Source organism: Silurus aristotelis (assembly GCF_946808225.1).
Source record: "Silurus aristotelis genome assembly, chromosome: 3".
NCBI classification, from domain to species: domain Eukaryota; kingdom Metazoa; phylum Chordata; class Actinopteri; order Siluriformes; family Siluridae; genus Silurus; species Silurus aristotelis.
The window spans coordinates 20818488-21080772 of NC_139576.1; the positions used below are offsets into that span (position 1 = coordinate 20818488).

The 262285-nt window shown below is 37.3% G+C and overlaps 10 protein-coding genes and 3 long non-coding RNA genes across 23 annotated transcripts; 8 read left to right on the top strand and 5 right to left on the bottom strand.

The window, feature by feature from the left end:
• The first annotated feature begins 44380 nt into the window (after positions 1-44380).
• On the top strand, positions 44381-49570 carry hnrnpa3 (heterogeneous nuclear ribonucleoprotein A3). 2 transcript variants are annotated; one of them, XM_083536760.1, is made up of 11 exons: positions 44381-44674; positions 45685-45807; positions 45905-46051; positions 46144-46354; positions 46435-46524; positions 46636-46704; positions 46807-46866; positions 48162-48293; positions 48529-48654; positions 48732-48804; positions 48892-49570. In XM_083536760.1, exons 1-10 carry the CDS (start codon positions 44669-44671, stop codon positions 48788-48790), a joined length of 1023 nt encoding a protein of 340 aa, XP_083392886.1. In that variant the 5' UTR covers positions 44381-44668; the 3' UTR covers positions 48791-48804; positions 48892-49570. The 2 variants fall into 2 exon arrangements, with proteins under 2 accessions (XP_083392886.1, XP_083392887.1); XM_083536761.1 differs by having other exon boundaries at positions 44553-44674; positions 48732-48808; positions 48892-49018.
• Positions 49571-49880: 310 nt separating this feature from the next.
• LOC310723551 lies at positions 49881-50572 on the top strand. The gene is made up of 2 exons (XR_014532717.1): positions 49881-50019; positions 50121-50572. It is a non-coding gene; the product is annotated as an uncharacterized lncRNA (long non-coding RNA).
• Positions 50573-51581: 1009 nt separating this feature from the next.
• LOC310723550 lies at positions 51582-55727 on the top strand. Its single transcript, XR_014532716.1, has 3 exons — positions 51582-51937; positions 52008-53570; positions 53672-55727. It is a non-coding gene; the product is annotated as an uncharacterized lncRNA (long non-coding RNA).
• A 1056-nt stretch (positions 55728-56783) lies between these two features.
• nfe2l2a (nfe2 like bZIP transcription factor 2a) lies at positions 56784-66509 on the bottom strand. Its single transcript, XM_083536733.1, has 5 exons — positions 66296-66509; positions 60872-61144; positions 59633-59728; positions 59353-59490; positions 56784-58431 (listed from the first exon to the last, which is right to left on the bottom strand). The coding sequence occupies exons 1-5, from the start codon at positions 66335-66337 to the stop codon at positions 57220-57222; spliced, it is 1761 nt and encodes a 586-aa protein (XP_083392859.1). The 5' UTR covers positions 66338-66509; the 3' UTR covers positions 56784-57219.
• On the top strand, positions 61144-66399 carry LOC310723552. The gene is made up of 4 exons (XR_014532718.1): positions 61144-63699; positions 63752-64595; positions 64845-65279; positions 65328-66399. It is a non-coding gene; the product is annotated as an uncharacterized lncRNA (long non-coding RNA).
• Positions 66510-71237: 4728 nt separating the features above from the next.
• On the top strand, positions 71238-107835 carry agps (alkylglycerone phosphate synthase). Its single transcript, XM_083536730.1, has 20 exons — positions 71238-71496; positions 78022-78111; positions 80049-80139; positions 80213-80333; positions 80523-80597; positions 82988-83059; positions 83197-83276; positions 84430-84510; positions 84897-85022; positions 85209-85317; positions 88808-88935; positions 89878-89929; positions 92871-92947; positions 93033-93145; positions 96259-96328; positions 96417-96478; positions 97223-97312; positions 99650-99749; positions 99962-100019; positions 104422-107835. Exons 1-20 carry the CDS (start codon positions 71318-71320, stop codon positions 104541-104543), a joined length of 1896 nt encoding a protein of 631 aa, XP_083392856.1. The 5' UTR covers positions 71238-71317; the 3' UTR covers positions 104544-107835.
• Positions 107836-108329: 494 nt separating this feature from the next.
• pde11a (phosphodiesterase 11a) lies at positions 108330-167648 on the bottom strand. 3 transcript variants are annotated; one of them, XM_083536708.1, is made up of 21 exons: positions 164230-164476; positions 163277-164076; positions 161634-161792; positions 145630-145719; positions 141987-142127; positions 141678-141742; positions 139177-139309; positions 138198-138273; positions 135329-135396; positions 135034-135126; positions 134370-134420; positions 127017-127163; positions 126375-126482; positions 122929-123038; positions 121427-121517; positions 119789-119889; positions 119049-119126; positions 118847-118910; positions 118654-118728; positions 116958-117041; positions 108330-110774 (listed from the first exon to the last, which is right to left on the bottom strand). In XM_083536708.1, exons 1-21 carry the CDS (start codon positions 164375-164377, stop codon positions 110598-110600), a joined length of 2859 nt encoding a protein of 952 aa, XP_083392834.1. In that variant the 5' UTR covers positions 164378-164476; the 3' UTR covers positions 108330-110597. The 3 variants fall into 3 exon arrangements, with proteins under 3 accessions (XP_083392834.1, XP_083392835.1, XP_083392836.1); XM_083536709.1 differs by having other exon boundaries at positions 163277-164078; positions 164161-164451; XM_083536710.1 differs by lacking the exons at positions 163277-164076; positions 164230-164476 and adding an exon at positions 167559-167648.
• An 899-nt stretch (positions 167649-168547) lies between these two features.
• rbm45 (RNA binding motif protein 45) lies at positions 168548-177217 on the top strand. Its single transcript, XM_083536746.1, has 10 exons — positions 168548-169092; positions 169610-169732; positions 170882-171008; positions 171119-171238; positions 172860-173036; positions 174156-174285; positions 174400-174496; positions 174820-174983; positions 175951-176165; positions 176890-177217. Exons 1-9 carry the CDS (start codon positions 168823-168825, stop codon positions 176141-176143), a joined length of 1401 nt encoding a protein of 466 aa, XP_083392872.1. The 5' UTR covers positions 168548-168822; the 3' UTR covers positions 176144-176165; positions 176890-177217.
• A 1593-nt stretch (positions 177218-178810) lies between these two features.
• On the top strand, positions 178811-221310 carry osbpl6 (oxysterol binding protein-like 6). Of its 5 annotated transcripts, none has more exons than XM_083536712.1 (23): positions 178811-179150; positions 194174-194444; positions 201408-201530; positions 203162-203215; positions 203311-203424; positions 203564-203734; positions 204486-204621; positions 205567-205670; positions 207832-207924; positions 208456-208624; positions 208856-208986; positions 209601-209708; positions 209903-210040; positions 211168-211255; positions 212707-212960; positions 214644-214781; positions 216151-216214; positions 216786-216864; positions 217031-217175; positions 217274-217418; positions 217526-217652; positions 219255-219377; positions 220461-221310. In XM_083536712.1, exons 2-23 carry the CDS (start codon positions 194304-194306, stop codon positions 220567-220569), a joined length of 2754 nt encoding a protein of 917 aa, XP_083392838.1. In that variant the 5' UTR covers positions 178811-179150; positions 194174-194303; the 3' UTR covers positions 220570-221310. The 5 variants fall into 5 exon arrangements, with proteins under 5 accessions (XP_083392838.1, XP_083392837.1, XP_083392839.1 ...); XM_083536711.1 differs by having other exon boundaries at positions 178838-179150; positions 204483-204621; XM_083536713.1 differs by having other exon boundaries at positions 178839-179150; positions 204483-204621; positions 208856-208956.
• Positions 221311-225642: 4332 nt separating this feature from the next.
• prkra (protein kinase, interferon-inducible double stranded RNA dependent activator) lies at positions 225643-235936 on the bottom strand. Its single transcript, XM_083536804.1, has 9 exons — positions 235792-235936; positions 234783-234955; positions 233522-233603; positions 229882-229957; positions 229581-229698; positions 228513-228607; positions 228231-228393; positions 226622-227269; positions 225643-226415 (listed from the first exon to the last, which is right to left on the bottom strand). Exons 1-8 carry the CDS (start codon positions 235803-235805, stop codon positions 227115-227117), a joined length of 876 nt encoding a protein of 291 aa, XP_083392930.1. The 5' UTR covers positions 235806-235936; the 3' UTR covers positions 225643-226415; positions 226622-227114.
• On the top strand, positions 233375-244070 carry LOC310723566 (uncharacterized protein). 3 transcript variants are annotated; one of them, XM_083536806.1, is made up of 9 exons: positions 233375-233499; positions 236316-236412; positions 236675-236736; positions 242313-242410; positions 242515-242567; positions 242652-242730; positions 242881-242984; positions 243196-243285; positions 243446-244070. In XM_083536806.1, the coding sequence occupies exons 1-9, from the start codon at positions 233486-233488 to the stop codon at positions 243503-243505; spliced, it is 657 nt and encodes a 218-aa protein (XP_083392932.1). In that variant the 5' UTR covers positions 233375-233485; the 3' UTR covers positions 243506-244070. The 3 variants fall into 3 exon arrangements, with proteins under 3 accessions (XP_083392932.1, XP_083392933.1, XP_083392931.1); XM_083536807.1 differs by lacking the exon at positions 233375-233499 and adding an exon at positions 236027-236093 and having other exon boundaries at positions 236323-236412; XM_083536805.1 differs by lacking the exon at positions 233375-233499 and adding an exon at positions 236058-236093.
• On the bottom strand, positions 243923-251192 carry casp10 (caspase 10, apoptosis-related cysteine peptidase). 2 transcript variants are annotated; one of them, XM_083536786.1, is made up of 12 exons: positions 250969-251192; positions 249107-249390; positions 248782-248887; positions 248536-248659; positions 247120-247193; positions 246909-246942; positions 246767-246810; positions 246647-246674; positions 246353-246462; positions 246155-246263; positions 245396-245906; positions 243923-245076 (listed from the first exon to the last, which is right to left on the bottom strand). In XM_083536786.1, exons 1-12 carry the CDS (start codon positions 250978-250980, stop codon positions 244920-244922), a joined length of 1593 nt encoding a protein of 530 aa, XP_083392912.1. In that variant the 5' UTR covers positions 250981-251192; the 3' UTR covers positions 243923-244919. The 2 variants fall into 2 exon arrangements, with proteins under 2 accessions (XP_083392912.1, XP_083392913.1); XM_083536787.1 differs by having other exon boundaries at positions 249107-249366; positions 250951-251129.
• Positions 251193-253944: 2752 nt separating this feature from the next.
• Positions 253945-256195, bottom strand: LOC310723568 (protein FAM237A-like). The gene is made up of 3 exons (XM_083536813.1): positions 256142-256195; positions 255343-255730; positions 253945-254176 (listed from the first exon to the last, which is right to left on the bottom strand). Exons 2-3 carry the CDS (start codon positions 255725-255727, stop codon positions 254016-254018), a joined length of 546 nt encoding a protein of 181 aa, XP_083392939.1. The 5' UTR covers positions 255728-255730; positions 256142-256195; the 3' UTR covers positions 253945-254015.
• Between the last annotated feature and the right edge of the window lie 6090 nt (positions 256196-262285).

Below are 262285 nucleotides of genomic sequence, written 5' to 3' on the forward strand. Positions count from 1 at the left end.
TTATTTTTTGTGTTTTTTAGCCTCTGGTAAGTAAAGGCATCTGTAAAATATAGTTTTAATCCTGATTGTAAGAAATTACCCCAAACTTTAAAATATTTGCCAAAAGTAAAGACTGATGCCTCCTCATGCAAACAAAGTTGTTTCCCAAATGTGGTGTTTCAACATCACAAAGAATGAGAAAACTGATGTGTATTCAGTTGCTCTTGATGTGTTGTTAATGTTAATAAGCTGCTTGTCTTATTCAGTGAGTTATAGCCTCAGCATGCTTTTCCTCTAAACCATAAATTCACAAATGTTAAGCATGGCTGGGTGACAAGACAACAAGTGGCAAAAAAACAAAGCAATACATAAAAGATAATTAGAATGTGAACATTTGTACCTTATCCACATTTGAGTCTTCACTTTACTTGGCACTTATTGTACCCAATGGTTTATGCATCAATATAACAAGTATACAGAATAGGAAAGTTCCTGAAACAAACCATGTGCATAACAAACTGCAAATCAGATGGGATTTGTAGCACATCCTAGCTTATTGAACTTGGAATTTCTGTCACATTTGTTGAGCAAAGTGATTAAATATGATCCAGAAAGAGAGAAGGGTAGGGAGACAGATGCCAATAGAAAGAGATAGACTTTAAGGAAATTAAAAATGTAAGATATTGAATAGATTGTAAATTGTTGGCTGCTAGTATAGGCCACAAATAAACCAACCTATACCTACAGTATAACGCACATCTAACATGCATATCTTTCAATAAAATGTTGCATTTAGAACACACACTTCATTGGTACAAGATCAGGGGAACAGTGGAAAAGAAAAACCTGAAAGGGATTCAAGAAATCAACAGAGGGCTGAGAAAGGAATGAGCACGCTGTCCTTCGGAAAATGTTGTGGACTCCTGTTACTAGGATGATCTCATCCTTTTTTTCTTATTTTCTGATCTCACCACAGCGATTCAGCACCTTGTATGGCGCAGATAAAAAACTGATGTTTCAAATTTTTAGGCTGGCCATTTATTCATTTGTTTATTTAACTTCTCTTAATCCATATAATTTCTGGGGTTGGTCCAGCTAGCTCTTTTAAAATTCAAATATTTAATATTACTCTATAGTATAACAGTCCCCCTAACCATATGCCTACCAGAGGTGGCAAAAAGTACACACATACTTCACTTAAGTAGAAGTACAGATACTTCTCAGTCATGTTTACATCGCTGACTCCCTCGGTCTCATCCACGTAAACCCCATACTTCGTGTTGCCTTCTGCCCTGCTCATTGTTAGCTTCATAAACTAACCTACATCTGTGGTGTGTGAGAGCCAGGAAATGATACACCAATGGTACATTGAAAAAGCCGCGCAATGACAAGAAATCGGATGATTGGCTAAAAATGGCACACAACGAGAAGAAAAAATATTGAAATTTCACTAAATAGATTAAAACTAAAGTAATGAGCCTGTTTTAAAAATGTAAGAAGTAGAAAGTACAGATTTGTGTAAAAATTGATGTAATGAGTAAATGTTAAAAGTTGTCTGAAAAATAAATAGTGAAATAAAGTACTTATACCAGAAAAATTTACTTAAATACAGTAACAAAACATTTGTACTTGGTTACTTCCCACCTCTGATGCCTACTGGTGAACAGTGGTGTGTAGAAGTATGCTGAATATGCTACAGGACTGACAGGAAAATAGAGGCACATCCTGCTCCTGATCGGTCAGATGACGTTTTTGCACATATTTTCTAAAAAGTATGCATCGCCATGGAAACTAGTAGTATATTATGTAAAAAGATTTTAATGTAATATTGAACATAATATTCAAATATATATTACAAAATGTGACTATACTATAATGAATGAATGTGTCTATATGTATCTTTTTTGTTATTTCGGGGACATTAGAGTGGTGAATAATGTATGCTTTTCTGCTAAAAATATGTGTATGCCTGACCATGATCCCATTTCAGTGCTGTCCCTAATTTATATAAACAACTTAAGGCACATGAGAGTGTCTTTTTATGCTGCAGCAATAAGATTTTCCTTCACTGGGACCAAGTAACCCAAACCTGTTCCAACATAACAATATGCTCCTGAGCCCAAAGTGAGGTCTATGAATACATAGTTTGCCAGTGTTGGTGTGGAAAAACTCACATTGCCTGCACAGAGCTTTGAACTCAACCCCAATTTTTCCTCAACCCGACTTAACCTTTTTTGGCTAATTTGCCACCAGATGTGCCACTTGGACACAGTATGTCACAATACATCTGTGTATACCGGATGTACTAATTATATACACTAAACATTTTTAAGGGGCAAGGCCAATCTTTCCAGTTTACTTATATGAGCATATTGAAATGATTAGGGTGATTGTGTTTTTCTAATCTTAATGTCATTTTCGCTGCAGTAGTGAAACAGCTGTTTTGAGTGCTGTGAGCTAAATCTCAATCCACTAATAATGCCTACTTAAACCCTTTTTCATAATATTAGACAATTTTACAGCATGAGCATCCAAGCATATAGCATTTGCCTTTATTATTGTTTTTCCTGTCATAATATTATGAAAACACTGTCAAACTTTTGGCAGTTTCATCTGTTCTGAAGGATTACTTTCCCACAACCATTGGCAGAACTTAATGGTGAAAAATGAGAGATTTATAGTGATCAGTTCAAATGAACACTGTATATTTGTGCCATGTGAGCATATCAGGTTTTTTGTGGACAAAGAACAACTCTGCAATGAAGCAACAAATACCCCAACACACACTATCCCTCTTCCTCCATCCTGACAAGCATTTGTCTTGAACTGAATTAGCACTATTAGGAAGTATATGGAGGGAGCTCTTATCAAATTGGTGAGGTCTTTAAAATAACATTCAATATCCTCAATGAATTATTTTAATAGAATAAGTCATATTTCAGGTAGCCTAGCTTTCAGATGCTATCACGCCTCGACATTTGTCACCTGTCAAATTATTTTCCTTTGTCTGTCATGTTCATTTGTCAAAACGGAGCTGCTCGCCGACACTGGCTGCTTTAAACCCAACAAAATTAGATTTAAATTTAGATTTAGATTTGGACCTCATATTTATAGTACTGTAAACTAATAAAATGCTGCACTTGTGATGGCCATTCATTAAAGTCCCAGTGTGTATTGGCCATGCATGTGTGAGTATCAGTTTGCTATCTTAAGAGAGACGGTGTTTTGCAGTAGCTGGGAAGACGAATGGGCTGCACTGATCCAATAGGCATTTCTCATTGAATTTCATTACACTTAATTAATATGACTGTTAAACTCACAGCCAGGGAGCTGATTACTGTCACATACACTGTACATTTGCCTCTGTATTCCCTTTATTATCATCATAAGCTCATCCCCAAGAAACTCTTCGTAAGAGACAATCAAAGTAAGCAATAGTGGCCCTTAAATGCAGAAAGAGACAGAGCAGGAGGAAGGAAAGTAAGATTCATGTTGTGAGAAGCATGTTACATCAATTTTTAAAAAGGATTTAACTCGCCTCGTAAACCAAGCAGACATTGGCTAGCTTCCAGCTGGAGCAAGCTAGAAGGAGAAAGGATGTGAAAAAAAAGAAGAGAGGGTGAAAAGATGTGAAAGACTGAGAAAATAATGAAGGTGAAACAGATATAGAGAGGAAAGGGCTACAGACATTTACTGGGTTTTTAAAGCATTAATATTTTTATACTGCACTCTGATCAATGCTGATTTCTTATAATTCTTCATGCTACTTAGAGGCATGCAGTGTGAGTTATAGTAGGCTAATGCAGCTCACATTTATTCTTAGAGTCTGAAGGCTTTATGGGGCTCATTATCTGTGTGAGACTGAGGCTAGATGCCTGGGATCTAGACTTTAGGTGTAGCCAACAACCAACACACTGAGCATTCATAATTTATGTTTTGTGTGTGTGTGTGCGTGTGTGTGTGTGTGTGTGTGTGTGTGTGTGTGTGTGTGTGTGTGTGTGTGTGTGTGTGTGTGTGCGTGCATGTGTGTTTGTGCATCTGGGGGCAGAGATAAGGCCTCTGAACCTGTGTAAGCTTATTATGCTCGAGAGTTGACATCACTTTGCACTGCATTATGGGATTATTCCGCCATTTTGGTATGGTTGGTTCTTTCTTTACATGCTACACAGACACAGATAAATGAGAGTTCAAAGAGATAAAGGCGGTTTTATTGAGGCTTAAAATGAAGAAGAAGGAGTTGTATTCAGCATCAACAATAATACATTTGTCCTTTAAAACATAAGGATCCATATAAACTCCCAGATAGAGTGCATATGTTACTTCCTTTTACATCTCAGTTTCCTTTTTTTAATGTTGTGTATTATTTTGAGCTATCTGCAAATTGTATGTAAGTCAAATTTCATGTATATGACAGGTAACTTACCTGCAGATTTATAAGGAGACACATGATATGATTTTCCTAATGTTTGTTTTACAATTAAATATATATTATATTTTAAATCATATATTAAGCATTTAATACACATATATAAATCAAAGACCACAGTATAATTTATACTTAATTTTTTGGAATTTTTACTTCTAATTAAATTAAATGACCTGTTATGTATTAAATATACTATTGGTAAGGTATCTTTTATCAAAATTATTTATGCAAACATGCAATTGAGTGCAATTTGTTAATGGTACTAATGTTATACAAGTAGAGAAAACATACTGCTTTGGGTATATCATGTCTTCCATAACTTCAAATTTAAGGAAATGTACTGTACTTTTAAGTTTACTTTTTTACATAAAGAACAGAACAGAACAGAACAGAATATTGTTAAATATATTGTATTCAAATTGAATTTTTGCATTTTTCTTGCATAAATTCAAAAAAAGCATTTTGATTGGTGCAAAGACTTTGCTTAGTCCATTCAATGCATTGAAATCAGTTACAAATCAATTACAAAATTATATACTCAAAGGTAGAAAATGATGTCAGTTACCTCTTTAACTGCTTATCTTTTACAAATTATTACAGAATATTTTACTATGCCTGTTATGAGTTATGCTCTAGTAGAACAGTAGCTTCCAAACAAAATGACTGAAACAATTAGAAAACACAATCTTTAAGAAAACATTTTTAATAAATTCATGTTCTGTGTGACCAATACAATGATACACTTATAAAACCCACACTCACATTCTATTTATGCTGTGTTATGTTCACAGGGTTGTTTGGGTCATGTTTTTAGCACATGTACTTTTGTAGATGTCGTGTACCCACATTGTGGCTCGAGCCTCAGGACCCTCAGGTGGGTCTGCTCATTATATCCATGATAATGAGATACAGATGCAGTTCTGTGAGTGTGTGCTTTTCTGTAAACCGTTATGTTACTGAGGCCTGCGCAGGATAAGAGGTGCATCTTGGGGGAGGGGTGAATATAAGGCGGGTGTGACGGCTGGCCAGTTCTCCACAGTGATTGGTAGGTAGACTGAGTCTGTAGGGAGTACAGCAGGCAATTTACGATGCTGCAGCAGCAGCACTTCCCGAGCCCTGAGGCTGCCCTGCACACTCAGCAAGCACTATTACACCGCTCTCACTGGGAACACCGGAGAAGCACCGTTCAGTATCAGTCAACGCACACACACAAACACACACACACACACACACACACACACACACACCCTGGACACACACAGCTCGAATTGAACCTCCATTACACAAAATACCCTAGCCACAACTATCGTAATGGGGTACTAGTCCCATAACACAAACTGAATCTCATACACACACAATGATACACTTTTACACACATCAAACTAGACACCAACAAGGCTAGAATGTAACCCCTCTTAATTACGCACTTCACAATAAACACCCACAGCACAAGTGGAAATTGGATGTTGGCAACAATATCAGTTTCGTTAGGCTTCATAAAGAGAACTAAACCTTAAATAATGATTCATTGATTTAATGTAAGCTGAGCAGGTTTTATGTCAACAGCAGTATTAGGTGGTAATCTTAGTCAATAGATCGAATAGTTTATGAAGAAAGCTTCATTTTATTTTAATATTATAGTACACATGCTGCTTGGACTAATGAGGATTGTTAGGTACACCATTATTATGATAACTTTAATTCCTGTTTTTAATTTTAGCCATCCTTTAAACAGTTCTTGCAGTAGTCAATTACAATTAAAAAGAACTAGAAGTAACTTATCAACTGCACACAATTGATTTTCCTGTAGATTAGTGAAAATCTCTTTTTAAACCACTAAAGACCTAACAGCTTGGCTCCTGAAACAACAACTTTAAACAACTGAATTGGATCTGTCAGTTTGATTTTGCATAATTTTTCACAAAAATGTCAAATTTCCAAAAAGTGTTATACTTCAATATAGTAAAAGAAGGGACACATCTGATTTAAGATGCTAAGATTTTCAGTTAATGGGTTGCATTTAATCGTGTGTAGTTTATGACTATCAATAACTATTGAGCTCATTAATCACAACTCTCTGAAGTCATTAAAATGCTGGTCTCTGGTGCTTTTATGCTCCCTGTAGTTTAATTGCCTGTGCCAGGCACTGTGTGGCCCCACAGGGAGGAGCATCTAGGTTCAAAACCCCAAGTCACAGTGATCATCACTGTCATGGTTCACGCTTTACTAATAACTGAAGCAATGATATTCTAAAACTGATACTTTGAAGCAGTGCTCTCCGTAAGACAGGATGTCAATGTGTAATTGCATGTTTGATTACAATATCCATTTATATTGGTTATAATAACCTTTGTTTAACTGTGAATCTTAGAAAGATTAGATAACATTTTTAAAGATTATATATATATATATATATATATATATATATATATATATATATATATATATATATATATATATATATATATATATATATATATATATATATAAGTTGCATCCAGTCACTGTTCTGTTTGTTTTAGTTACATTGTAAATTAATGCTTACTAAATTTATCTGCTTATTAAAATCTTGCATTTCACAGTTTGGTGGAATCACTGGATTTTCCCAGACGAATTTTAGGACATTTCGTAATTCTGCCATTGTTTAAAGGATACAAAGCATCCATAAATCAAGTTTTATTTACCCTAAAGTTGACATAATTCATTTTAAATTGTGTCACCTCTTATTTTTCATACTTTTTCCTTTCATATTTACACATTATGTCACCCAAGTAAAAATGTATTTGTTTTATCATGTATGCACTTCAATTAACTTTAATCTATAAAATGCAGGAAATACTCCCTAGGTCCCCACAAGGCTCAGTCTCCAAGTCAGAGAAAACCTTATGAATAGTTCAGATAGCCATGTTTGAGACACTGCTGAAGCAAAAGTTTTACTAAAAGCAATTATGCTAATTCATGAAGTTGCTTTAGGTAATTATAAATATCCCAATGGTCCGTTCAAGTATATTTGAATTGTATTGTATTGTTGATACCTGACTCATTTGCATCTGTATTGCTGTATCATAAAAAAAAGAAAAGACACACAATTCAGCAGTTTAAGCTCTTTATTCTCACAGATATGTAGGTCCCCTGGTGGTCTAGTGGTTAAGATGCAGCGCTCCCACCGCTGCGACCCGGGTTCGATTCCCGGTCAGGGAACCATCCCCAGCCACTCTTAGTGCCGGTCCCAAGCCCGGATAAATTGGGGAGGGTTGCGTTAGGAAGGGCATCCAGCGTAAAACATGTGCCAAATCAAACGTGCGGAGGATCCGCTGTGGCGACCCCTAACGGGAGAAGCCGAAAAGAAACTTTATTCTCACAGATATGTGCTTGGCTGATAGACGTCTAGTTTGCCTTGTATCCACTATTAGAAGGATATTCTTTTCAGGCAACATGCAAATTGTTAGCTTTCACAACAGTTCAGCGAACCCAGTCCACGGTCACCGGTTCTCCCTTTTATGGTTTAATGAGGCTGGCCTTCCCCCTGCTATTGAGGCAAATGTAGGCCATCAAACAAAACAATTTACGAGTCAAACTAAATTTGACCTTGGGCCTGGTGAAATAGCAGACAATCACTTTCTCAGAGTAGAGAACCAATGCAGGGGGTAGGGGTACTCACTGTGTACTCACAAAAGCCATAGATAATCTTATACATGGTAAACAATCTATTAATGCTCTCTGAAACTATCTGAAACTTATAACATCTATTTATAAAAAAAGATTATGAATATAAAAACTTTAGATGCAATTCTTAAACATAGCAAATAATAATAGATTTCAAAGTGTTTCAGATCACACGGCACTGAAAAAAATCAGTAAATAAAACTGGCCGCCTGTGCAAACATATTAACTTGAGTTAATTTGTTATAATAAATGAACAATTGTAAAACATCATTAAGAAAGAGAACAATAAGTGAAGCATGAAAGAAGGAGAAGGAGGGAAGAAGATCCATGTGGGAGCGAGACACAAAGCATGAGAGGAAAAGAGAGAGTGAGAATTGCTTACAGTTTGTAGCAGAGCTTAGCTTGGTTCTGAGGCTTGGAGAGTCCTTTTAATGTGAGTGTATCAGAGGAGTATTTGGCTTTTTTCTTGACCTCATACTCACCCACCTGCATACAACTAGGCTTTTATGCCTCCACCCTTTTCCCAAGTTGGGTAGAGAATTTAAAATATGCAGTAGCTTTCCTTAGTATTTCCTCTGTAGTCTATGTAAAATTCACTGAAATCTCTGTGTTGGAGTCTTCAGTAATCTATTTCCTTTAGAGGGAACCCCACTGAGATGCATTAAAGAGATAAATTGGCAATGTCTTTGTGGTGACAGAGTCCTCATCTGTCTCTGCTTGCCTCCATTGATCACAATTTTTATTTCGGGTTGCTGGATTATTAGGCGGAAGAGAAGTGTTGCATTAATAAAGAGCCTGTTCATGAAGTTAAAAAGGAAATGCAACACTGTGTTACATGAAACATGCTTCCACCTCCCATTATTGTCTTAATGACATTAAGACCACCTTCTGATCCATCTGCCCAAAAAGCAAAATGTCAATCAGTATAGTCTAATTTTTAATCTATGTAGTTTTGTATAAGGCTGGCGTTTTTTCAATTATAGCAATCCAGCCTGATTTATGCAGCTATCAATGCCAATGAAAAACTAATCATTAGTTTTGATGAGGCACTACAACAAGAATGTTGCTAGCAAATAAATCTAATATCGATAGTGCTGAATTATTATATGATTAATTTATCCTCAATTACCTAATAAAACACTTAATTACTATTTAATCCTAAAATTACACTTATTACAATTATTGATCGGATGCTTCAGTACTAGTAGTAAGGCTTGTAGTGTACATTTTCAAGTATTAGTTTTTAAATCAAGTAATTTTGTAAGTAGTTAATAAATAAATCAATTTTGCAGCTGGAAGTTTGAACAAAATACAATATTACACACATTAATAATATATAAGTATGTAAGTAATTTCTCAGATATTATGTTTATGTAAAGTTCTGCATTTTTCCATATAAGCAGTATATTTTTGCTCCAAGGTTAGTGCTAAACATATAAATAGACCAGTATATGAATGGTTGTGTGTTGGTGTGTGTAAAGGGGTGGTATGGGATGATACTGGATGGAAGTTACTGGCTGCTAATGAGTCAGCTCTTTCTGACACTATCTATAGTACGCCTAATCTCTTATTGATTTTATAGAGTGGAATTCAATTGTTTAACAGCACAAAATCTCAACAGTTAAAACTTATTTTAAATGCCTGGAAAAATTTAACTGCTATCATCTCTATCTGCTCTATCACTTATCACTGACTAATCATTGGACCACCTCTGAGATAAGCAGGAAGAAACTGAACTATGAATAGTTAGGTTTGATATTGACAAGGGTTTTCTTTTCTATAAATTTTAATTACGGGAGTATTTAACAATGCAAAGCAAGACTTATGCCAATCTGTGACAAAAACTAGCTAAATTACTCATGGTTAACAAGCCAGATTGTAGTTCATTTTAGCTAATGCTATTTGGAAAAGCAGTAAGACATGTCTGAATTGTCTACTGATGTATATTCATGGATCTGGGTATTTTTATGAGAGTTCAAATGATTTTTCCTAGAGTACATAAGGAAATGTTTTACTTAATTATTTTATTTATTATTTGGACTATTTTTTAATTATTGCTAATAAATAAGATTGCTTATTTGATTTCAATATTGTGCAATGTGTTAGGTGAGTATTAAAAATGTAGCATTATCTATTTGCCATTTAAGAATAAATTAAAATCTAAACGAACTTTTTTATCTTGTTAGTTCATTTCACTAAAGATTTTGGTTTGTCACTGTATGCCACCAACTATTTTCAAGTATGTATAAAATGTGTGATCCTCCGAAGAAGGTAGACTATATAAAGGTAACTTCATGGAGTATTGGCTTGGTTTCTTATGAGAAGGCAGATTCACAGTAGTGAAACCAAGTCAGTTCCCAGGGACTATTGGTTAATTTTTACTATAATGAAAAAAATGGAAAAGTGATTAACAGCTTTTGATTATTGTTTGTAATTACTAGAAGAAATGCCCTCAAAAACATTTATCTGTAATTAGGCTACTTTGCATGTAGCTTCTAGTGTAGTTTTAAATCTATTGATGAATAGCCTTAAGGTAACTGAGTAAATATTTTTTTCTGTCTAAATGCATAAAAATTTTTTTAAATCTTTCTTAAAGTGGATGGATTTTCATTATATTAGGAATAATTAGAGTAGGATAATTAACTATGTATTAGATCATTATCTTAAGAAATGACAACTGACATGATTTACTACATACAATAAAGGAACAATGCAAACAAATGTTAGGTATTGCTTGTGAGGTATGTAGTTCATACCTGCCCACTGTCATAATTCATAGTGGTGCAGTGTGTTGGAGCTTTCAGATGAGCAGTTGATCACAGGTGCAGCCATGCGGTGTGTCCCTGCAGCTAAAACACTTTACCTAACTGACCCCAAAAGCACAGCTGTTTCAGTACACACACACACAAACACACACACACACACACACACACACACACACACACACACACACACACACACACACACACACACACACACACACACACACACACATACAAACACATGCTCTATTTTAGGACTTTTTTAAACATGCATCTAAACTAGCCCAATAAATACAACATGTAGATATAAGCAATTACATCTATCAGCACGATGTTCAGTCTAAATAAATTAAATAAACTCAAAGCCTAATAGCTATCTCTGTGTATTGTATGTTTATATTTCGATTACATATTTATTTATTTATTGATTGATTGATTGATTGATATTTGTTTAAAAAGGAAAAGGAAAAGTACACTGGTTAGAGAAAAAATGTTATATTATATAACTGCATTTTGTATGGACAAACATACAAATAACCAAAGTAAGGAAAGGTAAGTAGAACCCCTGAGGCAGTTTAATGGCATGTAATTAAATTAATTGCATGGGTTTTACTTTTTATTGGCTCATTCTTTTCCAGGTTCTTTTTTTACAAAAGATCAATATTATCTGAAATCTCTGGCAATTACGTGTTCAAACTCAAGGTAAGGTTTCGATTTGGAGAACATTTCCTCCATGGAGAGCAGCCAAGCACTCCTGCAGAGAGCTGCTCTCCAAACAGGAAGTGGCACAAACATTATACATTTCCACAGGCTGCAGTGCAATGTCTATAGCACAGGGGAAAGCAAAGCATGCTTCAGCACATCTCCAACATATCAATAATATTCATCTCCACAAAACCGAGTTTCTTATGATGCTTTTGTATAAGTCCTTCGTAATCTTTGCCATACTTTACTCATGCAGAGAGGCAATTTTCTCCCGTGGGGACCAGTTGGGCCATTTGCAGTACATAAATTTGAACCTATTGGCTAATAAATAGTCAGCTTTTCTCTGCTCAGTATTCTGCAGGGATTATCACAGAAACAGAGTGCCCAGCAAATATATCTCAAATCAATGTGTTCTCTGTTTAGTTCAAGGGAATATTTCTTATTATGCTCTTTAGAGTGCACCATTACATTTCAAATGGTATTTAAAGTTCACAGTTAATATTATTAGCACAGTAAGAATTAAATCTAAATCTCAGATTGCTTTTTTACAATTTCCTAGAGCAGTCTCTTTCTGTGGTCCACATACAAAGTCATTTTAATGCTAATAGGATTCAGAGCTAAGTGTGAATTACCATACTATTACACAAATATATTCTTTGAGCACACACTTGAAGGTGACATTGGCTTCTCCACATAACAGTATTACACTATGCTGAATAAGATTTAATAGAATTTATTCAACTTGCCATTTATCACAAGGGTTAAATAAACATACTGGGCTTCAAACGTGGCACATGTTCGAAATGAAAACAAAGGACTTTTTCTTAGGTCTTGACTTATTTTCTGGGCATAAGGATTTGACATTATTTAGGTGTCCCATTCACAACAAGCTTGTGTAAATATTATTTATGATTCAACATTTAATTCCAGATGTATTTTCAGGGAAATCCAAAAGTCATTCTAATGCAGTGCGCAACCCTAGGGCCATTTTTCACATGCATGATGAATATTCAAAAGACGTGCTTTAGAAAAAAACGGGTTAAAAAAGTGTAAAAGTGAAAGAGAGAAGAGGGGGGTGTATGAGAGAGAGAGAGAGAGAGAGAGAGAGAGAGAGAGAGAGAGAGAGAGAGAGAGAGAGAGCGAGAGAGAGGGAAAAAGAGAGTTAACTTTAATTAATATTCGTAGCAATAAAATTGTAAGCGAGACTGAGGCTAATTTTATGGGACAATTGATCATAGGTCTCCATAATTACACAGGGGAGTTTACAAATGATTTTGTTTAAGGGCCATGGTAAAAAGATCAAGATAATCCCACCTCCATCCAGAAGCCAAGGCCTCCCCAAACTCACCCTGTTCCAATGTGATTTAATTGAGCACCAGGAGAGAAACTGAGAGCGAGCGAGTGAATAATTTTGATATGGTACAATCAGAATCTTAATTGCGGGACAGAAGACGCTTGTGTGTGCAGGAACAAACACCTGACAGTGCTTAGGGAGGGCGAAGCAGGCTGCAGCCGGTCTAGAGGCACATCCAGGTGCAGTCTGGGTAAAAATAACATGCCTCATAGCACTTTAATGAGACTGTGTCACATGACAGCAAGGCATCTAGGACCTGCAGTGGCAAGATACAAGAATCTCTTGTCTCCTTTTTACTCTCTCTGAGGAACACAAAAACACACATACTGTACACCAACTAAAGTAAGATGATCAGAGATCGCTCCAGGAAGAAAATTTATAGTCTCAGTCTTGGCAGTCGTATTCTTAACAAGAAAAACTACTTAATATTCACTGTTTTAATAAAGACAATAGTCACGTAATGTTGTGCCTCTGATACATATGTCTTGAAAATTATTGTCATGCCACATTGCATAGTGGGAATTATTTTCCACCACATTTTCAGCCTGTCATAATCCTATTATCTGCTCCATGCAAATGGTGAACATTTAATTGTGACAGCTCAACACAGTACCTATTCACAGGCAAGAAGGATGTGTCTCTCACAGTAGTAGAAGAGCTCCATCATGCATACTGTACAGATACAATTTCACAGTATGACATTCTGCAAAAAAAAGTCAGTAAAGCTCATTATGAACTTCCAAACAATCAGAAGACTAATGAAAAAGTGATTTGATTTACATTTATATTTAAAATTTTCATTTTATGCACTGCTTATGTAATTGTTTAGCATTAAAGCATGGGGAGTCACTAAAATCTCTAAATGTTTACATTACACACACATTGTAGGAATTATAGATTTTTTTTTTTTTCTGAGACAGAACAATTATTCTAATCAAGTTAATTGTGGGATGTTTTTCTTAGGTCATCAATCCATCATCCAACAGTCCCACAGCAATGATCTTAGCATAGCTGTTAATGATTTTATCACTTTCTCTCAAATATACGTATATACCTGTAATTATGTTACCAGGTAAAATAAATGGAAGAGAAATAATAGAGTTCGAAGGAGACAGAAGGTTGCACATTTACATTGAGACAAGGATGAAAAGTCTGACAAGCTTGCTAATGTAATTTGCAGAGTTTACATTTAAGTACATGTCAATAGGACCAAGGAATGAAAATTCTTAGAGAACATTCATAACTCTCAATATATTTAATATGTTACTGTTGAAATATGAGATACGCACACACATTATTACATGATTCCTTTTTGTAAAAATCTTGTTTTAATACCTAATTCATAACCCAACTGTATGCTAGATTGCCAATTTTGATTATGAGAAGAAAAGAACATTAAGTCACGAAAAATTAAGCATTTTAGTAAGACATGAATCTAGGCCTAGAAGCTACATCATAACCTTTGTAGCAGAGCTGCCAAAAGGTGGTCTGGAATGCTCCCTTATTTGATGTGACACATAATAAAAGTTGCTGTGCAGACCATACTGGCAGCAGAGGGCTGTTAAACTAGGCTATAAGTTAAGCCAGCGCATCACACTAGGGGATAATTCAGCACACACTACAGCAACACATCCTCTATAAAGGGAGAGAGCATTTACTGGCCATGCAGCTCCCAAGCAGCCATGGCAGATCAGATATTTTCCTCACGCTGGCCACTCAACAAGCATGCTGTTGTTCAAGCAGATATTCATTCATCTCATATGGTTAGAGCTACAAGAAGGAATAAAACATGTGTTGTAAATGAATCAGGGTTGCTTATGCTTAAGAGCATGTCTTCACAATGTTAACCTTGAAGCATTTAAAAAATATTACTTGATAATGATATTGCTAGTGTTACAGGAAGAGACCAATAACACTTAAAAATGTGTGAAAAGAAATCACATGTATTAATATGATTCCAGTAATTTCAGCAAAATTGTAAAGCCAGATTATTATTTCCTTTCCTTCTCTTTTTCCTAAATGAAAATTCAGAAAATTAAAACATTATTTATTGTTAAATTACAGAATAGGGTAAAAGACTAGACTAGTTATAGAATTTTCTTCTTCATTCCCCAATGCGCTACAATCCCCAGTGCAGCACAAGAAAGGTGCAGAGTGAGTAAGTGACAGACAGCAATGATGTAGTGATGATCTTTTACTGTCGTTTTCCCTTGCGGGTTGTTAGAATACTCATTAGGAAACCACTGGAACAAGGACACAGGGTGCACTGACCTTTCTCATAGTCACTGTTCAAAAACACTTGTCACCCAGTGCTATGTCAATTATTCTATTTTTACACCGATAATTACATCTGTGAAGATTACAATGCTGTGCTACACACAGAGTTAGCTTGAATTACTTTTATTTAGACATTAACGTCTGCACAAGTGTTATATTGTACCTTAAATACCTACAGAAATTTGTTCACCAAAACCACCAGCCACAGAAACAGTTTCTTTCCTCAGGTAACTGCATTATAAGAACAGTCACTTATCACTTTATCCCCATATGTTACACACACTATTTCTGCTGTATATTGTAAAAAAAAAAAAAAAGTCCTATAATAACCTCTTTATCTTATGTGATGCACAATACTGTATTGCTATTTGCACTACTATGCACTCTCACACTTTGTGTACCTCACTGATATTATACTCTGTATATTGTGTTCTTATTTAATCTGTATTGTCTGTTTTGTCTCGTATTGCCTGTGTAGTCTGTATAGTCTGTATTGTCTTGTATATTCTAAGCTAAATGTATAGTGTTATTTATGTCTGTACTTTTGAGAGTCACCAACAGCTGGAAACAAATTACTTGTGTGTGTCAACACACTTGGACAATAAAAATTATTCTGATTCAGATTCTGAAATCGCCCACTGTTCTGAAAACACCATGTTTGTGGTGGGTTTTTGGTTTATTTGATTTTTTGTGTGTTTTGTGAGGGTTTTTTTTTTCATCTTTCAGATTTTTTCAGTTTTTCTTAAGTTTCTAAAGGTTACCAACATTCCCTTTGCTAGAGTCAGCATGAGTTTGTCTTGCTAAAACAATCAGTCTGCTTGACCTTCCTTCTGTCCTGTTAAGTGCTACACTGATAAAACTAGGAGACTGGCAGGCGAAACTAATGCTATGGCATTGCACAGCACAGACTGACCGCTGGGTAAATACACAGCGACGGCTCTGACATAACCTAATCCTGGCCTGACAGTACACACGCACAGTCATATATCAGTGTCAGACAGCTGCCAGACCTGCATACATCTCTGCACAGATTTGATGAGGGAATTTACACATAACATGGCTCAGTCCATTTAAGGCTTTTATCTGACAAAAAACATATAAAGCACAGAAATGCTTGCAAAATATATAAAAAGAGAAAAGCTTTGCAAAACTCATAGCATACCAGGAACAATTAATTATATTTATTACCAGTATTATTCATTTATTAGTGAGCTGCATTAAGAACCTTCCCAAAAAAAAAACTTATTGATTTGGGTAATCTGCATGCATAACTGAGTAAAGTTGAACAGTCCTATGTAGAAAGATTTTACTCAGTATCATGACTGCATCATTTCAGCATGCAAGCATTCCCTTTATTTGCAACACACATGGCCTACTGGTGAAGAACGGTACAATAAATTAATGGGGCAAAAACTAATGTAATAAACAGAATTATAACACAATCATCACTCTTTCACTTTAAACACCACTCGCTCTTAGAGCAGCAAGGCTATGTCTATAAAAAATAAGCGACTGTGCAGAGAAGGATATATGGCCAATCACTTTGATTCATTGCATTGTAATAGCTTTAAAGATAGTAAAAATAAGATTGGTCAGATTTCACCACAGGATTTTCCAATATTAACGATGAAAAATTACAGTGCTGTCTGATAATAGAATTGGCTGATGAAGATACGAAGACTTTTCAATCCTGAAACTAATGAAGTCTACAATCATCTGAATGGAATGGTGCAATAATTTTAGAACAATCAGACGAATCGTTTGTCATTCCTCTACAATACAAAGCAAGTAGCAATGAAAAGCAAATTGTTTTGCATCTGCACGTCTGTATTCAGATGATGGCAACAAGTTTCAAAAGAAAAAATCAGCATACAATCAATTACAATAACACTTTTAGAGGTCAGATAAAATTGTTTTTCGAGCCAAGGAATAAATATCTTTTTTGTATATTGTTTGCATAGTACAGACAAGATTCTGACATATATATATATGTGTCACTCATGGCTTTGACCTTACTTGTAAAATGCTGCTACCACAAGAAGAGTCATATGTATTACATCACTATAGGAGAACATAAATTGTATAAATTCATAACAATTATATATTTATTTTATGTCAAATACCATGTAGCAGAATGAAATGCATTTTTTCTGTTGAGATCCAATATTTTACTTCATAGCATCATAAACTATAGCAAACATAACTGAATTAAACTGAAGAGCCTTGTCTTTGAAAGAGTAACAATCTGTTGTAGAGTGTGTAGCTGGTGATCAGTCATACATGAGAAAAAGATGCATGAACTTGAGCTTGTGTAAATGACATATTTATAGTAAACAATTACATTGCGACTTCATAATCCATACTGATGTTCTATTTGTTTTAATCCTGAGTTGGGCTGTAATCCGATTAAGTTAATTGTTAATTTTCTGCTTTATTTTATTATGCAGGAAGGCATTACAATCTCAGACCAGTAACACATAAATCTGAAAGTATAATAAGTCATTAAAGGCTTCCCTTAATATGCTAATATTTAAAATTAAACTACTGTCCCCGTTTCTGAAGCTGCAACAATAAAGAAAATTGATATAGAGGCATTTTATCTAATCAGGAAAATTAACTATCATGGTGACTGTATTTGAGTCTTGTTCTTCACCTAGCCGGAGGACTGGAGTAAAAAAGGACACCCGGGTAAGTGGCATTTTAAAAGAGCTGAAAGGTCAGGCATACAGTAAGCGAAGAAAGTGCTCACTCAATCTACCCTCAGCCTGATCAATGTTACTGTAGGCAACTGTTTATTTACATGTACATCAATATAAACCATGCAATGCCACTTCTTTTGCCATGTCCATTGGATAGATGTTAGGTTAAACAAAACATTGCATACAGCATAGGGCATTTTAACCTCTACATGCCACCACTTCTCCACCACTGCATTCTCTAACCTTGTTCTGCATGCACACCAAAACACACACCTGGCCTGGCCACACTCTGAACCAAACCCACATTGCCATGGTAACCTTTGTCCTATTCAGAGAGGTCAGCAGACTCTTCTCATTTTGAAAAAAAAATAGATAGTCCTCTCTGAAAAAAAAAAAAACAGAGACACAAAGCAAAAGAAAAGGCAGAAAGACACAGTGAAGTAATATAATGAATGTCTCCAGGAGAAAGCCCCACTGTACTCGATTACACCACACTTTGCTTAAAGGAAATGATTTGTGGTAGCAGCCAGGACTCAACCATGCCTGACATCACTGTTGCCATGGAGATGCAGAATTAGGTATTGATCGTCCAAGAGCAAGAGAGAGAGAGCAAGAGAGAGAGAGAGAGAGAGAGAGAGAGAGAGAGAGAGAGAGAGAGAGAGAGAGAGAGAGAGAGAAAGAGGGAGAAATAAAGGCTGGCGCCAGTGAGAGGACACCGTTCCAGCATTGCAATTTACAGCACAGAGATTTCAACGAACAGCAAACCTCACAGGAACTAATTTTCACACAAACAAACGCACACACACACACACACACACACACACACACACACACACACACACACACACACACACACACACACACACACACACACACACACACACACACCAAGACTGGGTCATTACATAGTCAAATATCTGCAACAGTCAATTTTGAAAACTGGTTGCACCTCTACAGTTTAATGACAGCAGCCTAACCAGCAAAATTAAACAGCTTGAAAAGTTTGATCCATTCTGTAGGTCTGAGTTCTCCAAAGATGCTTTATGAATAGCGTGGTGCTTTCCTTAACTCACCATCAAGAGAAAAAGACTAAACTTCACATTCATTATGTTTTTACATGTAAGTAATAGTTTACAGAGCACTTTTAATTATAATTATAGTAATAATAATAGCTTTGGTTAATTACTTCTGAGTTAGCACAACATACCTTAAGTATATATATATATATATATATATATATATATATATATATATATATATATATATATATATATATATATATATATATATATATACACAATTTCTCATACACTGATACAGACTATCCAAACTGCAACAGGCTGACCTTAGCAGCTGTTTGCTGCTCAAGCTTAAACACACACTTGCACATATTGACTCACACATATCTGTCTACAGAAGAATTCCAACAGCATACCACGACTCAGAGCTCATGGAAAAAAAAAACTGTCTGGTTTCATTAAACTCCACAGAGCTCCACTCTACATCTCCTTGAGCTGAAGTACAAAGAGGACTTGAGCAGCAGGTTAGCAGTGGCATTCCTGAGGGCACATTCACTATATCCCGCTGTTTTGACTTGGATACAGTACTTCTATAAACACACTGACAGTTCAGTGACAGCAAAGTAGCTGATCTCAGCTCAGCAAAGTCTGCCCTGAGACACAATTCTTATCCTACCCAGCTGATGTCACCAAATGTGGGCATTACTGTTAAATTATGGCACCATCATGGGCAAGGCAATGACAGCTTCATAAACTTTGATTTAATCAGACGGGGAAAATTGAAGCATTATATGAGATAACGTACGGCCAAGTGGTGATATATCTGCAGTCAGATGCACCAGTGACTCCCATCAGCATTCATCTCACCATTCTCTTACTGGCCATGATGCCATCACAGTTCAACTGCTCAGCCAACAGCATCCAACAAATCCTATAAGGTAAGACAGTGAGAGCAAAAGAGAAACGAGATGCAGATATTGTATGCAATGTATACAAATTATTGAGCATTAATTAATCAAAGGTCCATAAAAATTGGACTTTTATAGTTGCTTTGTCCTTTGTGCCACCAGGGTCAATGTCATTGCTTTGTTTCTGTCTTCTAATGCAATCAATGGGCTTCTTCTACTAACTATTGAAAGTCAAAGTGGACGTACAGTATCTGTGGTGGCACTGAGAGACTCTGTCAGATAGTGGATTCAAACCCATATTTCTTACAGTCATGTTGTGCTAGTACTCATTCCTGTCAATGGCACATGCACTCCTCCTAATATACAGAATATATACTGAAATATGCATGAGGGCCATGATGGCAGGTCTAAAAATACACTCAAATAGGGAATACATTGACAGCCCTGTCATTGGGCTCTCCTTGAGACATGCCATCAGCCTCACTGATCACACTCTCTTTTCTCTCTATCTTTTTCTTTTTTCTTCACCAGCCTCTCTAATCAAAAGCACACACTATTTAACATGCCCATACACTTACAAATCTATGACATATTTTAGACAGAGGGATAAAACAAAAACAGAAATAGCTGTGAGGTGATTATAAAGCGGTTATATGGAACGCTTACTTCAAAAATCAATGTTGGTATCATCTGGAGGTTGCTATGAGAACTGGAAAAATAAAGCATTCCTAGAGCCAACATTCTTAAAGCTTCCCTTAAATGTTGTACATAATATTGCATTTTATATTTATTGTTATTTATGGCCTATTAAATGTACAGTAGAGTAAAAAGAAAAAAAATGTTTTATATATATATATATATATATTGCATACTTTTGATGCATATGATATATAAGGGACATTTCAGTTTTTATTTTAGTTTTTTAAAATATTTTTATAATATTTAAAACATAATTAGACCATTTAATTACATTTGTTGTATTGATAATTTAAGTATTTTTACTGTCTGCTTAGTCCTAGGTAATGCCACAGTACACACTGTTCAACCATGAGCAATAAATACCTTGTAATGTGACAAAAAAGTTAAAAGAACAGATGACATATGGCCCATCATTACATACAGAGAATGTCAGAACATGTGGCCATGACCCCAACATTTATGACTACAGAGAAACATGCATTTAAATAAATATATATATATATATTTAAATCATAAATCAGCATAATCATAAAGCGTAAATCAGAAGTGTGCTTAACATGCATGACTGCTTGATCACTTGTGCAAAATCAGCTTTTAATAGCACAGAATAAAAAATTAGATGCACATAACAATTATATATAGAATTATGCTCTAAAAGACTTTCCATGTTCTTGTGTATGAAGTACATAGTGTATGGAAAAAAGCTCTACCACGGAGCCTGCATGCATGTTGATTTGGTGGACTCCAGCACCACTATCACCTCTATAATTGGGTGGATTTTTCTAAGGCTGGTGTGAAATATGCCTGTGTGAGTTTAATAAGTTCCAGAGTGTCGCCTGTGTGCCACTACTCCCCAGGTGATGCTGAGAGTTCACAAACATTTATCACCTAAAGATCCAGCAGCACTCAGACTAAAGCAGACTAATGCCTTCCTGCTCTTGCCCTCCTGCCACCGCCCGCACATCCAGGCAACAAATACACCTTTAATAGTTATCTATGGAGCCCCTCGCATGCAATGAACAGCCACATTCATTTCACTGCTCTGCAGTTCAGGATAAGTGGATCATTTAAGTCAGACTACATGTTCAGCAGCTTTACACATTATATCAGTTGTAAAGCTGAACTCAAGCAGAGAGACCTATTATTTGTGATGCAACATGTCTTTGCAGCCCCCAGTTTCTACTCCAGGTTCATTATTGTATCTTTACCAAAAAGATACCTACCTTGGGCACATGCCTGTATAAGCTAATGGCTCTCCGATTGTTTTTTAATTAGTAACATATTTGAATCAGGGCCAGTCATACCACCCTTTCCTCGTCTTTCAGATACTACAAAGTGATTTCAATAGATCACATCTTTCTTAGGCAAAATGACCAAAGTTAATTTCAGCAAAATTTGTATATAACAAAAAGAATCACTTATATATTAAATGGACTTCCATAATTTCTAAGTCAACATTCTACCATGTTATTAATAAACTATACATAAACACAAATAAATAAAAAGTACATAAAAGTGTCTTACTAAAGTGAAAATTGTGGTACCTAGAAATAGTTTCTCAAATGTGCCAATTTTATTTCAAATGGCAAAGTCTGTCAAATACTTGTTATCTGGAAACTAAGCTTAGCTGGATTTAGCCTCACCAGCTGCACTGATATAATTTAAAACAAAAGATATTTGTTTATACTCACAGCTTGTATTATGTTCATGGCAACTAGTAGTTGTGTGACTATGATGTTACACACTATGAGTGTATGCATAGGGACACTGAATAAAACAGTGATGAGAATTCCCAATCCAGAAAAAAAAAATGTCATCACTCATACATTCATTCATCTTCTGCTTTATGCTTTATGAAGCGAGAACACAAACACGTCCATAGTATGAGCAATTTAGCATAGTCAATCCACCTACAAGCATGTTTCTGTGTGGTGTGAGCAAACCTACATGAGCACAGAGAAAACAAACAGAAAACATTAAACAGTAACCCCAGCTCAGGCTCAAACCGAAAACCCAAGCCGGGACTGTCAGGCCGCAGCACACCTGCTTGTTTTTTTTTTGTGTTTTTTTTTACATACATCTTAAAAGTCTCATGTGCCTGTTTTCTTAGCCTAGTTTTACTCAGTGTACCAACTGTGAGCATCTGTAGCAAATTTCCTGTTGTTAATCAAGCAATAGCCTACTTATATAAACAAGATCATATTAATTATACTGTGTTAATATGCATCCTATTTCCTCAAAGATGTGGAAGTTGTATTTCTATCCAATGCCATGCATTATTAGGTAGACAATTAAGTATACGGATGCAGCTTAGTGCATGCATTTTGATTTTGAATTTCAAGCTGGTCCTCTCCTGCTGTGTCTCATGATGGCAGAGACACTGATGATTTTTTTAAACTAGCTGTAATACTTATGTAGTATATATAAAACTTACATAGAGACCAAATGTCTAGAACAAAATACCAACCTCTGAATTGGATAAACATCAGTTATTTCATAACAATACAGCTTAGTTTACATAAAATTTCTCACTACATCGCAAATAATTTTAGTCAGCTCAATTACAGTTCATGAAAAAATCACTTTAAGTAACTCTACTGTGTTATTACTGTCCTTAAATACAGTATATTTTGTTGCATATGGTTTGAGCCACTGTGTTGATGCTCTTTAAAAAGGCCATTCAGCTCATTTATCCAGCAACCTTCAATATAAATTATATTAATTTAAAGATGATTCATGGCATCACCAGTCAGCTTGAGGCAGTAAACAAACACTCAGTGTCAAATACTGTTCTATGTTCACAAAGCTGTGGTGATTTCAGGAACACACAGCTGTTAGTCATTGACCTTTTAACAGCTTAATTAAAACATTTACAAACATGTGTATATGGGAATGATTATGCAGATTAGAAAATATCAACATAATTAGTAATAGTTGAGCCCCAGTCCTGTATTTGGTGTTTGATGTAAGGCCTCATTACATCTCAGTTATCCTAAACCTGGTGAATACTGGACAAGTAACTGTAATGTGACTGTGAGTGAAAATTATTATAGTGGATACTAGCAAGAAGGTTTAAGAATTATGTTTTTCCATTACAAAAGAATCACTGGTTGCTGGACTTGTTTTGCCATCTGATGACTGCAAGCACTTACAGTACAGTAGCCACTTTTACTATAAAAGCCAGTTCACACTCTCACATACTGCATTCTTGCTCCGTATGTAACATTTACATGTTCTAATCTAGACACTCATTTAAATAATTGAATGATGAAAGTTGAGATCACAATCCCAAACCAAGTCAAGGGTCATTAAAAACTTCATCAAGAAACATAAACTTGTGTGATACTGGGATCTGAAGTATTTATGGCAGCAGCTACACTAACATATCCTGTTCCAATAAAATCAATGTAATTCTTCCCAGAAAGGATTGTTTAACTTTTTCCTTTATTCAATTGATTAACTGTATTTAGTCTTTTCATTAAATGTATAATTTGAATCAACCCACAAGGCCAGCGGGGCTTCGGAGAGCGAGTATGGGAAATGTTCTTAAGCAAAATGAATAGTGCTATATTTTGTTATTGTTTCTCTTTTGGACATGATGTAAATTTAGACTGAACATGTAAGCCTGCGGATCAACAATGTATCAAGTAATATTCAAATTGACATGAAGACAAAGGTCAACACTAACCAGGGGGTCATGATCCAGTGCTAGAAAGGTGAGAGGGTACATGCAGGCTGTTTGAATGAAATGAATCAAACTCTGTAGACAGGCCGCTTGCAAGCCAACGCTCAGTATCTACAGCAGTCCAGTGAGATTAGAGATGTTATGCATTGCATCATCACCTGTTAAGAACAGACATAGCACACATACTTCTCTTTTAGTGAGCAGGGTTAGATGGCTAACACAGAGAAGTTAGAAATGCTAACACCAAGATCTAATCTGTAACTTATACACCTTGCCTGGAAATAAGGCGACTCATAGATTGGTGTCTGTGGTGTCATAAGATTCTTTAAATTGAAAGTCAGAAATAGTTCCAAGCAAAATTTTTTTTGAACCTAATAATAAGAAAACACTAAAGATTAAGCAGATTCCCATACATTTGCACTTATTTAAGCCCCAAATCATCTAGAGCATCTAGAGCTATACCAAACTAGTGTATTCACTTTTATAATATACATTAGTTTTTTTGTTTGTTTGTTTTGTTTGGCTAAAACTTACTTTAAATGTCATATTCATTTTCTTATTCTTAGTTAACTATAGTTTCCATCAAATATTATAATTTTTGCACCAGAATAAGATAAGCTTACCATTACAAAATTTAAGCATGATATGCATCAAGACTCTTCTCTGCACTCAAGTGGTTCAATGAACCCTGGCTGGTCAAACAGCTGAGTCACTGCATGTCTTTAGAATGAAATTGAAGACCTTCCACTTCACCACGCACGTACTGTTAATGAGCACTAATGTATACTTGTTTTGTTGCTGTTCCAATCAATTGGTTTAACTTTTCTATTTCTATTTCTATTTATATTTCATGAGATATCTTAATCGTATTACAGCAAGCATGAACAACTGATATATGCTGCTACAACAAGTGTGTAAAAAAGTAAAACTCCAGAATGTCCTCACTAGAATGTATAACAGGACTTTCATGAGAAAATGGTAATCATATTATGGCAAATGTGAACAACTGATATACACAGAACTTAACCAAAATTTCATTGGCATTATCTCACATTGTGACACACAAAAATCCTATAAGGCCACTGTTATAACACAGGGAAAAGCAGCCATAACATTGTTATTAAAGTAGTGTAACCAGAGGTTACATACATTGCTTTCACTTTGCAGATTATTATAAAAAAAAAAAACGTTCAACACAAACAATCCTATGTCCTATATGGCATTGCTTTAATAATACATTGAAAGCTGTGTTATTTTATATGCCACCTTTGCATTCCATATGTACTGTGAATTAAAAAATAATTTTATACAGCTTTGTGTTTTCTAGCAGTTGGTCTGAATCTCTGGAGCCTGAAGCTCAGTAGACGCTCAGTGATTAAGAATGGCAAATGTTTTTACTAATGTCTTATTTCTTCTCTGCATTTCACCTGATATTGTACAACATAAAAGCTATGCAGTTAGAGGCCCATAAGCATAGCGGATTAATGTCACTAAGGATTCAAACCTGGAACAAGCTCCATGAAAATCCGTGCCCAGCTCTGTGAGTGAGCCCAGTGTTTATTTGGGTAACAAATTGCCGTAATTAATGCAGTCATCGATTCTTCTTCAATGTGCCCAACAAAGGCTAGTCCAATTTTTTATTTAGAGTGAGTTGCAGGACAGAGTGTTTAAGGCGACGGGTGGGGGGGTGGTGAGCACGGAGGATGAAGAGTGCTCAATATATTTAATATAATTGCAGTGCATGCATAGGAAGCAAGTGTAATTGTTCTATGAATCACATTTAAATACATTCAATTAACTCAGCCTAGATGTAGCAGCTTTTGGATCTTCTCATGATTCTTTATCCCACCTCTCACTCTTATGCTCACCAACTCTAATAAAAATGCAAATATGGTGAGGGTAGCCGGGAGTAGGAGGAAAGGGGGACATTTTCAAAACCTCTGTGTCACACTGCTAACTGATTATTTTGTGAAATAAGTGCTCCTAAATAATGTGCTAATCAAAGTTAGCATACCAGTAAGGAACCATTCATGGAGAACTTCTCGTTAGACTTAAACTACCCTAATTGAAGGTGTTCAGCTTTATTGAAAAGGATATGTGGTCCCAAAATAAATATCTTCTTTTTACACATAAGGTGCAATCTACGTATGTTATAAAGCTGCTTTTAAGCAGTAAAGGAATTTATAGAATGTCTATTTTAATGTCTAGTTATATTTTTAGTGGATGCTTTGTTTTTTTCTTTACTGTGTCTGGGGTAGATCTAGTAGTTGTAGTGCCTCAGTCATGGAACACCTGGATTGGGGTCATGGGACTGTGGTAGCAGGGCAAAAAAGAACAATACGTGTTGTTCTTCACCTCATTTATTATTATAGGTTGATTTTCACCTATAGAGCTGCACATCTCCCCCGAGTGTCATTAGCAGTAAAAGAGCTGTTGACCCCTCATGACTATTGGAAAAACTTGGTCTTGGGTGAAGTAATCAAGCCATTGACTGACCCCATACTCAGAGCGAGTACCTGGCCATGAGACGTGCAATTATTCAACTTATTGAATGTTTTCTGTACGCAAGGCACAGACAAGACATAGGTCACTCATTGATCGGTTATCTGTTTTAAACCGTATAGTGCTATAAGTTGCCTTTGTATTTTAGTAGGAACCATTAGGAACAAGTGGCAGCTGAGAGGTTTAAAAGAAATATATTTTATATGAAGCCCATGGCTGAAAGAAAAATATAAAATCAAATATTTGTTTCAATCACTTTTGCTTTACCCTGGAGGTATTATTTTCTGCATAACTGATTTTCTGAATTGGTGCATGCAATCAATTCCGGTGCTTGCCTTTTTTTGATGATGAAATAACCTTTTCCACCTTTCTTGATTGCATGCAGTTATTGGAAGTTGAAAATATAGCACAAGTAATTATAAACCTCATCCATAACATAGTTAAGCTACATTGTGGTTGGCAGAGAGCTGAGTCTATTGTTGAGTTTCCCAGTGCTTTAGAACAATGATTATGATGAATCGCCTTAACCCTCCAAATTTCAGAGGCGGCTGTGGCATGCCTTATTAAAGAGAGAATAGGTGAGAGCGTAATTAAGGCCAGCAAACAGCAGTGACAGTGAGCTGAGCTGCCTGACCGAGGCCACAGCATGAAAAATGGCTCCTTCACGATTCCAATTAATCAGCTGTATTTGGTGTAATGTTGTTTGACGTTGGCAGGGAAGATGTCCTCTGGGTGGGTCTGTCCTCTGACTAACCATGCCTCTTTTATTCCCCCATCAGTGTTTGTGACTGCACCAATCACACACATCTGAGTGAAAGTGTATGTGTGCATGGTGAGATAGAGTAAGAGAGATAGAGAGTATACTCTCTCTCTCTCTCTCGCTCTCTCTCTCTCTCTCTCTCTCTCTCTCTCTCTCTCTCTCTCTCTCTCTCTCTCTTCCTCTCCCTCTCTCTTCCTCTCCTTCTCTCGACCGTTATCAGTTGTTGGTTTCTCTTTTCTGCTGCTGATTGGGAGTTGATTGTGCAGGCCACACAGACCAGCAGCAGAACCTGATTAACCTTTCAGTGACACTGCTGCATGTGACCATGGCACTTCCACTCTTCCCTATCCAATATCCACCACCTCACCTCTCTTCCTGTGATAAATTAACAAGGGAGGAATCCAATGGCCCATAATTACCAAACACTTCGGACACACTAACATTTTTCAGCACTGTCAAGGGCCTGTCTTGTGCAACGGGCTTTCACCCATTCTCCGGCAGCTCCTCGCTCTTCCTAACTTTGTTTTCTCTGACGTAGATTAGATCTGCCACCCCATTACAGATTCATTTTCCTAATTTTTCATGTCTGCTCGGCGGCCCATCTGCGGCAGGCTGATAATTGTGGGGACCAGCCCTGGTGATTAACATCAGCAGAATTAATTACGGCCGCCATTAAGGCTGCAGGTTGCACACAGTGATCAAGAGAAATTAACTTTCTCCCAGGCCTCTACATCATCTCACCTTCAGTAACATGGATGGCTCACAGACAGGCAAAGGCCTGGCCTTGTGTGTCACACTGCACAAACAAATGCACACCAGGACACACGTGTAAACACACACACCAGGGACCCCATGCTCTGTGGTTAAATTCCCATTAGCGTTTCTAAGCACTGGGTGAATGGTGTAATGTGTATGTGTGTCTTATTATGCATTGTGAAGCAATCTAAATACTTAACATATATGGAGCAGGCTTATATTGGATTGGCATACCATTCAGGATGTATTCCTGCCTAAAATTGGCTTCAGATCCACCATAATCCTGTTAGTGAATGAATGAATGATTGAATGAATGAATAAATGAATGAACACAATACTAGGAGCAACTGATCCACTGTTAGTGCTTGCATACTAGCATGGGTATCATGATGATTTAACAGGATAAAAAAAAAAAAAAAAAAAAGGAGTTAAAGGAGCTGACTGAAATGTTTTACTTTTTTGCATTTTATATCAGTGCAGCTTCAGTGAGTCTTCAGGTTCTAAATGGTGTTTCTGAGCAAGAGAAAGAGTGGGTGGACGATGCGTTTGTGAGCGATGTTAATGGTGTATTCACTCTGCCCTGCTGTGAGCTTTACAGTGCTGGTGTCACGAGCAGATAAGCAAATTGTGTCTGTATCATATTGACTTGTGAAGGTTAAACACAGAGCTACAAAAGCAACAGTCTGTGCAGCCTCCTTCCTCTGTGGCATTGTTAGATTACTGAATTAAGCAGAGCGCGCATAAGAACAGAGAGCCAGCCTTGGCTTTTTCTTTCATAGAAATGAATTTGATTTAGTTCTTTGAGATCTAATTACAACTTACCCTAAGCCCCTTGTAGTTTTTAATGCACACAGTGTGAGGGTCATGCAGGGAAAAAAAGGCTGTGGGGGACATTCAGCACAGCGCAAGTGAGTTACAAAGCAACATCACACAGAGCAGTGATGAGATACACCATATTTTGCAGTGAATGGCATTCAAATATTTGTATGCGAGATGAGCCAAGATGCCTATGAGAAAACTATGCTAATGCAATAATTAAGAATGAATTATTTTCATGGTTGCAATGTGCAGCACAAGAGAATAATTGGAACTATAATAAAAAATCCATTCAATGCAACCCCAATTGAATTTTGGATGTAACTAATGTAAACTATACAATCTTTAATTAACAAAAAAAAAAATATATCCTAGCCATGATTACTGTACTTTTAAAGTGGGTGGTCAAATTGATAAATTAGAAGGGTTAAATAATTTAGGTTTTGGATTGCTAATATATCTTCTTAAGTACGTTCAATTAAACAAAAATTCTGGTTACTTTTATCATGTGTAAGAATATATAACTACTGGTAAGAGTACTGGGCATTTTTGCCTCATGCACTTAAGTGTGTGTGTGTGTGTGTGTGTGTGTGTGTGTGTGTGTGTGTGTGTGTGTGTGTGTGTGTGTGTGTGTGTGTGTGTGTGTGTGGGGTGTGGGCTTCTTCACTATCAGTCTCATCTCCAGAAGCACAGCTGTGCTGATTTGAAAGGTTAACAGACTAGTCAGCAATTACACAGCACTGTGCAGTAAAGCACAATCACATTACAGCTAAGGACAAATGCCAGCCTGAGGCTCCATCTAGAGAGATAGACACACTCTATTGTTTTACTGCAAGGGCTTAAAGGGCACAGTGTGTGTAGGTGGATGTAAAGATCTAAAAGCATTTTGTTCCACAAAACCAAATACTTCAAACATACATATAAAAATAACTAACAAAATATGGCAACCTAATAATATATTGAAATTGCAAAATGACTGGTCTACTTATTGAAATTAAAAGTTAATCAATTATTTAAAAATAAAATAAAAAGATGGATGATAACTAAAGCTAATGCAAGCAATGATTCAGAAATCACACTAGTAATCACACTGCACTAAAACATGGCTTAAATGTATTTTCTATACTTTTACTGAACTTATAATTAAACAATTCTGTTAGATTTTCCACTATTATTTTGAAACAAGAGCTAAACAAAATGATAAGGCAATAGCATTGTGGTTTGCTTGTATTCCGCTCAGTGTCTTTCAATGAAATGGCAGACAATTTTTGCGTTAAAGCAGCTCTGGTGCAATTGCAGTTCTGAAATCGACCTTAATGAATATGCATACTTTACTTCATGCCCCAGAGCATAGGATAAAAAAAATAGTAGATAATGAAGCCAAAAAAGCAGAAATTGTAGTTAATGTCAAGCAGATGGGGCTGAGACAGAGGAGCACTTATTTCCAAAAACTTTGGCGAAATATCTCAAATATTTTGTATACTTCTGAAATTTCAGCAGATGGATAATGTCAGTTGGCACAAGTTCAGACAAACTCCTCAAATATGTGCACTGCGCAATTGGCAGTGGCACTTCTCAAATATGTCTGTGTGTGTGTCTGTGTCTCTGTGTTTGTGTGTGTGTTTATGAAACAGCAGCATGAGGAAAATGTGTACTGGTCGAGTGTTCATCTGCAGGGCCAATGAAACCCTGTCTGGGTTTAAAGGCCACTTTTTAAGGGGAGATGAACTACAAACACACACACACACTGCTCCATTACCAGAGGCCATTTACATTTACTCATTACATAATCTTTCCTGTGTGAGTGCCCTGGTGATGGCGGGCTGATTTACAGATCTGTGCAGCTCTGATACAGTCATGTTAACTTTGCTCATTAAAGGAAGGATGTCATCACTCTGTGACACCAAGGGAGCGCTACATGTCACATGTATCCGCAATACGGTCAACTGCTGTCCGGCACAGTTTGCAACATCCCCTAAATCTGTCAACACCACTGTGGACCAGGAACCCGCACCCCATTCTGTCGAATGCACATGCATACATGCACACACACACCTTGCTCCAGTACCATTGCCAGACCACATAAATGAAACACACATCACATTGTGATACATATGCATTTCGCTCGAAAGCAAAGGAAAGAAAACAAACCCATCTTTTCGCACACAGGCACATGGTTGGAGGTGTGGGCACTGAGATCCCAGCAGACTTAATGGTGTACACTAAGCAGATAAGCAGCATGGGTCAAGATAATAACTACCAACCTGTTACTGCTGCGTACACACACACACACACACACACACACACACACACACACACACAAATACACATACATTACTTTCCAAAGCTGTAACCTTTTCCCCCACAGCATTTTGCACTTTATTATGTATCCTCTGCTCTGAGATTTGTATTAGCAACTGCAAAGCAAGGGTCATCATCAGTGACCTGTTTAACCAATCTGGACTGCATCAGCCTCACTCTGGCACTCTCAGCTAAGTGCACAGGAGCAAAGGATTCTGGGATGCCAGAAAGGACCAACTCTGCACACAGTTACTCAACATTGTGCATCAGCTGAACAAGCCAGATCCAAACTTTGAAACTATGAGCTGGTAAAGAAAACAACACAAGCAAAAAACATAGAACAATAAGGATAATAAATGAGAAAGTCACCCATTTGTTTTTATTGCTACAATACAGCATTTGCATCCCAATGATATTATACAGTTTCATATTCATTGGTTTTCTTTAAGTATGTCCCCTTTGTCTTTTTTTTGCTTTTTGTTTTTTTCTCTTATGCTTATGAGACACACATGTAGTGTGTGTGGTGTGAATTAAGAAGATATCAATTCACATGCTAATGAGAGTAGCTCTAATTTATTAGCTGCAGAGGAATGTGTATTACATTAATTTCAGCTGTAAACAATTATTCCAGGGTAAGATTTATTGCCATACAGAGGAGAGACAACAGAGACACAAAGCGCTTTTATCACACTTTCAAAACGTGCTACTTTTAGATAAGATTCTACTTTCAATTTTAAATATGCCTCAGAGCTTTTCGAACATTATACTGAAATTCATCTATAACTGTCAAAACACTTGTATTTTGTAAGCCTGTTCGGTTTGGTTTGCATTACCTCATATTCCTGATTGTAGCCTTAGTATTCACTGTAGACTTTGCATAATAAGGCTGTATAATAAGGCTTTCATGGGTGAAAAATAGTCATGAAATGTACCTGCTGTATGCAAATAATAGAGATACTCTGTTTTCATACCTCCCTGTAGCACAGTTCACCCCCAACCCCCAATCCTATTTAAAGGTGGAAAGAGAATAACATCCTGGCTTGTACCACCATTATGGACAAGGTGCCCTCTATTGACTGTATTAAGAACTGCACCAATCTTTCAACGTTATGAACTAAGGTCAATGATTAAGGCACTTCGGTTAACACATAAGGTTACACAAACAAGGCTTATTTATTTTTGGCCAAAATCATAGTATAAACTAACTTATTGCATCACAGTGACCAACAAGGCTTGACCCAGAAAGACTTTACCCTGCTTCTACCAAATGGCTGACCCAGGCAGAGTCTCTACCTGGTATGACCCAATCATCATCAATTTCCTTATAGTGGCTTAATAACTTTCTTGATTTATATAATAGTGCATCATCTTCATGATTTATTATTTATGGTTTTATCTGCTTTTGACCTTGATCCCTTGTTGTTCGGTGAATGTGTGGTAGCTTTGTGCAAAAAACCTGGCTAGTGTTGTATCACTCAACCCATGCTCCCATACTTTAAGGCACTTTTAATTGTTGCTATTCTATAAGCAAATGATCTACAATAAGTTATTCAAGGATACAATCCATCACATGAGTGAAGCTTAATAATATATAAGATTAGTGGGCTGGCAAGGTTTATCCACTTCCTAAACCAATAATGCTGCTTTTCCTTAATTCCACTACAGTCTCACACACAGTCTCTCCAGTGGTGAGCTTCAATCTCCACTATGGCCTGCTAAAAGATGGCCTGTTATTGTTTCTGTGATGACAGCGTGTTTCAATCTGGTCCAGAGCGGCACAGCCCCAGGTAGTGTTGCTTCTTCGCTGAGTCAGTTCCTCTTCCATCGATCCATCATGTGCTCTGTCCACGGCGGGCAGGTGTAGTTACAGTTTCCCTGGGGATGCAGGAAACACCTGCCCTGCTCTTCTCTCCTCTCCTCACGACTTCATCAGCATGCTGCAGTGCCTAAAAAACTGTCACAGCAGCACTTTCCTGCTCGTTTGTCGTGTGCAAGGGTGTTAGGGGAGAGAGGCTGGCTCGAGCAATGCATGGTCCAGGTGGAGGCTAATGCACTGATAAGACCCCACACACACCTAGGACCTGGCTCTCTTTTCCAGCCACAAAGTGCAGCAAATAAGCACAAGCTATAATATGCATGTTACTGCATTAATCAATTCTTTTGGAGTTTAGCACATATGACCCTGCTCGTTTTTCAGAAATAGGAATATATTTACTAGACAAAAAAAATCCTAAATGAATAGCTAGCAAGGTAATTCTTTTTGAACATTAAAAAACAGGCTGGATAAAGGTGTGTGTAGTGGAGGGGTGGCTGGGGGCAAGAGGTTACATCTTGGTAAAGATATATGTTATTACATTTGAAAAAAAGTTCCATTTAAGCATAGCTTTAACACACAATATAATTTAATACTAACAAATATTTAAATGAAGGGGCCTCATATGTAGAGTACGACATTTGTGTCTGTGTGTGTTTGTGTGTGTGTGTGTGTGTGTGTGTGTGTGTGTGTGTGTGTGTGTGTGTGTGTGTGTGTGTGTGTGTGTGTGTGTTTGTGTGTGTACGCACACCATGCAGTCAATTGACAGAAGGTGAACACCACAGGACATTTTTAAAGAGCTCCAGTAAATTAGGCTATATGCCCTCCCTCATGCATCAATACAGTAAAAACAATTTTCTCATGCATTTTACATTTTTTTGTAAGCAATGTGACATAACTACATAGCAATGCACTTATACTGTAAACGGAGAAGCTACCATTCAAATACAATACATATAATATTAAAATAAATGTTAATACCCTTTCATTGCCTTAAGAATACAATGTGCTTACATATGTTTTGATATGAGCTACACACATTTGAGCTCATAATTATCAAATTCATTTTTCAGGAACTGATTTAATGGTCACATTTTATATATTTTTTATATATAGATCAATAAAAAAAACAACTTGCTAAAAACACAGTAACATGTATCAATATCAAACATATACTATGTTCTATGTACATATACTATACAAACACCTTTTTCACATGCACTCTTCTCACACCAGGTCGACTCACCTCTACCGCTCACTGCTCTATCAAAAAGCAGAACCAGTAGATTTATATAATTTATTTGCTATTCATATAGTCTTAGGTAGTAAGAATTATCTTAAATATCTAAATTAAACTAGAATATCTTAGTGGTAATTTAAATAAAAAAAATATTTATTAAAAAAAAATGTATATATAGATAGATAGATAGATAGATAGATAGATAGATAGATAGATAGATAGATAGATAGATAGATAGATAGATAGATAGATAGAGAGAGAGAGAGAGAGAGAGAGAGAGAGAGAGAGAGAAAGAGAGAGAGAGAGAGATTATAATGCATAGTTAAGTTTTTTGTTTTTATTTAAATTGTTTTTTTGCATTTCAAAAAAATTTAAGTGAATCGTGGTGCACTTTACCACCCTAAAGTGCAATAAATAAGTATGGATGGATCTTAAAGTATTTTCAGTTTTTTTGTTTTTGTTTTTCCTCGGACAGCAATACCACTTCTGCAGAGCCACACCAATAAAACATGATTCGTTTAAAGTTCAGGAAAAGAGCATACAGTAGTTTTAAATCTAAACCTATTTATACTGTGCATTTCACACACAGGCTCTTTTTGCATGTACTGTAAAGGGTAAATCAGAGGGGTATGAAAGTGAGCACATATGCAGTACAGGACCTGGCAAGAGGCCCAGAACTCAGCTAGAGATCTGTCTGATCCACAGAGCTGACATGCAGAGATTTGGAGAACTGCAGCTCGCTTGTAGCATTTGATAGGAGCACATCTCTGTGGTGTTTGGCTGTGCACCATGCAGAGACGTTTACGAGTCTCATGAAGAAACAAATGTTCAGTTTCCATAAACATTCAGAGCAGAGATTTTTTTTATTTAGCATCCAGATTTTGGCCAGACAGAGCAGGCTATATTTCACTGCATAACTCTTGTTCTCACGTTAAAGTAACTATATGTTAGCTCATGCATTAGTTGTAGGGCCTCGATTATGGAGGTATTTTTCACGTCGTCAATCATTATAAATGTTAGCTTTTATAATTGCAGTTAATCCTTGTTTATAGCCTAATTATAACCAGTCGGGAATTTTTGCCCAGTAAATATGTGGAAAAAAAGGAATGTCTGCGTTTGTCTCTATTTTCCAACCAAAAGCCTCTTGGTCGGTTGTGAGAAGGCCAGTTGAACTCTATTTTTATTCGGCGCGATTTACGTGCCGTTTCCGTCGCGCGCTCGCAAGTGAGGAAACAGATGCGCGCGGATTGTTCTGCAGCTCAATTCCTGGGAGAGCCGCCGATCCGCGCGCACCGCGTTCTCCATCACACACTGTGCACAGCCATGTGCGCTCCTCTCGCACGCGAGCGCCAGCTTACACACCACCGACGGTCACTGTCTGTTTCCGCGTCTGCCCCTCTGCGTTTCCTGTGCGTTTCCACTTGCGTATGTCCGTGTCGGTGGTTTGGCGCGGGTTTCCCTTTCCCAGGATGTGCATATGGGGCTACGAACAAAGCGGGTTGGTTTATTGTAGTCTACCCGCCAGTAATCTCCAGCCGCTGAACTAAAGTAACCTTTCATTGCATGGTTTATCATTTTCACAGCACTAACACGCCTGATATCCACACATAGCTCATGGTAGAGTATTAGAGCAGGATATGGACGCTCCACTGACCTGGGTGAAAGCAGTGCGCCACCTTAGGGTTCTACATGGGAGCTCTCGGCCTGTAAAAATGATGCACAGCTCATAGTTGCATCTTTATGCGAACTTATTTCTTACATTAATTCGAAATGAAATGAAAAAGCATTTATACAAAAGTTAATGCAACCTTTTTTTAAATCTTGCTGCCCTTTTTTAAGGTTAATTCTATCCAAAATTAAGGATCTACTATCATACTAAATAGTTGAATGACCTCAGGTAGACTATTACTGGCAGTGTTGGATTGTGCAATATTTTCTGTCATCAGGTTCCCAACCCTGGTCCTGGAGCACCCCCTGTCCTGCTCATTTTATTGTTTTTTTCCTGCTCTAACACTCCTATCCAGGAAAGGTTGTTAATTAACTGATGAGTAAAATGAGCTGAATTAGAGCAAGGAAAAACACTAATATGTTTAGGATCAGTGGTAGTAATCTTTGCTTTACAATGACACATTAGGGGTTTTCTGAAATTCCCAAGTTGTTCTCTAATCATATGAGAAAGGAAATTAATATTGTTCTCACAGGAAACATGGCCAACTATTAATCTTTTTATTCTTTTTTTTCTTTCTTTTTTTTTCTCCAAAAAAAAAATTTTTCTGCCCACATGTGGAAATCTGGGACTCTCATTTAAGTTTAGCAAATCAGACTAATTTCTGCAGGCCAAGATCTTTTTTTTTTCTAAAAATCTTTTTTCATGCAAAAACCATATTCTGCATTCTACATGCTGCTGCCATGTTTGTTTTAATGTTTTCTTTTGTCTTAGTATTTTAATTTTCCATAGATCATAAGTTTCAAATTCCATCTTTAAGTTTGGAACATTCCAGACGCCCCCTTCCTCAGACATTTCTAATGATTTGATTTCCTGCTTCTTTCTTTCTTCTTTTCCAGTAACTCTCCAGGTTGATTTAACACTATTGTGCTCATAAAACTGCACCTAATGCATGTCTACAAGCTAATAATATATATTTAATTTGGTTTTTGATCATCATGCATGTAAGCACAAAAAGACATTATGCATATTTCATTTAAAGATTTTACATGTTATAACTATTATCATAATCCATAACAATGCAAAATTAATACAAACTCATTCAGTTTTTCTTATAATACTAGACATCATGCAGATTGTTTCATTACAATTTATTAAATCCTTTGCATGTTCCTTTATATGCAACAAACTAGGTAAAACAGACAAGAATTGAACAGTGAAAGACTGAAAGAAGGTTCTGTAGATGAGTCCAGTTTGGAAAATGATTTTGAGAAGATGTTACCAGACTCTTACACCCACAGTTAAACATGGAGGAGTAAGCCTAATGGTTTGGGGTTGTTTTGGAGCAAGAATGGTGGGAGACTTTTTCCAAGTGAAAGAAATACTGAACCAAAATGGCTACCATTTCAAACTTCAGCATCATACAATTTCATCGTGACTGGCACTAATTGCAGCTAATTTTTTGTTAGCTAACTAACTACCATCACCATACAAGACAATGGGCCAAAGTCAAAGCTCTGTAAGCATTAATTAGACAGCAAAACGTCAGCTAGAGTGTTATCTATCCTGGAATCACCTGTCCTGCACTGCACCAAAATCCTTTTAAACAGCTCTGAACTGGATCACAAGGTCAGAAAGGAATATTCAATTAGTGAAGAACACCTTTGGCCAGTTTTACAAGAGGCATGGCAAAGTATTTCAGTTAAACGTTTGGAAAAACTACCGGTCCAGATGCCAAAACTGTATAAAGATGTAATCCATGTTAATAAAGGATTTTAGAAATAAAATAAGGTTTAACATCTGTATATTTATATTTGTTTGGTCAAAGTAAATATACATACCATTAAATGAGTTTGCTGCATATTAACAAAAGGAATATGTATGTGTGTCTCAAAAACAATAAAACTCCAAACTTTTCCAAAAAAAGGTTTCCAAACTTTTGACAGGCACTGTGTGTGTTTCTCTAACTGAAATCGCTTATGCCACATTTTTTTTACTTTAATTGGACAGGTTTTTTGTTTGTTTGTTTGCCAAATTAAGAACGTAAAATGAATTTTGAGTCTTGAATTCTCTTAGGATTTGAAAATATAACTAAAAATGAGTTATAACATAGTGGCCATGGTCATGCAAAGTTTTTCCAAGACGGGTTCCAAAAGGAACAGGTTGTCCCAGAAGGAAGCCTCTTCTGAAGATGGCTCACAAGAAAGCCAGCAAACATTTTGCTGAAGACAATTTGTCCAAGAGCATGAATTACTGGAACCAAGATTGTGTCTTGCCTACAGTCATGCATTGTGGTGGTAGCATCATGGTCTGGGGCTGCATGAGTGCTGCAGGTACTCTGGAGCTGCAGTTTATTGAGGGAAACATGAATTCCAACATGTACTGTGACATTTTGATGCAGAACCTGGTGCCCTCCCTTCAGAAACTGGGCTGAACAACATGTAAACGACCCCAAACACATCGCCAAGATGACAACTGCCTTGCTGAAGGTCAAATATGTCTCCAGACCTGAACCCTATTAAGCACCTGTGGGGCATCCTTAAGCAGAAGGTGGAGAAGCACCATGTGTCTAACATACAGCAGCTCTGTGATGTCATCATAGAGGAGTGAAAGAGGATCCATGCCACAACCTGTGCAACTCTGGTGAATTCCATAATGCCCTGAAAGATTAAGGCAGGGTAAGATAACAATGGGGCTCACACAAAATATTGGGGTGTAGTTCACTACAGGGTGTAGTCACTCTTGTTGGCAGCTGTTTTGACAATAATGGCTGTATGTTGAGTTATTTTTAGAGGACAGTAAATCTGTAATGCTATACAAGCTCCACATTGACTACTTTGCACATTAAATCTTTGGGAGATTTTCCTTGCCACAGTCACCACCAGCTTGCTCATCAGGGACAAACTTATACACTTATAAATAACATCTAACTCATTTTTATCACCACATTATCTGTATAAAGCTGCTTTGAGACAATGTTTATTGTTAAAAGCTCTATACAAATAAAAACAATTGAAATTTAATTACTTTAAAATATATCCAAGTTTCATTTCTATAGTATTATCCCTTGAGAAGATATACTAAAATGGTTGCCGAAATGAGAAGGGTGTACTCACTTTTGTGACATACTGTATATAGTCACTGTGCACCCCTCCATTTCTGTTTAATATTGGAGTTAAACGTAACTTTTGGTGAGTTTACACTTTTATCTGTTAGAGCAGGAATTTTGCACTTTTTAATCTTCAGTATGGTTTTAGTTTGTCCGGTGTTAGATCTTTGTGAGTTGGCACTCTGGCCGATGTTTTGGGCTGCAGAGAGGATTTTGATGCCAGAGCTGTAGCTATGTGTTTAGAGCCACTCTAAATGCTAATCATTCACCATGCTAATGAGGTGTGGGAGGATGGGCAAGCAGAACATGTGCCTTCTTCAAGGTTAAATTAAGCACAGAACTTATCATCCTGAATAAAAAATGCTTTGATCTATTAACTAATGATCATGTAGCCAAACGTATATTCATTTTGTTTGTTGATATTTGCTAATGCTACGCTAGTAACAGAGTGAATGGGTTGGCAGCTAAGGATTTATTGCTAGATATAAAGTGCACATGCAGTTTCCCATTGCAATATAAAATTAGTGAAATGTTTTGTGGATAGCAGCGCCATCTAAGGGTCACAGCAAACACGCAGAAAGGCTGATTATTACAGTTATAATAATAATAATAATAATAATAATAATAATAATTATTATTATTATTATTATTATTATTATTATTATTATTATTATATAATATAATTATAAATTATATAATTATAATAATAATAATTATTATTATTATTATTATTATTATTATTATTATTATTATTATTATTAGTGGTAGTGGTAGTAGTAGTAGTAGTAGTAGTAGTAGTGGTATTAACCCTCATTATTATGGTAATAATAATAATAATAATAATAATAATAATAATAATAATACTGAATGCTATTGTTCTATCTTATTTTAATATTGACACATATAAAAGATTTTTAAATATTCCGTGATTAATGTAAGCATAAAGCTTTATCATAGAGACTATTACAGGTTTTTTAAACGCACTGTAAACATTTAGCAAAATGTATAATAATTGTTAAATTAAAGAATGGGGTGTTTATATAATATATAATAGTGTTTTGTTAGAAAATTGCTACTGTGTAGTTTTTTTTTTTTTTTTTTTTTTTTACATAGCTCTTAAAAATCAGCACAGAAGTGCTTTTTGGAGTAAATCTCTTCAAGAGCGTCTCAGTGTGCCATCTACTGGTGACGCAAATACACATACAGTAATCTGTTACCTTTCATTCTTCATTTCGAGCTGCTTTGTTTGCAGCTTTTGTTGCAAAAATGTTGTAGTGGACTGCAACAAATGCAGTGTGTGAGTTGCATCAGTACTAAAGTAATAAAGTAATGGCAGTAGTAGAAGTAGTAGTAGTAGTAGTAGTAGTAATAATAATAATAATAATAATAATAATAATAATAATAATAATAATAAAAATATAACTCTTCTATAACATCATTTGATTGGATGAAGAGCACATTGGCTGCTTGATCCTCTTAAGTAAGATTTATGTAAGCATGCAGCTGACAGGCTCTGGTAAAGCATACTGAATGCAAAATATCATTTGGTTTTCTGGGAGAGGTATAAAACTTGGGTTAATTATTGTCTTAAGTGCTGTCTTAAAATGCAGGAAAGATGACACTTTGCCCACCATTTGATCAGTGGGTTACGTCATACATTTTTCTGCCAAAAAGTGACATCTACATATAAATTCTCTTTACAAGGGAAAGGGTAAATCAGGAGAATGATGTAGGCCAATTAAAGCTGGGCGAGCCCGTTAAATAATTATAGCCTATTTTTCCACCAAGTATTTATTGTTTCCTTGTATAATTTCCCATATACACACATTAATGTATTTAATTTAGAAATAAATTTGTCTTGTAATAAGTGAAACTCCATCAGTCATCATATGTAAATTAATGTGAAATTAGAAATTATCTGTAAAAAGAAAGAAAGAAAGAAAGAAAGAAAGAAAGAAAGAAAGAAAGAAAGAAAGAAAGAAAGAAAGAAAGAAAGAAAGAAAGAAATCTTGTGATACAGTGGTCAGGTATCTGTTGAGATATTTAACATTTTTATTTAACATAATTGAGATTTTTTTTATTTTTTTTTACACACAGCTATGTGTGTGTGTGTGTGTGTGTGTGTGTGTGTGTGTGTGTGTGTGTGTGTGTGTGTGTATATATATATATATATATATATATATATATATATATATATATATATATATATATATATATATATATATATATATATATATATATATATATATATATATATATATATATATATGTATGTAGTGATATATCTCTGTGTCACCTCTGAGCAATAAGTGTAAAGGTGCGTGACAAACAACTGCACTGCAGCCATTGCAGTTAGGAGAACTTCTCAACAAATCACTCAGTGTACACTTCAGATACACCACCCTATGCACCAAACACCTACACAACCACACAGTCCCAAAACACACACTGTCCCTCGAACAAACTAAATGACAGCTGGATAAAGGCATCAGCAAATGTGTGAGTGGGGAAGGGATATGGGGATAACCAAAAGAAGATTAATATATCTAAGTGTATATATAAATAAGTGTACGCTGCAACGGGAGTGAAAAACATGAAAGGTCTTTGTCTTGCAAGTAAATATATTTGAAAAAAATGACGACACTTTTTAAGGCTTGAAAATTTACCAAAATATTGCAGCATTTAAGACAGAAATAAACTGAAGTATATGCTTGTGTTTTATGGAATATTTTCTTGTTTCGGGCAGTATCATGCAAAGAAAAGCAAATATTTAGTAATATTAAAGCCTATGAGTTTGAGTGCGCAAGATAAGGAATAGACACCCGCTGAATTGTTGGCATACCTTCACCTGGTCTGGTTTTAAACACATCCTCATGCTGAGTATTACAAGTTTCCTTTCCAGACAACTGTGCCTCACTGTTAGTTTTGAATCTCCTCAACTCAGTGCTGTCTTCATTTTATTTTACTGGTCATTTTGTGCAATGTTAAGCATTATCACTGTATCATGTTGTAAAACACAGTTGGCAAGCATTTTAACACCTCTTACACCACACTGGAAACCACTTTAAAAAAAAACTCTTATTATGGTCATGTCTTATTAATAAAAAAAAAAAGATAAAAAGCAGCTGTGACTAGATGGCACAGAAGTGCAAGTGCATAATTAAGGGTGAAAGTGTTTTAAAGCTCTACAGCAAACTGAGTCATTAAATAGTATGTTTAATTAAGAAGTAAATGTGCTGGAACAAACATGTTTGGAAGATCTTATGCATTACATCTATTAAACCCAATTTAACATTGCAGGAATTATTTATTTACTTATCTCATTATATACTTTGCTGATTTACCCCAGCAAAAATGTGACTACTGAAATTCATGTGTTATCTAAAATGTTATGTATGCTTAGTGATTTATTTATTTGATTCCTGCTCTCCAAACTACAATGCACAAATTCACTAAATGGTAAGATTTTTTAAAGATAATGTTCACAGATCAAACTACTGCACTCCTGGGTCAGATCAATCTATTTTTATTATTTTTGTATATAGATTATGATAATGATACTAGTATATAGGCTTCTATTCATGACCTAGTAAACAGAATTTTTAAAAAATGCATTAATTTACCCATTTTACACAGAGTTATAGCACCATCTGCAGGAAAACATTTATGTTCGGCTGCTTTTAAGGAATAATATTTGAGATTATTGGAGTCTGTGGATAATCTCTTAACAAAGTTTGGGACAAAATCAGGGATACCTACCCCAAACTCGGGAAATATAAAATCATGTCATAACCGACAGAAGTCCTGAATTTCAAGGAGCTTGCTATGACTTGAATTGACTAACAATACAAACACATGACGGAAAAATTTTGAAAAGCAGCAAGCTAAGTGTCATAAAAAACGCTATTATTAATTACCAAATTACTAGTTATCTAAAGCTTAAAATGTAATTAGTACCTTAGCTATGAAATAATTTTTAACATATGAGAATGAGAACATTTTAAGAAAATATGAAATTATAAATGTACAAGAAACACCATTTGCATTGTTACAATAATCAGCCCAAAATCAGTACATGGTTTTATTGTGTCTAAATTTAAGAACGTTAAGGTGATTTAAAATCCTATATGTAGCCTATATGTCCAGCAGGGGGCGCAAGAAACCTTTGCTTATGTAAAACTGATGCGACCACAGTTTGCAAATACTGAATACGAGTTTACTTACACGTTTTGGGTTGCTTATACATGTACATCAGTGGGTCGGTTCTACGGTTTTACAAAGAAATACAAGAATGTGGACATATGTAAATCTATGAAAAAAATACAAATATCAATGAAATATTTATTAAGGAGGTCAAAAACAGAAATAATGAATATTAAATGTATTCAATTAAAGTGCAAAATAAACACATAAAATCTAATGTATAAGAATTTATAATCCAAATAAATAAATGTATATGTAAAATGTAAATAAAACCAGAATGCAATGATTTGCAAATCTTATAAAACCGTATTTTATTCACAATATAACATAAAAAACTGTTCAAACTAAGGAACTGTGCCATTTTAAGGGAAAAATGTAAATTTAAAATTTGATGGCTGTGACACATCTCTAAGAAATTGGGACAATGCCATATTTCTTAATGATTCCCATTACAAAAACATGCCAGTTTGTATTGCAGTGACATCTGAGGGTCTGGAAATCAGAGTTTTTTCCAGATTCTCGTAATCTTTCGATGATATTATGTACTGTAGATGTTAAGATATTCAAAATATCTAAATTATAAGGTTGAAGAACATTATTGTGAAAATGTTCCACAATTTATAGATGCTGTTTTTTGCAGATTGAACCTCTGCTCAGAAGATTACTTCTGAGAGACTCCGCCTCTCTAAAATAATATTTTTTATAACCAGTCATGTTAATGACCTGTTTCCATTTAAGCTAAATAGACATCCAGCTGTTTCTTTTTAGTAATGCTTACTTTTCAGCCTTTTGCTGGTCTTATCCCACCTTTTTTTTAAATGATCTCCTCAGTTTTAACATTAGATGATGTTTTCTTTGTCCTACTGAAAATAAAATTTCTTATATTTTCTATAATGAAAGATTTGCAAATCATTGCATCTCGTTTTTATATACATAACATCAGCTTTATTTAAAGTTGATGTTGTAATGTAAATAAAAACTAGATAGAGCATTCTTGTGTGTCACATAGCTGGAGGTCCTGACATTCATTCATTCATTCATTCATTTGGAAAGTTGTAACAAGCACCTTGCACAAGTCTCTCGAGTAAACGACTCAACTGCTATGTCCCAAATTCTCCGATTTTAAAACCTAAATCCTCAAAAACTTGACTATTGAGTGAGCACTGAATTGGCCTGACGTCACTGAAGTGCGGATACGCAAGGGCTCAGAGCGCCGTTTGGGACACAGGGACAGCTGTGTGTAGTGGAAGTTGCAAGCGCCGGCAGCGCCATTTTTCCCCCGACTTGTTTGTGTCAATATAGGTTGGGTGGCGACACTGCGACATGGAGGTAACGTCAACTCACTCAGGTTAACTGTCATTGCGCTGTTGCTTTATGCATATAAAAAAATCTTAAGGAGAAACCGAATGAATTGCATAAGAAATGTGTTTCAGCTGCGCATATCCGTGCATTTTTGACTCACACGTTGACAGCTAGCTAACTGTCAAACAGCAGCTAATTGTGTCTCTTAAGGTGCGTCTTTTTCTTAACTATATGTTTAATATATCTTGATGATGAGTAAGGTATAAGGTAACCGGTTGTGTGCGTGTGTTTTTATTTTATTTTACTAAACACGGGATTAATATGGCGCAGGCATGTATATAATGCAGGATATGTTTTACTTGAGCGACCAGCGAGTTGTTTAGCAAACAACGTTAATATTTGTATCATTTTCTAGTTATTTATTTTCTAACCTCAGTCAGGTGGCATGTTATAGTTTATGAAATGTAATATGGATTTATTTTTTTTTAATTTTGGTGCAAGACGCCAAGAATGTCTGGGAGAAATTAGCTAACAACATGGAGGAAACCGAGTAAAAGCAGTAAAATGGCGTTTGACAGAGAAGGCGCTTGGAACATTCCAGACCTCAGGGAGGCTGAGATGCTGTAATCTTTGTTGTGTTGTTGTTGTTGTTGTTGTTGTTGTTGTTGTTGTTGTTTTCTCAACAAAAAGCTCAATTTAACAACGCTTTCGATTCATCTGCCATTAAATTAAAGTGTAAAGTACATTTTGTTTTCATTCCACTGCATACGGAATATGCAACCTGTGCAGGGAACAGCTGACTGAGCATCTCGAGCTGCAGCGTGTATTACAGGTGTTGATGATGTTTGTTATTCTGTGCTGCTAGTCCCCACTAATTCAGGGAAAATAAACCATCTCACAAAAATATCAACTAACTGAAATCTACGCCCTTGGTATTAAAAACTCAATACTAAATGTAATTATTTGCATAACAAAATCGTTGTTGTATTGCATGATTGATCAACTGATGATGTTTCCATTTGCATTAACTTTAACAGGGTAAAGAGAGTAAAGAGCCAGAACAGCTGAGGAAGCTGTTTATTGGTGGTCTAAGCTTTGAGACAACAGAGGACAGCTTACGTGCTCATTTTGAGCAATGGGGAAAGCTCACAGACTGTGTGGTTAGTGACATGAATGTACTATTTTAATATCTTTTTTTGTATAGTATTAACACAATTCTGCAATACTTAAATGGAACACTCTTACGGCTCTGTCAAGGTGATGCGGGATCCCGGGAACAAGCGCTCACGGGGCTTTGGCTTTGTAACATACTCCTGTGTAGGTGAGGTGGATGCAGCAATGGCTGCCCGCCCCCATAAAGTGGACGGTCGTGTTGTCGAGCCTAAACGAGCAGTTTCCCGTGAGGTATGACCATTTGCCTTTGCTCATAAAATAGCTAATCTGCAGTAATTGCATAATTAGCAGTGCATTATTGTAATGTTTCTTCCATTATCTAGGATTCTAATAAACCAGGGGCCCACTTGACAGTAAAAAAGATCTTTGTTGGTGGGATAAAGGAGGACACTGAAGAATATCACATACGTGAATACTTTGAGCGGTATGGGAAGATTGAAAGCATTGACATTATGGAGGAGCGATCAACCGGGAAAAAGAGAGGGTTCTGCTTTGTTACGTTTGATGATCATGACACTGTGGATAAAATTGTTGGTAAGGGAATATGCAATTGTTTATTTTGTATTTTGCTCACATGTATCAATGTAAAAATTCCAGTTTGTGTTTCATTCTAGCTCAGAAATACCACACCATAAACTCCCATAACTGTGAAGTCAGGAAAGCACTACCTAAACAGGAAATGCAGGCAGTTTCTAACCAGAGGTGTAAGTACCATATAAAACAGAAATAGTTTGTTAGTGTGTTCAAGTCCAACCAAACTACTACTGTTTTTATTGTTTGGATTCTTTTTCATATTTTTTTCCCCTTTCTTTTAGATCGTGGTGGTGGAGGAGGTAATTTTATGGGCAGAGGTGGCAATTTTGGAGGTGGCAACTTTGGCAGAGGTAACAAAATATAAAAATAAATAGGCTTTAAAGACATAGGCAGCATTTTGAGTTGAATAATCTGGGGGAAAGGTGCACAAACTTCTATGTTGTTATGCACAGGTGGTTATGGAGGAGGTCGAGGAGGCTATGGGGATGGCTATGACGGATTTGGTGGAGATGGTAAGATCAGTGGAGGAAAGCTGTTTAAAGTATTGCTGTTCATTAGAAAATGTATAACTTTGCACACGTAGCATAAACCGATTGTCCATTTAAACACTAACATGCAGTACTTAAGTCTAGTTAGTACTAGGGCTGCAACAAACGATTATTTTGATAATCAATTAATCTGACGATGAATTCTTTCTTTGATTAATTGGATAAAAATTATGTAGAAAATTAAAATAAGCTGTTTTGCTTATTACAATTATAAGAACCCTAATTCCGAGTATTTATGTTTTAAACTGTACTTTAAAATGCAAAAGCCAGATATTGAGTTTACCGCAGGTAGACATTTTAAAGCTTATAGTGGCTGCTTGTTGAGGAGTGCATGGGGGATTTCTCCTTTGAACAAATTTATGCATGCTGGGTTGTTGTTTTTTTTTCTGTAAAATAATACATTAAATAAAGCTTTTGAGTATGCAAGGTATAAATTGTTAAATCAACATTTGTATTGTTTTTAATAATAATTGCAGATGGCAAGTTGACAACCATGCTTAAAAAAATACACAGGCATTTTGTTGTGAAGATAGAAGCATCTAGAATATAATTAATTTAATTTTGTATAATAATTAAATTATATATATACATAAATTAAATACAAAAACATTGAAAAAAAAGGATTTGAACGTAGTAAAGCCGCAGTAAATCACGTTTGAAAACAGAAGTAACTGTTGTAGCAGACAAATGCTATAAAAAGTGAATGGAACGGAGAAACGCAGCAAGCTAACAGGCTTAAAAATATACATTGGTGTACAAATGCATAATCATTCGCTGAAAACCACAACAGTGACAAAAGATTTAATTATTTACTGCTGCTGTTTTTAGATTTAGTGTTTGTTTGCACCTTTTTAATTGAATCCATCACTATTTCACGAGTGAGCTGATTGCGCAACCTGATACTCGCGAGTCACGACAGAACAGATCCAGTGCGACTGTCCAGAAGTTACAAATAGTTCACACAATAGCACTTCATAAAACTACACCATTTTCACATGATGAGGATTAAACAGTTTTTAACTTACCGTGCTGATGTTTCACCTTCATCCCTGACACCAGTGTATTTTCTTTTTCCTTTTCGCTAGTGGCTGTGTTATCTTGCCGTAACCTCAGCAGCCCAACTAATTGATGTCAACAAATTTCAGTATCCATTTTACCGATTCGTTGTTGCAGCCCCAGTTAGTACAATATATTTAATTATAATTTGATAGGTTTATTATGAGGTATCTAACTGCAATGTGTGTTGATTGTGTGTTCAGGTGGGAACTATGGCGGTGGACCAGGTTATGGCGGTGGACGTGGAGGATTTGGCGGTGGTCCTGGTTACGGTCACCATGGGGGAGGAGGAGGGAGTTATGGAGACAACTACAATGATGGACGCAACTTTGGTGGTAAGACATTATACAGCAGAGGCAATTCAGTACTGAGGTCAGTTATTCCGACTCATGGAATATCCTGTAATGGATTATTGTTCAGCAAGAAACATTCATTCTTATTTGGAACCATTTTATAGTAGAGCCTATGTTTTGCATATACCTTTGCTTTTTACATTTGCTTTGTAAATTCACATGGTTCAGTTGTCATCTTTACGAGATTGCCTAAGCCTGTTTTATGCTGATTTTTTAGGGAACTTTGGTGGCGGTGGAGGTGGAAACTACAATGATTTTGGGAATTATGGGGGACAGCAGTCAAACTATGGCCCTATGAAGGGAAATAACTATGGAGGGAGGAATTCAGGTGGTCCATATGGAGGTAAAAGATTTAAATCTGACTCCAGTTTACAGTTACAGTATAGGAAATGGGCAAGATTTATTTTTAAATGTTCCCAGGTGGCTATGGTTCAGGCAGTGGTGGTGGTGGCAACAGCTATGGTTCAAGGCGATATTAATGTGTATATATATGGTAAGTTCTCTTTATCAGTCCAATTAAAGAATCGTTGATTTGTTGACATAGAATAACTATTTGTTTTATCCTGTATCTATTCAACAGGCTTCAGTTGGACAGTTAGCAGGAGATGAGATGAGTGGAGAGGAGATGAGAGGAGAGGTCAGGAAAGCAGCAGGTTACTATGAGAAAGCCAGGACCTGCTAGTCAGAGCACTAAAAATGGAGACATAAAGAAGGACTGTTTCCACTAGCTACAATGAGCAAGGGTGTAGCCAGATACACATGACCTAGTATGTGTCAGTATATGTACATTCCTTTAATATTTTTTGCTAGATTTTTACCCCCTTCGTATATAAATTTCCGAAAAATTTCGTTTTATTTTTCCAGCGTTATATACCAAGTGTCGTAGATGTTGCGTAAGCTTTTGAATAATATGGTCTTAAATGATTTTCTCTTTAGTCTATTAGATTTATAACTTCGATTTATAGCGATTTTGTTATTTAAAAAGTCACAAACTAGCTGCCAACTATGGTATAATTTTTGGTTACCGTAATGTTTTGGTTTCATGGCAGTGATTCTTATCAGTGTCAAGTGTAAATTTCTGTTAGTGTGTTTGTTTTGTCTTGCGTTGTGTAAAAAAAATTTATAAGCAGTATAGATTTGTCAGATTGGGGGGCATGTAACAGATCCATTTGTACAAATAGAAGTCTAGATTGTTAAATTCTATTGAAAAGTGAAAAAGAAACCAGATTAAATAAAATGTAGAAAATTCCCTAATCAAAGTTAAGTGCATCATTGAGTCTGGAAGAAAGTGCAGTTTTGAGTGTTTGTTGAATGTGTTTTAATGGAAGTGTAGCCAATGAACCCAGACACTTCAACACATTATGAGGTTAATATACATGTTGCTCACACATATATATGAGCAAAGGGGTATCGAGATCTAGCCAAAGGCCACCAAGCAGGTCTCAGTTGCCCAGTGTGGATGTAAAACAGAGCCTCAACTGGACCAGACAGCAAGTTGTGTCAGAAAAGAGGAGGGAGAAAAAACAAGGGAGCATCGAGAGTCAAGTCTGTGGAGCAAAGTCATCAGGTGTCACACCAGAAAGCTAGCATCTGTTTTTTTCCAATACTAGCCTAAGCGCCAAAAGCAGCTGACGCTAGTGAAGAAAGGCTAGCGAGTACCCGGACCCAAGAAGCGTGAAAGCCAATGCTAGCCAGCAAAGGAAGGGAAGTGAGTATGAGGGGTTTGAGACACAAGTGAAAGAGACCACAAAAGAAGAAACTTGCATGTCTTAGGACCAGGTAAGAGTAACTATTCTGCTTGATTTACAGATTGAAACTGAAGTGGCTGCTCAACAAATCTTGTATGACACGTTTTCAGCGAAAGGTCTGGATGGGTAAGATTAATTCCTCAAAATATGTGTGGACAATTTTGCAGTATCCTCCCATAGTCTCAGACACCACTGAAGTTTCTAGACTTGTGGTACTTTATAGCTCAATCTGTTGATGCATTGTTGACTTCACAAAAAAAGTTTTCCTTTTCACTTGAATTACATAATATCATGCGTTTTAATTAAGAAGTAACACAAACTTTCCATTTGAAATTTAAACCTTTATTTTTTCCCCACAAAGATTGTTTTAAATTTCAGAACTATTTGTTATAAGAATTATGATACTTTTGCAACATTGTTTTAAAACATTCTGTATGTTAAGTTATTTTACATTTATACAGTACTTGCCAGGCGAGGCCTATATGCATATAAAAACTGAATTTTTCTCAAGTATTTCATTGCAGTGATGTTTTCTGCTTTCATATACTTTAGATAATTTACCAACTAATTAATAATGCAGTAGTGCCCTATGACAGTGATAAAATTGGAACAGTAAACTGAGTAGAAACAAGTGTGCAATAGGACTGCATTTTTTAAAAACAGTTAGCTAGTAATACTTTATTTAATTTCTTCAAGTTAACTCCGTATCAGGCATCGTACTATGGCTATTAATTCGGAAAAGGATTGTTGATCACAGAGAGATGCACTATATGTTAGAAATTTGTGGAAACCTGTCCCCATCACACTCATGTTCTTCTTGAACATTCTATTCCACATTTACGGTTACGGCATGGGACCCAGTTTTATGATGGTAGTCCATGAAAGGAACAGTGGCACGCTCCTTCCGTAGTGCTAGGGTCTTCTCCATGGGCAAGAGAGAATAACCCTTAAGCCTTCCTTGCTAGGGTTACAGTAATATACAAGTGTTGGTACATTCCTGTCTCCCTTGGTAGAACCTTTTTTTCTTATCACTCCTTTGGAACCCAGAGTAAAATAGATCCTTGTTATCCAAATATTGCTATAAGAAAAAAGAAAAGGGACGAGTTGTTTGCTCTGAGTTGCGACCCGTGTCACTGAAGGAAGAGACCACGGTCCCAAAGAAATATGGTTTGCTGCAGCTTTCATTATTTCAATGCGGTACTTTGGCTCCTACTTCCCCTTTACATAAGGTTGGTATGGCTCGATCTGATCAATCGGCTGGTCAAAGCATTCCATGGGAATACTCTGAGATAACTGAATATCAGGTGTCTATGATTTAGAATTCTAGATTGTTAAACTATTGACAAGTTAAAAAAGAAACTAGATTAAGGGTATGGCATGGGACCCAACTTTTATATAAGTAGAGGTCAGGAAAGCAGCAGGTTACTTTGGGAAAGCCGGGACCTGCTAGTCAGAACATTAAAACTGATGACATAAAGAAAGACTGTTTACCACTAGCTACAAATGAAATTTATATCATTTTGTATGATATGGTTTTCAGTGATCTGTAGTCTGTTAGAATTAAACCTTCGATTTATAGCAATTTTATTATTAAAAAGTCAAAAATTAGCTGCCAACTATGGTATTCTTGTTGGTTACTGTAATGTTTTGGTTTCACAGCAAGTGATGCTTATCAGTTTCAAATGTAAATTTCTGTTAGTGGGTTTGTTCTGTCTTGCATTGTATTGGTGAAAAAAAAAGTTATAAGCAGTATAGATTTGTCAGATTGGAGGGCATGTAACATCCATTTGTACAAACAGAAGTCTAGATTGTTAAACTCTATTGGAAAGTGAAAAGAAACCAGATTAAGGGTACGGCATGGGACCCAGATTTATGATGGTAGCCCATAAAAGGAACAGTGGCAGGCTCTTCCCTCCGTAGTGCTAAGCCCAAGCACTACGGAGGGAAGGAGCCTGCCACTGTTCCTAGCAGTTAGGGTCTTCTCCATGGGCAAGACAGAACAACCCTTAAGCATCCCTTGCTAGGGTTAGTCCTATTCAAGTATTAATACATTCCTGTCTTCCTTTGGTAGAACCCTATTTCTTATCACTCAGTTGGGACCCGGAGTATAATAGATCCTTGTTATCCCAATATTGCTATACGAAACAAGAAAGGGGACGAGTTGCATGTTGTAAGTTGCGACCCTTGTCAGTGGAGAAAGAGACCCTGATCCAAAAGAAATAGGCTTTGTTGCAGTTTCCATTATTTAAACGCAGTACTTTAGCTCCTACTTCACCTATACAGAAAGTTGGTATGGCTCGAGTCAATCACTCGGCTGGTCAAAGCATGCCATGGGAATACTCTGAGATAACTGAATATCTAGCAGGTTACTGTGAGAAAGCAGGACCTGCTAGTTAAAGCCCTAAAAATGGAGACACAAAGAACTATTTCCACTAGTTACAATGAGCAAGGGTGTATCCAGATATTCATGTTAGTTTATGTACATTTAAAGGAATGTTCTTTGCTAGATTTTAACCCCTTCGTATTTTATTTTGTCTGTATATGGGAGAAAAAAGTGAAGGTGCTATAAAAAAATAATAATAATTTGAAATACCAAGTCATAGATCTTCTGTAAGCTTTTGAATTTAAAGTTCTTAAATTATTTTCTCTTTAGTCTATTAGATTTATAACTTCTATTTATAGCAATTTTGTTATTAAAAAGTCACAAACTAGTTGCCAACTATAGTATAATTTTTGGTTACTGTATTCTTGTGTTTGTTCTGTCGTGCATTGTATGAAAAATAAAGTTATAAGCAGTGTAGAATTGTCAGATTGAAGGGCATATAACAGATCCATTTGTACAAACAGAAGTCTAGTACTAAAGTGCTAAGAGGGCATGCATTATACTTTTTTCCTTTATTTGTAATTACGAGAAAACAACTCTCATAAGATCACAATAAAAGAAGAAGAAAAAGATTATAATGCATGACCATTTAGGACTTCCATAGTCTAGACGGTTGAACACTAGTGGAAGTGAAAAAGAAACCAGATTTAAATAAAATGTAGAAAATTCCCTAATCAAAGTTAAGTGCATCATTGAGTCTGGAAGAAAGTGCAGTTGTAAGTGTTTGTTGAATGTGTTCTAATGGAAGTGTAGCCAATGAACCCAGACACTTCAACACATTATGAGGTTAATATACATGTTGCTCACACATATATATGAGCAAAGGGGTATCGAGATCTAGCCAAAGGCCACCAAGCAGGTCTCAGTTGCCCAGTGTGGATGTAAGACAGAGCCTCAACTGGACCAGACAGCAAGTTGTGTCAGAAAAGAGGAGGAAGAAAAAACAAGGGAGCATCGAGAGCAAAGTCTGTGGAGCAAAGTCATCAGGTGTCACACCAGAAAGCTAGCATCTGTTTTTTTCCAATACTAGCCTAAGCGCCAAAAGCAGCTGACGCTAGTGAAGAAAGGCTAGCGAGTACCCGGACCCAAGAAGCGTGAAAGCCAATGCTAGCCAGCAAAGGAAGGGAAGTGAGTATGAGGGGTTTGAGACACAAGTGAAAGAGACCACAAAAGAAGAAACTTGCATGTCTTAGGACCAGGTAAGAGTAACCATTCTGCTTGATTTACAGATTGAAACTGAAGTGGCTGCTCAACAAATCTTGTATGACACGTTTTCAGCGAAAGGTCTGGATGGGTAAGATTAATTCCTCAAAATATGTGTGGACAATTTTGCAGTATCCTCCCATAGTCTCAGACAGACACCACTGAAGTTTCTAGACTTGTGGTACTTTATAGCTCAATCTGTTGATGCATATTTTTTTTCTCTTTTCACAAAGTTTCTTCACTTTTACTACATATCACAGAATGCATATACACACATATATTGATAGGGATTTAAATTGCACAAAGTTACACAATCTTTCCATTTAAAAATGTAATTTTTTTTTTCTTTGAAAAATTTTCTAATTTCAAACTTCATAGAAACTATTTATGAGAACAAGAATCATTGTATTTCATGTCCATACAGTACTTGCCAGGGAAGTTATTAATTTTACCCACAAAAGTAACAGAGCACTTCAACATTCAGGCCTATATGCATATAGAAGCTGAATTTTTACCTCAAATTTTTCAGATGAAGTATTTCATTGCAGCGTTGTTAAATGCTTTCTTGCTTTAACATACATTAGCTATTTTTCCAACTTACAAATAATGCAGTAGTGCCCTAAGATCATGACAGTGGAAAAAAAATAATAAGAACAGTAAATTGAGTGGAAAAAAGTTTGCAATAGCTGCATTTTATAACGGTTAGCTAGTAGCAGCCAAATAGCCACATTCTCTTCAAGTCCCAAACACTTAAATTTCTTTAAGGTAACTCAGTATCAGGCATCTTACTATTGCTATTAATTCTGAAGAAGGGATTGTTGATCATAGAGAATCGAACTTCATGGTTAGAGGTTTGTGGACACGTGTCCCTATCACACCCATATGTTCTTGTTGAACATTTTAGTTCACAATTTTTTTTTCTGGGAAGACTTTCTCTAGATTTTGGAGCATCCCTGTGGGCATAAATGAGGTCAGCCGTTATTGAGATCAGGCACAGATGTCAAGAGATGAGATCTGGAGCTCAGTCAGTGTTCTAGATTATTATGCCAAAAGACTCGAGTTCAGTGTGCTCCATGCAGAAGTTCGTTCACAAGTTGGCACAACATGTCTTTGTGCTGCATGCTATGCGCATTGTCACGATAGAACAGGTTTGGGCTTCTCAATTCCATTCAGTGGAAATTTTAATGTGATAGTATACAAGAATATTTTGCACAGTCCTATGCGTCGACTTTGTGGAAATAGAGTGGTAACTTTGTGGTAATCTATATCCAAATGGCAGTGGTGTACAGTAATAAAATGAATGGAATTGGTTACTGTACTTCATTAGCTTTTTCACTTCTCTGTACTTTACGGAATTATTTCAATTTGGGGAGACTTTTACTTTAACATTTCACGGTCAAATATCTTACTTTTTACTCAACAAGGTTTTGCGAAATTAGTCATTCCTTTTCATTTGAGTGGATAAAAACTTAGCTGGTCACGCATGCAGCACTCCAACGATCATGGTAGAATGAGCGCTCTGTATTGAACATGTTTTTATTACTGCTTAGTGGTATCTACTTAGCACAAACATACAGTTTAACAGCAAGCAGAACATTTTGAGAAAAAAGAAATGATTGAAGATACTCCTGACTCAAATCCGCTTTTTTTAATAAAGGTTTTGGGGGTTTATATTTTGAACAGATCTCAATCAGTGTGCTAACAGTAACATCTTTTTCACATAAATAAAGTCTTGTAATAAAAATGATAATAGGAACATTATAGCTAAAATAAATCATAGTACTTTGGATACTTGAGTGCATTTGAAGGCTAATACTTTTGTACTTTTTCTCAAGTGAAGGTTTAAAGGGAGCACTTTTATTGGAGTAATATCTCATTTATTTGGTTATGGGAGGATGTTTATTTGTTATTCAGGAGTAAATGTTTTTATAGATTTACATTTCAAGTTCAATTTTGCTCACATAATTCTGCAACACATACATACAACACCTACTACAAAGAGTACATTTTCTTTCTGCTACATTATTTAGATTTGAATGAATGTGAGTTGAAACTTTATTTTTAATAAAGATCTTTTATAAATATCTGAGTCCTTCTTTTGATAATGTTATGTCATGTACAACATGTTCCGTTCAAGTCTTTACCAATTATAGTTCTATGGTACTATTCTATGCAGCGTTGGAGTCAGAGTTTTGTGTCGTTGTTTCCAAAGCTAATGTTCCTAGCAGGTAATGTCCTTCTTAATGTCCTTCACAAACATAACTTTTACACAATATATTAGTATAGCATTCAACTACATTTTTGTATTATCTGGGTGAAGGTGTGTTCATTTTTAATTTGACACTGTGTCCTACATTTAACTGCAAAAGCGACTTGTGTGACATTCCTTAAGGAGTGAAAACATTCAGTCTGTGTTTGTGTATATAGTTCAAAAGAATTCCATTGTGACACTTTCATTAATTCTATGTTGCATAATCCTCAGTTTCATTGAAGAGCTATATAACCAACCAAAACCGAAATGTAAATTGTGTATTGTTTTTGGCTACAAATTTCCTTCGATTTCTTAAATTACAAGAGTTTAACTTGAACCAGAATAAACAAGATGTTACAAGCTCAAATAATCAAGTCATTATAAATCGGTTGTATTTGCATAACTCAAATTGTAATTAATCGCACGCAACAGTACATTAGCAAAAATTAATCAGTCAAGCATTAACACACTATTCTTTGTGTTAACACAAGTGATGTCCAAAGCACGTTCTTGAAGCAGCCACTCCTGTTTGTTCAGTTTCAGCTAATGACTTCTGAAGGGCTACTGTGGGCTGGACTTGAATCTTAAAGGCAGTGTTTGTAGGTGAAAGAGCCTGGTGGTGCAAACACTACAGATTGCAAGGTTCTGTGTTTATCCAACACATCTTAGAGCTCTCTTATTGTAGGTTTGAGTCTAACAATAGAAACCTGACAGATAAGGTGTTCTTTAGGCTGCCGGTTTAGGGCAGTTTGAACTTGTAGGTCTGGTTGTCATTTTACAGCCATGGTACACGCAAGGCATTGTTCTTAATGGTGTATTAATAACACTGTCACACTGTAAAAAATTTTTTGGTTTACTCACCCATAGTAAGGCACACAAAATAAAAATTCAAGTAAAACGAATGGTTTATTTTTTTCTTTTCTTTTTTTTATAAAGCTCTAAGAGATAACATTGCAAGAGAATTTTAAATTAAGATATAAAAACAGACTTTTCTGAGTGCCAGTGATCACAACACAATTAGTAGCATTCTAAAACGGTACAATACAGTATGTTGTTTGATATTCCAATAGCAAATAAAAGTATAAATGTATTTACAAACCATTAAGATAAAACATTCTCAGATAAAATATAAAGAAGTACAAAATATAGGAGATATTAAGAATATTAAGAAAGTAGAATAAAGCAAAAACTATATAATAGTTCTGCCGTCTTTGCTGCTAAAGATTAAGCAAAATATGCCTATAAAGTTTTTTTTTCTTCTTTTGCATAGTACTTAGCTAGAGAATTATGTAGTACCAAGAAAGAGAAGAAGCAGAAAAAGTGCTAGTTGCTCTTAACAAGAGTCTTTTTAATGCGAGGGACAAGGAAGACACTGCCGTCTGATGTCTGCTGTAGGGAGTAGTCGTTAGGGGAATAGGGCTTTCCTTGCTCATCTTTTAACATGCTAAACACCTCCAGGTACAGCGAACTGAGCTGCTGCTTCATCTCCTTTAGACTGCTGCTGTTTTTGCTCTTTTCCTTCTTTAGACGCTCCTTCTCCTCCTTTAGCGAGTCCAGTTCGTACTCCAGGCCCATGATATTCTCCATTTTGCGCTTGCGGCAGTTTTGCGCTGCCACTTTGTTCTTGCCGCGCCGGCGAATGTCACGCACGAGTGCGAGCTGTGCCTCGTTTAACTGGTGCTTGGCCATCATCTCGTTAAAGTCATCCACTGGCAGGTTGATGATCAGGTCCACAGTGAATGGGATCTGCAAGGCTCTTGCTCTCTCCTCGTCACGCGAGAGCCGTGCCTCTAAGCGCTTTCTCTGCTTGTCTTTGGTGAAGGGTGCCTTGGAATGCCCACTTGCCTCTGCCTCCTCCATCTTTGGTTGTTTAACATTCTTTTCTTGTGTCGCAGTAAAGCTGGATTGCTCTAGAAAAGACTGTTGATTGCCATCACTCTGGAAAAGCAGGGGAAACATCTCAGCGTAATCAGAATCCATGCTACCAGGACCACTCTCCATCTCGTCCATGTCTGAGTCACTGAATCCAGCAGAGCCGTCACCATGCAGGGACTTTCCAGGAGAGCTCATTTTCGGACTGGCATCAAGGGATAAACCGGAATCCGAATCTGGAAATTCAGCAATGTCTTCAGCTTTTTCTGTGCTAAAGTCTCCAGGAGACAGGCTATGCAGGTCCATGGGTTTTAGCAAAGGAACATCTGGGAGCTCATCCAGCTGCCCATCTGTCTTTCCTCCTTCACAAGGAAGCGATGCACTGTTCACTTTGGCCTCCAAATCTGGGTAGAATATGTTGCAGAATTCGTCTGGTTCAAAGCTTTTGTTTATTTCTGGGGTTTTCAGGCTCATCTGATTAACATTGCTGTAAGCCCCATCGTACGTGTTCATGAACTCGGGAGGGCACATGTCTTCAGTGCCAGTGGTGACATCACTTAATTTAGGCAGATACTGGCTGTAGTTGGACTCCGAGACATTGGCAGGCTGGGGTGTGTTTACGTATCCTGACATATCCAGGATCTCCTGAATGTTCAGGCAGTGCTAAAAAAAAAATTATATAAGGGACACAGTGTTACTTATATAAACTAAATCTAGCATTCTATCTGTGAGAACAAAGACAAACTGTTAAACTCCTAACAAACATTTCCAAAGGCTTCGTCCATGCGGTTCTGGGAACATAACACCAACATTATTACAGGATAAAGCAACAATTTAACCATGCTAAATGAAATAATTATGTCAAAAATAGGAAGCAAAACAACAAGTGAAGTAAACATTCTTGCAGCAGCCAGTCAACAGTATGAGGATAAAGGTGGGGTCATGTGGTTGCTCACTACAGTAACAGGCAGGTTGAGACCTCTTTAGTCCACATGAGGTGGAAACTAGATCACACAAGGATCTGCTAAATAGCAGACCTATAGCTGTTTTACTACATCTAACCAGAACAATAAGCTAAACACTTAGTGCCTAAACCGAACTGCTACCACTTGGGTCTTTAGCTCAATTCAGACAATTAACATGAGGATCTGCAGTAATATGGGTCTTTAAAGGTGCTACTCATTCATTTTATTTCTGCCCAGATCAGTAAGGTCAAGAGTTTTAGTCCACATTCTGTTTATTAGTGCTTTCAGACTGGACAAGCTAATGCTACATTGTGTACTGGAAAATGGTATTAGACCAATAAATACCATCTTCTTTGTTTTAGTTTTTTCATCTAGAAAAGGATTTAATACTTTGGCCACTAAATTGCTACTTTGGAAACATTTTAAACAGTTTGCTAGGAAATTAACCTGCTAAAGACTTGTTTATTAATAGCCATTTAATAGCCATAGACAATAATTTTCATAATCAATATGTCTAAGTATTTTATCTTTCATCACTTTGTAAAACGAATACTGCTTAATTATGACTTTTATCTCCGTCTCTAAAAAGAAATTCCAAAAAAAATATTTTGAGCCATACTTGGAGATCCATCCAGGTTTGGTCCATGGGTCCTGGCATCAAGGGATTCTGGGTAAGCATGGGTATTTCTCCAGGCATCATGAGCTGGCTGTTATCTGTGCAGGGAGGAATGGAGGGATCCAGACAAGGAGGAGCATGCTGAAAAGAAGAATCCATGAAGAGAGGCCATAAAGTCAGACATGTTCATAACGTGTTCATTTTTAAGTATGAAGTGACATCGAATGGCAACGTGGCTTTGTGGTGAGCATATGTGATATCAGGCTTTTAATCCTGTTTTTACCTCTGCTGGCTCCACTAGAGGAAACGTCTCTGCCAGCAGTTGCATGCACTCGTCAAATGACATGGCATCTCCATTCTCTTCCGTGAAATCAACATTCTGTATGCATAAAGCAGAAGATGTCTATATCAGACAGCTTTCACACCCATAGTATGAAACACATCACTAACTGCTGATATCTCACACTCTTGTCTCTGCTCAATTTCCTGATCAATAATTCAGCACTGAAACACTGTAGCATTAACACAGACCTAAATAAATATTATAGTAGGAAAGCTGTTATACAGAGGTGTTTCTCTGAAGCTGGAAACCATCTAATCTGAAACCTGAACCACCTGAGTTCCAGTAATTACACTATGGCAGCAGTAACCCAGCAACCAGGCAGCTGCCCCCGACTGGGTTAACAGGAGGGTGGGGTTTTCCTAGAACCAAATCATGGGGTGATTCGACGTGTATGTGTATCAGTAATATATCAGTGTGAACTTACTGTATGTTTGAAGGAATTACAAAATGATATATATTATGGTTTGTATTCAACTTTATGAGACGGATAAGCGCTTTGTGTAAAACACACACACATAAGACATACAATTATAGGTTTTGGTACCTATAAAAATTTATGAGACTGCTTTGAGACTGCTTTAATGAAGTGTTTTGTATTTTAAAATAAAAGGTTCAGGCCATTTTTCTTTTCCTTTTTCTATGGAAGTGTGTGTGTTTATTTTAGGTAAATTACATTTTAATTGAAATGTTTTTATTGATCAGCCACTAAAGAAGGAAAGAAAAAAAGACATTCTTTCAAATAAATCTGCAAATCAAATATATCTTCGGAATATATTTACAACTAAAAATATTTTGGGGACAAATGTATGCTATATTTTTCTTATTAGATGAATTTACATCAAATATTAGATCTGTATAAGAATTCTGGTTTAGGAAAAGAAAGGTTGAAATTGGTAGAAAATGTAGAGATTGGTAAAACAATTAATTAAAAATATTTGATTTATTGTTTATTTCATAATAGGAACCACTTGTCAGTAATATTTTTTACGCATGTCTTATAGAAGCACTGACACTGATATTTCAGAGAAGTATAGCCATATACTTTTTCACCATATTGATACTTTATCCTTACCTTGCCCAACCCTAATCTTAGTGATAAAACCATGGCTTTGTTAGCTTGCATCATAGGGTTATCTAAGTTTGTTGTGTGTGCGTGCGAGTGCAAATGTGTGTGTGTACCTGCGTGATCTCAGCAGGCACAGTGTTAGCCTGCGTCAACGTGTTGTTGGTAGGCGTGAGCCGAGGCACAAACTCTCCAGTCTCCTCGTCAAGCTGTAGCTGGGCAAGAAGTGCCTTCTCCTGCTCCCTCACTATCTGCTGCCTCTTTTCCTCCTCCAGCTCCTTCTGCCGCTGCAGCTGCACCTTCTTCTGCCTGTAGCTTAAGTCGAACACCTCTCTGCCTGCTCCTAGGTCAATATCCTGCCTCCACAGGATATCAATCAGATCCATATCCTACAGAGAAAGAGGGGGGAGAGAAACAACACCATTCAGCACCTTTCCACCACGCCCTGAAACACTCTGGGGATTTACGCTCAGTGTGTTCTTTTTTTTTTTTTTTTTTTTGCTTTGCAGTGAGCACGTAGCATGGCCAAACCCGCCTCACAACTCTGTTATCATGAATGCAATGGAGAGGACACAACCATGAATAATAGATGCTTGTCTCCTCTTTTCTCAGATCGTAGTTAACCCACCCACAACTCAAAAAAGTCTTAAAAAAAAAAAAAGTGAGTTTATCCTGTTCTGGTACCACATTTATGCAACTTGTGTTTATCTTGCCTGATCAACACTATATATACACAACACATTTAGCTGAGGGAGTATGTACTTATCTTTGATAGTAAAAAAAAAAACCCTGTAAAACATGCTGGCATTATGTTCCTCAACGTGTTTAACTTATGCATGAGCTGTATCTGTACGCTAAGCCAGCAGCGAGCCAAGTTAATCTGTATGTCATGTTATATTGTCGTGTACATGAACACAGTGTTAAAAGGGCAAAGACAGAAGGCCACTTGTGTGTCTTTCCTATCTAAGTTTGTTGAGGAAACCTTGATATATCAATATAACTAATGATCATGTCTTTCTCTGGTTTAAACTTGCCAAGGACCGGCCTGGAGTGGAAAGAAAAATCCCTACCAGCATATACAACAACATTTTAAAAGGCTGCATGCTAAAATGTATTTCTATTCTACGGTTCATATACAGTAAATCAAAGATGCATGCAATGGTTAAAGCTAAATGGCTAAACTTTGTTATGCTTAGGCAACTGAAATAAAATCTCATAGTTGGATTAAATAATTAGCCAAAGCAAGGCATTAAAAACCACATGTCCTTCTTTCAAAAACTGACGTGCACAATAGAAATACATGAGTGAAAAGTAAGCAGATGAGAGATAAGTCATCATATCATGATTGAATTCAGACAGCTCTTATCAGCCCTAAATTCAAGAATGTCCAAGAGATAAACATTTAGAAATTCTCTTTTCCTCCCCACCATTTTTTCAGTCCATTTATCTACAGAAAGGAAGCAGTGTAATCACTAGAGTATTGTGTAAAATCTGTGTAGGTCAGAGAATGATGCAGTAGCATGTGACTCTGCTTTCTGTTAAGGCTGTAACAAAATTTTACTTCCTTTATTTTTTGAACATTGATCACAAGGCCTGCCACCAGAGAAAAAAAAATAACAGGGACTATACAAAGAAGAAGTGAGTATGATTGGTGGGTTCTGGCCTACTTATAAAGAAACATGCTCGAAGGTAGAAGTGAAAACATAAAAAGCTTCAAGGAATGTATACAATTTACATAAAATTGGTTGATTTGAAAATACAAAAACAGAAAAAAAAAAAAAGAATGCAGTACTACTTCAAACCAAGCTTGAGAGTTAAACCAGGTGAATATGGATGTTAGATTTTTAATAATAGTTTTGGTCTGCAATGTTCATGTTTGTCTCTTAGCATGTTTTTATATTTTGGTCCCAACAAGATCAAAACTATCATATCTTTATGAAAACATTTGGCCTCTGCGAACTAAACAATTTTAGGACACATCCATGGGAACAGCTTTTTGTCTGTTTTTAATAAATTAACCAATGTGTTTGTGTGTGTTGTCAGCCGAGTCTGAACTCAGTGACCTCTGGATTATATTAAAGCCATCCCTGCACCTTTTACCCCAGAGACATAAACTAGCAGCAACAACCAGTGCTGTGAGTCTTCAATATATCATTAATCTGCTCAGGGCAGATACAATTTCCAGGCCCAGATTATAGCCATGGCAGGGTGGAGAGAGGATGGGCGTGATGAAATATCTAAACCTGAACTTAACAGTTACCTCTAACACACATACAAATTTCAATATCTCTCTCTCTCTCTCTGTCTTGGTATAACTGACACAATGGATGGAAGTATTAGTTTGTTTGACTTGGATGTTTCTATAGGTGGGAGTGTTTCTGTGGGAGGCTTTAATACTTTCATACCTTGCCACGGTGTCAAAGGGAAATGGCAATCCTTTGGAATAAAGGGTTATTATGTCATTAAAATGTAGGGTAAGGGTGGTTAAATGCCAAGCTTATTTATCTACTCAGCTGCCAATTTTCCATTCAACAATATTCTTTGGATTATACAAAGCCTAGAGATAATTGCTGGAACTTGATAACTTTACATAATCAAAACCTTGAAAGGTAAAATGAGGTTTGTAGAAGATAAAATTACTGTTACAACAAGTTTGTTTGTAAAAGATGCGCTCATGTCTATGTACAGTTTGTTAATAGTCCAGATGAGTTTACCTATTGAGAGTGTGTGCTAAAGTTCACAGATCATCAGGGGACACATTTTTCCTAATTAATGTTCAGTCTAAAATTTAACTGCTGAAAAGCATTGAAAATTATGAACATGCATCTTATAGCCAAAAATATTTTCTATTAAAAACATTAGCAGCATTGCCTTTTGAAGAAAATGGCCTAGAGGTTACTCACACAGGTCAGATGTTCACTGTGCATATTTGGTCATCTACAATGTATATACTAAATGCACTTTTTTTAGGGAATAAGTATGTAAAGAGAAAAGAGTCTTACTAACCCCAATACTAAAATATAGATTATGTTTAAGTTACTAAACTTTTTTTGTGTCTAGGTTGCAACTATAATTATATATTTCAGCCACAACATTCTTCTGAAGTTTTCTCAGTTTTTTAAACATTTGGAGATTTACTATAAATAGTTTATTTGAATATTTGTCTTTATAAATGGACTTTTTGTAGATTAGTTGGTTCATTTACGTGTAAATAGTATTTATTCTGAAAACTTACTCTGACAACAACAAACAGTAGCTGTCTAATTTCACATTCTATATGTCTACTTTCAACGACTACTACAGTATATTAAAAACCCTTGTACTGGACATGTAATAACAAAATCCTAAAAAATAAATGATGTGCATCCTCTTCTACCTAAGATAAAGTAAACATTCTGTGGTTGATGTAGTTAATAATTTAATTAGTGACTTATCTAGCTATGAAATTTATGTTCAGGTGTTTATGTCTCTGTCATATTTGACTAACGCAGGCTATTTGTTTTCACCAGATCCATCATAATTTTTTGGATTTCAGAGCTCCATATCATCTCCAAGTCAACCGTTAATAACCAGATTTTATAAGTGTATAAAAGCACAGAAAATAAAAACTCCAGCTCATGTGTTCATTCCCATATTCTTTTTAAGACTTAAAAAAAGGGAAGTGGTATTGCAGAAACAAGCAGGTTTCCAGGTAAAGGAAAGTGATTAGATATAATTTCCTCATTCGGTCATTTATTCGTTCAGAAGAACCGGTTTATCCTAGTGAAGGTCAAGTTGGATCCAGAGTCTCTGGTGGGAACATTGGTCCAAGACGTAATAAAAACTTGAAATAGGTTACAAGTCAAGTCAAGTCAAGTCAAGTTTATTTGTATAGCGCTTTTCACAACAGACATTGTCTCAAAGCAGCTTTACAGAAAACAACAGTGAAGGTGAATGGTGTGCGTTTGTCCCTGATGAGCAGCCGTGGCGACAGTGGCAAGGAAAAACTCCCTTAGATGATATGAGGAAAAAACCTTGAGAGGAACCAGACTCAAAGGGGAACCCATCCTCATATGGGTGACATCAAAAGTTTGGTCATAAATCTACAAGATAACAGACTGTCCTCTTCCTGGTCACAAGGTTGCCGCCATTTAGGGTAGATCTTTTATAACTTTACTGTACCTTTACTTAGGAATTCTATTCACATTTTCAGGTAAATTGTACATCCTAAAGGTACAAAAGATACCATGGGGTTACAACCTTAGAAACAAGGAAGAAGTCCCTTTATTTCTCAGTTTTCCCACACATCCATTCATTCTCAGGCGATTTCATTGCAGTTAATCCACCCACTGACATGGTTGTCAGGAGGCAGATGGAAACTTGCACAAACACAGGGAGAACATTTACTGAAACACAATCAGTAACCCGAGCTCACGAACATATCACTTCCTTTTTTTACCCCGATAATAAGGGAATTGAAAGACCAGTTGTTTTACTGTCTAAAACATTTTTTTTTCTATTAAAGCACAGAAAACAGATCTGCTTGCTGAACCTGTTCAGCACTTGTTTAATAATAGGTGTTTATTAAACAAGTGCTGAACCTGTTCAGCACTTGTTTAATAAACACCTATTATCCCACAATAAAAAGGCAGAACAGACACTATAGAAAGGTGGAGAGTCCTTATCACAGACTAACCTCACATTATTAGCATTATTCAAATAGTATGGTGACATGCTGGTTTAACAAAGATATGATAATGCGTTATATTGATTATTATTTTTTTTTTTACTCGAATATGGATGCCACCTTGTTGTGTGTGTGTGTGTGTGTGTGTGTATTGCACCTGGAGTACGTCAGAGCAAAGTGCCCCGGAACGACGAGAGGGGGGGTGAAGAACAGCGCCGCCGCAGATTGTGTAACACCAAGTGTAGAGCAAAGGCGAAGCTGCTGATAGGGGCAACTCGCACGCGATGGGGCTGAGAGAAGCGACACGACACCGATTTCTTCTCAAGTCGTAGACTCATGCGACATAAAGGAGCGATCGTTTAATGAAAGCTGTCCTTTTATAATGCTGGGACACACGGTGTGTATATGTGTGTGTGTGTGTGTGTTTGGCTCTACGGCCCGGCTTCCATGACTTGGCAGAATTTTCTTCAAGAGCGCAGAGACGCGCAGTATCAGAGACAACACAGGAAACGCCCCCCGATAGCGACTAAGAAAAAAAAAACAACGATCATATTTTAACCGTGAAGTCGATTATACAACTTTGACGCGTTCATTCATTTGCGTCTGTGGTTAGGCTAATTACGTAAACACGATGACACGTGAGCCGAGACTGATATTATCAATAAACCACAAAGAAGCCTGGCGGTGTCCAACTCGAGCCAGACAGCAAAAGTTCCCAACATTACACACTTCATACATACACCACCACCACCATCAGTTACCCGAAAGAGCACTGGTATCCTGACACATTTACCTCATTCGTAAGAAAATACAGAATACACGAATCAGATATTCTCTAATTCAGATGACAAAATAATGATGAAAAGATATTTACCTGTTGACTCGGGGGCACTTTAGGCAGCTCAAGCTCCATCATTTTAAATCGGATGTCTGCTTTTTACAGAGTAAATCCAGGTGGGCTATGAAAAAATTTTATTTCTTTCACTTAAAAAAAAATCAAAATAAAAAAAAACCCTTATTTAATGGTCGATGCGCTCTCAGCAAATAATGACGGAAGTACTGTCTGTGAAGTTATGAAAATTTACGGGAAGCCCCAGGCATTTGCTGGACCTGCCCCCAACCACCAGCAGCCAATCAGAATCGCTGCTTGGACTAAGGCGGTATCCGCCCCTTTTCCTACCTCCATACGCAACCAAAAGCAATCAGACTCGTTTCTACTGGGGCTTTTCGCCTTGTTGGACGTGTGGAAGCTATTATCTGAAGTGCACAATCGCTACAGTGTAAATGTGAAATGTAAAAAAAGTCAAAACTGATTTGGATAATTTGGGATCCTTTTTTTTTTGCAAATGCTTTTAAATCCCCAAGTCTGTTCTGTGCCTGACATTGACGTGTAAAGATTATTTATTCGTTTACATTGCTTCTACATTTACTTAAACATATAATATTATGTAACAGGAAATATCCAGTAATAGGGAAGCTGTTTTGGAATTAGAGGAACCGCTGAAATGTAAGAACAAGAAGTCGTCTAGCATTTCTGCCTGCATTGTTTGGGTCATAAAAACCCCCAGAAATATCGGATAAAAAAAAGTTGAATCAGACTTGTTCGTGCATTTGTATACTAAACTGCATTTTAAATTATTAAATATATATGATTGATTGGGATTCAACTGAGCTGTGAAGACGCAATGATAGCAAATATTTGCCATGAGGGCCTTGAAAATGATGTCCTAACCTGTGTGCTGATGAAACTCTGTCTATCAGCTTGCGCCCTCTACTGGCCACCTGCTCATTTGTCAAATTCAAATTGGGCTTAAAGTGCCACATATTGAATTTTGAGTTCCCTTTTCTTTATAAATAAGCCAAGACCTTAGTTTTAGGAACTATGAAAAACACTTTTGTTGCTGTTTGTCTGTTTTTTCCTAAGGGCTCTGCAGCGAGTGTATATTTTTTTTCCCTAATCTTCGAAAGTCCATCCATTTTACCATTAGTGAATATTATAACCTGCAATGGTGTATGCTCAACAAGTTTTAACATAACAATCCAATGAAAGGAAATGTCGCCCCTTAAGGTGCAGTTATTCTGTAGTCGTTTTAAAGATACACTACATTCATTGAATTATGTAAAAAAAAAAAAAAAAATCTCTCTCTCTCTCTCTCTCTCTCTCTCTCTCTCTCTCTCTCTCTCTCTCTCTCTCTCTCTCTCTATATATATATATATATATATATATATATATATATATATATATATATAAAATGGTAGTCTATACCAAATGTCTGAAAGTGTACTCCAAAGACTGCTGCAGCTCAATGCGTCTATTTTAATAGTTTCTCCAGGCTCACTGACACGTATCTGTGAAGAGCCTCACACTCTACCTACAGTCTACCCACTTCAGCCCAGTGTCTGACTGAAACCTACACCAAAAGCGAAACTTTTTTCCTTTCCCCCCCCTCTGCCTGAAGCGCGTTCGTGATTGCGCGCTCACGATTGGCAGCTCCACGTCGACATTCTTCCAGCTGTGTGCGCGACGCGGAAAGACACAGCGGCGGCGAGGCGCCCGAGCTTGAGCACTCGATCCGGATAAAGAAAAAGAAAAAGAATCAACGAATAAAAACCTCTGCGTCGGAGATGTACCCTAGTCATGCTTGTCATATCTAAAAAATTGTGTTTTCCCACCTTTTTTTGTTTTTGCATGCTTTGCATTTAGGCTCGTGCACAAAGTGCTGAGTTGCAGCTGTGAACTCCAGCAGGTACAGTATGTTCAACATTTTTCTCTCGTTTGATAAAAGTGAGGTACCTTGCACACACTATCTTCTCTTTTGTGCACACAACGGGGAGAAACCAACAATCCATAGTTTGAGCTTTATTTCGGTTGAAAGAAATCACTTCTTGCATGCAGATGTCATTCTCGTCAACTGCACTTCTTTAGTTGCTGCTTTCTCTCTCTCGCTCTCTTTCTCTCTCTAGGGGTTAATGTTTAGTTTTATACCAGTTACGCATTGTTTTTATATCAGTTAAGCGTAACTGTGTTTAGTAAACCAGTCCAGGATTAACCAGTTATTTGATTTTCATCACACAGTGATCTTATCCACAGCTCCAAATAGACACGTCAGCTGTTTTACCTTTCCCCCGCTATGACTGTTCACTTCACAACCTTGAAGCAAGCCTTGAAAGTAAACCTGGACCTTTCTCATGTCAAGCCACACTTTCATTCCCAAAAACTGCTTATTTTTATTTACATATAAAGACATTGTTTTCATGTACACTTATATAAATCCATATGGATCCATTGTGAACTTAACATGTGAGTGGGTAAAGAAAAAATTAATCTGTCAACTTTGTGCATTTCATCGTCTTTTCAATTCTGTAGAATTCTGTACAATTCTACATAATTCTTAAAATTCTGTACAGCCCCTTACCATCATGATAGGCCCTTCTCAACTCCGGTGCAGCCACATTATATGTACTAGCTTTGTTTTATCCTATTGATTATGAGAAGAACGGTTATTACAATGTAATAAAGGTGCTTATTTACTTTCTAGGACTGTGTTGAATAAAAGTGATCAATACTAGGTAAAAAGGAAAATAATGTTGCATGCAGTCTAAATGAGTTAAAGGACACTTGCATGGGCTTTACCCTCTCCGAGTCTGACAGTGGGAACAAAAGAAGTCCTATAGGAGAAGAGGATTAGCGAGCTCTTCTGTGGCTTTCCAAGTAAAGTTCTGTGATACACTTTGGCTCTAATTGTTTGCAGTCAGTGCATTACAGAACTTTGTTTTGGGAGTTTAACGCTCTGTCCTGGAGGAAACAAATATTACATCTGGAAGGGAGGAATAACAACCACACAAGCCCCCCTGATGGCGCTTGGCTCTGTCTGTTCGTCAATGACCATCCACAAATGAAGTTGACTCAATTAGTTATTATTATCTGTAACATATATATTGTAGTATTAACTAAAATAAAGCACTGATGTTTAAACACACATGAGCCTTGTAGTTTTTTTTATATTACACATATTAATTTTCTTCTTGTGTAGCCTTTGAGGTGAGTTGTTGCATACATCCAGACCCACAGGAGGCAGACTACAATGATGACTGTTTATACTGTTTTCAGAGTAAAATATTTAGGGTTAGAGGGGTTGGGATAGTAAAGCATATCTGGATTCTGTGTAAAACAGCAGCATCCGCTCAGACCTGCACAAGCCTGGCTTTGTGTCAAGGTTGCACGGCCCTCCAGAAAGGCCTGGGTAACAAGAGTAGATGGAGCTTGCCACACCTGCAAGGCTTAACATCCCCAACCCAAATAGCACTTCCTGCCTCATACCCTTACGGAAATGTAATATAATTGAAAGCATTCGAATTACAACTAGAAGACAGTGGCCATTCGTGTTTGACACCTGTAGTTATTAAGCCCATTTGTTAGCCATTAGATGTACAAAGTGGCTATGAGCCAAAATGTTGATCATTCCCTATTGCAATGAAAAATCATTCAGTCATTATGTACATACAGGCGTTACTCATTCTGCAAGTATTTTTCCAGATCATAATGGGTAATTTGGTATACTTCATATGGGAAAGCTTATATATGTGTTTAGCAACAGACCACGTCTGCAGCACATATGGGAATTTAATGTCATGTGTCTTGTGCCGAGTTAAAAGGTTCTGCCGTATTAAACGCCAAATGAACAGATTAATTATTTTACAACAGGCCTGCTGCTTTAGTTTTTGCCCAAATCTCTGACAGCAGCTCCAAATAAAAAAAATAATGCTTAGTTTTAAAATATTTATGATTCTTCATATAGCCTGTGATGTCCCAGGGTTTTATTCTTCCCTCACGCACAGTGTTCTTGGGACTGGCTCCAGATCCAGTGCAATCCAGACCAAGATAAAGGAGTGACTGAAAATGAATCATAGACGATGATTGATTGTTATGATTGATAGATTGTTTTGTAATTGATTTATCTAAAAGATCTGAGAGGGGCAAAATAACTGAAACAAACTGCACGTCGCTATGGATTAACGGCGTTCTGGAATTTCCATATGTTCCCAGTGTTTCTGACAATTCTGCAGTAATTCATATTCAAGAAGAAAACATCAAGCTCATGTTTCTGGACTGCCTTACAAAATACAAACTGCACAGGAAACTGTACCGAGCTCCCTGCACCGATGTCTGTTTCGCCAATACCTGCAAGGAAATCCAGCTATACAAATTAATAATCCCAATATATGAATGAAACCAAAATTTTCCCAGTGCATAAAAAGCAAAGTGCCAATGTGAGCAACTGTAGACAGACCCTTGGTGAAGTTCACTCATTTAATAATCATAACATAAATGTAAAAATAAATAAATGAATAAAAAAGACAGCTTTCTATTACAATGTATATGACTTCAATCCACAGGAGTCTGCTGGAAAGGATTCAGCCCAAACCAGTACAACAAAATGACACAACACTCCATCAAGGAGCCTCCAAGAGTCTCATAGTGGGCCTGTAATTTCCAAAGTAACGTGCCAATAAACACTTACCTCTTTTTTTTTGGTTGTTGTTGTTTCTGTGGTCTATTCTTTGTACTAATCCAGGACAATTTCTGTTTCAAATAGAGGTCACACTCTGTTTTATATCGCTTGATAATACATTATAACCTTACAAGAAGATTTACTCATATGCATGCTCAAATGGGTGGGCTTGGTACCACGGTGGCTGTGTACCAAACAGCGTAGTGATCGATCTGTAGTGCACTCGGTTTCGTTTAAGAGTTGTTCATTTCATACCCTACGTAGTGCCCTTGAATAGGGAGTAGTCACGTAATTGAGATTCCACGCTCTCCCTCCTCCCCGTCTAGGAGCGGGCCTGACCTCTGACAGAGCGCCGCTTTCCGGCTCGCGAACACGGAAGCAGCATGGCGTCAAACACCGACATCTCCGAGCACCAGAGAAGCGCGCGGCGAAGACTCCGAATTATAGCCGGTCATCTGCAGAGAAGCGAGCAAGATGGAGCCGCGGCGCTTTCGGCGCAAGAGTGTAAAGCCGAGACGCCCCGGTCGAGCGCTGCTAAAGGGGCCGCTGTGCCGAAGCGGAGGTAAGCGGGAGAGGATGCGGGGCAGAGTGGGGCGCTCCTGGTACACTTAGCCCTAGCTGCTGTAGCTAGCGTCTGCTGCAGCGCTCATGTGCACGTTACACAGCCGTCCAGTATCAACACTATTGCGCGTCTACGGGGTGGAGCTCTGCCGAATCAAACAGCGATGGGTAGAAGTGTTAGGACCTCATTACGTCCATGTTAGAAGTTCAGACGTGTGCTGATTTGGGGACAGTGGTTTGTATTGGGGACAGTAATAGTAGCAGCTGTGTTCAGGGAGAAGAATACTGAGCTGCTGTCTCTAAACAACGTGTTCATTCATGCTGGAGGTGGGTGCGGTGGAGAAACAGCTCTCTGTCTCTGTCTGTCAGCCACGGAGGGATCTGAAAGAATGAGCCAACACTGATCCACATACTCATTCACTGAGCTGTAGGAAAGTGGGAGCAGACCTCCAACTCCACACCCTTCCTATAAACCTGTTGCACTATAAACCACAGTGTACTGGTGCTGAAATCTGATTGGTCAACAGTTCAGACTCTACATATGAGGTTTATATGAGTGTACTCCTTTTAATAGGTTGTGGATTTCAAAGTGGCACCTTGATGTATGTTTACACATACAGAGACTCCCGGTGAACAGAGTGCATTCATTTCAAGGTGAGCTGGTGACGTGGGTGACTGTGACCGTTATGGACAAGGTGTAAGCGTGTTCTGCAACACGTCCAACCTGAGACAAGTGGAGCAAATGCGGAGCGATTAAGTGCGATTACCGGGTTGGACCGAAGTTTAAAGCACGAGATCCTGTATGGTGGTCAAAACTACAAGTTACTGTGGAAAATAGTTTTAAATCAATGGTTAAAACGCTTCATTTGTCAATTCAATTCAGCATTATTTTTGCATTTTAAGATAGATATTGTCCCAAAGCAGCTTAACAGAGATAAAGCGGTTATAAAGTTGGAATGTATAAGCTTGTCCCTAATAAGTGCGGCTGTAGCACATAAAAACTCCCTGAGATTGTATGAGGAAGAAACTCTAAAAGGAACCAGACTCAAAATCCATCTTCATCATGATGGAGCCCAATGGTGATGATGTAGGCGTGAACGTGGCCTTACGCAGTAGTTTGCATGTTTGCTTAACATGATCTGAGCCTGCCATTGTTGATGTGGTGAGGTTTTCTGTAAGGAAATTATTAGCTTTTTATTTTTTTGGGAGTCTCCAGCACCAGTGCTTTCTAACAGGAGTTTTCTGCCAATTACAAGAAAGCATTTTGAACAGCACACTTGATGCCTTGTGCCGTTTTCGTGACATTACACAGTGTTTTGTTTTCTAATTAATTTAAGAGTAAAATGAAAGAAACAAAATAAGATTGGTGAGGGTATGACTGGTTATAGCTGTTATAGTGTAATTGACACATTGCAAACTAATCAACACTAACACACTTAATTAATTTACCTATAACATCACTCTGCCATAGTGGTTTAAGTGTTTAAGTGTTTTTTGTTTTGTACAACTAATGGGCCACATTATTGTGTTTCTTGAACTTTTCTGGAGGTTGAATCTCTCCAAGGTTCTCAATAATCCCTATTGTCTTGGGGTGTTTCATTCAATTGTAGTGTTGCTATGATGCAAAGACATGAATGAACACAGCAATTGACCGATCCTGGATTGTCCAGTTTGTTATAACGTATATATCCCTGAGGAATTTTGCAGTCACTGTAGCTCTTAATCAGCAGTTAGGACATGATTGTGGGAGAGCTATTGTTTCTTTAGGCAGAATAAAGGCTGTAAAAACGGTGCTGTTCAAATCACGTGCAATTATACGGAGGGGGAAAATGTGACGGAAACAAGTTTTTAATGTAACAGTTTTTGTCCTACAGGCTTAATTTTAACAACTGCTTAGAGTTCAGGTATTAAATTTAGCTTTGCATTTAGATGTCTTCAGTCTATCAGTCTAGTTTTAGTGTCAGCAGTCCATGAATACTATATAAACTAAAACTTCATATTAGCCACTCAGATTTGTCCTTTATCTTCATAATCTGTGTAAGCAGTACGTGACTTACAATTTTGTCAGCAGAAGTTTCAACACCTCTGATTGGCTAAAGGTTGTGGTGGTCTGACTTCAGCTTCCACAAAAGGCATGTTTCCTTCTGCTGCTTTAAATCAGTAGTGACATCTAGTGTCAGCCACTTATAATCAGACTTCATTCCTACTGTGTTTTATCTGGATTCTTTCTTTTTGTGGAAAACAAGCTGGTTCAGCAAGCACGCTGCTTGCTTTCAGCATACGGAAAGCTCTTCTGATTTATTTTTAGAATACTAATCAATCGTGTTTAAGTCTGATGCCTCTTTTTTATGACTAAAAAGTACTTCTGAGAGCTAATGAAACCGTTATAATATGTGCATTTCCTTTCCGGTCGAAAATAGAGCAGAAGCTTTAATAACTGAATCCAAAATAATGGCGTGGCTAATGGGTAGCTGAAGAAAGTCACATTCATTTCATTCCAGTTAGAGATGTCTAAATTTACTCATTAGTTTTATGGTTTTACTTCGAGAAAGTTTGCATTCTTGACATAGCTAAAAAACCACCTGCAAGTCTGGATGCTATGTATGCCCAGAGAAACAGGTTACTATGCTGGAGTGTTACTGCAAAGTGAGAGTTAATAATGGCACTTGGCTTAAGAGCCTTGAGAGACACGTTTCTTGGCTTAGAAATATGTCACTGATAAAATCTAGGTCAGCGTTTCATCATCTTTTGTGTTAAATAGAGCATGCAGGGGATGTGTGTGTGTGTGTGTGTGTGTGTGTGTGTGTGTGTGTGTGTGTGTGTGTGTGTGTGTGTGTGTGTCTGAATCGTGTAAATTATTGTCCATACCTTCAGGAATAAATTTCAGAAGTAGGGTTTGTGGATGGTTAAACTATTGGAGTTTTGATTGTTATTGGTCAAATCTATTAGATCATTTTATATTTAAAACCTAATGTTTTTTTAGTGTGGCATTTAAAATGTAGGTGAATTTGTTTATAAAATGTTGCTAATGTTTGTTTATTAATAAAGTGAATGTTTTTAGTGAATTATAATCCAGATCAGTCCATATATTTCAGTAGCATGATTAGGTCAAAATGTCATTCACTGCAAGAAATTGCTTCTGTGTGACTTACTTTAATAGAAGATTAGATTATTATGAATGTTTTGCATTTATTTGTTTTTGCATGTCTATAAATACTGAACTATGAATTAAAACTTTTTAATACATTTGATCTAAATTAAAATCTTAATATAAAAAACTAGCATTTCTTAAGCAAATATACACTATGGTGCCCAAGTTAAGGCCTACAGAGGCGTTCAATGGCTGTGATAGTCCTGGGTTTTGCACATGAGATTAAAAGTACTCCATTGTCTACAAAGGGGACTTTTGTTTCTAGGTGTCACCTGCTTGTCATTTATTTTCTTAAAGCCAGAACAATTATTATCTATATATGATTTTTTTCCATTTTCACTACTTGTGTTAAAATCCTCATGTAGTTGAAGTGCATAATGTAAGGGTTTCAGATCTTTTTTCTGAATCATTGGTTTTGGTGTTTTTATCCTGGTGCTTTGTACAAGCCAGTCTGAAGTCGATTATAGAAACAGCTCATGGAATCCTTCCTGAAATACAAGATTTGCTAAATTCCTTAAACACATACAGTCCTCTCCAAAAGCTTTGGAATGTCTGGGAATTTCCATTGCTTTAGCTAGACAATAGAATCATTTGGGCTCAAGGACAAAAGATACGATTAAGGATATGATATAATCAGTCAGAATTTTGATATCCTGATAGTTTACATGTAGGTGTTAAGAGTTGGAACATATTAATTTTGTTCGAGCCCAGCTGTTTTTAAGCGATTCAAAAATATAAAGTGATGCAGTTAATAGCTCTGAATGTTTTCTTGGTTTAAGATTTGGGTTTCACTTAATGAAGCTTTTTTTTTTATTTTTTTATTTTTTATTATTTTTTTTTTATTTTAAGAAAACCAAGCCATTTTTTTTTATTTAAGAAAAGGCTACAAGACTAGTGCTGTACTAACAACTAGACATTGAACTTGTTTCCCAGGAACTGCTCATAAGCAGGAAGAATCAGTTGGCCAAATTGGGCTTGCAGAGAAATGGCCACAAAGGAACTGTTACTAATATTAGACTCAATCAAAGTGTGGAGAAAGAAAGGATTTGCTCATGGGTCAGTTTTTGCTATTAAACACAGTAAAGGTGTTGTCATGGCTTGAGCTTGTCTGACTGCTAATGGAACAGGTTCACTTATCATTATTGATGATGTAACTCATTGTGGTAGCAGCAGAAAGAATTGTTCTGTCATTTTGTCATTCAGCAAGACAATGACTGAAAACATCAGTGGAAAAACCCAATCATCAGGATTAACCCAATCAGGCATGCATTCTGACCGCTTCAGGAGACAGAGACTGAGGGGACAAACTGCCTAAAGAAGCAAGCTGCAGTACAAGGCTGGAAAGGCAACAATAAAAGAGAATTCACTTTCATTGAATTATTTAGATTCTTTAACGTTGAGTCTCCAAAAATTTACAAAGTGGTGGCGTGTTTTAAGTTGTAACACCTCTAGATGTAATCATCACGAAACAAATTTGACATTATGATCTATCGTCTCATATCCATTTTTTTATTTCAAAGATAAAACCTCTTGGCCTTACTGTTCTAATACCTTTTAAATCATCTGCAGGATGAGAGTAACATTTAATGTGTGACTTTTCCTGATTGAAGACTTTTAAGACATTATCTTTTAGAATTATGTTTATGGATTCCACAGTAATTTGTTGAAAAGTACCACCACGTTTACACCTGAGCTAACAATAAAGGGTGGAAACATACTTTCCAAAATACCATTAACTTCAATATTGACTGCAAGATAAATGAGGTACAGGACTTGAGTCAGCATTTTGTTTCTATGCTATTTCCCATTCTTCTGTTATTTGGAACAAAAATCTATGTTTGTTGCCAGTGTTTATTAGCGGAACCAATAGATTGTTCTGCTGCTTCCCAAAACTGTTACACGCAGTTATTTTGTAACTAACCGAACATGGGCTACTGGAGTACAGGCAACAACATGCATCTGTGATCCTCAATTACACTGTAAAAAACAATTATATACATTTTACTTGTATGCAAATTTTAAATAATAATACATATTATTCCAATATGTTTCTATGTAAGTTTATTGATTTTCTTCAAGGTACTAAGTGCTATAATTAACCATATTTAAACCACTTTGGAAGACGAGCAACAATCAGTGTTGTTTTATTTGTTTGTTGAATAGATTATGACGAGTTTCTCATTCCCAAAAGTAATATGAGATTAAACATTTAGATTTTGGTGATAATCAAGGACACCTCTGAGTAATTGTGTGCTGCCAGTAGAGTGTCAGCGCTGTGCTGTTAATCCAGTGTTTGTTAGGCTGTCTGTGTACTGTAGGCTGTTGAGGCCTGATACAGACAGGGCCAATGGGCGTTAGTGCTTCATCTCTGTCACTCCCCTCAGTTATTTACCTTCATCCAGCATGGCTTGTGTTCATCACTATTCATATGCCTGTCACCCCACATGCAGCGTATGACTTATGGCACAGAAGTGCAGATAAAATCATGAGTTATGCTGGTTATTTATTTTGCTCTCTGACTCGTGTCCATGCTGACTGAACTGATTTAAAGTGTGCAGACACGTGCGCACACACACCCACACACAACCTTTCGGTTTCTCCGTCTCATTCTTTCTGTACAGAATCACTCTTGAGACTAGGTATAGCTACATTAAAACATTAGTATATCGGGACCTGGCAGGTGAAAATGTAATCTTTTATCTGTAATTGAAATATTTTTGAGAATCATATGGTGGCCCTGCAAGGCTAAATATATACAGAGTGTTAACTTTCTTTAAAGTTTCGTCTCGGTCTCGGGATCGTTTTATTTGTCGTATTCTAGCGTATCACAGCTGATGTGTTTTGACCAGACAAGAGGAAGAAATTAGAACATGAATTTTATGTTAACAGCTGACTAAGAAAAGTCCCCTTGTTCAGGGTATCCCTGATTCTTCTACCTGCCATGTGACTGTTTAATAGGATTAGTCAGTAAAAAAATGGTTTGTTTGCACCACTTTAACAGCAGGTTTATGTTAACATTTCTCCTGAATAGCTGAATTGTCGTTTCGATTGTGTGTACAGCTAAACTCAGCAAGGAAACGTTTTCAAAATGAGATCAGCATTGCATTTAGAGTTGGACTTATCTGAAGCCTGGGTCACTTGTGTGGATTTGTTCGCTAAATATAATTGTGTCACATGTTCTGAATGTTGAGTTAAGGTCAGTGTTTTCAAGAATGCCACGTGATCTCAGAAATCAGTTACTATCGACTGATTAACTCTAGTTATGCTATGCACACCTGTCAGCTCAGCTAAAATTATGAAATAGGGCAACTATGTGATTATGAATCGTTAAACTATCCCTTTCAGCTTTCCCTTCTCTGTCTCTCCTTTTCTCAGGCAAGAAATAATGAAGTGGAATGGTTGGGGTTACAGTGATTCCCGGTTTCTCTTTAACAAGAAAGGACAGGCGGAGTTTACCGGCAGAAGGTATGTCAACCAATCAGTAAAGGTCACATAAAGCTTGCACATTCTGAATTAAAAAAAGGCTAACCAACTCCTGTATAATTACTAAAGTTTTATTTATTTATTTTTTTTAATGAATCTCAGCCTGTAGTTTTAAACTGGCCTGCCCAAGTCAAACCAAGCAGCATCTCTTCACTGTTTCACAAAGAAAAGCACAATATTTTTTGATAATTTTATATTTATTGTTTAAAATTGTTTTTTGTTTTGTTGTTTTTTATTGTTAGTAGTGATTTTTTTTTATGTATTTTGTAACAAATACATTCTTTATTTTTAAGAATACAAAATTCTTTATTTTTAACTTATTTGCACATGAGTACTTCATACATAATCCTAAATCCTATAACCTAGACAGGCATGTTCACTTAGAATGTAAATAATGATGTCTGTGGATTGCAATGTATGCAAAACTAAACGCCATTGAACTTTATAGGTCTCTAAAAGATTTTTGAGGAATTATGAGGTCTCTAAAGATTTCCATCCCTAGTACATGTAATAAGTCTGTTGGTAGTACATGTACTAAGATGGAGTAGTGGTAAAAACTAATTTAAAATGACACTGTGGAAAACATAACAGTATCTGTACATTTTAATAAATGTAGCACCAACCACGAAAACACTTGCTATAATGTGCAGCTCCGGGCAGAGTGGTGTGATACCGCCATCTAGTGTCTAAGTGTTTTGCTCAGTGATTTTTGGAGACAGAATAGAGCGCATGAGGGAAAGAGGTGTAATTTTGGTTATGGATGCCCTATTCTGTGGAGTCACAGTATTCATTCTTTTTATATAGCACAGAATGTAGTTGTACTAATTAGATTTTTTTTTGTTGCTATTAATCATATTTTAATGCCAGCTAGTGACTGGCAATGTTTAAACAATAATATATATTTTTTTTCTTTTCTAATCTTTTTATTTATTTATTTTTTATTTTTTATTTTTATAAATGGATTTGGGCCACTTGTATTGTAGCTGTGGTCTGCCATTTATTTAAAATGCTCACAACTGTAAAATGACTTCCTTTTATTTGTTTCATGAGTAAAACACATAACTGTGTATGTATTTACGCAAAAAAAAAGCTTAAAAGGCAGGGATCATTGGTGCTTCTTGCAATTTAAACATCTGCCAAAAGATGTATTATGAAGCCTGGCGAATAACATTTCTATTAAATGTAAATCTGGGTTTCTACAATTTATTCTGGCTGGTGTAAACACAAGCAACAGTTTACACCATAAGCAACAGTTGTTGTTTTTTTTGTTTTATTTTCCTGGTTAAGTGATGAAACCTCTTTAAAGGACAGTCCCACAAAAACTGAAGTAATAAGTACAGGTTTTGGATAACTATGCTGCAGGGTGACTGAGTGGAAGAGATTCTCACACAGGCAGTGGGATCGATGACTGGTCTCAATTCCACTTAGTGTTCTGCTACTTTAATCTGCCCACAGAAACAAAGCTACACACACACACACACACACACACACACACACACACACACAGCCTGGTTTTATTTCTCTTGATACTGACTTAAGGGAGATGGAAGAAGGGATTTCAATAAGCCTTGTCCCCTTTCTCTCTTTCTTTGTCCATCCTGCCCTCTCTGACAGCAGCCTTTTTATTAGGCTGTGTGTGAGTTTACGCTCTGGGACAAAAGCTCTGGTCAGTGGTTAGAAGTGACTCCGTCTCAATCTTGACTTTGGCTGTCAGAGACAGAAGCCATATCAAATCATGTACCTAATTGCCTGATGTAATTTTTGTATTATTTATTCATCATCCTACCAGTATACCTCCTTTAGTGTCAGACATGTTTATATTTTGTTATATAATAATTTTTTATAACCTTGTATATGCTATGTCGTTAGCTGTGATGTTGCAAAACCGTGAACTGAAAGACATGCCCTGCTCATTGCAGGTATCGGCTGAGTGGTCTGATTCTTCCCAGTCTTAAGGACTGGTTTGAGAGTACATTTGGTGCCAACCTACAACATAAAACCCTAGCTACAGTAAGTCTGCACCTTCCTGACATGGTAAGAAATGTGCATGTGTGGGCACACATAACTTTTTCCCCTGTACCAGGCCAGTTTGAGCGTAAGCGCGGTTCCGCCCCCGAACCTGAACGAACTGTTTGTGGAGGAGCTGAAGGCTGCCGGCGTGGCCCTGTCATCTAACCCAGAGGACAGAGTGTTCCGCTCTCATGGTAATGAATGAACATGTCTTGCACGGTTGTTTTGCACAGCACCCACCTGACACAGAAATGTTTTAGTAAAAGTTGAGGGAAAGAGATGTTTGTTTCTGTTTTAGTGTGCCCTGGGTTGAATTGCGTTTAACTGGCAGTGGTTCTTTTTTGTTCTGCAGTGATATAACAGGGCTTTACTTTTCCACACAGGTCACTGCCTACATGAGATCTTTGCCCTGAGGGAGGGAAGGATTGGAAGAATACCAGACATGGTGGTTTGGCCAAGTGAGTACTTTGAAAATTGTGTGTGTTTGAATGCACTCTTGAATGTACACTCATTGCTGAGATCTTTGATCAGGTAGGGCCGGAATAAACTAGATCAACATTTTGCTAAACATTAAAAGGGACTAATTTTTATCCTGAGCTCAGTTACTGTGTGTGCACAGTATTCCCAGTATCCAGGTAGGTTCCCTACAGGTTCTCTGGTTTTCTCTCACCTTCAGAATCATGCTGGCAGATAGACTGGCTCCAGTACAGAAAAAAGCGTGAATATGTCTGTGTAGCTGCTTCCATACAGGATGTGTTTCAGCCATACAACCAGTATCTCCTTGATTTGCTACAGATCCACTAGGACCCTGACCAGGATAAAATGGGTGCTGAAAATAAACAAGTATATCCAAAACCAAAACAACTATCCCTTTTAAAATGCAGACCCATCTGTTCCTAGCAAACATGCCCTCATTGACCCAGTATGACTTCAGTAGATTAAAGATAGTAGATTTACTATCTCATAAACAAGGGCCTTGCATTTGCTCTGCAACATCTGGAAATAATATATACTTTGATTGTAAATATCCAGAAATGGAGACATTTATTTTTCTTAATGTTTGAAAATATTATGAACAATTTAGTTGGTAGCTAGAAATTAGCTTTCCTCAAACTTCCCAAGACTTAATGACTCTTACCTCCGATTATCCGCTCCCATTTCCTTCTGTTTAATTAGAACATTATAATTTGAATTTTGCTATAACTTAAAATGAGGACTATCTTTCACAGGCATTTCTCCAGGACACAATCTATAGCACTATTATCATGAGATAATAATTCCCATAATGAAGAAAGCACAGTAATGCACACTGCTGACGAATGACAGATTTGTGCCAACTCAGCAATTTTAATATAGCCTATAAAGTCCATGATTTTGGAGGTCATCACATCTTTTCTTAATGTGTGCTTCTGCTAAGTTACTGTCGAAAATTACTAGTGGATGCCAAAACTGAAAACCCTACAAAAAGGTGCTAGAACAGCTTGTTTTTAGGTTTTCAATATAGTTTTTTTTTTCTGGAATACGAAGTTTTATGCTGCCTAGAATAGTTTGCTCCTGTGGTATGAGCTCAGCTTATTCACAATTGATTAAAATACCTTCAAAATTCACAAGTGTTTGTTTTTATTTCTCTCTTTACAGGCCATAAGGTGTCCTGAGCAATTATGCTCGGCATGTATTGCGTATAAGGCATTTGTATAGTAATTTCTTTACAGTTTTATGGCTGCTTTGCTCTAATACTATTCTCTCTTTATTGCATTGTGGCGTTGTATACTTTTAATCACAAGAGCAGCACTAAATATACCAAGAAAGAAAATATGTGTTTGTTGCATGTCTTTGCGCCCTGTGTATGGAGTCCCTGTATTCAATGAGAAAGCTGCAGGCATGTCGTAAAGGGTTAATCTCCAGCTAGCTGCATCAGCAGGTATGCTGCTTGTTAATATTCATGAGTGCATGCTGTAATGAGACGTGTAAGAAGGAAGTTTGACATCGAATAAAATCCTGGCGGTTTGAATTACAGCTCTCAGATTGGTGGATCTATTTCACCATGGAAATGAGCTCTGAGCGCTAGATCAGACTTGATTAGTTGAGTCCCACATGACCAAGAAACAACTCAGCCCTCATCACTCTATGCTTATGCAGGAAAAGATGTGCCTCTAAGCACTTGAAGTAAAGCAGAAGGGTGAGCAATGCAGCTGCTGATCTTCAATCTTTTGCACTTCTTTTTTATTTTCTCTTCAAATCCCAGAATACACAAGAAAAAAAAAAGATGCACTATATAGCTACGTATATCCCCTGCAGTTTTCAGTTTTTCATTTGAGGTAGACTTGTATCTCATTAGAGCTAAAGAGCAAGTCCTTCATTAGGCAGAGTTCTGTAATCTGTAAGCATGCAGAAAAGCCGAGTTGACTTTTCTGCGTTTGTTTAATAATTGGCCATACCTTTTTGAGTTTTTGATGTCCAGCAATCTTAAAGTTCACTCCTTTCCCCTTTATATGGATGGGGTACATGTTATAAAAAAAAACTTGTCATTGCAGGCTAGTGGATGAGCAACAGTAATGCAGGAGGGGAAAAAGAGGTGTGCTCATGCTGTTGAGGCTGTGTGGGATGTTCCCTTCTTTAACGTATATTCAAGGTTGGCAGGGAGAGGCGCTCTTATTGGCTGCAGATGGAAAACATTGGTCCTTCCCACAGAGAAGGAGGACTCCTCCTTTTTCTTTGTCCTCCCATTTTGGCTCCAACTTCTCACAAAATCATAAAAAAAATGTCTTATTGTGTCCTATTCATCGATAAAGTCTGGACATGGCTGTGCTTTTGTAATGGGTTATCATGTGCATTGTCTCTCGTACAGGCTGTCACGATGATGTAGTGAAGATTGTGGAGCTGGCCTCCAAGCACAATGTGTGTTTGATACCGTATGGAGGTGAGCACTTAACCCAGAACACAAAAGTAAACATCTCTTTTACCTTGAACTGCTGAACTTTACCTATTTTTATTAAATGTATTGGCCAAATATGGGTGAATAAACCTAATTTTTTTTCCTATTTCTCTCTTCATTAGGTGGGACGAGTGTGTCCAGCGCTCTAGAGTGCCCTCCAGAGGAAACACGATCCATTGTCTCTATAGACACTTCTCAGATGGTGGGCACAAACAAACATAGTGACTATTCATATACAATTAATGGCAAATGAGTTTGGTTTATAAAGCTCATATGAAGCCGTGCATGTTGACTGTGAGAACTGTGCGCTAACACTGATTTATGTGGCACTTTGGGGCCTGCACTCAGCTCTCTCTTGCTCCATCGCCACCCCCAGCACACCTCCTCTCTTTCTCTCTCTTGCTCTCGGCGCTGCCGACCTATGTCAGAGGTCATGAGTTCGGGAGGGTGGGACATGAAAGGCAGCGGATGCCAGGAGTGGCTGGTTTATGATCCCAGTCAGATGATTGATGGCTGAGAGTGGAGCTCATGCTGAGAGTATTCCATATCGTGAGCAACATTTGACCCTGGCAGGGAATTGTGGGATTGGACCATAAAACAGAGTTAACTTTTTAACCCTGTGACGGGTGCCATCGTAGCGTGATTAGAAAGTCAAGAGACCTCTGTTTTATAAAACAACAATGGCTCCTGTTCATTTTATTTTTAAAACAGCTAATATTGAGATCAGCAAGTTCCAGACGCTCATGCAACACAATCCTAAATCGATCTCATTTTTGATCGAGTGCGCAGACATGTAAGAAAAATACCGCATGCAATGTATCTTCATTCCATTCTGTCCAGGTTTGGCTTGTAGTGCAGGACACATGGTCGGTCTGTCCTTTAGCTTCTATTGAAAAATCTTGCCACAGGACTGGCGTGCTTTGTTTTTCCTTATCAAAAAGCAAACTCTTTACCTCCCTTAAAGGGTCATATCTTGGTTTAAGCTTTTGTCCTGTGTGTTGTGCATCACACATACACACAATGTCTTTTAAAGTGCACTAAGCCCAAACAACTGGACTGAATTTAAGGTCTGTAATTCAGCCAGATTGACAACTTTATGGAGTAGTGCAGACAGACACTGATATACACTGTCAACACAAGCACATTTTAATCAAAATCTTACTCTGCCTTTTTTTTGACCCTCTCCCTCTCTATCCTCCTTTGTCTCCCTCCTTCCCTCACTCTTTTTCCCTTTCACTCTGTTTTTTCTCCCTTTCACATGACTGTACTATAAGTCTGCTTTTAATTTCTTGGCAACACAGTCGAACAATTTTATGACTTTAGCTTCCCCCAACCCCCGCTCTTTTTCCCCCCAGAACCGAATATTGTGGATTGATGAGAAAAACCTAACAGCCCATGTAGAGGCTGGCATCATTGGCCAGGACCTGGAAAGGCAGGTTAGTGGCCAGTGTGAATGTGTTCTCCCTGAGCATCTGAGTGTGCAGCTATCACTCTGAATTTACTTTCAACATGTGGATTGAGATGCAGAGAATGGCACAGAGTTTGTGGGTTTTTTTTATTATTCAAACTATTGCCCACACACACTGAGCAGATGGCACCATCAAACTAATGCAGAAAAATGGCCTGTAGTATAATATAGGAGTGTGTGATGCATGTTAACAAGCCAATCACACACTCGTGTGTGGGTGTTTTTGCAGCATTTTGAGTACACAGATGGTATGCTGTTAAGGAATGGGTTTCTGGGGGTTTGGTAATAAAAGTGGGGTTGTGTGTTTTCATGTCACCTGCCTATACGTGTGTGTGCGGATTTTTTCCCCCTCAGCTGAATGAGAGTGGCTATTGCACTGGACATGAGCCAGACTCTATGGAATTCAGTACTCTCGGTGGCTGGGTGGCTACACGTGCATCAGGCATGAAGAAAAACATCTATGGCAACATTGAAGACCTGGTATGCAGTCGTTATCTTCTACCCTCAAAATTGACATAAATCATACACATCGCATAAACACAAACTACCTTTAGACAAAAATTTTGCATCTTGTGCTTCGCATTCTTAAGTGACTCGAATTAACACACGCTTTCTGTGGTTTGTTTTAATACTTTATTGAGGCTGAAATTAACTGTTAATTGTTAGGTGGTACATATAAAGATGGCGACCCCTAGAGGTGTGATTGAGAAGAGCTGCCAGGGTCCACGAATGTCTACAGGACCAGACATCCACCATTTCATCCTCGGCTCTGAAGGTAGCAACGCTGTGTACGTGTGTGTGTGCGTGATTGAGTCAGTGGGCATGAATTTTTATTAATTTTATTTTTATTTTATCCAAATTGTATAAGAATGAAACGATTACATTTTAGTTACAAAGATTAAGGGAGTGTTTTTTTTAATACTTCACTTGAATATGACCTGTGTGTGTATGCATGTGTTTATGTTAAACCTCCGTATACACTTGTGATGGATCTACTAGCCATCATCCTGGGAAAATTCAGTTCACGCATACTGTGAGCAGGAACACTGCTTCACTACACAATAATTAGAAGCGAAAAAGTTTGTTAAAATACTGTGTTCGTATCAGGCGTGAAGGAGTGCTGATCAAACGTTTCAGAAAAGCATCAAGCCACATCAAATCCTTTTTTTTTTTTTTTTTTTTTTTTTTTTAAAGCAATCAGGTACTCAAATCAGGGACAAAACACCTAAAAGTTGGAAATTATTTTGCAAAAGCACACACTATCTCCAAAGCTAATGTAGACATCTCACTGTAGTTGATGTTAATAAATTAATAATATTAATTTTAGCAATAACGAAATACCAAAGTCATTTTTTTGTGCATTAGCATAGTGCAAAAGTTTGATATTCCGTGCAAAAAGCGTACTGTTCTACAAAACCGACATACTAGATTGTCTAGATCAAAGTGATTTCATTTGAGGCAGAGGCAGCAGACAAACTCCTTCATTCCTTAGGGTCTTTGTCCTTTTACATGTCCACTAATAACACAACCATACGGCAGTGCTTATTAACAAATACAGGGATTGTTGGCATTACAACTGAGACCATCTGCTAGTGTGTCGTGTATACACACACACACAAACACACGCACACACAGGCACACAGCAAAAGAGCACATTTCCCCAGCAGTCTGCAGGGAAATGGAATGATGAGTTGGCGTGTGTGCGTTTGTGCTCATTATAAATCCTGTAAGACTATAAATGAGAGCTGTACATCTGTAAATCTGACCTTTTCCCCAAGTAAACTTCCACATTCCGCTTATCCTGAAATTCAGCAGTTAGGTATACAGATTATATACGAACTTTAGTGGATGTTGGATGCTGTACACAATTAAACAATAAATCATGATTAAACTTCTAATGCCTAGCATTCAAAAACTTCCGTTTCATGTTTTAACAACATTTTCCAAACACATACATTTGGACAGTGTTTTGGAAGGTCAGAATGTGAGTGTGTTTGTGTGCAGCTCTGGCAGTGTGGGTGGTCTGGTGGCCTCTGCACATTGTAACGCTCCGTTCTACCTGACATTGGCAGTCACCTTCTGCTTAAAATCCACAAGCAGCCCAAACTCTGTGTTCTGCATAACAACACAGCCCTTTTCCTGTTCTGCTGTTATTATATTACTTTAGCTACCATGATTTAGTCTTGTCAGTTTCCAGGCAGCAAAACATGAGTCTGGGCAGCATTTTGTAGCTTTAACTCGCATAGAGGGCTAGCTGATTAAATTTGTTTTGCCCACCCCTGATTTACTTTTGGGGCCGTTCAATTCAGACTTTAAGACTCAGATGGTCCTAATTAAATTCTTTTTAGATGTGGTTGGATTTATTAAAAAAGCAATAGTAATTTCATTTATCTTTACTTGTACTTGAAAGATGTGCAGAAAACAATTTAAAAACATGCATTATACTATAACCTTAGTCGGTGAGAAAACCCTTTTACAAAAGTGGAAGCCATATGGTTTGGTATGTTTGCGTTTTTTGGTATCTCCTCTGACACCCTACTCAACTGGTCACTGTAGATTCTGAAGGATTGACTTAGCTTGCCTAATGCATGTTTAAATGTGAGAAATTGCATATAAGATCGAGAATCTTAGACCACTTGTAGTATTGGACCACTAGAGGGCAGCATGCTATGTTTAAATGTCCATATTAAACATGCAAAATTGTTTAGAAAATGGTCAATTCAAAGATGTTTTTCATTAGAACCTTACTGCTACCTTCATACTTAAGCATATTTATTGCATGTTTGATTCTCTACCTGTGTTTTGATGTCTTTTGTTTTGCATGGAAATAAAACAAAATCCAACAGAAGTGTTAAAATAGTTTTCTAGAGAAGGACTCAATATGCCGTAACAGAATTTGGGAAAATATCTGAAGAAACAAGCATCTACAGCTGGCGTACTTTAGCTGTTACTTGCTTTACCCAAATTAATAGGGTTTTTTTTTTGTTAATTGTGTAAACGTTTATACTCCCATTAAGAAGACATCTGGATTTTTAAATTGTTTTTAAAATGACAGGGGCATTAAGATGCTAACAAATGAGTCTGTTTCCCTTTCCTCTCACAGAAGCGACACAGTAATGACAGAATTATAGTGGGGTTTTATGATGGCGCTTATGAGTATTTACTGTCAACTGGTTAAGATGAAAGTGCTGTAAATGTCCACCCAGTGACTGAGTGTTTATAGAGGAGGCTATTACGGTCATGTGTACTGTATGCATGTAATAGTAAACAGCCTTATTGGTATCTTTACTGTGTGCTTGAGCCCATTTGTTGGTTTTTAGGATATGCTTGCTTCCACAGTTCAGCTTTAAGCATTAAACACCCCCCCCCCCCAACACACACACACACACACACACACACACAGAGCCTTGAGTACATTTTAAATGCAGTACTTTTACAAGTTAATTGATCATGTTAAAATCCACAATTGTCCATTCATTCTAATCCCATATACTTATTTATTTTTGTTTAATTGCTTTATGTTAGAGTTGGCATTTAATTATTTACTTTCTAACGCAGTTTGTAGTGTAGATGTTTCTACATGTTTCTGGTCCTCTTTCATTCAGAAGTTCATTTATAACACCTCTCCTGGTATTCATCACTGCTACTTTTTGCAGTCATGCCTCCTATGGGCAGAGCACCGGTCTTCTTGACTAAATGAACTGGCAACATGAGCCTCAAAGCAGCAGCAGTAGTTGAGTTATCGGGGGTCATGGAGCATGCTGGGATCTGGGCTTTAAGATGAACAGTGTCTCCGGTGTTGGCTGGACATTTCCTTTGATACAGACCTGTTTTATTTCAACCAAGCCTGAGCTGGTAAGTCTCACACAGCTCCCCCCTGTGTTGGATGAAACCAGAGGACCGTAGTGCAAATGAACATACAAACCCCCTGTTGATGGACAGAGGGCTGGGCTTGGGTGTGTTTGAGAGGGTGGGTGGGTGTTTTTGTCTGAGAGAGAGAGAGAGAGAGAGAGAGAGAGAGAGAGAGAGAGAGAGAGAGAGAGAGAGAGAGAGAGAGAGAGAGAGAGAGAGAGAGAGAGAGAGAGAGATGTGAATGCAAGCTCTACCAGTGTTAGACTGTGTCTGAGCAAAAAAGAAATGTTATATAGATATATAGTGGAAACGTGTATATTGTGCACAAGTCTCGTGTTTTCTGTGGTGCTGTAGAAATACAACACGTTTGGGTTGATCTTGCACTTACACTTGTTTTGTGTGATGTCATTTAGGCACACTGGGTGTGGTCACTGAGGTTACGATGAAGATCCGTCCAATCCCTGAGTATCAGAAATACGGCTCTATCGTCTTCCCAAACTTCCAGCAGGGCGTGGCCTGTCTGCGAGAGGTTGCTAAACAGGTAACATCTAATAGAAATAAGTCTAATTCAACCTCCTGCTGTTATGTGATCATATACTGTGACTTAATAAAAATTTATATAAAACCTGAGATGTTGGGTCCAATTTACAAGATATCTTTTACTTGGTTGTGCAAAATGTAAGAAATAGTAGACAATGTACACTTTCTTTACCGGATATATGTCTCTTTATCATGTTCTCAATTACAAATAAAGTTATTGTTTTCTATAACTGCTAGCAAATGCTAGCACATGGTGGTTGACTGTACAGAAGAATGAAGGCCAGCTTGAAAGCCTTTGACACATTCGTAACACATAGCCTCTGATTGAAAGGAGAGAATGACAATCCAAATATCATTATATTCTAGTTTATCCAAACTACTGAGGAATTCACCCAAATTGCTAATAAATATAAAACTGAATTAAGAAAGTTTTCTTTATTCTCTGAGCTGTTGGAGCAGCAGTAGGAGCTTTGCTTTGGCCCTGAGAGTTTGCCAGTGATGGTACTGTAATTGATGGCTATGTTCTAGCTCTGTGCAGCTCTGCTCATTATGAGAGCATAAATTAACTCTGAGCACAGAAGACGATGAAGATATTGATCACACTGTTTAAGATGTGCGAGGTACTGATCCTTTTCCAAACTTTTCCCCCAGGACTCTCACTATCCTGGAAGGCTAAGGCCCGGCTTTTAGCATGCCATTCGGGCAATGCACAGTCTTGTTTTTTCTTCATTGATTTAAACATTTAAAAAGGCAGATTTAATGACAAAAGAATTGTAAGCCTCCTTCTGCAAATTTCCTGGAGATCCACTTTGAGTGGGTTTCATTAATTGCAGGATGAAGTGGTTTACATCTCTTAAGTGTTTGAATGACTTTATAGTACAATGTTTAAAACTAGTTGGTGAAAAATGGCCTCAAATACTAAGATAGTGTTTCTGTGTTTTAGAGATGTGCTCCAGCTTCTATTCGACTAATGGACAACGAGCAGTTCCAGTTTGGTATGTTGCTTTTTGCCAGTCAGTAAAGATGAATGAAATGTTGTTAAAAGGTTTTAAGAAAGCTTTAAATTCGGGGTGGGACATAATCATACATGAAGTTCAATGTTAGACAATCTGCAAATGTTTTGATTAAAAGTAACTGGGGGAAGTGATTCAGTTTTGAGAGGAAACAACTGTGCGAAATTGTGACAACTTTTTCGACGTTACATAAAAAAGGAATTCAGTATCTTAAAAATATGATACTCTAAAATAGATCTACATTTTAATGTCTGCTGCTTCCAATCAATTTCAATCAGTATTTGAATTGTTTGGGGGGGAAAATCTAAAGATATCTCAGTAAGTTTATTATGTTCTAGCAATAGATGTAATAGATGTTACATCCTTATATTTACTAACCCTATCTTTAAAGTTCAAGTTGAAACCTTGAAAATAAATAATAGCATGTGTTGATATTCAATTTCCCACTTTATAATAGCTTACTTTTATGGTAACAAAATGATTTTCTGTGACTGTGTTTTGTGACAGACCCCATTACATTCGTGAACTTTGATTTATAAATCTTTATTATGGAAATGGCTGTAACACTGAAGTGCTGAGTTAAAAAATCTGAGGAAATATCATGAGTGAAAGTCATTGGAAATCACTGCTGCGTCCAGCAGCCCTTCTGCATTAGCCTTTTCATTCGATGCTTGACGAAGCTGTTATTGATGGTTTGGATGTTGCAGCGGAGCCCATTATTAATGAGGCTTTAGTTTCGGCTTGGCATCCTGACTAAAATCAAAGGAAATGAAATAAAAACAAATCAGTTTTCACAGCAGGGAGGCATAATCTTCTTTTGGCTTGAACATCTATTGCAACATACTGTATCTGCAGTTTTGTTTGTTGTTGTGTCATTAGTCAAGAAACAAGGCGAAATACAAGCGCATATGCAAGTGTGCAAATGTGTGTAGATCTGTTGCCATGGTTCTAGTGGTAATTGGAAAGCTGACGGAGAAATATTATCCCTACAGGCTATCCGATGATCAGTCACAGAAATACCGCATGATTATATTTACAAAGACACAGTATGCTAAATGCCAATAGTCTATGAGAACTATTTTGTGAATGTTGTCTAGAGAAGATATAATAAAATAATAAACACTGCTCTCCTGTTATTTAAGCCTTTAAATCCGCGTTCATCTTAACGATTCGAATGCTCAGTATATTTTGCTGGATCGGTGTTAGAGCCCTCATTTCACCTCAGCTCCGTCTATGAAAACAAACTGGTGTTGTATGTGCAAGATGCTTTGTTTAATTGCCTGTAGCTGATGGATTCTGTGTTTCCTCGTGCATCAAGCAGTTTAATTTCGCATGATATAATTCATCTACAGAGGCCGCCTCAATTCGCTGTCTTGTCTAAAGTTAAATCGATCATTATCTTGCCAGCTGAACAGCCGAACAAGCCGCCACACGATCCAGGAACAAAGAAAAATGGCCCCGACAACAATTAAGCTTCCAGCATATCGACGTCTTAGAGTATAGTCTGTGGATATATGAAGGAATCTAAAGGGTTAGGAGATATCACAGGAAAAGTTCCTCAGTCTCTAGGGACCTCATTAACTCTCCTGCAGTCTCACATTTTCACCAGCAGTGCATTTCTCCATCTCCTCCGAAGAGAGAGAGAGAGAGTAGCAGCGCAGAGAAAGATTCAAACCCTCATTAATAAAAGCTTCTGGTTTCCTAATTATGAGACCATATAGAAATGGAGGCTGACAGACTTTATTACTGAAATTACACACAAACCTCCTTCCATTTCTTTCCTTCATTTTCTCGTTTTTTTGCTCTTTCAGTAATAAAGTTTAATTATATTCACATTATAAAACCAAAAATTTTTTTGTAGACTTTCTTTAAAATTTGTCACATTGTTAAATTGAAGTGAAATCTTTTACGTTTAGTAGGCTACACCCTTCACCATTATCTTATGTGGGGAAATTTGTTTGATAATTTTTATTTTTATTATTATTATTATTATTATTGTAGGTTTTTTTTTTGCCTTTATCTTTTTTTTTTTTTTTTATACGGGAGTTTTGCGTTTTATAATTGCACGCAGACTTTTGGCGAGCACTTTAGAGATTAGAGATCCAATTAAAACCTTTGCTTGTGTATTTGAATGTAATCTTTCTTACTCTTAAACCTATTATTATTATTTTTTTTTTGTATTTTGACAAAATCCAATTAGAACACTTGCAATTGTTCTTTTATGTCCTGGCTGGTGAGTAATTAAGTAAGTTACATTTCAAAGAGAAAGAGACTAAAAAGGGTCAAAGGAGATCAAGTGTTTGAGAGCTGCTTCTCTGCTCCTCGTGTGTGTGTGTGTGTGTGTGTGTGTGTGAGGATGGATGGATGGATGGATGGATGGATGGAATGATGAAAGAAATGGAGGGAAAGTGGAATGTACAGAAGTGAAATGACAAGTGAACTCTCTGTAGACTGTTCCCTGACATTTTTTCCTCTCCTCTGTGTGGGAGTATGAGAGATTGATAGCCTTCCTCTCGGCTGTGGCCACTCACTTTTGTTTGTCCGCGGTGCTTTGTGCATCATTCAGAAATAAATCAGCGTATGTAAGGGAGACTTACATAGCAGTGTGGAAAGCATTTCCTCTCAGTCAGATGCTGATATATGGCCCTTAGGCCTCGGAGTCTCTGCTGCTGTAGTCTTGCTCACTCTACCCCATTCGTTACGCTGCTATTGTTCAAACCGCAGATCAATCTGACCTCTTAAGCCTGTGCGGATAAAAGTGGGCCGCAAATGGGTGGCAAAAATACGACCTTCATTTATCTTTTGCTTTTAATGAGTCAAAAGCTGATGTGAGAGGTGTTAGACTGCTGGAATGAAATTTTATTATTATAGTGCTTGGCTGATGGTATGTTGATGATTTGTGAGTGTGTTTATGGCCTTCCAGGTCACGCTCTCAAGCCTCAAGTATCCTCCATCTTCACCTCGTTTTTGGATGGGCTGAAAAAATTTTACATCACAAAGGTAAAAGATACACAAGTGTCCTCAGCCTTTCACTGTTTTTGTTGCTTTAGACAGTGGAACTCATTTTAATCACCTTATTTCACAGTTTAAAGGCTTTGATCCCCATCACCTGTGTGTGGCCACTCTGCTGTTTGAAGGAGATCGGGAGAAGGTGTTGCAGCATGAGAAACAGGTTTACGACATTGCCGCTAAATTTGGGTAAGATATTATTTTCTTTGTATATCTAAAGTCTCTAGACTGATACATTAGGCAATTATGTGATTGCTAATAGGATTTTTTTGATGTAGCTGGAGTGGCACTGCGGGGGTGCAGTATAACATCAGTAATGTGCCTCAAGTCCCCTATTGGTGCAAAAAAAAAATCTCCCAATTGACAATGTTTGCATCAATATAAATAGTCAGACTTACACTAATTTATCTATACACGACTGAGTAAATTATTTCTTTCATATAAAATAAAAGAAAGACAATTCTCTTGTTACCACTTTATATGAAGCAGACATTTGAGACAGAAAATTCACTGAATGAAATAACCTCAAAATATCATAAAACTCAAATAATAATTAGAACTTATACAGGACTAACCAAATTTACTGCCAGATTTAAAGGCCAATATAAACACTTTGGACATGCGCATGAGTAGACGGACATACAGACCTAAAAGCTTGATTCTATTTAATCATGTTGCTGGATTAATCCTGTATCTGTTTTGTTAATAACAAGTACATATTATCGTCACACCAAAAACACACACCTTTAATGCAAGATATATGTTCTGACCTTTACTATTGCCACTTAAACTGCTAAAACACCAGAGATCACCCTGGTGATAATTGCATTGCCCTACCTTCCCACATGAAGCTAATCTAGTCAAAGTAGCACTTAGTTCAAGGACTAAGCCCCTGTTATAGCCCAAGATACTACACAGAGCAACTTTTAGCGGGTCAGTAATAGTGCTCGTTTCATTTTTGCATACTATGCTAGAAACTAAATTAAACTTAAGTCTTTAAAAATTGTATTCTAGTGTATATCTGCATTTAAGATTATCACACTTACTGTACAAATTAGCATTTCTAATCTAGTCAGTTATTTAATATTTAAATTCCTAAAAAGAGTCCTTCAGTTTCCTGATTATGCATTGCTTATGTGTTCATATGCAAAAGCTGCTGTGCCTTATGTCCTTGTATATGTGCAAGAATTGACTTTTTTTCTGACATGACCTTATTTGGTCTTGATCCTTGACAAGTTTAAGACCGAGTTCTTCTGAGGCTGACAGAGTTCGGTCTCTGAAAACATCTGAAAACGACCCAAATGGAGTATGGAGTTTTCACTCTTCTGAATATGAATATTGAATGAATGTAATATTTGCATGCCATAGCTAAAATGCTCTCATAAAAATCATCCCCAAAAAAAAAAAAATCAGTAATTGAAAACTGAACGATGTGGACAATATGGATTGATGAGTAATTAATTGTGATCAGAAACAATAATAATTCTAAAGACATTAATGTGTAGTAATAGTGTTTGTATGGTACACAGCCATAGATCTCCACATTTATAATGCTGTAGTAACCAAGACACATTTCATGGTTCTGCACAGGAGCACATGTCCCTTACATCAAGCCTTCACTCTGTGTCCACTATTGTTTATCTGTACAGAAACCTTCATCTGCGTGTGTCCTTTGTCGATCAGTTTGGTTGCAATATTGCCTGCTGTTTCCATAGAGTAAATATTTAACCAGCACCAATCACTAAGGGTCATTAGAGTTATAACCTTTAACCCTTATTGTGACCTTTCTAATTCATTCCGTCATATCTATGCCAGACACAAGCTGTTGTCTTTTCACATTCATCATGGCCTTTTCATGAACAAGTGATAGGTTTGATTGATACTTGAGTAGAATGTATGTCAGTGCGCTACGGAGGGGAAGATGGTGAAATTGATTCATGGATTCAGTCATAATGAGGTTGATGAGTTTGGGTCACAGATTAAAGAATGTTTTTGACTGATACTGTTGAACATATCGAGGACTACTGGTTGGTTCGTGTAAGTGTGGTGCAGGTGCGAGTAAGAATGAGATACAAGATCTCTCCAAGTTATTATTATTTTTTTTTTGTTTAGGTCCATTTTATTTATTTATCATGTTGAACAGACAAATGTCTATTTGGTAGGGGTGTAACGGTACACAAAATTCACTGTTCGGAACGTACCTCGTTTTTTCAAGTCACTGTTCGGTTCATTTTGGGTACGGTTAGGGGGAAGAAATGCAAAATACAAAATTCTTGTAATTTTTTTTATTAACGCAGTTTTTTTATTATTATTAATATTTGTGATCATCAGCATTTAAACAGTTTACATTTTTAAAACAATTTAAAATAAAATGCCTGCTTGGTTAAATAATATATAAAATAATATTTTATAAAAATAGAATAAATCCGATTAATGAAATACACTTTTTTATTATAATGATTAAATTGGCACAAATTAAATTTATTAAATAACATTTAAAAAATGGAAACAAATTTTATTAAATAGTTTACATTTGTTAGAGCCCATTTGGGAAATACAGACGTATATGTAAGTGTGTGTGTGTGTTTTATTATATGTTCTGTTTTACTGTTATACTTATTTCAGCATACTTTAACAAACGTTTTAATTACTTCCATTCTTCATTCATTCACATGTGAAAACTAAAACCATTCAGTGCATTTAATAGCCATGTTACATCAAAATACAACACGTTCAAAAAGTACCTCCACAGTGGGCACGTAGAGTAAGTTATGGGAAAATATTCATTTAATAAAACTTTGTATTATTCTTACTCTTATTTATTTATTAAATCTTGCACTATTGCGATGTGGTTTTCTTTTCTTCAGCTGCTTGAAATTTTCCATGAACTAAATCTGTATATTTATTTAAAAACTTTAACCAGCTTTTAAAACATGCTCCACTCCCTGCTCTACGTGGCCATTATTCTGCAGCATCTTCTGTGTTACCTGTCCAGCACACTCCAGCACAGTTTTATGGAATGGTGTTTTGGCAATAATGGTCCGTGGGGAAACACAGTGCTTCTTGAAAAGAAGAAAAAAAGTCAGCAAAAAGTGCAAGCCCACTATTAAAACTTGTAGTCCGCCACTTTATACGTTCCTGAGGAAATTCAGATTTTAACTATGTTCCGCACGTAAAAAGAATTGAATTCGGTACACATGTATACTGAACTGAAACCCCATACCGAGAATTTCGGTACGAATACGTGTGCAGCTTAATATTTGGTGTAGTGTGTATTTGAATGTTGTGTCTGTGTTTTATAGGGGCCTGGCAGCAGGTGAGGATAATGGACAGAGAGGATACATGCTCACCTTTGTCATCGCTTACCTTCGGGTTCGTTTAATTCACTCTCTGCTTTAAGCTTTTGTTAAAATTGCAGAATGTAAGTCGAGTGTGTTGACAGATGTCTTGCTTCGTGTAGGATTTGGGGATGGATTACTATGTGATAGGCGAGTCGTTTGAGACGTCAGTGCCTTGGGACAGGTAAAAGCTGCTTTTCCCCACACTCTATTATAACTGTTCTTGTTCAAGTGATGCTTATGTTTCTCAACCGTTGTACATTTCTTTCTCACAATTGTCAATATTAGCAAACTCAGAACTCTTGTATCTCCTACAGCTGTGGTACTTCTTGCCATCCACATCTGCCAGATTTTTCCTAATACTTGTTGTAGTTACAGCTTTTGCATTTGTTTCTCACCTTTTGCTGCTCTTTAGATGGTAGTCTCACTATCTGGTGTCACCCAGACTGTGATGAAGACTGGTTCCTCAGAATTCCTTTTTTCTCATGTCATTTCTTTTGCCTGTGTCTTGCCCTTTGGGGATGCAAATTCATATTGGGTTTTTCTAAAATTTCTGTAGGTTTTTTGTTGTTGTATACCAATAAAATTTAAATGCTAGATACAAAACCACTGCTCCAATGTTGCATACACTCGTACACGTCTGCTCACTAAAATTTAAGTAAGTCTGAACTTGCACTATATCCGTGTATATTTAGCTTGAATGATTTAGAGTAACAGACGATAACTTACAGGCATTACCATTATTGTTGTGTCTTCAGTTGGGACATTTCTACAAAAGAAATGGCACTACATTTACATAATGTCTGCACTGCTTGGGACTGCATTTATATTTCATTCATAACCTACCTACCATTTTATACTGCAGAGAGCAAACATCATTTTACCAGCCAAGTTTTAAGTCTTGCATGCGTGTTTGTGTTTGTTGCAGAGTTCTGGACTTGTGCAGAAATGTAAAGGAGAGAATAGTGCGGGAGTGTAAAGACAGAGGAGTGCAGTTTCCACCGCTGTCTACATGCAGGTACAATTCACTCACCCTCTCTGTCACTCCATGATACTGATCTCCACTCTCGGGCATTCCAATCCCTGCTCACTACACTCAAGGCTTACCTTACCTACAAGGCTTTTTTTTTTTGACCAGTCAGTATATATACTAGGACATTGTTAAAAAAAAGTTTTTTTGTGGAATACAGTTTATTATAATAACAGTTGAGCTAATATAGAAAAGATAGTTTAGCAAATATGTGAAATCAAAACTTGTTGTAATGGAACTCCACCAATAAATATTGAAAAAGCATGACCTTTTTGCCACAAATTCATTGCTATTGCACTCTAGAAGTAAAGGACTTAAAGCAAAGCTGGGATTATGCTGCATGATTTTGCTTTCACAGAGTAATCTCACATCATAAAATACTTCTTTGGTCCCAAAGTGAGATCACATGGGTCAGTTTAAAGGCATTGTAACAAAAGAAGGCCTGCAACAGTAGTCTGGGGGTGTCTGGAATTGTTCATTGAAATCTTAATGTTTAACCACTGCTATAGTACTCATCTAACAATAGCCATCATAGCAGGTTTATTTGATGATCTTCAACATGTAAATCTGATATGGAGAACCTGGCCAAGATGTTATGTTCATCTCATACAGTGTGTCAAATAATACTTAAGACAAACAAGATAGCTGTAATCACACAGATTTAGTGAAGCTCTTCTTCACCAGAGCAACACAGTAGATTTTCTTTTCTGCTGTGGAAATTTTTTTGAAGATTTTTTTAGTCCATCAGTGATCAGTTACACAAATGCAATATAAATATAATACTTATTTTCCTTTGTGATGGAGTCATGCAAACTCAATATAAACGTGGGGTGCAATTTATAAATTTCTACGCTGAAGAATTTATGACTGTGTAATACAACCTTAAATGCTTAGTGACAGTATTAGAAGCTAGAGATATGCTGTGGTGTTTTTAAGAGGAAATAGTACCATATTTCATTGGGTGCTTGTTTGGCTACAAGACCACAAGCTTTGAACCCAGCTCTGTTCACCTTCACAATGACCCTGTGAAACAGAGAGCAAGAATAAAGAGAACTAAGGGGAGAGATTGGAGTGAGAGACATAAAGGAAGGGCAAAGAGAAACAGAGAGAGAATGAAGGAGGGGGATTGGGTTTGAAACTTGATTATGCCTCGGCCATTCATTTCCTGTCGGTTGCTGTGCAGCTGTTTGTGACGTGATTGATGTGGCCATTTAACCTCTGGAAAGGGCAATGCCCTGACTGACAACAAGCACACACACATGGACGCTCACAGAGGTCTAAACCACGCTTTAAACGTGAGACATGTATCACATTCATAGCACAATTTTCTTACACGTTGATTGAGTAGACGTGTCAGAGCCTCCTACACAGGAAAGAGCACAGCATGTACGAGTTTCAGAACTGAGAGAGGATGAGAGTCATATCCGGTTATAAATTTAAATCCAAATGTCCACAGTACACTATAATATAGTCCCTACGACACGGTCTGTCATCACACACTGCGTGGTAATTCCGCAAAAGCTGCAATAGAAACAGTGGAAATGCAATTAGCAGCGCAGAAAGTGTTTGAAGATCAATGATAATCACATTAACAGATTATTCTTTCATAGTCTGACATTATGTGTCTGCAGTCTGCGCTCCAGATGGCCGCAAGGTGGGAGGCCGAATGTGTATTGCTGGACTGATAGTGTTGCGTTAATGTGTCTGATGGGTATTTAATATCAGATGAATGGGATGAAATTGAAAGTGACAAGGACCACCCTTTCCTAGACACACACACACACACACACACACACACACACACACACAAACACACACACACGTAAACCCAGAGCTGCAAGATGAATCAGAATGGATTCTGTGACTCATGATTTTAAAATCTAAAAATGTTACAAGAATGCTATTATATAGCTGTTCACTCAAACAAAAAGCTTAAGGAGCAGTGTGTTTATGGTGAGCGTGCCATTTAGCATAAGTGTAATTGATTTTATTGGTCATTGTGTGCTTATTAAATCACTGAGCTTCTCACAATCTAACAAAATGTAATTGTTAATATTGAATCATTTTAAAAATTCGATTTAGTTTGTATTGAATAACTTAACTCAATGAAACTGACTCGTCCTCTCTTTCTTTGTTCCTTTATTACTTTTATATACATTTTTCTTTTGATTTTTCTCCTATTTTCTTCTTGTCCATTTTCTTTTTATTTCTTATTTATCCTTTTCCTTTTTTTCTTTTCTTCTTCTTCTTTTTTTTTTTTTTGTACTTCCTTTCCTGTCTCTAATTTTTTCCCCCCATTTTTTTTTTTTTTACCCATACCCTCAGAGTAACACAGACGTATGATGCTGGTGCCTGTGTGTATTTCTACTTTGCCTTCAACTATAGAGGTCTCAGCGAGCCAATCCATGTCTATGAGCAAGTGGAGGTAAGACACCAGTGAACATTATTCACAGCTTTTTAGTTTCTTTTATGTTGGCGAATATTTCAGTATTTTTCAATGGTAATATGCTTTGAATGTAACATTGTACCAAGTTCAGACTAGTGATTTGGTATAGTCCTTGATGGCAGGATGGAAAACTCTGCTCCACTGGTCCAGAACAGAAATGAACCGTGAACTTTTATGTCTCTTTTGTGCAGCATGCAGCCCGAGAGGAAATTCTAGCCAATGGAGGAAGCCTGAGTCACCATCATGGAGGTAATATTTACACTCGCATTCAGTCAAATCTCTCATACCTTTCTGAACGTAGTTCTGTTATCAAGCAGTTTAGTAAACACGTGAAATGTTATGGACAATATAATGCTCTTAACAAGAGTAAAAATATATATATTTTTTTCAATTTTAGTTTATTCACTTTTAATGTGGGATGTATGTTCAAATCGATTGAAAACTGAAAATAACACACAGTGGGTACTGTTGTGGTCTCGTAAAGCTCTGGGTTGTAGCTGAAACTGCAACTTTATCAACATTACAATCTACCTGCTGTTAGCCATACATCACTAAACACATTAATCACGGCCATCACACACATACACAACACACTCCCAGTCATCCTGCCTCCCTGATATCAAACTCATGCCCCTACCCTACCCCCCATTGGCATTATAGGGATGAGGAAGGGGGAGTGGAGGTTGTGGCTGGGTGACAAATGAAAATATGGCTAATAAAAAGCTTCTGGTGATGTCAGGGAAATGAGTCTGACCCACAGAGGAGAAGAGGATGAGGGGAATGAAACTGCTGAAGCAGGAAAAGGAGCTATGAAGAGAGGAGAAGTGTGTGTGTGTGTGTGTGTGTGTGTGTGTGTGTGTGTGTGTGTGTGTGTGTGTGTGTGTGTGTGTGTGTGTGTGTGTGTGTGTGTGTGTGTGTGTGTGTGTGTGTGTGTGTGTGTGTACGTGTGTGTGTGTGTGTGTGTACGTGTGTGTGTGTGTGCGTGTGTACGTGTGTGCGTGTGTACGTGTGTGCGTGTGTACGTGTGTGTGTGTGTACGTGTGCGTGTGTACGTGTGCGTGTGCGTGTGCGCGTGTGCGTGTGAACTGTTCTGTGTAATTGTGATTAATAGCAGTAGCATAGTGCTATCTGGCTGCCGACAGCCTGCTTTGTCTGGCCGCAATCACAGCATGACAAATGTTGAGTGTGAGAGAGAGAGAGAGAGAGAGAGAGAAGAGAGAGAGAGAGAGAGAGAGAGAGAGAGAGAGAGAGAGAGAGAGAGAGAGAGAGAGAGAGAGAGAGAGAGAGAGAGAGAGAGAGAGAGAGAGAGAAAGGAAGAGACAGTGATAGAGGTAAAGAAAACAGATGTAGTCTGGACCAGCTAGGTGGGAGGGCACATAGTAGAAATACACACGTTACCAGCCTGTGTTTACTGCGGGTCAGACCAATGAATATAAAAACATATTTGTAAACTGCATCCCATGCAAACTCACTCAACAGCAACCAGAGACACTCTCATCTAAGATTCAGGGCCTACTCTGTATTTGGATTATTATTTAATAACTATAACTACTTATAATAACCATTTATTAAAAATGTTTAAACTAGGGGTTCCTTAATTTTTTTTTTAACCCACAGATGTTTGTTTTTTATTATCAAAAACTTAAATTATTGAGAACACTGTGCTTAGCATAAAATTTTAACAAAAGAATGTAATGCAAATTTGAGCCGTCACTTACCTAACTATATTTTATTGTATTCTCCTGCTGGCTTTCACTGAACCCAGGCATTTGTATTTTCAGTCTCTCAGGCAGAAACTGTTTGTTCGTTATTAGTAGTGTGACAATGACTTGAGACTGGCATTTCCCCGCCAAGGCCAGATATAAACTGACCTCCACTGACTTGGAGGACCAACCCAGTACTGAGTATAACATTTTAAATATATAGCCATATCTTACCTAATATTGACTTTGCAATGCCATTTTCTGTCACAATGATATCCTGTCTCATTTAGAACCCCTAGTATTCTGGTACATAATTTTTTTTGTAAATCAGCTTAACATAAATTACTGACACAAAACAGTTTGGCTGTGATTATTAAATAGGAATGGAACAGTTAACTGTAATTATGCAAAAGAGCTCATATAATTAACTGAATCAATACAGATTCTTACAAAAACTATTTAGCACTCACCAGATTTATTGTGAACTTTAGTGAGGCAACAAATTAGCTACAATAATTTCCAAGGGGTTGACACAGTTGAATGCACAAAAACACGTGCTAAAACCATCAGCTGGTTATTTGTACTACTTACATGTAAAATGTCCAGAATTGTGCATCACTGTTAAAATGCTGTGCGGTGAGAAGAGGTTTCTACCTGCATCAGTGTCCAAATTGCAACCATAAGTGTGTTTTGTATTATGAGGGTACATTATTTGCAGACTTACTAAATGCAGTGCATCGTGGGAGTTAAGGAGTGCACTCACCTGTCCACACTATGCACTATGTGCATTATATAACGATTAGGGTGAGGTTTTAGGCAGAGATTTTGGTTGTTTAGACATTTAGTGTGTTTTTTTTATTGTATTTTTTATTATTATTAATAAAAAAATATAGATGAAGTGAGAGCAGATTGCGTTGTAGTGTGCGTATAATACAACAACTAAAATTACTTTTTTTCTTACACACACGAACAGATTTCAGAGTTCTTATTCTTAGCACATTGTGATTTTTCAGCCTGAGGGAATGCACACTGTTCAGTGCCTCCCTCTCTCGCTCTCTTTCTCGCTCTCTCTCACTCTCTCTCTCGCTCTCTCTGACGTTGCAGTTTTGTTCGTCCCAGCTGTGTGGTCATAGCTGTGCGAGATAGATAGTGATGAGAGAGAGAGAGAATGGGGAGAAATTGACATGATAGATGTGTAAATTATCTCTGTGATGGAGGCAATGATGCAGCCCCACCACCTTCTGTTTCTCCTTCTCTCCCTGAGGAACGCAGGATAGTGACGATAAGTCGAGGACGGCAAAGGAGGGGTTTCTGAGAGAGATGGACCGAGGGAGAGAGAAAGTAGTAGATAACCCAGGTTACTTTGTTTCTTGTTGAAAGCTACAGATTGGTTGGCACAGAGAGCAGGATGTACTATTGTACACAGCGCCTTTTTGCATTTGCATGTGTATGAGGGTCTGGTGTTGCCAGCAGCATTGTTCTCAACTGCTCTTCTACCAAATATGGGCAGATGAAATCATGCTATGCTGGCCGTGTGAATAGTGTAGATGTGGAATTGTTAATGTGCTAGCTGTGTAACTGGTGGGAAATGATAGCAATCACACTGCCACTACAAAAAAATTTGAGTGCTGTTTTTTTTTTTTTGCATATTAAACACTTAATGTGTACGGCAGCTAAAATCATATTGAGTGCAAACATGTAATGTAACTTTAACTAAACAGAACTAATAAATCTAAAATAAAAATAAACAACATAAAACCATTTCTATTATAGTGTGAATAACTGGTTGACTATGTCTGTGTGTGTCTTTGTTATAGGGATGTTTCTTGATATGAAGCAGGCAGTTATCCTATTTTTTCCTTTAGACTCAAAAAAATACTTGCACAAACTCCAGAATGTCCCCAAAACCCCAGTCTGATGACAATGCTTCAGCTTAAAAATTGTGTGCACACAAACATTTAGAAATATTATATTATTTATTTAATTATGTATTTAAATAATTTTTTTACAGAACAATAATAAAAAAAAAATTTATTCAATAATATAGATAAGATATAAATAACTGTAATCAAACTTGCAAAAAATAAAAAATACACGCAGAACAACAGGCAGAACAATACCCTTAAAAAGTGAAAAGTAAAATGTTATTTTGCTTCTAGTGTCTGTGGAATATATGTATCTAATTCTTTTATTTTTTCTTTACTTTTTTGTTTTTTTCTTTTTGTTATCCAACCCTCTCAGTATGTCTAATAAGATAACAGTGTGTGTACTCACTAGCTTTCCTGTTCATAAAAACTAACAAATGAATATTCAACTTTAAGGTGTTCTGCTGGTGTTAACAACTGCATTAATTCCTGATTCTCAGACCACCATGATCCATGCAATCTGTGCTGTGATAAACTCATAGCAGGAGGTAACTGGATTGTTTGGGTCCTGTGAGTGTCAGGGTGTGTGCTAGATGACCTCCACAAAAATGACTGTTACTATACCAGGAATATAAAAAAAGAGATTTAGGCAGAAAAGGATTCTTTTTTTCCTTTTTCTTCAAGAAAGAGTAAATGATACTGATAGGAGAGGCATGAATGAAAACGAGGGAGAAACTGACAGGCTTCACGAAAGCAGACAGACATGAGGAGACATGGAGGAGAGAGAAAGGGAGTGAGGGAGGTAGGCAGAGCGTAGCGAGCTCCCCTCCATAGGGAACACCGGCAGCTTAATGAGTTTGATAGTCTGCTGCTCTCCATAAATCACACCATGCAAAACATCTCCCAGTGTTTCAGGAGAGTTCCACCAGCGTTCCAACCCCCCATAAACACATCCATCACCCCCTGCTTACTTTCTCACTCTCACAAGATTGATGTGCTCGCATCCGTCTGCCACATGCACCCTGACTCTCTCTCTCTCTCTCTCTCTCTCTCTCTCTCTCTCTCTCTCTCTCTCTCTCTCAGTGGGCAAGCTGCGGAAGGAGTGGATGAGAGAGTCTGTATCGAGTGTGGGTCTGGGTATGCTGAAGGCCGTAAAGGACTATGTCGACCCCAACAACATATTTGGCAACAGAAACCTTCTGTAACACAACGTTAATCAACCTACTCCCTTTTTTTCTAATCACATATAGTTCTTTTGAAATTAAAGCATAATACATGCTAATTTTTATGTATGCAAAACAAGCAGTGATTTATTTTCAGCTTTTGATCAATATCTAATTCTTATTCCGAAAACTTACCACACAACTCGGCACAAGTCTACACACTTCCCACCCTCTGTGTTTTTCCCTCCTCACTTTCCGCCCCCTTCTTCACGTTCCATGTATACTGGTGGTGAGAAAGTTGAAAGTTCACACATGATGCCTGATGAGTTCAGTTCTTTGATCGAGTTTCACAAATCCATCGACTGCCAATGAGAAGTTGTCTTTCACGGAAAGATAGGTCAAAGAAATTGACTATGACACACTCATTATGTAAACAAGAAGTTTGTTTACCCGCTTCCCTGTTGAACTCATTTTTCATTTCTCGCTAAAGTTGCCAACTTTGGCTTGATCTAACTTTTGATATATTAAATGAAATTATGTTCCTGTGTAGTTACTGTGCATGACACTACTTTAGTGTTGACTGCATTGTGCTTTTTAAAGCAGTGTGCCTTCTTTCTCTGTCTCTGTGTGAGTGTTGGCCTTGCCTTCCTTAACCTCACGAATTTTTTTTTTTTTTTTTTTTTTTTTTTTTTTTTCTTTTTTCTTTTTTCTTTTAAAGAGTGACTCTAAATGTCTACGATCTCTACACAGCTCTTTTGTAGCTCCACAGTTTGGTACATCTCACTTTTGCCTTTTCTAAAAGTCCATTTCATCTATTTTGCCAGGGTCTTTCTGTGTACACTTGGATGTTTTATCTACGGCCCCCTTTGAAATTGTGAAATGTTTGTATAAAGCGTCTCTGTTCAATGTGAACTGTAGGAAACACATTCATGGGAGCTCCAGCTTGCTCCTCAGGCAAAGAGAACTTGCTATAGCATGGTGAATGTGTTTAAGCTTCTGATATTTTCCTCTCTATCATGGTGTGCTTGGAGAAAGCAGTTTAGTTTGGTTTGTTAGTGTTTAATATTGAAGGTGTGAGACCCCTGTCCTCCTACCAAAGACTTTCAGCCTTTCAGTCCTTTGGCTATATGCATTCATGTAACTGTAAATTATGCATAAATCAAATCACCACATGCATATATTTGTTTATAAAATGACCATCGAAGAGTCACCGTGATAATTTGTAATATTTAAGTCTTGTTTTCAACACAGCATATGCAAAAATTAGGAGATCTGTAAATATTAGAGATGTTATCACTTCATCTAGTACCAATGTTTATCCAAGCTCACAAAGAAGCCTGATTATGGATGTTAAGGGTAAAAAAAAAACTTGTGGGATTTCAGATCCAGTGTGAAATAGTTCGTCTGTTTTTGTCTGTCTGAATGGGTCAAAAATTCCTAATTATTTGTAAGGATTAATCTTGTGTTCTTGTTGCTTATGAGTTACTTATGGTTTGCCTTCTCAATCGAAATCTATTTTTGCACTGATTTGGGTTTTGCTCTATTTTTTTTTCTCAACCTTTCTCACCCTTAAAGGAAAAATCCAGTTTTTTTTTTTTCAGGGTCTTTTTTTTCTCAATCTAAAATCTGTCCATCAAATGTGTATCATATTTACCACAAACAGGACATTTCAACACACTTGTATAGAGAAAAGTAAAAAAAAAAAACCCATTCAATTGAAAAGTCACCTTCCAAATTTTAAGGGCAGGTGTGCAAATTATGGTTGTCCATACACTCTGTGCGTTTGTGTGTGTGTGTGTGTGTGTGTGTGTGTGTGTGTGTGTGTGTGTGTGGCCCAATGTTCTTTTCAAAACCTTGCACTTTACAAAATGTTTTCATACCCATGTAAACTTAGACTGTTATATAAGTTTTTAAACAATAGTCCTATCGCTGGAACAATAATGATAAGGATACAGAGTGTAGTATTTAAATACTTGTGACAGAACTTTATTTTTATTATAACTACAAAGACTTAAAAAAATATATCCAATTTATAACAATGCTGAATCAGCATTTGAGGCCAATATCTTTATCAGAACCGATTGAGAAGTTCAGCATCGGTACATCTCCACACCTAATGCTTCAGAAAGTATTACCCCTTCGTTCTTTCACATTTTATATGCTGCAGCCTTTTCTTAATACTTTAAAGTACTATTTTTCCACATCAGTCTACATTCCATTACCTATAATGGCAAAGCAAAACTAGATTTGTGATAGCTTTATTAAAAAAGAAGACTGAAAAAATCACATTGCTATAAGTATTACCTCCCTTTGATATATTTGAAATTACCTCAGGTGCATCCCATTCGGTGGATCATCTTTGAGATGTTTTTTGAGTGAAGCCTTTTCCAAACCTGAAGCCATTTTTAACACCCCCCATCCAACCTGACGGATTCTGAAGAGACGAAAAGCAGAAAATCCACAAATTCATGTGTGTGAAGCTTGTCGCATCCTTACCAAAAAGACTTGAGGTTGTTATCCCTGCCAAAGGTGCTTTATTTAAGTACTGAGTTAAAGGTCTGAATACGTGACACTTTAGTTTTTTTCTTTCTAGACAAATCAAGAAGTGTAGATTAATGTGGGGCTAAAATATTCAAGCATTTTAACATAAGGCTCCAACATAAAATGTGAAAAATAAGGGTCTTAATGTGCTGCAAGTGAGATTTGAGTAATGAGGTATTCAGTTCTGTTCTCAATGCATGGGAAATTCTTATCTGTGGTAATCACTACACTACAAATGTGGACGTAAGACATTTAGATTGAAAGATTAAAACGCTTGAGTATTGCTTTAAGCTGGACCTAAGCCTTCCTAGTATTCTGCTGTATGGTGCTAAAGTAAAATGCAAAGTTACTGATGTCAAATTCCTTATTTTATTTTTAGTTTATTGTTTGTTTTTTTGCTGTTTTTAATAATCTCTGCCTTTGTACCATTCTACTGGTCCAACCAGCCATCCTGTAATAATTTCTATGCATCGTTTTCCCCATATCGATATTAACAAAACTATTTACAACATGTGAATGCGTACTCCCTTGTTCACTGCACGGTGAATAAAGTCTAACAAACTCTGTTGTAAATACTTACTGAAACCAGTCTGGTGTTTGCGTGTGAAATATGGAATGAAGGAATTCATGAACATTTTCTAAACATTCATAGCAGCCTGATCCCTGCCATTTCACAACCTGCAAATGTCCTGGATGCTACTTGGGTCATTCTCTAGTTTTCTTGATAATCTGTTTAACCTTTGCGGTAATTTTGTCAGTGCTGTTTGTGCAATAAATGAACACATTTAAAACATGTTTGACACCGTTATTAATTTTTTTCTCGTTTTTTTTTTTTATTTTTTTTTTTATGAATATGTTGCATAAAACAGAGGCAACAGTTAATTCCGGGGTTTGTGACTGACTAGTTTAGTTTGTCCCTTGATTTGGAGATGTTTGCATTCCTGACCTTCCAACATGTTTTAATGAAGATTTATGAAGGAACTCCTAAAACTTTATGCAGCTTTCATTTTTAAATCATTCACCAAAAAGTCGATATATTTGGCCTACGCATCATAGCTGCAGGTATAAGAATCCATTTCCTGTGCATCATCTATCTTCATTTCCAACAACCACAACCCTCATAAATGCTTATACGTACTTTCATATACTGTACCTTTGGCCTATTCTGCATTGCAATTAAATATTTGTCCACATGGGGTCAGTGTAGACAGTTTATTTCTCCCTCGCTGTGGGGCATCAAATCAAAAGCCATTCACAAGTGGTTACTCATTTAACCAATGCAAGGACTTTTTACTAGCAGCACGTTTATTTGAATCAAACAGTACACATTTCCAAATAACATGCTTTAAAGACACCTCAGTTTTTTTTTTTTTTATTGTCCCTTAAAAAGAAAAAAATTCTGAAATGTGGATGTGATGACTAATTATTTATAACAGTAATAATAGTAATAATACCCCCAAAAAACAGGCCACGTGGAAATAAAAAAAACTAGAATTGACACTATTTTCCCCCACTATGGTGCAATAATCATTATTCATGCACGCACATTAAAAACGTTGATGGAAATCTCAGTGAAGGTCATTAATTTGTCACTTCAGTCCCTAAATCTAGAGCAGTTATTTCCTCATGCAGTTAAATTTGTCCCATTGTCAGTTAGCATGTTATTTCAGTTGATTTCCCAAGAGCAGGAAGATCCATGCCACAGAGCACTTGCAATGTCTCAGTCTACACTTTCACAATGCCACAACACAAATTTAAACTGTGACCAGATAATCACAGGAAAACTACAGTTAAATATTTCAGAGCAATGACATTCAAAATAAACGAGGAGATTTAGTGGTTGTAAAAAAAAAAAAAAATGTATAAAATAAAATAAAAAAAGCAAACACTGAAACACTGTCAATCTTCAGGGTCAACGAATGTGTGTGACTGAAGGATGCTCTTTGAGTGGTGTTTCTATAGCGATGTAAACCAGACAGAAATGTGATTTTCATGGATTCTTTTTATGTGCATATTCACATTTATATAGTTCTACAGCCATCCAGAACAACTGCTTGTGAAAAACACAAAAGTTGTATAAAGTCCTGTAATGTCAGTCATGATCAGCTCACTGGATGTCCAGCTGTGTTAGCAAATAACAGTCTAATAGGTGATTAAACACAGCTGCAGCTGATGTGGAATGACATTACCTGCACCTCGGTGTCAGTGGAACCTGTAAGCGGGTAATAATTGTGTGGCCATGTGGTAGCAGGCACAATGGGTTCAACAACAGAGTTCATTAAACTCAGTTATTGGATCTGTATTATTTTTTTTGGTTAGGCTGATCCAGTATTTTGCTTGTGCTTAGTCTATTTGCATTTACCTTGAGCTAAACTGTAGTAGTAATAGTTGTTGTGTCCCTCTCCGGCTTATTAGTCCAATAGAAAAGACTATAAAACTATTTTTGGAAAATCTGCCATAAGGAGTGAAAGCAGTTTTAAACCAAATCGACAAAAATATTTTCAATGATGCTGATGTTCACGATGTCTTCGGCCATAAAACGTGGTTATCGTGAAGACAACGTGCTTTAGTAATATTTATAAAGGCACATGTTCTTTCTGTATTGTCTTGGGCTCAGGATAGTAATATGACTGCCGTTTAGTCGACTACTTCACAACCGCAGTACACAAAGTAATATGGCTAATGCTTGGATCAGCTCTAATAAGATAAATTGTGAATATAGATGAGTGTGTTAATGTAAATGTTCTATGGTAATGCATGGACCTCTCACATCACGCCTGAGTTAATTAATAGAACCAAAATAGGCGCAAGCAGCAACAACACAATTCCAAAGGGAGTTTTACGACATCATACCGGCTGCACAATTCTTAATGATATAAAACCTAGTCCCTAGATAATTATGAAGCTGGAAGAAGACTGCATGCATCTTTCATAAAGAATTTTAACCAAGGCACAAATAGCAGCACTCTGTTGTATTTGCGTTGCAAGCATGGCCATGAGCCTTTAAGCCCAGCAAACCTCTGATCTAATAATAATTACATCAGGTGAAAAAAAAACAGACAAACAATAACCTTAAATTAAATATGTACAATACAAAATAGAGAGCGCTGCACTCCTGAAAGATTTACATTCAGAATAATCAAACACTCAGTGATTACACTTTAGTAATACAACTGTGGAAACAGTGGCAATGATCAGTCCTAGCCATCCCTATCAACACAGCCGGCCAGGTCCTACAATACAGCATCTACATTAGAGTTCTAGGTCTAAAGACACTGCCTCTTCCTGAGTCTAGAAGTATTCTCAGACTTTTCTGGGTAAGAAAAACATCAATGCCAAACAGAAACATTCAAGTCACACAGCTGCCTGGTTCTCTCGCACCGCGGTGGTGAGAGCTAATACATGCAGCCTGCAGGGGCACTGTAAGATCAGATTGCGATCATCGTTCCAGCAGACGGAAGCTCGCAGCAGAGCCAAAACTCCCCACATGCACAGCACTGCGGTTGGGTTGCAGATAAGAGGTCAGAGGTCATGATGAGGTGTGGTGAGCAGGAGCTAACTCGCAGCTTTGAGCACATCGTTGTCACCCAGGTCACCATCACAGGTAGTGCTGGGGTGATTCACAAGTTCTTGGATGCGCTGCCGCTTCTGGTGCTGCTCATCCCACATGGCACGATTGGCCTGGATCATATCAACCATCGGCTGCAGCTTAGGGTTCAGTTTCACAAAAGCCTAAATGGGAAGAATAAGACACACATTCAAAATAATAATAATAATCATCATCATCATCATCAGGGGTCGCCACAGCGGATCATCCGCATGTTTTGATTTGGCACGTTTTTACGCTGGATGCCCTTCCTAATGCAACCCTCCCTATTTATTCGGGCTTGGGACGAAAGAAAGTTTATCATTATCATCATCATAATAATTTGCCTCCTAAGAAAAATGGCATTGTAATAACACTTTTGAATGTCACCCAGAACAGAATGTGTTCTCTTTTGTCATCCCAGGGACTTTTTTTTTCTTGCAAATCTCCTCAGGCTTGCTTGCTATGGATCTAAACCTCTATCAACATTTCTGTACAGCTGCATTGTGACAAGACCTACGCAAATAAAATGTAACTGGATTAAAGTCATGCAAGGAAACAGTATCTACATGTTTGCTTCTCAAACCCCACCAGGATCAGAATTAACTGCGCTAAATGTGTCTACACATATAGTATAACATGTAAAATGATAAGAAATCATTTAATTAACTTAAGGAACTATATAGGAGCAACTGAAAACTCCATAATAAAAACCATAATCACACAGAGACTGAAACCTAGGATGAATGTCTGAGTAGTAAGTTAGAAGGCCATGACACTGTATAATCTTCATGATACACTAGACATACACCTTATCCAGTATTTTAATAAATGCTTTTAAATCAAGTTGGCAGATGTATTATTTCTTTTGCAGCAGTGATTATATCGCCAAAATGTACTTATTCATAATTAATATTTATTCTATGAATTTATAATACAATGTGGTGTAATTTCTCTGTCATTTAGGATTAATGTCCTCACTGACAGATGGGAAGCATTAAACGTGTATCTTCCTGGTTTCTCACAGTGCATTAATTAACTCGCAACTTTCATCCCTGCGTCCCTGACACACTACACAGCTTTCACACACTTATTCACATATGCTTAAGCACAGATGTGTTTTCTTTTTTTTTTTCTTTTTTTTTTTATGTGTTCTAAAAAGCATGTCAAAAAGTGATGACAGAACACAGGGTTGGTAAGGGTTTTCTGTTTTGTCCATTAGTGGGATTATTAAGCATCCTAAGAACCCCTGAGAATCTTTCAGCTGCACAGAAAGCAAAAGAAAAAAAAAAAAGAAAGATTTATTGTAAGCCAGTAGGCTGTTTGTTGTTTTTTTTGTTCAGGCCTCAATTCCAAGAGAAAGAACCTAAAACAATCTTGCATTTGCTAATGCACTGCCACTTGTTAGAAACAACAGTGTATAATGTCATTACTGAAGTAAAGCATTGGAGACACTTTTATGGCTAATCTCTTTAGCTACCTGGCTCGGATCCACCAGCAACCCCCCTCAGTAAACACCACTACAATATTGTAATAACAAATTTACTCAGGGTTTTGCTGGCAGCTATGCTAATTTGTGTTGTTTTTCTGTTCAGTGGGTTTGTTCCCATCTGTAAAGAACTGGTTAAGGCAAGACACAAATGCACACATACTTTGACTTAATGAGATACTAACTGAAAGTAGATGTGTCCAGTGACAAATCAGCATGTAAAAATATAAAAATATACTTGTTTTTTTAAATGACTGGTATTGAAAACAAACTTGAAATGTCTCAAAAACTAAAACCATATAATTGTACTGTGACAGGTATTGCATGGTATAAGATGAATAGATCATTTTATTCATCCTAGGGGGAAATTCTCAAACACACACATCACCATTCAAGTCAATCCAATCAATAAGCCAAATTCTGTCGAAGCGATGAAGAACATAAAATCGTTAAGATGATCTCAGAGACTCTGGCTGTGGCATGGTTGTTGTTGCCAGATGGGCTGCTTTGAATATTTCAGTAACTGTCTATGTTCTGAGATTTTCACACAACAAAAGAGTGGTTTGAGCCAAATAACTACTCTTTACTGTAGTAAAAGAGGGTAACTGGGGTAAAATACTGCAGCAGATCACATCAGGTTTCACTACTGACTGAAATGAAACCAAGGCAACAGCGGTAAGATAAAAAAATGTGTAAAAGACTTTGCATTCTTTTAGTCTTGTACATTCTTTTGATAAGCTTTTAACCTGTATCTTCGGGGGGGGGGGGGGGGGGTAATGGTTTGTTACCATTATTGTTTAATGACACACAGACACACCACAAGATATCAGGAGCATCTATATAGAACACAGTGTACTAATGCAGCTCAATGCAATCACACATGTTGCCTATGCCATGGTTCGCTAGTACCTGCAGATATGGCAGCTGTTTGTCAGGATTCCAACCAACAAGATCAGTATGGGTTTATTACCAAGTTTGTTCTCACACACACGCACACACACACACACACACGCACACACACACACATACACACACACACACACACACACACACACACACACACACACACACACACACACACACACAAAGTATTTCTCTTGATGACAGAAGCTTCTACATAAAATATATTAATTAAAAAAAAACCTAGATTTATACAGAAGGTATAGTCATGGTGATGTGGAATTGACTATATATATTAGGTGGAAAGTCTTGGCAGTGAATGTAATAAATAATAATAGATAATAGATAAGAAAAATAATACATACTGTACTGCATGTGTTTGCATATTGACATCAGTGTTTAGCATAGTGTACCACAACAAACAGAGAGAGGAAGAGGAAGACAGGAATATATGGACTTTGAAGTGAGATTAGATTATGTAAAAAAATGGGATTTTCTTCCTCTCATACACTGTATCCCTATTTTGTGTATGAAATCATTCTGTTGCAAACTAGTTCACATTTTACAATATAGGCTGTTTTACTATTTATAGTGCAATATATACTGTACAGGGACAGCAGTGTGGGAGACAGAAAACTGAATTTTCACAAAACCTATAAGCAAATGCACAGAAATATCATTGTTTCCTCCTTGTGCACATTCTCAGTACTCTGGATTTATGATGCACTTATAAGTAATATAAATGTGAACTAACTAGGGAAAATAATTTGTCTACTGAGAAACTGGACCACACTGCAAATTGATGCATTATGTAGATTGTTGACTGAAATCAGATGCCCATAACTCCATTCACCTTATATAGTCAAACTCTTCTTTCAGATTTTCAGAGGTTCTGTGTAACCAAATCTGAAGCAAAATACATATGCAATGGATTACTTTTACCTTAAAATACCTTTCTTTACATTACCAGTGCATCTAGTGAGGCTGGGCCTCCTACAGACCCTAAGGAATGAGAACAGCGAACATGGATGCATGGTCTGCACTGTGTCAGCAGAGTCAGCAGAAAAACAATAGTTCTGACCTTTCTATTTCTGTTCAGTATTGAATATTCATTAACATCTATAAAGCACTCAGAAAACCATTAGGCAGCTTCATAGAAATGTAAAAATAATGCATATAAACATATAACATTTTTTTATTTAACCCTAATGAGCAAGCCAGAGGTGACTATAGTAAGAAAGAATTCCCTGAGATGATATGAGGAAGAAACCTCCAAACTCCAGACTCCAAAGAAAACCCATTCTCTTCTTGTTGACACCAGACAGTACCAGACAGTTTAGAGGAAACTATAATAACCAAAGTAATTTCTGAATTATTTACAGCATTAACATAAGGTCTATTTTCTTGATCGATTAACAATGATGGAGGTTTAAGGGGCAAAACGTCTTGTAGCAACAGCAGTTCTAAGCTAGAAATAATTTCTCTTTCCTACTGTGAACACAAATCATATGGGTATTTAGGAATGTCTAACCATAAACAGGACACTGCTTTAGTGGAACTCCTATATGAATCAGAACATTAGCATTCCTGACATACCCACTCTTTTTAGTAAGTGTATTATCCGGGTCCAGATCTCACTGTATCCAGAGAATAAAGGGGGTCGTGAGGGGAATATAACTTGGCTTGGATATCTGTCTATCTGTCCATCGTGCACTATGCACACATATTCAAACCACAGGGTTGTTTATCTTATCTAGAGACACAGGTTCAACATGCACAGAAACTCTGTACAAACTGTAACTTGAGCTCAGAATTTAACTAAAATATTTTTCCAATTTTATTTTTGGCTCATATATAATGTGATGTAATGTAATGTACATGTTCACTGAAATTATTCACCAAGTCTAATCTAATTAGATTCATTACATTAGCATTCTGATGAATTCAGAATGAAATCTGCTATACACAAAGACAGCTATAATGACTTGAATAATAAACTTCATTACTTATATGTCATGTCTATTGGGAATGAAGAAACCTTTACTATGTTTACACATTTAATATAGTAGTTTTATGTATATTTTAAAATATACATTATATTTTAATGCAAATTAAAGCCAGGGTGTGAATTACATTTAGCATATTTGAAAAGCAGATACATGCTTTTTGTTATACATTTAACATGTAGGATTTTTGTAGCTATATTAAAATGTAAATTTCCAAATATTTCATGTCAGTTTTACTACACCACTTAAAAATCCCTACTGTGATAAATGTATAAGACTATCAAAGCAATCTAAAGCTTTAAAGCATCTTTAGTATCACTAATGATTAAGCTTCTATTTTTGCCAGCCAGAATTTTTTTTTCCTCACAAAAAAAAATGAAAAGTAACTTTTAATCGTTAGGAAGCTAAACCTAATTTACACAAATGCATTATTATTATTATTATTATTATTATTATTATTATTATTATTATTATTTATTATTATTATTATTATTATTATTATTATTTATTATTATTATTATTGTTATTATTATTATTATTATTATTATTATTATTATTCAAACTCTAAAAGACCATGGACTATTTTATGCTTGTGGCTGGTTATTGGTCTTCTCTGTTCTTTTGTTTTGTTTCTGCTTCTGCTGAACTGCCTGATGATTTATTGTGAACCAGGCCATGTCTCCCCCTCTATATGAGAGGGGGCCATTGTTTTTGAGCAGGCCATTATTTTTCTTCTAATTTCCCATGTTGCACTTAACCTGCAGTGAAGAAGGTCATTTGTGGTAATGGAGCATTTGTGTCTGTATTAAAAATGGCAGACACAATTCACTGTTTAAATCATGTTTAATAATAAAAGATTGATGTGTTATATAGAAAAGGTATTAGTCATGTTACACTTTCTTATATCAGAAACTAGATCTGAATTAATGTTTGTCATTTCTGACACTTTACTTTTGTACATATGTTTAATTACATTTGAGAGTTCTAATTAAATTCTAATGTATAAAAGCTTTGCGATTTGAAAATAACAATCCGATTAGTTCTTTTGACAAATTTCCCAAATTCCCTCATTTCTATGTAAAAAAAATAAGTGCATGAAGATGGATTTTTCTTACAGATTCAGGTTAGAATAATAATTTAAAAAAAGTTAATCATCACTGTCAAAAAGAGTGTTATAAAAAACTATTTTTTGTAGAATTATGTTTGGGCTTCTATTGATTGCATTGCAAAAGTTTATGTTTTGATATCACAAATATATTGTATATGTTCACTTTGTTTTTGATAGTAGATCATTTTGTATATCTATTAAATCCTTTGAAAAAAATGTAAATGCAATTTTTTGTATTAAGATTTCACAGCACTAATCTATACTGAGTGAATCTGAGAATAGAAATGGTGCTGACCGCATGAAAACTGCACAATACACTCTGTATCTAACAGACTAATGATCCTTAATAATACAGTTACACTGTTACTAGGTCACCAACATGTTCCTCTCCCCTAATGCAGCATCTGATCACATGACTACCTGAACCCATTGTTAAACTAAAGAGACATGATGACAGTATCATAATGTCCCACAGAGGATATACACTGTGTTTATTCACCTGGCTATCATGAAATTTCTTTTTTCAGATAATGCCTTAGATAATGTCCAAACTTGCTGGTATAGGGTGTTTCTATGTATGTGGGTAGTGGTAGCTAAGACATTAAGAAGACAATGGACTTCTAATTGAAAAGTCATAAATTCAATCCCAGCATTGAATGCTGACCACTCCTGGGCTTTATTCACCCTTAACTGCTCAATTGTATAAATACAATTCTGGATTTCACATCTGCCAAATGTAATGTAATGTAAATGGTCATGGCCAAATAAAAGTTTGCCACCTATAAAGCCTGCATAACTGTTTTGGTGGCTTCTTGACCATGATTACCTCATACAGTGGGGCACAGATACCATCGATCCATTCCAACTGTAAACTCGGCAATTCGTCCTTTCGGTTCCGGTCAAAGATTGCCTAGAAAAAAATGCAAAAAGGAAATTTGTATGTAAAAAATATAATTTTACCCGCATTACCTAGCAATACAATGCACTGTATAGAGATGTGTCTGTGTGAAAATTTGAAAACCGTGGTACAGGCAGAAATACTATGAAGTGAAAATGAGTAACTGCTTTATTGGTACAACAGTACAAACATTTACTTTACCATCAGAAGATCACAAAAGAGGCAGAGAGGCATGATTGAGAATGGTTCTGCTGGAAGTACTATAAGTGTGTGTGTGTGTGTGTGTGTGTGTGTGTGTGTGTGTGTGTGTGTGTGTGTGTGTGTGTGTGTGTTATAATATTGCATTACTACCAAAAGCAGACTGAGGTGGAGAGATAGTTTCCAGGCTGAAGCACAGTGTCTGAATGTATAATGGCGAACGCCCACACACTTGCTGCTAAACACTTTGACTGAGTGCTAAACCTGAGGCTAGCGATACTTCAGAGGAGAAAGGCAATGTGTCCGGCCAGGATTACACACCAGGCCATAATTACTGTCATAGTACACAAAAGCGCCTAAGCATCAAAGCTCTGAAAAGCTACCCCTTTTTACTAATGTACCCCCCTCCCCCGCCTCCATGCTTTACAATTATCAGGGGCCATAAACACAAGAAAAAGCTTTTGAATTTTTGCTTTGTTCAATTTTGTGTGGGTGTGCGAGTGTGTCTGTATGTTTGATCTTTGAATTTAAGTGAAAGTAAATGGTCTTTAGGTCAGACAGTATGTTTATAATCAAGCCAAGGAATTAAATCTGCAGTGAATGAATGAATGCTGTTCGGATGGCTTTAAAATAGTTGTTGAGAGTTTTTCTAAACAATGTATAGTAATAATAGAAATAATAGCAATAATAAAACATTAACATTAAATAAACCAACTACAATTTAGAAGCTGAAATTCAGTTCAGCAAATAATCCGGAATAGCACATACTAGCTTCATTAACAAAGTATGTGGCTTTGAGAAAGAAGGACACACATTAAAATACAATTCAAAAATGTATTAAAATGTAATCCTTCATCCTTTTTCATCCTTCATTCATTTTCTCCCGCTTATCCGTAATTCGGGAGGCTTATCCGCCTCCGACTGCTGCCCAATCCTCATAGCACCGTCCCTTACGGTCCCTCCTGCAGGTGGTGAGCCCACGGGAAGGCGGCCCCACGTCACTCCAACGTCACGGACCTTGATATTTCCCTCGTAAGGGACCCCCGGAGCATAGAGGGTTAAGGGCCTTGCTCAAGGGCCCAAGAGTGGCAGCTTGGAGATACCGGGGCTTGAACCCCAGACTTTCCGATCGGCAACCCAGCGCCTTAACCGCTGGAGCCACCACTCCCCTCTACCACACACCACTCTAAAATGTAATCATATTTTAAAATCTTAATATATTTAAATAATTAATTGGTCTTTAAATATGCTTTGCGTTTAACAGTTTTAATAGTTTTTATATATAACATTTAGATTATTTTATGCTATAAATCACAGTGGATTTTTTATTTTGATTTTGCCCCAACAGCAGTCTAATCAGTAAAAAGTGTGAATGTAAAAAAAAACAAAAAAAACAAACAAGAAAAGCTAATTAAAGGAGACTTACAGAAGGAGTTAGCTTCAGTTCAGATCTCTCTCTGTCTCCCTGCTCAAAAAACTCACTTGTGACCAGCTCTGCTACCTTTATTGACACAAAGAATATATGAAATTACAAATATTTAAGCATTTATGTATACACACATGCTGTAAGCAACATTACAGTAAAATAGTGGTGTAATTAAGTGGGAAATAGTGCTTGCCTTGCGAGAGATTTCCCATGGCTTGGTCACAGCTCCCAAATCACATGCAGTCATTAACATTGATCTGAGATAGAGAGGGAATTATGTTAAACACAAGATGTACAACTAGTATGGATTTTATGCCTATATGAATTAATTAAGGGTGTTTAGGCTATGAATCATACTGATGTCAGTAAGGCATAATTGGATGTAAATGACTGACCTGAACATATCTCTGTGTTCTTTAACATTCCAGTTATATTCCCCTTTATTTACCAGCTCAAAGAAACGGTTTCGGTTCCTGTGGAAAATTAATATTAATGATGGCACCATTCACCATGCAGAACTGCAAAGTGAAATAGACAATCCCACAGATCAATTAGAGATGCATTAGAGATGCAATCATGTAATCTATTTTTTATATAGCTTGGGACTGGAGTATTTCCCTTAGATATTTTATTGACAGCTGAAAAAAGCCTCACCCAAAAGATAACTGCACATTCTTTAATAATCTTCTAATGTAAACGTCCATTTCACATTCTTTGATTTAGCACCTGGCAATGCTTTCAGTCTTAAAAAATGGTTTTCTGTGTTTCAACCTCTAACCACACGGGTGCAGTAGAGGCTAAGTAAACATCACCTCATACCCATTCACATAGTTTCATCATACACACATTTAAACAACATATGCAATGGATTGGAGCCATTACAAAAGATCGGAATTTTCTTATTAGTTACATGATGTCACACATTTTCTCTTTTTGAAGTAAGTTAAATACTTTTGCAGGTCTAAAATACTGGCCTTGGCATTCGAAATAACCTCTAACAATTTGTTTTTCTTGCTTTTCCCAGCTTTATGTATTTTCTGTAATTTATATATTTATATATTCCCTACTCTCTTAACTCTTCAGTGGTGTTTGGAGCACTCAGTGAGAGTTTTGTAGGTGGTTTTGCAGCACTTACTCAAAGTACAATGTGAGATCTGTAGCCAGGATGGACTGTTTCAGCAGCTGCATAAGGTCGCCATAATCCCGGGATGACAAATTGGAGAATATATTATGGCCCTGGAAAAGAGTAAAGATATGTGTCTTTGGAGCTGAAAATGTCTGATAAATCAGTACATTTATATTTTGTTACTTTTATACTTTTTAATTAAAAAGCCTCTTGCTGATTAGAAAAGTTTGAAGCTTATTTTAATAGTTTATCAAGCCTGTCAATAAATCTATAGCATCTTAATGTAATACATTACTAGTGTAGTTAAAGCAAATAAGAACAACAGCAGTTACCTCATCTATTTATACCTCTACACACCCCAGCTCATGGAGACCTTACGAGTTTATCAAACCCCCACTATATGGCAGCATGACACACTTGGAATGGGCCCTCTTCCACACTGATAAACACCTTTGACTGAATAGTGTCTCTCTAACTGACAGTGGTGAGAGACCTCCCACATACAGAGTACAGCCAATATTGCTTTCGGTGACTTCCTTCGATCAGTGTGATTTGAACGAGTGATATTCCAAACATATTTCTGTTATGCCACACTTGAGTCAAGATCCCATTTTCAATGCCAGCCTATTTTTGTCCTTTCAATCCTCCACACCTGCTCTGTGCGCACACACGAGGTCTCATTTGGTCCAATATTTTGTCTATAGTGTGCTTTATAACAGTAAACACTGTCATGTTTCTCTGTTACCACGATTATTCATGTTGATTAAAATTAAAAACCAAACTGAATGTGTTTTGGTAGCTTTATTTTAAAAAATTGGGCATACTACAGGGTTTCTTATACAGTAATCCCCGCTATAGCATGGTTCGAATCTTGCACCCCCGGTTTATTGCGGAATTGTATTTGCCACATAACTAATTTGTTTAGCTGATTTTCCCGGTCTCTTGCAGATAGCAAGATAGATCAAAAAACCTCTGTTTTTATGGAGTTTTATGTTGAAATATCGAAATGTAATAATAAAAATATAATTATTAATTATAAAATGAAGTAAAATATTACAATACAGTACTGAATACGTATAATAGCATTTTTGGGGTGGCGTCCGTTTATCGTGGTCTTTCTTTTATCGCTTGCAGTTTTGAAACGTAACCACCACGATAAATGGGGGATTACTGCAATACTAAAAATACTTAAGACCCGAATCACATTTATAATAGTAGCAGTAGGGGCTCAATCTGAGAAAGATAACATTCCCATTTAGTCTAAGGGCATTTGTTAAGGAGCTTTCCTCCATATTCTCCTTCTGCAGTGTGCAAGTAGAGGATCAACAGTGATAGAAGCTGCCAAATAAAAGGTTGCATTCTGCTTATTCCTTTTAAGTATCCGGTAAACCTGGTCTTTTCATATGTGCTGCTTGAAGTTGTAATGTGAAAAGCATATGCTGTAAATCTATGTACTGTATCTAAAACCTCTTTAATTCTTATCATCCCATGAATTCAAAAGCATGTTTGATAGACATTACGGTCATGGTAGCTGTCAGTACCGTTATTAAAGTAAGTAAGCTGTAATCGTTTTTGGTCTGCTCTTCTGTAATGATGGTGAATGAATATAATGTGCGCGCGTGTGTGTGTGTGTGTGAGGGATCTTACTTCACTCTGCAGGATCATGACAGCATGATTGAAGTGATGATGCTCCATTGTAGCTGAGGTCCCATAGAGGAGCGATAGAGCAGAACCTGTCCTGAGGGCAATATGATGAGAATGTGATGAGAGAGAGACACATGATATCTTGCTCACAACTCTGGAAAGGACATGCTTTATGCTCTGCCAAATAAGAGGTAATATAGATAGCAGTGCACTGGCAGGTGAAAGAGTGTGTTTACTGTTTATCCATCACACACTCACTCTCTCAACACAAGTTTATATATTTGCCAAATCTAGACCGCTCTGTCACACACACTGCTCCAGTTCATAGCAGGTGACTACTAATCCAATCACAACCTTTAAAATTTCTAAATCATTCTTCAAACAGGTTTTCTAAAAAATAAAATTCTAAATCTTAAGTCCATTCTATTTCTAGGGTGTAACATGATAACATAAGGGCAAAGTTCCAGTAGAATGAATGCTGATGCAATTTCACTGTACACAGTGGATGGTACAGAAAACACATATGCGCTCGGAGAGTGTACCGTATTTTCTGGACTATAAGCCGCTACTTTTTTCCTTTTTTCAACGAAGCGGCTAATTTATGGATTTTTCCTGGGTTTTTCGCGGTTTCACAAACTTCAAGCCAAAAAACTGAACCCCATAACATTAGACCAATGAAATTGCTGAACGGGTTCAGGTGAACCAATGAAACTCTTTATATTAAATCAGATGCGCTCCCACTGAATCGGGCCGCACCACATCATAAATATAGATGATGTTCCTCTGACGTTTGACCTGCCGCTCACTCAACAACAGGAAATGCGAATCATTCGTCACGCTGAAAACAACCGGGCATGAAAAAACGCACTTCACCTGTGTTCGAGCTGCAAGGCATCGGGTGAAAAGATAGGCTACTGTTTAGATACAATTCGTTGTAATGCATTGAGTCTGGGTTAAGGGAGAGCTTGCTAACTCCAGTTATAACAGAAATCATATAAGCACAGACAGGTTTCCAAAACTCGTGCTTTTTTATTTTTCTTGGCAACAGCGTTACGGGTTAGTCAAAGAAACTGAGAAATGAGCATCAGAAAATAATAAGGACATATTCCTCGGTCTTGCACACATGCAGTAATACCGGACAAATGCGGCGCCAGGCTATTCCCAAAATGCCGCTCTGCTCTTAAAGGAGCCACAACATATTTCACCCTTTACACCGTTGAACAGACACTGTCTTTCGTTAAAGCCTGTGCAAAGTTTATTAGTTTCAATGTAGACACCAGTTAATTCAGTGGGTGCGGCTTGTATTTGGGTGCGCTTAATAGTCCGGAAATTACGGTACAGTTTTTTTATTTCTAATGTTATGTACTTTTACTTTGGGCAAGTTACATCTATCAACCAATCAACCTAGAATTGTGATGCTTATCATTCAGCTGGTTTGTTACAGCTGAAAAGGTTGGTGATTGTGGCTATGCATAATCAATGTTTATACTGTCTGTCTGTCATACTTGGCTTGGAAGGCATTGTTGGTTCCACGGTGGTCCAAATCATGACACACACAGCCCACAATGAGTGCTAAGATCTCCAACTCTGAGAGGGTCTCTTGAAAGCCTGCAGTCTGAGACACACACATACACACACAAATATGCATAAATGATTTCATAAACAGGGTTCTCCATAGAGGCTATATAGCCATATAACCAAAATATAATTGTTCTGTACATTTTAGCTGACAAATTGTATTTCCAATGTAAATAATTTAATAATTATGTTAATTTTGCTCGATTTTATCACTTTTGTTTAATTTACGTTTATTTATACCACTAATTTCTTGATTTTGATTAGTCAGATGAATTTATTATCTACACTGAACAAAATTATTAATGCAACACTTTTGTATTTGCCCCCTATTTTTCATGAGCTGAACTCAAATATTTAAGACTTTTTCTATGTACAAAAAAGGCCTATTTCTCTCAAATATTGTTAACAAATCTGTGTAAATCTGTGTTAGTGAGCAAGTCTCCATTGCTGAGATAACCCATCCACCTCACAGGTGTGGCATATCAAGAGGCTGATTAGACAGCATGATTGTTGCACATGTGTGCCTTAGGCTGGCTACGATTAAAGGCCACTCTAAAATGTGCAGTTTTACTGTATTGGGGGTCCGGGGGAGGTCAGAAAACCAGTCAATATCTGGTATGACCACCATTTGCCTTAAGCAGTTCAACACATCTCCTTCACATAGAGTTGATAAGGTTGTTGATTGTGGCCTGTGGCATGTTGGTCCCTTCCCTTCAATGGCTGTGCAAAGTTGGATATTGGCAGGAACTGGAACACGCTGTCGTATATGCCAATCCAGAGCATCCCAAACATGCTCAATGGGTGACATGTCAGGCAAAAATGCTGCCCATGCAAGATCTGGGATGTTTTCAGCTTCCAGGATTTGTGTACAGATCCTTGCAACATGGGGCCGTGCATTATCATGCTGCAACATGAGGTGATGGTTCTGGATGAATGGCACAACAATGGGCCTCAGGATCTCGTCACTGTATCTCTGTGCAATTAAAATGCCAACAATATAATGCACCGCAATAAAAGTGCTCGTTGTCCATAACATACGCCTGGCAATACCATAACCCCACCGCCACCATGAGCCACTCGATCCACAACGATATCAGCAAACCGCTCACCCACACGACGCCATACACACTGTCTGCCATCTGCCCTGTAAAACTGGGATTCATCCGTAAAGAGAACACCTCTCCAAAGTGCCAGACGCCATCGAATGTAAGTATTTGCCCACTCAAGTCGGTTACGACGCCGAACTGCAGTCAGGTCAAGACCCCGTTGAGGACGACGAGCATGCAGATGAGCTTCCCTGAGACGGTTTCTGACAGTTTGAGCAGAAATTATTTGGTTATGCAAACCGATTATTGCAGCAGAAGTCTGGGTGGCTGGTCTCAGATAATCTTGGAGGTGAAGGGGCTGGATGTGGAGGTCCTGGGCTGGTGTGGTTACATGTGGTCTGCAGTTGCGAGGCCGTTTGGATGTATTGCCAAATTCTCTGAAATGCCTTTGGAGACGGCTTATGGGAGAGAAATAAACATTCAATTTACAGGCAACAGCTCTGGTGGACATTCCTGCAGTCATCATGCCAATTGCACACTCCCTCTAAACTTGCGACATCTGTGGCATTGTGCTGTGTGATAAAACTGCACATTTTAGAGTGGCCTTGTATTGTAGCCAGCCTGAGGCACACATGTGCAATAATCATGCTGTTTATTCAGCATCTTGATATGCCACACCTGTAAGGTGGATGGATTATCTCAGCAAAGAAGTACTCACTAACACAGATTTAGACAGATTTATGAACAATATTTGAGAGAAATAGGCCTTTTGTGTACATAGAAAAAGTCATGATCTTTGAGTTCAGCTCATGAAAAATGGGGGCAAAAACAAAAATGTTGCGTTTATAATTTTGTTCAGTGTATAATAGGATCGCTTCAGCAGTAGTGCAAGCTGCAAGGCAAAAAACAGGTTTATATGGATGTTCTGATATATATTACCATTTCTCGAATAGCAGCTAATGCAGGGGAAATTGTTTAGCAAAAACTCTCTTAATTGTTATGTAAATACGTTTTATGTAAGGAGACATTTATTTAGCCTCTTTGAAAGGAGTCTGTGGTGTCAGCAACTTTTCTAATAATTAGAGATATATTTATTTACTATTATATAGTATTTTTCAGGAATTTGCAGCAACTCGGTAACATGACATTCTCCAACTTCAAGAGAAAATAGAAAATGGTAAGGAATCCACTGTTTACATTTATATATAATATAAGGGGTGCTTCCAACATTAAATGTAACTCTAAATGGATAAAAAAAATTATGAAATGTCATTAGATATTCTGCCACTCATCTTTAGTAAGCACTTTTTCTGGGTCAGGGTCGCAGTGCATTTTGAAACTATACAGATATCACAAAATACAAGGTGAAATAATTCACCGTGGATGGAATGCCAGTCCATCACAATGTACCATTCACACAAAAATTCACACACACATTTACACGTTCATTCACACGCTTATTCACACCTACAGGCAGTTTAGTTTTGCCAATCTGCCTATCTGTATGTTGTCATGCACATGGACAGTGCATGCACAGAAACTCCACACAGACAATAACCTGAGCTCAGGATTGGACCTAGGTTAAGATCTCAAGTTATAAATAGAGTAGTAGATTTCAGGATTGACAGGATAAGCCAAAATCTTTTCTAAATGTCTTAACACAATGAATGAAATAAAACAAAAAAAAGGTCCATGTGGTCCTAATGCACTAGTGCTGTTCCTGCCTACGACACAAACTGCAGAGAACACTGAAAGCATTTTACTTCCATTTAATGTGATATATTCTGGCTTTTACAATGTATATTTCAGGGCCATTTTCACACTGTACTTTTGGAGGTTTTTCAAAAAAAAGTAGAAAAATGCAACACAAACACAATCAGGGATATAGGGAACAGTTCCAGCATGAAGCACAGCAGACCAAGTACAAAGTGCTGCAATTGCTAGTAAAGCAACACTGAGGTGCTTTCTCCTGTACTCCTGATAAGCAAAAGAAACACTTTACACTGACCATATCTAAATAGAGGCTGCATAGTGTTTCGGCTTTTCATAGTATTATTATTAATTTCTACCTTTGTTTTAGATTTTGTGTTGAAGTGGCTTATATAAAAAAAAAGATATGATGTAATGTTATGTAAAACATTCTAGTATGCCTAATGTCTTCCTTCTTCCCTGAATTAAACACAAATAAACTTACCATGCATGCACACACTCACACATACACACACACACGAGCACACGCACACACACACACACACACACACACAAACAATTAAACACATGGAGAAACATCAAAAGGAGTATTGTAACTTTGTATATGTGTGACTTACAGTAAGCATGGAGAACATGCACTGGCAAACATTGAACGCATGTCTCCAGTTGTGGTACAGAACCATACGATAGTTCTTTCTTACAGTCAACAGCCACCTACACAATGTCTAAAGAAATAGAGTGCAATTGAGAAACAGAAAAAATAAACAAAAAACAGAATCATGTGATAGTAGTAAATGTTTATATAGTATAGTCGAATGAAGATAGGAGAGCAGGAGAGGGTTTTATTCCTTGACTTTTGTATTTTTATATAAAATAACAATTTTAAATGATGCAGAAAAGCAACATATGACAGACAGAAAAGAACGAGAAAGATTTAAGGCCATAAGTATATGATATAGAGCAACATGACCTCATCTTGAAAAAAGACATAGAAGAGAGCCCAAAAATTTCAGTGGATGAAGAAACTGGTAGAGTCTATGCATAGAGAGTGTGTATGTCTGTGTGTTAAAGAGAGAGAGAGAGAGAGAGAGAGAGAGAGAGAGAGAGAGAGAGAGAGAGAGAGAGAGAGAGAGAGAGAGAGAGAATGAGAGAGAGAGAGAGAGAGAGAGAGAGAAAGAGAGACAGCAAGAGAGAGAGAGAAAGAGAGAGAGAGAGAGAGAGAGAGAGAGAGAGAGAGAGAGAGAGAGAGAGAGAGAGACCTCATAGTCTATCTTGAATTTCTGCACCATGCCGAGTTCCATGAACATGCGCAAGGCTGCAGTTATCATGGCATCCTGGTCCAGAGAAAAGTCATCAAAGGAGAGCTTATCAATGCCCAACTCACACACCAGAGGGATGTTCGCTGCCTGAAAGAGAAGAGACAGGGAGACAGAGAGGTTTTTTTTTAAACCTTTTTGGGCTTTATTTCTGGGTCAAAACAAGGCGATGGGTTACTTAATATAATCCCGGGTTCTTTGAGTGAGGTGTTACACAATGGGAATCAATTTGGCCGTGAACAACTACGGAAGCTTCTATGACACCACGTCTGTATTTGACAGACAGGTCGTCAAGTGACTTGGCTCCACCCCTCCTATATCACCCAGTTCAACCCCTTACAACATCATTGGAGCGAGATTTCTTCCCATTCCTGTGCAAGGAGGAAAGTGTTGGTAAAACACCTCACTCTGTTATCAAAGAATCTTGGATTATGTTAAGTACCCCATCGTTTTTTTTTTCTTTCGAACTTCACACAGTGTTTCACAATGAAGATGTAGAATACTCCTGGTTTGCACAACATGCTCCCGCTATACATAATAACATAGGCTCAGACATTTTGGCTCCTAGCACTGCATGTGCTAAGGATGGCTCAGACACATTCAGTCTATGAAATGTACAAAAGTGTGTAGCCCAACTTGCTGCCACACAAATATCCTGAACAGAAACTCCCCTAAGTAAGGCCTATGATGTCCACCATGCCCCTTGTAGAGTGGACCCTTAAACCTCGAGGTGCTTAAGAACCTCTGCATTTATATGCTAGAAATATGGCATCTACAATCTAGTGGGACAGCCGCTGACATTACAACAGCTTCCCCTTGTGAGGGTGGCCCAATACACAAAGAGCTGGTTATTCTTTCTGAAGCCAGCTGTTCTCTCCACATACATAAGAAGGGCACACACTGGACATAACAAATTCAACCACTGATCCTCCAAGGAGAATGGAGGAGGGTGGAAAGCTGTAAGTTCTGTAATGGGACATCTATAAGAAGAGTCTACCACTTTAGGTATAAAAGCCAAGTTAGGTAGAAAGCAAACTTTTGTGAGCCCTAGAGCACACTGCAAACAAGCTGGAATGACAGACAACAGCTTGTATCTTGCTCACACGCTTAGCTGTCACCAGAGCTATAAGCAGCACCATTTTAAGAGAAATACACTTTAACCCCATGCCATTCAATGGCTCGAAAGGGTGTTGAGAAAGGGCCTATAAGACCATAGACAGATCCCACAGTGCGACATCTGCCTGGACATCTGCCTTTTATGGCATGCTACCTTAATAAAAGGACTGCCAGGGTGCCGACCTGCGGACTCAGAAAATGTTTCAGTGCTAAAAACACTGCCAACAACTCCAGGTAGTTTATATGCATGCGAATCAGCTGTGGAGGCCAAACACTGTTCACAGCTCTTCCCATTAGAGTCACTCCCCAGCCTTTTAAGGACACGTCCGTCGTCATAGTAACTCTCGATGACACCGTCCCCAAGGGAATCCTTTGAGAGTCGTGGGGCTTTTTCAATGTCGGAGCGCTTTGACGCATGCATACTTTATTCTCACCGGTCAAGTGAGATGCCACCGGGAACACAGCTGTAGATGCGCAACCCATCACTGAAAATCCCTCATCATGAGACGTCCCAGATGTACTACCGAAATTACTGAAGCCATTAAACCCAGCATTTGTAAGCATGCCCTAAATAGGACCACTATTCCTATCTGAAAACGGGAGAGTGACTATGTTAAAAAAAAATAAAAATAAAATGTGATTCTCCTCTCTGTCAGCATAGATATTCTGTGCATTTAAAGGGCTCCAAGCAGCTCTTTTCCATATTTATTCTAAACCCCAAGTTGCAGAGATGCATTACCACACTGTGCATCTCTGATTGCTTGCTCTCTCAATAAAGAGCGTGTCAGACAATTGTCTATGTAAGAAAATATTCATATTATGTTCTTTCTCAACAGGAACAGAGCAGCTTCTACATATTTGCTGAAAACCCTCAGAGCTAGAGGCAGCCCGAACTAAATGGTTTGAAACTCTTAAGCAGTCCCTCAGCATGCTATTCTTAGAGACGGGTAAATGCTTATGTGAAAAAACGCATCTGACAAAGCGATCATTACAAACCAAACGTTTGGACTGATCGATAGACAAAGCACTTTGTGTGTCAACATTTTGAATGAGTATTTCCTTGTGTTAGTTTAATACACTCAGGTCTAGAATCAGATGAAGAGATGTGTTCCCTCTTTTTGGAATCACAAAATAATGGGAATGAAAGTTCTGACAGATTTCCTCCTTTGGCACAACTCTGATCGCTTGTTTGTTTAAAAGAGAGTCGATCTCGGCCACCAGGATGCAAGCCGACTCTTCCTCAGCCATAGAGACTAACACCCTGTTGAAACCGAGTGGTTTCATGACAAATTTAAGTCTGTACCCCTGCATATGGTGCTTAACACCCACAGAGGACCCCTGTACTCTTTTATTACCTTGTGGTTGCACATTTATGACGTCATGACCATCGCCATGCTGGGTTCCACTGGAAGAGCGATCGCTCCCTCCAGCGATAAGATTAGGGGTGCAGCTACTATTTCTTTAAAATTTTCAGAAACCGTGGCCCTCAGCTGTCTGCCTGGCTTCAACAGTGGAACATTTATTATGTTTTTTTAACTTACTCTTAGCCTGTGGCTCAGATGTGATACTGTACTTTTTTTTGGTGTACAGTATAAACCCCTGAACTGAAATGTGTCTGAACACATTATGTGAGTGCTTGGTGATTTCTCAAACTTGAGGAGAACTTGAAGGTCTTATTAAACTCAAAATTGGGCTGGATTCCCCCCCTACTTCTTGTCGCAGGCGGAGAGAGGAGGATAGGGTAACGTTCACGTGTCAGGTAGAGCGCTTCTTCTTTCATTGCTCAGGGTAGGGCAGACGGTTTCTATCTGCTGCGGCCCATCCGATCTCGGACGCTGGTCAGCTTGCTGCCTGCTGGAAACAGGTCTTTTACTGCTCACCCTCATCTGTGTCCCTCTCACTGCCACCCCTGCACCAAAGCCCTCTCGCGCTGTCTGAGAGGGTGGTCGGGGTGTTTGCTTACAAGGTAAACAGAGGCTAAAAGCTTCATCCACTTGTTTCCCTATGGTGCTGGTTTTTCTCATCTTCTTGAGAGCTGGACCAAACTGACCTTCAGCGGGATCTTAAGCTGTATTCATCACCTTCCATTTCTGCGCACCCCCCAAGCCTGACAGGTTTAGCCATAATGCTCTCTCACCTAACAAAGCCAAGCCCGTCACCCGGCCGCAGCCCTAAACTGCACCACACGAAAAACGCAGAATAAAATAATTTACAACACATATTTCAAAATTTGAGAGGAGGCAGAAATATAGCACCGATTTGGATAGAGATGATAGGAAACTACTATTATATAAACAATTATAAGATATATAACATATATAACAATATAACATCTGATCTAGGTTCCCTGGTGGTCTAATGGTTAGGATGCGGCGCTCTCACCACTGCGGACCGGGTTCGACCCCCCCCGGTCAGGGAACCAACCCCAGCCACTCTAAGTCCCAAGTCCGGATAAATGGGGAGGGTTGCGTTAGGAAGGGCATTCAGCGTAAAAACCTGCCAAATCAAACAGGCGGATGGTCCGCTGTGACGACCCCTAACAGGAGAAGACTTTTCGAAAACACTTAAAGGTACCACATTTGTTTAGTTAATGTAAAGACATCTACAAATTCTGTCAACTGACCTTATCTTGCAATTTTATATCATAAAATATATTAAGAACATGAACTGAATTAGAAATTGTGCTACAACTTAAGACTGAAGTTAGGTCTATAGTGTGTAGATTATCGAATAAACTAAATTAATAATGTAATTATCTTCCAATTAAAAATAAAAACCTAACAGTATCTACTAAACAAAAACAAACTAAACTATTTATATATTAGAATTAGTCAATAGAGATTGATGACAGTCAACTTAGAGGGTGTTAATTGTCTTTAAATGTTTGCTGACTCTTTGTAGTATATGTCCTATGGTCTATCCAAATAAAGTGTAACTAGTGTGGAAAATGAGACAGGGCTAAAACCAACATTAAAAAATATCAAAAACTATCAGTTTCTATGACTAAAATAATCATATTTTGTTTATTAATCATATTAAGTATTAATATTAGGCATAATAAGCAGTTGAGAATTGAGAACATTTAGGTAGACACCCTTAAGAAGTAATGGATAATTCAACACAATATTTTACACATATGCTATTGTTAGCTACTGTAATAATGATTGTCACTGGTAGTATGATAAAGAGATGGGTGCATCATTTCAAATCTATAAGTTTCACATTTTTTTTTCCTGTCAAAGTCATCTACTCTGTTGAAAAAAGTTTGTAAAATCATTATTGATGGTACAGACATCTGACCTTGATATGGCCTCTATTTGTATGATATGTAAGCTTGTGACTCTAAAGCTTTTTGTACACATAGCAAAAGCCATTTACCCTGTCCACTACTATGTACTAAGCATGTCCATTTTGTTCATTATTTTAAAGATAGATATAGCCATGCTAGTAGATAGAACAATTAGAGGATTTATCATTGAATTCATCGCTTTCAGATTAATCAACAGTGTGTTGACTGGGATGACTTGATTTTTCAGCTGTTGACCAACCGATACAATATCCTAATTATGTTCTCTGCCTATTTGATATTGTTCTGTGCTAGGTATTAGGCATATTTTCAGAAAAAGACAAAGAAGGTAACTGCAGGACGCCACAGTCATTCTTGTCTTCTGCCCAAATTGAATGATGTTGCAACATCTGTAGCCAGGTGATCTTGACACCACACACACTGAGTATGACGGTGCTGTGTAATTATTCACACCTGACCTTGATTTAATCCAAAGGTCTTCACAAAGTACAGGGAGCTGGGCACCAGTAGATTGCTAGCAATACCATGATATTAACTAAATAGGGCTGCAGGATAAGATTAAGAAACACACTGTATGTCAGTAATTACAGCATTCTTGGCACATATTAATACTTGAGTACTGTATATTCAAATTTTCTTTCATTGTTGTATGCTTTATTATGATTGTTCCGACTCATGAATAAAAAAAGCATAAATAAAAAACCTGGAATACCTAACAAATTAAACAGAATATAATGCACTAGCAGGACACAGCAAAACCACTCAGGCAAATATATTTGTGGCTTTAATTCAACTCTCTAACCTAAATTTAGTCATCTTTTTTCAGTGTGCACTGTAGTCACCAAGAATGGTGTGTCTTATTAAGTCAAAGACCAAAGAATATAAAAAAGTTCATGTAGAAAATGACAAGATGGAGAGGAGGGATGCAGTGGATGACTGCAGTATATGGCCCTGTGTCTCACCCCTGTTCATTCAGGGGCTTCATGAATGGAGGAGCAATTTGCAGGTTGTTCCTAATGCTACGGATATCACAGCGTCTGCTTATCCAATTTAAACTGAGCTGAGAATCTCAACAGTACAGAGATAAACTGCTAATGAGGGGTCTATAGATAGAGCTTACACAGCGTAACAGAGAAAAGTGTGAGAACGAAAATGAGAGAGGTAGGGGGCCATTGGCAAGGGAATTTATGTGTTTTAGTGACGTCATTCACAGATACTAATTATAGAAACCTGTGAATTTTATTACTAATAATATCAAGAGGTGGTAAACATGCAAAACAAGCTAAATCATTTGTCTCTTTATTTGTTTCCTTATCTCAAATCGAGCACAGTTTTTCTTATATTCATAAGAACATTTTAATTTAGTCTGTTTTACTATATATACAAATATATATTTTAAGGCTCTCCGTGTTAATTTCAGTATGTCTGTGATGTCCTGTATCCTGTCCTGTATTTCATGGTGTCATTGCGTTACTGCCTTCTGGAGAACAGTCCCTTTGGAGCTTAGCCTGAATAAGAATGGAAATTAATAACGTCCTCACAATCTTTCTTTGTCTTTCTTCTTACTTCTCCTAATGTATCTACTGTAGAGGTATTGCATTGTATGAACACTGTACATTATATATAACTTTGTATTTGCACATTTATAGGTGAGATATTAAAAAAGTGCTGTAGTGGGGCTACAGCACTATATTTATGAATGACTGTTGAACTTGCGTTTTAGTGACATTTAAAATGAACCACAGTGTGTGTGTGTGTGTGTGTGTGTGTGTGTGTGTGTGTGTGTGTGTGTGTGTGTGTGTGTGTGTGTGTGTGTGTGTGTTTGTGTTTGTGTGTGTGTGTTTGTGTGCATGTGAGTATGTGTGTGAGCCTATGTGTGAAAGAGAGAGAGAGAAAGAGAGAGAAAGAGAGAGAGAGAGAGAGAGAGAGAGAGAGAGAGAGAGAGAGAGAGAGAGAGAGAGAGAGAGAGAGAGAGTGTACAGGAAAGAGAGAGTGGGTGTCTGACAAAGAGTGTAAGAAGGAAAGGCAAACAGATAAAGAGACAGAGCTCAAGGCTGCATTATTTGAGCAGTACTGGTCTCCACTGTGCACATTACTGAAAGCCTACATGTTTTAAAGAATCCAGCAAATATTCTGTGCCCAAGATGGCATTTAAAGCAAAAATCATTGTAGAAAAGCCTAATATGATGGATGTGCCATCACTAATGAGGGAAATCTCACTCCACTGAGATGCTATGAGTAATGTAGGGCTACTGATGAACTTATTAACCTGCATCATTATTAATAAATGTATGTTACACATACAATTAATGTGTATATGCATGACATTTTATGTTATGTATTATTAATTTCACATTTTAAACAGAAACAAATGCATGATTTTAATGAAGTTTCCTACTTTTGTGGTAAATGTGCTATAGTTCAATCCCATGTTTACTGATAAAATATGTCTCATTTATTTATTCTTTTGTTATTGTTTTATCCTGGTCAAAGCCATGAAAGCCAAAGGAAAAATCCAGAATTGCAGGAACACTGAGCATGAGGCAAATTGGGAATGGGGCACCATACACACACACATTCATACCTAGAACAATTAAGTTCGGAAAGTCCAATTATTGGCATGTTTTGGCTGGTGGAAGGAAACCAGAGAACCTAGAGGAAACCTAAACAGGCATGGGAAAACAGGCAAACCCACACCCATACAGTAACCCAAGAACAGTAAGGCTATATATGTTTTTATCCATTTTATAATTATTCTACAGACTCTAATGCAGACTCTAATGTTACTAATTCATTTGTATATAAATGACATGTAATAAGAAGTCATTAAGCATATAGTAGTAAAAAATGAGCTGCTTCACTTTTAGCTTTACCTTAAACTTGTCCACTTCTGTCTTAGAGCAAGTGGCATGATATGACAGCACCTTCAGAGAGAGAGAGAGAGAGAGAGAGAGAGAGAGAGAGAGAGAGAGAGAGAGAGAGAGAGAGAGAGAGAGAGAGAGAGAGAGAGAGAGAGAGAGAGAGAGAGAGAGAGAGAGAGAGAGAGAGAGAGAGAGAGAGAGAGAGAGAGACAGACAGACAGACAGACAGACAGACAGACAGACAGACAGACAGATAGACAGACAGACAGAAAGAGAGACTATTTACTAGATACTATGATGTCAATTTCATGTCATACAAATTTAAAAATTCAACAGGAATAACAGGAGTAATATAACAGGAGTAATATGTGGTAACGGCTTGACCACTTGTGCCAAATAACACAATAAACTATTGTGTTAAATCAAGTATAAGAATCAGTGAAAGTGATGGGTTCTAGTATTAAAAATGTGCATGGCTACAGAAAGGGATCTCAACTTTCTTAAGCACTAGGGGTGATGGAACAGCTTCTGCACGGCAACTAGGATACATCAAAGAAAGAGGCTATTACAGTTTATATAGGACGACAACATATGTGTGTGTGTGTGTCTGTGTGTGTGTGTGTGTGTGTGTGTGTGTGTGTGTGTGTGTGTGTGGCATCTGTATGAAGAGACTTACGTCCAGAGCCACAGACTGTTTGGCCCAAGACTTCTTCACCTGATCGTACATTATTGTGTTATTGATCCCCAACCCACAAAATATCACAAATGCCTGAAGAATAAACAGAGAGAATAAAGTTAGTGAGCGAGTATGAGATTGAGAGAGAAAGAGAGAGAGAGAGAGAGAGAGAGAGAGAGAGAGAGAGAGAGAGAGAGAGAGAGAGAGAGAGAGAGAGAGAGAAGACAGGACTACACAGAATGATTACAGAAGCAACAGACAAGACTAATAGTTTTGCTGACTGCATAACTTATACCTCAAACAATCTCTGGTCTGCATCATCAAAAGGCTTCCCATCCAACCTGTTTAAAACCTGTGCGACACCTGCAACACACACACAGCACAAAGCACAGATCGTCATTTGTTGCTAGAATGGGATTAGGGTTATTATTTAATTATGGCAGTGCATTTATGAAAAATCAAACTACTGCTTTATAAATGCAGTCCTGAAGCTATTCTCTATTCCAAAGGTGCCCAAACTTTATCCTATGAAGGGCCAAAAATTAAACTTGATTGAGAGCCATACATTATATTATATTTATAAATTAAAAAATAAATTGGAAATCATTACTTTGTAATTTGCATAATTAATGCAATTTTACATTCAAAGATTTCTAGTTCAATAAAACATATAAATAGTACAATATTTAACACAGAAATCCTAATTATAGAATATAGAGTTTTTCAAAATTAGACTTCTTATGAATTTACTTATATACGTTTTGATGAATGTTTTTTTGCAGCTTAAAAATACAACTAAATATGTTATATTAAGCATTAAATTATAAATAAAGATCTTTATAAGTTGCTTTACAGGCCAACCTTGGCCTGCAGGCCCCAGTTTGGGGATTTCTGTTCTATACAGTCCTGAAACTACTGTTTTATAGATAATGTCCTAAAGCTACTACTCTTTGGACACAATCCGAAGCGTCTGAACTAGAAAGACAGCATTGAAGCTGTTGTTCTATACACTCTTGAATCTGCTGCTTTATGCATGTAGCTGTTTAGCTACTTTTCTGTAGATTCAGTCCTGAAGCTACTGCTCTAAAGACACATTTGTAGAACTACTGCTTTATAAATACAATGCTTGAGCTATTTCTCTATACAGTCCTGAAGCTAGAGATCTAGAGTTACAGTTTTCAAGCTACTGCTTTATAGATACAATTCAGAAACTACAGCACTATACAGTCTTTAAACTATTGATAGAGAAACAAAGTCCTGAAGCTACTGCTCTAGAGATACATTCTTGAAGGACTTCTTTAGAGATGCAGCCTAATAAAAGAAACATAGATAAAGATTTAGATCTATATTTGATGAATTAAAGATGCATCTCTACATCCCAAAAGCTACTCCACTACATATACAGCCATACAGCTACACTTTTCAAAAGGCATAACCCAATAGAGGTACCTCTCTAGAATAATAAATTAATCGATATAACTGTACATGTACAGCTGTACAGCTAATGCTCTATGGACACAGGCCACAGCTACTGCTCTAGAGGCTCAGTACCTCCATATACAGATCCAGACCCTATACTCTAAGGATAAAAATATAGAGTTATTGCTCTAAAGGCCAAACCCTACAACTACTGCTCAAATGATATAGGAGTATACACACTGCCCTTAAAAAATCAGCCATGCACCACTATTATATTCTCTATTCACCCTATATGCTCCATTCCTTTTTGCTCAGATCCAATTTAGTTGCTGTGATGGTTCATTTTAATGTTTGTAGGTGACCCAAATGTATAATTAGTGTTGACAGAGTGCTGTTGTGCCTGTACCTGCCCTTTTTTAATCACTAATGTCCTCACATAACCCACATCGCAGACAACAAAAAAAAAACATTCAATCAATCATATTTGCATTATGGCCATGGTTATTCTGCCATTCATGTTATTATATTATGATCGTTATTGTGTAAGATGTGTAGAATAATAAGATTGTTTCACCTGTAGTTTGACCATTAATTACATAACCTTCTCAGAAACAACACAGTGGTGTCTCTGTCTCAACTGCAAATTGCAAGGTTAAGGTTAACCATAAAAGGTTAAATTAATTATGTAGTTGTCTTAAAGTAATTGTAAATACAAAAAGAATAAAATCACATAACATGTAGAAGCTTCAACCCAAATTAGAATTTAGAACAAATATGAATTGAAGAGTAATTAACTTTGGCAGTAAAGGTAAAATATTTCATAAAATACAATCCTTCATAAAATACAATCCTAATTACTAAAAACCTAATCCTGTCCTGATGTCTGCTCTCTGCCTGGTTTGAATGGTGTCAAAATATCTGGGACATGAAGAGATAAATGATAAGTGCTTTACAGTTGTATATCTGGAGGGATGAAAGACAGTGGTGTGTGTGTGTGTGTGTGTGTGTGTGTGTGTGTGTGTGTGTGTGTGTGTGTGTGTGTGTGTGTGTGTGTGTGTGTGTGTGTGTGTGTGTGTGTGTGTGTGTATGGCAACGATTATGACGTGGTACAAGATGTCATATGAGTATCCTTGGCTTCCTTAATGTTCGAGTCCTCAGGTCTGGCAGGATGCCTCACAAAAAAAAGGCCTCATTTACTTCTCTTGCCTTTTTTAGGCACTCATTGATGAAATCAAAGGCTAAGTTAAAGAGTCTAATTGATAGTAAATCTAGAATTCCGTTTTTATAGACCAGGGGGATTAAGGGATTAAACATATTAAACCGTTGATGCAAATGTGATTCTTAGGAATAACAAGAGGTTGATTTTTTTTTTCCAGAAATTTTAAATCATTTTCAGAACAGCCGCATAATAAGAAGAATTAAACCCTCAGGTCCTCAAAGATGATTTGTGTGTGAGAAAAAAAAACATCTATGTGAATGAACACATCTTTGACTCAGTACTACACCTCTACATGTCACTGTATGGTTATAATGTTTTTTAATCTGTTTCCTGATAAGAACCCTCAGACGTGCTGCATAATTTGCTCATAACTCACACATTTTTTTGATCTCTACTGCTTACATTCATACATATGAACAGACTTAGCCAACTTTCATTCACAAACACATAACCCTTACGTATATACATGAATAGTGTGACACATAGCAAGGGTAGAAATTGACACTGTATGTATTTATGAACTTACCAATTATTTGGTGGTTGCTGTTCCAAATAGGCACACACAGAACAGAGCGGATGTGGAAGCCAGAAAACTGATCAGCCTAATGCAAACATAGGCAACACATACAATTCACTACATTTGTGTCATGCTGCAGTACAGTCCAAACATACCTCACTTACTGTAATGCCTGCGGCACAACTCAGCAAAAGATAGGTTGCCTGAATCCCATAGGAGATGGGTACGCAGTGTAGCACATTGTTGTAAAGAACATAATAAAACTGCATGGGTGCCAGCATTTCAGAGCAAAAACAGGAGAGAATCTAAAAGAATCTTAGCCAAAGATACATCAAAGCCATATTATATAATTCATCAGTGTGCGACAGCAGCCAAAGATCAAAGCTGGACTGGTGCAGAGCAGCACATCACTCTGGTCTGTTGCTTCATTTACACTGTACAATGCTCACTACCTGGAAACAGTTCAGACCCAGGCAAATAGCACACTTCCCTACATGACAACATTGAGTCACTCCTGTACCTTTAGGTATTCAAATTTACGTCTTAAGTAGCCCAAAGCTTAAATCTACTCGAAATTATTTTTATGTGTATGTGCATTTTATGGTGAAAAATATTTACCAGAGTAAACCATTATATCAAATATACCACTGATATACTGACAATGCTGAGGTGGGCATACATTAATCAAATTATCTCTTGGAAAAGTCCTTTCAGCAAGACATTTGATTCATATTGATTAGATCCTTCAGTGTACTGTTTAAATAACGCTGCTTGTATTTCTTGGTGGGCAAAGTAATATGGTATGTTGTACCAGCCATTATACCCACTGCTCAGAAAGCACTATTTTATACAGTGTCTAACTAGTAATTACAGATCAAAGTGGCATTTCTAAATGTTTTCTCGGTTGGAAGCTGATGATTACAGTAGTAGTTAATGTAATCTGAGGGGAATGTGCCAGCCGGGCTGCTGAGTGAGCAAGCATATCTACCTCGGCATCAAAGCGGGGGTCCTGGTAGGCGTCGCTAATGTTGACCGGCAGACCAGTGGAGGCCACCAGCTCGGCTATGCTGTTGTTGATCAACCAGTCTGAATACGATGACTTTTCCATACTGTCTTTAAAACTGAAATAAAAATTAATAAAAGAAAAAGAATGATTAGAAATGAACAGCTCCGTGTTTTAGACAAGGGAATTGAGAAGGGATTTGGAACTGAACCACTGACCAAGTAAGTTATATGCCAATAGATGTACTGGATTAGAGATTCTGTTAGCTAGCAATTAAAGGTGAAGGATGCACATTGATAAATACAATTTGTATAACTTAAAATCTTAGGAGTTGTTGTTGTTTATGGTGCCTCTTCCCAGGTTGCAGTTCATATCTAATAAGCCCTTTATGCATTTTAATAAGCTTCTTTTAAGCCTTAAAAAAAAATGAAAAGTTACCGCTCTCATTGTCATATTCGCCCACGTACCCCAGAAAAACACACAACTGCCTCCTTCTTTACACTTGCTCATTCTGTATTATTATTCTAATGTCTCATGTTTGTAACATAGCCCTCTCATGTTTTCACATCACACCCAAGTGACTGTAACACAGTTAATAGCACTTTTGCATGTGAGCTGCTGGCAAAATCCTGGACTGCTTTAGTCAGAGAGTGTGAGATATGTGTGTGTTAGAGAGGCGCAGTGAGACCCTTCTCTCGAGAGATGTACGTCGGGCAGATAAAATCTATGGGGGTAGCAAGAAATAAGTAACATGCGTACACGTGGATAATGGACATAACAGCTCCTGCTGTGGAAGTATTCTCGAAATTAAACACATAAGTTCTGTATGCTGCACTTATTGCCCAACCGAAGCAGTAAAAACTTCAGATGCACAATTTGGGATTTCACAGTGAACCAAACCTCACATATAATTCCCATTTTAAAGCTTAACATTTCATGTATTTTTTAGAAGAATTGGACTTAATAGGCTGGACATAAAATCAGAAATTATACTTGTCCATTAGGTGATGTTTATTTGTCCTTTGCACATAGAAAGCATGCCTACTGGGATAGCGGCACAATCACTCCCACAAATTTTTATGTGCTCTGGTGTGTGGTATGGATCTTTAAACTGTGAAGTAAAATGTTTATTGCACTTTGTTTTGTTCCTTTGATAGTGTCATCAAGCTTAAAAAACATTGTTTTAATAGACACAGCCATCAGTGTATGTGATTTCGCAGCTTGGCACGCAGCATTAGCCAGGTGTTGTAGTGGGAAGAAAGAGGGATGAGTGGAGTACAGCCCTTTGATAGCACTGTGGTGTGTGTGTCCTCTCTGCTGCCATAATGATTCCACTTGCATTTAGCATTACCATGCCAGAAACAAGCAACCATGTTGCACAATCACGCATGTCTCCCACAAAACTCAGATAGCACTCAGACGCATTTCTCCTCTGCAATTAGGCGAGAGCAATCAGCACCATTCTCTGAAACAACTTTAGTATGATGTTCACACTCTCAAAACCACCTGGTTCTCACCTTTATTGGCTAATGCTTGTATGTGCTGGCAGGTGGGCCGGTATCTTGTGTGTTTGCAGGAAGATAGTGGTGGCTGATCAGGGAGCTGAGCTATGGGGTTTGGGTTGTCCTAAGTGCTGAATAGATAGAGTCCGAAGATTCGGTGCAGTGCAGAATTTCACGTGTGAGCAGCAGCTGACATGGGGAGAAACCCCAAGCCGCTGGTGCAGAAGCACTGGAGAATCATCAATCAAACGTGCATAGTGCAGTACACATTGACGCAGCTCAGCATAACACAACACACCGCTAAGCAGTTAATGAGTCTGCTAAGAAATATTTAACAGCCTTTTAATGTGCAGTTTTAAAAATTCATCAGCAAGCAACAGAGTGCAGGACATAGTGCTCAATTCTTTTTGCACTTTCCTAATACAAAGTGGGCCTGAACACTTTTAGTATCAGTTGAGCTGAACATAATCTTTATTTAGTGGTGAGACTTTTCTGTGTTTTAAAATATTGTGACAAGAAAATAACTGCAGTACAACAGGACTGTAAAAAAGCCTATTTAAATTTATAGATAATAATGTTTTAATCTTTGATTTCAGCTTGTTCTCCCTTTCTTCTTGTACTGTCCTTTAAGCTTTGTAAAAAGTAATAAAAGTAAAAAAAAAAAAAAAAAAAAAAGAGCATTAATTTAAATTACTGCTAGAAAACAACATCAAATCTATGAACCACAACCTATGACTATTACTAACAATATGACTTTTTCCTATCAGCCAGAACACATTAGAAGACATTTCCTGCTGAGCTGAAAACTGAGTCTGAGAGAGTTTAAATAAATGGATACAGACATTCATGTGCTGCTGGACTCTGCTTAGTTATTAAGTCAAATCAAAATATTTTTGTATAGTTTAAGGCACCCATGTGAAGCAGAGAAAAAGAGAGAGAGAGATAGTGTGAGAGTGTGTGTGTGTGTTTAACAAAGGATCTTACCTGTTCTCTGTGTCTGCACTACACTTTGGTGACAGTAGTTCAAAGGACTTAGTAAACTTCACCACCTGCAATAGATTTAATAGTTTCAGCATTCTACATGAGCTTTATGTTAAATATGAGTGAGATCAAAAAAGGAAGGAAAGGAAAGGAAAGGAAAGGAAAGGAAAGGAAAGGAAAGGAAAGGAAAGGAAAGGAAAGGAAAGGAAAGGAAAGGAAATACAAAAAGGTGCCAAAAGGCCACAAAAAAAGAAGAACTAGAAAGAAACATGCTGGATAAGGGGAAAGCTGAGGGGGAAGGAGGATGATCACCGGAGACTCGATGTCCTCAAGTAGCTGTACAGAGCAGCGTTCACACTTGAGTAGTGTTTGAGCACGATGCATAATCTTCCTCACAATCTTTTCCAAGTCTGTCTGTTCCTCAAACAAATCATTCACTACCTCCAATAAAGCCTGCACACACACACACACACACACACACACACACACACACACACACACACACACACACACAAACACATACACAAAGAGTTAAACAGTGCTTTTATGAACTAATAGCTGTTTGTCTATACAAAGATTTGAGGCTTCTTTACTTCCTTAAGAAATGGACACAGTATATATATATATTTATATTTTCTAAATGTACCTTAAATTAATACTTTTCAAGCTTTTAATACTCTGAACAAAAATATGCTTTAAGCCAATGTATATTTATTATTAGTAAACATCAACTCAACATACAACATGAAGACAAAATATTCTTGTAAATGTTTAAAGTAATTATGCTATTAAATTACATAAATCATCACTTTTGCTATGTTTCCATACAGACCGTTTAATTGCCAGATGTGCTCATCATGGTGGGTTTTGGTGCTTAATTTGAGACTTAGTTAATTAGTTAAACAAATGTTAAGTGAATAAAAAATATTTATTTATTAATTGTTTATATCTGAGTAAAGAAAGAACATTGTGAATAAATGCATTGAACGTTTCAATTTTGCCTCGTTCATATTTATTGATTTAAGTTTGTAATAAAATGGTCAAACAGAAATGCACACTGCATTTATCGCGCATTAATACAATTTGTGCCATTAAAATTCATTTTCGCTACCGTGTACATGTACAGTGAGGAAAATAAGTATTTGAACACCCTGCTATTTTGCAAGTTCTCCCACTAAGAAATCATGGAGGGGTCTGAAATTGTCATCGTAGGTGCATGTCCACTGTGAGAGACATAATCTAAAAAAAAATCCAGAAATCACAATGTATGATTTTTTAACTATTTATTTGTATGATAAAGCTGCAAATAAGTATTTGAACACCTGAGAAAGTCAATGTTAATATTTGGTACAGTAGCCTTTGTTTGCAATTGCAGAGGTCAAACGTTTTCTGTAGTTTTTCACCAGGTTTGCACACACTGCAGAAGGGATTTTGGCCCACTTCTCCACACAGATCTTCTTAGATCAGTCAGGTTTCTGGCCTGTTGCTGAGAAACACAGAGTTTGAGCTCCCTCCAAAGATTCTCTATTGGGTTTAGGTCTGGAGACTGGCTAGGCCACGGCAGAACCTTGATATGCTTCTTACAGAGCCACTCCTTGGTTATCCTGGCTGTGTGCTTCAGGTCATTGTCATGTTGGAAGACCCAGCCTCGACCCATCTTCAATGCTCTAACTTTGGGAAGGAGGTTGTTCCCCAAAATCTCGCAATACATGGCCCTGGTCATCCTCTCCTTAATACAGTGCAGTCGCCCTGTCCCATGTGCAGAAAAACACTCCCAAAGCATGATGCTACCACCCCTATGCTTCACAGTAGGGATGGTGTTCTTGGGATGGTACTCATCATTCTTCTTCCTCCTAACACGTTTAGTGGAATTATAACCCAAAAGTTCTATTTTGGTCTCATCTGATCACATGACTTTCTCCCATGACTGCTCTGGATCATCCAAATGGTCATTGGCAAACTTAAGACGTGCCTGGACATGTGCTGGTTTAAGCAGGGGAACCTTCCGTGCCATGCATGATTTCAAACCATGACGTCTTAGTGTATTACCAACAGTAACCTTGGAAGCGGTGGTTCCAGCTCTTTTCAGGTCATTGACCAGCTCCTCCCGTGTAGTTCTGGGCTGATTTCTCACCTTCCTTAGGATCATTGAGACCCCACGAGGTGAGATCTTGCATGGAGCCCCAGTCCGAGGATGATTGACAGTCATGTTTAGCTTCTTCCATTTTCTAATGATTGCTCCAACAGTGGACCTTTTTTCACCAAGCTGCTTGGCAATTTCCCCGTAGCCCTTTCCAGCCTTGTGGAGGTGTACAATTTTGTCTCTAGTGTCTTTGGACAGCGCTTTGGTCTTGGCCATGTTAGTAGTTGGATTCTTACTGATTGTATGGGGTGGACAGGTGTCTTTATGCAGCTAACGACCTCAAACAGGTGCATCTAATTTAGGATAATAAATGTAGTGGAGGTCGACATTTTAAAGGCAGACTAACAGGTCTTTGAGGGTCAGAATTCTAGCTGATAGACAGGTGTTCAAATACTTATTTGCAGCTGTATCATACAAATAAATAGTTTAAAAATCATATATTGTGATTTCTGGATTTTTTTTTTTTTAGATTATGTTTCTCACAGTGGACATGCACCTACGATGACAATTTCAGACCCCTCCATGATTTCTAAGTGGGAGAACTTGCAAAATAGCAGGGTGTTCAAATACTTATTTTCCTATGTCTTTACCAACCAGTCATTACATTATGACATTATAACATTATAACAGGTAATGTGAATAACACTGATTATCTTCATTATGGCACTTGTTAGTAGGTGGGATTTATTGGGCAGCAAGTGAACAGAAGCAGGAAAAATAGGCAAGCGTAAGGATTTGAGCGAGTTTGACAAGGGATCAGGATCAGATCATCTCCAAAACTGCAGCTCTTGTGGAATGTTCCCAGTCTGCAGTGGTCAGTATCAAAAGTGGTAGTAGAAAAGAACAGTGGTGAGCCGGCGACAGGGTCATGGGCAACCAAGGCTCATTGATGCATGTGGGGAGCGAAGGCTGGCTCGTCTGGTCCGATCCAACAGACGGGCTCCTGTAGCTCAAACTGCTGAAGAAGTTCATGCCCGTAATGCTCGTCGGGTCACGACTGTTTTGGCAGCAAAAGGGGGACCAACAGAATATTAGGCAGGCGGTCATTATGCTATGCTTGATCAGTGTATTTTTTCAAACAACCTATTATCTATGACAATGTTTGCAATACAGGTCTGCAATATATTTGCAAATATTTCCATTTATTGCTTCAACATGAGCATTTCCATAAAAATAATAAAAAATTTTGTTCATAACAATTGTAGGTCATGCAGTTGGTATTAGTCTCACAGACATGAATGGAAACTCTCTTCGCAAAAAGATTGTATCTGACCAAAATTTTGGAAATGAACAATAAGCCTTTGCCATGTTATTGCAACCTATCACAAAAGTCTGTTTTTCATAATCGACTCACTCTGGTATGTACACTATATAGTGTGGGGGGCTGAGCTATGATCAATAATCCCTGTCCTCTCTTATTTTCTCTCATCATCATCATTCACACTTTCATCTGGGATAAATTTAATACACAGTAGACCAGCATTTAGATTTAAAGCCATAGCTTAAGGCAGCACACACACTGATTCTTACCCCAACCCTGTTTTGAAAAAGCAGTTTAGCAGAAGAGTATGTGGGCAGCAATGCATACATCCGCACACTGAGCTACCAATACAGGGTTGTATCATGAGATGTGAAGTTCAGACCAGCTATTCCTCCAGCTGTCATTTAGGCTACATTGCTTGCACTGTGGAGTTACTACATGGGTTAACACTGCTCCTTTATTCTTTAACTGAAAGTACATGGCTCTGTAGTAAACACTCTGTTTGGCAGCAAAGCACTGAGCTGTTCAAACAACAACTGTAGAGCGCTTACCCTGCTCCTATCATACTCCTTTCTGGATGCAGCAAAGAGCTGAGCATTGGAGATAGCAATTCCACAGAAAGGCAGGTACATCTGCAGCACCTGCGAAGAGAGAAATAATCAGCACATGCCAAACACACAGTCAGGGATTTGATTGTCCCTCCATGCCTACTGTTTATTTCATGCCTATAAATTTTACAATGTCCGATATGTATTGAAAATATTTGTGTGTATACTGGAAAGCCAATCATATTTTTACAGTGGAATAGCCCCTACAATGAGTTATTGATCGAACATTATAAAGCAAGGCCTTTTCTACACAGCTTCAATAGCCAAGGACTGATTCATCAATACACCAAGCAGTACTCCCTTTTCTGAATGCCTCTATTAGTACAGCGCACTGGCTCATTTACTGATACAGTTTATTCACTTGTTTGTATGAAATATTCAAAATCTACATTTTACTGTCTAACATTCTTTGTGTTTTTTGTGCGTTCGAGTGAAGAGATTGGACGGAGGAGTGTGCGGTTAAGAAAAAGAAAAAGAAATATTGAGCATAAACAGAGGTAAAAGGTTGTCATGCTAGGGGCATGCTGACTTCAACCAGCTGATATTAACCTGTCATTGTTTGACTGAATGTTAGATTCACACACACACAACAATCACAGTCACAGAAGGCCTATACTGCTATACAATAAATAGCCATTCACAAGCAATGTCAATAGTAATCAAACTGATATATGTGCACCCAGCCGCATAATACCCCCCCCCACACACACACACACACACACATACATTCCACCACCACACACACAGAAACACATCCATCCATTTCCCCTTATTATTTATGTACATTTCACTTTGTACCAGTATAAATCCTAAAGTTTTATAATTTTAAAAGCAATAACCCAGATTAAACCACCTCATTTAAAGTGCCAAGAACATCATCGCACATTCTTGGATTTTCCCTGACATCTGAACTACCATTCAAACACTTTCAAAGGCATTTATGCAGTATTTAAGTTTGTTTTGCAACAAGTGTAAAAACTGAGCTTCATTTTTCTGCACTATGTTGATTTTATAAAACTACATTTCAACAAACAAACAAACAAATAAGCATAGTCTTTGTCAAATACTCTTCGGTGAGTAGGGCACCAGACATGCTCTAAAGCTAACAAAAAGGTCCGAGAATGATTCAAATCCTTTTTAACAATAATGTTCAATTTATGAAGACTTTATTTGGTCATTTTGAGGTATTACCTTTACAGTTTACCTTTCTTGTTTGACAGTACAGAGCTTTATTTTACTGCATTTTGCTACGATTAGCCAATTATTTGTTACACAAAAACATGTATTTTACTTTTCTTAATCAAATTCTTTGTTAGGCTAAAACATTAGCTAATAGCCATCTGAACAAAAAGCACAAAAACAAATAATAAAAATAAAAAAACGGCACAACATAATTTCTGTTGTTAGCCATGTTTTTTGCAATGTCAGTAAATTTACTCATGTTACTATATTTAATGGTCAACTCTATTATTGAGGATTTACAAACTGTATTTCTCCTTTTGGACACAATTACAACTCTTTAAAATCATCTTAAAATGAACTGTCAGAGACAGCACTTTTGTTGTGTTTTGGCTGACTGACTGTATTAAGTCAACACACAATGAGAAAGACAGGTATTCACTACTGAGTTCCTTCACAAGCCTCTTGGGATGCACCGGTAATGTGGGAATCTCTAAGCACCTCATGAATTGATTCAGTTTTGATTTTGGGTACCAGAATTAAAAAATATCTCTGTATATATCTGTATTTTTTATTGCAAGAAAAAAAGAATGTTTCTGCATCCTGATGCATCACTTGTCTTGATTTCTGTAGTCTCATATAGTTGTTCTGTCATCCTTATTCCTAAGTGTGAGCAGTACAGAATTTATATGGGTATTTAATCAGTTTGATCCATTGTTCATAATATAAGTTTGATATGCATATGCCTGTGTACAAGGTTATAATTATTATTTGGATTATTCTGGACAGAGAATCAAAAATAGTATGAGAATCGATTGTTTTTCTATTCCCTGATAGACTGAGAGGTTTTTAAGATGGGTTTACTATTCCTTCCGTTCCCCTGAGAGCCAGGTATGAAATCCTGCTTCGATATGCAAGGATTCAAGGAAAAGCCTGACTTGGTTTAATTGGATTATGTTGGCTCACCCATTAGCCTGGGCTGTGTCACGGAAGCGGCTGTATGCCAGGAGAAAACTGTATTGACACTGGACTAAAGGATGGGTTAATAAAGTACTGAAGTGACCCTGGCCAAAGGAGCATTATCGACAGATTCCCTCAGCGACGCTTTGTTGTCATTCCCTCAGCGGTGCTTTGTTGTCAGCCACGCGCCTAATGAAATGTGAGAGCAGCACTTCATCATGCTTCGGTGTGAACAGGCACATGATTTTCACTAAAATGCACATCTGGAGTGATAAGTCCAGTGCCGACAATGAGAAGCTTAACGAAAAAGTCTGGTTGTGTATGTGACATTGTTCATATAACCATTGTGTTTTAGAGACTTATACTATGCCTATGCACACCAACAACTGTTATATTTATTTAACAAGCATTCTAAGCCCTCAATTCATGTATTATAAACATGGTCAGAATGAGCCCACGTCTGCTCTTACTAATGCTTTTCATTAGCAAGTCTCAATAGACAGCATCATTTAGCCTACACTTAATCAGTGTCCAGTGAACAAGCAGTAAACCGTTTCAGTCTCATTAACTGTCTGTGGCTGTGTTCACCCAAATGTCCATTGCCACCCAACCTGAGATCAGCAAAAGCAAATAATCTGTAAAAAAAAAAAAAAAAAGTCAGGCAATATAATTTAAACATTGTAGCACAAAAGACGTGAACTGATTTCAATTTCCAATTATCCAAGCTGATACATTTTGCTACACACTGAAATTGCTATAACTTTCAATCAACTTTAGAAATTATAGCATTTTACTACAAAATGTAAAGCACTCCAGGATATTTTGCTGGAACAACATAAGAAAAAAATGTTCACTGTTCACTGTTAAAAACTTGTATTTAATATGTGACTTTTGAGATGCAATTTTATTTAAAGGTTTGCATTTAAAGGTTTGCACATCACTGGTGGAACAATCAGGGCCCTGCCACACTGTATACACCACCCCTAAAATAAGCAGTGGTGCTTTATTTCCAAAACATGGATAAATTGCACTGGCAAAAGAAGCAGGTATTACAATCAAACACTTTAATGGGGACCAAGTCAAACCACAGTACAACTGATGATGGCACTATAAATTCTTTGTGTGTGAGAATCAATGCAGGCCATAGATTTATCTTAAATTTTTATATTCAGAATAAGAAAAGCCCACATGCTCTTTGGCCCCCATGAGCAGCTGTGTTATTAGATAAGATATAAACACAGATGAAGCTGCAGCTGCAGAGGAGAGCACTTCTATCTTCCTCAATAGCATCTTTTATCAGTCTGAATCGTTAGTGTGGAGTTCTGTATAAATAAATATATAATAGGGTGGGGTTACCTTTCAGTGTGGTCATTGGACATAGATGGCTTAAAACCCCTGGTGTATTTAAATAGATTAGACATTGTGTCTCACAATACTGACTGAATATACTTTTATATTATGTAATATATAGAACATTGTGTCATTTTCTCAAAGAAACTTTATTAGAGAGCCTCAGCATAAGCTTGAAACTGGAGGATATATCAGATAAAATTCTAGCAGGCATGTTCCAGGGACATCTGGACAGCTGGATTCCACAATTTGGTAAAGCAATGCTTTTAATACAACAGTCTCTTGAAGGCTGTCTTTGGGATACTAACACAGATTATGACCATAGATAAGGACAGAAATATACACTGACCAGTAAACAGAAGTCCCAGAAGACTAAACTTCACTACCATGGATCAGAAGAATAAGCCCCATTTATTTAACTTTAAGTAAAGTGGTGTTTATATGTTTAAATAATCCAAAGCAAATTAAATGTACAACAGGATTTACAAAGGTTTTGGGTACGACTAAGTCTCTACATACTTATGTGCATATGTAACGCCTGTAAAGAGTAAAACGCATCCTTAACACACATTTTCTGAATATAGGGAGGACTGGGAACAAAACCAGAGCCAAATAAAATTTTAAGTAATCTTAATTGCATCTTAATATCCTGGTTATGAAAACCATGGAAACAGTAGAGGAAATATGTGACACACCCTTGACTCTGACATCCATGTAAATGCTTTTGACTATACTTTATGAATGTGGACACAACTTTCACTTCACTTATACTCAGACTTCCCTTGTAGGTCTTTTTTTCACCTCCTAAAGTGCCAAATATTTTGCCAGAAAACCTTTGATGCCACCTAAGTCTTTACCCATGACCTCTCCAAACTCTACCCATGCCTTAGAGTTCACTTCTTCAAGTTGTTTTGTTTCAGTCTTTTTTATTTTGTTGTATAAAATAGAATATACACCACACAATTGCTTTCATTTGCTTAAAGAGATGGTGGATGTGGGAGAATGTGGACCTTTGGACATCAGACATCAGACAGACCATCACAGCATTCACACTGTACATAATTGTATGGTGCTGTCAGCACCAGAGAGAGAAATAAATCCAAGAGCAATCATAGAATCTGAGATGATCGCAATGCTGAAAAGGGAGCCAGCAATAAATGCTGAAGAATTGGACATAATGAGTCAGCAATAAACATTGTTGCATCAGTTTGTGAAGAAAAGCTGTCAGAGAGACAAGAAGGAATGGTTGCAGTGGAAGGGAAAAGAAGCACAAGGAGCAGTCAACTGAAATGACAAGTGGATCCTACTGCACAGTCAAAGTGCTGACCAGCCTGGGATGCACCTCAAATATCCTAATCATATACATGAACTCTTGAGGTTTATCATCACACAATATGAACAAAACTGGTGGATTGAACCATTCTGGCAACTTTTAATCAACCAGACCTGATTACCACTTACAACTTCAAGGGGGATAAAAGACTATAAGCTCAGAGTCGATATCAACAAAATCCCATTGTGCAGGTAAACATCATGAACAAAAACCTTAAGAACAACGCGGCAGTCAGCTTGAATGAAATACCTGCAACGTTTCTAATGCATGGAAGCCAGGCCATATCTGAAAAGCTGACAATGCTGTTTAACAAATGCTGGCAAATCAAAGTGGTCCCAGAAGACTTGTGAAGGGAAGTGATAGTCAAGATCCAAAAGAAACAATACACTAGAATCTCTGAATGCACTAACTGCAGTGGCATCACCCTCCTTTCCATGCCGGTGAAGGCTTTCTACTCAAAGAAGGTAAAAAGAAATTGTAAATTGCAACAACTTGCTTGGAAACAGAAGCGAGCAGAGTTAACTTCCAGATAAGCACCAAAAAAGTCAAAGGTTGTGTGAACGGGGATTGTAAAGTACCCACAACCAAAATATTTTTGGAGGTAATTTACTGCCAGTTATATTATAAAGCATGGGAATCTAATGTTAAAAAAATATAATCTATTTGACTGCGATGAACTAGAGACCAATCCAGGGTTAAACATGGTTACTAACTAAATGAATGAGTGAATCAATGAATCAATGATTAGAGGAATGAGTATTATTGGAAATGTATGTTATTCAGTATGGGTAATTATTTAAATAATAGAAAATCAACAAACGGAAAAGAAAACAATTTTCTTTTATGCATTCTCATATTTATTAAACTGTTAACCAATACTGAATAATTTAGATCTGATTACACATACCAGCATATAAGATGCATGTGTCTTACAGCTATTTAGACCTCAAAGCATAAGGGAATGACTTACACATCTATTAATAGAATAACTGTGAGAACGTGACTGTATGCATTTGCTGAACAAAAAACCCTTCATAATGCCAATCCTATTATCCCCACAATCCAGAATGTAATTTATCTAATGCAAGCAGAAGTATACTGTCAGCTAAGAATAAAACTTATGAAGGAAAAAAATTCTGTTGCATCCATTGTGGGGGTATATACAGTAGTTCAAGTGATTCCTTCTATAAATACAGTACTGACACAGCTAAATGTTAGTCAATGACTGCTGACACAAATGCACATTAAGCCTACACTACATATTGCTCATATGGCATTTCAAAGCAAAGCCTTATTCAAAACAATATCTACACACTATTCTAGGCCCGTCTCTATCTTGCACTCTTAATCACCCACAGTTTGTTGTTTCTAGCTCTCTAACCCTGCCTCTTTTTTATTTCTCTTTTGCATGCACACACACACACACACACACACACACACACACACACAGACACACACACACACACACACAGACACACACACACACACATATACACACACACACACACAAACACACACACACACATATATATATATATATATATATATATATATATATATATATATATATATATATATATATATACATACATACATACATACATACATACATACATACATACATACATACATACATACATACACACAGGTTCATAATTAATTCAGTGGTGAGCAGTACAAGCATTAATTTGTTGCTAATGCACACTGAAAAGCACAAAGGAGCAGTGCATCAGCAGTGTCACTGAGCTCTGCCTGCTGTAGGACTGAGCTCAACACACATGCATATACTGTTAAATACAGGCTCTGTTAAATACAGAGACACAGATTTGCAGCCTGGCCTGGATTATTCTCTTTATGTAAATAAACTACAGTTTGTCATTCATAATATTCCTGCTCAGGTGCATTCACAGATTCACATTATTATCTTCTAAAAAGCTTTAAATGTTGTATATAGCAGTTAGTGCAAGTGTTTATGTATGTGTCTATGTTTTCATGATGGTGATTCACAGTTTGTTAATTAATTGACCTTCTAGCTCATTAAACATTAGCATCTTATGACAAGGCGATTGATGCAATACCCCACAAACACAAACACAGTTGCACTCAGGAGAATATGCACACTAATATGCCTGTGATTCTCTTTTTTCATTGTTTTTCAGGCTACATTCACTCACACTGTCTGGCATGTTCAGCCACTCTTTGGTGTTTCTTATACATTCTTATACATAATATTGAGTATCTGATGACCAGTTAAGTTTTATGTTCTGATATTGAGAACCGTATTATAGTTTGTGCACTGCGTTACAGAAATATGCTGTAATCTTTGTCAATAGATAAAAAGCTCATCAACAGTTATTCATCAGGGCTTTCATGCTGGCTTTTATACACCAGTTATTTGAACTATTATCAGTTTATTATCAGCTTGTTTATCTGTGATAAACTGGCCTGGGTCTGTTTTGTTTGCCGGGCGGGGTGGTCTCACACTTATCACTGCTACCCCCATAGCGCTTTCACTTTGCACCCTTTTAAATCTTAACTACAATTATTTCTTTGCTTGGTCCAGAAGACCTATCAAACTTTTACTTTAGTTTGATAAGTTTTGACAGATGTTTTACCCTTATTTGCACCTTATAGCTAAATCTTGGTTCAAAATACTGTTGATTCGCATCCAGGTAAAACGTAGTTCAGTTTAATACTAAAAACAGAAGTTTGTGTTTCTATTGCCACAATGAATTCATAATGTTTTACATTTGCATGCCTTTGTAAAAATGCTACAGGGTTTGATGGATTCTAGCATCCAGTTGGCTTCTTTCAGTATTAATATTAATTTCAGTCAGAGTTCGTGCAAACCATATGTGCACACACCTTTCATTTTCCCACTGGGATTGGTTCTCCCACAGCACCATATCTTCCTGCCATCAATCTGACTAGCAGGCCTGTCCTAAAGTTGCATTAGTATGGCTTGTCATCACCATGCTTTGTACTTTCTCCCCAAGCTTTACATTTCTTGACTGGATCCTGATAAAAGGTAAACTAGGGCTTGCATCAGTTTCCCTCTATTCTCCTCTTTTACTTTGCAGCTCCACATGGTTCGTTTCCTCAGTGCACCTATGGTGTGTTATTCCCTACTAAGCCTGCTACGTGGGCAAGGATGTTGACAGTAACGTGTTAGTCAATATCCCTACTTTTCACACCTCATTCTCCTATTGAGTCAGTTTCTTCCTGCACTTTTTTACATTTTGAGTTTTCCGCATTCCTTACTGTCCAACCACTAGGCCTGTGGGTACAAACTGTTGGCATTCATGGACATCCTTAAACTCATTATAAAACCTACTATTCTTGGCTTGGCCATGTAATTAACACATTTTGCTGAAAGAATCACACACTCACAGCTAGGGTTTGTGTCCTCTGGAAGCTGAAAAAAAAAAACCCAACAATGTGCTCTCTGCCTCAACATTGACCATTATAGTTTGTTTGTTCAGGCCCCCTAGTGGTACATTTGCTGGCAAATGTCTGACTGCAAAAATGTATGGTACAATATCAACAAAAGCTGCATGTTATCTTTCAATGTAATATGTTGCCTGTCCTCTTATAAAATTTGAGCTTTCTTTGTCTCTTTGCTGTGGAATATTTAATAATTAAACATATGTATTGTCTCAGAATTTCATTCTTTCTATTTTTTTTTTATACATTTATTTCAGTTTTGTTGTTGGTATTGTTGACAGTAGCTATAACAATAGTAAACCCCCTGGGCTTGTCAGAACTACAAACTGTTCAGAATTAAACATAAATAAACAAAGCTATGTTATTATCCCAATGACTGAGTAACAACCTTATAATAAAAATGCAGATCTTTTGTAATAACAGGGGTCTTTCTAGGAGTGAAGACCTATTATAGAGAAACAGTTACCGCCACTGCTTTTCTCACTTGCTTGAGAAAAATGTCAATGGACAGAAAGTTAGCTCAGGGAAGTGCCATCGATGCCCATAAATGGTGTCCTAGATCAAGAAAATGCTTGGCAGAGTGCAAATAGATGGCAAACCAGAACACTGGCACTTGTTGCTCTTGCTGGGAATCTAGACAGCCTGCTGAGACAGGACTCACCGGTTCATGTCTGATCTCACTATCTACCATTCTCCTTCCTTTCTGAACAGATTTTTTCTATGTCTAAAAATTTTAGAATTTGTACAGATTCTTGCCCATGACCCAGAAATGTTACTTTCTGTAGTGCCAAATGTTGTGCCACATGGATTAAGACATTAATTAGTCGTACACTGTGTTGTTTTCTTTTGACATTAAGGCATTTTCCAGGTGATTCTCACCTCCTCTGTTCATAGGTTTCTATGAACCCTAGATAACCATCAGGATCTTTTATGCCCTGATCTTTATGCTTACTCTTATATCAACTCTGTAATTCTGCATTTTCTCAGTCATTTTCTCTACTGTCCATAGTTGTCCTTAACAATTTCTTTGTTCACTACTTATTTTACAAAATTTCTTCTTATTCCTAATCTCCATTCATAATTGTCTCCTTACTATTCCTAGGAATAATCTGCCTCTAGTGGTATTTCAGACAATTAGAGTCAAGACAACAGAGTATTTTAAAATGATGGGGTAGATTTTGATTATTAACCCTGTGTGTATCAGAGAGCAAGAGAGAGAGAGAGAGAGAGAGAGAGAGAGAGAGAGAGAGAGAGAGAGAGAGAGAGAGAGAGAGAGAGAGAGAGAGAGAGAACGCGGTAACAGAACGTTGACCTAATTTTTATAATGTTTGACCAGTTATTTAAACTCCACATGTCAGACAGTATAAAGTATACATAAGATTATATAACTATAACCATGATATTCAATATATATTTTTACTTGCCCTCTCTTACCCTCTGCCTTTGACATTCTTGTCTTTTTTCCCCTGTAACTTAATAAGATCAATCTGTCTGGCTAAGCATCTTTGAGCTTGTTAGAATTACAGTCCTTGTCCATTCAAAGTGCCTACAGTACAATTAATATCTAATTACCTCACAGGTCTTTTTGCAGCAACAACAGCATGGGCCTTCTTATTTTGCTTACCACTGCCTTAAGTGTCTATTTGATTTAATGCATTCAATAGCTAGTATTGGCAAACATAGAGCAAGACATTGTTCTGCAATAGTAGGTTATGAATCATACTAATCGAGCATAGGACTGAATAATTCATAAAAAAATAATTTTTAATCATAAAATTTTTGTTGCTTCGTTTATCTTCTCTTCATTGTGATAGATTTACTTCAGTGCTTGTAGTAAATCACTGTAGTCTTGTACTGCTACACTGCACATAATAGATTATTTAATTCTGTCATGTCTTTGATATTGGCATAGAACTACAACTCCAAGAATCCAAAATGGCCTACAAACAAGGCCACCAAGGACGACATCATGCTGCCATTTAAAATACTCTTTCATTACTAAACACATATAATTGTGCATAATTACTTCCTTACACTATGTAAAGACCTTGTTCATATTCTTTTTGCATAGTGTATGCACTGACATAGTGTATGCACTGACATAGTGTATGCACTGGAATCTTGAAAATAGTGCCTTTTCAAAGATGCTCCATTACCCCAAATAAAGTATAAACATATTTTATTGAATCATAGAAAGACTTATTTTTCTCGTTTCATTTCATTTTATTTTTGCATAGAACTAATACCAATAATTACAAGGTAGCTTTATGGTATTTCAAATGTCAAAGCTGATTCCTAAGGAACAAACCAAATGCCACAGTGGTAAGGAAAACTACAAAGATAGAGGAAGGAAAAAGAGGATAAGTCAGGAACAAAACTGTAAAAGGGAACCTGCCCTCTAATTTGTGACAACAGATAGTAGTATTATAAATCATTACAGTAGAAAAGAATCTAAAAACTTTGTTTAGTATGAGTATATTTTAAATAAAATCAGCACAGGACAGTCTCTTTATATTGTATCGATAGCTCACTGGTGACAGTGGTGGTTCTTTGGTTAAGGCTTACTGATCAGGAGGTGAGGGATTTAAACGCCAGCACTGGCAAGCTGCCATTGAGCAACTGAGCATTAACCCTACCTTCTCCAGAGCCATCAAATTGAATGAATTAATAACTGAATAATTAAAACGTATTTTCATGTATACTGTAAATACGTTTTAATTATTCAGTTATTCATTCATTTAAGGCCCACTTTTTCAAACCAAAGAGTAAACCTATTCTTTATAAAACATTTTCAATAAATAAGAAATCTCCACTAATCATTCAATATATAATTAAATAGGTTTGACATTTGTCCTGAAAACACAGTCCTGAGCATTTATCCTTAGCAATAAAAACCAGGGCCTTGGTGCTGTATGGTTCTGCTCTCTGGAACACAGAGATCCTCTTTTCCCCCACACATTCCTGTCAGAGTAATATGTGTACAAACACAGCGCCATGCTCATCTACATATAATAGTCTTAGGGGATTTAACACAAGTTAAATAAAAATCTGATCAGTCTCTCCACAGTATAAATGTTCCTCCTGTTTTTACAAAGATGTGCATTTCTTAATAAAACACTATTTTCCTTCATTTTAATGAAAGGGTAGCAGGTGGAATGCCGATGTTTCTGCATATATATCATTTAAAAAATAAATCGTATGGATAGCAATTAGACAGTAAGTCTAAGATAATTATATATTGCATAGACAAGCTGCCTTTTTACAGACTTTAATTTATGCAGTAATGTTTTTGAAGCCTTGGCATTCTTCTTTCGAGTTATACAAGCACAGAGCTCAAATAGGCACAGTAGATGATAGATTCACATGGATAATGTTAACATTTGTAAATGGTTTAAAGCGTGTGGAGTTATGGGGGTACTTCACTGTTGCTGTCTGTGAATTTGTGTTCCATGTTTGAGCTTATGAATTACTTTTATTTAATTGGTAAAAGATTGACTTGTTAGATTTCCTTTATGAGCAACACAAATGACTTCCACTGGCATCAACAAACATGCCTGCCAGCATGCTTAATTCTTATTTATGAACTTGACCATGGTATTTATTGACCCTTCAAAATTCTTGCTATTTATTTCCCTTTGGTACTGTAATGCTTTTTAATTTCAAATTAAATTCTTTCATATTACCTTCGATGGCTCTAACAGTTAAAGGGTATAATTAGCACTGATAATGACTATAACAATTAACATTTAGTATGAATATTGTTATACAAACCAGCATAGTTTTGCTTGTTTATATAACAGTAAATAGATTAGTAATGTAAAATAGATAAAGAAATTGGAATTTGAAATAAATGTACTGTAGATGACAATGAAACATAATTGATAGGTATTGGTGTGGATTCCAATTGCTGTGAATCTTTAGATAAACTTTACCATGTGAACACCAGACAACCACCATTCAGTGAGAATTTGATATCTGTTTCACACAATTTTATGTAAATAAGACTTTCATAAGGATATTGTTAGATCATCTAGATATTGTTAGATCATTTAGATATCGCTAGATCATCTATATATTGTTAGATCATCTGGATCAGCAGTGGTTCAAAATGGCTAAAAATGCCATCATGGTTATAACTGTTTCATAGAACCAGTAAAAAAATGTGTAGCAAGGCCAGAGAAGGTTAGAAAGGGATAACTTACATCACATGGAACTAAAACAAGACTAATTGTAAAGGTTGACAGTCCTCAGAGACAGGTGAGAGTGGATTGGGGTATTCTGTTTACCTGTAGGCAATGATGATGACATGCACCCCATAGTCTCCTGTTCTATGTTTAAACAATACACCTTTCTGTCTCTTTTTTCTGACATATACGGTTGATCTAAATAGTAACAGACCAAATACACACTGGACACAACACGGAACATTCTGTAGGTTCAGAGGCGATACGGCTGATACTTCTTGCACTTGAGAATATCCCTGGGGCTAGTATAACACCAATAGTAAAAACTTTGTATTGAATTTGTCCTTAAAGGGAAAACCACAAAAAATTCCACGCCTGTATACAGTCAACTCCCGATAATTTGCGGTTCGAAACACACGGCTCGGAAAATTCGTGGGTTCTCATTTGAAACCTAACTAAATCTTAAAATTTGCCGGAATCCTTAGCGAATCCCGGGATGTTCAGGAACGTTAGGCATAACATTTTAAGATGTGTTTTCACAAATGTAAAAAAAAAAAAAAAAAAAAAAAAAGGAAAACACATTATTGTATTAAAGTGACATAATGTCTACATGAATTTACTAAGATACCATAGGGGCAGCGGGGGGGGGGGGGGTGTTCAAAATTTGCAGATTTTCGGAACTCAAAAGTCTTGAACGTAACCCCCGAGAGTTCCAGGGGACCACGGTATACTAACTACAACCACAATTCTAAAAAAGTTGGAACGCTGTGTAAAATGCTAAATTCAATGGGTTGCAAATCTCATAAACCCATATATTATTCGCAATAGAACACAATAGAAAACAGACCAAATATTTAAACTGTGGTAATTCAAGATGCAAAAGGTAAGGTGATTTTAAATTTGATGGCTGCAACATGCCTTAAATGTTGAGATGGGGACAACAAAAGGCTAAAGGTGAGTGTTACTGAAAATAACTGGGGTAGAATTTTGCAAATGGGCAAGTTTCATCAATGTATATACACATAATATCAAAATACATGTCATCGAAAGATTCAGAAAATCTGGAGGAATCTCTGCCTACTAAGGACAACTGCAAAAATCAATATTGGATGCCTCTGATCTTCAGGCCCTTAGGTGGTACTGCATTAAAAACAGAGATGATTCTGTAATGCAAATTATTGCATGGGTTTAAAAACACCTCCAGAAATCAATGTCTGTGAACACAGTTCACCCTGTCATACACAAATGCAGGTTGAAGCTCTATCATTGAAATAATAAGCTATATGTGAACATGATCCAGGAATGTAGCCATCTTCCCTTGTGCAAAGCTCATGGAGCTCTTGAAAACTGATGAAATTCTTTTTTTTTAAACCACAGATGCAGCGTCTTAAATGAGAGGAACCACTAGAGGATGGGGGCTATCTGGCTTCTTATCAGTGCTCACATCAAAAGCCTGGATCTCTAATAATATGGAGGTGCATTATTTCCTATGGATTAGGCAGCTTGCACATCTGGAAAAGCACCATCAATGATGAAAGGTATATTGAGGTTTAAGAGCAACATATGCGTCCATCTAGATGACATCTTTTTCACTGAAGGCTTTGCATATTTCAGCTAGATAATGCTAAACCACATACTCCAAAGCATGGCTTTGTAGTTGCCTTCCTAAAATCCAGACCTTTCACCAATTTTCTTTTTTTTATAATAATAATTTGGTGAATCCTGAAAAGAAAAATATGACAAGATAAACCCAGTCCTGTTGAGCAGCAAGAATCCTGTATGACCATGAATGGGACAACATTCCTCTTCCAAAACTCAAGCAAATGGTCTCCACTGTTCCCAAATGTACATGGACTGTTCCTAGATGTATAGAGAATGCTGCACAGTGAGACGTGTAACCATCAATTTCAGAATTAACCTATTTTCCCTTAAAATGGTACATTTTCTCAATTTAAACATTTGCTACATATTCTATGTGAATTGTGAATAAAATGTATGTTAATTATTATATGATTATTAATGTGAAAAAAACTCTGGAAGCAGGTGATCCTCTTGCTTGTCATTTTATTTTTTTTGCATGTTAGACAAAGAAGACATCAGGTGTCTGCAATATCAAGCTGTAAATGTCCTTTGCTGGAAAGCTGCTTACAAGAGCACTGCCGTGAGTGCAGACATTTGATATAACACATCTAGCTAATTCAACATTCAAGATTGAGTTTCTTAGAGATGCTTTGTAAAGCTGTTTGAAGTGAAATTGAAGGGAGAGTTAAACTGTGGCTGTGAAAGTTAGTGGTACCACTCAGTAGATCCTGGATCTTAGGATGGGGATGCACATGGGGAGGAATAACATGCATAAATCCCCTCATTTTAATTGGTGGATTTTTCTAAAGTATTTTTATTTATATAACAATCATGTAACAAGATAACATTTAGCAATATAGCAGTTTTGCATATTGATAGCAAAATATTTTGTTTATCATTTCTTATAGCAAAACACATTATGAACTCGATCTGCAGTGAGTATTGTGTAATCAATTTATTTATTTGTTTTACTTGGTATTTTATTCAATGTGACCTTATCAAAATCATTACTGAGGCATTTTTAATGGTATTAAATTATTTGTAAAGTTTGTGTACAGTACTTTTTACTAAAGGAAGAACGCTGATAGTTCACCAATCTTGGAAGACTAAGGCAGCCTGGTGATTTTGCAATTCAAAGTGTCAACCTTTTCTGGTTTTGCTGCTAATTCCTAACAACACCCATTTTTTTTGTTCAAATGAAAAATGCTAGTTGATTTATGACAAATGTTTGCCTCGCTTCTTTTCCAAAGCTTTCTTCCTGTCGAACTTTGGCAAACAATATAAACACAACAAGTAAACTCAGTGGGGATTGGTAATGAATGAAGCTATTAAAGAAGAAAAAAAACAATCCCAGTGAGTCACTTTGTACAACTTCATCAGCCATTATACTGTATATAATCTGCTAATCTGTGTTCATGTGGTTCCTTGTTACGCCCCTAGACATGTTAGGTCATGCACAGGTTAGCACTTGCATCCACTGCAATGCAAACAGCCTTTCGAGACTGCATGCTTCATAGCCAGAGCTCAATATTAAGGGCAGGTAATGGGACCGCAAGAAGACAACAGTACCAAAATCAGCCCTTCACAGGCCATGCCATGAAATCCTACTTCAACACCACAGGAATCACAATAAGAGTTAAACCAAAAACCAAGAACAGTGCTGGACCCCTGGCCTCTGTTTACCACCTACAGCAAGCTTCCTTAAAGACAGTGTCAGAGTATGTGTTTTGAGTATGATAGTATGATACAAATAGTATGAGATTCCTTTGAAACAATTTTCATAAATCCTAATAAACTTTTACATTTAGTCATATTAGTCATAATCATAGTCAAATTCAACCATTGCTTTTTAACATGAATGTAACATTATCAATAGGGCTAGTAAATATGACCAATAGCAGGTGAAAAAACATTACCTTCTCATCGTCCTCAGTGAACAGTGCGCCGCTAGGGCTTTTGTTGATGGCCTGTGCCACTCCTATGATCTCTCCATCACTGTTCTGGATCGGCATGCACAGAAGGGACTTGGTCTTATAACCTGTCAACTTATCAATCTCATCGCTGAAACGATGGTCCTATGGAGGGAGAAAATATTATAGCAAAGCACTTTGTGACACAATTATTAGACTTTTATTAAATTATACTATAAAACTAGTATTCAGCAGCCCCAATAAACAACTCAGTGAGTTCAGACCCAGCAAATAGATCCTGGATTGTTCAGGATATAAATGATTTTGCGGCTTAAGGTTTAGCAAAATAAGGTGAATTCAAGTATATTAGGTACATTAGGTAATGTAGGATGGTGGAACTTCACAGGATTTTTTTGACCTGATGATTGAAAGTTACAATTTAACAATTTTAACAATTTTATCTAATTTAAGCCCTTGGGGAAATGTCTCATAAAACTAACATGATTTGAATCATGTGACTTAAAAAGGCATTTATTCCTTCTATCAAATGTGAAAAAATCTTAAAGCAGAAAAAAAGCAATATAAACCCTTTTTTCATAAAGTAAATTGTTATGAGTCAAATATTTCTAGTGCATATACTCCGATAATACAGACAAATGGAGCACAAAGATAGTTAAATACAGATTTTTATCATTTCATTTATTTCACGATTCCCCCAAATTACAACACAACATTAAAAATGTTTTTTTACTCAGTCTTGACAAAGCCACATTTCTTTAGATTAGGATATACACATGTTCCCTTCACTGGTTGTTTATTGATAATGAAAAAGCCTAGAAATGTGAAAAATTAAAAACTTAAATTGACAATCACCACTCTGTGGTATTACGTTTTCATTTGTGAGCTTTTGTGCATTTCCACCAGATTCGAATGAACTTGGACTCAATGTATCAAAACGTGTATATTATGTATGTATATATTTTATATCTGAATATAAAAATGCATATTCAAATCCAGTAATCCTGTGAATATAATGCTCATTTAACAGAGCGCAACTTTCCAGGTACATACACATTTCTGAAGTTATTCAATTCCCATCTGATATGTCGGATTGCGAAGTGTTGCTTTGTTCTGAAATGAAAGTTGTCCTTAAATCTGTCTTGTAAATATCTTGCAATTCTCTACATCTAAATGCTTTTCCAACTTCTACTGACGTGTGAGTTGACCATCTGTTGCCTGTGGCATAAAGAAGACCTTTTTGTCTGGTTTTACCTAAAGATTTAAGAACCAGCGTTTCAGGAAAACTCTTTTATAATGTATTATATTTGTAAAGTGTGGAAAAAACTCGCTTGTTAGTGAGCGTCAGTGGAGATTGACAGACCAATTAACTGGAGTCAAAGTGCATGAAAGATCATAGGAGGGAGAAATGGAGAGAGTGCATTTTTTTAGGGAAGTTAATCAATTCAGGAATCGATGGCCTCTGCCAGCTCATTATTTTTACAGATCTCATGAAGGTAGTTAATGATCAGCTTCTGGTAATGGTACATGACTGAAAAAAAAAACCTTCAGATGTTTTGCCGAGGAAATTAATGGCCTAATATGGAGAAAGGAAAAGGATGCATTTTTCATGAGCTGTCACTCTTTCGCACCTGATACGCGTCGGGGATGTTAACAGTCTCCCCATGCTCGGCCACATAACCTATAATCCCTTTCCCCCAAGGAACCTGGACTTCATCTGAGTTGCTGAGAGATGGCAAGACAGTGGTCCCGGCATGGACGTCAAAAAATTTGGACACCAGGGTCTTTTTGTTCGCAGTGCCCTCCACGAGGAACAACGAGCAGCGATCCGCATCGACCATGATGCAAACAAACACCAAAATCTTGTAGCTCAGGCTGGTCAAATCCAGGTCGTTGGAGATGTCTTTCACCAGCTCCAGGAAGAACTCGCGCTCGTTGTTCTGTTTGAGGTAATACTTAAAGTCCACGGCGGTGGACGGGTACTGAGGGATGTTGACGCGCGACTCCAGCAGCGCGGAGAGGATGTGCGCCGTGGTCGGGGGCAGCGAGCTGGCTTTCCTCAGCAGCGCGCGCCGCCGCATGCTGGTCAGCGGCTCCTGCGCGCGCGAACTCACGTGCTCGTCGTACGTCCGGTTCGCGTTGACCGCTTTGGAGCGGGCGAAAGTTTTGCGCAGCTCCTTCTGCGAGGCGCGCCGCTGCAGCCCGTCCCCTTTACTCGCCCAGCTGTCCTTACACACCTGCGATTTATCCGCGTCAGTGCCGGAATTCGCTGGATACTTATTTGCTTGGTGGGTTTTGAGCCATTTCTCTACCATGCTGTATTTCCCCTTTCTGTTCAGGTAGTCCTCAAACAATTCGGGATGGTTATCCAGGAAAGTTTCCACATCTGAAAATACCATATTAGGCACTGCCATGTTGAGCACGATGGTTTCTCTGGATGGATTTAGAAATCGCCAAATCTTAGGAAGTATTCGATCATAGGGAAAAAAACCATAATATGAAAAATACTGAATACCCCGGTTTGAAGCAAGTCCATAGAAACCCATGCAACTTCAGCATCCGTTTAGGTCCAATAGATTCTGACTTGCTCCGAAGTCCGCTTTCACTCCACGCCTCCCCAACATCTCCACACAGTGTGGGACACGCCGAGGTTCCTGCTGCTCGTTGCTGTTATATGTAAGCGGAGGCACTGGAGAGATCATGCTCTCAAATAACTTGAGCTTCCGCCTCATTGTGAATCGGCGCGCCGCATCAGCAACAGCGCAGTGGAGGAGCACAGGGCACAGCAGCGTGTCGTAGATCCGCCAGTGACGTCAGATGATGCTCTCCTTTATGTCCAACCCACGTCACAAACACGTAGTTCATGTCAGAGATGCTCTCAGCAATGTTAATCAGAATGATGTGTCTCCGTACAGTTGTATGCTACACTGCAGAGCACGTAACAGGACATTTAGAGGTTTTCTTTCTGATGAAGCGTAGTGTCCTCAAATCAGATTTGAGTTCCTTCCAACATGTGGCCCTGAGTTTTTAATAATCAGCTCTTATCAGGGTGTAGGGATGTGCATTTTGGTAAAACCTCTGTCAAGAACAAAACATGCATTAGCTAGCATGGTGGCCTTCTAGGCATGTTAAGACATTTTTTTAATAGTGAGTTTTAATATGCCCCCTGTTTTTATACTAAAATCTTTCTCAAACCCTAGAACAGAAATACTAGGTGAAACGAGAGTTTCAAGAGATCGCGGCCTCCAGTGGTCGTGGTAGATATTGCAGTTTAGTGAAAGGATACAGGAGTCAAATAAATAAACGAATGGGTGGCTGTATCAGGGACTGCATGTTTTAGGTATAAAAAAAAAATACAGAAACAGATTATCTTAAAGTAAATAGCACTTAAAAAAAGTTTGCCACTGGTTTGCAATGACTGCATCAAGCTAGTAACCCACTGACATTAATTAACAATGATTTTTCAATGATTTTCCAGAATTTTACCATAGCTTTTAGTCATTGTTTGTTTTGGGGGTTTCTTTGTTCAGTCTCCTGTTCAGAACGTTGAATGCAGACGAATGCAGTATATCTAAAACATACTGTCTTTCCTTCCAATTAGACCTGATCCATTTCTCTGTAACTATTTAGACAGAATGCTTCTCTGCACATTCTGCTGCTACCATCATGAATTCCTTTACTCATAAAGATTAGTGAGCCTATCCCAGAAGCAGCTATGCATATTAAAGCAATGACACTATGTCCACTGTATCTGACACTTGAGATTGTATGTTTCCGAACATGAGCAGATCATTTTTTCTTAACACTTGGGCCTTTCCATCAGTTTGGTAGAGGTTTGCCTTCAAGTTTGCTTCCAGAATTTCTGTATTTCTTTTCCAGTTCCAATTTAGCCTTCTGATTCTTATTGCTGATGAGTAAGTTTCATCTTATGGTATGTCCTTCATATTTCTGCTCTCCAAGTCTTTTCTTTTTATCTTTTATTGTGATTTGTGATAACTTTATCGCTTCAGTCTTTCTTTCCCTGTTACTTGTAAAATGTCCAATATATAGGGCACAGTTTATAAGCTCACTTAAGTGATTAAATGTAGTGTGTAGTGGGTTACATATATCCTACTTATGCTCAATGTCCACATTATTTGCACTTCATGTAGCTGTCTGTTTAACTGTTTAACCTCCTTTCATCAAGAAGGAGATACAGGAACTTACGCACCAGAACCAGCAGGTTCAGGGACAGCTTTTTTCCATCCACCATCACACTACTGAACTCTACACTACACCACTAAATCACTACAAAACAAAACACAATACAAAACACTGTATATAACCTCTGTACTATACATGTACATATTACATATTTTTTTATTACTCATTAGATCTGCACTACTTTTATCTATGTATCTTTATATCCCTACTGTACATTCTGCCCAACATTTCATTCATTTGTGTATATATATATATATATATATATATATATATATATATATATATATATATATATATATATATATATACACAATATATATATATATATATATATATATATATATATATATATATATATATATATATATATATATATATATATACACAATATATATATATATATATATATATATATATATATATATATATATATATATATATATATATATATATATATCTCCCGTGGGCTCACCACCTGCAGGAGGGACCGTAAGGGACGGTGCTGTGAGGATTGGGCAGCAGTCGAAGGCGGGGGCCTGCTTAGACTGCTGCCCCCGCAACCCGAATTACGGATAAGCGGGAGAAAATAAATGAATGAATGAATATATATATATATATATATATATATATATATAGTAGACTGTTTATTCGACTTGCTAACTTCTAAAATGCCATAATCTTGTAACCTTTTACTTCTGCACATTCCTCTTCAATGCCATAGCCTTAGAACCATTCTGTACTTCTTAATGATTTCCACACATCTCTGCACTGTTACTGCCTTTATATTTATTCACTGTACATATGTTTACATATTTATCACTTTATCACTTGCTGTAAATATGCCACATATTTATCTGCACTTTTGCACGATAGCTACATTTTGCACTTTTGGTAGATGCCAAACTGCATTTCATTGCTGTGTACCTGCTATGTTATATGGTTTAGAGACAATGGCATTGACAAAAAGACAGGAGGCAAAGCTGGAGGTGGAAGAGCTAAAGATGCTGCAGTGTTCATTTCTAATGACAAAGACGTACAGGACTAAGAATGAGTTTATTAGAAGGAATGCGCAGGTAGGATGTTTTGGAGACAAGGTAAAAGAAGCATGATTGAGAACTTTGCTTGGTCAGGTGCAGAGGAGGGTTTATCGGTGGGGTATATTGGTAGAAAAATGCTGAGAATTAAATCCCAGGAAGGAGGAAAAGCGGAAGGCCAAGGAGAAGGTTTATGGATGTGGTGAGGGATGACATGCAGGTGATTGTTTTGAAAGAGGCAAATGGACAGAGTAATATAGTTATGGATGATCCAATGTGGCAACGCTTAATTTGTGCAACTGAAAGAAAAAGAAGAAGAAGAAAAAGAAGAAGATATATATATATATATATATATATATATATATATATATATATATATATATATATATATATATATATATATATATATACACACACACATACAGGTACGCCTTTTCAAGTGTTAAATTTGATCATTTCTTGCCTTTTTAAGGTGATTTTGACCATCAGTTATCTTCTGCAGAGGTGAGTACACAGTCAATAGCCCTATTAACACTACTGCAACTATTGTACAAATACATATTATAGCAAGAAACAGCTATGTAAAGAAAAAAGAAAGTCTATCATTACTTTTAGAATTAAAGGTAACAAAAAGCAGCAAATAAGCATTCACCAACTCTGGGAATAGTTGGAAAACCATTCCAGGTGACTACCTCATGAGACTGACTACGGTGGAAGGTGGTAGTTCAGTGGCATTGGACTCTGGATTGGAAGGTTCAAATCCCAGCTCCACCAAGCTGCTGCTACTACTGAGTCCATGAGCAAGGCTCTTAATCCTCAAGTGCTCAGGTGTAAGTCACTCTGGATAAGGGTGTCTGCTAAATGCCGTAAGAGAATGCAAGATTGTGTAAAGCTGTTATCAAAGCAAAAGTTAGCTACTTTGAAGACTGGAAAATATGAAACACATGTTGGGTTATTTAACACGTTTTTGTTTATTACATTAATCCATGTTTCATTAATCATCGTTCATAGTTTGGATCTCTTTCGTATTAATGTACAATGTTGAAAAGAAGAAGAAGTACAATGTTAAAAATATGCAAAATAAAGTAAAACCGCTGAAGGAGAAGTTTTGACTGGTATTGAGAGTTATGTGGGTATAAAAAACAGCATTTATAAGATGTGAAACATATATAGCCCGTTCTGTGGTGAAAAGCATCTCAGCATACGCAAAACATTGAAACTTAAGTTAGACCACATCACTTCTAAGACTAACATAAGCACAGACTCTCAGGTTCCTCTAGCCTTTTTTTTCCAGGTCTCAACAGGGACTGCATTCTGATGTCTGGTGTAAACGTTATCTAAAGCTTTTGGGCCTGTAGCTCTATGATTTTCTACATTGTACTGCTGCAACACGTTTCATTGAGTGAGTGAGTGGAGAACTGCATAAACGAGCAGGCCTACCAGTGTTCCTATTAAATTGATCAGTTAGTGTAGGTATTCACGAGTTATGTCTGATAAAGTTTGCTAGATTTTTTGAATCCTAGCAAACTATCAGTATAGCCATCGTTTTTAACTGTTTTATCCTGAGTCATCCAAGTCTAATGTTAAAATGTTTTTATGTGGTATGCTTTACGGAAGATTTTAATTGTCTCTAATGCTGGTTTTTTTTGTTTTTGTTTGCAGGAAGACCTTTATTTTGAAGTGTTGATATTTGAGGAAAGAAACTGTTTAACATGGGTTTTCTTAGTTCTTTTCCGGTTACCGAGTAGATTGAACATCAAATAGTCCGGTAAAGAATATATATATATATATATATATATATATATATATATATGTTTTTATATATTTTTGCTTTCCGGTTTGAGGTGATTTATTTCTTGAGTTAAAGAAACAAATAAAAATTCCTGCCAGGCTCTCTGTAAGTTTGCTAGCAGGGTTCGCAGCTAATCAGTTCAGTAAAAATGGAGGAATATAACAGGCCATCGTCTTATCTCGATGATCCCCCGAACAGCCGCCTGTTTCTGGTCACCAGTAAGTCCATCACCGAGGACATAATCCGGGAGCGTTTCTGTCCTTTCGGTGAAATCCAGGACATCTGGGTGGTGAAGGACAAACAGACGAAAGAGTCGAAAGGAGTCTCTTTTGTGAAATTTGCTAAATCCTCCCAGGCCTGTAACGCCATGGAGGAAATGCACGGAAAATGCGTGGCAGAAGGAACCAAACCTATTAAGGTGCTTACTCTTTACCTTGATTTTTTTATTTTTTTTATTCAATGTGGTATTGCATTTTGTTGGTTTACTAAGTCTTATTCATTGTAACGTGAATAGTTTGTTGATGTAGCTTTGCATCCACACGCAGATTCTAACAGCATAAAGATACGTGAAGTTTCTGAGTTATGAGGATGGATTTAGTCTGGAAATAATATAAAGTCTGCTACAATTCTGCATTTAAGGACTCCGTCATTATCTCTCAACAACGATAAAACTATAATAAATGGACATTCGGTGCCACCCTGGTGAGGATTGGTTCCCTTTTGAGTCTGGTTCCTCTCAAGGTTTCTTTATCATACCATCTCATGGAGTCTTGGCACTGACCTGTTAATTAGAGATAAGCTAATAGGCAGTAACATGTACATTCAAATTGTATAATGTCTTCATCGCTGCTTTGAGACACTGCTCATTGTTAAAAAGGGCTATGCAAATAAAACCGAATTAAATTGTTCTCATCAGCCTTGTTTTCCTTCTCCAGGTGTTCATCGCCCAGTCCAGATCTTCTGGTAGCCACAGAGACGTAGAGGATGAGGAACTGACCCGAATCTTTGTAATGATCCCCAAAACATTTACTGAAGATGACTTGAAAGAGACATTCAAGGTATAACTGGAACATCATGATGATGATGTAAAAAACTTTTACACAGTTTGACAGATTACACTTCGGAAACTCCAAAACAATAACATTTTATTAGTGTTCCAGAGGATAAAAATACAGTACAGTGGATCCTAAAAGTAACTCGCGGAAAATCTGATAGTTTGCGAGAAGCCGCGAGTGACTCGAAAGTTCGGAGTAACATTTCAAAACAGAGTTTGTACTAATAAATGACATAAAAATGTCTAAAAAGCTTTTACCGTATTATTCATTTAAAGTATTAAAATAAAAAACATGACAAGTAATTCACAATTGTTAAGTTTACAGTACATGTACAATTCCCTTTGAAAAAGGAGCCGTCAAAACCTTGCAATTTTTTGTTACTCGCGAGGGGTCATAGAACGTAACCCCCATGTGTGTCGAGGTTGCACTGTACATACAATTCAGAATTTCCCAGTGTCTGATAACTAAGCCCCTTTTAATGCAATAAAAGCAATAGTTTTAATTACAGCTATTTGAAAAAAAAGGCAGGCAGTGATTCAAGTCAAATTTTTATTGTTCAATTGTTAGTCAAAGAAACAAAACATCCCTTTATGCCTACAGAAGAAAGTCCACAATTTGTCACAGTCATATTCAAATTTCAAACGCCACCCCTGTGAGACGTTAATGATCATTCCATTTGTTTTATGTTTTTCCATTGGTCAGATTAAACTAATAAAAATAAGTCAGTTTATTTTTCAATACATATTTCACTATTGAGATGAATCAGGTGCTTTAAACATAAATAACCAATTTGACTGATTGGAATTTGGTTGATTTCACCGGATGTTTAGATATTATTGTTTTCTAACTGATCTCTGAGAAACAGTATTTCTTAATAAAGATTTCAATTTTTCATTAAAGATTTTCTAACTATTATAATCCTAATCCGAGCTGCTGCTGTATTGTTACTAAAAACTACTATGAATGTATACTTGTGATCTGATATATACCTGATAGTTCATGAGATACCCTTGCTGAAAGGGTATTAAAAGCCTGATGGCACTACATAACTTGATATATACAGGTTAAGTAGTCATTTTGCTGAATCTCAGCAAACCTTTCATGCTGTCGCTAATTCCTCTAATTATTGTTTCTCTTGTTCACTAATGACAGACCTATGGTGATATTGAGTATGCTATCATCATAAAAAATAAATCCACAGGAGAGAGTAAGGGTTTGGGCTACGTTCGATACCACAAACCCTCTCAGGCTGCCAAAGCTATAGAGAACTGTGACAAAAGTAAGTGGCATGTTTTGGCTCTTTAATTGCATGTTAATGTGTTTTGAGAAATCTGAACATGAGAAATGTATAAGGCATTTTTGTTTTATATTATCTGTTTGTCTGACTAGCATTCAGAGCCATCCTCGCTGAACCAAGGACGAAAAACGCATCAGTCGACAATGACTATTTCGGCAACCAAAGATCAGATCATGCAGGAAATGAGCCAGGCTTAAGTGTCTACCCATTTGGTATGTACTTTTTCTACTATTTATAACTGGGGAGTTACAAGTTTCACGATGACTAGATAGGTAATAGAGCCAACTTATGCATTTTCTGTCTCTCATAGAAAAGGCTTTGCATTAAAACAAACACTTGTATGCCTTTTTTTAAGAAAGTCTAGATCAGGGGTGGCCAACCCGCGGTTCTTTGGCTGGTTCCATGCGGCTCTTGCGTTCATATCGAAGTTTGTGTTTGTGTTTTTTTAATGTGTGTGTTCGCTTCGCTTGAGTTTAATACGGTATTTTTAGAACTTACATGATCTTGCCCCTACTGGGAAACTTCATCTCACGGACATGCGAATTTGACGAAAATACCGTATTGAACTCAAACGAAGTGAACACGCACATTTAGAAAAAAACACAAACAAAGTCTGTGTTTTCTACCCTGAAACACATGAAATCAAAGCCTCGACCTGTTCTGACTGACACCCATGTGAAAGAATTGCTTCGAGTGGCAACAACGGAATACGAGGCAGATTTGAAGGGGATTGTTCAAGGCAAGGAATGCCAGAAGTCCCACTAAGTAACATGCATAGTAAAAGAAAAAAGGTTTTGTAAATTATTCTATTTTTCTTTGTGGACTTGGTTAAACTAAGAGTTTGTGTGTGAAAGACATGCACACAATGTTCATTGTTAAAAATGACTGGCCTGTGGTCTTATTATATGGAGTCAATTTCTGTCATTATGTTGGTGTGTGACATTTACAATAAATCTGGCTGAGCAGAGGTGTGTGTGTGTGTGTGTGTGTGTGTGTGTGTGTGTGTGTGTGTGTGTGTGTGTGTGTGTGTGTGTGTGTGTGTGTGTGTGTGTGTGTAAGAGGAAGGGATGGGTGATGTTCATGTGTGCCCATGTGTATGATGTGGCTCTTTGCGGAAACACAGAGACCGAGAGCCACATTTTTTTTTTTTTACTGACTGGTTGACCACCCCTAGTCTAGGATATACATTTCTTTTTTTACAGAAAATGTAGAAAATAATAAGTGGCACATTAGTGTGTTGTTGCCAACCTGAATTTGATTTTCTCTAAATAGCCATCTCATGTTTTAGTCCCCATACACTTCCAGAAGTTGTTAATAGTAACATTTGTGGAACTGTTGTGGAACCTGTGTGAAATGTTTCTGTGTAACTTTTACTTTTGACTGTTTTTACCTTTTACCTTTGACTGTTTTACAGGTTATTTCTTTTACTAAAAGCGTTTACAACAACCTTTAAAATGTTTCTTAAAAAAAAATGGTTAAACTTGATTCGTAAAATAGATAATGTATTTTAGTGCATTAATAAACCTGTGATTTGCTTTGCAGCTATCACTACTGTCACAGCTGTGCTAGTATAAAGAAAAAAACTCCTGACACAGTATTGAGGATGCAACAGTGCTGTTATACACTATAATATTCATACACACACACACACACACACACACACACACACACACACACACACACACCAATTAGTTCCTGTCTGCTTATTTGATTGGACAAGGGATGTTCATACAGTGCTGAGATACAGTATTACAGAACTAAGACATTTTATTGTAAATGTTTCAGCAAAGTATTGTATATATTTAGTACTAAAGTGTGTATGTTGTCTCGCAGGTGCAGAGTCTAGTAGTTACACCCCCGGGGAAGGATGGAACTCTGAAATGATAACTAGGTGCCTGATGGTGTCATCACGTATGCCAGTTGTACAGGAGCAGATTTATAGCCTCTTTGATTTGATCCCAGGAATGGAATACTGTGAAATGCAGCGAGATCAATATGGTTTCAGTAAAGGTGATGTAGAACTATAGCATTAATTGTCATCAATATAAAATGTAAATGCTCTGCCTTGGGATGTAGTCGAGCAGTTTTTAATTTACTGTCAGCTTCAGAATTATTGGCAACCTTGGAAAAACGTGTTTGAATGTGTCTTTGGTTAATTACTTAATGGCAGTCTGAAATATGACAGAAATGTATATGTATTTAAAGGCAATTTTAAAAGACCTTATTAAAAGTGCATTCAAAAAATGTTGACAGCTCTGCATTTAGTACTTTTGGCAAATGTTGAAAAAAGTGAAGTGATTTGAGGCTACAGATTAAAGTTATTTTTGTTGTATGTGTATCTGATTCAAGAACCTTGTTCCATATTCACAGTCCAGAGAACTGTGTACTGTTTTCAAACAGTAATTACCGTATATTCCGGACTATAAGCCGGTACTTTTTTCCCACGCTTTAAACCTTTTCCCGGCTTCACATGTTTTAAGCCAAAAAACTGAGCTCCATAACATTAGACCAATGAAATTGCTGAACGGGTTCAGGTGAACCAATGAAATTCTTTATATTAAATCAGATGCGCTCCCACTGAATCAGGCCGCACCACATCATAAATATGGATGATGTTCCTCTGACGTTTGACCTGCCTCTCACTCGGACTGTCAACAGGAAATGCGAATCATTCGTCACGCTGAAAACAACCGGGCATGAAAAACCGCACTTCACCTGTGTTCTGAGCTGCACGGCATCGGGAAAAAAACTTCACCAGTGGTGATTTTTAAACGCACAACGATACCAAAAGATAAACTCCCGAGAGAAATAGTTGTGAATGGAAGGAGGAAGACTGAACAATGACTTTCTTGGTAGGCTACTGTTTAGATACAAGCCGTGTAACAGACACTGTCTTTCGTTAAAGCCTGTGTAAAGTTCATTAGTTTCAATGTAGACACTTATAGACAGGTGCGGCATATTTATGTTCAAAATAAAAATCTTCGTAAAATTCAGTGGGTGCGGCTTATATTTGGGTGCGCTTAATTGTCCGGAAATTACGGTACTGTAGTTGGCAGTGATTCCTCACAGATTTTGCTTTATTTTGTAATATTGTTTTGTGGGAATTCTAATACTCCTCATTGTCCACAGGCCAGGCCATGATTCGGTACAGTAATCTGGGTTCAGCAGTGTATGCTAGAGAAAAACTGAATGGCTTTGAGTATCCACCTGGAAACAGACTTTCTGTGACTTTCATTGATGATGGAGAGGACAGGACCAGGTAGAGGCCAGCTTTGAGATTTTATTATTTTAATGTTTATTATTCCTCTCATGTAAGAAAAATCTCCACATCTATAAGCACTTTTCTCCTGCTGTTTTTTTTCTTTCTCAACAGCCCTGTGGGGAAAATGGCCATGCAATTGGTTGCAGCCCAGATGATGTCTATGGTGTGGAACGGCCCCTCTGGAGCTCAACTAATGAAGACCGCTGCAGTACGCAACACTCTTAAATACCTCACTTGGAGAAGTTATGCATGATGGATCAGCTAGTATAATTGTGTCATTGCAATATCTCTGTAATCAAACTTAAGTTTGATTAAGTAAGTAATTTCAAAAGCCAAATTAGGAACTGCAGCAGCAGGCAGCTTATTATGAGACAGTACATTCACAATAAAAAATAGTAGCATTTTCAGTGCTCTGTTCAATATATTTTAGTTTAGAGAGCATTTTAGGCACAAAATTAGGTATAAACTAGCTTTTCTTTATATAGCTGTATTCTGTAATGACCTCTAAAGCTAAATGAAATTTGTCTGCAGGGTTATGCAACGCCGTCAATGCCCCAGAAGCCTCGTGTTCAAACAGATGTTGTTCTCCCCTCTCACAAGAAGCTAGCTTCTTCTGACAGTGTGGTCAAAGAGAGGCTTTTTGTCATCTTTAACCCAACACCACTGCCAGTGGACATACTGGAAGATGTGTTTTGGTGAGTGCAAAAGGCTGTTTACTTATTATGAAAAACCACTAATGTTCATGTCCCACATGTTCCTCAAGTACACTAGTACTATATTACTTGGTTAAAAAAAAAAAAAACCCTGCACTTACAAGCAGCCTTTTTATTACTCTTTCAGTCCATTAATGTACAATTTGAAAAAGCTCATATGAGCATCCCAGCCTATGTTGTTAATTGTTATATTGCTCAGATGCAATGGTTAAGTGTTGGAGAGAAATGAAAGAAAAGCCCAAAAATGCAAAACTGTGAAACAAAAATTGCAAATCACAATGATTCATTAGTGTGGACTGACAATGAGGTGGAACCTAGTGCATGGGGTTTTACCTTAATGCAAAATGTTCTTGCACAGACATTATCCAGAACCTCAATTCACATCATCACAGATCACATAGTAAGATCTTTGAGATGCAGCACATTTAAAACATGAAAAACTGTAATGGACATGCTCAGGGTGATGATGTGATGATGTGATGATGCACCTTGAAAGATGCTTTCATTTCTGTGACCAAAGAATGTCACTATGTATGAAAAAAGTGCAAGAAATTTTTTATTTTCTATAAATGTGTGCTTTTGGACTTAAATTTAAGGCATGTTGAGTATAGAGTTCTAGCATAATCAGCAAATAATATCTGCATATATTAAAGGAACCTATTGATGGATCAAGATTTCCTTCTGCTTTTTAGCCCTTAACGATTCTGATTGGTCTTTATAGCTGTCGGTCATTATGTTGGATGAAGGCATTGCAGTGAGATATATGGTTTGTTGCTTATTTATGGACAGTATCTTTGTATGTGCTGCTTAGGTACAGCTATTTAATAACCTCAGTCTTGCAAATGATGAGTCAAATTGACTCTTAGTTCAGTATGTCTCTTTATTAGACGATCATTTTGCCTCCCATTTACTGTAAATAAACATGTAGGTTTCTATTTTCTTGCTGCAGTCGTTTCGGCTCTCTAGTGGAGGTGTATCTGGTGCCAGGCCGGAACGTCGGCTACATTAAGTACGCAGACCGAAAGCATGCGAATGACGCCATGGCAGCACTTCATGGCAAAGTGGTCAACGGTGTGAAAATGAAGGTCATGCTCGCCGATCCACCTAAAGAGGAGTCTCACAAGAGGCAGAGAACTTACTAATGCATCCCCCAGACTGGTTAAGGTAAGTCACAACTCGTGGTAAGGCATCACCATTTAGCCCCATCCAATTATTCGGCTAACTGAGGAACCTCATCAGGTGTCGATCAGTATTGAGTTACACGAATAAGATCTAGTTACTCTCACACCAACACATTAACGCTGTCATCCTTTTATCAAAGCCATGCAAAAGAAGACGCGTGTACACGATTTAAATAATTCTTTAGCTTAATTATAATGGCTCATCGTTAACTATTTGGGTATGAATTTAAATTTTGAGTTGTACATTGTTTGTGCTTGTAATTAAGGAACATGCTCTCTAACCAATGCCTTTATTCTTTTTGAGACCAGGAAAAAAGAAAAACCTATTTATCTATTGCAGGTCAGATAAGCAGATTACCTGTTTTGTGTTAATGATTTTTATCTTCTGACATATTTGCTCAATGTAAGATTAAATTTTCTAAATAGAGGAGGACATTTTTTTTTTTTGGAGATAGATGATAATCCTTTTAAAACATTTTTGCTTGTTTCTTCACAAGGATTTCACCTTTAAATTCAAGGACCATTGTCATAATGACATTCACTCACCTTTACAAGCCTTTAAGGCACAATTTCGCCTGATGGATGAAGCGTGACAAACACAAGTGCATGTCTATATTCATACACACACACACACACACACACACAGGAAGCAGGTCTCACAGCAGGGTGTTCTTGTGTAACTGGTTATACTGTCTTTGTTCCTACAGAGATTAAGTGACATGACGCATTGACCTCGACATGACTGGACGGATTTTTACGATTACACGACCTCATAGCTACGGACAGTGACTACTGTACATATTTTGTGATCCTGTTGTGAGGCTATGAGGATGAACGCAACGTCTTCTGTTAATAATGTGTTCTTTTCCCTTTTGTCATTTTAATAAAACACCTTTAAACGGTGTAAACGTCTAAAGACTGTGAAGACGAGGCTTAAATTGACAGAACATACACAGACACCAGACAATTAATTTCTGTATGCGGGTTTCTGCTTTATGTAAATGGTCTTGCTACTAATAAAAGAATTCACCCGAACTGTTGGGTTTTTTTTGTTTGTTTTTTTCTTTGATATTTCCTTAATAATGAAATGTGTGACCAATGTTAATCCATAACATGGCAAAGATACTGGAGTGATACAACAGAATTGGATCATCTCAGTTTGCTTAAAGGGGTAAAGCGATGCATATCTATATTTTTTTTGTTATTTATATGACTGGATGTGTGTTACTAATTTGTAATTTCTTAGTGATTGTTCTGATTGAGAGGTGCCCCAAAAATCTAACATGAATGAGGCATGAATGACTAATATTTCGAAATAAATAGATGACATTTCTCTGTAATCTGCTAATGCAGTTTTATTTTTAAGTACCACATGGCCTAGTTTTGAAATCTCTTTTACAAGATTTCAACATTTCAAAACATTTGTGACCACAATCTGCACATTGAATTTGCACTCTGAGTCAGTCTGAAATAGATATAACTGACTCGAGATGAAACTTGTTTCTGATCTGTGCACTAATGTATGAATGTTAATGATGTTAGGCCTCCGATATTACAGAAATGAACAGCACATGTAATCAGTAGTATAGCAGCTGGTGTAGTGTAGTGCTTTATATTGAATACCTGTTGCACTCCACCAGGTGGCAGATATTTTACCCTGAGCATCATTAAAGCTGTCATGTGACGCTTGATAGATGGATGTTTGTGCAGCTGTAATGAGGCAGAGCCCTGAATATGCCAACCAACACCTCTTGAATTAACCATGATGAGTTAGTAAATCTAATGTCATCTGATATTTTAAAGTTCATTATTATTTTTTTTTAAAGACGAGTGAGAGTAATCACCCTATGACTAGCAGAGTAAATGTGAACACAGGATTCTGCTTGTCTGTAATATAAACTTGCACAAGAATGATGTTTACCTGTAAATGTACTTGAGTGCTAATTTAATTTGAGTACATTTGTATTCCTGAATTTATAAATAAATACAAATCCAAACAGGAGAAGAATACAGTGGAAATAAAGATACTGCAAGCTTTGAATTGTGTGTACACACCTGAGCACAAACTATGGGCCAAATAAAAAAAAGTCATATTAAGATTTTAATAGTGTTAACAGCAAATAGTTGGAGATTGTAATTTGAGAGCTCCTTTGCCACAATTTGTTGTATTTCTTTGCTACACTGAACTGTTTATTGGAGGGGGGAAGCAACAGTGAAATTCACTTTAATACACTTCTACACAAAGAAAAATCATGATGTTAATGATATAATATATGGGGGGGAAAAATTACAACACAAAACTTTCCCAAAACCATTTCGTGTGCAGTTTTATTAAATAAAAAACTATGTTTAAAGGATGTTAGGTTATGATGCATGACCTGCAGCCCACCTTTTTCCCCTTCTACAAGTTTCCAGAGCTGACATCTTGTTTTGCGCAGTCGTGAGCCACTCCGTCTTTTGCGCATAACCAGCTGTGCATTCCAGCGGTCCTTCGAATTCCGCTTGCTGTGCTCTGATTGGCTATTGCAAAGCGAGCTGCCCCCGGATTGGTTGGTTATAAATGAGCGGTCGTAGGTGTAACTCTGAATTAAAAATGAGCCAATCCCAGGTTTAGGGGCGGGATATTTCAGAATACGGATGGGAAGAAAACAAAGCAGTCCAGCCCAGCTCTTAGTTGAAGCTCGGCCTCTGAAGTCATCATCTCATCTTTACTGCAGGGAGGAGCGTGTAGGAGCATCTGTCTCCGGTGCGTTCAAATTCACCCGTACACAGCACTTTGCTGACTTTTAACCAGGCGATTGTTGGCGGAGAGCCATGCAAAATAACAATGCAGCTCAGAGGAGATCGTCAAGAAAGCAGTGATATTTGTTGACGGAGAAAAAAAACAACACCGAGTCTTCGTGATTACAGCATCCGGAACTGGCCGCATCGGGTTCATGCGCCAAGAAGATGGTCAATTCAGCTAACGGTTAGTAGGCAGCTCTTCACACATGCTTTACACCATTCTTTTCTTTTCTAGATGTTTTCTCTCTTGCAAACCATTCCCAGTTTTTGCTATTGCGTTATATACAGTGTTTTGGCATTCATTCTAAAACCAATAGAATTAAAATACATTTGCTAATGATAATTGGGACGTTATGGTACATTACTGAAAACATGTTGTTCCTTATAAACCATTACTTAATCAGTACTATCGATTTACATTAGTGATCAGAAATTTGTAGGTTTTTCTGATGGCTTTGCCCTGCACCGGATAGCATCAGATGAGGACATTAATGAGTGTCCTGCATCCTGATACCTGCCCATCTGCTCATCTAATCTCTGTGTACCTGCGGTTTACTGGTACTTGATTACTCCAGTGTAGTGACATGTCTATAGCTGATAGTTACCTACAATCAGTTTCATTCAGGTGCCCAGATGGGCTACAGACACACACTACCTGTCATGAGAACCTCAATGAATTATACACATCTATACAATTAGATCTTATTATCTATATAAGTGGACATCTTACCTTTTTAAGGCACCAAGGTCAAGCAGTGACATTGCAGCGTGGACTTAATATAGACTCTCAGCTTCCTGTAACACTGCACTTCAAATATACAGGATTTTTAGGCCTCTGCTTTTTCAGCCTTGACCTAAAATCGTGAGAAAGTTGACAGGAAATGGAAAACCTTCTGTCTTGTGTGTTTTCCAATACATCATGTCATATGACAAGCCAATAATAGCACTGTTTAAGTACAAAAAAACGCTTACTCATCTACGGATTTACTGAAATAGTAATGTCCAATTTAACTCTGTTCGCTGACTTCTAAAAGAATGTCATGTCCCAATCTGACCTATTTTAGGAATCGGTATACTTCAATTGTATTAAATAACAAACTGGAGGGTGTTTGAGAAATCACAAACCAATGCGCTGTGACCCCTAGCAAACCGGGATATGCGAAGAGAGCAATGTCATTCACTGTGTTGTAATGTAAGACTTAGCAATGGGAATATGTTGAAAAAAATCTGCAATAAACATATCATGTTGGCTGAGAAAGTGGGTAGAGCTTATGGGTAAACATCTAGAGCATATGCTGTAAATAAAAATACTGTCCTCTTGTTGATTTTGACTTTTCAGACGCCTTGCCGATTCCTCCTTGGCACTGGCTACTGTGTTAAACCTGTATTAAATACTTAGCGGTCGTATTTGAAGCTAAGCTCATTATGTCCATGAAAATGGTTTCTTATTAAAAAACATTATGCCCTCCACATTACACCAGGTGTAGGGATGATCTTCAGTTCTAGAGTTGCACTAGAGTTGTAAACTCAACCAGACAAATGTGTGTGACAGTCAGAGTCTCTTTTAATTATGCAGTAGTAAGGACACTATTGCTGTCACCATGGACACACTTTGCCTTCTAATCATATCGCAGGTGGACTGAGTCAGCAGAACCTATTTTGATTTACACAACAAAGAGTTTTGTGTAAATTCTCAGTGTGCTCTTTTGTGTGTTGTACACGTGTACATAGATTTTTTTTTTCTGTATTCTTTGACCTCGAGTATTTCCTGGAACACTGTGTGTCCAGTGGGACTGCTCTCTTAATGTACAAATAGCACCTTTCGTTATGTATAGATTTGTGAACAATCCTTTTGTTGTGAAAATCTTTTGAAAGGCAGCAGGCCGTGGTAGTTCAGGGTCATTATGAAATCCCTGACTCATTTGGCTGGGTGTATAAGCTGCTTATTGCTCTTAGTCACTTCCTTTTTTTTCAATTGAGCCAATCGGTACCTGTGAGGCGGCCGTTACAATGCGCTTTAAATCAAGAATTTCTACACTAAGCAACAAACTTGTACAAAACATCACTTCTAAATACAAGGTTGAAAGGTTGCTATTCATGACGTCACTCATTATTATCAAGCAAATACTTTGGTAATACATATTTAAGCTAATGCTAATGATTGTTCGCCAGTTTTTTCACACTCCACGTGATCTGACTCCGCAAGCATGGCTTTTGTTTTACAGAGACTAATCTTTGGAGTGTTTATTTATAAATACGTTCACACAAAAATCTAGAGACATGGATGACCTGAATGATACAAAATGTTATAAGAGTCATTATTAAAAATTTGTTGAATTTTGCCAGTCACAAAGCAGAACCTTGCTTTGGAGAAAAATCTAAACATAATGACTTTTACACACTAATGTTTTCTCCTGCTCATCAAATGAAATTTCCCTACTGTTTGTCTTTCAATGTAATAAATCAAAGCTGCTTGTTGGAATATTCTTACCTGTAAAATAAGTTGCTCTGGACAGAGCATCCATTTCGAATGTTGCCTTTAAAATGGCACTACATACATGATCTATAATCATGCGGTATCGTTCAGCTGGTGTTGCAGTGGTTCAGCATTATGAAGTAAAACCCTGTCCTTAATTCCTCTGTATATATAATTTGTACATACACACAGGCAGTGATCCTTATTATCAATCCTGTGTGTAAATATTATAATAAACCAAACCGAATTAAGAATTTATGTTAGATTTACTAAAGTTTTGTAAACACTAATATTCTCTGTGCTTACGACAGTCACTAGTGAAGTGGAAACATTGGCCATGACGCAGCTCAAATGCAGTTAGTGACACCCACAGTACTCTATAAAAGGTCATGTGCACACTCATTAGGGAGCACAAAATGACTTCTAAACACTGGAGGAAAAGGCATGATTTTAAAATCACTCGTATGCCATTGAAGAAATTTAGCAATTAGGTGTGAATTAAATAAGGTGAAGAGAAAATGGTGTGACATGAAAACTGAGCACATCATACAATGAAACTCACCAATCACCAATCTGTTTTTAAATCATGTTTCTCAGGCTTCAAAATTTTGTATAGCGTTAAAAGGGAATGCAATGGCAAAAGGGCTGATTTATACCAGTCAATCATCGGTAGGAATAGTGATGTTGCATATTACATGTTTTATTTGTCTTAATTTAAATGTCTGTGGTATATTTCTTTCTTTATCTTTCCCTTTTTCAATTATACCAATTATATAAAGCATGAAGTTACTCTATATTCTTAGTTCATACAATTTAAGTCAAGTCAGTCAAGGTCTGCATTAGTCAGTCTTCTTATGTGTAAATGTATACACACTCAGGAGCATGAATATTAAATTAACATCTTTTTTCAGAAATTATGGAAATTTCATCAATTTTCTATATAAAATGTATTGTATAAATTATGCTAATTTCTTCCATTGCACATGGTTTCTCACACTTGGTCACCCCTGTATTTATTATTTAATCACAAAAGTTGTAGAGGTTTGTTAGGCATTCACTTAGATCTGTAACAGCATTAGCCTATTTTTCAGTCAGTCTAAAGTGAAGTATGACATAAGCGAACTATTTTGTACTGTAAAAACTTGAAAGCAAAATAACACACCCCTCACTCAAGTAGAAGTACAGATACTCATGTTTTTAAAGTTGAAGTACTGACTACACTATTTCACTCAAGTTAAAGTAAAGAAGTTTGGGCTCTGACATGTACTTAAGTAAAAAGTAGCCATTATTATTACCTGTTTTAATGTCACACTGGTAACTGGACCTCACATCATATTACTATATTAATACAAAAGAATTTCAAATGTTGTTACATAATGAATGCATTCAGGCTGCACATCCACCATATAGAACACAAGCAGAGAAAAGATGATGATCAGGTGATCAGGAATGTCTCTGTTCTCAGCCATGTTTATATCCCTGAATCCCTCTGTCTCATCCACGTTAACCCCAGACTTCTTGCTGCCTTTTGCCGTGTTAGTTGTTAGCTTTGTTGGCTGGTCTACGTCTGTGGGGTGTGATGGCTAGGAAATGATTCACCAATTGTAGGTTGAAAAAGCTGCGCAATGACAAGAAATAGGATGATGGGCTGAAAACGGAGCAGTTGAATAAAACATTTTGATTGTCACCAAATAGATTAAAACTAAAGTAATGGGTCTGGTTTGAAAATGTAAGAAGTAGAAAGTACAGATATGTAAAAAATGTAATGAGTGAAAGTAAAAAGTTGTCTGAAAAATAAATTGTGAAGTACTGATTGGCATGCAATATCTGGCACAATAAAATAACATAAAAGTCTTTTTTTGTTTGTCATTGTATTAGTACAGTGTATAAAATGCTTATTACTGTCTATATTCATTTATCGTATTTTAAAGATTTTGCTTTCTTTTTTAGACAAAGCATCTAACTTACTCTACGTACTTGGCAGGTTTTATTAACTCGTCTTTTAATCATAATGAAGTTTTTTGTTTTAGAATGTTTTGTTTGTTTTTAATTTTTCTTTTTGGTCAAAAACTTGACAGTAGTCTGTAGTCTATAAACAACAAATCAGTTAATCCTAATGAGACATTTTATAAGCATGTGCTAAATGACATGTCTTATGCAACGACTCTAAGAATGCATTGCATTTTCATCTGAGCTGTCAGTTCTCACCACATATTTATTATAAGGAAAAATGTATCAACTTTTCCAGCCATATGTGGCTTGAGACCACAAAGTTACAGGCACCCAATCATGTAGGATGCTTTTAGATTCAACTAGGATATCCAAAACTGTTCCAGCATGATAAGCATATTTTTAAAGAGCCTAATAAAGATATACTTTACATGGGAGTGGAAGAGCTTGAGTGACCTGCTACTGAGCTCCGAACTCAACCCTATTAAACACCTTTAGGATATATTGTAATGCTGACTGCATCCCAGGCCTCCTAAACATACACCAGTATGCGACTTTACTACTGGCCTTGTGGTTGAATGAGCAAAAATCTCCACAAGCACACTTCAAGATCTAGTAGAACATCTTGCCAAAAGAACTGAGGTTATATGAACCACAAATGGGGACTATATGTGGAATGGGATGTTTATAAAGCACTTAATGAATATCATAGTCAAGTGTCCCCAAATATATTTTATGAACTGTCTGAAGAAATGTAGGAAAGGCTACTGATCAGAAGTTAGTGTGTTCACATACCATCACTGCCAACATGCTCGTCATTAAGGCCTTTATTCCTAAACTGCTCAATTGTATAAGAAAGACAATCAGGCATTTTTACCCACAAAACTGTCTGGATGTTTTTAAAATGATTTTTTACACAATTATGTGTAAACTCTGTCTTAAACTGTTTTTTTAAGGAAACTCTGAAATACTTTAACCAGACAGTGTGGCACAAGCATAGGGAATTTCACTGAGTTTCAAGAATGTTTATCTGTAAAATATTTTAGCTAAATCTGTTTTTGTCCAAGGTCAAGGACAGGGCTATACTGCCAATTTCATGTTGGATTATCCCAAGCCTCCTTTTGAAGTACTGTTAGCAGTGAATTTTGCAAGACAGCAGCTAGATGGCCAATCATTGTATTGCCCTTGTATTATATTTAATAACTTGTCCTTTATGAATTCTTCTGTAGACATCGTATGAAAATCCATGTTATTTTCCTTTTTTTAATTAACCTATTTTAATGGAAGAGTGAAGCCACTTGATACCCAATTAAAAAGATTAAAGAGAGGTACATGAGAAAAGGCTTAAATTACAACTTGCCAAAATTAAAGTACACAGCAATGTAGACAGTCTGTCCCTGTGGTATTTGTCCCTAAAACGTTATAGTTGCCGCTATGTTAATTTTGATGATATTGTGAGTGGCAGTATCAGAAAAGCAACTATCTGACCAACTGAAGTAGCAGCAAGAACAGCTCTGAGTTTTTGTAGTCTTGTAGGCAAACGCACATGTAAATGATTTTGGCTATAGTCACTTGTGACAGATTATAGCTACACATCTCACTTGCCTCAACTGCTGTTTGACTTGCACTTGTTCAAGCACAATAGACTCCATCTTTATCCCTTAGTGGGAGAACTTATAACACAGCTGTTTTCCCAGTTCCCAAATGTCTGAAAGATTTTTTTTAACTACAGGGGACGCAGTATCAAAGCATTGATGTTTAAAATCGTTTACATTTTTTTTTTTATTTGTAAAAACAAACATACACAAAGTCTCATTGCCTAACAGAAGTGGCTGAAGCCTGGAGTAGCACTCACTTCAATAATTTTCTTTATGCTTATTTGAAACTTGTGCTCGATTACAAAAAAAGTGTTATTCTATTAAAACTATTAAAAAAACAGCTTCAATATAAGCAAAGGAGAATTTTAACATGTACTCATACCATGACAAAGTGGTGTCTATATTTGTAAAGGATTCCAAAGACCATAAGCTCTACATTTAAGTGTACGGGCAACAGTCCAAAACATTTATGTGTAATTTGAATGATATTTAGACAAATCTAAAGAATAATTCCATGTCAAGTTTCTATTACATTTATATGCAATGCTTTGACTTGTTAAGATGTATAGACAATGTAGTTTGCTGATTTTTGCTTTTCAAAGGCTCAGTTAGATATACTACATCAGTCTGTCTATTTTTTTATGAATATGGTTAAAGCAGTTAAAAGGACAAACACTCAGCTCTATTTCTACAATCAGCTTTAACTTTAGACCAATACGGTACATTAGTGGATTTACTTTACACAGCTTATGGCTGAAGAGAAAAGATAAATTAGCTTCACCGCCTGGATGTGAACTGGTGCAGAAAGATCCTTTTTTATTTTTTATTTTTTTTGGTGTTTTTGTGCATTTACTGCTTAGGGCAGTGTAGGTGTCAGCAGTGACCTTTGAGGTGAAGAGGTAGGATCTGGCTTCCTGTGAACAGGAGCTATGAGTCGGCAAGGAGAGGATTTTCCTGTTACTCCAAAGGCCTTGATGAAAGCAATATAGATTTTGCTGAGTCATGGGAAAGGTTTATTGTTTTGTGTTTTAATGTTGCTATAATTTCCAGTGAAAGGGAACTCCAGTTGTCCATTGTGCATCATTAAGCAGTGAAATGAACATGATGGCAGCTTTTAATATTTCGTCTGTAATGATAGATATTTTTTATGTACCCAGAGTAAAGTATTTAAACAAATCGCATGACACAACCTGGTTACATTGTCAGTCCGTCTGTAACCATATTTGAGCTGAAAAAATGCACATAAATGACCTGAAACTATTCTAAAAATTCACGCACTGGAAAAAGGAGTCACAGTTCCCCTGTTCTTGGTTAAGCCTTTTTGCGTTGGAGACAAGGTCATTGTCACACTTGATGAAGTTTAGAAATTAATCCAACCCTAAAAAACCTGCTAGTGTCAACCTCAAGAGATACATGTCTAAAGCACAGGGCACTGTATATCACATACAGCTGTTAGCTAGTTGTGCAGTGACTATCAAACAGCACTCTGTACTTAAACATATTTTGAAACCTGTGCTTTATAACTAAATATACAAACTTCTAGTCCTCACTGTAATTTCTTTAACCCACCTTAAATTTGCACTTTGTGTGCATGTGTGTGTGTGTGTGTGTGTGTGCTTGCATGCATGTTATTAACTCCAGTGAGTATGCTAATGTACTAACTTGTAAAAAAAAAAAAAAAAAAACAGCCTGCTTGGGGAAATGTGGTTTTTTTTTTTTTTAGACCTTCTTTCCTGATTCGAAATTAAAGCGGAAGTTACCAAAGAGGGAGTGTGAGCCTGATGTATTATGAGTATAATTATTTATGACGAATTGCCCGCATTATTTTGCAGTCTGTTCAATGTGTTGATTGTTACGGCAGACGTTTTCAATCTCTGAAAGCCTCGTATCAAGTGAAAGGATATGATAACGCTTCATAATCATTACAGACCAAATTGCCAACATCTTATTAAATTGTTATAAACTGAAAGGGACAGAGGCTCAAAGAATGGTGGCTCACGCAGAGAGAAAACATCCAACCAGTACAACAGTGAGCAGCGCTGCTTAGCCAAAAAAAAAGGTAAATAATAGATGGAACTGCATTTATAAAAATTCAGCAGAGAGATTAGTCTAACTGTGTAAGCATGACACCATAAATACCCTCCACAGTAATTATAGTGACAACTAAAATGACTAGTTAAAACTTCCAATGCTACTGAGATATATGGCATAGAATTATTTTATAGTTTGTGGGTGGCGGGTAACCTTACTCTCTCTTGAAATCTAAATTCAGGCAAGAGAAAAATAATCGTTTTTTTCTTTCTGTATCTATCAAATCTGATGTACTATATCTATTGCAATCTCATGTCTGTGTGTGTGGATGCTTTAGGAGGAGGAAAATAGTATTGATTCTATTGTCCTGGGCTTAGTTACAGTGAAACAGCATGTACTGATAAGAAATTTTCCCAGTCCTGGTCACCAAACAATCCTGTTTTATTAAACTCTTTTGTAAGTCATTCATCATATTATATTTCGCACTCAGGCTTGCCACCCATTTGCTGATCAGAGCATTGGTGCCACTGAATTTGTCAAATCCATGAGCATTGATTATGGTTCACTGTGTGGTTATGATCTTTTGTGTCCAATTGTCCCAGGATTAAAACCTCTTTCTTTTAATACAAAATTAGGATCATTTTGCAGCCTTAAAAGAACCTGCTGATTTAGGCTGACACACATTTTGACAACAGGATACATCTGTTCTGGGTTTACCCAGAGGAAACCTGCTCACTAAGCATGCTTAGGCAGACAAACCTTGAGGCCAGCTCATCACAAACACACACACATGCATATATTATTTAAGGTATCCCACAATTTCTCACAGCATTGAGCCGGCACCCAGCAAGTAAGTCAGGGGAGAACATACAGGAGCACCAGCAGCATCTTCTTTACAGAAAAAACAATCGAGGAAATAAGGCGTTGCATATGTGGGTTCATTGCAGTCGTCTATAAAACAGGTGTTTTCTTCAGAGCATGAAATAAAATGCATTTGTAAAAGTTAAAAGTCTGTCTGGAATTGATCACATATTAATTACTGTGTGAAGGTGATGTGACGGGCAGAAGTGCTTTTGTCTGGACATGGCTAATGAGCTCTGAGCCGGTTGTTATTCTCAGCAGTGACAGCTCTGAAAACACCCACACACCCCAAGTAGTGCACACAGAAAGTCATCAGGGAACATTGTGAGAATAATCAAGGTACAAATGTACAGGCAGAACTAAGATTCAAGTACAAAAATAAAATAAATATAGACATAGTAAATATGCACATATACAGTATTTGAAAAGAACAGATGCCATCATGATTTATTGCCCAGTCTTGTGATCTGCCAAGAAAACACTCACCTGCTTCTCCTCCTCTGAAAAGAACCAGACATATCTTAAAGTGTGCCAATAACGGTGTCTGCATGTTTTCATTTTAACCATTTTTATGCCTTTGATTTCTTTCATATTGTTATTTGAATTCATTTACTTGAGTAACCAAGATGATTCTCTATTGATCACAGAGTACCAGGGTTCAAAATCCCAATGTTCCAATCAGTAGTTCACAGCCTTGAATGCACAAAAAAATGCTCAGTGGTTTTAGCGAGAAATTGTTGAGGCGTTAAACAGAGTGTTGTGAGAAACGGTTATTTCGTAAGAATGTATTTAGCAAGCCAGGCACGAATGCCCTTATGCCTAAAATGCTTTTTTTTTTCAGCACTGCAGATGAAGAATGTGCTAATGTCTAGCTGTCAATCTGTCATACATCCCAAACTTCATTAACACAGATATTAACACAAGGTGAAAAGCACAATGTATGTAAACGCTTCCAAACAATAGTCTAATCAATTTAAAGGATGTACTGGTTTGTGAAAGCTAACCTGATAGGTATTTTTTTAGGTACGTAATAGGTTCGGGGATTACCTGGGACATGAGTAGGTGGATTACAAGTCAGGTTATCTGTGTAGACACAAAAATCATGGACACAGGGTTGTTTGTAGTTGGTTAGCAAGGTTATATTGTTGTTTGGATCAGGGATACATCTCCAGTTAGAAAATCATAAGAGATCAAAACAAAATTCAAGTGGTAATAATATAAGCAGTTAAAATGTGTAAATAATATAGTATAGTTAGGGTCATAATACACACTCACTGAGAAGCAACCCAGTTTCAGTACCAAACAATACCAAACTAATGTTTTTCTATTGTTATTTGTTTGTTTATTATGAGTCATTGCCGAATTTCTGTTGTGGTCCTTGATATACAAGGTGGCACTTGAAACAATACAACTAGGCAGTAAAATAAAATTTTGGTCAGAATAGACCAAACTAGATTTTTTTTTAGCAATGAGCAGTACTTGCCTTGTCGGTAAAAGAGAGCACTGCATACAAGGTGGAAATCACTGATACTTCTGGGCTGTTCTGTGGTTTGTGGTGTGAAAGTACATGAGTTAAACAAAAAGTCTAGATTTTAGATTGTAATGTTAGTTATTTCAAACAAAAGAACAAGAATTTTCTGAATCGGGTTGCCAAACATGGCAAAATGCAGTTAAAGCTATTGTATACAGCACAATTTTGTCAGTTTATGCAATACGTTAAGCAACCAGTTCATCGTTATACAACTATTGTGAACGTTGGAGCTTGAATATACTTCAGTAGAGTGTACAGAGGAGGATGTGAGAGACCTTGATTTCTTTCCACTAGCACCACTTTCAGTGAATAGTCGAATTACAGGTAATGTCGCAGACCATTACTCCAAAGTAAAAACTACGTCAACCATGATGATGTAGAAAATGTAAACCTAAATCACTATGAAAAGGGAGCAGGCTAACGCTTGCTCTTTCTCGGAACATATCCAGATCTACCACTGCATTTTTCCCCAAATTCCAGCTGATGCAATCATCAGGGGACTGAATAAAGGCTGTGGCAAAGTCAAAATTTAAACTCAAGATGGTACAGTAGGTGCTCAGGAACCTTAACACATAAATGGTTTGTGGCAAACACAGTGTAGGATTTGAGCTGTGGTCTAAATTAAAGAAGGAAGTCCACATACAGGAATATAACGAATATAAAGGGGCACATTGCTGTTAAATGACCAAATTCAAAATTAATTTTGTGGGTATTTTGCGCTTAACACCTTATTCACTGCATCAACTGCAAATTCAAAATTAGCATGAGAATGCTATGAAGGGTTGAGATGTAATAGTAAGAGTAACAGTAACCCACAGAATAAACAATTCAGTTCTAATATCACTGAAGATTAGTAGCTTCTTTATTCATATTGAGCCCATCTTCATAGTAACAACAAAAGGGGACAGCCTAAAGAATATAATAGTTGTTTCTTATGGAGCTTTGCAGAATATTAGGAGAGAAAATCCCCAAAGATGAAAAACCTTGAAAGGGCTGGGCCCTTTTTAATGAGCATGTAGGAAATGTAAGCTTTTTTTCCCTTAGTGTGTGGAATCTCCTGTGGGAGTAATTAAACTGGACAGGGTTTTGCTTTTCACTGAATGCCTAATCAATACAGATACAGAGGCTCAATGCACTACACAGTACCATCTCTTTCATTCACACACTCCACTATTACAGTTCCACATTACATTACACACGTCCTTTTGTCAGTTTAAAATTTATTCACATTTATAGACCAGACTGTTCATTTACAGTTTCCTTTACACTGAGTGTAGCTGCTGGCAACTACCATCAGCATGTTTGTTAGTGTGTGCAATGAGTAACAGATGATCTCGAAGCACTGTTGCCATCTGTAACATTTCCATAGAGACTGCCCGAGCTACAGTGATTTGATTGTGGTGCCTTCATCTTTTGCATTACAACAATAAGGACCAGGGATTTTCTTGGAAATTACTATGGTTACTGCATTCTACACTGGTGAGAAGTAGCTTGCCGTGTGTATGCGTATGTGTGGGTGTGGGTGTGGGTGGGCATGAGCATTTCCTTCATTACAGGCCATTAACATAGACACAAAACAAGAAGTGACGCCGAGGAAATGCAGGTGTGTTATGATCTTCTTCTTCTTTCGGCTTCTCCCATTAGGGGTCGCCACAGCGGATTATCCTTTTCCATACCCCCCCTGTCCTCTGCATCTGCTACATCCTCAGCATTCTTTTACCGATATATCCCATGTCTCTCCTCTGCACATGTCCAAACCATCTTAATCTCGCCACTCAAACTCCTACTGACTTTCATTCCCCTTCTCTCCAGCACGTACCTCCAGCTCTCCAGGCTCTTCTTAACCTGCACCCTACTCTTACCACAAATCACAATATCATCCGCAAGCATCATCTGTCTGACCTCGTCCGTCCACCTGTCCATCAACACTACAAATAGGAAAGGGCTCAGAGCTGCTTCTTGATGCAGTCCAACCTCCACCTCGAACCATTCTGTCGTTCCTACTGCACACTTCACTGCTCTCACACTGTTCTCATATATGTCCTGCACCACCCTCACATACTTCTCTGACACACTTGACTTCCTCATACAATATTACAACTCCTCTCTCGGCACCCTGTCGTGCGCTTTCTCTAAATCCACAAACACACAATGCAACTCCTTCTGACCTTCTCTATACTTATTCATAAACATTCTCAAAGCAAATAATGCGTCTGTGGTGCTCTTTCTCGGCATTAAACCATACTGTTGCTCACAGATGGTCACTTCTTCTCTTTTAGCTTGGCATCCACTTCTCTTTCCCATAACTTCATAGTGTTGGTAAAAACTCCACTGCCATCTCTCCTAAACATCTCCACGCTTCTACTGGTATGTCATCTGGTCCTACCGACTTTCCACTCTTAATCGCTGCTCTCACTTCCTCCTTACTAATTCTATCCACTTCTTGCTTCCATCTTCACATTATCCAACCTTCTCTCGCTTTTATTTTCCTCATTCATCAGCTGCTCAAAATACTCCCTCCATCTTCTCAACACACTCTCCTCACTAGTCAACACATTTCCATCTCCATTTTTTATTGCTCTAACTTGCAGCACATCCTTCCCAGCTCGGTCCCTGTGTCTGGCCAATATGTATAAATCCTTTTCTCCTTCCTTAGTGTCCAACTTCTCATACAGCTCCTCATATGTCTTTTTCTTGGCTTTCGCCACATCCCTCTTACCTGCTGCCGCATCTCCTTGTACTCCTGCCTACTTTTCTCATCACTTTTTCGATCCCATTTCTGTTATGCCAACTTCTTTCTCCTTATGCTCTCCTGCACTTCCTCATTCCACCACCATGTCTTTTTGTCTTCCTTTCTATTTCCAGAAGTCACACCGAATACCTTTCTAGCGGTTTCTCTAATCACTTCTGCAGTAGTTGCCCAATCATCCAGCACCTCTTTACCACCACCGAGCCCCTGTCTGACCTCTTCCCTGAATTTCACACTACAGTCTTCCTCCTTCAGTTTCCATCATCTTATTCTTCTTTCAGTCCTCACTCTCCTCTTCTTCTAAACCTCGAAGGCCATCCCACAGACCACCATCCGATGTTGTCTAGCTACACTGTTCCCTGCCAACATCTTACAGTCTCCAATCTCCTTCAGGTTGCATCTGCTACATAGAATATGGTCCACCTGTGTGCACCTTCCTCCACTCTTATATGTCACCCTATGCTCATTTTTCTGCTTAAAAAAAAAAAAAAAAAGTATTTACCACTGCAATAAAACAGATAGAACAGATAAACCCCCTCCAGTGTTCCTTGCCTTACTCCATTTCCACTTGGTCTCCTGAACACACAACATATCTACCTTCCTCCTCTCCTTTTCCTCCTTCGGCTAACAGTAGCCTAATTTCCACCGGTACCCTGTTGGCTAACAATACCTGTGGTGGTCATTGGTAACTCGGGCCCTGACCAAGCCGGTATGAATTTATGATTTGTGATCCGCATGTTTGATTTGGCACGTTTTACGCTCCCCGTTAATCCTGGCTTGGGAGCGACACTAAGAGTGCACTGGCTTGTGCAACCCTAATAACTGGGTTAGGTGTGTTATGATGAATAGTAAAAACAATTAACTGGCAGAAATGAATATCCCCCTGTTAATTAGAATAATGTAAATTTAAAAAACAGTGAACACAAACAACACCCACATATAATTAGACAGATTTTCTGTAATTGTGGGCATATCCTGTTACTCCTGCTCTTCTTCACCTTATGAAATTTGTGAAGGCTCTCATACGTTTCTGTGTTGGGGTGGGTGAAAGACTAAAATAATAGCATTACTTATAAAAGGCAATTATGTGTGAAAAGATACGAATAGCTATAAAATGACTTGAAGGTGATTTATATGTATATTTTGTGTATGAATATTGTTAGTCAATAAAAAGAACAGCTGCTTTTCAGTTCTCCGCCTGGCAAGAACCAATTCTGCACATGGAAAAACTTAATTTAATTTTCTTCTTAATTTTTCAGTATTCAGTATTTTTAAGTAATTATATGATCTTTCCATGTTTAGCAAGGTGGTATGATGACGGTGGCTCCACAGCCCCTGATTTCATCTTAAACTTAGGTTGGCGCTTGTGTTAGAGTTTCACCGTGTTGTACCCATTTGTTTTCAATAGGCTCACTAGTTTTTCTTAAAGGTATATTTCTGCTTAATGCTTTTTGACCTGGATTAACCAGTTACTCAAGATAAATTAATTATGACTATTTATTGAATTAAGACCATCATAGTATCTGCTTTTTAATTCTAAAAGGCTCATGTATAATCTTCTACAACCACACAGCAAAATTTGAGGTTGAAGAAACAGTTATAGTCATAAATAAGAAACATTTCTAGTGAAGTTATTTTGAGGACACTGCATACCCGGGTTTGGCAAAGTGGCACGTTGAGGGAATCGTACAATTTGCCTAAAGGTATTTGATTGAGCTTTGCGTTTTAGAGAAAAGCAGGAGCAAAGTCGCTAACCCTAAATGGCTTGAAGAGTTTATTTATTTTTACACATGGTTTGATTTACTCAGCTGATTATATACACATGATTTTAGATATCTTACATCCTATCATGGTTTTATGTATTTGTTATTTTAGTAGTCATAGGCAAATGAGGATTCTATTTGACTAACCACTTAGCTGCATTTGACTAACGACATTGTGCATACATCCAACAAATATATTAGTTTATTTTAGGATTAACTTTTTTGTAACTTGCTCTTTTATGTTTCAGGTGAGAAGCTGTGAGTCCCCTTTGAGGCACCTTTTCTCTGGTCATGTTGTTTGCCAGTGGTAAAAGCAGAACGTGAGGAAAGACCGACAGAGTGAAAGAAAGAGAGAGCACGAAGGCTGCTTTTGTCATCATGTCACACCACCATTCGCGAGGTCACCAAGGCCGTGCTGCTAGTATGGAAGAAAGGTGTGCCACGCCTGTTCATAAGAGCTCCACCCCTACACACAAGAGTGCCTCCTCGTCCTCCTCCTCACAAAGAGACAGCCGACAGGTAAGACTGAAATGAAAGTAAGAAAAAAAAAAACTTGGGATCTGACAATGGGGCTGTTAATAAATGCATTTTTAAAGACTATATGATGGGTTCTGTGACCACACATGCTTATTTTGATAAATCTGAACTAATCCCAGGAGGCCAGGGTAAAGAAATGATGAGGCACAAAACATTAACCTTTAAAAATGGCACTCTTTGAACAGCTAGAAATCCCTGCTCAGTCATTTCCCTCACCAGAAATTTCTACAATGGAGCTGTAGGTCTCATGTACTTCGAAATCATGCTGAGCTTGTACATAATTTATTACACTTGGTTATGTGGCTTCTGCATGATGCAATATCAAGTATAAAAAACCTATTCTTGCTGAAAACAGTCAGAATCAATTTCACTTTTCACAAAAATCGGACTCATTAGTAATGTTTGCCAATACACCCACAGTACATTTGTCAGGTCAGCGTGAAGATGCAATTGTTAGAATAATTAATAATATAGTGTGAATATGACTGAGCAAAACCATTCGTTCACATGCAGTATTTTTTTTTTTATAGCAAATATGTTTCAAATATATGAAAAGATAACTGCATACTCACAATTATTACATTAAATAATTCTGATAAATGCCAATAATTCTATTAGCCGATTGAGAGATAATCCTGATGTTCATGTAAGCTTCCTGTATTATTATCTATTTTTATAGCTTTAGTGGAAAAATGAAAGAAGCAAGTTAGACGTTAAGCATGTCAAATCTGATCCATTATATATTTGTTGTAAATGTTATTTTTGGCCCAACTTTTCCTTCAGTAAATAAATGCACTATTGCAATTTGTTTTCAGGAAACTGTAATTATAGAAATAGGTCACATATTTTAAAGTTAAGCATTAAGAAGGACTGGACATGTCGGGTTTAGTAAGCTTTATTATGACATGGCTTATAAGAAAGAGCCTTTGGTTTCCTTGATTTAAAGGTTAACTTAATGTTTATTATGTCTGCAGTAAGTACTGTACATTGAAGACCTTTTTTTCAGATTCTTTAGTATACTGACTCTCTGTCAATACCAAAATAGCTGCTCACACAGCAACAAAGAAAGGAACTAGCATAGGCTTCCCAACAATTGCCTAGAGCAGACATGAATATCAAAACTCATACAAATATTCTCATTCATCATTTATCTTGTTTAAAAATCTTGTTTACCTGGGGCATGGTGTTTTGCATATGTGTGGCATCCTGGGAAAACCCTTTACATGGTGCTTCCCTGGACTGAAATTTGTTTCTTATTTGCACACATTTCAGTCGCAAGTAAGTTTAAGCATTTTAAAATCTGATTAGCTCCAAAAGAGAAAAAAGATTTTAATAAAACACTAACACACAGATTGATTGAAAACAATGGTTTAGTCTTAACACTTTGTTTTGCTTACATCTGTTCAATTTAAGTTATGACGTGCATCCTAGATGATTCCGCAGCTGGTTAATAGACCTTATACAAACTGAATCGATCAGGATTACATCCATTTTACTATGGGTCCTAACCAACAATTGACGATTGCATTATATTCACCGCATGAGGAAGCACTCTTACCTTACCTGGCCTTGCCTAATGTGGTATTTATGGAAATGTTAGACCTGTTTAAACAGTTTTAGAAAGATCTCATATATTAGAGGTGTTGAAATATATTGTATGCTTAAAATCTCCAGCTATATCAGTTTTCCCAGACCACCACACAATAGGATTGGACTATGTAATTTGATTATTGTATATCTTGATTATACATATGCTGTTGAGGTCAGGAAGGCATCTGAAATCTTGTGTATTCACACGGATACTAAATCATTTAAGGCTTCTGCGGTCACTCACTCTGTCTGTGTACTCTGTGTCTGTCATGACCAGTTCACTTCACTGAAAGGCAACTAGAGATGGCTGTGGAATGTCTGACCCCCCAGCTTTCTGACGTGATTGTGTGAAAAATACATGAGAGAAAGAGAGAGGCTAAGTCTTAGCATAAGATGTGCCTCTGTTTCTCGAATGCCCTTGATTTGTCTGTGGATCCCACAGCCTCATTTCTATGGTGGAGTAATGCTTTTTTAGGCCTGACAGCTGACAGAAAGAAAGAACATTTTAAAGTGTAAGAGCTTGACTTTGATACTTTGATCTAAAGAAATAAATTGAAACCGGTCATGCAGATAAATGCCAGGATATTAAGTAATACCATCCTGTGATGAAACATTTTTATCCTGATGGAAGGGATTTATTTTATGATCACATAGCCTCAATCCACAGGGTTCGAGGATTCACTGAATGGTACAATGACTTTGAAAATAATATAATTGACTTGCTTTGGCCTTGCAGTCACTTATGGAAGATTTTAGACCAGTATATACAATAGCATTCTCTATAAATGAATAAAATTAGAATACAAATAAAAAAGTATAGATTAATATGTACAGTGCATCTGGAAAGTATTCACAGCGCTTCACTTTTTACACATTTTTATGTTACCGTCTTATTCCAAAATTTATTAAATTCATTATTTTCTTAGAAATTCTACAAACAATTCCCCATAATGACAATGTGAAAGAAGTGTGTTTGAAATCCTTTGCAAATTTATTGAAAATAAAAAAACTAAAACAATCACATCTACAGCCATTTTCAGATCTCTCCAGAGATGTTTAATAGGGTTCAAGTGTGGGCTCTGGCTGGGCCACTCAAGAACATTCACAGAGTCGTCCCTTAGCCACTTCTTTATTATCTTGGCTGTGTGCTTAGGATTATTGTCCTGTTAGAAGATGAACCATCTCCCCAGTCTGAGGTCCAGAGTGCTCTGGAGCAGGTTTTCATCACGGATGTCTCCGTACATTGCTGCATTAATTTTTCCCTCGATTCTGACTATTCTCCCATTTCGTGCCACTGAAGAATATCCCCACAGCAGGATGCTGTGAAATTTTTCTGTATCCTTTTCCAGATATGTGCCTCGATACAATCTTGTTTTGGAGGTCTACAGACAATTCCAATGGCTTGGTTTGTGTTCTGACATGCACTGTTAACTGTGGGACCTTATATAGACAGGTGTGTGCCTTTCCAAATTATGTACAATCAACTGAATGGTGGACTCCAAAAGTTGTAGAAACATCTTAAGGATGATCAGTGGAAACAGGATGTACCTGAGCTAAATTTTGAGTGTCATGGGAAAGGCTGTAAATACTTATGTATGTGATTTTTTATTTTTTTTTTATATACATTTTTTTTCAATAAGAGAAGATTTCAATAAAATTTCTTTCATGTTGCACTTTACTTACTTTCCAGATGCATTGTATGTGTCTGGTGTGTGTATAATGCTTAATGCGAGCTCCTCATTATTTCAGTGTCAGTACCGCTGTCAGTGAGTTCGCAGACTGCCTGGTAGTAGGGAAGCCCTCGTTATTTCACTCTGTCTTTGAAATTGCACAGCAAGGCTGCAGCCTCATGGTCAGAGAGGAAATCCTTTACTCAAGCTTTAACTTGTTTAGAGGAAAACGAATGCTTACTGAGCTTATTCCTAAAACACACACACAAGAAAACTTTAAAATTGGTTCCTGAATTAATCCTGTTTTTCTACAATCATTTAAAATCAAACAGATTTATATCAAACCCAAGGACAGTGTTTTCTTGATGGCTTTTCATAATGCTTAGTGTCTCTAATGTGTGTGATAGTGTATGTGGCCTGGCTACCAGGGATGTATATTCTGCCTAATATTTGGTTAGCCATTAGGGAAGATTGGAAAGAGGAAAAACTCATTTGATTAGCTATCATTAATAGAACTGCCTGCCGGTGGTGGCAGACATGTTTGTGTTTGACAGATCTTGAGAAATGTAGCCCTTTAGCAGTGTTCTCTCCATTAAATTTAACTGCAGCTGAATGTAGAAATTAAAATGTCATTAGTTAACAAAATTTCCATCAACGATCCTACTGGTGACTCACTGAGTATTGGTGAAGCTGTGCAGATCTACACAACCTGCTCAATACAACTTTTCTTACCAAAATACATCACAGCATTAGAACAGTTTAGGTTAGGGTCTAACAATTCCATGAGTAACCCGAGTAATATACATAGAGCACTGTTTTTTCCCACAGACCATTATTACTGACGTACCACCCGCTAAATTTGTACGGCTCTGGAGTCTCATTTATATAATAATATTTGAGAAACCGGTCTTATTTTCTCTTGTATATTTAGTATTACTAAAATAATCGATTGCTGCAGCCCTACTTTAATTGCAGTAACACTGGGTATTACCTCCCTATAATTTTTGAGAAACATTGTTTTGTAATAACAGGGTCCATCACAGCTGATAGTAGATGAGAAGGTGGCAGGGGAGATGCAGTATGCAAATTAGAAGGTTTTCATTGTACATTGGGATGTAGTGATGACAATGACTGCTCATAACATTAGAACCACAGCAGGCAAATGTTTTGAACCGGTAGGATGTCTGTGTGTGTGTGTGTGTGTGTGTGTGTGTGTGTGTGTGTGTGTGTGTGTGTGTGTGTGTGTGTGTGAGAGAGAGAGAGACAGAGAGACATTAAGAGAGACAGAGAGAGAAAACCTACTGAGTGACAGACAAGCTTTCAGACTGACCTCGCTCAGTATGGTGAAATGCTGTAAGGTGATTCCTAGCATCCGCTGTATGATGAATTTTTTATTCCGAAACCTGCCATGCTCTGGTTGCATCAGTGACAGCAGTATGCACTCATAACTTACTGTTAGGCAGTCCAAACACTGCCAATAATAACTGACTGTTAGGGAGTCAAATGCTGCCACTCATAATGAACTGTTCGGCAGTTGAATGCAGCTAAACTAAAAATAATATTAGTACAGTTAAGTGCTTCCTATATGCTGATGCCATCAAATATTTTTTCTAGTTAATATAAAATGTTGTTATATTGGACATATATTGCATTACTTATGCTCTACAATGCCCGTTAATCATACCATAGTGTAGTGCGTGTACAAGGCAAATAGGTCATTTTGGATTTTATTTATTTATGAATTATTTTTTATAATGTAAATAGACTTTTTTTTATACATTAATGTACTTCTTGGGGATAGTGTATTGCAGAATCGAAATGCATTTAACAGTTGAATATTTGTTAATTTCTCTATTTACAAGTGAAAAAAACCACAAAAAACGCCACAAGCACAATGTGGGTCAGCTCATTGAGAGATGCTGAAATTGATTCAGGGTAAAATCAGGTGCACTTAATGTTTCTGTAGGTGATGTAGGTGTGAACATTATGGACATGTATTTATAGACTATATTCTCTCTTGAGAAACTCTCAAGGAACTTTTGTCCTTCCTCTAAGCATAGACCTACAATAAAGAGAGAGAGAGAGAGAGAGAGAGAGAGAGAGAGAGAGAGAGAGAGAGCGTGTGTGTGTGTGCGTGTGTTTGTGCGTGTGTTTGTGCATGTGTTTGTGTGTGCCTGTGTGTGTGTGTGTGTGTGTGTGTGTGTGTGTGCATGTGCCAGTAATGAATCCCAAATGATCTGCATGCTCCTTGTTGCTGAACTAGCCTGGTAAACAGGTTTAGATTGTTCCCAACTATGTGACATTACACAGTTAAACCATATCTCAATTAAAAACATTTCAATTCAGCTTAAAATTTTAATACCAAAAAACAACCTTCCCCCACATATTACAGCAGTGTAAATTCTTGTTTAAGAAATGTTATCTAGTTGTCTATTCAAACTTTTCCACAGGAGGTACCATAGAAAACATGCTCAAATTAATCTTATTGTCTTATAAGCAGGAACTCACAGAAATGCTCTAAGCTCTGAGAGATGTAATAAGCAATTCTGCATTTCAGGTGGATTGATGAAACCTGTGTGTAGGTACACAAATTTGAATAGTCTCCATTTCCCCCTGTATGTCATTATGCCATTGTTTAGCTCTGGCTGACTGTTTTGAGACACTTTAGACTGTTGGCCTTTAAGATTGCTGATCTGAGAAATGTGATCTGATTGGTTTAGGCTACTGATACTAATGCTGCTGGCTTGTAATTTAAATTTAATATGTCTTATTTAATAGCAGGCCATATCACATTACAGTAATCACATCATAAAGCTTTGCTTTCTACCCTCTTGTTCCCGATTTATTTATCAGTGTACACAGTGTAGTCACAGGCATGTCATTTCATCAGGATTTCGGACTAGTATTTAGAGTTTTGAAAATAAAAATCTTTCTGGTCTCCAGTGTCAGTGTTTATAACTGTCAGAGCTAAAGCTGTAACCTTAGTTTTTCCAACACTAAATAAAGCAATAACTGTTTAGAGCTGCTATAATATGAGTAAGTATTGTTAGTGATTGTTAGTGGCAAATAAGATACGCTGATCATAAGAGAAATAAAATACTTTAGTACCCGCAGTTATTGGAAAGTGATCAACCTCAGCATTGTATCACCACATCACTAACATGTCACACCACTCTGTCATTGATTATATATAAATAATAACTGCTTGACTTGGATATATTGAATGTACACTGCTGTGTTGAAAGTGTTTCTTTTATATTAGCTTGAATGCTACAATAGAATCGAGAATATTCGTGTTTAATTGTAGGTAACGTTTATTTTTGGTAAGCTCTTGTGGCAATAAAATACAATGATAGATGTTAGTAAAAAAAAGGTGCTCAGTGCTTTGCTGTAAATTGCTGAAAAATAAATTTTTCATGCTAGTGCACTTATTCTTAGCAGAAATAGGACGATGACTTGGGGGGAAAATTTTACATTGCATGCTGAATACAGTCCCCTCTGAAAGTAGTGAAATGCTTAATTTATTCATATTTACAATTTCTCCATGTCTCTGCACATATAATTTATCTGACAAATTACATTTATGAACTGTTAATGTTTATTACTTTATTATTATAATGCTAACTGTTAAATGTTGATTACATATTTGTATTTAGTTATTTTCTATATCCTTTGTCTTGTTCAGGAGGCAGACAGCTGGGAGATCATCGAGGGATTAAAAATTGGCCAGACGAATGTACAAAGACCTGATAAACATGAGGGATTTATGCTTAAAAAGAGGAAATGGCCAATGAAGGGTTGGCACAAGGTCAGAATATGTCTTTGCTTATATTGTCTTACCAGTTACATGCTTTTCACAAAATTTTAAGGGTATAGATCAGACATTAAAGAAACCTATGGGTTAAAGACCAGTAAGTGGTGGTTTTGTGTTTAACTTTACAGTCATTTATTTGTAGCTTTAGTCTTATTACAGCCTACGACAGACCAAGATGGAAAAACAATTGATGCTAAAAAAGCAACATTGGCTGCTTTGTTCAATTGGCCAGAATGTTTTGTGTGATAGCAAAACAAATGTTTTCATTCATTTCAGTTTTGAATTATAACTGGAAACATAAATGTCAAATTGACTGCAATGAGTGATGATGTGGCTCATGCTAAAATGTCAGAAATGACTCATTATATTGTATAAAATTTTACTATTGTGAAATTCCCATAATAGATTAGCCCACAATTAGTAGTGCTTGTCACAGCTAAGACATGTTCATTCTAAGTGACATATCACATAGAAACACCGACCAGGCAATACGTTATGACCTTATAACATTATGACTGATTACTAACACTGATTATCTTTTCATCATGGCATCTGTTAGTGGGTGGAATATGTTAGGCAGAAAGTGAACATTCTGTTCTTAAATTTTATATGTTAGAAGCAGGAAAAATGGGCAAGCATAAGGATCTGAGCGAGTTTGACAATTGCTAAGTTATGATGGCTGGGTCAGAGCAGCTCTTGTGGGCTGTTCCCAGTCTGCAGCAGTCATTATCTATCAAAAGTGGTCCAAGAAAGGAACAGTGGTGAACCGGCGATAGGGTCATGGGCGACCGAGGCTCAGTGATGCATGTGGGGAGCGAAGGCTGGCTCGTGTTGTCTAAAACCAAACCAACAGACGAGCTCCTGTATTTCAAATTGCTGAAGAAGTTCATGCTGTTAATGCCCGATGGGTCACGACTGTTTTGGCAGAAAAAGGTGGACCAACACAATATTAGGCAGGTGGTCATAGTGTTTATACCTGTTCAGTGGCCATAAAGTTATGCCTGGTCAATAAGTAGTCCTAAAATATTTTATAATGTAAATATAATGTTACAATAATCTATTATTAAGTATAGAAAGACTGCTGGAAGACTGCTGGACTGCTGCAACAGCCTATCTGTCTATTGCCTTTCGATAATGGCTGGTATAGCCATACATAAGTTAATTTCTCTGTTTATATTTATGATTTGTATGCCATGCACTATGAATTACAATTAAAAATACTATATTTGTGATTGCGGTATGTGCAGATTAAAAACATTTTAAATATTTAGGATATTTTAAATGTTGCCATAAGAAGGGTTTTTAAGGCCCTTGCTTTTTTGTTCTTTTTCACTCTTAAGTGATGGATTAAAGTCCGAAAGTGTATTATGTTTTTACCAAAAATAAGAAATGTGAATAGTGTTAAATACAGAAACTGTGTGTGTCATATTCAGATAAATAAAAACCCATAAATGCCGATTAAGTACATTTTCTGATGTGTATTGTGCAGTAAGTGCAGATTGCACATTTCGATGGCACATTCGGAGCTCTGGGTCTAATATTTAGCAATTTGTAGTGCCTTGCTGTTTGCAGTCTTCTATAACCTGCAATATTAATCTTAATTTCTTTGCTGTTTTTAAATACAGAGATTCTTTGTTCTGGATAACGGGATTTTAAAGTACTCCAAGTCCCCCATAGATGTAAGTACAATTACGTGATGGCTAAAATTGCATATTGTATAAATTCACATGAAGTATTTACTCAGAGTATGTCTGATTCTCCATGTACATGTCAGATTCAGAAAGGAAAGCTGCATGGCAGTATAGATGTCGGCCTGTCTGTCATGTCCATTAAAAAGAGAGCTCGACGCATAGACCTGGATACAGAAGAGCACATTTATCATCTCAAGGTGAGATACTAAGAAGGATATGGTAATGTCATTATAGTGTTTGCATGTTTGCAGTAACCAAGTGCGCAGCAATCCAGACAGACAGCTGCCGGAGACATGTTCTGTCTGTTTTGTCACTGTCCTCTATGTTTGTGTGTAGGTGAAGTCTCCAGATGTATTCGATGCCTGGGTGTGTAAGCTGCGTCACCATCGTCTGTATAGACAGAATGAGATTGTGCGTTCGCCTCGTGATGCCAGTTTACGCACCTTCCCTCCTCTCACCAGCATAGACTCACCTCAGACAACCCCAGTTTCTACTCACGAATCCAAGGTATAATCTCTCATACACTCACTCTTAATATGTCTAGATGTATTTAGGCATATAAACTGTCCTCCAGCAAAAGTCTTTGTGACTCATTCTGTTTAACTCAGCTATGACTCATCAAAACACAATAGCTCTACATTTTGCATGCACTGCCTATACTTCCACTTTGGATATATGAACAGGTAGCTATTCTGCTATAGATGATTTCAGTAATAGAAACTTTTTCTTTACATATATTCTTGACTGGCACTGCTATTATGTGTGAATTTATTTTTGATAAAGTTAGTTTACTAAAGAGTCCTTCAAGACTTATAACTTAAAAGCCCTTAGAGCTCTTATAAGGACACTGGCGTAGAGACAAGCATGAACAAAAAGCAAGAGACACTGAATGAGCTAAATGAGCACATTTGTCAGCTTATAAAATTTGGCATCAGCAATGCAAGAAAACCATTTAATCACTCAGATATGGCACAGTTATCATACCATGGGGCACTTGTAATTCAATTGAGCAGGCTTAAAGCAATAGATTCTGCATGATTCATTCTGCCAACTTTTGCTTGTTCAGTTTGCAAATGAATCAAGATAAGAGCATGGGCTAAATGAGTAATATGCATGTGTTTGTGTGTGTGTGTGTGTGTGTGTGTGTGTGTGTGTGTGTGTGTGTGTGTGTGTGTGTGTGTGTGTGTGTGTGTGTGTGTGTGTGTGTGTGTGTGTGTGTGTGTGTGTGTGTGTGTGTGTGTGTGTGTTCTCATAGCAGCAGGTAAAGCCCAGCTCTCTGCCCTGGCAGCCATCTGTGACCTCCACCACCAGCCTGCCACCGTCCTACAGTAATGGTCAGAGCAAAGTGGCAGCGTGGCTACAGGAGTCAGAGGAGATGGACAAGTGTGCAGAGGGTAACACATACACACAACCTGCTCTCACTGTCTTAATCATCTGCAGTTCTCTTCCCTCAAACCATGTAATTAATACTTCTGAAATTTTCCTCATCCTCAGGAAAAGAGATTAGGGTCATTGCAGTAGATTATCTATTTATTCAATGTATTTATTTTAATATTAGTAAACTACCTTTATTCATTTGAAACTTTTCACAAATGCAAGTTTGTGCGTTAGTCAAAACTCATACGTGACTTTCTTGGTGTAATATTAAGATTGTCGTACCAAATGGACCAAAACTAATTTTTTACTAATTCCAGTGAAATCTAGCTTCTCTGATACCTAATTTAGGCGTTTGCTTGTTCATTTAAATGGTTCATCTAATTTGTTGTATTTACACATTTTATAAGACAGGTTAATTGAAAAAGGAAATTCTTATGAACAGATGCAATTTCATGCATTTTTCTTTCAAGCTGATGACTTTTTTTTCTTTGTTCCATGGTTGTTTAATTTAGAGTATATACACAATGATGATACTGTATATGAATAGAAATGGCCACATCCCATCCTTTATTTACTCAAACATTCTACTTTCATACAGGGATAATTACTTATGCATCAACATGACTTACAGAAATCCATATCTTATTACATTTAAATAAACTTGTTCATAGATAGATAGATAGATAGATAGATAGATAGATAGATAGATAGATAGATAGATAGATAGATAGATAGATAGATAGATAGATAGATAGATAGATAGATAGACAAGCAAACAAAAACTTCTTATATAATGCTTAATTTTGCTAAATGTAACAAAATCATGTTTACAAAAGATACATAGCAAAAAAAAAAAACGAAAAGCTTATGAATTTAGCTTGTTTATATAATCTATGCAGAATCTGCCCTCACCCTTCTCTCAAATTCCATCCAGTAAAACAGTATGTTGGTGTGTGTTTTAGAGCTCGCCCATTGTCAGTCCAGTTTGATGGAGCTTAGTCGTTTGCTGCAAAGTTTGGAGATTTTGCAGAGGACACAGTCAGCACCAAGCTTCACAGATATGCAGGTAATGCACATACAGTACATGCATTCATACATACATTCATACATATATGTAAATATTAATCACCAGCATCCCTGTATATATGGGTCTCATACTCTATTTATCTCAGTTCTATTTAGTGTAAATAGGCCACTTATGCACTTCTGGTTAGATGGTGATGAACTGCATTTCATTTACTCTGTACATGTACCTTGCACAATGACAATAAAGCTCAATCTAATCAATTATACACACAGGCACACACTTACATACACAGCCACATTAAAATGTGTTGCAGGTTTGGCAGACAGTGCAACAGATTAGTTTTTTGTGCCAGGTACAGTACAGGTGTATGCAAATGTGTGCGTGTGAGAGTGTGTATGTGAGAAAGTGCTTTTCAGAACATAAAGTCCAAAAATATCATATGGGAATGATAGTTTGTGATAGCCCACTCCATTAAAAAGCTCTTTAATTTAAAAATAGCATGTTTAGAGCTTTTATATTATACCTTCTATGCCCCATAACATATCATATATCTGTGTATTAGTCATTCATTCACTGATGTACATTCAGTGCCTTTTTAGTGCTTTATCATAAGCACACCTTTGGTCTGAGTGCCTTTTTTATTTACTTTAATATTCTTTATTGTAATTAATGTACCAAAGGAAATTTTATCAATTTTAAATTGACACTGTACTGATTTAAATCTTTTGACCGATTTTGAGAATAAAATTAATACAGTGGTCCCCCGGTTATCGAACGGCTCGGATATCGAACATTCCGGTTAGCGAACGGTTTTCCGAACGAAATTTGGGTCCGGTGAACGAACAAAGTTCCAGTTATCGAACGCCACCGATGCATATTAGTGATATTTAGCGGTCAGTACAGTAATCATTTTGTTTCTTACTCTTGTAAAGTTGTTAATTTATACTTTTACCGAGCCAACACAAAATACTCGCAGAGATCCGGATAATCTGGCAAAAGGCAGTCCATAAATAATATCCACGGTGCTTTACGGAGGAAGCCCGATTGCGATGAGCTCAATGTGGGCAGGGCACGCATGAGCGAAGGAACAGGGCATTCCCTGAAGCACCGAGGTATGACAGCCACCAAAGGGGGCGTGGCAGGGGGATTCCTGACAGTATTAATACGGCTAAATACAGGAACAAATGGTTAATTATTGGGTATTGGTGGAGTTCGGGAACGGATTAATTGGTTTTCCATTATTTCTTATGGAATAATTAGGTCCGGTTTTCAAACATTTCAGATTTCGAACAGTTTTAAGGGACGAATTAAGTTCGATAACCGGGGGACCACTGTACTTTTCTTCACCGTTTATGCATTTTAGCAAGTGACAAGTGACCTAGTGTGCAGGAACTGTGATTGTTATTACTATATTACTTGTGTGTGGTGCATGATAAAGTAACCAAATTGTTCTACAGACTACTGTACAATTTTTGAATACAGTTTCAGTGTTATTTTTTAAATGTTTTTGTTTTTTATGTTTTACTAGTGTAATAATACCTAGGAATAGATAACATGCATTTTTGTTTCATGATTGCATTTCAAATACATTTAAATAAATTCAGTACAGGCTGAAAGTGAAGAGAATTGGCACAGAAACAACTGATACTGTAGGATTGGTCTGGGGAATTTATTTCAAGCACTTATTTGGATTGATTGCTTTACCATATTTTTTGCCAATTTATAGTACATAACATCACTTTTTACTGCCTTGCTTGTTACTGCTACAATGCCTTGTTGCTGCGCCATGCCTGAAACTCAGCTGTTGCTTTGTCGATAGCTAAAGTGGATTCAGGATTCCTAAGATGTGGCCCAGTCCCTATACACTGTTTTCCTTCTGTTTTACTCACTGCACACATAGAACAACAAACATGCTTAAACTGCACTGCATGAGTTTTTTTATTTTTTTATTTTTTTATTTTTTTTATAGTTTCATAACTTTCATTTGCTACATACTACAATATAATTTTAAAACCTGACCCCCACAATTTTATTACACCGAAACCCTGACATGCACTTTATTTTGTCATTTGCATGTCATTATATTTAACAGCTGTTATATCTAAAAAAAATCTCATTTGCTTTTCAGTTGTTAAGATGCTACATTTATGTGCTAATAAACTCCCATATGTGTGTTTGTGTGTGCGTGGTTTTAACTTAGAGTAATTGTGTAGATTTATCAAAGAAAGACAAGCGAGTCAGCAGAAGATGGAGAACTAAAAGTGTCAGCAAAGATACAAAAGTGCAACTGCAGGTACATTGTCTCTCTTGCTGTAATTCCCAATGAATTTCTTGGTTTGCTATGTGTTTTCTCTTCTCTTTTGAAATCTATTTAGCTGTTTCTCGACTCTGGAGTCATCTTTCAATTTGCACAGTTGTAATCACGGATCTTTAATTGGTGATAATCTATATTACTACTTTAACTGGTGGGAAGAAAAAAAAAGATTTCAGTCACTTTATGCCTTAACTTAACCCCTTAATCCCTTCTCTCATGAACACTTAAGCAGAGAGAGGATCAGCATGGAGTAATAATCAAATTGACTTTGCATTCTCAGCCGGTGCATCTGAATAAAACCTTGTCAGTTTATACTGAGATGTAAAAGGCAAATTCTCTGCTGGACTGCAGCAGTGGACTTAAGCCCATGGATTTAAAGTTTGCTGTGCCAGGTTAAGAATGAAGCTTTTGTCATAGTTTTTGTCCTCTGGGATTTTTTGTTCACATGTATTTAAGGAAAAAGATTTATGGCATCCTATCTCATAATTTGTGTGGTTTTGTGTTTGTCAGGTACCGCTGAGCACAAGTATGTCACAGATGCGTCTTCATGCTTCAAACCCGAATCTATGTGCAGAGCTAGTTGATTACCAAACTCCAGTCGCCCGTCTGACTGATGGCATCGAGTATGCCAGTGATTACATTAAACTGCAAGAAGACTTCTGCATCATCGCTCAGAAAGGTAGCATTCATTCAAATTCGCAAACATTAGTAGCTCACAATTGAAGGCCTCTTATTTAGGGTTACAGAAGAACATTTTGTTTTGACTTTTAGTATGTAGTGTGTGTGTGTGTGTGTGTGTGTGTGTGTGTGTGTGTGTGTGTGTGTGTGTGTGTGTGTGTGTGTGTGTGTGTGTGTGTGTGTGTGTGTATGTATATGTATTTAAAAATGAATGAATTTCTTGGTGCTCTAGTGCACTCACTGCTGAAGTCTGCGTTCAACACCGTTGCCATTGAGAAGGAGAAGATCAAACAGGTGCTGTCAGAGCAGGAGCTGTCAAGCCAATCAGCTCAGGTCATGACACTAAGACATTCATTATCACAGGTTAGTACTGATTTCCTTATACTACTTATCTAAATATTGTTTCTAGCATGTACATGTGACTCAAAATGGGTGATTAAGACTGGAAGTAAGTTTTTACTGTCTGATAGTATAATATGTAATGAATGTGTTTCTTATGGCATGTGTTTCTTATGTAATGATCTTTAATAGCAGGTTCATGAATTAGTGAGGGATTATGTGAATACTGTTTTCCAAAAGCTTTATTTATCTTCATGACTATAATTGGAGGGAAAAAAGGATTCCATTATCTTGGATAAATTGTAATGAAATAAAACTCATTTTGAATTCTGTATTTCCATCTATACAGGCCAGCACAAAAATGTACATAACAATAAACATGAAATAAAAGTCTAAATTATATATATATATATATATATATATATATATATATATATATATATATATATATATATATATATATATATATATATATATATATATATATATATATATATATATATATATATATATATATATATATATATATATATATATATAATTATATTATATATATTTATAAAAAAAAAATTTGTTGTTGTTGTTGTTTAATCGTGTGGTTCATCTTTTGTGCATTTAACATCTTTTACATCTTTTAGGCCCTGTCTCAGAATGCAGAGCTGAAAACTCGGCTGAACCGAATCCACTCAGAGTCTGTGCTGTCAGAGCAGGTGGTCAGTGTTAACATCATCAGCAGTCCTGATGAGGTATGAACACCCCATGCTCACATTTCACCGTAAACCACAGTTTACTGAACTTTCATCTGTACCTTAATTGAACTTCAGATTAAATCACATTTTAGCTCCCTTTTACTTTGTATGATTATTATATTAGACAACTTCCTCAAATTAGCTAAACAAAGATCATGTTTGTATGTGTCCTTTGAATCTTTTTCTAATAGGCAAGTGAACAACTCCATGTTGGAATACCTCTCACTCAGCAGGCCTCCAATGAGAGCAGACTCTCCATGTCAGAATCCGTCTCTGAATTTTTTGATGCTCAGGAAGTTCTGCTTTCGGCCAGCTCATCTGAGAACGAGGTAAAAGGGGATGAGGTGAAGCGTGTGAATCAAAAGGTTGGATTAGGTGATTGTGAACAGTTAGGATAAAAAAGTAAGACGACAGATTGGTTAAAAATGGAGAATTGACTTCGATTAAACCAGGAGTTGAGTTTGAGAATAGGTAAGAATATGAATGGAATGAAATAAGAGTGTGTGTGGGATGGGTTCTATGAAGTGAGAAAATCTATTAGTTGAGGTGGGTGGACAAGATGGGTTGGATACATTTTGAAAAATTGAAAGAATGAACTAGATAGAAGGATGGATTGGATAATGAATTGGTTGACATAGGGAAATAGGTTGGATAACATGAGGGCAATAATTTGGAGTGGATAACTGAAGAGAATAACCTAGATGAGGAGGGTGAATTTTTATAGAAGTAGTTGGTTGAGGTAATAGGATATGTTGGGTGTGGTAAGGAAGGGGGGATAGTTGAATGAAGTGACATGATGAAAATGAGAGGATGGGTTCTTAGAACCTATAGTACACTGCATGATCTGTGCTGCATTACTAAGAAGGTGTCAGTGGTGAAATTTTAAATGTATGGAAAATTGATTATCAAGTGCAAAAATAAACGAAGTGACGTGATGTCTTTGTGATGTGTCTATGTATATTAACACTTTGTATGGCAGAATCAATGAGGGTCCACTAACTAAAACAGTGTCAAAAAAATCCGGTCTTCAATATATAAATTCATGGAAAAAAGTATTTTTGGTACTGAGAATAAAATTGTCATAACAGTGATAAAACCATTATTGTGTGTGTGTGTGTGTGTGTGTGTGTGTGTGTGTGTGTGTGTGTGTGTGTGTGTGTGTGTGTGCGCGTGCTTGTGAGAAAAAGAGAGAGATGCAGTAGTGCATAGTGTGCTTGCTCTATTGATTATGTCACTATCAGGAGCTTAAAAATGCTGCATTGTGTTACTCAGTACTGCAGAGAGCCAGAACAACAGACCAGATACATACACACACAGACACACACTGCAAACACTCATTTAGTCAGCACTGGAGAGAGAATGATTCAGTATGCAGTACTCTGTTCAAATGGTAACCGAATAACTTGAACCAGTGCCGCCCTCTCTCTCTCTCCTTCTCTCTTTTCCCTTCCCCCAGGGCTCTGATGATGAGTCTTACGTCAGTGATGTGAGTGATAACATTTCAGAGGACAACGCCAGCGTTACAGATAACGTTTCCCGGCAAAGTAAGCTTTCCCCGTGCCTGGTCTGTCTCTTTTTTCCCCTTTCTGTCTCTTATCCTTGACCCAAAGCACTCATGTCCATTAGAGAAAGTAGCTAATATGATCTAAGTGCAATCTTTTGTACTGCCTTTTAAAACACGCCCAGACCCACATGCATTTATAAATAAATAGTCTTTTTCAATGTCTCTATTAACACTGTTTATTCAGTTAGAGAAGCCCTGTTTTTTGCCAGCTGTGTTCTTGGTCAGTTAATGCTGTGGTATTGTGTGAGCAGTGCTGCTCTGTTCTAAAGCAGATCTAATCTAGAAACTTAGGGTTTACCTTGTCAAAACAGCTGCCAAGGTACACCCTAAGAGTACACCCTAAGTGATAACAGATGTACATCGTGTAACTGTGCAAAGCCACAGGTCCTGTTCATCATATTCATGTTTTTGTCTGCTTGACAGGACCATACAAATTTGTTTATCTTGTATTAGAGCAGGTACTTTGAGTATAATTCTCTCATACTGACCACTGGATGTTCAACATGGCACCTCATGGCAAAGAACTCTCTGAAGATTTGAGAATTAGAATTGTTTCTATCCACAAAGATGGCAGAGGCTATAAGAAGATCGGTAACACCCTGAAACTGAGTTACAGTACAGTGGCCAGGTTCATACAGAGGTTTTCCAAGACAGGTTCCACTTGGAACAGGCCTCACAAAGGGTCCATCAAAGACGTTGAGTCCTTGTGCTGTGCATCAGGTGCAGAAGCTGGCTTAAAAAACTGACGCATGTGTGCTGCAGCATTGCTTCAGCGGTTGCAGAAGCGGAAGATCTGCTTGTCAGTGCTCAGACCATACGCCGCACACTGCAACAAGTCGGTTTGCATGACCATGGTCCCAGAAGAAAGCCTCTTCTGAAGCTGATTCACAAGAAAGCCCTCAAACAGTTTGCTGAATACAACCTGTCGAAGAGCATGAATTACTGGAACCATGTCCTGTGGGCTGATGAGACTTAGATAAACTTGTTTGGCTCAGATGGTGTCCACCTGAAAAGTACTCACTTTTGTGAGATACAGAAGCTGTTAGGTTTGGAGAAAGAAGTCTTGGTTTTAAGATACAATGTCATCTCTCCTACTGTATTATTCAATTTCGATAGTCATTTAGTTAGGAAAGAAAATTGCTGAGAATTGTATCCATGCTGTTTGCTAATCAACAAGCTAACTAAAGTATAAGTCTTTTAGTGCCATCATATTCTGTAATTTTTTTGTTTGACATTTGTGGACTTTTTAAATAAGTACAATAGATCTGCATTTTTTACAAGATATTGCACTCAGTTTACAAGACATTCCTGATCTGTTTGCATTTGTAAATTAATCTTATGTAATCTTGATCAGACAACTGCAAATGTGTGCTTAGGTGTAAATCAGCTATTAGTCTCATAACCAATTCTCCCTGTACTTCATCCCCTCAGTGCCCAATGGAGATGTGGCTGGGGGAGTGTTTCGAAATGGGAGGCGTATATGTCTGCCCACTCCTTCTCCCGACATCTCCAATATTAACCTGTGGAATATCCTGAGGAACAATATCGGTAAAGACTTGTCCAAAGTGGCCATGCCTGTGGAGCTAAATGAGCCTCTTAACACTCTGCAGCATATGTGTGAGGAGCTGGAGTACACCGAGCTGCTGGACAAAGCGGCTGAGACTGATGACCCCTATGAACGCATGGTAAGTTCTAGAAATCTTATTATCATTCACAGAATGGTGTGGATTCTATGTTTTAGAGTACCTTGGCATAGTAAGAAGTATCTCTTCCTTCATTAAGCTCAGCATATTCTATGACTGAAACTTTCAGACAGAAATTTCAGTGTTCTTATAGGCTATTTACTTATTGAAATAGGTATTTGCTGATCTCTGTATTCAAAGTTCAAACCTTTGATAGATATTTATATAGGGACATTTTTCTGTATCCACACTTACATACATGATTATTGTATATTAAAATATATACCATATATTATTACCTACTGCATCTTATGTACCTTAGTCACCCTCGTCCCTGTATATATGGACCTCATACCCTATTTATCGTAAATTTATTTATTGTAAATAGGCTACTTATGCTCTTCTGGTTAGATGCTAACTGCATTTCATTGGCTCTGTACATGTACCTGCACAGTGACAATGAAGTTCAATCTAATCTAATCTAATCTAATCTAATCTAATGATTAACGTAAATTAACTTGAACTTCTTTTATCTAAACTTGCTAGGTATTTCCTATATAGAGCTCTTGTGACAATAGTAATTATTTTGTGTTCAAACCACCAATTTTAAAAATTAAGGATTTTCCTTTAAGATTGCAAAATATATGGGTATAAAAATTATGGATGGATGCTTATTGGGCCCAGTTCTTTTTTTAGGCTTTTATGCTACATTGAGTTTCTGAATGAATGAATTGTGTCCTTGGTCAATTTGAACTCTTCTCTAAAGAAAAACCCATGGTTTAATGAAAGAGCCTTTTTGGTGTGATAACATTTGGTTCTTCAGAAAACTATTGTGCCCATTCAAGATGGTGTCTTCTTCGAACTCCTCCATTTCCACTAAATAAGAAAATGTTTTTAAAAAGAACAAATATTTAGGGATCTTTGTATGTAATACTGGCCCCCGGATGTCATTCCATATTTTGTTTGAATCATGTACATTGGATTGTGGTTAAAATAAATTGTTAAACTGTTAGTGGTGCTCTTCTCAATACTGCTCCTCGCTCAAGCTCTATTTAGAATTGTGCCTACCTGAAACCCACCTGTGTTTTTGACAAACTCTGCCCTGTGTGGTGTGTTTGACTGTATGAGTAGTGCTTAAGTGCATGTGCAGCTTTACAAATGGTTTGTAATTTTGCTTGCTTGACTCAACCCTGTATAGCTCTGAATGTGTACAAGTTGCCAGAATGCATAATGACCAACAGCAAACTATCATACATATACAAAATGTATAGATAAGTATTGTGTAGTAAGAGTGGGAGGAGCTGAAATCTCTCTCATATACAGAGCAGAACAAAATTATCTATCGAAGAAGAATTTTGCCTACAGCAAGTAAGTACAAGAGACTGTGTGCATGTGTTTGGGATGCACACTTATGGTTAGGGAGTAAATGTTCTCTGACTTACCAGTTTGCATGCTGTGTCCTTTAAATTGTCATCTGACTAAAGGCTTCAGATTCTTGTGAGAATTCAGGATTCACATGAGACATGTGCTCGATCTCATTCAATTTGATTTCTTAAGTGGGTTTTTCTTTCCTTGAACGCCTTCTTTTTTTATAGTGATCCAGTCGAGTGTGCTTGTCAGCACTAATTTACTTGAATAATTTGCTTAGCTGTGTCTGGTGTGTATCTCCTGCTAATGTGTGCGTAGGCGCTGGTAGCTGCGTTTGCTGTCTCAGCGTACTCCTCCACATACTACCGTGCAGGCAGCAAACCCTTTAACCCCATACTGGGTGAGACGTACGAATGTATCCGAGAAGACAAGGGCTTCTGCTTCTTTTCTGAACAGGTAAGAAGCAACTTCAGTGTGCACTTAATTACTTAATTACACAATTATACAGTCTACATTAAAACAGTTGTAAAATATGCAAGATGCTGATCATAGTGATGTGAAGCAGGTCAGTTGAAATCAGTATCAAATTTACTAAGAGAAATATGCTCTTATAACAGTGCTAAAGTTATTATGCAACATCTCTCTGAGTGCACATGAACACACATTTGTGCAAGGCCAGAGAGAATCTCCTATAGAGAAATTGCAGAAGAACTTTTATCAGCACACTTACACACAGTTGGAACATAAATGAGGGTGTTTGTTTACACTCACTGTCCATTTTATTAATACAGTACTGCACATTCATGCAAATGCAAATATATCATACATGTGCATGATCATTTTCTGCTCACTGGACCTGCCTGATTATTCTGACTTTTGGCTGGAGTTCTTATCAACTGAAAAAAAAAACTTGCTGCTTCTGAGGATGGCTCCACATGAACAGCTTAAATATACACGAGGGCTACTGGCTACTGTTAGGGGTTAAATTCAAGAACCATGAAGATGAACTATAATGAATATAAACAGTTTTCTCCAATGCAGCTTAAGGCTGCAGTTGCCATGAACAGGTTAGCACTCAAGTGCCCCTCAGTGAAAAATTTATAATGTCGACAGTAATGAAAATATAATGAATGGGCTTTCGCTGTCACCCAGATGACAATAGGGCTTTTCCTGAGCCTGGTTTCTCTCACGATTTCTATTTCATATTCATCACAGGCCTGCTCATTAAGGATGACTATTTCATGACATTAAAATTTATATTTGTAATCTTTTAATTTCTGTCAAGCTGCTTTGTAATATTGTAAAAAATTACATTTTACAAACACTATACAGATAACAATTTGATGGAATTGAATGTACATGCAATGTGGTTGTGAAATTTTGTTCATCCACTGACAGAAAAACTCTGATGTCTGTTGCGGTGATCATTACTCTAATTGTAACTTTAGATTCACCTACTCTGTTGTTTACATGCTTTCTTACAGCAGGGGCTCCAGAGCAATGGGCTACTAGTTTGAATTTTATTTTAGGTGTATCACTATTAAATGCAGAACAAAACCAGGAATGATACAAACATTAAAATAAAACTGTTTATATTGCTCAAATATCTTTCATCCTATGTCTATGAATTAGTATCATAGTATTTAACGAATGCCCAAAATCAAATTCTCCAAAATATTAATTATGTGTGATTTATATTGTAAAGAATTTCCAGAATTTGTTATAGAGCTTTAGTTCTCTAACATATTTAATAATCTTTTTCAGGCTTTACTCACCTCGGTTAATGTCTCCTCCAGCTCACTTGTGTATTTGTGTCTGTGTTCAGGTGAGCCACCACCCCCCAGTCTCTGCCTGCCATTGTGAGTCCAAAAACTTTACCTTTTGGCAAGGTAAGACTGAATTATTCATTTGCATGATCATTGAATTTTTTTTTCTTTGTTTCTCCTCTTCATATGTCTCTCTCTGTATCTAATATAAACTGGACATTAAAATAAGCTGTGGAGTTTCCCAGCTGTGCTCAGTAAAATTAGTAGAGTACACATTAAACCTCAGTTTCCAGGATTCTGTTTGCTTTTCCAAGCTCAACTAAATATAGTTTGTCATATTGCCACTAGGAGGGAAGGCTGATAATACTGGTTAGGAAAAAAATACTTTTGTTAGGGCATGTTTTTATATCTTGTTGGGGAGCAAATGTTTCAGTCAAAAAAAGAAAAGCCTATCTAAGAGTTTTCATTTTTGAAGACATTTGTCAGGTCCCCAAAATGTCCTCACTGTTTTATCAAAATAATGACATCCCAAAAGGTTTTCAGTTTAAGGTTAAATTATAGGCATAAAATTAATTAGCTGCATTAATAATTCTATAATTATAGGCATAAAATTAATTAGCTGCATTAATAATTCTATCAGTGTATGGTCTTCAAAAGGATACTAATACAGATTTGTGTTTTTGTAATGTATTAGATGTCAGATGGAAGAATAAGTTCTGGGGGAAGTCTATGGAAATCCTCCCCATTGGCATCATCAATGTCATGCTTCCCAGGTACCTGATTTGTTTTTGCATTTTATTGGTTTATTAAAGTAAATATTGTAATGTGAGTAATTAATTTGAAACAACATTTTTGTTTCAATAACAAATGTTTGGTGGGTGATTGTCCTCAAAGGCATGGATCTTTGTCCTACTAAGCACATTATTGCATGTTTCATAGGTATGGTGACCATTATGAGTGGAATAAAGTGACCACATGTGTGCACAACATTCTGAGTGGTAGAAGGTGGATCGAGCACTATGGCGAGATCACCATCCGAAACACCAAGAGTAGTGCCTGCATCTGCAAACTTACCTTCATCAAGGTATTCAGCTATCACACACCCTCTCACTTCTTTCTTAGCCTCTTGCTTTTCCTGTCTATATTCATTTCTTCTTTGTGTTTCTGTACATGTGCATATAGGGTAACTACTGGAGTTCCAATGTGAATGAGGTGCAGGGTTTTGTGATGGACCAGGAAGGGAAGGTGGTCCACCGGCTCTTTGGGAAATGGCATGAAGGTCTTTACTGTGGTGTACCACCCTCTGCTAAGTGTATCTGGAGACCAGGTATTATTAATTGGATGTCCTTTATATTGCTGTATAAAATGGCAGACAAGTGTATTACTTGATTTGTTTATTGTGCTGGGTTTAAAATGGAAATTGCACTCTTGCAGGCTCGATGCCTACAGACTATGAGCTTTACTACGGATTTACCAGGTTTGCCATTGAGCTGAATGAGCTTTGTCCAGAGATGAGGGAGTTGCTTCCACCTACAGATGCTCGCTTCCGACCAGATCAGAGGTATACACTTGCGCATTCACACACACACACACACACACACACACACACACACACACACACACACACACACACACACACACACCTAACAATTTTCACTGTTAAAATATCATTTGAAGTGTCATAATGGTTCAGTTTCACTACAAAGTGGACAGAGGTCATTCATTTTCAGTGTGAGCTGGTCATTTACAGTAGAAGGGTACATTAGCAATGCAAAGCTGGCAGGAAGAGGGCTATGATAAAATTGACTAGTGTTTGACTAGTCAATGGTGATTTGTTTCTTTTCTTTCCTCAGTCTTATTTTGTATTTCACACTTGTTTCTACTCATAGCTTTTGAACTAGCCATTTGTGTAGCAGTGCTGTGGGCTTAAAAGGTTTTTTTTTATCCAAAATAGAAAATCATTGGCTTTTAAATATCTCAAACATGGTCAGTCCACTGTTTTTACTATTGAAATCCTGATCTTGCCACACATGAATGGGCTTTTACATACAGTGTCTGTAAAAAGTTTGGAAACACTTAACCTTTTATTGCTTTTGAGACACATGCATGTTCCTTTTGTTAATATGCAACAAACTAGGTAAAAGACAAAAACACATAAGAATTGGACAGTGAAAGGCTGAAAGAACGTTCTGTGGAAAGATGAGTGCAAATTTGAGATTTTTGGTTCTAACAGAAGAACTTGTGTAAGACGGAGAACAGAAGAGATGATGTTAGCAGTCTCACACCCACAGTCAAACATGAAGGTGGAAGCTTAAAGTTTTGTGGTTGTTTTAGAGCTGAAAGGAACACTAAACCAATATGGCCGACATGTCTGGACTGTGGCTAATTGCAACAAACTCTACCATTTAATGAGACAATAACCTAAAGTATACATACAAGCTCGTTAAGCATTATTTAGAGAAAAAACAGTTGGCTGGAGTTTTATTTAGCATATATTTAGCCTGCCCAGTCACTGCTCCTAAATCCTATTCAACTGCTCTCAAAAGGTAATGTAGGAGTTAATAATGTCAATCTAAAAATTTGCTTATATTTACATTGGTACCTAGAAATAGTACAGAACATAAAATCTTAAATGTTCCATATCTTTCTGTTTATTTCCAATTTTGAATGAAAACAATCACAGGTCCTGAGTGTGTCCTCATATTTTTGGGTCCCACATTATCATTGTATATTTAGTAACTAGCTCATGGGAATATCATTGTTCGTGTGGATGCTGTGAAACTATGGCAACCTACAGTTGTAATTTGATAGCTCTAAAATATTAATACATGCAAATGCTTGCTTTAAATGAGAGCCGTGGGCACACACACATAGATGCATGATTTAGACCTGATAACAAACATATACACATACTCTAATAAACCACTGTGGAAAGCATTAAGCATGCTAGATACAAACACACACACCTACTCACATAGGGCCTCTTATTCTTATGACTCATTACACTGCAGTCAAAGATATATTCTACAGAGATACGAAATGCTACTGCCATCTTCTGGAGGGGACAATTATTGCAATTTCAGGTGACTTTTCCATCATCTTTTACATCCTAAACGTTTGACTTCTGAAACATTATGGTGTTATTTTATATCCACTTGCTTAGGTATCTGGAGGAGGGGAAGCTGGAGTTAGCTGCAACTGAGAAACAGAGGATTGAGGAGCTTCAGAGAGCGAGGAGGAAGTGGCACGAAGAAAGCAACACCAAACATCAGCCCCGCTTTTTTAAGTGAGTATATTATCACATTTTGCTTTCTGAATGCACATTAAGCCTAGTTGTAGTATAATCAGTAATCAGATATAATATTTTATATATGAAGAACACTTAGAAAAAGTTTCCCAAGTACAATATGGGAACTTATTACTGAATACTGTATATGACAGTCAAGTATTATTGCACCATAATATATAACAGCCTTTTAAAAAGTTACATCTAAGAGCTGCTTCAATATGCTAATATAAGTAATCTAAATTGATCTTTGCTATGTTATATTGTTTAAAAGGTGGAGAGGCTTTTGGGGTGTTTCTAAATTTCAAATTCATCACGATTTTATATGGATAATTGAAAGATAAATGTCTGAGCGCTTGTGCACTTGTCTGTTGTCAAACATTTCTCTGTGGAACCTGCTACGTCAGTGGGCTCCTCGACTGACATCAGCAGCTGACCTCATTAAGACCCTTACTGCTAAATGAGCACAAATCCCCCACAGCATACCCCAAAATCAATAGAAAGCCTTCCCAGAATAGTGGAGGTTATTGTAAGAGTTAAAAGGGAATAACTATGTAATGTTTAAATAGAACATATGGATGTCCACAAACCTTTGACTGTATAGTATACATTGTTCAATACAAAGACAGGTTTTAATTTCAGACCAAGATTCAGTTTAAAATTCAAGGGGCTTTTCCCAGCCCCTTATCAGATTGCTGGTAGATTGATTTTCTGTTAGCACTCGTGTAAAACAAATTATAATTATAACATAAATTCTGAGGTGAAATATTTTTTCTGTATTGACAACAATTTATAGACATATTGTGATGCCGAATGATGTACTTACCGAATGCTGTTAGTTTTGAGTTTAAGGAATATTCTGGAAGTGGTGGTTGGGTAATGAATGAGATTATGGGGTCTCTAGCAACCCAATGTGTCCATGTAAGTCTCCATGGGCATCATTAAATAGTCAATTATTCTCAGCGGTTTGTGCTCTACCTGTAGAATAGACTCAAATTGCGCTTTCAACACGGTTGTACTCTCGATGCTTAATGCTATCCTTCGCTTCATCGACTTTCAATCTGTTCATGTTTTCATTCACAGAAAAACTGTAGACTTAAACCAGAGAGAGAGGTGGGTGTCCAATAACACATACTGGGAGCTGCGCAAGGATCCTGGCTTCCAAAAGCTGGAAAACCTTCAACTGTGGTAGCATCTAAATGCTTGTACAAAACATATCACCATTGCTACAGACTCCAGAAGCTTTACCTATGCACAGTACGGCTTACATTGAAGCGCAGCGGCACGGGACTTTACTGGCGGCTCTCACTCGGCTCCTGAGGGACGGCTGAGGACAGACTCTGCACATGCTGCACCACATCTCCCTATCCACAGCCTCTCTCAATGGACTAACATATAGAGACAGGGTCGTTGTCACAGCAACTGCCTGGGAGTTGTAGATCTGTCTGTCCTGTTGAAGCCCGTCAGGCTTCCTGTTACGCCCTTGCCTTAACAAGCCGCTTCTTAATAACCCAGTTTTATGCTTTTAGTGAAATCTGTTTGATTTCTTCACATTTAGACCGGCAGTGTGAATTTTATCTCTTGGTTTCATAGACAGTATCGACAGAATATCCTGCATGTTTAGGTGGCAGCTTTCGTTGGCATATGCTATACCGACTTGTTGGCATATCATTTGTAGTTTTAAAATGTAATGGTATTTTTGTAAGCTGTCAGAGCTGAGAACCTCATTGCCAGCGCAGGGACAATAAGTATTTCCCAACAGCAGGGCACATATAAACCAGCCAGTTCTTTTCCTTTCATTCAGCACCGCCAGCTCTCCTCCAACTCTTTAGTGACTATGAAGTGGACTTGCCTAAGTGACACTGGTTTTAGTTTTATACCACGGTCTGTAAAGTTTTATTCTAAATATATTTGCTTATACTTTAAAAAGAAATACACCCTCAAAGCATTCTGAGCCTGCTGAAAAGCTGCAGCATAAACGAGAGGCCTAAATGTGTTTAAAGACCCTAAAATCTCGGCCACTTTGTGCAGTATGCCTGTCAGTGTCTTTGTTTATAGCATCGCTTACAGTACATCCAGTCAGAAGACTTTCTAGATTTTCTAGTTTGTAAACTTCACACACCAATCACCTAAGATTGGCCATCAATCCCCAGGCACATATATTTATCATCTCTAAAAAAAAGTTATACTTGTTTAGTTTTTAAAGGAATAAATCCTTAAAACGTTTTAAATGTTGAATTTGGAGGATTGTAAAATATAAGTGAAATGTAATTGTAAACTGTTCTTCCATTTGCTGTGTGTGTGTGTGTGTGTGTGCGTGTGTGTGTGTGTGTGTGTGTGTGTGTGTGCGTGTGTGTGTGTGTGCGTGTGTGTGTGTGTGTGTGTGTGTGTGTGTGTGTGTGTGTGTGTGTGTGTGTGTGTGCGCGTATCAGGACATCTTCACTCTCAGTTGTTCTTTTATTACATCAGTGACACCCAGTGGCCACTCTGTTGTTGTTTCTTTTTTTAAGAATATAGATTTAAGTTTGAAATAAAATATAAGATAACTTTCTTAATATCTATTACAATGCAGTCATAATGTAGTAAATATGTTACTGGATCTCTAATTCTAATAATAAACCTCAACCTTTGTTTAGGAAGTCAGCTTAAGCAAAGATCTTATTGCTTATATCATGTTGCAGGCAGTGTTTAGAATTAGTTTCTGCTTCCAACCAAAGACGAGTTTGAATTTTTTATTTAATGCAAATTTCCCAGTGTTTCTTCAGATGTGTAAATATTTCTATTTTACCTCGAAGACTTGCACCCATGAGACAAAATTTCAGGTTTTGCTTCAGTGATTATTTTAAGCATTGTTTTAAATAATATTTCTTGACCCACAGTTTTAAACATATTGACCACAAAACATATTTCTATAAAGAGATGTTTTGTTGTGCTTGATCGTGCCCAGTTTTTTCTGTTCCACCCACAGGAGACAGTGTCAGGCGATCACTTTAACTAGTTACATAGATTATAGAGGGAAAAATATTCTCGCTTTAGAATATCGTCACTAGATTATCAAAATTCTCATGATTGTTCAAAAACAGTGTGTGTGTACAATATAGAGTTACACATCTCTAAATGGAAGCTGTCTCACTAACAGAATTATATATCAGAGTATCAGTCCCACTTGCTGTGCCTTACTGCATCTATATACTAACACAGTACTGCACTATAATTATAACGAGTGATAAGTACTGAACACACATTTGTATACTGTATATCAATGCAGCAATCAACAGTTTATTTCTGCATAATCTGTAACTCTGCATCTCTATACCTGAGGCATAAACATCATCAGTCTTTTACCTGGCTGCTGTGTCAAAGTGAAGACAAATATACATTTTTATGTGCAATATATATGCAAACGGTGCACAACTTCTGATTTTTACTGAATCTGTCAGGCAACCTGGGGGACATATTCACCGTAGCAAACAGCTCAGTTAAAACAGTATTTTTTTTCCTCTCACAGTCACCAGCGTGAGGGACTGGATATTCAGCCAGGAGTCTCATCACCCTTGAATAACTTAAACACTGATTCCAATAACAAAAAAATCCCAGGTGCAAGTGTTTTAATTGGATACTCTAGTTAAATGTACATGTTGTTAATGTAAAGAAACAGCAACACAGCAGAAAAGGAGACTGTATATCTCATTTGCCCTTTATCATTGTTTTCTACATGCATGTGTACATGACATAGCCTGCCAATGGACGTTGCTGATGCCTTATAAAGATGTTTTGGTTCTGTAGCAGTTTGTTTGTTTTACAGATTTATTTCATTGAATTTCATTCCATCCAGTTCAGCAGACTTCACACTATTGTAAGTGGTGTGTTTTTGGCTGAATAAGTCCATTTTACAACTGATGAAGTGCAATTGTATAAATGCATATTTCTCTTTCCATGAATCACTGGACATTGCTGCTACCTAGTGCTTGTTCCAATATACCAAACTGCTGGAAATCTTTGTTGTCTTTTTTTCCCCTGTAAAGAGCACACACACACACACACACACACACACACTCACAGAGAGAGAGAGACCCAAAAACACTAAACCAGACAGAAAGGTGTGGTATAGATACAGTGCATTGCGAAAGTATTCGGCCCCCTTGAACTTTGCGACCTTTTGCCACATTTCAGGCTTCAAACAAAGATATGAAACTGTAATTTTTTGTGAAGAATCAACAACAAGTGGGACACAATCATGAAGTGGAACGAAATTTATTGGATATTTCAAACTTTTTTAACAAATAAAAAAACTGAAAAATTGGGCGTGCAAAATTATTCAGCCCCCTTAAGTTAATACTTTGTAGCGCCACCTTTTGCTGCGATTACAGCTGTAAGTCGCTTGGGGTATGTCTCTATCAGTTTTGCACATCGAGAGACTGAAATTTTTGCCCATTCCTTCTTGCAAAACAGCTCGAGCTCAGTGAGGTTGGATGGAGAGCATTTGTGAACAGCAGTTTTCAGTTCTTTCCACAGATTCTCGATTGGATTCAGGTCTGGACTTTGACTTGGCCATTCTAACACCTGGATATGTTTATTTATGAACCATTCCATTGTAGATTTTGCTTTATGTTTTGGATCATTGTCTTGTTGGAAGACAAATCTCCGTCCCAGTCTCAGGTCTTTTGCAGACTCCATCAGGTTTTCTTCCAGAATGGTCCTGTATTTGGCTCCATCCATCTTCCCATCAATTTTAACCATCTTCCCTGTCCCTGCTGAAGAAAAGCAGGCCCAAACCATGATGCTGCCACCACCATGTTTGACAGTGGGGATGGTGTGTTCAGGGTGATGAGTTTCTTTTACGCCAAGCATAATGTTTTGCATTGTTGCCAAAAAGTTCGATTTTGGTTTCATCTGACCGGAGCACCTTTTTCCACATGTTTGGTGTGTCTCCCAGGTAGCTTGTGGCAAACTTTAAACGACACTTTTTATGGATATCTTTAAGTAATAGCTTTCTTCTTGCCACTCTTCCATAAAGGCCAGATTTGTGCAGTATATGACTGATTGTTGTCCTATGGACAGAGTCTCCCACCTCAGCTGTAGATCTCTGCAGTTCATCCAGAGTGATCATGGGCCTCTTGGCTGCATCTCTGATCAGTCTTCTCCTTGTATGAGCTGAAGGTTTAGAGGGACGGCCAGGTCTTGGTAGATTTGCAGTGGTCTGATACTCCTTCCATTTCAATATTATCGCTTGCACAGTGCTCCTTGGGATGTTTAAAGCTTGGGAAATCTTTTTGTATCCAAATGCGGCTTTAAACTTCTCCACACCAGTATCTCGGACCTGCCTGGTGTGTTCCTTGTTCTTCATGATGCTCTCTGCGCTTTAAACGGACCTCTGAGACTATCACAGTGCAGCTGCATTTATACGGAGACTTGATTACACACAGGTGGATTCTATTTATCATCATTAGTCATTTAGGTCAACATTGGATCATTCAGAGATCCTCACTGAACTTCTGGAGAGAGTTTGCTGCACTGAAAGTAAAGGGGCTGAATAATTTTGCACGCCCAATTTTTCAGTTTTTTATTTGTTAAAAAAGTTTGAAATATCCAATAAATTTCGTTCCACTTCATGATTGTGTCCCACTTGTTGTTGATTCTTCACAAAAAATTACAGTTTCATATCTTTATGTTTGAAGCCTGAAATGTGGCAAAAGGTCGCAAAGTTCAGGGGGGCCGAATACTTTCGCAAGGCACTGTAGTACTATAGAAAAGCATTTTATACGTAGGCCCACCTCACTGCGTAAAAAAAACCCTAAGGGCACATTTGCTAGATTTGCACATTAAGCAAAAACATCCAGGCCATTCATCCTAAGCTATAAACTCTGCTGAGTCAGCTAAGCTGATGAGCCAAACTGTGACCTTATTAAACCAGCCAATATTGACACCACGTTCTACACTGGGCGTTTTGACAATTAGAGCAACACAACCAGTCAAGCGAAATTTCGTATATTAACAGAGATTTCTTAGTTTAAAGGAATATCAATCCTCAGTCAGTTTTCAATTGATACCTTTTATTTTTGACTTTACCACTGTTGTAACAAAATTTTAATATCAGCATGCATACTTCTATCTTCCATGTATACATATTATTCATTATTCTACTAGTATTCATGCAGTGCAGGAGATCTTAAAATGCATATCTACAGTAACATTCCCAGTAGGATAATCGTGTGCTTTGCAACTCTGGCTGGTGTGATGAGAATGAGGACTCGGAAGGCAGGTGTGCAAGTCATCCATTTATTTCCTTTTAAAAGATGCTAAACATCTTAATTAATTTAAATTATTTACACTGTTAACACACAGCAGCTGCTCAGTACCACTCACTCTCAGTCATCAATAAAACCCTTTGAGACATAGCTTATAAAATTAAATATTACACTACCCACTTCATATCCAGGACTCAAACCTTCATTCACAAACAGAATTCATGCTCATGCCAGCATTTTTACAGTGTAGGAAAGAAAGTGACTTCAATTAGACTTTTATGAATAAAATATTAAATATAAATTGCCACATTAAATATTAAAGAGCTTTTTTTCACATTTTCTTTCTGCTTGCATCCTTCGGTAAAAAAAAAAAAAACTCAGTGGAGTTGATTCACATTGAATATGTAACAATAAATGTTAGATAAAAAAATATATCATTCTGAGGAAATGAATGACATTTAAATAATAAAGGAGACATGTTTATTTGGTTTAACAGCCATGGATATTAGGTTTAATTCTGACTGAAGTGGAAAAGAATGACAATTCCTTAAAAAGATTGACAAAATACAAATTAAATATTTAAAAACAATGATTTAAAAACATAAAATGCTCTATAGTCAATTACAGGTTTCAAGAAAAATATAAAATCTTCGTACACAGCACACTGTACAAAATACTTCTTAATCCAAATTGTCTCATTTTTGCCTCCCAGCATGTTTTATCAGGTAAAGTGTGGTTAATATAGTGTTCTGTTTCTAGAGTGTGAATGATGGACTAATAAAATGTCGGACTGAGACCTACATTGCAAATATCTACATTTTAAAGATACATGGATGTTGGGCTGAAACGATTCCTTGAGTAACTTGAGTATGAAGCAGAGGAGGCCTTGTTTATACACCAACAGCTTTAACTTTAGACCGACAACGTGGTTACCAGTGGATGCACCAAAAATGTTGGATGATTACGAGAAAAGTATATATATTTTTTTAAGTTTGCGTAATTTTTTTCCCTCACAATTTCGAGGCCTTTCTCGTAATTTCCAAGTCTGGATTATGCAAACATTTATTTTATGTGGTGATAATGGGCTTCCAGGCCAAAGGAAAAGACAAAGTTTCCAAAGTTTGGAATAGTTTCAAGCTAAAACATAAATAAAACACCATACAGTGCGTTTCCTTGTTCATTTGAATAGACCCGTCTTATTTTCTCTTGTACATTTAATATTGCTCTTTAATAAAGAAAAAAGGACTTCTTATCTGATTACTCTATTAATTGATGGATTAATCGGTAGAATACTCGATTACCAAAATAATTGATAGCTACAGCCGTACATGGATGTCACACGTCCATCAGAAAGAAAGAAATTTCTCTCAAGTAAGTAACTGACACTGTAGTTGCAGCAAAAATGGGCAAAGCACACTTTCAGACACGGACCCAATTTGTTCATGGTGATTAATTTAAAGCTTATCTGTACAGTATAGCTGGTGATTATTTAAGTGCTAGTCTTTATCTTCATGTATTGTAGAGCACTGTGAGCTGCATCATTGTGTGCATTACTGCAGGAGAGCCCTGTACCATGACACACTGTAACTGGCATGGTGGACAGCTCAACCAAACACTGGTACTGCCCATTTACTGTAAGTTCACCTGCAACACACACACACACACACACACACACACACACACACACACTTAGCATAAAATATTGCAAGTTCACCCACAAAAAATAAATCCATATCCTCCCTTTTAAATAAATTAGGTGCACATACCGCATTTTATCTCATAATTTATTCAAGTAAATCTAGCTTTTAAATTAGAACTCATTTTTTGATAACTATAATACATAGGAAATAAAACAGCACAGTGTGGTTATCAGAAAGCAATTCAACAAAAGCTTAATTATCATCTATTCCATTTATGCTACAGGTATTTCACCAACAATTGCACATTCCTATTAATTAAAGCATAATAAGCTTGCATAGTTATTGTGTATTTGTATATAGCTACATTTCACACTGTGGAAACTTTATGACGCTTAACATTTGATAGCTGTGTGATCATTTATTTTGGAACGTCTGCAAAGGTGCTCTGGTAAGCCATAATATCTCTCTTGAAGAAGTTTAATAAGGAATAAAAATGCAGCTTGTTATATGACTTAAAAGGCAAAGTGGTGAAAAAAATGCACACACTACTTTGATATTATGCAATGTCTTTTAAACCTATTTCTAATGTGAGATTTAGCAACCTAAAGCATATTCTCTGTGCAGAATTTGTTGAGAGCAATTCAAGTTCAGCTCCAGTTTGTAAAATTAGTTCATTAGTAATTTCTACAAAGTAGGGAATATACTTGTAGCATATACATACATTAACGAAACAGAGTAAACAGCAAAAATCAACTACACCCAGGCATGTCTCAGATAAGAAGCACTAAATTACTTGTGTTTCCACAATTCTGTGATTCCAGAATTAAGCTTTTCTTAAATTAGGAAAAAGCTATTATTTATCACATCTGCTTTACTGCACAGTGAAATACTTTTCTTTGCACACTGCAGCTTTTTTGGGTCTCAAAGAAAAATGTATTTTCTAGATGAGGAAACACTAAACTTACCTATGTCAAAATATGTGACCTCAAAGCCCTGCTCCTGCGATAACTCCAGGATCATCTGTACATAGTCCATGTTGGGAATACTGAGAGGATTCCTCCGCAGGAACGAAATCTTCTCTAACTCAGATTTCCTCATACTCTCCAAATATACATATGGTTTTGGATTCTGCAGAGAATTAAATATACAAGTGGCCAGAGCTTCATAGTTTAGTAAAAGTACAGAGTTATTTAAAAATATAAAAAAAAAAGCTTTAACACAGAGGGACAAATGAATACTAATGTTACCCATTTAATCTCAGTAGACCCTGAGAGACTTTGAAGTTTTTCCAACATCTTTTCTGCTGCTATTCTCCTGGCATTCTTTTTAGAGCTCCCTGTACCTGATTGGATGAATGATGAGAAATCATTACATTTAGAGGCATATGTTGGATATTTTAGCAACATTGTTTTTCCATTGTAAGATTTAAACCTGAAGTGTTGTTAATGAATACAACATTGTCAGCACTAACCTTTTTTTTCTTTCTCTTTTAAAAGGTTACCGTAATTTCCGGACTATTAAGCGCACCCAAATATAAGCCACACCCACTGAATTTGACAAAGATTTTTATTTTGAACATAAATAAGCCGTCTACATTGAAACTAATGAACTTTACACAGGCTTTAACGAAAGACAGTGTCTGATACACCGCTTGTATCGAAACAGTAGCCTACCAAGAAAGTCATTGTTCACTGTCTTCCTCCTTCCTTTCACAAAAATTTCTCTCGGGAGTTTATCTTTTGGCATCGTCGTGCGTTTAAAAATCACCACTGGTGAAGTTTTTTTCCCGATGCCATGCAGCTCAGAACACAGGTGAAGTGCGGTTTTTCATGCCCGGTTGTTTTCAGCGTGACGAATGATTTGCATTTCCTGTTGACAGTCTGAGTGAGCGGCAGGTCAAACGTCAGAGGAACATCATCCATATTTATGATGTGGTACGGCCCGATTCAGTGGGAGCGCATCTGATTTAATATAAAGAATTTCATTGGTTAACCTAAACCCGTTCGGCAATTTCATTGGTCTAATGTTATGGGGCTCAGTTTTTTGGCTTGAAGTTTGTGTAACCAGGAAAAACCCAGGAAAAATCCATATATTAGCCGCTTCATTGTTTAAGCCGCGGGGTTTAAAGGGTGGGAAAAAATTAGTGGCTTATAGACCGCTTATAATACGGTAATCTTATACATCATCTAAGCCAAAACCATAGCATTTAATTAAACTGTGGATATTATGTGGACGTTTTTAATGCGCTATACAATCGAACCTGACAGAGACTGGACTGAAAATATACACTTTAGTCCATAAACAAAGCTACAAACCTTTTTCTGAGAGTGTCTCCAAACGGCAAATAACTGTAAACACTTTCATATGATCTGGACCTGCTTCTAAACATACTATATATTCTGGCAGATGCCATGACCTCTGCATCGCCAACTCCTGCAAAACAGACACTTATTCAAAAGCTACATACGAGATAAAACACACGGTATGAATAAAACATGATCATAGTAATATTGTTTTGTGTAAGAAAACTACTGTAACGAGTCTTCTGTAGAGATCACAGGCATTTCACCGAGAGAAACAAATAAAGGCGTTTGAAAATGGCTAGTTAGTGTTTACCTGCAGTATTCCTATTGGATTAGGCTGGTCGTTTGCTTCACAGCAACCATTATTTTCCATCATCTGATTTTGAAGGCTTTAGGAGAAATGAGAAATACCTCATAAAACCAGGGCATCATTGTACTATAGAACATTTTTACAAATCTCTCTACTCCACTGTCTTTTTTTTTAAACTGTGTTGTTGATGCCATGGAGACAGTTGCCAGAACTAGTAGTCAAAACAAAAACTTAAAGTTCCTTCATTTGAAGCAAGCTGAAAACAGAAGCAACGTTATTTGACCCAACACCACCTATGTTTGTATTACAATGTAAGTGTTTTTTCTTGTGTATTTGTGCAACTTTAGCAATGGGATTTACTCATACCATTTAGTTCATAACCATGCCATATTAAATGAAAGGTTTACTTTAATATAAAATTTTATAAATTTATTGTACGTTCATTAGTTAGGTACTGCTATATTTAAGCCCTTCATTTATTGTTTTATTTATGTAGCAATATTGTCATTTTGGTTAAATTCTTTCTCTCACAATTTTCCTTTACCAGAGGCCAGCATTCAGTTTTCATTTCACCTTAACTTTTCCTGTGTTTCAGCAAATGAATGATTCTCACTTTACTTTGACATACTATATAGGAACCATGTTTTTTTAATAATGTCAGCGATTCCCTGTGAGCAAAATCACTAGCATACCTTATTGATCTGTATTTTTTTTTTAATCCACTAAATTAAACTGTTGTAAAAATATATAATACATTTTTTTTTTTTTTTTTTTGCTTAAATCTCTTTATCAAACTCAGTTCTGATCAAAACTACTAAATATTTAAAATAAATAAATACATTTTGTAACTAATTGATTGCCATGTTTGATAAGCGACATTACAGAATGGGGGGGACAAAATTAAATTTTAATTACTGACAAACTTTAATTACTTTGATTCATTGTTGGTTTTTTTGGTTTTTTTGCAGTATTAGCTTTATTTTGTTCTCCCACATTGTCTGTGGCTGTTTTATTTTTTTCCTCATTAACTTTAATTAAAACGAAATTATTTAATGAGGCATTTTTGAACGTTAGTAGTGCCCCTGTTAGGGAAGAAGGTTTTTTTTTTTTTTACTGGTGACTACCAGATGGCGCCACGGGAACACGAAATATGGATTTTATATAGAGTATTATAGAATGTGCATGAATGTGTGCTTGTGCGCGTGCTCTATCTTTCCAGCGGAACTTGCGCTCTTTACAAGTTTGCCCACCACAACAGACGAAAGTGTTGACTGTTCTTTGTTTTTTGTCCCATGCACCACTTGCATCTTCCCCTTTTCACTTCTGAGCTGCTGGTGTTTGTGGCTCTGTGATTGGAGGGGCAGCTGCAGAAGACTAGATCCCTCTCACTAGTGCGAAGGGGGTGGGAGGGAGGTGTTCTCTTCTCAATATTGCTGCAGAGACAAGAGAGTTTTCCAGCTCTTCTAGGAAAACCCTCAGCCTAAACAACATTGCCTAGTTGCAGGAGGGATCCATAGCTGTGAAGATGACTACCAAATTAAAAATAACATCAGCGGCCACCAAATGGTCCTCCTTAAGCTGTAGGTATCAACAACCTACAAATCCTTGTAGTGGTTGTATTCAGTGAACACACACACACACACACACACACACACACACACACACACACACACACACACACACACACACACACACACACACTTGCGGTGGACAAACTTGCAAATAGCACCAGGTGTTATGCTGCAAATCCTGCTACAAAGATTGCACACACACACATACATACATACACACACCCTCTTCTTCTTCCGGCTTCCCACAGCAGATCATCCTTCTCCATACACCCCTGTCCTCTACATCTGCCTCTTTTACCCCAACTACCTGCATGTCTTCTCTCACCAAATCCATAAACCTTCTCTTTGGCCTTCCTATATTCCTCCTTCCTGGTGGCTCCATCCTCAGCATTCTCCTACCGATATACCCCATGTCCCTCCTCTGCACATGTTCAAACCATCTCAAACACGCCTCCCTCACCTTGTCTCCAAAACGTCCTACAATAATAAACCTCTAATAAACTCGCTTCTAATCCTATCCATCTTTGTCACTCCCAACGAAAACCTCGACATCTTCAGCTCTGCTACCACCAGCTCCACCTCCTGTCTTTTACTCAATGCCACTGTCTCTAAACCATACAATATTGCAGGTCTCACCACAGTCCTATAAACTTAACCTTTAACTCTTGCAGATATTCTTCTATCACAAATCACTCCTGCCACTCTTCTCCACCCTGCCTGCACTCTTTTCTCCACTTCTCTAACACACTCTTCATTACTTTGCACTGCTCACCCCAGGTACCTAAACTTCTCCACCTCTTCTCCCTGCAACCGCACCGCTCCACTGCCCTCCCTCCCATTCACACACATGTACTCTGTCTTACTCCTACTGACTTTCATTCCCCTTCTCTCCAGCACATATCTCCACCTCTTCAGGCTCTGCTCAACCTGCTCACTACTCTCACCACAAATCACAATATCATTCGCAAACATCATAATCCACAGAGGCTCCTGTCTGACCTCATCCATCAACCTGTCCATCACCACTGCAAACAGGAAAGGGCTCAGGGCCGATCCTTGATGCAGTCCAACCTCCACCTTGAACCAGTCTGTCGTTCCTACTGCACACTTTACTGCTCTCACACTGTCCTCATACATGTCCTGCATCACCCTCACATACTTCTCTGACACACTTGACTTCCTCATACAATACCACAACTCCTCTCTCAGCACCCTGTCGTACGCTTTCTCTAAATCCACAAACACACAATGCAACTCCTTTGGACCGTCTCAAAGCAAATACACATAAACACACACACTAATCTATAATCTTTAAAACTCCATCGAAAACTCAATAGAAAAGCCAAAAAGTACGCTTTCTATGCACAGTGCTATTTCATGGTATCATGGCACCAACTTGTAGCCAACAGTAAAAATTACTAATTGAACCTTTTTCCAAAAGGTGGCACAACTAACTTTCAAAAATGCACTATTAGATCATGTCAGGGGGTGCAATTAAAAAATGTCATTTTATTACAGTTAATAAGGAAAAAAACCACACACAATAAGTGTTGGAGAAATATATCAAAAGTTAGATTTGTAACTAATCTTTGACAAATACAAGATTGTGATAGAAGGTAAAAAAAAAAAAATCCAGTCCACAATCAATTTTTATATTACAATCAAGCAATTTTGTGTTTCCTTCCTAAATCTGTGGTCACTTATTAAATTGTTTTATATTTAGGTTTTCTGTTTTAATCAGAACTGAGGTTGGAGAACAGATTTAAGCAAAAATAATAAAAAAAAAAAAAGAAAAAATATATTTATCTGATATATTTTCACAGCACAGAACAATAAGGTACACGAATGATTTTAAACAGTCCATAAGTGCTGTCTGTAGATGTCTGTAAACTGTTTACAGACTGCAATCACCTATTTCATTTCAGATCCATCAAACACATGTTACAGCTGTACTGCAGTTCTCTTCTTCAGTCTTGCAATTCAGTATTGGGCCAAACTGTGTATGGCAGCATCCTTTAAATATCAAGCCTTCACAAATGTCAAACTCAAAGTAAGTTCTGTTGTGTACTCACCCATTTTCAATGTCTAAATCAAGGACTTTCAAAGCCGCAAACGCAGCCTCCTGTTTGGCAGCTTTTTTAGAGGGACCCTGGCCTAAAAAGAAAAAAATGAGATTGAGTGAACATACATACACACATACACACACATACACACACACACACATACATAAATATACATACATACAAACATTACATGTAGTAGATTTTTGGTTCTTTATGGTTTCCAATTTCAATGGTCATTTTCTATTGATTCCAAAAAAACAACAACTATCTAACAAAATGTATAATGTTACCCTATACAAGGCAGCTGCATAGTCTGTTTGTCTGTAGTAGCATTAAGGTTAAATTTTTCACTCAAGTGCTTAATCTGGGGAAAGCTTCTATGAATAAGATCAAGTTCTCTCCATCACATAAGAAGGCACACTGCCAATTCTGATGCCATACTCATGAAGCAGCTGAATTGGTGTTTTGTCAGGTGCGACATGTTGGTTTGCAAGACCCAAACTGAAAATGAAAATAAATAAAAAGAATGATCTCGCAAACTGAAAACACAGAACTACATCCAGGCTTTAGGTTAGTCAGTACACACATTGTGTCCCTAATACAATCCACATGTTATGGCGTGTGAGGGTTAGTGCGAGTCTGTGCTGTTATGGCGTGTGAGGGTTAGTGCGAGTCTGTGCTGTTATGGCGTGTGAGGGTTAGTGCGAGTCTGTGCTGTTATGGCATGTGAGGGTTAGTGCGAGTCTGTGCTGTTATGGCGTGTGAGGGTTAGTGCGAGTCTGTGCTGTTATGGCGTGTGAGGGTTAGTGCGAGTCTGTGCTGTTATGGCGTGTGAGGGTTAGTGCGAGTCTGTGCTGTTATGGCGTGTGAGGGTTAGTGCGAGTCTGTGCTGTTATGGCGTGTGAGGGTTAGTGCGAGTCTGTGCTGTTATGGCGTGTGAGGGTTAGTGCGAGTCTGTGCTGTTATGGCGTGTGAGGGTTAGTGCGAGTCTGTGCTGTTATGGCGTGTGAGGGTTAGTGCGAGTCTGTGCTGTTATGGCGTGTGAGGGTTAGTGCGAGTCTGTGCTGTTATGGCGTGTGAGGGTTAGTGCGAGTCTGTGCTGTTATGGCGTGTGAGGGTTAGTGCGAGTCTGTGCTGTTATGGTGTGTGAGGGTTAGTATGAGTCTGTGCTGGTATGGCGTGTGAGGGTTAGTGTGAGTCTGTGCTGTTATGGTGTGTGAGGGTTAGTGTGAGTCTGTGCACTTATGGTGTAAGGGTTAGTGTGTCTTACCTGAACAGGTGATGTCCCCAATAGTAACATTAAAGATGAAGAGCGGTTGATGGGCTTCTCCAGCAGTTCTCTCCATCACATAAGAAGGCACACTGCCAATTCTGATGCCATACTCATGAAGCAGCTGAATTGGTGTTTTGTCAGGTGCGACATGTTGGTTTGCAAGACCCAAACTGAAAAAATGAAAATAAATAAAAAGAATGATCTCGCAAACTGAAAACACAGAACTACATCCAGGCTTTAGGTTAGTCAGTACACACATTGTGTCCCTAATACAATCCTCATCAATCCATTTCACACTTCCAGGCATTTTGATACTAACTAATCTAAAACCTCGAATCCTAAAATATCCTGCATTAACTGTTATATATTTTAATAAATCTTACTTTCATTTCATTATTCAGGGTATCTGAAGCATACATTGTTAGGACTGCCATTATGCCCTAAATGAATTGGGGATTTTTTCGAGCCAAGTATCGCTTTACATCTGTGATACAATCCAAAAGAGATTTGCACCAGTATTGGAAAACTGCTGGCTGTTGCATGTTGGTCTCATTTGTAGTTGTAATACAGCAAATAATATGTGGACTAACGAAAGAAAGAACAACACCATGAAAACTAACAAACAAACAAATTCTAAGTTGCTATGAAAGCATTTCAATGAGCATTAGAAGTAGCGTTACATAGATTTTAAGAGTTTTTTAAGAAATAAATGTAGATGATTTTTTCTGTCATGGCATTAAAGGAAGCCGAATAGCTTTAATGTAACTGTCATGGCTGAGCCTTGCTAAATAAATTATATCTTCATATAGGACACATTCATTTGTCTTAATCTAAGCTCAATTATACTGCATTGTTAAATCAGTAAATTAGCCTCGGTTGACTAGCAAGATAAGCTTCTAGCCTTAACATTTAGCTTGCTAGCAAATACAGCTAATCTATAAACCTATATTCGATATGTCGCCTTAAAATGCACTACTAGATACTTCTATTAAAAGTTAAAACTTACTCGATTTCAGACATTATTGAGACAGTAATCACAAGCGACGAACTATTTTGACATATTACTTAACAGAGTGAGGAGAAAGTTGTATCTGAAGAGCTGCAGCGTCCAAAACACATCAGATGGACGTTGTTGTGGGCGTGTTCAAAGCTGTAACCAATCAGAGGCTGATTATTTTGATCGACAGCTATTTTACCCTATTACACTGTCGCACACGTTCCGCGTTGAATGTTTTGTAATATTTATGTTTGGGAATTCTGGTCAGGGAGATAAATCGACTCACAGCACCGCGATGTGTTACAGTGATTGTATGATTATATTTATACAACTACAAACTAGTCTTTGTGAAAGTCCTCACGTATAGTATATTCATATATAATTATCTGCTGTAATTATGGTAGTGAATATTTCTTTGATAAGCTGTATAAAAAAAACGGCTTCTAATCGCAACATAAAGGAACATATCTATATTATATGGCTAAGTGTGTGTGTGTGTGTGTGTGTGTGTGTGTGTGTGTGTGTGTGTGTAGGAGGCAGGAAGTGTTTCAGGATATGAAGGAACAAGTGGCCATGTTGACTGCACTGCTCCAGGATGAACGCAGATCACACCAGCAGAGTTACCGTGCGGTCAGATTTTCTCTCTCTCTCTCTCTCTCCCTCTCTCCCCCCCCCTCCCTCCCTTCCAATTTTCACTATACAGCAGAGTTTCTGGCCACAAATGATGAATAAATATATACGCTGATTAAAAACACACGTACCCACACCTCACATATATTATTACACTGCTGGGCAGATAATTAAATCAATAAAGGTGTTTTCAAAAATCAGTTTTAAAAAATTGTACAAATGAACAGACAAAAAATAAACTAATGCCGATCTCATTCTCTAGTTGTTGGATGAATCAGAAGACAAGGCTGAAAAATATAGACATCATCATCAGTTGGAGATGAAGTAGGATTCTAAGACTATTCTATCACATTAATATATATATATACAATAGAGCTGTCAAAATTAACTTGTTAATAACAAAATAAATTTTTAACAGCACAAATTTTATTAACATGCGATTAATGCAGCGCGGAGTTTTGTTTGACCATTTTTTATTTAAAAAATAAATATAGAAGAGGCGAAATCAAAACCTTTAACACACATTTATTCGTGACAACCTTTCTTTACTTGGATAAAAAACAAATAATAAACTCCAGGAAAATTATTTATAATCATTAAACATTTGTTTTACTGATGCGCCAAGTCTAAATTCAAGCACCAAAATCCGCCATGACACACATCCGGCAATTAAAACCGTCCATGTGGGAAAATATTATTATTATATAATAATTATTATTTGAAATACCATAATTAATTTGAAACATTTAGAAGAATCTTTTCTCTCTATGCTCTATGTTGAGTTTGGTTTCACTAATAATAAACATGCATTTGCATAACGCATCAATATTGGCCCGAAAATTTGAGCTTAACTTAAGGTACAGTGAGGAAAATAAGTATTTGAACACCCTGCTATTTTGCAAGTTCTCCCACTTAGAAATCATGGAGGGGTCTGAAATTGTCATCGTAGGTGCATGTCCACTGTGAGAAACATAATCTAAAAAAAAAAATCCAGAAATCACAATATATGATTTTTAAACTATTTATTTGTATGATACAGCTGCAAATAAGTATTTGAACACCTGTCTATCAGCTAGAATTCTGACCCTCAAAGACCTGTTAGTCTGCCTTTAAAATGTCCACCTCCACTACATTTATTATCCTAAATTAGATGCACCTGTTTGAGGTCGTTAGCTGCATAAAGACACCTGTCCACCCCATACAATCAGTAAGAATCCAACTACTAACATGGCCAAGACCAAAGAGCTGTCCAAAGACACTAGAGACAAAATTGTACACCTCCACAAGGCTGAAAAGGGCTACGGGGAAATTGCCAAGCAGCTTGGTGATAAAAGGTCCACTGTTGGAGCAATCATTAGAAAATGGAAGAAGCTAAACATGACTGTCAGTCTCCCTCAGACTGGGGCTCCATGCAAGATCTCACCTCGTGGGGTCTCAATGATCCAAAGGAAGGTGAGAAATCAGCCCAGAACTACACGGGAGGAGCTGGTCAATGACCTGAAAAGAGCTGGGACCACCGTTTCCAAGGTTACTGTTGGTAATACACTAAGACGTCATGGTTTAAAATCATGCATGGCACGGAAGGTTCCCCTGCTTAAACCAGCACATGTCCAGGCACGTCTTAAGTTTGCAATGACCATTTGGATGATCCAGAGGAGTCATGGGAGAAAGTCATGTGGTCAGATGAGACCGAAATAGAACTTTTTTAGAACATAATTCTACTAAACGTGTTTGGAGGAAGAAGAATGATGAGTACCATCTCAAGAACACCATCCCTACTGTGAAGCATGGGGGTGGTAGCATCATGCTTTGGGGGTGTTTTTCTGCACATGGGAGAGGGCGACTGCACTGTATTAAGGAGAGGATGACCGGGGCCATGTATTGCGAGATTTTGGGGAACAACCTCCTTTCCTCAGTTAGAGCATTGAAGATGGGTCGAGGCTGGGTCTTCCAACATGACAATGACCCGAAGCACACAGCCAGGATAACCAAGGAGTGGCTCTGTAAGAAGCATATCAAGGTTCTGGCGTGGCCTAGCCAGTCTCCAGACCTAAACCCAATAGAGAATCTATGGAGAGAGCTCAAACTCCGTGTTACTCAGCGACAGGTCAGAAACCTGACTGATCTAGAGAAGATCTGTGTGGAGGAGTGGGCCAAAATCCCTCCTGCAGTGTGTGCAAACCTGGTGAAAAACTACAGGAAACGTTTGACCTCTGTAATTGCAAACAAAGGCTACTGTACCAAATATTAACATTGACTTTCTCAGGTGTTCAAATACTTATTTGCAGCTGTATCATACAAATAAATAGTTAAAAAATCATACATTGTGATTTCTTTTTTAGATTATGTGTCTTACAGTGGACATGCACCTACGATGACAATTTCAGACCCCTCCATGATTTCTAAGTGGGAGAACTTACATCACTGTAAATTTAGAACATATAAAAATGTGCGAATAATCGTGTGACCTTAATCGATTGACAGCCCTTATATATATATATATATATATATATATATATATATATATATATATATATATATATATATATATATATATATATATATATATAACCCAGCCATTAGGGGGGCACACGCCAGTGTACTCTTAGTGCCGGTCCCAAGCCCGGGTAAATGGGGAGGGTTGCGTTAGGAAGGGCATCCAGCGTAAAACATGTGCCAAATCAAATATGCGGATCACAAATGAGAATTTCATACCGGATCGGTCGAGGCCCGGGTTAACAACGACCGCCACAGGTATCGTTAGCCGACAGGGTACCGGTGGAAATTGGGCTACTGTTGGCCGAAGGAGGAGAAGGAGAGGAGGAAGGCGTCTACAGAGACGGCAGGAAAAGGAGCAGTGTAGGAGAGTAGAGGTTCGGGTTGGTACTTTAAATGTTGGTACTATGACGGGTAAAGGGAGAGAGATAGCTGATATGATGGAGAGGAGAAAGGTAGATGTGTTGTGTGTTCAGGAGACCAAGTGGAACGGGAGTAAGGCCAGGAACATTGGAGGTGGGTTTAAACTGTTTTATCATGGTGTGGATGGGAAGAGAAATGGTGTAGGGGTGATTCTGAAGGAAGCGTACAGTAAGAGTGTAGTGGAGGTGAAGAGAGTTTCTGATAGGGTGATGATCGTGAAGGTGGAAGTTGAAGGGATAATGATAAATGTCATCAGTGCCTATGCTCCACAAGTTGGCTGTGAGATGGAGGAGAAAGAAAGATTCTGGAGTGAATTAGATGAAGTGGTAGATGGTGTACCTAGGAAAGAACGATTGGTGATTGGGGCAGACTTTAATGGGCATGTAGGTGAAGGGAACAGAGGTGATGAGGAGGTGATGGGTAGGTATGGTTTTAAGGAGAGGAATGTGGAAGGTCAGATGGTGGTAGATTTTGCTAAAAGGATGGAAATGGCAGTGGTGAACACGTATTTTAAGAAGAAGGAGGATCATAGGGTGACGTATAAGAGTGGAGGAAGGTGCACACAGGTGGATTATCTTCTGTGTAGGAGATGCAACCTGAAGGAGATTGGAGACTGTAAGGTGTTGGCGGGGGACAGTGTAGCTAGACAGCATCGGATGGTGGTCTGTAGGATGGTTTTGGAGGCGAAGAAGAAGAGGAGGAAAGTAAGGTTTGAAAGAAGAATAAGATGGTGGAAACTAAAGGAGGAAGAGTGTAGTGTGAGGTTCAGGGAAGAGGTCAGACAGGGGCTCGGTGGAGGTGAAGAGGTGCCGGATGATTGGGCAACTACTGCAGGAGTGATGAGGGAGGCAGCTAGAAAAGTACTTGGTGTGACATCTGGAAATAGAAAGCAAGACAAGGAGACGTGGTGGTGGAATGAGGAAGTGCAGGAGAGCATTAGGGGGAAGAGGTTGGTAAAACAGAAGTGGGATCGACAGAGTGATGAGAAAAGTAGGCAGGAGTACAAGGAGATGCGGCAGCAGGTTAAAAGGGATGTGGCGAAAGCCAAGGAAAAGGCATATGAGGAACTGTATAAGAGGTTGGACACTAAGGAAGGAGAAAAGGATTTATACCGATTGGCCAAGCAGAGGGACCGAGCTGGGAAGGATGTACTGCAAGTTAGAGCAATAAAGGATGGAGAGGGAAATGTGTTGACTAGTGAGGAGAGTGTGTTGAGAAGATGGAGGGAGTATTTTGAGCAGCTGATGAATGAGGAAAATCAGAGAGAGAGAAGGTTGGAGGATGTGGAGTTAGTAAAGCAGGATGTAGATAGGATTAGTAAGGAGGAAGTGAGAGCAGCGATTAAGAGGATGAAGAATGGAAAGTCGGTTGGACCAGATGACATACCGGTAGAAGCGTGGAGATGTTTAGGAGAGATGGCAGTGGAGTTTTTAACCAGATTGTTTAACAGGATTCTGGAAGGGGAGAGGATGCCTGAGGAATGGAGAAGGAGTGTGCTGGTACCGATCTTTAAGCATAAGGGAGATGTGCAGACCTGCAGTAACTACAGGGGAATTAAGTTGATCAGTCACACCATGAAGTTATGGGAAAGAGTAGTGGAAGCCAGGTTGAGAGAAGAGGTGACCATCTGTGAGCAACAGTATGGTTTCATGCCGAGGAAGAGCACCACAGATGCCTTATTTGCTTTAAGGATGTTGATGGAGAAGTATAGAGAAGGACAGAAGGAGCTGCATTGTGTATTTGTGGATTTAGAGAAAGCGTACGACAGGGTGCCGAGAGAGGAGTTGTGGTATTGTATGAGGAAGTCAGGTGTGTCAGAGAAGTATGTGAGGGTGGTGCAGGACATGTATAAGGACAGTGTGACGGCAGTAAAGTGTGCAGTAGGTACGACAGACTGGTTCAGGGTGAAGGTTGGACTGCATCAAGGATCGGCCCTGAGCCCTTTCCTGTTTGCAGTGGTGATGGACAGGTTGACGGACGAGGTCAGACAGGAGTCTCCCTGGACTATGATGTTTGCAGATGATATTGTGATTTGTGGTGAGAGTAGAGAGCAGGTTGAGAAGAGCCTGGAGAGGTGGAGATATGCGCTGGAGAGAAGGGGAATGAAAGTCAGTAGGTGTAAGACAGAGTACATGTGTGTGAATGAGAGGGAGGGCAGTGGAGTGATGCGGTTGCAGGGAGAAGAGGTGGAGAAGGTGGAGGAGTTCAAGTACCTGGGGTCAACAGTGCAAAGTAATGGAGAGTGTGTTAGGGAAGTAAAGAAAAGAGTGCAGGCAGGGTGGAGTGGGTGGAGAAGAGTGACAGGAGTGATTTGTGATAGAAGAGTATCTGCAAGAATGAAAGGGAAAGTTTATAGGACTGTGGTGAGACCTGCGATGTTGTATGGATTAGAGACAGTGGCATTGAGTAAAAGACAGGAGGTGGAGCTGGAGGTAGCAGAGCTGAAGATGTTGAGGTTTTCGTTGGGAGTGACGAGGATGGACAAGATTAGAAATGAGTTTATTAGAGGGACAGCACATGTAGGATGTTTTGGTGACAAGGTGAGGGAGGCGAGATTGAGATGGTTTGGACATGTGCAGAGAAGGGACATGAATTATATTGGTAGAAAAATGCTGAAGATGGAGCCACCAGGTAGGAGGAAAAGAGGAAGGCCAAGGAGGAGGTTCATGGATGTGGTGAGGGAAGACATGCAGGTAGTTGGTGTAAAAGAGGCAGATATAGAGGACAGGGTGGTATGGAGACGGATGATCCGCTGTGGCGACCCCTAATGGGAGCAGCCGAAAGAAGAAGAAGAAGAAGATATATATATATATATATATATATATATATATATATATATATATATATATATATATATATATATATATATATATATATATATTTTTTTTTTTTTTATTATTATTTTATTAAGTCTGATCCTTGAATGTTAATCCACCATTACAGAAAGAATGTTTTGCTGTTAATTTAGCTCTTATTCTTAGGCAGCTAATGCTGGACCACAGGACTGAAATGATTAAACTAGTGGAAGCTCACACCAGGATTTTAGAGGATGAACGGAAAAGTGCTGAGGAGAGATATGGTATGATTACAGAGAACTAAAATGCAGCTACATGATGATGTCAGCTTTATATAAGATTGGACTAGAGCATGTATATACTTTTTCCACACTTTTTTTTATGATAGATCTGCTTAAAAGAGACTATGATTTCCTCAGATGCTCCTTCAGACTTGACCAGGTAAGAATACTGTAGCTCTTCTGTGCTTGTCACTTTATAATAATTGTGGAGTTTTAGTAGCTATGCATGCTTTGTGTGTTCAAGGACAGTGTGTTTGATGGCAACAGCTGTTCAAAGACTAAAGAAGAACAGGAAAGATGCCTTAAGAAGCAACTGTTGTGGTGTGAGTCCAGGCTCCTTGCACTAGGGCACTATCTATTAAGTTGGTGGTCTAACAATCTGTTACTGAGCGCTATAATGCAATAGTAAAATAGTAAAATAATGCCATGTTTCTGTGAAGAGTGGGGTATCTTGTCTTTGTGATTATTTTTAGTGAAGGAGCAGCTGAATCAGAGTGAAGAAAATAGAAAGATGCAGAGAAAGGCTTTCCAGTCAGAGACTGCTGAACTTCATGCCAATTTTGAAGCTGAGGTTGAGGTAAACAAAGTATTCAAATGTAACACATGACAATTCTGAATAAGAATCAGTGTAAATGGCTGTAATGTTTTTATGAATACTTCAAATATTGGTGTCTACCTCTAAATAAACATATAATTAAGGAACTACAAAGGTTTTACTGACAATTTGCTACATAGTAAATTGTCATGAATAATTCAATAACAATGGAAAATGTGTGATTTTTATGCAGGGTATGAAGAGGCAGCTACAGGAGAAAGATGTGACCATTAGTTTACTTAGGGCAACTCTGCATCAGATTCAGGAGGAACTTAACAGAATGGTTAGTTATGCAATGTTTTTAAGCAATGGACCTTGTTAAAGAAAGAGGGAAAAGCCCATGCATTGTTTTCAAATGTTGACTGAAGCTATTTATGACTTTAATTAATATTTTTTTTTACTGTAATATTTAATAGGCAGTGACCTTTGGTGTTTTCTAACAGACTTGCCGTTTCTCAGAGCTCGGAAAAGGGTCTTTAACAGCGCCCCAAGATGATCAGTGACCAGGAGCGGGCTAACAGACCAATATTAAGTGCCCCCTTAAAATTATACATGGTTTCACTTTACTGTACTGTATGTTACACTTCAGCATTTAACTTACAATATCAATGCAACATGCAAATATCAGTGTGGTCCCATGAGGCTATAAAAAATTACAGAATGAAATTTTTTTTCCCTTTAAAAATCCTACACAGGTATGTAAGAAAATGAAAGTTTGGGTACTCAAAAAATGAATACACCCAGAACTCAGCACTCAATGCCAAATTAAGTTTAAATACATGTGACAAAGCCTCTATTTGAGACGAGGTTAAGAACTAAAATACACTGCTGCTGTTTTAATGAAATTTTTTGATCGTTTGATATTTATAATAATGGTGTCATGCTGTGTACACGTGCAAAAACAACACTCTACAATGGATTTTTATTTATTTTTAAATTAGGCTACCATGTCTTATTTTCCCTGTAATGAAATGGCACAATGTTTAATAATTTAATCATTCATTCATTTGTAGATACCAGGTAGCTCGTTATTTGAACTAGAATACAGAGAACATGCAAAAAATAAAACTTAATCTACAGTAACCTGAGATCAGCCTTTGAACTTTTTTTTACATTATTTTGACAACAAAATATATATAATGAAAAAGGAAGTAAAATGAGTGGAAAATACTTTAATATTTCTATGATAAAATATCCCACAAGTGCAACATATTGCTTTATTCCATGCATCTTTAGTAAGTACCATATAGTCACGGTTGATACGTTATCAATTAAGAATCATAATCCAGCAGGAGAAACCCAGTGGATGACATTTGACAGCACAATAAGGCACACAGGTTAAAACACAAAAAGTATTCCAGTAAGATGTTGCTATACACCAAGTGTATAGAAATATGATGTATGTGCCCAATGTAAAAAAATATATATATTTAAAAACACTTTGCATGGTCTATAAAAATAGGAAGCATATTTGGTGTTAAACCACATTTCTGATTACATTATTTGCATATGGGCTTGCAAGTACATTTAATTGAAGACGGTTCAAGTATGGTACCATTTAGTGATACTAATCTGCTGTAAGACACTGTGCATTTGTTTGTTTTTTTCATATCATATTTCACATATAGTCCCCATTTGCTGTTATAACATGCACCACTCTTCTGGGAAGATGCACTGGATTTTAGAGTATGGATGTGGAGATCGGTGCTCATTTAGCCACAAGAGCATTAGTAAAGTCAGGTACTGATGTAGGTCGAGGAGGCATTCCAATTTATTCCAAAGGTGGCAGGGTTGAGGTCAGAGCTTAGTAGTAGACCACTCAGGCAGGCCACCATCTGCATTGAGTTTGCGTTGTGCACAGGGGCTTAGTCATAGACAAAGACGAATAGAAAGCCAGATGTTATTTGAGCTAAATGATTATTTAGAGGGCATAGGATTTTTCGGTACAGGGAACACCACTCTCTTAGTAAGTGTGAATTCTGGCTGTGGCATCTGTTTCCTTCTTCCAGTTTGATCAGCCTTCATGCTCACTTCTCTGTTCACCTCAGTTAGGATAGACAGCAGATCAATGCCACTACATACAAAAATAAAACAGAAATATATATATTATATTTTTTATCAATGTTTTTAAACTTCTGTAAAATGTCTGTAGATAAGTGACATAGTAGTTTACATGTAATAAAATGACATCATAGGTGAACAAGCTTTACAAGCATCACGAGCTAGTCATAATATCATTTTGAAACTAAAACTATCTAGAAGTTCTTGTAAAATCCACCCGGGGTATTCTAGTTCATTAAACACTGTATTGGTTTTGCTCCGAAGCTGTTGGTTAGTGAAAATATAACACACAAGTGATCAGCTACATAGAACAACAGTCTGTGCATGCTCACCTTGGGACAAGTTTTTGCAGGTGCTTACACAGTGACTGTATGAACCAGGAACCTTTACTTGTCTCTCTGAATGAGACATAGCCTGGCACTGTCGCCATGGCCACTAGGTAATCAGACCTTTCAGGTATGGACTCTCTGGGCACTTCAGCATCAGAATCGAGGCTACAATTAATTTCTGCGTTGTTAGAATCATCAGATTCATAGCAGGCCGGCTGCAGCTCCTGATTCCCCCGACAGGCTTGGATGAAGAAGAGTTTGGGCTTTTGTATGAGGGAGATACAATTTCTGCCATCCAGCTTGTCCAACATATCCTTTATTGGGACTTTCCCTTTTTCCACTCCATAGAGACCACCATCATAGCCATGACTCATCAAACAGCACACCACACAGTTGGCCTTCGTGTGATCTCGCTTGCACAGGTCTTCCAAAGCAGTCAGCATCTCTTCTCTACTGCAGTTTTCCTTTACCACAGTTTCAAACCCCAGCCACTGGAACACATCAACTAAACTCTCTGCACACACAAACATACATATAGACTTACAAATATAATCATGTTAAACTAAGATAATTCAATTATAGTGTATGTGTCGATTGTACAGAATATAAAGTTATATAATACTAGACTATTGTAAACAATAATTATCATTAAACTATCAGAAAGGTCAATATACATCCAACATACTTAGTGGACCAACTCCAAATCAAACATTTTGTGTTAATACATGTTTGAGAATATATACATTGTACTTAGAAACTTACTCTTATCTAGTTCTGATCCATGTCTTTCTTTCAAATTTATGAATTTATAATTGTTGATGATCAGGGCAACTCCTCTCCAATCTCCACTCATGTCATATTGCTCCAGCGTCTATGGCACAAAGTATATGAAGTGATTATTCCAGCAGTCAGCTGACACATACTCCAAAACTTCAGGATTACTAAATGAGAGGAGGTTACCAGTGTATTAGTTGGGTTAGACTCAGGAAAGCTCTGATTCTTGTCACCTTGGGCAAGTTTTTGAGTTTTAGAAGGACTCAAGCAAGCAACCTGTCCCTCTTCGGTATTACCTGGAGGCCATATTACAGAGCACACAGAGATAGCTAAGCTTGGATAGCAAATAATAAACAGAAAAAACACAAACAAATCTGCATACAATCTGTAGGAAATCTTACTACCAGCATATCATTGTAAAATATAAGGAACAGCACATTACAGTTTTTCCACAAAGCATTTTAGGTTTTCACATCTTACTTGGGAAAGAGGTCACCGAGGTATGCATCTATGAAACAGACAAAACAGCACGATTGTTAATATGCAAAAATAAATGTGTAAAGAAGACAGATAAAATAGACAAATGGTGTGTTAACTAACCTCAACAGGCTTAGCCTGACTAAAATATGAGGGGGGCAGCAGCTCTTCATGGTAAAGCAAATACAAAATGAGAATCTCATTAATATCAAATGAAGCTGAGCAACATAGTATAATAATTATAGAATCAAGACTAAAATTCTACCTTGGCTGGATGAAGCACATGCAGATTCCTCGGGCTAATGGCATTGAAATAATACAAGATACAATTAAAAGCATAAAAAAGAGATAATGACAAAGAGATGGCTCACATAAACAACAGCATAATAGTTTTTAACAGTTAACTTGGCCTGTGAAATATAACAATGTATAAAATGTGATGTGAGAATAATGATGTCTAATTGCTTATATAATACCGGAACTGGTATGGTGGTTACTGAGAGGTCTTGGAACTTGTCCCTGCATTTTTGTTCTTCAGGAACACCAGCACCTATAAAATGAACAGCAAGGAAAACAGGGGTTGGACTTCTTAAGCTAGATTCCTTAAAACTAATAATGAAAACAAAAGCAATTTGAAAAAAATTATTTTATCTTGCTCAAATAATTTATGAATCACAATGAATATTTCATCTGTAGGTTTTTTTTGTCTATGAATTATTTTTCATTTTACACATTGTATTTTCTTTTTGCACATTAATCATTGCTTGAAAAGCCTTAGATAAATATATACAAAGCAACAGGTTCTTTGAACCCAGCAAAATAACACACATGACAAAAAGATATGGAATGTAGGCTATGCAGTAAACCCTGTAAGTGCAGTTGCTTTTTACAAAGTTGCATGACATTAGCACTGTTACATTAATGTTTTGTCATTTCATTTTTACCAATGTTCAAATAATGCTGTCTTAATTGGCACAAAAATGTATTTGGTGGTCAAACAGGTGCCATTAGCCTATTTATTTGGATAACAGTTAAAGTACAATATTCAGGAGTTCATCATTTACAGCCCTTTGATTTTTTTTTATTTTATTTTCATCATCATTGTTTTTTTTTTTTAGCTCAGTTCTTAAGGCTCTGGGTTACTGATCAGAAGGTCGGGGGTTCAAGCCCCGGTATTGCAAAGCTGCGACTCTTGGGCCCCTAAGCATGGTCTAAGGTAATCTGCTCTGGATACATGCCATAAATGTTAATGTTATTAAGGCTTCTTAGAATCATACAAGAGTTGAAGGGTTAACTCAGTGCTGTAACATGGCTGCCCCTGTGCTCTGACCTCAGCTTCTTACATTAACAACATTACCCTTTATGGCTTTTATCCAGATTATCTCATTTATATAACTGAGCAGTTGTGGGTTAAGGGCCTTGCTCAAGGGCCCAGCAGTGGCACCTTGGCAATGATGGTGTTTTGAACTCACTTCTTCTGATCAGAAGTCAAAGATCTTAAGCACACAGATATCACATCATAACAAAGCAAACTTTTTAGGGAGGAGGTGCACATGTAAAATGTGTGGACAGTTTTGTAACAGTATGCGGTCTTGCTTCTAGCCCTGGTTTGATTTCTTAATTATGAGATGTTACGAATAACTTTTAATAATCTTTAATATTATTTTAATCTGTCTTCAACAAGCACATTGTTACAACAGGATTTTGAATACAAGTCACTTTTAAACTTCGCTATCCTATATCATCACTGTGCAATTTACTTCTACTCTATGCACTCTTCATGAGAATTTGACTACAATCTAAGAAAGACTCTTTGAGCATCGTTAAATATTGAAATACTTTCGGTTCTGCAATGTAAAATGTTTTTAATATGTTGCAATTATGTTACTCACCATTTTCTCGTATTATTTTCTTTAAACTAGGGCATATCATACCAACGGTCCTTTCTAAAATGCCAAGGTTATTAGCACTAAGGCAGTCTTTCTTCTCCAATTCCAGAAACAACTGCAGCATTGTCTGGAAAATGTCATCATTATTACAATTGTTAATATAATACAAGAATATGATACCTTTAATTAAATACCCTTTAATATTCACTCATTTATTTAACTGTATTGAGGTCATTACTGTACTCTCACCACAATCTGCTCTAGTTTATTTTGACCTAATTTGTCACGCAGCAAAAATTTGATGTTCTTTAGTTCCTCATCTGTGATGTTCTCTGCCAGTTTAAATAGCATCCTCCTAAATGTAAAAAAGATAAGAGCTTTTTAGAAATGGCCATTGTTTTCAAAAAAGGGAACCTAAAAATATACACACCCTAGCTAAGGATGTGTTAGATTCGATTTATATTTGGAAAATTTTAAAAAAATCTTATTTGAGCTGCTTCTATTAATTAACCAGAATTAAAGAGCTGCATATGTGTTAATTGACGAGGATGTACCACCCAAGTGGAGCACTGACCTGTATGGCGAGACATGTCTGCTTGAGAGTTTTGGGTTTAATTGCAGGTCCCGGATAAGTTTATCACGTTTAATGATCTTAAGCAGCTCAACAAGCAGAGATGGATCACTGATGGATAGCAGGTTACATTTCTGCAACGGAGTAAACAGTTCTGTTGCTTTGACCACACGGCTGAGATCTTTCCTGAGAATTTCAGAGCATAGGAACACAAGCTCCTGCACCTCAGCCGGGCTCAAAGATTCCTGAACGTGTATCAGAATCTCGCTGAATTCGATCTCTGGAACCTATCCATAAAAACAACACAGTGATTGACAAGACAAGTGTACAGTATGTTCCAACATTCTTCTCTGAGAAATTACCAACCTAGCAATTTAAACTTACCATTATAGTATATAGTATATAGTACAGTATATAGAGGAGTGGCAAAAAAAAGCAAAAAAATAAAAATAAAATATATTTTCCTTATTAATTGTTATATTGTAATAATTGTATAAACGTTTTTTTTTTTTTATTGTAAACACAATAATTAGGGAAGTGAAAGTGATTTAGGCAAAGAGTTTTATCATGTTTTATAATAAAGTGAATAAAGATTAGGCCTACTCTTTTCATATAAAATTTAAATATGGTAATAGAGAAGACCTTCGAGTCAGCATTTTCTATTCATGGTCTATTCAGTACAATTTGGTGCAATAAATCAGTATGCTGGAAGTAAATAACACACTGAAAATGTTTCTATTCAAAAGCTGGCTTTATATGTCTTAATTCACTATTGTATGAATGCATGAACATTGCCTGTGAAACGTTTGGAAACACCTAGCCCTGATTTGAGACAGGTGCATATTCCTTTTGTTTATATGCAAAAAAAAAACTAAGTACAAGATAAAAACCATACAATAATTGGGCAGTAAAATGCTGTAAAAAGGTTCGGTGGACAGAGGAGTCTAAACATTTTTCCCCTAACAGAAAAGTTTATGTAAGACAGAGCACAGGCAAGATGATGGCAGACTGACTCACACACATGGCTAGTCATGGAGGTAGAAGTAATAGTTTGGGGTTGTTTTGGAGCAGGAAATGGAAAATAACCGAAAGCACACACCCAAGCTCTCTCCAAGTGTTATTATCGGCTGGAGTGTGATGTATCATGGAACGGCCTACCCAGTCATCACTCCTAAAACCTACTAAACTGCTCTGGTGTGAACTTGATCGCAAGGTCTGAAAGAAATATCCAACTCATGAAGAACACTTTTCGCAAGTTTTACAAGAGTATTACAGTAAGTATTACAGCTAAATGTTTTGGAGAAACTAATTGTCTGGATGCCAAGAATGTTTGAAGATTTTATTGATGCTAAGGAAGGGTTAACATTTGTACACATTTGTACATTTGTATCAAATATATTTGATTGGTCAAAGTAAATCTATATACAGTTTAATGACATAGTTGGTTGCATATAAACAAAATGAGCATGAAAGCTAAACTTTATACAGCTGCTGTATGTAAGATTACTATTAGAGTTGATCATAATCCACAGTAAACACCCGAGAGGAGGGTGGGGGTTTTGACACGACATTATTTGACATAATTTTACTCGTTAAACTTTAAACTTTTTTATCCTCAAAGTCGAAATAAAACTATAAACAAAACTTTTATATTCCGCGAGGAAATTAGGCAACATTTAAAGGACTGCTAAATTCCGCTTATTAAGAGTCGCACGCGTCGAAGTAACAAAGTCTCATATCAAATAAATCACCCGAAATATATAAATCACTTGTTTATTGTGTCTTGATCACCAGAAGGTAACTGTTCTATCGTCATAGATTGCTGGATGTTATAAAAAACTTAGCACAGGACTTCCCACACTTACCCGGTCTTCCATTGTGGATTTGTTTTCTCTTCTCGGCTATAGATAATCAAGAACACACGTCTTAGGGTTCCCTCATGGTTTAAACAGCTGTCACGAAAGGTTTTTAAATACCAAAACCTTTTTGTCCGATTCAGATAGAAAATAATAATCTGAGTCTGATCTTAGTCATTAGACTTCCAATACTTTTGGTTTCTCTTTCCGGTAAAGGAAATGATGTAGGCGGGATTGAGGGCGGGTGTGGGCTTGTTGAGTACTTGCATAACTGCACATGCTGACGTGTTAGTAGTATACATATTATATGATTTAATTGTTATTTTAATTATTACATGCATAATGAACATAATGTAACTCAACTCACTATAATACAGATTTAATGTGAGTTTCGTGCATCCGAAACTGCGACTGAAAAAAAAAAAAAGTTTTTTAATATTCTGTGCAACTTGGTCCAGTGTTTGGGGATCCCTGCTTTAAACAAAAGGCAAAAGGGCAAAAAGTGGGACAAACTGGTTAGTTTTGTCATTAAAATAAATAAATAAATACGACAGTACTTTGAAAAAGTTTCCCAAAGGGTTTTGTGGTTGTGATTGTAATATTTACTGACAAAGGTAAAAGCACTTTGTAAGTATCTAGGTGTGTCTGCCAAATGCCATAATGCAAATACAATGGTTGTTATTATAAGTCTGTTAGTTTCCCTGTATACTACATATTATTCAAATTGTTGATCATCAGACTGCCCGGAAGGTATTTGATATGTTCACTGGAATAGCTCAATTAGGAAAATCATAAAGGTGCTATTGATGCGCTGGTATCTTTCACCAGGGTCCATTAGAATGAAACTCGTTGTATCATTGTCAAGTGGCCCATCACTTTAGTACTATGTTTCAAGACCATTGTACCAAATAAGTAGTTGGATCCTCAAGCAACAACCCAAAGATGTTTGAACCCTAAGATTGGCTGTAGTCAGCCAAAAAAAAACTTTTATAGTAATATTCCTCTGGAAGTTTCTGTCTGGGTCTGTTCAGAGTCATATTAAGGGACTAGAAGCCAAGTTCCCGAAATGCATGTGCAGGATCATTATATACTGTCTGTAAAACAACTATGTAACACCCACTTCTTTATTTGTTAACCTCTTTATGTCTAAGTTTGCAAGTTTTACTTGGCAAGCCACTAAGCTCTTGCTTAATCATTTACTGACTGTAAGTGTTAAGATGGTTCTCACACTGGTTCTCTAATCACATGTTGTCTGTTCAGTGTCTATAAGGTCTTTTTGATGTGAGTATGTAAAGTATACAGGAAATCTTTATCTGGGCACACATCTTTGGTTATTATCATTTCTTACCCAAACAGGAAACAGCTTTAGGTTAGTTTTTTTCCAGTGTGTATATGTACTTGTCTGTTATCTGCATTGTACTGAAGAAGAACATATGTGCCATTCTGTGTGCTGTGTGATTCTTCCCTGATCAGAAAAGGCACCACGGGCATCGTAGATCGCATGGAAATCCTCTCCACTAATGAAGTTTTGTTTGGGCACAATAAAAATCAAACACTGACTATTTACATTACATTACATTACATTACATCACATTTATCTTACTGACCCTTGGCAGTTTTTGCCATGTGTATATTTTGTGTATGTGTATATTGTATCTATAACAAACTTAGTGTGTGCTCAATGTATGTGCATAGTTTGTGTATAAAAATCTCAAATTGTGTGCTCAATGTGTATGTGTATAGTGTATATATAGTGTGTGCGTAATAGTCACATAATTTGTATATATTGTAATCATCATTGGTGTCAGAGATAAATTGATTCTAGTAATAATCAAACTTAAATCATTAAACAGTGGGTATATTGAATTGAAAAGCACAATATAAAATATAAATACTTCCATTGCATATGGTACTCATAGGAGTGCTCATGCTAGGGTTCTAGCACTCTTGATGACAAAGCCATCAGACAGTCCACTACATCAATGAGCCAAACCTATTTGTGCAGATAACCTGTCACAAGGTGCCAATCTTCTTCTCATCTGTGATAAATCTGTGAATGAGTCTGCCTGTGGACTCCCAGTATGTTTCATATACTACTGGGAACACAAGTGGAAACCAGGACTATGTTTCTTCATATAGGGCCTGAGATAATTATAATAATACATTAGGTCACAAAGAGCTGTTTGGCTCCATTAGGAAATACTATATTTAGGAAAAAGTGTGGGGTGTCTGAGGGAATTCCCGGGTCTCCTGTATTATGTAATTGCACCCTGGGTGTGTGCAGTTCCACACTGTGCTTTGGTTTGCTTTGGGTAAATCACTCTCTGTGAAGATAACAGTTTAAAACGTCATATATGTCAATCACAATGCAAAAATGAATGCTGAGTGGTCTGCATCTTTTTAAAATCAATCTATTACAGCAATTATTTCAGTTTAGTGTACTATTTATATTTTGTTACAAAGAGTTATATTCTGTCTGGCATTTTTATTTAAAAATGAAAATAGCTGTCAAGATTCTGTCTGAATTAATGTGCGAATCAAATCTAATACATTTCCGAAAAAATGTGTGAAACAGGGTGTCTATAATGAGCATAATATTTCTGTTGTAAGATATATAATAAAAATTGGGTAGAGGAAAAGGGAATTATGTGTGCATAATAACTATATATTTCATTAAAAAAACATTGGTCTGAGAAAATAAAAATGAATTCTGTAAAAGGGTGAGAGTTACTTTACAAATCAATAGATAGAACTCCTTTAGCTTTTTGAAATATATACTTTATATTTTGGGTGGCTGTGTCATCATTAATTTCCTCCTGTCACACCAAAATATATGGGCACATGCCACTTCTTGGAAAAGGTTGTTGGCCTAAAGGTTGCATTCCCCACAATAAGTCCACATGGGGGCATGCTAGAATCCCACATTGTTTCATGGGATTAGCTTTCTTTACAACACAAATAAAACTGAAACAAAAAGCTTAAATCTTAGGTGCAAATTATTTTATTAATCAGAAAAATGTTTCCATGGATAAAAATACTTTTATCTTCATTGTTTTTCACTGATCCATGATGTAAAATTTTCTTTGACGTGTTGGATTTAGATAAGCATCACTGTGCAAGTTGCGTGGTCCATCCTGTTGCACCTGAATTTGAAACCATGCCCGAGTAAACTCCTTTAACTTCGAAAAATGATTCTGTGACTCTTGCACGAAAGACTCTAGAGGAAACAGACAAAACCATGTGAATGAAAAAAACAAACAAACAAAAAACACGATAAGAATAAACATTCACAATGTAATCACAATGCTTTTGCTTTGCTTTTGAAAAGGAAACAAGACTATTTGTTATTTGGTATTTGCAGCTATGTAGATAGCTATTACTAAGCCTATTCATTAAAATATGATTAATCTGTAAACATACATGTGTTGTAGGCTTTATTATCAATTAATATCAGACCTGAAACTGCCTTAAAAATAAAGCTTGAAATTTCTTTCTGAGGCATCTCATCCTGAGTGTACACCAGATCAGTCTTCAAGCTGGAATTACACCTTATTGTGGTCCAGGAGATCTGACTTTCAGTCTGACTGCCTCAAAGATATGGACTCATGCTCTCCACCCCTGTGTTTACATCTTCCACACTGTAGAGCATAGCTCACCCCACTTTCCAACCCACACATCAATCGTATTGTGCCCTCAACATTTTAGTTTGCTTTTTTTTTTCTGAGGTTTATCTGCACAATGAAGTTGGGTTTGTTGAAAAAAATGCTGTTCTGATTCTTCATAATCATTTTCTTTTTCTTATTATTATTATTATCATCATATTATTATTTCTATTACCAGACTAGCACTAAAGGGGCGAGATTATTAAGTAGTAAGTGGAATGCTGGTCTTGAAGCTGTATTTAATAATTTTTTATTATTATTAATAAAAAAAATTATATTATGGACTGTCTGCTATTCCAAATGCTATAAAAGAAGTATAGATGTTTAAGTATAATGGCTAATGGTTAATGAACTTTGGACTATAATTATATTTGAAAGTGTGAAGCTTTTGCAAAAGTGCACAGTGTGATTGCAAACCCATTCACCCATTTGCTATCAATAACATTCATAAATTAATTAAGTTCTGCCTCCAGAATATTCTCCTCCATTCAGATTTGACATGCCTCACTTCTGGGTTTGACAGAAGCTACTTAATTAAAGCCCTGAGCTCCATGGAGCGTTTTCCAGCCACAATTTAAGGAACACAAAAAGCAACTGTAACTGTAACAAAAGTGAGAAAAAAATTATCCTTAAGGTGTGTCTGTTTGTCTTTACACAAAATATCCATTGGTCATGTTCTATAACACTCCCTTTAAACTTATACAGTAGTTCAGACACTTACTGTCCGCGGAGAGAGAGCGCGCGACTGTGAGACGCCTTTTGGTCCGCATGATGTGTCTCCTTCCAAGCCCATGGTTTCGGGACCGCATGCAATCCACATAGAGGTCCCAGAAGACTTGTGCCAGATCCCAGAACAGAGCGCTGTGCTTCCGGTTGTCCGAAGACTTTAGAAATACCATGAGGTCCCAGAAGTCGGGCACCGTGTGCGCGATTCGCGGCGTGCGCATCTCCAGCAGAAGTGCAGAAGCGCTTTCCCAGCAGCGCGGATCCGCGCGGCTCAGCGTTAACGGGTCCACGTGACCCAGGCTCTGGCCCTGTGAGGAAAGCGCGTGCACCAGCCCGAGCAGAAACACGACCAGACGCGCGCGCGCGACTACGTCATCCATCGTCTGCGGGAGTAATCAGTAGATTAGAGACTCAGGGTCAGCTATCAATATTTAAGAAAAAAAAGATTAACAACCACAAAAGCACACATTTATAAACAAATAACCGAATAACTACTTAAACCATTTTAAAAAGTAAGTCAAAAGTCTATAATGCATTATACACACATCAAATTCGTTTGCGCAATGGATATTTTTTTTTTCAAACCAAGCCATAAAATGTTCTTCAAATTAAATATACTACTATTAGTTTATCTATCTATCTAAAGATTTATCTATTTTTTTCAGTACACATTTAAACCAATAAGATTAACTGCATTGGTTTTATATGAATGGCCTATTTGATTATTTGTATTTTCCATTGCATTACTTTTGCAAAATATTCCTGAAAGCCCAAGCAGAAGAATATTCGCTTACCTTTGAGATGTCACCGTTAACTGGCAGGATTTGTGTGTAAACCTCCGTTACAACCCCGGTTTCATTAAGGGAGGGTGGTCACTGTATTAAAACCGTTTAACAGGGATGCTTCACGCAAGCTGATGCAAAAGCGCACCAAATTTGTTGTGCTTCAGATCTTTTAATCTATACCTGATCAAATGATTCATTTAACCAAGATATTTGCATTAGTCGGATATGTACAATTATTATTTGCATTGCATTTGTGAGTTATGATTTTGCAGTGCAAGTTGCATGATGTCTTTTTTGGTCTCAGACTGAGGGATTCTCGATTGCAAGCTCCCAAAATGTGTAAAATTAGCGCAGAATAATAAAGTGCAGGGAAAATAATAATGTCACAACATTTATTCTGGTACAGAGTTGCTTAGATTTTTGGCAGGGATCTTGTTTTTGGGGACAGGTGAGTCAAGAGAACCACTCATTAAAGTCTTCTCAATAGCATCCTAAAAACTTTTGAAGGTCAGACATATGTGTGAAAATGATTCCTCCTGTTACCTTAAAAACTCTCACAATTCTAGCACGAGGATTAGCACGAGGCAACCGAGTTAATTTCACCCATGTGCGCTCAGGTAGGGCAAAAACATTTAATGTTATAACCCGGATACTGCTCACCTGACTTTAGTTTATTGCCGCATTATGTTGCTGAGCCTAGACCTGACCAACTAAAGCCACCCCAGAACATAACAGTGCATCCAGATGCTTGTAGCACTATGCATGCCAGGTGCATCACTTCACGCACTTCCCTTTCCCTCTGACACGCCCATAGCTTTGGAAATAGGATCAATCTGGATTCATCAGACCAGTGACCTTTTTCATTGCTGCTCAGTCCAGTCATTATGCTTATTGCATTGTGCGCGTGAAATTGTTATTGCTTTTCAAAATGTGAACATACCCGTAGTGTCCCAAGCATTTCTTCCCGAGAGTTTACCACTGTCCTTTCAGCTTTAAATAATGCATTGGACAGTTCGTAACACAATCCCAGTGATCTCTTCTTTATATTTGCTTTGTTTGATGCAAGCCAGTAATTAAGACTTCTACATGCTTGTTTAAGAAATGAGAAGCCCCACAGTGCATCCGGGTTAGAATAAAGGTTGTCATGTAGTGCATATGTTGAGCTGGTTTTTACAGGCATAGTATAACAGGTTGGTTTTATTTCTAGTCAAAAAATAATTGTATATAACGTGTATCGATCAAGAAATATTGGTGTCAGTGTGGCTATGTTTACAATGCAACAAGCATTTGCAAGACTGACCAGCTGTGTAATATTAGGTGTTATATACACTTAGTATGTTTGGCTTAGTTCCAGGTCAGTGTGCAGCACATTGTGTGAGGTAAAGGGGGGAGGTATATTGTTTGCGGGTGTGGCTTGTGTGTGGTGCGCATATATAGAATACCATCATAGCAAATAAAAAATTTCTTAGACATTTAATGACTTTTAATTGTCGTAACTGTTTACTATGATTCGTTTTTCTAAACTACACAGAGTTTGCGTCCTTAAATGCATTGAGGATATACCGTAGACCCCCCGCCCGTGTCCCGCAGAGTGAGGCAGTAAGTGCGCAATTAAGAGCAGGAGGTAGGTAGTAGGTAGTAAATGCACCCCCTCCGGCTCGCGCACTCTTTTTTTTTTTGCGTGCGTCTCGCTCATGCTTTTAGCGAAATGCCACGTGAATGAGTGATGGGTGCGTAATTATTGTCTAACGACGGGACCGCACGCATGGGACTAGAGAAACCTCTCAATAGCCTCTAAATGTGCATTAGAAGTCATAGTAACATGCGTCTATAAATCATTTCATCCTTTATCACAAATGTTTGAATGGACTGAAACACTGGATTTTTCATTCATTCGGTTTGAAGTCAGAAAAGTCAGAACTATTACGAGAAAGAAGGTGACGACAAACATCAAGTGCGGGGAAAGACAATAGATTGGATAAGTGGCCTACTATAATATTTACTGTATTCTCTCTCTCTCTCTCTCTCTCTCTCTCTCTCTCTCTCTCTCTCTCTCTATATATATATATATATATATATATATATATATATATATATATATATATGTGTGTGTGTGTATATAAGTATATATGTGTGTGTGTATATATATATATATATATATATATATATATATATATACACACACACACACACACACACACACACACACACACACACACACACACACATATATATATATATACAGTGAGGAAAATAAGTATTTGAACACCCTGCTATTTTGCAAGTTTTCCCACTTAGAAATCATGGACGGGTCTGAAATTGTCATCGTAGGTGCATGTCCACTGTGAGAGACAATCTAAAAAAAAAAATCCAGAAATCACAATATATGATTTTTAAACTATTTATTTGTATGATACAGCTGCAAATAAGTATTTGAACACCTGTCTATCAGCTAGAATTCTGACCCTCAAAGACCTGTTAGTCTGCCTTTAAAATGTCGACCTCCACTACATTTATTATCCTAAATTAGATGCACCTGTTTTTGCACCGGTCGTTAGCTGCATAAAGACACCTGTCCACCCCATACAATCAGTAAGAATCCAACTACTAACATGGCCAAGACCAAAGAGCTGTCCAAAGACACTAGAGACAAAATTATACACCTCCACAAGGCTGGAAAGGGCTACGGGGAAATTGCCAAGCAGCTTGGTGAAAAAAGGTCCACTGTTGGAGCAATCATTAGGAAATGGAAGAAGCTAAACATGACTGTCAGTCTCCCTCGGACTGGGGCTCCATGCAAGATCTCACCTCGTGGGGTCTTAATGATCCTAAGGAAGGTGAGAAATCAGCCCAGAACTACACGGGAGGAGCTGGTCAATGACCTGAAAAGAGCTGAGACCACCGTTTCCAAGGTTACTGTTGGTAATACACCAAGACGTCATTGTTTGAAATCATGCATGGCACGGAAGGTTCCCCTGCTTAAACCAGCACATGTCCAGGCACGTCTTAAGTTTGCCAATGACCATTTGGATGATCGAGAGGAGTCATAGGAGAAAGTCATGTGGTCAGATGAGACCAAAATAGAACTTTTGGGTCATGATTCCACTAAACGTGTTTGGAGGAAGAAGAATGATGAGTACCATCCCAAGAACACCATCCCTACTGTGAAGCATGGGGGTGGTAGCATCATGCTTTGGGGGTGTTTTTCTGCACATGGGACAGGGCGACTGCACTGTATTAAGGAGAGGATGACTGGGGCCATGTATTGCGAGATTTTGGGGAACAACCTCCTTCCCTCAGTTAGAGTATTGAAGATGGGTCGAGGCTGGGTCTTCCAACATGACAATGACCCGAAGCACACAGCCAGGATAACCAAGGAGTGGCTCTGTAAGAAGCATATCAAGGTTCTGGCGTGGCCTAGCCAGTCTCCAGACCTTAACCCAATAGAGAATCTTTGGAGGAAGCTCAAACTCCATGTTTCTCAGCGACAGGCCAGAAACCTGACTGATCTAGAGAAGATCTGTGTGGAGGAGTGGGCCAAAATCCCTCCTGCAGTGTGTGCAAACCTGGTGAAAAACTACAGGAAACGTTTGACCTCTGTAATTGCAAACAAAGGCTACTGTACCAAATATTAACATTGACTTTCTTAGGTGTTCAAATACTTATTTGCAGCTGTATCATACAAATAAATAGTTTAAAAAATCATACATTGTGTTTTCTGGATTTTTTTTTTTAGATTATGTGTCTCACAGTGGACATGCACCTACGATGACAATTTCAGACCCCTCCATGATTTCTAAGTGGGAGAACTTGCAAAATAGCCGGGTGTTCAAATACTTATTTTTCTCACTGTATATATATATATATATATATATATATATATATATATATATATATATATATATATATATATATATACACATACATATATACACACACACACACATATATACACACACACACACATTATATATATATATATATATATATATATATATATATATATATACACACACACACACATACATACAAAAAGTTTGGACACTGTGTAAATGTAAATAAAAACAGAATGCAATAAAGTGCAAATCTAAATAATTATAATAATATAATAATAATAACCAATATTTTATTTACAATAAAACATAGAAAACATATCAGTTGGAGAAACATTTTACAACTAATTAGGTTAACTGAACCGACTGAGTATTGATTAGGTATAAATAGTGTATCTTAAAGAGGCAGAGTTTCACCAATCTGTCAAGGACTGTGTCTAGAAAATGTGGAACAATTTCAGAATGTTCCTCAACATACGTCGTTAGATGGCACCGCGTTTTATAACAGTCATTAATCTGTAATGGAAATCACTGCATAGGTTTATTAACACCTCCATAAATAATTGACTAGGAACACAGTTTGCCATCTCATTTACAAATGCATGTTAAATCTCTATTATGCAAAGAGGAAGGCATGTGTGAACATGATCCAGAAATGGCGCTATCTTTTTTGGGCCAAAGCTCAATTAAAATGTACTGAGGCAAAGTGGAAAAGTTTGTCTGTGGTCTTTTTAGAAACCATAGACACCAGATCCTCTACACTAAAGAGGAGAAGGACCATCTGGATTGTTACCAGCTCTCAATTCAAAAAGTCACATGTCTGATGGTATGGGGGTGCATTAGTGCCTGTAGAATGGGCAGCTTGCACATTTAGAAAGGCTCCATTAATGCTGAATGATATATACAGAATGTCTTTTTTTAGCAAAGGCCTTGCATATTTGAGCAAGACAATGCTATAACTGCATACCGCATCTACTACGATATCATAACATCATAGTAGAAGAGCCTGGTTGCTGAACTGCCTGCCTGCAGTTTAGACCTTTTACCATTTGAAAACATTTGGCACATTACGGATCATAAAATACAAGAAAGGACACCTAGATCTGTTGAGCAACTAAAATCCTTATCAGACCTTATTTTTATCTTATTTAATGTTTCTTTGTGAATAGAATATGGATTTATTAGAATTGCAAGTCATTGCATTCTGTTTTTATTTACATTTATATACACTACACATACATACACTCTGTCCATATCATTTACTGTCAAACCAAAAGAATGCAAAATTCAGTTTCAGCCGATTCAAACATTTGTGACGGGAAGAAATGATTTGTACACGCGAGTCCATTGAGGGGCTTTTTTGGACCAATGCATGCCGTTCTGTAGTTAGACAATTATTACGCATCCATTATTCATTCATGTGGCATATATATATATATATATATATATAGGACAGGGAAGCCTCTGTTGTTACAATTGTGGTACTTACCACATGCAACATAATCCTTTCAACCATCTTCACAAATCAGAGGTGTCTCGTACGAGGCGTATACTTTAGTCGGCTTACAAAGTAGGAGTTCTTCAGGTCCAAATATGTAATGTACCTTCAATTATTAGTAAGTATTTTTTGGCTAAAATATAAAAGATACAATAAAGCTAAAAACGTTTGATCTCTTCCACCTTAAATGTGATTCTAGTAATAAAAGTTTTTATTAAAACAACAAAAATGATATTAAAGAGATTCAAATGAAAGCAATGTGATTCATTCTATTGGGTAAGAATATATCATCTTATCATATTTCCATTCAACTCCTACAAAATGCATCAGATTTAAGACATTATAAGGGGATAGTGTGCAGTGTTTTTTTACAGGTTAATGGTAAAATTTAGAGTTGCAATATAACTAGATCATTTTAAAACTTATCTTCTTTCTCTATTTAGTTGGATTTGTGCTATGAACCATTATCATGCTTGCAGGTAAAACGTTTCATTTTCAGCAATCTTACAGAAGCTTGTAGGTTTTGGGCTAAGAAGAGTCTCTCGATCTTGACTATACTGAAGAGAAGCAACTCATTGCAGACCATGCATTGATTTGTTCATTGGGTAATTGAGCCAAACATATTTTTGAAAGTTATACCCAAAGATCAGAACATGACATGTTTTGTCTAAGGGTGATTATCTGCATGTTTTCACAAAATTATGTTTTTAATTTTATTTTGTGAGATGTGATTTGTCTTTGTGAGCAAAGGTCTATCAAATTTGGTAATTTATTTACTCTTTATAAGGTCATAAATTGGACTCAAGCTCCTCTAATATTAAC

Coding starts and splice junctions, on each gene's coding strand:
- hnrnpa3 (XM_083536760.1), top strand. Junction 45,808..45,904: donor GAAAGCTCACAGACTGTGTG/GTTAGTGACATG, acceptor GGCTCTGTCAAG/GTGATGCGGGATCCCGGGAA. Junction 46,867..48,161: donor TGACGGATTTGGTGGAGATG/GTAAGATCAGTG, acceptor TTGTGTGTTCAG/GTGGGAACTATGGCGGTGGA.
- nfe2l2a (XM_083536733.1), bottom strand. CDS start 66,337: ATGATGGAGCTTGAGCTGCCTAAAGTGCCCCCGAGTCAACAG. Junction 59,729..60,871: donor TGCCTGCTGAGATCACGCAG/GTACACACACAC, acceptor TTATGCATACAG/AATGTTGATTTCACGGAAGA. Junction 58,432..59,352: donor AAACCTGGATGGATCTCCAA/GTATGGCTCAAA, acceptor TTTTTTTTTTAG/CACTGCCTGAACATTCAGGA.
- agps (XM_083536730.1), top strand. CDS start 71,318: ATGGCGTCAAACACCGACATCTCCGAGCACCAGAGAAGCGCGCGGCGA. Junction 80,334..80,522: donor CAGAGTGTTCCGCTCTCATG/GTAATGAATGAA, acceptor TTTTCCACACAG/GTCACTGCCTACATGAGATC. Junction 96,479..97,222: donor ACGTCAGTGCCTTGGGACAG/GTAAAAGCTGCT, acceptor TGTTTGTTGCAG/AGTTCTGGACTTGTGCAGAA.
- pde11a (XM_083536708.1), bottom strand. CDS start 164,377: ATGAGGCGGAAGCTCAAGTTATTTGAGAGCATGATCTCTCCAGTGCCT. Junction 145,720..161,633: donor TCACTGAGGACGATGAGAAG/GTAATGTTTTTT, acceptor CTCTCTTCGCAG/GTGCTGCAGATGTACCTGCC. Junction 123,039..126,374: donor GCATGTTCTCCATGCTTACT/GTAAGTCACACA, acceptor TGTGTGTCTCAG/ACTGCAGGCTTTCAAGAGAC.
- rbm45 (XM_083536746.1), top strand. CDS start 168,823: ATGGAGGAATATAACAGGCCATCGTCTTATCTCGATGATCCCCCGAAC. Junction 169,093..169,609: donor AAGGAACCAAACCTATTAAG/GTGCTTACTCTT, acceptor TTCCTTCTCCAG/GTGTTCATCGCCCAGTCCAG. Junction 174,497..174,819: donor AACTAATGAAGACCGCTGCA/GTACGCAACACT, acceptor ATTTGTCTGCAG/GGTTATGCAACGCCGTCAAT.
- osbpl6 (XM_083536711.1), top strand. CDS start 194,304: ATGTCACACCACCATTCGCGAGGTCACCAAGGCCGTGCTGCTAGTATG. Junction 208,625..208,855: donor CTGCATCATCGCTCAGAAAG/GTAGCATTCATT, acceptor TTGGTGCTCTAG/TGCACTCACTGCTGAAGTCT. Junction 219,378..220,460: donor CATCAGCCCCGCTTTTTTAA/GTGAGTATATTA, acceptor TTTCATTCACAG/AAAAACTGTAGACTTAAACC.
- LOC310723566 (XM_083536806.1), top strand. Junction 242,568..242,651: donor GCTCCTTCAGACTTGACCAG/GTAAGAATACTG, acceptor TGTGTGTTCAAG/GACAGTGTGTTTGATGGCAA. Junction 243,286..243,445: donor AGGAGGAACTTAACAGAATG/GTTAGTTATGCA, acceptor GTTTTCTAACAG/ACTTGCCGTTTCTCAGAGCT.
- prkra (XM_083536804.1), bottom strand. Junction 228,608..229,580: donor GGAGACACTCTCAGAAAAAG/GTTTGTAGCTTT, acceptor TCATCCAATCAG/GTACAGGGAGCTCTAAAAAG. Junction 227,270..228,230: donor GGTCACATATTTTGACATAG/GTAAGTTTAGTG, acceptor TGTGTGTTGCAG/GTGAACTTACAGTAAATGGG.
- casp10 (XM_083536786.1), bottom strand. Junction 248,660..248,781: donor ATAAACTAGAGCAGATTGTG/GTGAGAGTACAG, acceptor GACATTTTCCAG/ACAATGCTGCAGTTGTTTCT. Junction 246,463..246,646: donor CTCGGTGACCTCTTTCCCAA/GTAAGATGTGAA, acceptor TATGGCCTCCAG/GTAATACCGAAGAGGGACAG.
- LOC310723568 (XM_083536813.1), bottom strand. CDS start 255,727: ATGGATGACGTAGTCGCGCGCGCGCGTCTGGTCGTGTTTCTGCTCGGG. Junction 254,177..255,342: donor GCGCTCTCTCTCCGCGGACA/GTAAGTGTCTGA, acceptor TGTTTCCTCTAG/AGTCTTTCGTGCAAGAGTCA.